The 288,358-nt window shown below is 40.6% G+C and overlaps 1 protein-coding gene across 2 annotated transcripts; it reads left to right on the top strand.

Annotated features, from left to right (window-relative positions):
- The first annotated feature begins 31,385 nt into the window (after positions 1-31,385).
- Positions 31,386-143,648, top strand: LOC126416719 (uncharacterized). 2 transcript variants are annotated; one of them, XM_050084534.1, is made up of 10 exons: positions 31,386-31,799; positions 32,167-32,246; positions 34,996-35,154; positions 48,468-48,630; positions 48,719-48,857; positions 69,904-70,118; positions 83,576-83,668; positions 87,720-87,895; positions 114,644-114,859; positions 143,112-143,648. In XM_050084534.1, exons 1-10 carry the CDS (start codon positions 31,494-31,496, stop codon positions 143,281-143,283), a joined length of 1,719 nt encoding a protein of 572 aa, XP_049940491.1. In that variant the 5' UTR covers positions 31,386-31,493; the 3' UTR covers positions 143,284-143,648. The 2 variants fall into 2 exon arrangements, with proteins under 2 accessions (XP_049940491.1, XP_049940499.1); XM_050084542.1 differs by lacking the exon at positions 34,996-35,154.
- The last annotated feature ends 144,710 nt before the right edge of the window (positions 143,649-288,358 follow it).

Below are 288,358 nucleotides of genomic sequence, written 5' to 3' on the forward strand. Positions count from 1 at the left end.
AACAGTGGTTAGAAACGGAGCGTGACTTTACTTTTTGTGGGACGCTTTAAGTGCTCGCGCCTTTTGCGGACCGACCAGACAAAAACTGGGTGAGCGTTTGCCTATTTATAGCCGAATGGTAGTCAGGGCCACCCATCGTCTTAAGCGCCGCTTATTACACATCTACACGCTCCATGCACTGGCGTCCGCAAAGGCGAGGGGGAGGGGTGAGAGGGGCACCTGTCCCCCCATTCCCCCTGGAATCTGGAGTACAGAGTTTTTATTTATTACGGAATTCTCATACACTTCTAGAAGTGATTTCCCGTGATATCGCAAAACCTCTCGTTTAGCCAACTGTAGCATTATGTGGCTGATCGCTCTGAGATAATATAGCTATAGCAATTGGCATCTTCTCTTTGGAATGTGTATCACCAGCCATAGAGCGTGGGCTGCATTCATTGGTGAGTCATTCCAAACGACTGCAGAAGAAAAGACCGCTCTCTCGTGTCGTGGCGACTTCCTTTATTGCTTTTTTCGAAATACTGTTGTCAAGTTGGCTATGAGGCGTATCCTAACGATGCGGTATCATGCTCCCCGTCGCAGTCTTCATAACATAAAAAACAATAGCTAAATGCAGCGCTTCCTGGAGCATTGTTGGATTTCACAGAACTCCATGTGCGGTATCTTGTCCATTGCGCTATTTCTTAAACTATCGATTTCACTGCAGTCTTGTTGTCTTCATCACGAGCTCGTTATTTCTGTGCCGTAGACAGCCTAGAGCACGTTATGCCATTTCATTGTGCTGGAAGGAAGTGTAGTCTGCGTGTGGAAGCTAGGTGAGCTAGTTAGGATTACGTTCATTTAACAACAGTTGAACGCTTCTGACGGGACTGGACTTTCTGACTCGAAATGAGGCTAATCATGTGGACTTCTGTCAGCTGAAACCGGAAACAACGATCATCCATATTTTTTAAGTCTGGCATAGAACGATGGAATCAACGACTGATGTGTGAAATGGTAAACAATTCGTCGCCAGCCGTCAGCCGACCCCATTTCTAAGGCTGCAGTCACAGTGGCTCCAATATCGGTGGATTCTGCCGACGACCGACATCGGTCAGAGACGAGACGGCCGATGTTTCCAAATCAATATGCCACTACGTGCGCGGTAACACTATAGCCGATCTCATCTCTCGAACGTACGGACTTCGGACGACAATCGGTGAAACTCAGACCAATTCGTTTTCTTCGGTCAAATCGACCGACGTTCTCGCACACCAAATATGGAGCATGAGAAACTGGTAGGTTTAGTCTAAGAAACATTTGGTTTGTGGCATCCTGAGGATGAAAATTCACAATTGGGATGTTGTTGTTGTGATCTTCAGTCCAGAGACTGGTTTGATGCAGCTCTCCATGCTACTCTATCCTGTGCAAGCTTCTTCATCTCCCAGTACCTACTGCAACCTACAACCTTCTGAATCTGTATAGTGTATTCATTTCTTGGTCTCCCTCTACGATTTTTACCCTCCACGCTGCCCTCCAGTACTAAATTGGTGATCCCTTGATGCCTCAGAATATGCCCTACCAACCGATTCTTTCTTCTAGTCAAGTTGTGCCATAACTTTCTACTCTCTCCAATTCTGTTCAATACGTCCTCATCAGTTGTGTGATCTACCCATTTAATCCTCAGCATTCTTCTGTAGCACCACATTTCGAAAGCTTCATTCTCTTCTTGTCTAAACTATTATTGTCCAAGTTTCACTTCCATACATGGCTACACTCCATACAAATACTTTCAGAAAAGACTTCCTGACACTTAAATCTATACTCTCCAGAAACCCTTTCCTTGCCATTTCCGGTCTGCATTTTATATCCTCTCTACTTCGACCATTATCAGTTATTTTGCTCCCCAAATAGCAAAACTCATTTACTATTTTAAGCAGCTCATTTCCTAATCTAATTCCGATGTAATTCGACTATATTCCATTATCCTCGTTTTGCCTTTGTTGATGTCCATCTTATATCCTCCTTTCAAGACACTGTCCATTCCGTTCAGCTGCTCTTCCAGGTTCTTTGCTGTCTCTGACAGAATTACAATGTCATCGGCGAGCCTCAAAGTTCGTAATCTATGGCCTGAGATCGCAGGTTTATACGAATCCTTAAGTAGGCAAAATCTTTAATGGAAATTTTATTCATAGATTACAACATCAAAAAGTAATTTGTTCAAGTAAAAAGGGTGGCGTACCTTACATGCTTACAACTACTGCACTGGTTCTTTTTGTGGTAGGGTGTCATTAGTTGTCTACAAATTATTATTACTGCTTGCTGGCGTTTTATGCCAATGGGGTAGTGATTCTGTTAATATGAAGTGGTTTGCAAATGTGGTATACGGTAAGTATTTCCATTTTTAAGTGCTGCAGGTTAACAGAGTATCTCACGCTACACTTTATGCTTGTCTTTCACTTGTGTGCTAAATGACGGTCATGGAAGGTTAATTGACGTACGTCTGCACAACTTTAAACAAACACAGCGGTAGTATTTATAACTTACTTTTCAAGTCTTCTGGCGTAACCACAAATGCCGGAACGAAGAAGCGGAACGCAAGAGCAGAGAAGGCTGTGAAGAAAGGGCGGCCAATGGTGCTCGGAATAGGACCGCGCTGCATCAAGCGCACCCCTTGCAGCAAGTGAATATATGCGCAGCTCCAGCTAGCCTCGACCGCTTAGATCGGCCCGAGTCTGCAACGTGTTTAGTGCTTCGCTGTCAGACTGTATTGTTTTCATGTCGCCTCTCGCTAGCGACATTTGCTTTAGTCAAGTTAAGAATTGTCACTTTGCTTTCTGGAAATAAAACTACTAATGTTATTTGATTGAATTGTTGTATAGTATTCCGAGAACACTGCATCCCGTAGGCACCCTATTAGCAACGAGTGGGGCAAGAAACTACAACTGGCGACGTGTCTTATCACGGAACTGCGTGCCAGCCGGCCACGGACTTGTTATTTTGTTATGTGCAGACGCCTTAAATCTCTCTTATCTTTACTTTGCAGGGGCACGGGCTTTGCTATTACAGTTTCTTGGCATTTTTGTTAATCAGTGTTTTCAGGTGAACGTTGCAGAACATTTCTTTGATCTTGTCGTTATTTATAATTTTTACCTCGTCCGCCCGCGGTGGCTGAATAGTCAGCGTGACGGACTGTCAATACTCTGGGCCCGGGTTCGATTCTCGTCTGGGTCGCGGAATTTTCTCCGCCCAGGGACTAGGTGTTTTGCTGTCCTCATCATCATCCTGTCATCCTCATCGACTGCAGGTCGCCGAAGTGGCGTCAAATTGAAAGAGCGGCACCCGGAGAACGGTCTGCCCGACGGGGGGCCCTAGCCATACGATTAAATAAAATTTTTACCTTGTGAGCCGTGGTAAAAATTGCTGTTTTGAAGAGCGCGCCGCAGCGCGTAGTGTGAAGCAGTCTCCCTCCGTTTCTGTCGGTGGCGCCGCTGTGGAAATCGCAGCTTTGGTGTCTCCCTCTGGTGGGAAAGCGGAAAGGTTGCCTGTTCACGTCCATTTAAGGGGCGCGATGAGCTAGTCAGGAAAAAAAAAAGTTCCACGATTTTTTCGCCATGTTACTGTTTAAGTCTCCGTTTTTATCGCCTGTTTTTATTATTTATTCTCTTCATCTTTTTAACAAAGTCTGTAGGCTGAAGAGCGGCATACTAAGCTGCTGCCAGCCCGGCCTCTTCGAGGGGGAATCGAAATTCAATAACGGAAAAAAAAATCTAGTCAGGGAGTCAGTCGGTCAGTCTGGGTGAGTCTGGAGTCAGTCTGGGGTCAGTTTCTCGTCCCCAGCTTGCTGGTCTGTCTCTCGTCCAAATTTGTGGCGCAGTGAGAGAACTCAACGAGTGATCGCCTGGTCGGGGGCTTAGTCCCTGCATCTGAGTCTGCGCGTTAGGCCGCTATAGTCTGCTCGAGTTGCTCAGGCAACGGTCATTGGCGGTTGGATCGATCGGTCGGTCGGTCGCGCACTGAGACACAAGATGACTTGTCCGCCTTGAGCGTCGGCGCATGTGAGGTCGACACCTGAGTCCAGTGGGCCGCGCCGTATAGCGAGGGGTAGTGGCTTCGCGGCCGACACGAGAGCAGCAGGAGCGAAACCACATCAGTCTGGCCGGTGCGAGCTGCGACGCCGCGAGACGGGAGATCGGCGCGCCTTCCTGCGTCCGTTGAAGCGGCTGGCAGCGGACGGTTCGGGAGAGCGTTTTGGGGGTGCTGCGCCAGGTCTTTGCCAGAAATCGTGTTTATTAGAAGTTAAGTGATTGGTGATATGTTGTTTCATTTACTAGTTAATCTCTACTTGTTTTCTTGGCGAGGTCACCAGCCGCTTTGTTTTGAGGTCGTCCCCCCATTCTTCTCCGTTTGCCCACCCGCGGGAAGGTGGTTATTTATGAATTGGGTGGTCCGTTTTTCCCTTGTGGAGTAGGGGCGGGTTAGAGCAACCTGCGGTTCGGGTTGTTCGGTAATCTCCCTATCAATCTGCCGTACGTTAATAGCTGCCTCTGTCATATTTGTCGGATTCGGTGTGTTAACGAATTTATTGCTTGAAGTGTAACGGCGTAATTCCTGGAATGTTTTTATCTTGCCTATCAACTTGAGAGGCGGTATATGTGTACTGTAGAGCATGTTTGGCCAACCTTGTATAATTTTATGTAAGATTGCATTTCATGGGCTTTTATTTAAATGGTCATTTTAGTATATGAAGTTGCCACCCTTCCACCGTAAGACTTTTCTTAGAAGTTAAAATAAAGTTGCACCTTCGGTGGCAAGTTAATCTTTAAATTTTAGTGGTTTGTACCATTTCCATCCCTCCTACGGGGTGCATATTTTGTGTACTTGTGTGAATTGTTAAAACCTTTACTTTAAGGTAATCTGGTGTGTTGCAGATTTGCACCTGTGTAGTCTTTCAGAGGTTGTTGTGAGCGGTCGTGACTACGGCCGTGTCAAAAGGGAGTGGCAAGGTTCTCAGTCCGAAAGCTGATACACTCAAAAATTTGTTTCTTTTGCCTCTGAATAAATTGTAACTTTATATTTAGAGGGTGTTTTCTGCTTGTAAGTTTAAATCTGTTTCTAAAAAGAAAAGGCTTTTAGGAATAAAATTCCCATTTGTTAAAAGCAATTTCATTTTGATTTCATCAGTTATCCCCAGGCAACTACTTCCACGCTCATATAGTGTGATTAAATGTGTTAATGTTCTTGATGAATCGCTAGTAAATAAAGTAAATTCTTAAGAAAAAGTTTTGAAAGTAAATTCACGGTTCCCCTTGTATATTTTTTGCATTTGTGTCTTCCAGTACGGCCACCCCACCTGTCCCGCCCCTTGCCCAGGCGCCGAGACCGCAAGCGTTTGATGTCACACAGCTAATGCAGTTGTTTCAGTTTCAGACAAACCAGAATTCGACTCTTCTCAACAGAGCGCATCAGCTACTCGCCAACGCTGCGCTACTATGCAGCACTCTTATCCAAGCACAGAGTCATCATGGTATCCACCGCACCCTAAAAGGTTAAAATCTGTCCTACTTCATATATAGAATAGGTTCTAACCTAACCTATCCTGACCTCCTTTGCCCCTGCCAAAAACTGACGGAGATCGGACGCACTACGACCGCGGCTATTGGCCCATGTTATCGGTCGAGCTCTGGCGATGGTGTCTGACGACCGTTGTCGGTGCCACTGTGAACTCAGCCTAAGTAACTCGGACTTCAAGAGAAAAGGACGTGAGGAAAGGCAGTCACATTTACGGTCTCTGGAGAGTTCTACAATAACCCTTTCTCTCTTGTAAAAACATCCACTTCTGACACATATTTTCTGATGTTCTCTATTTGGTTTCGGGAGACGAAGGCTGTGTAGATGGCTGCCAATATTGTAAGTTACGTTTTACGGATCACTCAGGAATTTTCTACACATATCAGTTTTAAACATCAATATAGCACTAGGAACAAGGACAATTTCCTGCTTCCCACTCATACATTAAAGCTATAAGCAGAAATCATAGGTTACATGGGCATGAAAATTTACAACATTCTAAAGCTAGGAGAACTGAAACAAAAGCAACGAAAGTTGTTAGTGTAGAAATGCTCTTATTTCTTAGAAGCGTCTCTGAGTGATAATGTGAAAATCTGAACAATGAAGCAAATGGTTGACACATTTTGTTAGTTAAGCTTAGCAGTTTTAGGTCAAATAAACGACTGAAAAACTTGCGTTTTTTATATTAATGCTATTGTTATGTGTTGTTTCTGTAGTTCAAACGGATTGTAATTTCAGTTCTGACGAGTCTCCTGTACATTAAATCTTTGATTAAACTTTTTATGTCATGGGTCAATAAAAATTCTGATTCTAATTCGGAATTTGCATTGATTAGCCTATCGAAACTGCTCGTAAGAAATTTAGTGTTCTGTGACATGTAGGCTACTTGATAATTTATAACTCGTCAAAGCTAAGTATTCCCTGAGCCAAAGCGGTTCAAAAACATTGTAATACTAATGACATCTTATCTTAAACAACGCTGTAGGATGATTTTTTGTCAACAATAGCACAAATACCTACATATATATCCATCACTGATATTATTGATAAACATACAGAGCTTTTCCCCTGCTATAAAAGGACTCTACTAATTGCTCCTGCTTTGCCTGCAACTACACTATTGAACGACCCTTCAGCACTCTACGAAGAGTAAAAATGTGGCTTCATTCTAGAATAAGTGAAAACCTGGAAATATTTCTGCGGACGTCCATGGCTCCATGTGGTAAACACTCAATAAACTGTGCATGTGTAATATTATCCAATTTCTGTTAACAGCTGACAATCTGCCTCAAAACAGAACGCATTGTTAACAACCTACTACTCAATATTATAATATTGTGCATAGTTAAAACTTTTTAACTTCTACCACTTTGTAACAAACACATCTTTTTCAATACTACTTTTCTGTAAAGCACTGAAGAATTTACTTGTATTAGTAGGAGGATACATTTGCATTAAAAATGACAATAATGCTATCAAAATTTTATATGTCTATTGCAACTGGAGAAACAGACACCTCATGCTGTGCATGAAATTAAGAAAAAGGGTAATAAAACAAAAATAATGAAAACACAAGTTTTTCCATTTCACTCAGAATGTTTTACCCTGAAGCTTTAGGACCGAACATTGACTTTCAACCACAGTCTAACATAATTAGACTGTGCTTTCAACTGTAACTGATTGGCATGAAATAGCTCGACACGCTTGAGTTCTATAGGTTGGATGTGTAACGTGAACATATGCAGTATATCGCATGCGTTGGACGTGACCTACATTTACATATGCCTGTTATTGACAATGTGCAACAGTCGTATTCCACGTTATAGTTGCGACGTCTGAAATCAACATTCAGCTGCAATCACCCAGCTTGTTCTTAAGTGAGGAACAAGGAAGGAGGTTACAGTTTTGCGCCCTGTTCATGACGAAACCATTAAAGACGGAGTACAAGTTCAGTTGTGGAAGGAAATCAGTTGTGCCTCTTTCAAAGGTACCATTCCGTTATTTGCCTTAAGCAATTTAGGGAAACCACGGAAAACCTAAATCTGAACATTCGCCCTCCTGAACGCGAGTCCAGTATCTTACCACTGCGTCTCCTTGCTCAGTCACTAAAATGGGATACCACATTCCGCAGTGGCGTGATCAACCTGCAATATCCAATGTACTGCTTTATTTTACGTTACATGAAGACATCTGTAGCTGTGAGCTTAATCTATGAATGAGTGGTGTGGTTCTTCATAATAAACAACACTCACTGAAGCAGTTGGCTACTTTTCATGTTTCGATATCGTACTCTGTAACCATTAAAACAGACGTAAAGAAGCTTAACGTTCCTTAAAGAAAGCATAGATCACCAAAGTCGTTTTTCAAACCACCAGTCAATCAAAACGTCTCCAAAACCCCGTCAAAATAGTCTTTGTCGATAAACACGTCGAACAAAGCAGCACATTACCAAATAATTCGACAAACACGCGAAGTTTGACAAATTGTTTGATCGTCTATGGGTGCCATTAGACGTCTAGGTCATTATAGTCGAATTATGGGTTTTGATAGGGGAAGAATGGGAATGAAATCAGCTGTGTGCTTGGAAAGGAATTGTCCCAATATTTACCTTTAATGATTCACGTAAACCAAGGTAAACATTTGCAGTAGCTAGTGTTCAGTGGCGTGTGGATATTTACTGATCTTCATCGGGCATAAGAAATTTTTCTTTTACGGTATCTGGATGGATATAAAAATGATATTTCATCCCACTCTACATAACTCCCAAACTATGAACTATGTATTCAGTCCTGTCGTCCATCTTGTCTTTGAAATTATGTAGAAACTGTTACTGAAAATTTCCTTGCGTCAGACGGAAATCAGTGACAATCAAAATTGGCAGCAACGATAACATATTTCGTAACTGCTAATGGCGGTAGAGCTCACACAAAATAAGGTGGTGTCTGTGCAGAAATGCATTTTCATCGTGAGCGCTGGATAAGTGCATTCTGTTGTTTCGAAGGGGGAGCCACCACAGTAGACTGTTGCCTGCCAACCTGTGCACTTGAGCATTCTTGTTACCACCTCTTTGTTACGCAGCATGGTACCACAGTCTCAATGCATCATTGGTGCAGCGAAAGTTCTTTGTAATCATAAATGTGTGATTATATGCAGTGATATTAAATTTATATCAGAAGATACAACCAAGACATAAAAATCTTTATGACACTGTGATTGAGAGGATTAGAGGAACTGCTAGCTACTCCAGTTGTACAATAAAGAAAAAAAAAGGAGTGGAAAAACATAGCTACATGTTCGGTGCCTCCCAAGGGTTCATTACTTCCAAGAGATGTGGAAGAAGGAGAAGAAAATTTTATTTTTAGATAGTATTATCCAACAGGTTGTCAGGGGACTGATATACAGTTTCCACATGACATATGTTTTTTATTTTACATTTTCAGTACAGTAGTAAAGAACATTGTCTGCAATGCTACATTTTTTACGGTGCCCCTTATTTATGAGACTTCCTTCTGGCAGTGCTTGCCCGGACTTGTTTTGTTTTTGTTGATGTAACTATTTCTTTTCGGTACTCAAGTGAGAAGCTAGGGACTCTGGATGCCTATTTTCCGTCGAATTATTAGCTGTACTAACATAATCTGTTAACACTATCGTTTTCAGACTCACCAGCTGTAGCTTATAAATTACGCGAGATAAACGCGCGGTGTATAAATTACCATGCCTAATACAGTGTGGGAAACATGTTGGCTTTCAAAACAGCTACCAGTTGTGGATAAATGTGGCTCCTGTACGGTTTTCAAGGGAATCTTACGGTAAGTCCACGTAATGATGGATGAAGTGGCTACCGTTCACGCACACTCCATTCTATATTCACGAAGATGCAAAGCTGGTACTTTTTGCCGATGATACAAGTATAGCTACCACACGCGACAGACAAGAATCAACTGGTGAAATTGTAAACGATGTTTTTCAGAAAATCATTAAGTGGTTCTCTGCAAATGCGCTCTCATTAAACTTTGACAAGACACAGTATATACAGTTCCACACAGTAAATGGAACGACCCCATTAATAAATATAGACTTCGATCAGAAATCGGTAGCTAAGGTAGAATATTCAAAATTTCTAGGTGTATGCATTGATGAGGGGTTGAACTGGAAAAAACACACTGAGGATCTGCTGAAACGTTTGAGTTAAGCTACTTATGCTATTAGAGTCAATGTAAATTTTGGCGATATACATCTGAGTAAATTAGCTTACCACCCCTATTTTCATTCTTTGCTTTCGTATGGCATCATATTCTGGGGTAACTCATCATTGAGTAAAAGAGTGTTCATTGCACAAAAGCGTGTAATCAGAATAATTGCTGGAGTTCATCCAAGATCATCCTGCAGACACTTATTTAAAGAGCTAGAAATCTTCACTGTAGCCTCACAATATATATATATTCACTTATGAAATTTGTTATTAACAATCCGAACGAATTCAAAAGTAATAGCAATGTACATGGCTACAACACTAGGAGAAAGGATGATCTTCACTACTCAAGGTTAAATCTAACTTTGGCTCAGAAGGGGGTAAATTATGCTGCCACAAAAGTCTTTGGTCATTTACCTAATAGCATCCAAAGTCTGACAGATAGCCATATAGCATTTAAAAGGAAATTAAAAGAATTTCTTAATGGGAACTCCTTCTACTCATTAGATGAATTTTTGGATATAGTAAGTGGGTAATTTCCCAACCTCCACAATATATATATGCATTGATGAGGGGTATATATATATATATATATATATATATATATATATATATATATATTGTGGAGGTTGGGAAATTATGTATATATATATATATATATATATATATATATATATATATATATATACACACATTGAGTGTCATGTACTATTTTGTCTAATGTAGTATCTTGTATAGACACCTTTTATTAACCTGACATGTTCCACATCATTACGAAGTGTCGTATTCATGACCTATGGAACAAGTACTAATCTAATCTAATCTAATTATTACTTTATTTCTGTATTACTATATCTTCATTGTTTACCAGCCATGGCTGGACAGACTGTGTCACAAATACAATGTTTATCAACTAACATTTATACAACACCATATACAAAATTTATATTACAAATAAAAGAAAATATTTATGCAGTGCACAAAACACATAGGACATAGAGGGAATGAAATATAACTCAACAGGAAAGTAAAACTTCATAGCAGCAAATGAAAATACCATAAAGGAAAATGTTTACAAGTCCATGTAGATCACACACACAAAGTTTCATTTTGGCAAAATACACTCCTGGAAATGGAAAAATGAACACATTGACACCGGTGTGTCACACCCACCATACTTGCTCCTGACACTGCGAGAGGGCTGTACAAGCAATGATCACACGCACGGCACAGCGGACACACCAGGAACCGCGGTGTTGGCCGTCGAATGGCGCTAGCTGCGCAGCATTTGTGCACCGCCGCCGTCAGTGTCAGCCAGTTTGCTGTGGCATACGGAGCCCCATCGCAGTCTTTAACACTGGTAGCATGCCGCGACAGCATGGACGTGAACCGTATGTGCAGTTGACGGACTTTGAGCAAGGGCGTATAGTGGGCATGCGGGAGGCCGGGTGGACGTACCGCCGAATTGCTCAACACGTGGGGCGTGAGGTCTCCACAGTACATCGACGTTGTCGCCAGTGGTAGGCGGAAGGTGCACGTGCCCGTCGACCTGGGACCGGACCGCAGCGATGCACAGATGCACGCCAAGACCGTAGGATCCTACGCAGTGCCGTAGGGGACCGCACCGCCACCTCCCAGCAAATTAGGGACACTGTTGCTCCTGGGGTATCGGCGAGGACCATTCGCAACCGTCTCCATGAAGCTGGGCTATGGTCCCACACACCGTTAGGCCGTCTTCCGCTCACGCCCCAACATCGTGCAGCCCGCCTCCAGTGGTGTCGCGACAGGCGTGAATGGAGGGACGAATGGAGACGCGTCGTCTTCAGCGATGAGAGTCGCTTCTGCCTTGGTGCCAATGATGGTCGTATAAGTGTTTGGCGTCGTGCAGGTGAGCGCCACAATCAGGACTGCATACGACCGAGGCACACAGGGCCAACACCCAGCATCATGGTGTGGGGTGCGATATCCTACACTGGCCGTACACCACTGGTGATCATCGAGGGGACACTGAATAGTGCACGGTACATCCAAACCGCCATCGAACCCATCGTTCTACCATTCCTAGACCGGCAAGGGAACTTGCTGTTCCAACAGGACAATGCACGTCCGCATGTATCCCGTGCCACCCAACGTGCTCTAGAAGGTGTAAGTCAACTACCCTGGCCAGCAAGATCTCCGGATCTGTCCCCCATTGAGCATGTTTGGGACTGGATGAAGCGTCGTCTCACGCGGTCTGCACGTCCAGCACGAACGCTGGTCCAACTGAGGCGCCAGGTGGAAATGGCATGGCAAGCCGTTCCACAGGACTACATCCAGCATCTCTACGATCGTCTCCATGGGAGAATAGCAGCCTGCATTGCTGCGAAAGGTGGATATACACTGTACTAGTGCCGACATTGTGCATGCTCTGTTGCCTGTATCTATGTGTCTGTGGTTCTGTCAGTGTGATCATGTGATGTATCTGACCCCAGGAATGTGTCAATAAAGTTTCCCCTTTCTGGGACAATGAATTCATGGTGTTCTTATTTCAATTTCCAGGAGTGTATGTACTTTAAGTAAAACACAAAATTAAATGCACAGTTAACATAAAAAGAAGATTAAATTTAGGCAAAATTATATATAAAACATAACAATATTTATTATTTTGTTCATTCTCTAGAACCGCTGTTGAAAAACTCTTCCAAGGAATATAGTGGATGTTTTTCAAGTCCTGAGCAATTTTTTTCCGAAATAATTCAGGTGGCAAGCATTTCACTTCTGGAGGCAGTTGATTGTACATTTTTAAGGCGACTGTTCGAAAGCTGTCTTGTGTACTTGATAGACACTTGGCACTTCAATGTTCCTCTTATAGCGAGTGTCATGATTATGTATTTCTTGTCTTATGCTAAAATTCCTTTGATTTTCTTTTATATAAATGAGGCAGAAAAACACATACTGGCTAAAAACAGTCATTATGCCTAGCCTGGTGAAAATAGGCTTACAGTGGTCTAGTCTTTTGCTAGAGGATCTGATCCTGATGGCGTTTGTTTGTAATAGCAACACATATTTGCTGCCTGAGGAGTGTCCCCACAACAACAGTCCATAGCTAATGTGGCTGTGGAAGAGTGCATGGTAGACTATTGTGAGAAACTGGTCAGTTATTACCCTCTTCAGCTTCCTCAGGAGGTATATCACTCGAGAAAGTTTGGTGCATACATATGCAGTGTGATCATTCATGGAGAGTTTGGTGCATACATATGCAGTGTGATCATTCATGGAGAGTTTGCTGTCAATCTTGAAGCCCAGTAGTCTGACAGTCTCTATGTTTTCTTGGTCTTCAATGTTGGTTAGACTGCATATCAAATGTTGGGTTTTTTCTTCATTGATCTTCATTTTGTTTATTACGAACAATTGTTTTATTTCGTCAAACATCAAATTTGATGCACCAAGAGCTTCTGCAGCTGTATGTCCTTTGGCAATAAGGGTAGTGTCATCTGCAAACTGCGAAATTTGACTATTACAGCTCATATCATTGACATATATGAGGAATAGGAGAGGTCCTAAGACTGATCCTTGGGGCACTCCATGTTCCAGTTTGTGTTCAAGAGAAGTTGCTCCATGCACTGATACTACCTGCTTTCGGTTTTCCAAATAAGATTGGAGTGTTGATAGAACAACACCTCCTACACCATAGCATCTTAACTTGGCTATTAGTGTTGTGTGTGAGATTCAGTCAAAGGCTTTGCTGAGGTCACAGAGTGTCAGTGCCACACTCTCACTCTCTTCACAACTCTGTCGAATTGTTTTTAATAAGTCCAGTGTGGCTGTCACTATTGATCTCCCTCTGCAGAAACTGTGCTGTGTGTTTTGGAATAAGTTGTTTTCCTCAAAGTAATTCAGTACCTGGCGGTGCATCACAGACTCAGTAACTTGGCTAGTACTGGTACCACTGGGATTGGTCTGAAGCTTGACACATGGATCCCCCTTCTTATATATTGATACTGTGCATGCCAGTTTAAGGAAGTCTGGGAAGACACCAGAAGATAGACATTTGTTTATTGCTATGGCTAGTGGCTGAGCTAATTCTGCAATAATTTTCTTTAGCAGTGTGCAGGACATGCCATAGATGTCTACACTTTCTGAGTGTTTGTAGGAGTTCACAATTTTTATCATGTCTTCAGGCTGTACTTCCTTCCAGTTTTGAATACTGCAGCTGTCTGCATTTCTTATGTTTGCAGTTGGATCTAGGTCAGAGTGTGGAATTTCACTCACTGTCTTTTCCACTATTCTGACACAATATTCATTGAAGTCATCAGGGCTACATGAATTTAAGCAGGAAGTAGTCTTCTTTCTGTTCTCATTTACAAGATTCCAGGCAGCTTTACAAGGATTTTGGGCCTCTTTAATGTATGTATCATTATATTTCTTTTTTGCTTCCTCTACTGCCTTCCTATAAGCTTTTTTGGCTCTTAGGTAGTTGCGGTGATGTAATTCTTTAGCTGGAATGTCTAAAGCTGATTTCATTCGGTCCTTGCACATTGTTACAATATACTTCAATTTATTGAGCTCGGCGGTGTACCATTGTTTCACATTGATAACTGCCTGCCTTGTGATTTGTCCACAGGATCCTTCACTGGTCTTACCGGAAACATGTCATCAAATATTGCTTTTTAGGTTTGGAACAGACATAAGAAATAATCACTGCCTACTAACTCTGCAATTTTCTGCTGCCAGTTTACACAAGGTAGAGCTGCTTTGTGATCTTTTAGTCTCTCTTCTTTAACAAATCTTCTTTTGAATGTGTAGTTTGAATGCCATGTGCTTATCTGTGGTTTGCTCTTCATACTGGTTTCCATTAGTAGTGCACAGTGATCTGCTATCATAGGTTCAACTACACTGAGTTTATAATCCCAGATGTTGAGGTTGGTGATTATGGTGTCCAGGCATGCAGCACCCTTTGTTGGGAGCTTATTTGCAATAAACGACCCATAACTGGTAATTAATCTCATAAAGACCCTCTCTCTGGCATCTCCATCACCTATGTGTATGTTAAAATCTCCACACAGTGCGATTTTTGACTTTAGGCGTGTTAGGTAACACAAGCAGTTCTCCATATGTCCAATAAAATTCTCAAAGTCACCATCTGGTGAATGGTACACACAAACAACAACTAAATCAATATTTGTTAATAACAGTGCAGCTAATTCAAGATCAAAATCCACACAAAAACTGCTTAAATCAATTTCCTTGATGCTATGATCTCTGTTGGCATACACAGAGATCCCACTGTGGGTTGCAGTTCTTCGAAACCAAGCACTGGCCATGTCTAAGTATTCAACAGATTTATAGAAATCACCTTCTGCTTCAGCTAGCCAGTGTTCACAAATACATAAAACATCTGATTTAATTTCTTCTATAAAAAATGATAGGAGATCCGTTTTGGTTCTTATGCACTGCACATTTACACTTGCAATGATTATAAGCATATTGTTTTCAGTACTAGAAACATTCTTGTGCAGTGATCTTTGATCCTTGTTTTTAACTTCATAATCTATTTTATTGGCATAATGGTTGGTCTCCAGAACAAAAAACTCTTAATTACAACATTTTTGGGCCATAGAGCAGTGTCCATTAGCTTGCCTTTTAGATGAAAGTCTACACCAATCTTAAAACTACTATTTACACCCATAGATTCCAATTTTTCTACGTGAAAGTTGCTATGACCTGGTAGGATTTTCTTCAAAAAGTTAATTACGTTTTCTGCTGTCGTTCCACTTTTCACCTTTCCTAAGTGAAACCATGCTCTCTTTTCCCCATACAGCATTCCTTGGTCATCACCAGTGCCTATTATTTTATTTTTCCTGTCACTAACACTTGAATTTCCAACTACTGAGATGGCATTGGTTGGAGGAGTTGATCTGATAGTCACTGTCTGTGGCAGTTTGCATGGTATATCTGTATTTAGCGCTGTGCTATTTGTTTGTTGTTCTGCAGAAGTTGTTGGGGTCTTCTTGTCCCTATGGCGAACACTTCTTTTCCTAGAACTTACTACACGCCACTCTGTATTGGGTGAGAGTTTATTTTCTGGGGAATCTGCAGAGGTGTAGAGACTATTTTCGTCTTTATTAACTCCAGATCCTGTTTTGTTGACCGATACATTGTTTACATCAAAACACTCGTTTGATTCCATGATATCAGTTTGATTACAATTTACGGTTGGAGTTTTTTCGTCTGGAATGATCTGTTTTCCTTGTTGTAGAAAGGGATTTGAACAGTTTCTGTCACTACTTACATTATTACAGCATTCATCAGCGCCGTTTTCTCGATCACCAACAATTGTTTTGGATGTGTGAGTTGGGTTGCACAGCACATTAACCACAATATGGTGCTTATGTTTATCTGCCGCCAAATCCGTTTGTTTATCATTTGCAGTACCAATGTTTTCCTGCACAAATTCATTTACTTTGCTATAGAAACTTTCCAAGGAGTCAGCACCGTTTACAAGTGGTTTTTCACATATGTTTACGTTATATTTTGGAGACTGCAATTCTTCAATCTTAGAATCAGCACTGATAATTGTATCCAGCTTTTTATTCATTGATAGGTTATCTTCCGATATTTTATTTGTTAACTTGAGTATATTTTGCAAGTATTCTAATAATTTTACGTCACCGTTCACTTCAGTATCACTTTTGTGTTTCTGCACTTCACGTTCATGTAAACCTCTTTTCGCAGGACAGACAGTGAAACTTAATTCGGTCTTTAGAACACGCTACTGTACGAGCTTCACTGTTACTAACGCCTACACACTCGTTGTGAAAGGATTTATTACACCATAATCCACAAACTAGCACTATATCTGTCGTTTTAATAACTTTTTTGCACGCTTCACATGATTGAACAACATCACTTGCCGCCATCTTTTATTATTACAGAATTAGACCACAAAGGCTCAGTAATATTGAGATAAGGTGACTGTGGAAGCCATGGGAAGTGCGAAAATTCATCCACATGCCCACAAAACCACTCCGGGATGATGCGAGCTGCGTGAAAAAATGCCCTGTGGTCTTGGGACATGGGATCACCATTGGGGAACAAACATTGTATCATGGGATGAACCTGATCTGCCAAAATGGTCACGTAATCCTTGACAGTAATGCGATCTTGCAGAGTAATCATGGGGCCCATTGAATACCATGACATGGTTACATAGATCATCACCGAACACCTGCCATGTTTCGGGGATGTAAACTCACTTGGAGGTTGAATGAAGGGCAACAGGCTGATTGCATATTCCTAGATGTCCGGAAAGCATTTGACATGGTGCCTCATTGCAGGTTGAAACTTCCTGGCAGATTAAAACTGTGTGCCGGATTGAGACGAACTTGGGACCTTTGCTCTTTGCGGGCAAGTACTCTACCATTGAGCTACACAAGCACGACTCACGACCCGTCGTCACAGCTTCAGTTCACCAGTACCCCGTCTCCTACCTTCCAAACTTCCAGGAACGCTAATTCTGGAAGTTTCGCAGATGAGCTTCTGTGAAGTCTGGAAGGTAGGAGACGAGATACTGGCAGAACTGAAGCTGTAAGGACGGGTCATGAATTGTGCTTGGGTAGATCAGTTGGTTAGAGCACTTGTCCATGAAAGGCAAAGGTCCCGAGTTCGAATCTCGGTGAGGCACACAGTTTTAATGTGCCAGGAAGGTTCATGTCAGTGCACACTTCGCTGCAGAGTGAAAATTTCATTCTGGCAACATCCCCCAGGCTGTGGCTAAGCCATGTCTTCGCAATATCCTTTCTTCCAGGAGTGCTAGTTCTGCAAGGTTCACAGAAGAGCTTCTGTGAAGTTTGGAAGATAGGAGACGGGATACTGGCGGAAGAAAGGCTGTGAGGACAGGTTGTGAGTCGTGGTTGGGTAGTTCAGTCGGTAGAGCACTTGCCCATGAAAGACAAAAAGTCCCCAGCTCGAGCACACAGTTTTAATCTTCCAGGAAGTTTCAATTGTTTATTGATTTGCGTGTGTTTAATAAACCACTATAAACGCAAGTGGACATGGGAACTGCAGAGACTATAGTAAACCCACAAATGTATGTGGACTTAGGCTCCTCTTTCCTCATACAGGTTTCACGGAAGTTGGTTAGCTACAATAAACAGCAGATTCCAATTGTGGGTCAGTTCTCTGGTTCTGTCTTTTACAAATCTGTTGTTCGCCCTGTCACCTTCCCAGTTGGGGATCATTCTCACTCTGTAGACCTGTTTCGGTTAGATGCATTTAACACTTTTGGTTTCTCCATTACCGGTGGGGTAAATTTAGTGTCAGATCAAGTTCAGTATCAGCATCTGAATTCCTTCTGGTCTGAGTTTTCGTCTGTGTTTTCCTCTGGGTTTGGTTGTGCTAGCGGTTATCAGGCCCACATAACCATGAAAAAGTCCGCCCGCCCACGCTTTTTTCGGGTGCCGCAGTTGCCTGTCACATTGCATGACTCTGTCAAGGCCGAATTAGACCATTTCATGTCGCTCCATGTCATTCGCCCTATTTCTTCTAGTGAATGGGCTACACCACTGGTCATCGAGTAAGATTCGCCTCTGTGGCGACTCAGTGTCACGATTAATGCACAGTCTATGATAGATACATACCCTTTGCCCTGTCCTGATAAAATTATCAAGCTGCCACTAGTTTTCCAAAACTGATTTTTCGGAAGTGTACCTCCACTCCCCTTAGATGAGGCCACTACATGGCTTCTCATTGTCAACACACCGTTCACTCTGTACCAATATCAAAGCCTACCTTTTGGCGCTGCTAGTATGTCCACCATTTTTCAGCATTTTCTAGAACAGCTGACGTCCGTGCCCGGCTGCATCAATTACCTCAATGATATTGCTGTTTCGGGTTCTTACACTCTACACCAACTTAGCAAGCTCCGATCATTGTTTTGCAATTTGTCAGTCTCAAGTGCAATCTTGCCAAATCTCAGTGTTTTCAGACATCAATTAGGTATCTAGATTTTGAGGTTCTTTGCACAGGGCTTGCCATTGTGTCACTTTGCCGTGGCCGACCTCCATTAAAGGACTCCAGGCGTTTCTAGGTAAAGCTGCATACCACCATAAGGTTTGCTGGATACATCCACTGTTGCTCAGTCCCTGCACGTGCTTTTGAGTAAAAATGTACCTTTTTTCTGGTCCCGAGTTTTGCGACCCAGCGTTCGTTTCGCTTAAATCTAAACTTCAGTCTGCCTCATGTCTGGCCACTTTTCAGCCAGGTCAGCATCTCGTGTTGGCTACAGATGCCTCTCAGCATGGTCTTGGAGATTTGTTGGCGCACAAGTACACATACGCGTCTGAACAATCCATTGCTTGTGCTTCTAAGGCTTAAGTCCCACTCAGAAGCGGTATCCTCGGATTGAAAATGAAGCTTTAGCGATTGCGTTCAACCTCAAGAAATTTCATGTCTTCTTGTACAGTTCTAAGTTCCATTTAATCACGGATTTAGGTGTTCTTTTTAACCCTTAGACTTCCATGCTGGACAAGGCACCACATCATTTGCTGTGGGAGGCCCTCTTCCTCACTCGTCATCATCATCAGATTCATTACCACCAATGATCCAACATGCCAGTGCCAATGCCTTATCTCTCCTCCCAATCGGGTTGGACTCAGCATTCTATCAGGAGGAGTTGCTTTGTTTTTATTTAGATACTGAGAACCAGAACGCGGTCGACGGTTTTCCTATCACTAGTGCCACGACAGCATTGGCTGTCGCCATGGATCCTGTACTTAGTCAGGTTATCTTTTTTGTGCGGTACAGTTGGCCAGGAAAACCCCTGGGCTGTGCCTCGGATCCCTTGCATAATTGCTTCTCCCTCCAGCACCGCCTTTCTGTGTTTGAAAGGATTCTTTTGTTAGTTACGGAGGGCATTGGTCTGTGGGTTGCCATTTCCGCTTCCTTACGCCGTTCCGGCCTGTGTGGCCGAGCGGTTCTAGGCGCTACAGTCAGGAACCGTGCTACTGCTACGGTCGCAGGTTCGAATCCTGCCTCGGGCATCGGTGTGTGTGATGTCCTTAGGTTAGTTAGTTTTAAGTAGTTCTAAGTTCTAGGGGACTGATGACCTCAGACGATAAGTCCCATAGCGCTCAGAGCCATTTGAACCTTACGCCGTAATGTACTGTGGCTTCTGCATGTTGGTAATTGGGGGACCTCTCATACCAAAGCTTTGGCCCGCCAGCTTGTGTATTGTCTGGGCATAGATTGGGACATTACACAGCTTATCGTTTGCACCCACTGTGTTCAGCAACAGGCAGCCCCTGGGCATCTTTTTCCTCCTGGTTGATGTTGCAACATCGATGGGAATATCTACATGTCATGTTTGAGATAAGAAAATGGCTAAGATTCTACAACAGTTAGCTGTCAGTGATATTGGATGCTAGTTTTATAGATCACTTCTGCTACCATTCTAGCAGACAAGTGTGATCTGTAATTCATTCCAGTAATGCAAAGTACATTTGCAAAATTTGACAAATGACGTCATGTGAAAAGGTAATACATAATATAAACAAAACATATTTATTCAACTTCAAATTAGTCTCCTCTGGCCACCTACAAATTTAGCAACATTTGTAGATTTGAAACTATCAGCAAAGGTGTCTTATGGAACAAACCAAAGCACTGATACCATTTGTGTTTCAATGTCAGTTAAAGGCTTATGTGAAATGTACACTGAGTCTGTGTTAGATCCCTACCTTAATCAACAATGCATATGATAATGGTTTGCAGATAAGATCAATTTTGATCATACATGCATGAAATTGCCGGCAGTTTCATGCACATTACGTTGATAGCCAGTGTTGAACAGCTAACTACTTTTCACAGGCCACCTTACAGCCTTACAGTGTGAGGCAGAGGGTACGTTAAAGCTACTGTGGTTCCCCCTGTCCTCTTCCATTTGCGTTTGATGCACAGGAAGAACTACTGTTGACAAATCACTGCATTTGCCTGATTTTCTTATCACGGCCATTTCTTGAGATATTTATGGGAGGAAGTAATATGTTGCCTGACTCTCCTTGAGACACACTTTTGTGAAAGTAAATCTTTCTGTGATGATCAGTGTCTTTCTTGTAATGTTTGCCAACATGCGGCTTCTCGCGGATGATGCTGTAGTATACAGAGAAGTTGCAGCATTAGAAAATTGTAGCGAAATGCAGGAAGATCTGCAGCGGATAGGCAAATGTAATGTATTGCGAATACATAGAAAGAAGGATCCTTTATTGTATGATTATATGATAGTGGAACAAACACTGGTAGCAGTTACTTCAGTAAAATATCTGGGAGTATGCGTGCGGAACGATTTGAAGTGGAATGATCATATAAAATTAATTGTTGGTAAGGCGGGTGCCAGGTTGAGATTCATTGGGAGAGTCCTTAGAAAATGTAGTCCATCAACAAAGGAGGTGGCTCACAAAACACTCGTTCGACCTATACTTGAGTATTGCTCATCAGTGTGGGATCTGTACCAGATCGGGTTGACGGAGGAGATAGAGAAGATCCAAAGAAGAGCGGTGCGGTTCGTCACAGGGTTATTTGGTAACCGTGATAGCGTTACGGAGATGTTTAGCAAAGTCAAGTGGCAGACTATGCAAGAGAGGCGCTCTGCATCGTGGTGTAGCTTGCTCGCCAGGTTTCGAGAGGGTGCGTTTCTGGATGTGGTATCGAGTATATTGCTTCCCCCTACTTATACCTCCCGAGGAGATCACGAATGTAAAATTAGAGAGATTCGATCATGTACAGAGGCTTTCAGACAGTCGTTCTTCCCGCAAACCATACGCGACTGGAACAGAAAACGGAGGTAATGGCTGTGGCACGTAAAGTGCCCTCCGCCACTCACCGTTGGGTGGCTTGCGGAGTATAAATGTAGATGTAGATGTAGATGTAGTTTGATGCGTGCCATGTAATCATATAAAAATGGGTATTTCATCTATTTTTGTACAAAAAGCTACATTTATTTGTGTTGAAGGTCAACTGGCAACTACTACCACTTGTGCTTCCTCTTCAGGTCTTCCCACATTTCGCTACTGCAATTTTCTGGCAGTGTACCTTCCCTGTATATTCTCATTATCCACGAAAAGCTTCACAAACCATCTATCATTATCCACTAGATGACTAGATCATTTACATGAATTGTGAACAGTACCAGACCTACAACATTCCCTTGTGATTACATCTGAAGATTTCAGTCCATCAGGAAGTTTTGATTTCTGTTTCTCTTGGAGAGCATCAAAGGGGCGGTGGGGTACATTGTTCTCATCTACTAGCCACATATTGTGGCCATTAAAATTTCTTCCATCACAAAGATATGAAACAACTACCAACAGGCCGAGCACTAAAGTACTACTGTGATGATGTTGGTTACCAGAGTTTTATAGACAGGTGAATGTGTTTGCCTCAGCTCCGTTTGGTTCTACAAAAGTTTCACCAGGTTTGCCAGTTATCTATGTGCGTAGTTTTTTACCTGATAAGGTATCAGTGACTTACTGGTGGCAACAAACACTGTTAAAAATTTGAAATAACCTACAGCTACAGTTGCTCAATGGCTCTGCTGCTCCAATAGATGTAGTCTCCACTCCATCACATGGATAATGCCACTGACAATACACAAATCACTCTCCAAACCTCTCACATGTCAGAAATGGCATGCCATAGGCAAAATGAAGTACTGGTTTAAATGGTTGTCTTGTTATCAGACAAAGGAAGGAGGGAAAATTGGAATTTAATGTCTGTCGATGACAAGATTGTTAGAGATGATGCACAATCTCAAACTGGATAAAGAGATGGAAGAATATTGTTGAGTTCTGTTCAGAACAATCATCTTGGCACTCAAGTTAAATGGTTTTGGGGAAACCTAGACTTAATTGAATGGCCGTAGGTTTAAACCCCTTCCTTCCAAATGTCAGTGCAACGTGTCACATTGCTCAGTTCAATGTTATTGACAGCACAGGAAACGTAATTGCCCTTGTTTGTTCTTTGAGATGGAGTGACAGTTAAAACATTGAATGCCTATTCAGGAGAACAGCATTTCAAATCTCCATTTGGTTAAAAATCAGAAGGTCCATGCTGTAGCAAGAACAAACATGATTTATGGATGTAGTACTCTACAGAGCAATATATGAGATACAATGAAGTACAAGTTGTGTGTAGCACTGAAAACATTGACTGGACAACACAAATATGATTACAGAATAGGCCAAGCACTTCTTTGCAATCACTTAAATAATACTGTTTCTTTGGCTGCTCACCAGAGCATGCAGGGGGTCACTTACATGACCTCTATAAGCGGGCCTGTGAAGTGTATGGACGTGCAGTCTCTGAAATCATGTACTTCATGAGTGAAGGTGCATCACTCCTCCCTACTATTGGTGGAAAAGTTGCATACATACATAAAAACACTAGTCACAGAAAAATACATTGTCAGGAAAAAAGCACTGGCACCAAAAAAGCACTGGTACCGAAAAAGCTCTGGTACCAAAAAAGCACTGGTACCAAGGAAATGTCAGGGGAAATCACTAGTGACGGCAATGACATGAGTTTCATTGCCCAACAATGGTGGCTGCTGTAGCATGTGGCAGGCAGGCCCCAACAAGTAGGGGTGGAAGTGATGAGGGGGCAGGTTGGCATGCTGTCCCACCCATCGTGAGAAGCCAGCAATGGCAGTCGATGAGTGGGGGCTGGGGCAGGAACCCCAAACAGCAATCTGCCAGTCAGCAACCCCAGTTGTGAGATGAACCAGACTGTCCACAATACAGGAACAGGCATCAGTGGTGGTGGGGGCAGGAGAGATGTGCGCCATTTGGAACAGATCTCTCAGTGTGCGGCTGCAGCTGGTCAAAGTAATGGGGTGTCCACCCATCAGTAGTGCGGATGACGCACATTTTTCGCCCTGACAATGCTCAATGATGGCAGGAACCCACTTTGGCTGGCAGCTGAAACCATGTGCCCAGACTGGCAAACCTGACTGGAACCATTGCGGAGCCAACAATGCTGGCAAGTCCAGCATCGAATGCAACAGGTGACAGTGAGTTCATTGTTGGCATCCAAGTAGCAGCTCCACTGGGATCTTGTCCCCCATCAGAAAGAAACAGTATGAACTCAAAAAATGGTCTAAAGCAGCTTCAGGGGATCTGCCAGATACATCTGAGTTTTAAACATCTGAACCATGCATTCAGCCTCACCATCACATTGAGGATGAAATGGGGGAACTTTGAGATGATGATCACCACTAGCCTGAGAAAAAGATGCAAAATGTCGAGAAACAAACTGGGAGGCCCACTATTGGTAACCACGATATATGAGTGTCCCTCAATTGCAAAAATCTTAGAGGGCTGGAATAGTGGCCACTGCAGACATTGATGGACAACATACCACTTGGGGAAACTTGGAATAGGTGCCCACTATGATGAGACAATACTGATTTAGGAAGTACTATATGGGAAAAGCTGCACAAATAGCAAGTCAGTTCTATACAAGACTTAAAAGTGGCAGACGTATTGAATTGCGTTGAATGTTCGTAAGTGTAAAATTGTGCACTTCACTAAATGCGAAAACATAGTATCCTATAACTACAATATCAAAGTGACACAATTTGACTCAGTCAACCCATATAAATACAACGATATAAAAATTTGTCAGGGCATGACATGAAATGATCACATACGCTCAACGTAGGTAAGCTTCAGATCATTGGTAGGATACTGGGGAAATGCAGTCATTCTACAAAGGAGGTTGTTTAAAAACAAGTGACCAATCCTAGAATACTGATCAAATGTTTGGGTCTCATACTAGGTAATATTGGACATATACACAGAGAGGCAGTATGAATGGTAACAAGCTTGTTTGACTCATGGAATAGCATCACGGAAATGCTAAAGAACCTGAAATGGTAGATGTGTGAAGATAGGTGTTAACTACCCCATAAAAGCCAATTTACAAAGTTTCAAGAACTGGTATTAAGTGAGGAATCAGAAAATACAGGGTTATTCCAAATGATGGACCCATTTTCAAAACTTCACAAAACTTCATATTTATTCAAGTAAAAATCCAAAATGATCAAGCTTTATACCCATGAAAAGAGGTAGTTTGGAAGTTTTTTTTCATACTGATTGATATAAATTTAATAATTTGTAATTAATTAGTTTTTAATAATTATAAATGTAATAAATGTCATAAATGTACAATGTGGACACCGTTGGTTGCATGGCAAACATTGACGTGGTAATCAGATGTGTCCCACACACATGAAAGCATATCTGCTGTTACTGAGTGCACAGCAGCAGTGATCCGGTTCCGCAGATGGCTCAGAGTGGTTGGTACAGGCTCCTTCACATAACCCCATAAGAAATAGTTGCAGGATGTGAGACCAAGAGATCTCAGTGGCCAGAAGTGCAGAGCCAGGTCTTCAAGTCCCCTGTGACTGATCCAGTGCTGAGGAAGGGAGTCATTCAAAAAGCCTCCTGCATCATGGTGCCAATGGGTGGAGCTCCATTCTGTTGGAAAATGAAGTGCTGGGAATCTTCCCTAACTTGAGGGTATGCCATTGTTCCATCATTTCCAGGTATGTGTTTCCCATTATAGTTATTTTCACAAAGAAAAATGGTTCACAAACTTTGTACAGGATACAGCACAGAACACATTTATCTTTGATGAGTCTCTTTCATTTTGCAGTGGTGAATATGGATTTTCCAAACCCCATATGCGAACATTGTGTCTGTTGACTTTTCCACTAAGGTGTAACATTGCTTCATCGCTAAAAATTACATGCTGTAGAAATGTATCGTCCTTCATCTTTGCGAGCACACAACCACAAAATGTGAGACGCTTCTCTTTGTCATTGGGATTAAGAGCCTGTACAAGTTGTAGGGCTTGTACAGCAAATGCTGTCTCACAGCTTTCCATACAGTTGGTTGGGGCATTCCAAGCTCTATTGGTAGACTTACTGGGACTGTGCACAAAATGTTCTTGAATCCACTGGACATCGTCCTCTGACAAACATGGTCAACCTGTGCTTTTTCCTCTGCACACACTCCCAGTCTGTTTAAATTTCTTAAACCAATGGCTAATGATTTTGCAAGTTGGTGGTTTAATACTGAATTTGGTACAAAATGCTTGCTGCACTGCAATTTGCGACTCACTTTTCACAAACTCAAGAACGCAGAAAACCCTGTGAAACAGAATGACGACCCTATTACCGCGTGAACTCTACTGACCACTTCTGAACCATCACTGCCTGCCCAAAACTTTGAAACTTCCTCTTTTTACTGGTATAAAGCTTGTTCATTTTGCATTTGTACTTGAATACATACAAATTTTTGAAAATGGGTCCACCATTTAGAATAACCCTATATGCTAGGACCTCTATGTATAATTCTCATAGGTACCAAGAAGATACGTCTAGACTAATTACAGCATTCCCAAAGGTATTTAATGTCATTATTCCCACATTCCAATTCCAAATGGAACAGCAAGAATCCAAATGGATGGTAGAATGAGAATAACTCTCTGCCACACACTTAATAGTGATTTTCAGAGTAGGGATGTAGACTAGACATAGATTCTCATACATACAGAAAGGATTTGCAACTGAATACTGCATGTGTCAGTCAGCTTATGTCCATAGCTCCTATCTGTTATTTCTAGACATGACACCCTTTCAGTTTTTACTGTGATTGTTGGGCTTTTGAGGGATTTCTTCATAAGGGACAGAGTGAGCACAATCTCACTGGATATTGTGTATGATTTCTGCCACATGGTGACATTACATTGGTATATTTTTAATTATTATTCATTAAATCTCTGGTCGTGGTAGCTCAAGCTTACTTAAAACCAGAACACACTTATATTTCACAATTTTTGCTTCCTTTCTCTACAAAAAATTTTCATTATGACTGTATCATATGTTTACTTAATATGATGAAAGATTTAACTGTTGCGTCTGTTGATGATAGTGGAGAATTAAAAGTAGCTGGAAAGCTGCGTGCCAGATAGAATATTTAACAAGAACACATTTAATGATACACATTATTGAGTGGCCTTATGATTTCAACTCTTCGTCTTAACAAGTGTACCCCAGATTACCAAATATATGGAGAATCAGTATCCGCTTGAAATGTTATGAGTTTAGAGTATGTAGCCACCCATTTTTACCATTTTTACCTGCACAGCCTTCATAGCAGTGCTTTTGCTGAAACTGGCTGAAAAGTAATTTACTACCAATAATGTAGTCCACATCAAAATTCACAGTTCCCACATTTTACCTACAAATGACTACTGGATAAACTACTTTTATGGCCTGTTTGAGCCTCATCAATTTTAATTACAGTACAGATTACGGAGAAGTGACATCCGGGACTTCATAGACATCTTGCATCCTGCACTTTATAGATGCCCTACAATATTATTCAAGTACAGTAATCTAAGACTGACATGATTATTCAAAAAGTCCATATATGGCAAACATATAATTAACACAGCACTGTATGAAATGGTAAAAGCACTGTCCTTCCACTCTAATGGTCATACCAAAACAAAATCGATGCACACATTACGCATTGCTAATTATAAACTGATCCTATTGTCACAGCTTGCACTAGCCATTAGTGAACCTTAAACATAGATGATGAAATTAATTACAAGTTTATACTTCAAATAATTTTTATAAACAGTCACTGAATTATTGTATAAACTCCTGTATATGAAATTTATATAAAATGTGGTAAATATCCAACTTATAATCTGTATTGAATAGTGAGCAGTACATTTTCCCCATATTTTTGAACACAGATCTTACTCATTTCATAACTCTCCAAAGACTGAACTAGAACTTAACTAATATGGCTTCCGACGTGTCTCTTTTATAAGTTTACAATAATTAAAACTATTTGTCTATTGACATCTTGGGTTGTCGGGTGTTGTGCCGGATATCAGCGTCATACTTGCACGATATTTCGGTCACGTAGCTCGTAACCTTCATCAGGTGTGACCTGAGACTGCTCCTTGAGTCGACCTGGTCCAGTATTTATGTCTATGGCCTTCCCCCTCCACCAACAGCTGCAGGCACCTGCTTTGTTACAAATGCAGTAGAAGATCAATCACAAGCTTATGAGGTATGTCTATATAAGGTTCCCAGTAGTTTTAAGAGAGTGCAAGTGAGCCATGAGTCTATTCCTCGTTGTCTTCTAGCACACAGAACATGGCTATGAAAGTAGGCATTCTACTCTCTTAAAGGAACAGCACTGACATAAATGGAATGGAGTCAGTTAAGGCAGAAGAGAAACTTATGGTGCAGCTGGGTGCAGCATTCTTGTTCAGAGGATGAAGTTGATATCACGGAAGAGCATCTGTTCGATGATGATCAATTTGTTTGCAAAATTTGTGGAACTGCCATAATGTGAATTCCCAATGCTACAGGGGCGGTTATTTTTGTTAACTTGTAGTGGCAACTGCCAAACTGCCTGTTACTCCAACCTTGAAAACACTGCATGCTTTTTCTCAAAATGAGCAGATATGAAGGCAAAGATCTGTGTAGAAGATAACCTTCTCAGATCAGCAAATGGCTTTTGTTTATGCAACAGCCACAGCACTGCCAGGGACTACCATGTCAAATATGAAGAGTATTGCTGCTCAGGTGGTCTTTCATCAAAAGTTGCAAAAGCAAGTGGAATAATCAGCTGACACAAGCAGGAAGAGAATTTTCATCAAAAGTTTGAAAAGCAAGTGGAATCATCAGCTGGTGCAAGCAGAAGACATTAATGATTGTAGGGCCACAACCTCCTGCTGCTCTTCCTCAATTACTTGCACTTGTTGCTGATGGTTTTGCTTCTGTTCCTGTAGCTGCAGCTACAGTTGTCGGAAATGAGTTAGAAATTCATCCATAGGCATGAGGCAAGTCTGAAAACTGTCATTTCTGAATATCACTGGCGTTTTCATGCCAAGATATGAAGTACTATATAGGTCCAACTGCATAATGAACAACATTCAATGTTCAGTGATAGAGGAATTCTTATTCCTTGGTAACTATGTAAGGAAACTGGAAAGTTCTGATTCAATATTGAAGAGTAATTGCTGTGTCATTTTATTTTATATCTACAAAACCACATTTTATTTATTCTGTTGTTCCTTAACACTCCAGTGTGTGACTTGAGCTTAACCATCAAGAATTTTGATCACATTATAACAAATATACTAAAGTTTTGCAGTGGGATACATTAATATTTGTGTGTATATCATATTTTGGAGAGAAAATTTCTTTCTGAAGATAATTCTTTGATCAAGATGTAGAGATACAGCAACATATCATCACCAAAAAGTCATGAGAAATTTTGCATGTCTAAAAGAAATCTTTTCCATGGTTAATAATTGAGGTTTATTTATGTAATCCTTCAAAATAGTTTTACTGATAAGCACTCACATAAATGCAAAGTGACATTCTTATAGACTGTGTCAACGTACATAGGGATTACATATTTTTCATTATGTAGCTCTCAGAGATACACTCACATAAATTTAGAAAACAGGGAATAATTTTTTAATCGTGATTTCTGTTAGTTCTTTGAATAGTGCTATTCTTTACCCAAACCATTATTTTCTTCCACTTAAAACAATTAATATTACAAACAGCTTATGTTCTCTCACAGTTACTGAGTAAAGTGGCATCGAACATAGTTTGTGCAAGAACAGTCTCTTGATAATATTGATTTCATTATAAAATTTTTATTTGCAGAATATTTAGAAGTTATAAAGAAACACTTTCTCTGTCTATCTCTTTTAGTTAACAGTCAATGATCTATCTCTAAATTTAGATCGTGTACTTTTTGTTTGAAATTGTATTAAGGCAATTGTACATTCATTGGTTTCGTGAGAACATTTTAGACAAAATTAGCCAGTCAAATACATTCGTGATCACTGTGCCTTTATTAATGTAATTTCGTGAAGGATGTTCTCATGTAGTATATCACATGACTGCCAGAAATGGACAATCAATACCAAGCTCTGTCCTCTCATAATGCCCATCAAGTACATTTACCCTTGTCAGATTTTCTGACTGGCAGACAGATATATCCAGTGAAGCACTTTCCTAATGAACAGTATGATGTTCAGTCAGTCCACTAGTATGGATGTCTCTTTACTAAATCTTCTTGCTAAGATTTTCCACAAAAAAATGATATCATATGTTATTTTTTTTCTGTGCTGTGAAAATGGTAACATTATTTTTTGACATTTTCAGTGATCACTCTCTTATCTTATGAGTAAAATTATTAATATATGATTATTATTGTTTTAGAAAATTATAATACAATTCTATACATGAAGAAACTTTCTGAGTATGGTGTATTTTCATCATTACTTAACTGTGAAATTGAGAAAAATTTGTGGGTTACTGATTTGCACAGATATGGAAATAATTCAAAACATGGAGTCATTATTGATCTTACTTGTGAAAAAGGTGAAACATTCCTGAAATCAGTGAGTATGTGTTACAACTGTGTTAAATTCAAATATTTTTTTGTGAAGCTAAATAGCATGATTGGAAGTAAGAATAATAGTAATAGATTCCTATTTATTCAAAATCATTCCCATTTTAGTTAACACAAAAACCGTTAGAAAAGAAGGATAAATGTAAGTTAAATTTATAATTTCATAATTTTTCATTCTACTACACAATGAATATGAATAAAACGTTTAATCTATACTTTAATATAGCTTTGCAAGTGCTGAGCTTCTTTCTTTCTTGAAAGGTGATGCTAGAACCTTCTTATAAAACAATTATGTAATACATAGTTCATTGTGAAAGTGGCAGACTGTAATAATGATGTTAGTAAATACATATTCTAATGACAGTCTACTGACTGTTTTTGTTGTTCTAATAATTTTTAACATCCTGTATCATGCCAAGAACTTGAAAGTGTATCCTAGAACTTGGTATTTAAACACGCTTAACAGTTACATAATTAAGCCACTCAAACAAAGGGTATGATAAAATAAATGTCAAGAGCATACATTCAATAGATCAGTCAGACAAATATTTTCCAAGGTACTCCAGGATGCAGGTTCTAAGCTGAAATTAAACTTACTTGTGTTCCTTTCCAGAAACATGATAATAATAATAATAATAATAATAACAATGTCTGTATGTAGCCCCCATCTGAGGTCAATAAGTCCAGTATAAATTGTTTGTAATTAACACAATTGAGAAAATTATGTTATGCCTGGAAACCATAAGCAGATTCATTGAGTGAGCAGATAAAATACTGTTACCAATTTAATTAATTATAAAAGAAAAGTAAATAAGTAAACTGAGTTGCCTGTTAACATTTTTTGATAGAAAAATATGTGATATTACCATTGATTTTCACACTTTTCACATTTTCTTTCTAAAAATTTTATTCTCTTCCACAACAACAAATACAGTGGAAAATTTTATTTCTCTGTCTCTTTCTCTCTCTTGCATGTGTGTGTTTTGGATGTAGTTTAGCTTCCCTGCATATCGACAAGCTGTAGCTAAGTGGTTGCTGTACTTAATGTTTACATACAATACAACAGCTGCAGCTGGAAAGCAATACATACTGTGTATCCTGAATGAATGAAGCCAGTTCATTGTCAAAGTAAAAGGGAATGATGATGTAGAAATGTTTCTGTTGCTTTGTTTACAGTTGCAAATGATATTGAATCTCTTTGTTGACAGGTTTTGAAAAATGATTCATTTGGCTATTGCGGAGCCCACTGGCTCTGCATGCTAAAAGAACAGTCTAATTTAAGTTTCTTCTCCAAAAAAGGCTTCCTCACGTCGGCTACTGCTTTAAACATATCTGCAGTCAACTTCCTGTGCCCTGCAAATATATCACATAGAGAACATAGGTTCACAACAGAAGTAAGCAAAACTGCCTTGTCACACAAGGATGCCTGCAGTTTTCTGGATATGAGACTAAATAAATCACTTGTTGGAAATCTAAGTTACAATATTCATGTGTATGATATTCAAGGGGATAGTAATTACAAATATTCTGCGAGAGGCACAGTGGTCAGAACAGATAGTAATGTAAGTCTACTAAATATGAGTTTACTATATATGAATGTAAAATAATGGAATATTTGAAACTGGCATGCAGCATAACATTACTAGAATTAGAAATCATGAGCTACATCAGAAATGTTATTTTGGTCAATGAGAACTGTAGTATAATATTTCCAAGGACCTCACAGTATTTTCTTCAAATCTTTAGCTATGAATAAATGAATGAAATGATGTTTGCAAGACTGATTTATCTTTTTTATTTTGACATTACTAACCAAGGATGATGACCTACATTTCTTTAAGTTATAGTAAAAGTGCTATTTATATTGTGTCACTAGAATTCTGTTTTATTGCATAAAATATAAACAGTTGTCTTTTACATCCATTACAGTTTCAAATGGATATGAGTGGGAGCCGTGAACTTTTTGACAGATCTATTCTTCATCTGCTGCAGGATATTTTGGAGTTTAGGTAATGTGAAAGACCTTTACACATAACTGTATTTTAAGGATGTGCCTATTAGTATGTGTTGAACAGTAAAGGCAGCAAAAACACTTTTCAGATAGCTTACAGGAATGCAGCTGATGACACCATTCACACCCTGCATTTTTCAAGAATCAAATGCAGCAAGAACACCTCCACACAACCCAAGATGACCGGCATCAGAATATTGATAGTGAATATTAATAGCCATCATGTGAGATAACATTAAGTTTGTGTCTCTCTGTATTTGGCCAGGGAAGCAGCAGGATTCCATGGAAAATTTAAGTAAAAACCTCCATCTTTATTTGAAAGGTCATTTGCTAATTTAATCTCAACTGCTTCCTTAATAGCACTATGTGAATAGCTGGAAGTGCATGTCAGAATCTTCATGATGTTATATACAACAGGATGATCAATGCCAAAGTAATGTTCTGCAACAACAGATTTGCCCTGCTGTTGTAAGCATGTGTGATGCTTATATTCAATACAATGGTTATCCTTAGTCCTGAAGGACTTACCAATATTGACACACCACAACTTCAAGGAATTTGACAGACACCCACTTCACACAAGCCTTCACAGATCCTACAAGGACCCTAATCTTTGATTGTAATCAAAAACCACATTCCACACAATTTTTTCACAGAATTTGATAAATACTGTGGTAAATTCTTCCACTGTAAGGTAAAAGGCAGAACACTTAGGTGCCACCACATAATTGTCATCACACTCCCGATTTGGGGATGGTCAATAGCATACCACACATCCGACAAACTTCCTGGGTCTGAGATGAGGGGGTATTGTGAACCAAGGTACAGTTCTGTTGAATAAGGAGGGTTACATTCAAAAATTGCATTGTTTGCTATCTGATTCAGCATATTGTAGGGTCAGTGTTGACCTAGCAAAACGTTTTGAACGAAAGACTAACAACCTCCTAAAGAAAAGTTCTTTGTCACAGAAAACTATCAAGAGTTTTAGTTCTTATGCTACTCTCCACTGATTATATGGCCTTCTGAAGATCTACAAGGAAGCAGTTTCTCTTAGGCCTATTGTCAGTAACATTGGTCTTCTGGCAAACTGTGAAGCAAAACAACTACTCTATTGAGCCCAGTAGTAGGTCAGAATGTGCTTCACATTATTACATTAAAATCTCAATGTATTTCTTATGTCAATTAAAGGGATTTCATTCATATGACTCTGATACAAGTTTTGGTGTGGTCCTCTGTTTGATTCATTGCAGTTAACTGATCTTGGGTTTGGTGTTAAGTTAAAGAATCTACTTCAACTTGTGTTTATTTCAACTTACTTTTTATTCAGTGACCAGTATTGTGAACAGACTGATGGAACTGTAATGGGGAGCCCGTTGTCAATTATTATTGCATTATTGCCAGTTTCTTTGTGCAAGATTTTGAGGAACATGCCTTACAGTTGGCAGCATTGAAACCTGCATGTTTTTTCAGGTGCGTGTATGATACTTTTGTTGTTTGGCCTCATGGAATGAGAATTTAAGTGACTTTTTTAGAACATTTGACGTTGGTCCACCCAAATATTTACTTCATGATGGAGGCGGAAAGGAATGGCTGCCTTCTCTTCCTTGATACATTTGTCAGGAGAATGGTTGGTGGTATGCTGCATCATGCCATTTATAGGAAAACAACTTGCACTGATTTGTATCTAAAGGCTGATGGTTGTCATCATACAGCTTAGTGTGAAGGAACCAACCTTGGTTCATAGGACATGATGCAAGACCCAGATAGTTTGTCATCTGAGTTAGTTCATCTCGACATCATTTTTAATCAGAATGGTTAGAGTTTAAGGCAGATTAGTTTCTACCAACTGTCAATTAGGTGAGTGATGATAATAATGAGGTGGCACCTAGGTTACTGCAATTTTACCTCGTGCTGGAAGAATTACCAACAGTATTGGTCATATTCTATGGAAACATAGTGTGGAATGTGATTTTCTGAATGTGAAATTAGGCCCTTTCAGGATCTGTATAGGATGATCTTGGTTTGTGTAAGATGGGTATCTATTGTATTCCTTGCAGTTGTGGCATAGGTGAGACCATCAGAACCATGGAGGTCACACCATCATACATGCACTTGCAACAGGTAAGCAAATATGTTACTGCAGAACATCACCTTGTCTTATGGACTACAACATGGAGATCCTAGCATGCATTTCAGCTGTTGCTATGGCTTAATTAGCAAATCAGTTGTGATGAAATTAGGCAATGACCTTACAAATAGAGATGGAGGTTTTTGCTTTAGTTCTGCATGGAGTTCTGTTCTGTCTGGTCAAACTGGTCACCTTTGGCAGTGTAATGCTACTAGTGTTTATGGTGTATTTGTTGTCTTTCTGCATATAACCCTCATACTGAGGTTTTAAATTTCTTTGATCAGTCCTTTCTCATTGCATTTGTGTGTTCAGATGACAGGGTCAGCACCTGTCAAAATATCAGTGGGTGTTGAAGACTTCACCTGGCTGAATTACTCTAAGTTTTTTAAAAATTTTATACATTGGCAGTTTCAACAAAACACTGCACAGTCAATTAGAAAAATTAACATTTGAAGTTTGTGAAATGTGTCTTGACTAATAAATACAAATTTTAGTGACTGAATAGAAATCTTTTCAGTTTAGTCCTCCAGCAGTAATTTGAAATTAGAAATGATTGTATTAGATTACAGCATATGCTGTATCACTAATTTATTTTTTCTCAGTATGGTCATGTTTGCAGGTTAAAAGTTTCAAACCACAATGGAAAGAAATATTCACGAGATCTTTCAATTTTGAGGCAACTAGCAACCAATAAAATTGATGTAGGATCAACCACTATTCTACTAACTTATGATCGAATTGGAATGGCAGATTATAGCATTGGTGTGGACACATTTAAGTAAGTGCGGTATTTCATAAAAGTATCCAAAACAGAGAACCTGGCAATGTAATACATAATCACAATTTAATATTTTTTATAAATGCAGGCAATAATATTAGCAACAGTTTAGGTTGCTGCTCTTTTCAGAAGGGTGGAAATTCATATTTAGGTGTCTTAGAACCATGCTTCCACCTTTAAAATCAAAGAGGTACTGAATATGAGAAATGGGGAAAATAATCGAGAGTCACCAGTAATGAAAAATCACCCAGATACAAAAATCCATCACTACTGGCATTTGTTTCATGAATATGGATTTATTGTATTAGAAACATGAATTAGAAAAGAATGACAGCTTTTAGATGTACAATCTATGACACCTCCAAAGAGAAAGATTTTACACTATTTGTTCCACAGGACAAAGATCTATTTCAGAGCCAATAATTAAAGGCAGTAAAATTATTAAATATTTATCATCATTATTATTATCCACACATGGGCCCAATAGGTCCATGCAAAGTATAATCAATCAACGTCACTTTTGATGGTTGGCCTTCCTTTGTGTCCAAATTTGTTTCATCCTTGCAGATTGAGGTCTCTTTCTTTCATGAGACCATGATGTTACAGCCTGTTTTCTAATTTCCCTCTGGCCAATTTTCCAATCACATATTTTTTGTCTGAATGTTTTTTATCTGTAACATCTGCCTCAGTTATATCACCTACTTTAAGATCCTCCTTAATTGCAGTGATCCATTTAATTGGCTCAGTTTTGGTCTTACTTCCATTTTTGTAGAATTCTCTATTTGTTTTGTCAACCTAGTGGGTACCATTCTTTTAATGTGCCCATGAAATTTAAGTCTTCATTCCCTGATGTCACCATGTATGTCTGTGTATTCTTCTATTTCTTTATTACTTCTCAGCCTACAGATTTCTCCATCAGTAATTTTGGAGCCTAATATTTCCCTAATAAGCTTTCTTTCTTTCTTCTGAATTTCTTCAATGTTCCTCTTTCTATTCTGCTCCATAAAGGCATTCAAGTTTGATTATAGTGCTGTAATGCCTAAGTTTACTAAATTTAGAAAGTGATTTTTATTATAGATATTTTGTGTTACTCTGAATGCACTTGCCATTTTTTGATTGTGAACATTGTTTGCAGCTTTTTCCAGAACGTTTTCTTGTATGATTTCCTCCAATGATTTAAACTGAGAAACAATTTTTATTTTTCCGTATTTCATGCTCAGAAACTTTGATTCTTGTTTGTTGCATGTCTTATATTCTATTTCTTCGAATAATATTTGTGCTCCTGCTTTTTCCACAACTTCTTTAAGAATTTCAATTTGTTTTTGAAATGTGGTAATATCCCTAGTTAAAATTGCCAGATCATTTGCAAAGGCAGGGCAATCTACTCCAATATTACTTCTGCCTAACTTCATTGTTTGATCTATATTTTGACTCAACTTTTGCTCTCATCATTCTGTAATTACCTTTTCCAAAACACAGTTAGGCAATGATTGGGAGAGTCCATCTCCCTGTCTAATACTAGTCTTTATATCAAATGGTTCTGAAATTTCTCCCATGAATTTAACTTCAGAGCTAGTGTTGGTTAATGTTTCCTTAATCAGTGCTAAGAGTTTTATTATCTAGCCCTTGACCCTTTAAAATTTGGAAAAGAGACTGAGTAATAGGCCTTTTTAAAATCCGCAAATGAACGTACAGCACTGTTACTAGAAATCCTTTGTGCCTAAGGATTGGTTTTAAGTTAAGAATTTATTCTGGGCAGGATATGTTTGGTCTGAAGCCTGCTTGGTATTCACCAATTTTAGGTTCTAACTGTTCTTTGGCTTGATGAAATAAACAATGCGAGAGAATTTTGTATGCAAGCAGGAGAAGAGAGATTCCGTGGTAATTATTAACATCAGTTCTATCCCCTTTTTCATGCAGTGGATGAATTAGGGCAGTTTTCCAGTCCTCGGGTGTTTTCTCAGATTACCAGATATGTCCTATTAGTTGAGTAGTGTATTTTGTAGTGTTAGGTCCAGCTGATCTTAGCAGTTCTCCAATTATAACGTCTTCTCCCAATGCTTTATTGTTTTTAAGTCTCTGACTCTGTTTAGTTATTTTCAATTTCATCAGGTTCTCTAGAGTTAGGGTTGGTTTTATTAGTTTACTGTGGTTGGAATTTATTCACTGTTTCTGGACAGTTTAATAGTTTTCAAAATAATTAGCAAATACCTTACAATTTTACTGGTTGTTAAGAGCTGAACTGCCATTTTCATTTTTGAAGCAAAGACTTTGATGTTGGTAACCAGTTAGCTTTGTTTTGAATGTTTCATAAAAGTTTGTTGTATTGTTCTTTTGGAAGTCTTTCTGATTCCTAAAAGTTGCACATTTTTGTGGTTTTTTTTTAGTCTGTCAGATTAATTTAGAGGTTTCTTTTCTTACAGTTAGAAAGGTGGTGTATGTATTTTCAGTTTTCTTACTACTTCAATTTTTGAATGCCTCATTCCTAGACTTAACTGCTGTTTCACAATCTGAGTTCCACCAAGGCTGTTTTTATTTCTTTAGAAGTGGAATTAAATTTTGTGGGTTTTTGATGAAATTTGCTTTTAGATGTTGCCAATTGTTGGATTGTTTTCGGTCAAGTTCGGTTGTTAGAGTTGGGGTTGTTTTAGCAGTGTCAAATTTGGAATAACATTTTTTGTTCTGAAGAGTTTGTGAGGTTGAAATTTTACTTTTATTCCCGTAAAATAATGTTCCGAATCAATACTAGCCCTTTCCTAACTTGGACATTTAAAATTTCTTTGTAGTTAGGGTATGAAATTTGCCACATAATGGATCTGAAATTCCCCAATAAATCTACTGGGTGCCCACCACCAAGTTTTTTTTTTTTGTTTAGAAGGGTTCTTTTTAATGTGTGTTAACATGATTTTAAGGTTAAAATTTTTCTTCGTTTCAACAAGTCTTCGAACATTTTAGTTTGTCCATTTATGCATAGGAAATCCACTGATCATTTTCTTATATTTTTTCTCTTTACCTAATTGAGCATTAAAATCAGCCTTTAAAATTTTATCATGGTTCAAGATTATGCTTTCTAATATTTCCCAAGTTTCATTTAATTTCTTTCAGTTTTTTATGGTTATCCTCATTGACTGGCACATGGACATTAATTAAAGTGTGTGCTTTGTTTGCACATTTAAGAGATATTGTCATTAGTGATTTATTAATGGTTTTTAACCCCATTACTGAATTTAAAATATCTTTGGATACTGCAAAAGCAGCTTCCAGATGTGGTGTATTATTAAGTATTCTTTTATCATTGTACTTTTGAAAAGATGATAATTGCCAAAATCCATGGTGTATTTGTCCATCATTCATGTTTCTTGAAGTGCCAAAATTTGAATCTTCTGTTCTGTTAACGTATATCCCAAGTTAGGAAGTTTACTTGGTTGCAAAAGTGTTTGTATGTTAAGTGTTGCAAAATGTGTAGTTGTTTTGTATGTTAAGTGTTGCAAAAAATGTAGTTGTTGAGTCACATTGCATTTTAAACTGGCTGCCCCAGAATCCAAAATACCAATTGCACCAATAATACTGGTGGTGGTTTGACCATCTGGGGTAATATTGTGATTATCAAAATGCTCTATCATGATTGTACCTGGAATCAGGTGGGGTTGCTTAGTCTCATTGAGTGAACTCAGAGTGTTAAGATTGGAAGAGTTGGTTCCAGAATATAAATTCCAGCCGCACCACTGGTGGACAGATGCTAACCACTCTGCTGTTTGCTACAAGACAGACACAAAGTGGATTTGGTTTTGTTTTGCCTTGGTCTGAGACTGCTTATTCTGTATTCACAGCTGTCCACCATATCTGATGGAACATAGGCTGACTTGTCCCGTAACCTAGGCGAGGTCAGCTTCTTAGACTTTTAATTACAAAGTCTTGAATCCTGGATAAATGTTTATATTTTTAAAAAAATCTGATTTAAACAGCCAAAATTTTGCTAATTATGACGATTTTCAGTAACAGGAAATTGTTGGCATTTGTAAATGGTACTACAAACAATCACATTAGTCGAGATGTGATATTACTTAAGGATGCCAAAAATTACATGGACTGATAAGATAAGAAATGATGAAATTTTCTGCAGAAGAAGCAAGGAAAGTATATGTAGTACACATTAACTGCAAAAATGGATTTGAAAAAAGAACATTCCTTCATTGTTTTTGAAGACAGTCAGCAATACCACAGCTGCTGGAAGAGGCCTGAGAAATTCACTTGTGAACTCGGCTGCTGGAGTATGAATGAATGAATGGCTAGTGACTGCAAGCACTTGTCTCTTAGTTGTGTCAACATCTATATTGTCATTCCTGTGATGCTTATAGCCCCAAGGAACAATGGTGTCAGGAAACTTAAAATGAGTCTCTCACGGACATATACTTTAAGATGTGGTTTGTGTTAAGTTTTAATTTGTGTCAATTAGTTCTAAAACCACTCACATTTGAGTGTAGGATCATCTCTCATGGGATCCAGGTGATCTTACCAAGATCTTTATTCTGTGGAACATAGTATGTTCAACTTATGTGCATTGCAGTGAACAGAAACAATCCAGAACTTACAGCAACGGAACTCGTCACACTTAACTGCACCCAATTCAGGAAAACAAGTTTTGGCAATCTCAACTTACTTAGAGCAAAATGATATATCCTCTCTCTCTCTTTCTCCCCCTCTCCCTCACTCTCTCTTTTTTTCTCTTTCTCCTTTTGGATCTATAATTCTCTGGAACTATAAGCTGTTTGGTTAATTCTCAGTGTAGTTATATAGTTTCAGCGTCAAGTCATTTCCAGATAAGCTTGTTAATTTTAAAAAAAATAAATACATTAGTTAGCCAGATGTGAATTATTGATCAGAAATAATTTATTACCCTTACCATTTATTATTTATTGCCACAGTTATGTTGCTTGCCAGTCAAGAGTGGATAGATTGTGTAGTGCAAGCATTATAATACAAGAACAAAGTAGCATAAGTTTGCATAATAATATAAGAACGCATTTGCATAAATATAGCATAACACTCAATGAGATGTAGAGTGAAAACTTTTTGAGTACATGTTCACTTGGTTTCACACAATAGTGCATTGCTTAGATGGTACAATTTGTTGTTTCACTGTCAAAGAACTCATTTAAATTGTACAGTGGTTTTTAGCATAGATTTTGTGACATTGTTCCTCAAAATTTCACCAATTCCAGGGACTGCATTTTAATATTTAGGTGGTTACACATTTTAATGGCTACTGTTGGAAAACTATCCCATGTCATGGAGAGTCAACGGCTTAGGATGTCTATGTTTTGTTAACTGCGCTTGTTGTAATTGTGGGTGTCACTCCTGTTCATGGTTGGCAGTGGTCCAATTTTCTACTTGCTGTTATGATCCTCATCACCTTTTTTGGTAGTAGTAGTAGTAGTAGTAGTAGTAGTAGTATTTTCTTGCAACCTGGCTGATGTAACTGTGAAACAGTGAAAAATATACCATCAGCAGATACTGATCCATTATAACATACTTCAGTTTCCTCAGGAGGTATGCAACTCATGACAGTTTGTCACAGACATGTCCAGTTTGTTCTTGCCAAGTGAGTTTACTATCTGCCATAAGCCCCAGAAGATTCACAGTTCCTGCACAATTTAGGTATCCTTTGTCGTTGAGGCTACATACCAAGTTTTGCACTTTTCCTTCATTTATTTTAATTTTGTTTCTAACAAACCATTCCTCTGTAGCACTGAAAGAAGCATTTACTTCTTCTTGAGCTTTGCTGGTGTCAATGCCTTTTGAGTATAGACTTGTGCCATCCATGAATTGCAGGTACTGTTAATGAGACCTTAAATCATTTACAAAAATAAGGTACAGTAGGAGACTCACTACTGATCCCTGTGGCACTCCAAATTCACTTCACATAATAGTTCTCCTTGGATTGATACAATCTGTAGTCTGTTTTCCAAACAAGATTTGAGTGTTGCCAGAACAGTGCCAGCAACTCAATACTTACTGAGGTTGTTTAGGAGTACCTTAATCAGGAATGCAATTAAAAGCCTTACTAAGCTCACAAAATGTCAGTTTTCAGGATTTTTTGTTATGAAAACTGGGCTTTACCCCAATAACCAGATAGAGTGCTGTTGTTGTTGTAGATCTGCCTTTCCAGAAACCATACTGTGCATCTGTGAAGAGTTCATTAATTTCAAAGTAATTTGATATTTGGTCTTTCATTGCAGTCTCAATGACATTAGTGAAGATTGGATTTATTGAGATTGGTCTGCTGCTTGCTACTGTGGCTGGGTCACCCTTTTTATAAACTGGCACTGTCCATGCAGGTTTCAGAAAGGCTGGAAATCCACCAGCAATGAAACACTTATTAATTACCATAGTGAATGGTTCACCAGTAATGTAGATAATTTTCTTGGTGATGTCAGTGGACATCCTGTACATATTAACACTATCAGAAGGTTTATAAGATTTTACAATATTTATTATTTCATTTTTTTCTTCCTGTCTTTACTGATCAGGTCCTAGGCTGCCTTACATGGGTTGTGAGCTCCTACAATGAACCTATCATTGCTTTTCTTTTAGGTTTCTTCTACATCCTTCCTGTAATGTCTTTTTGCTTGTAAATATCTGTTGTACAACACTTCCTTTGCACTGGGATCTGTTGCTGTTTTGTAGTGATCCTGTAACAACAGTACTATGCATCTTAAATTTTTCAGTTCATCAGTGAAACATAGTTTTTCTTTAACACTGTGATTGTGTTGTGACATGCTTGCAGAACATTTTTTGGCGTTCTGTGGAAGGGAGAGAAAGGAAAGGGAAGGAATGATTAATATTAGCTGCATCATGACTTTGTACAGAATCAGTGGTGATGAGTGAAAATGTGTGCCTGACTGGGATTTGAGCCTGGCATCTCCTGCTTATTAGGCATTTGCATTAACCACTGCACCATCTGGACACAGGTCATATCATAATTGCCTGGACTATCTCAGCATGCCTCCTGTCTGACCAACATTCTCACTTGGTGCCACACATCTGCAGTTTCCATCCACGATCTCCATGCTCTCTACTTTGAGATTCCCACAGAAGGTTGAACATGACTGTGCAACCCACTGAAGGTGGTGGATTCATTGACTTTCAAGGTGAATCACTTATATAATTGATTTTCTTCAATGGGCAATGAATCCACCACCTTCAGTGCAGATGCTTAGCCATGTTCAACCTCCAGCAGGAATCTCAAAGTAGAGAGCATGGAGGATGTTGATGGCAACTGCGTATAGTTAAGAATGTTGGTCAGCCAGGAGGCATGTCAAGACAGTCCACACAGATGTGATGAACACTGTGTCTGGATGGCACAATGGTTAACATAACTGCCTAGTAAGCAGGGAATCCTGGGTTTGAATTACGGTGCAGCAAAAATTTTCACTTGTCGCTGATGATGGTTCATGTTATCAGTCAGGCAGCAACAAGCAGATAACTGTCTGTGGTGATTTCAATGAAGATTTTCTGAAGGATTCTGATAGAAAAAATGATCTCAAAGGCTTATATAGATCTTACAATTTGATTTCAGCAGTTAACTTTCCAACACAGATGGGCAAAGACAGTAGGACCACAATCGAAATGTTTTCTCTGCTGAAGCTCAAAGCAAGAAAATAACTGTATACCCAGTGACAAATGCTCTCTATGATCATGTTCCACAGTTAGTTAGGATAAATAAGATAATGCCTTACAGTACTAATACTCCTAAGTGGAAGCAGAATAATTAATGACTCCAGAACAAATGCTTTTGCAAATAGTTTACAGGAGATGACCTGGGATGAACTTTCTAATGAATCAGATGCTGACATATAATTTAATTTGTTCCATGATAAATTACTATCAGTATTTGAAAACACCTGTATGCACATGCTAATCAGTAGAACATAAAACAGCTATGTGAAAAAACAAGAATGAGTAGAGGGATTAGAGTATCTTGTGAAAGGGAAATGGAAATGTATCTTTTCGTAAGAACAAATAGAGATACTGCATTAGTTACACTACCATAACTACTCAAAATTATTAAGGAAAGTTATTAAAAATCAAGAAATATGCATATTATGTCAGTAATTCTGACAACAGACTTAAGGTTATATGGAATGTAGTGAAACAAGAGATAGGACAACCATCCAAAGAACAGGATAACATACCTACTGAATTAAATGGAAGGATTATAAATGATGAATCACAGGTAGAATATGCATTTAATAGTCATTTCTTAAGTACAGTACAAAATATGGAGACAAGCAGTTCAAGAGAAAAATCACAGCAGTAAGTTGAAAAAGTAACTCTCATAAAATTCAGTCTTCAGAATGTGTCACCAGCTTCTCCCTCTGAAACTAAGAAACAATATGTTCTCTCAAAATTAAAAGCTCATATGGATTTGAAGATGTTCCCAACAGAGAACTAAGGATTTTTTCCGGGATAATAAGCCCTATCTTCTGTGAAATATGTTTTACATTACCTGCTCAAGGCATTTTTCCAGAAAGATTGAAATATGCCACTATTAATACCCTCTATAAGAAATGTTACACAAGAGATGAAAATAAGTTCAGATCCATTTCACTATTGACATAAGTTTCCAAAATTTTTGGGAAGGCCGTGTATGCATGTATGTCATGATAGTATCCCACCTGAGCAACATTAATATACTGAGGAAATCAGAGTTGAGATTTCAGAAAAGTTGCTCTAATGTGAGTGCCATTTGCTCATTCGCTAACCAGTTTTTACAACTATTAAATCACAAAATAATACCAATTAGTATTTTCTGTGACCTATCTAAGGCATTTGATTGTGTGAATTACCATGTCCTCTTAGATAAACTGTAGTTTTATGGAACTGGTGGTATATCCAACCAATGAATAATGTCAACAAAGTCATAGCTAACCAAAAGAATGCAGAAAGTTGTATTTATTAATTCAAGCAAACTAATGAGGGGAGATTCTTTTGACTGGGGAGAAATCATATATGTGGTTCCTCAAGGCTCAATCTTAGATCTGCCAATGTTCCTCATGCACGTATGCAAACAAAATTAGTTCTTTTGTGGTTGATATTAGTACTGCAATCAATCCAAGCATACACATACCAACAGAAGATATGCTAAAAAATAATCTTAACAGTGTCATTAGCTGGGGGGGGGGGGGGGGTCTGCATTTGGTCTCACTCTCAATTTCAGAAAGACACAACACAGTCAGTTCTGTACATCTAGGGGCACTACTCCAGCTATAAGTGTAACAAATGGTAAGGAATCAATAAATAGAATGGAAAGTTCAAAATTTTAAGGAGACCATACTGATGAGAATTTAACTGGAGAAACACTTTTTGGAGCTCCTAAAGCAACATAGTTCAGTCACATTTGCACTTAGAATCATTGCAATCTTGCAGAGAGAAAAATCATCAAGTTGACATATTTTGCTTATTTTCGGTTAATAACATCATATTTAATAATGTTCTGGGGTAACTCATCTTTAAGAAAGAAAGTCTTCATTGCTAAAAAAATGTGCTTTATGAATGATATATGATGCTCACCTATGATCATCTAGTAGATGTGTTTAAGGAGTTGGACATTTTGGCTACTACTTCACGGTGTATTTATTCCCTCATTACATTTGCTGTAAATGATCCATTTGCAGTTCAGAAGGAACAATGATGTACATTATTACAGTACCAGAAGAAAAATGACATTCATTACTCCACATTAAAGCTGTCTTTAATACAGAAAGGGGTGGCTGCAACTAAAATATCTGATCACTATCGACTGATACAAAATGTCTCATGGACATTCATTCCACATAATTAAGGTTTATTATGAAAATGATGCATGGAACATGAAACTAAGTAATTAACTATGCTGAGCCTGTTACTGTAGAGTTTCAGGTGGTTATGGAGTCATCTCAAAACTTTTTAGCATCTGTGGACCTGTTTTCAAAGAAAACTGTTTGTTGGGATGTGTCTGGATAGCTCAGGCAGTCAGTCAGAATATAGCTAACTGCACCCACTCGAAGTAGAAATCTGGGTCAGATGGCACTCTAGGAAACAGCTGCTTGCTGTTATTAAGACTCAAACTCATATTTGTGAAACTTCAGTTTAGATGTGTAGATGTAAAACTATTGAGTGTCGTATGGGATGTCCCAAACCTTTAGTGTCAGAATTGGTTGCCGAGGATCCTAAACTGAGGATTTTGAAATAAGGAGACAAATGGTCACGTGGTATGAAATCTTGAATAAGCACTATGGTTTTGAGAGACATGTTTGAAATTACTTGTGTTTCATAACAAGAAACTGACTGCATCAACCTTGATGATGCTACAATTAAAAACAACTGACAATTGTTTGTGAAGTGTCCACAGCGTGGTTTACCACTCTTTTCAGTTCCTTACCAGTTGTTGAAGACAAGGTATTATTCATTACACTAACTTGTAAATATGTATTTAATCTACTGATATAAAAAAGCAACACCACAAAGAAGGGCTTGTGTGAGGTAAATGAAAGTTGGTAGGTGTGTTTCTGCACCTGAAAGATGACATCTAATCAATTTCATGCCACTCATGTAGGAGTGGTGATTGTAGCACCACTCTGGGAATGCAAATTAGGTTTGCTTCAGATATAAGCTGCATTAGTTACCTTTGGCATTGGATGTACTGAGTTGATGTTAGTCAAGAACACCTTTAAAATGACAAAGACACCATTACCAACACCTCACTGAGTTTTAACTAGATCGTGTCATAGGGCTATGAGAAGCTGGATGTTCCTTCTGTGATGTTGCAGAAAGACCTGTAGAAGTGATCGTGAGAATGTACAGCCTACAGTTGCAAGAAGACTGGGCTCTGGAAGGCCATATGGCAATACTGAGAGGGAAGATGATTATGTTAGGCATATGGCTCAGGCACATCATACTGCACCTGCAACAGCAACCTGAGCAGCAATTGACACCACAGTTACAAATTGGTTACTCCAAGGACAGCCCCTGCAACATGCATTTTGCTGACTGCAAACTTCCACAGTTTGCTCATTGGAGGGCAGAGTGGAGGTCTGTTGTGTTTCCTGATGAAAGCTGGTTCTGCCTCAGTGCCAGTGACAACCATGTGTTAGTTAGGAGGGGCCAGTTGAGGGCCACTGTTGTAACCCAACATGCTCTCCTGAGTGTCAGTTTGTTACCTTGGCCTGCTCAATCACCAGATCTATCTCCAATCAGGCACGCATGTGACATCATCAGATGACAACTCCATTGCCACCCACAAGCAACATTAACCATTCCTGTATTGACTGACAAAGTGCAGCAGGCATGGAACTCCATTCCAAAATATGACATCCAACACCTGTACAACACAATGCATGCACATTTGCATGCTTGCATTCAACATTCTGGTGGTTGCACGGGTTATTAATGTACCAGTATTTCACATATGCATTGGCTTTTCTCATGGTTACACAAACCCGTGATCTTGTAGCATTAATCACTTAAATATAGTACCTAGACACAAGTATTTCATTACTCTATATTAATCGTTTCATGGTGTTGAGATTTTGTCCCATCACTGTATACAGTACAGCAGGATGCAGTACCTGGAAAGTCAACTAGGTGAACAGATGAAAGTTTTACAACCGGCAGAAGAAACTTACCACAGCAGACAGAAACTTATGAGAAACTGGTTTGTTCAAGCCACAGACAGCCATTCAGGATAATTTTAAATGGTTGCTATAAGTTTAAGTTTGGTGCTATAAAGTTTAGCTCTTTTATGTCGACAAATAACATAATATTTATTCTGTTCATTAGTTCCTTGCATCAAAGTTCATCATCTGTATAGTTTTGACTCCAAACCTCTGGCCCCTTTGTATATAGTGGTGCAAATAAAAAGAGAAAAAACACAGGAATATGAAATAGGCAGAAATATGAATACCACTAAAGGTATTACATAGAAGAAAAACACATTTAAGTGGGGTAATAGAGCAATATATCAAAACACGATATTGTGCATAGAGAAGGAAGTACATAGTGAGCATGAAAATGCTGGTCCATAAAAAGACTGCTTGGTGAAGAAATTGTCTGTTGCTTCAGGCGTAAAACTGAATTAGTAATCACTGTAGATATGCAAAGAGGGGATTGACACCCAATTTTGGACATGAGATTTAAACTGTGTTTCAACACTGGCATCAATGTTCTACAGGGTGATCACATTTATCATCCTGTTTACAGATGACAATGGCATGCACATTCAGCCTGGAATGATACATTGGAGGAGCAACCATTATTTATTTCACATTGGCACAGCATAAATCACCAACAATGTTCAAACAGAATGGCAGGTATGACCGTCTTTGGATCTAGACAATGAACGAGGATGCTACTCACCAGACTCCCTCTCACACTTCATAACCATCTAGCTCAACAGTGAAAAACACAACCAGAGAGCTGAATGGCTCAAATATGTGTTTAGCGATAAAAGCATAATCTGTCTTGGCATCAGTGTTCGTGATTTGTGAGACAGCAACATACACGACCAACTCCAGGGCTTGTAGTGTAATGACCCATTGCATATGATGAGCATGAACTTGTGATGTTTGCTGAGGAAATAATGAACGGTGTAGGCTGTGTCCAGAACACCATCCAATCCATTCTGTTCCAATCCTTCAGCATTAGAGTAGCATACACTTTCAGCAGGGCTGTGTCCTTCCATACACTACTTGCATCATAAAACATGATCTCAAAAAAGCTTGCCAACCCTTATGGCTACCACACTAATCAGACCCATGCACTAATGAGCATCTTTTAGACTTGATGCAATCCTATCTAGGCTGTCCTGTGCTACTCATACAAACTACAAAAACAGGCAGAAGTAGCCTGAAGCATTGATATCAATATGACCTGAAATTCATCATCTCTACACACAACTTGAGGGCTGCTGTGCCATTTGAAAAGGCATATAAGATGCTGAAATTGTTATTAAAGACAGTTATCCACAGTATATGATCTGTATAACATGTGTCAAAATTTTGTTTCTTTAGTATCATTGCTTCAGGGTGTTCATTTTCCATTTTTTCATCAGAAAGGTTAGTAACAGTGATCTAAAATTTACTCCAAAAGGTTCACTTAATTTCTAGATAGCAAATACATTATTATTAGAGCTAATTATATGCTGGTATCCCATGCTGTTAAGAATGCCACCACTCAGATGTTGGTAACTTTGTTTAAATTAAATTAAATTATGTATACATTGGATGATGAATTATAGAAAATGAAATGACCCTTTAATGTTTCTTGTTTTTCAGACCACAACTTTTTTATAAGGTCCAGTCACTTCGAGCTGCTCGTAACATTTACTCTTTACCGTTTTCTCTGGACGTGTGGGTCTCTCTGTTCTCACTACTTGTGGGTATCACATTTCTCCTTACTTTCATTTTGGGTAGTGAAACAAGGCTACCTATTGCACAGGTATAATCAACATGGACCAATTGAAGTTCTTAAGTCCTGTTGCAAAAAAATTTTTTCTTCGAGCTAAGAATAAACATATATTTTTCAGAAAAATTCTACTGGTGAGAATTTTCCATTCACTGGGATCAATGCATCAAGGAAGCAGTTTAGCCTTAATATGTTGGAGCAACCATCATGGGACTTGAGTGAAGTAATGCTTGTTACGATTGGTGCCCTAAGCCAACAAGGTATGTCTCAAAATTTCCTGTGTCTACAGAGACAAAAATATCTGTATCGAATTTATATCAAACAAAGAGGTTTAAAAAAAGTTCCATATGTTAAGCTGTGCCAAAATAAAGGATGTATACATAACCTTGCAAAGCATTGATTTACATAATATATGAAATATTTGATGTAAAGAGGAAATACAACTTTGAATTGGTAGGTGGAAAAACCATGAGATGTTTAATTGAGGGAGATGCAGGTAGTTATACTGTATCTTTTGACTTTGACTCCTCTGTGATTTTCCTGCATAGTTATTTTTATTGTTTCTAACTGCTAGCTTTCTTCTGTTGGGTGAATATACATCCAAAACCTATTGATTTTTCCAGTTTCTTTTTTTTGTGTGTGCTTTTTCAGCTGCTATCTGATATGTTGATTTTTTTTATATATATAGGACAGCGAACAATTGATATGGGTAGCCAGCCACATAAGTATCAGTATGGTCCAATAGGCACTGACAACATAAAATGACAGGATGATGACTCTGGAAGGACAATGTGTGAGAAGCACCAGTTCTCAGACAGGTGTGGAATCAGAAATACAGCAATATAAACATCACAGTTTATTTTGCAAGAACCTGTACAGAGACCACTGGTGGCTTATTATTGATGTGCGTTGATTCTGGGTGGCAGAGCCTGTGTCAGCATAACAGAAGACAGTGTGTTGGCTCCACATATCATCAACACATAGCAAAGTTGCCCTGATGAGTTGCTATGTGAGTGGCCTTATGAATGCAGTGCTAAGTCAGGAATTCTGCCAACTGCAATGCAAGGAAGTGCCAGGCAGGCAGGCAGCAGCAGCAGTGGGTCAGGTGTGGGATGCACCCAAGCTAAGGTTGCAAACCTGGTACCCTTTCGAGACGTCCAGGAGTTGGTTGACGACAACTGGGAGGGCAACCCAGCCCAACAGTATCATTCAAACACCAGCAGCATCAGGCATAGGAGTGTCCTGTAGACCACCAGCTGGCAAAGTGGTGGCTAGTTGTAGAAGAGGTTAGCTGAACCACATTAGGTCAATGACTGGCGTGGAGTAGTTCTTGGCATAGGCAGCAGTTAGCAACAGAAATTGCTAAGGTGGAGCTTGCTTGCCCCAGTTTTATATTGACAAGGTACCACTTCTGAGCATGTAGAGGGGCTGAGACAGTGTAGCATGATTAACTGTTTTTGCCTCTTCTCTGGCTGGTTGTTTTGCACCATGCCATCTCAGCAATATTCCAACTCTGGCAGCGGAATTTTGCAGGCAGCATCCTGGCCCAACTGACCATGGACTATGATGTCTGCTATGGTAGGTGTCGTGCAACACTCTTCCCACTTTAAAAGATTTCATCCACTGAATTTCAGGCTGCTGCTAAATGTGTAAATTACTTAAACATTACATAGTACATTATATATTCTTCCTTTGCACAAATATTTACACTTTCCACTCTCGTTGCCCTTCTGCTAGTCCAGTCCAGTTTACAGTGTTCAATGATTGGTGTACTTATGATTAGTCACATTGTTGGAGTGACACAGTTAGTCAGTATAGGGTTGATCGGAAATTCAGGAGGTTGGGCATTTCTCCACCATAGGTAGACATAAGCTGCACAAGTGAGAACCAGGATCAAAATGGTACTGTACATGAGATTCCCACCACCATGATTGTGTGATTGTATCTACTGTGATACTGTTGAATGTGCTTGCCACTAATGCACCTCTTCTGCACTAATTTTAGCTTGTCCAATAAACTGAGTAAGGTGGGATCTGAGGCATTGTTCAGGTAGGTTATATTCCTGGCTGGTAATATTCCCAAAGGTTTCTCAGACAAGTACAATAGCAGATATATTAGGTGCAGATCTGTAGCCCTGTTATGGGTGTTGGAAGCCAAAAAGTCAGTCCCAAAATGTCACACATCATACTGTTTATTAATATTTTGTTACGTCACAGCTCCAGGTGCTCTGTACTCTTAGATCATCCTTGTTTGTAGCAATTAGCAGTGACTAACATTGGATCATATACTGAGTATATCCAGTGGGGAGCTCCACTCTGAAAGTAAAGTTTTGGTGCTAGGCTGTCGCATTGCCAACCATCTGCTCCTGTCTTCTCTAAAAACAATTCCATTTCGCATATCCCTCTGGCAGTCTGGATCATCTGGGACAGTCTTTTTTTTTTTTTTTTAAAAAACTTTCCCTCTATTTAATTAATTTCTTCATAAACTTTGTAAGAATACTGCAGAAAATGATCTGTTATGACATGTTATCTTTACAGTAAGTAGCAGTCCATCTTTACCTACACCTAATAAATCTGAAATTCTAATCCACTGTCACTTCCATGTCCTTATTAGCATTTGGTTATTTGCATGTAGTAGCTTGTGTGGATGCAATCTGTCCTTCCCCCCCCCCCCCCCTCCTCCCACAAACACTCCCATTTGCTGCTTCTAAAATAGAAATGCTGTTGTCACAGCTGTGACCAGTCATACAACCAAAAAATACTCATCAGTATACTGTCCATGCTATATACATGCAACAAGGTAACAAACTTTGTCCCTGCCATCCTACATTCATTAGGGGGAGGGGGGAGGGGGCAGGGGTGCAGAGGGTACACCCAAAATTGTTAACCTACTCATCCACATATAATGAACATGATACTTACTAAACCAAACTTTAATATCCATCTATAACCACACTGTTGTATCACCATCCTCACACTGCAAGACTTCTGTATACTCTTGAGCAAAATACATAGAAATACATAAAGACAAAAGCCCTCATAAAAGAATGCATTTAAGTAACTCAGAAACCCTTCATCATTTGTACAACAACCACTTCACATATTCTTATTACCATAGTACATAACATTAGATATTCAAAAATATACCTAATAACTCTAACAATGCAAACTCCAAGTAGGAACATCAACAATGTAAGAAAGGATAGATTGCTACTTACTGTAAAGATAATACACTAATTTGCAGACAGCACAATTAAAAGATACTTACACATAAGCTTTCAGGCACAGCCTTTATTGGAAAAAGAGAAACACACACCATTCATCACACAAGCAAGCATATCTCATGCACACATGACCACCAACTCTAGGAGCTTGGGCCAGATTCTGCCCCGAGCTGCCGGTATTTGTGGTCATGTGTGTGTGAGGAATGCTTGCTTCTATGAATGAAGTTTTTCTGATGAAGGCTGTGGCTGAAAGCTTATGTGTAAGTGTCTTTTAATTGTGCCTGTCTGCAACTTAACATGTTATCTTTACAGTAAGTAGCAGTCCATCTTTACCTACACCTAATAAATCTGAAATTCTAATCCACTGTCACTTCCATGTCCTTATAGCATTTGGTGATTTGCATGTAGTAGCTTGTGTGGATGCAATCTGTCCTTTCTTCCTCTCACTATTCCCACCCCCACCACCCACTTTCCCATTTTCCAATGGCGGCACTGGTAGCAGCAGTAACATATCTAGCACACACATAAAGGACAGATACATCTGACTTGTATGTCCACTGTATGCATTGGCAGCTGTAGCTTAACATTCACCGGTGACATCATTCAAATACTTGAAAAGGATCTTGATAGAGGGTGGCAAATTCTTTGTTTTACCCTTTGGGGTTTACAGGCTTGTTAACATCTTGCACTGTCCTACACAGTACTTAGGTAGCTTCACATTGTGCTGCCTCATCATTCCTGACATTCGTAGACTTTGTATTGTCCTTCGTTACCTGCTTCCACACTTTCCTGAAATGTCCTAGCATAAAGTTGCACTGGATTTCCTATCTTAGATTTGATAATTCCAAATGGTGATGACATTTTTTGACCATGCACCACTTCTTATAGTGATAAGACTATGCTTTCATGGATAGCAACACAGTATCTCGATCATTGTGATGGCTATTTAGAAAGTGGCATATCATTTTCCCAATTTTCCTATCCACACTCTCTGTTCTTCTATTCACTGTGGTGAAAATGTATAGCAACACAGTATCTCGATCATTGTGATGGTTATTTAGAAAGTGGTATATCGTTTTCCCTGTTTTCCTATCCACACTCTCTGTTCTTCTATTCACTGTGGTGAAAATGTATAGCAACACAGTATCTTGATCATTGTGATGGTTATTTAGAAAGTGGCATAGCATTTTCCCTATTTTCCAGTCCACACTCTCTGTTCTTCTATTCACTGCGGACGTAATACACTTGTCCTTAACTTATGTTTGCATAATAGATGACACAGCTGCTTCATTAACACTTACATAAAATTGGTGCTCTAATCTGTAATTAATGTTTCTGGAATACCAAACATTACTAACCAACTATTAACCATTACCTGTGCTACTGTAACAGCTTACTGATTTGGGATAGCTATCCTCCCCATATACTGCAGAAAATGATCTGTTGTGACAAGAATATAGCAGTTCCCCCACCAGTGTTTGTAGATAAGGGCCCAAGATAGCCATTCCAATCATTTTAAAAGGGTCACTAGCTTCCAGCAACTTTTGCAGAAGAATATGGCGATGCCTCAATTTCAGTCCATTGCGTGCATGCTACACAGTGTTTCATGTGTTTTTCCACATCTTGTCTACATGTACACCACCAGTAATTCTCAGCTACATGCTGTTCTGTAGTCACATGCCCCCTCTGGCCAGATAACATAGATTATGTGGCTGTTTTAACACTTTGTGTCACATACAAGATGGCGTCAGTAACAGCATTGTGTGATAGTTTCTCTCAAGAAAACAGTAATTCTAAAGTAATCGTGTGTGTAATCTGTAATTCAAATGTGCAAAATGGTTTCAGACTTTGCTTAGAATCACAAGTATGGATACATTCTGCGTGTGTGAGATTCATTAATGCAAAAACTGTGTTTTCATGTGAATGTGATCAGGGAAGTTGTAACGGATTTAACGCCATGTTAGTCGCTTACGCTACCGGACGTGAAATTAATGTGTTACAAAGTGTGTTGTATGAATTGCAAAGTGCTAAAAAAAACAATAAAAGTCCTAAAAGCAAAGCTTCGTGAATGTGAATTGAATGGAGTATCATCACTTATCACAAACTCCGAAATCTACAGCACATCTATTCTTCCAAAAACGAGCGAAAATTTAAAAAAATACGAACTAAAAGCAACTAAAAAGATCGCTGTACAAAACAGATACAATGCTCGGGAAATATGTGATGAGATAAAATCTTGCGGAGAGAGAGTGGAAGCAGTAAGTGTCGTGAGAACTGAAAGTAAACAAGCCTCCGAAAAGTTCGTTACACCTAACATACAAGCAACTGTTAACAGAAACCTCGAGCGAAAACTTAACAACTCAGCCTATAATGTGCTCAAAACGTTAAAATCTGTTAATAATATAATACATAGAGACTGTGAAAAGAAAGAAGATCGTATAATAGACTGCAAAACTTCGGAAGACTTGAGCACAACAAATAATGCTTTTACTGTACATATACTTGCCGACAGTCTCGGAAAAAGACTGGCAGAAACCCTATATAACTCAGGATGCAGTGTTACTAGCGTAATAAAACCTGATGCTCCACTGAAAGAGATCGTCAACAACTGCGAAAATCTGAGTATCAAGATAAAGAAAAATGATTGTGTTCTAATCCTAGGGGGTGGAGTAGACGTCCGCTGCAATGATGTATTATCAGCAAGACGAGCGCTAAGAGAGACGCTCGAAAAGCTCAAAAATGTACATGTGATGGTAACCAGCATTCCATACGATTTTTTTAAGAAATCTCGTGTTAACGAAGAAATAAAAAAGACTAACAGACTGCTTCACAAAATAACAAAGTGCTACCCAAAGTCAACATTTGTCCAGCTAGATTTCAGAAAACATCATTTCATAAACAGTGGAGATCTCCTAAATAGAGCAGGACAACTGTATGTCTGTGCTCAAATTATGAAAACAATAAATAATTTCAATGATCAACACAAACTGCCTGGTATCCTCACCATAGCAGTAACTGAGCAAATGGAAATTTGCAAGGAAACGTCTAAGATGAGAGAGATACCTAACATACCGGTACCAGTATCTGAAGGAGTGGTAGAATATGGGGTACCAGCAGAAATGTCAGGAACATCCAGCAGAGTTGAAGAGGAAACAATTTCTTCAGATGAGAAAGCCTACAAACCTAGTGTAAACTCATGTGCACCTGAAACCTCCAAGGATGAAGCTGTCAGCACATTCGACACACTCGATGCTTCATGCTCACTTGTAACTAGGACTGCAACCACACCAACAGCCAAGAACCATTCAATTAGATCCAGAAACTCATCAGCTGCTCTGCAGACATCTCAAAGGAAGAGCCTCAGGATAAGAAGAGCTGCTGTGCGTAGTGACTATTTTTTATGGGACCTTCGCAATTTGAAGAAGAAGAAAAGGCAGAATCTTTACAGTGTCAGCAACAAGAAAGTACAAAGGTAAATAGTGCAGCAAATCCACTACATGAAACTTTAACAGTTGTATACCAAAATGTGCAAGGACTAGAAAGTAAATTAGCTGAAATAGAAGTTCTATTAACTGACTATCTAAAAGACATTAACATACTATGCATAAGTGAGCACTGGGTAAAAGAAATGCAAGCGTCTAGCATAATTATTCCAAATTTTGAAATGATTAGCAAATTTTGTAGAATCAACCATAAAGGGGGTGGGACATGTATTTATGTTAGGACAGGGGTAGAATCAAAAGAAATTAAATGTAAACTAAAATGCATAGAAAAAGATTTTGAATACAGTATATGTGAGCTAACCAAATTAAAAATTACTATTGTGTGTTTGTACCGATCACCACTGGGCAACTTTGCCATTTTTATGGAAAACCTTGAGGGACTGCTGAATGAACTTAAACATAATGTAATTGTTCTTGGTGATTTTAATGTTAACTTTAAGAATGATTGTAGTAAACAACAGCAACTGTGCAATCTTTTTTTGTGTCATAATATGATCGCAACTGTAAATGAAGTTACCAGATGCGGAAATATGTCTGAAACTATAATAGATCAAGTATTTATAAACAAGGACAAGTGTGAATATAACACTGAAGTAATTGACACTGGTTTCTCGGATCACAAGGGTATCAAATTGAGTTTAAATGTCACATCTTACAAGGACCTTGTTATCAATAACAATTACAGAGAATGGAGATTTATAAATGATGACAGCATAAGAATTTTTAATTACATTCTGGAAAATAACAACTGGGGTAGTGAATCAAGTGGTGATGTCAACAGAAAGTTTGACTCATTTCTTGAAAGCTACAAACACTGCTTCGATGTTGCCTTTCCTATAAAAAGAGTCAAAACTAAACATAAAACCAAAACATGGGTTACACAGGGGATTAGAAAGTCATCAGACACTCTCAGAAAGTTAAATAAATCAGCCAGGAAGAATGTAGTACTGAAAGCACATGTGAAATGTTATAGAAGCCTGTACAAGAAAGTAATAATTGCAGCTAAGAAGCTTGATAATGATACCTATATTGAGAAAGGTAACAACAAAATGAAGTCAACTTGGGAGGTAATAAATAAAAATATAGGTAGACACAAAAGAAAAGATAACAGCTTTGTCATTAAAAGTGGGGGTAAAACTGTTAAGGACCCACTTCAGATTGCCAACATATTTAATGAACATTTCACAAATATAGCCATAAATTTAATTAAAACTAAATGTAATTCCAATAGCAAGGTAAAAATCCCCATGAATGACATGACAATGTTCCTTTATCCAGTATCTGATTCAGAGGTACTAAATGCTATAAATAAGTTAAAAAATAAAATGTCATGTGGGTGTGATGGGATTCCTGACAAATTCATTAAGCAAAGTGCAAGAAACATAGCCTCACATCTCACTGAAATTATAAATGAATCTTTTAAGACAGGGGTGTTCCCATCAAAACTTAAAATGTCTACTATAAAGCCACTTTACAAGAATGGTGATAAATATGATGTTAGTAACTTTAGGCCTTTATCAATGTTGTCAGGTTTCTCAAAAATAATAGAAAGGATAATGTATCAGAGACTATACAAATTTCTTATTAAGAATAGAATATTGGTTAATGCGCAAAATGGTTTCCGTAAAAATAAATCAACTGAAACAGCTATCTTCAATTTTTTGCAACTTGTTCTAAATTCCATAAACAGAAAGGAATTAAATTGTGGATTGTTTTTAGACTTATCAAAGGCCTTTGATGTCATCGACCATAAGTTACTGCTTAGGAAGTTATATGCCTATGGGATACGTGGAGTTGCCCACAAATGGTTTGAATCATATCTGTCAGACAGGTATCAGAAGGTGGAGATAAGCCAGGCAGATAGGACATATTCATCAAGATTCGAGAGAGTTTTGTATGGAGTACCCCAGGGATCTGTATTAGGGCCATTACTGTTTTTAATATTTATCAATGACCTACCAAGTCATCTATCTGAAGCAGAGGCAGTACTGTTTGCTGATGATACAAGTTTGTTTGTAAAAGCAAATAGTGAAGCTGACTTACAGGAAAAAGTCACATTAGCAACAGACGAAGCAGACAGATGGTTTAATGAAAACAGACTCATTGTGAATGCCAAAAAAACAACGTGGATCAACTTCAGACATATTACAAATAAAAAAAAAACTAACCTTACAGTAGAACTGGGTAAGTGTAAGATTGAACAAGCATCATACACTAAATTCTTGGGAGTATGGTTTGATGAACACTTAAGATGGGAAAAGCATGTAATATCATTGAACAAAAAATTAAGTCAAACATGTTATATACTTAGAATGCTTAAAAGCTCATGTAATATTAAAACAGTGTTATGTGTTTATTTCTCATTCATGCACAGTTTATTAAGATACGGCGTACAGTTTTGGGGGAACATCAGTCTAACAAAACACTCATTTAGACTACAAAAGAAGGCAGTCAGAATAATAAAAGGTATAGGATATAGAGACTCTTGTAGGCAAGCTTTCAAAGAATTAAAAATCATGACACTAACATCTTTATACATATATGAAAGCATATGTTTCTTAAAAGAACACGAGGAATTTTCTACATTAAACAGAGAATTTCACAACTACGAAACAAGGAATAGGAATGATTTCCACAGAGAAATTCATAAAACAGCTATGTATCACAAAAGTGTACTATACCAACCCAAAATCCTCTACAGTGCTCTCCCCAAAGAACTAAAAATAATACCAAAACTGTACATATTTAAAAGAGAATTAAAAAACATGTTATTAAGCAATAGTTTTTACAGTATTGAAGAGTTTGTGAATCGTTGACAATAAAAGTGCAGTTAATATTTCCCTGACATACTAAATATGTGTAATTGCTCACATTTAAATACTTGCTATTTCTATGAAAGTGTGAAACCGTTAATGTAAGAATGTAAATAATCTTTGATGTGAGAATCAGTAACTTTTTTTTTTTTTTTTTTGTACGTTGTTATCCTACTTGTGTATTTTTATGTTAATGTTCTAAAAGTTCTATTAAAATTGTAATGTCTAAGTGACATGTAAATTCAATTACAAATGTTCATGTATATGTATTTTAAATTGTAATGTTATTGACAAGTCCTATATCATTTCGATGATGTACTACAAGGACGCTAATAAATTGAATTGAATTGAATTGAATTGTGACTGGAACTACAACACACAGTCCAAAGTTCGCTATCTTGCTTAACATGCTATTGTCAGCACATGCAGTCCTTGTCAGTAGCTAGGGCATTTTGCCATTCCACTCTCAGTAATACAATGACTTTTCTACTAAGGCCATTTGCATTCCAATGATATGTACCAGGTTTATGGATCACTTTGAAATTAAAGTCTCTTAGTTTAAGTGCCCGCTGAATTGATATGCTGGATGGATCCTTGAACCCCAACAACTATTTCTACACTGTATGATCCATTACTGCCTTAAATTTCTTATCAAATAGATAGCAACAGAAGTATGTCACACCATAAACGAGCCTCAACCTTTCCTACTCTGTCGGGGAATAATCTGTCTCTGTCTTATTTAATAGAAACTGCCTCCATTTCTTCTACAGCCATTGCTGTGCCTATGGTTTTATGTAAATCCTTAGGAATTTCATCTGTATGTACCTCTCTCAACACACTGGATAGCAATCACAGTAAAAATGCATCTAAAGCACTTTGATCTGCTTTCTGCAGAAGCACGCCATTTCTGTCATCACTCTATTTTAACTGGTAAGTATTAACATTGGGTTTTCTTATTGTGCCCATGAAACTGTCTTTGCAACACGCCATTTAACTGTTCCCAATAATACCTAAAACTGTTTTACCTTCTGTACTGCTGCACTAATCATTTCCTCATTACTTAAAATGTTGGACCATTTCTCAGGTCCTCATGGTATGACATATGTTTTAGCATCTCTTATTAAATGTAATTTGGTCATATGTAACAACTGTATATCTGCCCAACAACCCAGATTTTCAACTGTCGACAAACTGTCCACAAACACTAACATATTGTTCCCTGACTTAGCTGAGAAATAAGAAACCAAGATAGTGGCACTAGTATCTAAGATGGGCACCAGTAATCTGAGTCAAGATCTGTATGTCTGACTGTCTATGCAGTTCTGTGTTGTCTATTCTTGTTTGTGGTGCTGGATCTAATAAACACTAAAAAGATCTGGTTTGGTAATCATCTGTTCCTCTAACGTACCAATTGTGAAGCCTCTAGGTAATGACAGAGCAAAATATAATAGGCCAAACACAAGGAAACACTTAATCTTAGCAAGACTGTAACATTTTTTAAAAAAATATTTGATCTTCACATGTGAGCACAAACTAAGTGCAGTCATTGAATTATCTGATATGATTCCCAGGTCTCCTACATTTAAAACCAACTATAGGTATCTACTGCACAGAGGGGGCACTATGCTCCAGCAAATTACATTGCATAAATCTGACTGACTGAGTGCATACCTGCATAAGTCTCTCTGGTGTTCCTTTTGAACTCACTCAAATCTCAGCCAGAATCATTTTTCACAAAGCACACTTTGAATCCTATTTGTCAGTTTAACTGGTATGGCATCTTGACTGATTCAAACGACAAACAGCCAAAATAGTTTGCTGTCACTCACCCCACTGTGATGGCAATGGCATACGCTGACCCAGAATGCTGTTCGACGTCACTGACTTTTTTGACAGCAGTTGTTATGTACAACCACACTTCTAGTAGCAATTGTTGTGAGTTGGTACCTTTGTAAGCATCTGGATGGTTTAATAGTCACTGACACTGTAAAATGTCAGGATGATAAGTCTGGGTGGTGAACAGGATGACAGATGCAAAGCACCAGTTCTCTGATGGATACGAAATCTGAAATGCAGCAATATAAGCCTCACACTTTATTTAACAAGAACTCGTACAATAGTGACTGGTACTGTCTCAGTGATGTGTGTCACTCTTAGGCAGCAGAGTCCATGTCAGTGTAACACAAGGTGGTATGCTGGAACTGTATGGACACCAGCAGGTAACAGTACGGCCATGAAGAGTCACTGCATCAGTGGCCTCGTGAGTGTGGTGCTCCATTAGGTATTCTGCCAACAGAAAGTTGAGGATGTGCTCATCAGGAGGCAGCCACAACAGTAGGTCAGGTGTGGGGTGCACCTGGAGGCAGGGTACACCTGGGAGCCCTCAGAGACATCCAGGAGTTGATTGATGACAGTTAGGGAGAGACCCCCAGCCAGCTGGCACTTATTCAGACACTCCCTGTATCAGGCCTAGGAGAGGTCCATAGAGCAACAGCTGGCAGAGGCAGCAGGTAGTTGTAGTTGAGGCAAGGTGACCCAAATAAGGTCAACAGCTGGTGTCGAGTAGCTCTTGATCAAGGCAGCATCTGACAACAAACTCTGGAGACTGAAGTGACCAGTATTTATGCTTGCTTGCCCTGCTTTTATTGTAAAAAGGCACCACTTCTGGGATCATAGAGGGGTGGAGACAGTGCAGTATGAAATAACTCCATTCATCTCTGCCCTGGCCAGGCATCTTGCACCATGTCGCCTCAGCATTACTCCGGCCTTGGCAGTGGGATTTCTCAGGCAGCATGCTGGCCAACCTGGTGACAGGATGTAACATCTACTAGGGAAGCTGTTGGCACAAATAACAGAACTATATAATAACACAGTGGCATCATGGCCATAGACGTGTGTATTTGTGAATGTGTGTGTGCCTAAATTGGGAAAAGAGTAAGCGATGTACTTTTGTTCAACGTTTATCAGTTTTAGGTAAGTGGTTGCCATACACACATTTGTTTACTGTTTTCATTCGGGAATTTCCATTATCAAACAACATTACAACATGTAAGGATATTTTAAAATGTTAAACTCAATAGCATCACTTAATCATGTGGCATGTTCATAAACACTCTCAATGTATGTTAAGGAGAATGAGATTCATACTCCCATCCAGTTATTCTGATTTAGTCTTTTTGTGGTTGTCTTTAACCACTTCTGGTGATTGTAGAGGCAGTTCCTTAAACACTGTGGTTTCTTTTTATCATACTTCCACTAGCAAATTACTTTGTCTCTGATGAGTCAATCATGATGAGACAAGATAATTGTCTCATTGAGCATTTGTCATGTTCTGTAAATCCCATCATGAAGGAGTACATTTACAGATGTGGAAAGAGTCAATGAATACATTGACACAGTGACAGAACTGTTACAATAGTATCAATAAAGAACCAGTGCTAAACTCCTATAGTCTATATTTACTTATCCAAGCCAAATTTAAAATAATAAAATTTACACAAATGCTGCTATTTTGATAAAATTTGCTGCTTAAATGGCTTACACAAGGCCACCTGAAAATCTTCAACTTGGAAAATTAGTAGTATCTCTGCTATGTTGTCTGATTCGATAGCATTGTCAATGAATACTAAAATCCCTTTCCCACTTTAAATGGCACACTGAGCTAATAGTGGCCAGGATTATGATGGGGTGGCTCACTCCAGGGTCTGGTGGCATTTCTCATTGGTAGAGTTAGTGCTACGAGGTGTCTGGGTGCCAGAAGAGCTCTGCCTCCATCAGCATCAATCTCTGCTCTGTATGGGAGTTAAGAAACAACTATAGTTGATGGCATGGTCTTAAATTATAATGCCACTATGGCTCGCATTGGGGTAAGGGTGTGCCTGGGAGCAGGGTTGATTCCTGCCAGCTGGGATGATTTTCTTTTGTCTAACACACGACATAATAATATCTCAAATTTTCTAAGAACATATGAAAATTTGCCAGTGGGGATTAGATAGTGAAGGAATCCTTGTGTATGTGAAACATTCCAGGAAGCAATTGAAGATAAATTCTAGGCAGGATTAATAAAAACAGATAGCATTATTCAATTTATGATGCCTAGAAGTCAGATACTATGTATCATTCACATTAGAGAAAGCTTTTGACAATGTTGACTGGAATACTCTCTTTCAAATTCTAAAGGTGGCAAGGGTAAAATACAGGGATCGAAAGGCTATTTACAATTTGTACAGAAACCAGATGGCAATTATGAGAGTCGAGGGTCATGAAAGGGAAGCAGTGGTTGGGAAGGGAATGAGACAGGGTTGTAGCCTCTCCCCGATATTATTCAATCTGTATATTGAGCAAGCAGTAAAGGAAACAAAAGAAAAATTTGGAGTAGGTATTAAAATCCATGGAGAAGAAATAAAAACTTTGAGGTTCGCCGATGACATTGTAATTCTGTCAGAGACAACAAAGGACTTGGAAGAGCAGTTGAACGGTATGGACAGTAATACACACATCAGTTGGTTCCGCTAAGAAATTTGTCAGTGGACTAGGAACTGGGCACCAATAAATGATGTTGGATCCTCTGAAACTGTACTTCATTACCAGCTAAACTTTTCATGGTTGTTAGCAAGTTATTGAAAATGCATATTCTTGGATAATGGACACCTTTCTGCAACAGAATAAATGACTTTTAAATCGTTGTATTGATTGTTCTTATCCACAGTGTTGTTTTTGTTAACTGATCTGTTGCTTTGAACAAGATTTTCAGGGCGAAGTAAATCAAGAAGCATTAGTTAGTGTACAAGAGTCTTTCCTGGTTTCTGTAGAAGCCATTCTTCTATTAACACCACAAATAATTTGTATTACATATTTTTGGCTACTGAAAACTTTTCTTGGGTTAATATGTTCCCCCAGAATACAATTACCATATGACTTTCTGGAATGAAAGTAAGTAAAGTACGCTTGTTTTTATTATTTTTTACAGCACGTATGCCCACCAATCTTTGTATTACAAATACAAACGTATTCAGTTTCACTCCTTCCAGCAGAATTTTATTTCTTGGCACAAGATATTTCTATCTCATCCATGAACCATCCATTGTCTCTGCTATTGTTTAAATATTTCTTCATCTGTTTCAAGGCAAAACCTGACTCACGGTACTGGAGGAATACAGTTAAGAAAATATTAGGTTATGATGAAATTGTGCACTATATTTCTGTGATCTCAACTTCACTACTTGCCATCATTTATTTTGATCTGCAAATAGCTATCTCAGCTGTTACCATGATACTCCATGGATCTGTCTTTCAGAAAAAATTGCCTTAAAAAGTGAAAATATAGTATGGCGTAAGATGGGTACAGCTTTTGTCAGACAGATGTTGTTGTTGTTGTGGTCTTCAGTCCTGAGACTGGTTTGATGTAGCTCTCCATGCTACTCTATCCTGTGCGAGCTTCTTCATTTCCCAGTACTTACTGCAACCTACATCCTTCTGAATCTGCTTAATGTATTCATCTCTTGGTCTCCCTATGCGATTTTTACCCTCCACGCTGCCCTCCAACGCTAAATTTATGATCCCTTGATGCCTCAGAATATGCCTTACCAACTGGTCCCTTCTTCTTGTCAAGTTATGTCACAAACTCCTCTTCTCCCCTATTCTATTCAATACCTCCTCATTAGTTATATGATCTACCCATCTAACCTTCAGTATTCTTTTGTAGCACCACAATTCGAAAGCTTCTATTCTCTTCCTGTCCAAACTATTTATCGTCCGTGTTTCACTTCCATACATGGCTACACTCCATACAAATACTTTCATAAATGACTTCCTGACACTTAAATCTATACTCGATGTTAACAAATTCCTCTTCTTCAGAAACGCTTTCCTTGCCATTGCCAGTCTACATTTTATATCCTCTCTACTTCGACCATCATCAGTTATTTTGCTCTCCAAACAGCAAAACTCCTTTACTACTTTAAGCATCTCATTTCCTAATCTAATTCCCTCAGCATCACCCAACTTAATTCGACTACATTCCATTATCCTCGTTTTGCTGTTGTTTATATTCATCTTATATCCTCCTTTCAAGACACTGTCCATACCGTTCAACTGCTCTTCCAAGTCCTTTGCTGTCTCTGACAGAATTACAATGTCATCGGCGAACCTCAAAGTTTTTATTTCTTCTCCATGGATTTTAATACCTACTCCAAATTTTTCTTTTGTTTCCTTTACTGCTTGCTCAATATACAGATTGAATAATATCAGGGAGAGGCTACAACCCTGTCTCATTCCCTTCCCAACCACTGCTTCCCTTTCATGACCCTCGACTCTCATAATTGCCATCTGGTTTCTGTACAAATTGTAAATAGCCTTTCGATCCCTGTATTTTACCCTTGCCACCTTTAGAATTTGAAAGAGAGTATTCCAGTCAACATTGTCAAAAGCTTTCTCTAAGTCTACAAATGCTGGAAACATAGGTTTGCCTTTCCTTAATCTTTCTTCTAAGATAAGTTGTAAGGTCAGTATTGCCTCACGTGTTCCAACATTTCTACGGAATCCAAACTGGTCTTCCCCGAGGTCGACTTCTACCAATTTTGCCATTCGTCTGTAAAGAATTCGCATTAGTATTTTGCAGCTGTGACTTATTAAACTGATAGTTCGGTAATTTTCACATCTGTCAACACCTGCTTTCTTTGTGATTGGAATTATTATATTCTTCTTGAAGTCTGAGGGTATTTTGCCTGTCTCATACATCTTGCTCACCAGATGGTAGAGTTTTGTCATGACTGGCTCTCCCAAGGCCGTCAATAGTTCTAATGGAATGTTGTCTACTCCCGGGGCCTTGTCTCAACTCATGTCTTTCAGTGCTCTGTCAAACTCTTCACGCAGTATCGTATCGCCCATTTCATCTTCATCTACATCCTCTTCTATTTCCATAATATTGGCCTCAAGTACATTGCCCTTGAATAGACCCTCTGTATACTCCTTCCACCTTTCTGCTTTCCCTTCTTTGCATAGAACTGGGTTTCCATCTGAGCTCTTGATATTCATAAAAGTGGTTCTCTTTTCTCCAAAGGTCTCTTCAATTTTCCTGTAGGCAGTATCTATCAGACCCCTAGTGAGATAAGCCTCTACATCCTTACATTTGTCCTCTAGCCATCCCTGCTTAGCAGTTTTGCACTTCCTGTTGATCTCATTTTTGAGATATTTGTATTCCTTTTTGCCTGCTTCATTTACTGCATTTTTATATTTTCTCCTTTCATCAATTAAATTCAATATTTCTTCTGTTACCAAGGATTTATACCAGACCTCGTCTTTTTACCTACTTGATCGTCTGCTGCCTTCACTACTTTATCCGTCAGAGCTACCCATTCTTCTTCCACTGTATTTCTTTCCCCTATTCCTGTCAATTGTTCCCCTATTCTCTCTCTGAAGCTCTCTACAACCTCTGGTTTAGTCAGTTTATCAAGGTCCCATCTCCTTAAATTCCCACCTTTTTGCAGTTTCTTCAGTTTTAATCTACAGTTCATAACCAATGGATTGTGGTCAGAGTCCACATCTGCCCCTGGAAACGTCTTACAATTTAAAACCTGGTTCCTAAATCTCTGTCTTACCATTATATAATCTATCTGATATCTTTTAGTATCTCCAGTATACAATCTTCTTTCATGATTCTTGAACCAAGTGTTAGATATGATTAATTTATGCTCCATGCAAAATTCTACCAGACGGCTTCCTTTTCATTTCTTACCCCCAATTCATATTCACCTACTATGTTTCCTTCTCTCCCTTTTCCTACTCTTGAATTCCAGTCACCCATGACTATTAAATTTTCGTCTCCCTTCACTACCTGAAAATTTTTTTTTATCTCATCATACATTTCATCAATTTCTTCATCATCTGCAGAGCTAGTTGGCATATATACTTGTACTACTGTAGTAGGCGTGGGCTTCATGTCTATCTTGGCCACAATAATACGTTCACTATGCTGTTTGTAGTAGCTTACCCGCACTCCTATTTTTTTATTCATTGTTAAACCTACTCCTGCATTACCCCTATTTGATTTTGTATTTATAACCCTGTATTCACTTGACCAAAAGTCTTGTTCCTCCTGCCACCTAACTTCACTAATTCCCACTGTATCTAACTTTAACCTATCCATTTCCCTTTTTAAATTTTGTATCCTACCTGCCCGATTAACGGATATGACATTCCACACTCCGATCCGTAGAATGCCAGTTTTCTTCCTCCTGATAATGACGTCCTCCTGAGTAGTCCCCACCCGAAGATCCGAATGGGGGACTATTTTACCTCCGGAATATTTTACCCAAGAGGACGCCATCATCATTTAACCATACAGTAAAGCTGCATGCCCTCGGGAAAAATTACAGCTGTAGTTTCTCCTTGCTTTCAGCCGTTCGCAGTACCAGCACAGCAAGGCTGTTTTGGTTAGTGTTACAAGGCCAGATCAGTCAATCATCCAGACTGTTGCCCCTGCAACTACTGAAAAGGCTGCTGTCCCTCTTCAGGAACCACACGTTTGTCTGGCCTCTCAACAGATACCCCTCCGTTGTGGTTGCACCTACGGTATGGCCATCTGCATCGCTGAGGCACGCAAGCCTCCCCACCAACGGCGAGGTCCATGGTTCATGGGGTGGGGGGGGGGGGGGGGGGGTGTCAGACAGATTGATGCTGATAAATAGATGTGCATGTAGTTTCTTACCAAAAGCATTCAAATGCAGACCACACAGTGAGATGAAGCCAAACAATGATGATACATTCACCCACGTGTGAATACCTCTCATAGGTTCTCCCTTTTCCTTCATTGAGAAGTGAAAAAGAAACCAATGTAATGTATCCCCCTGGACATTCACCTGAATTTTTAGCCCTAAAAACTGAAATGTTAATTTATTTGAAGAGAGAAGGGTTGAACAAACAAAAGTAAATAAGTAAAGATTCTGAGACCAGAGGAATATTTCTTAGTATCCTTTGAAGACATTAAGTTTTTAGTTTGTCATAAATGAAACTTCAGTTGCAAATTTGTACACAGATGCTTTACAGAAAACAACCCCTGTTCCAAACCCCTTTCCTCATGGTTCATATGCCTGCAATAGATCTATATGCAAGATGTGTCCCATACATCCTCACACCACCACCCTAGTTGCAAGATTTGTCCCATCTATCCTCACACCACCACCTACTCCATTTTAATCACAGGCATCTCCCATACCATCAAATGCAGGGCCACCTGAGAAAGCAGTCATGTGGTCTGCAAACTAAGCTGCAATGATTGTGCTGCATTCTATATGGGCATGACTACCAACAAGCTGTCTGTCCATATGAATGACCACTGACAAACAGCAGGACCATGGAGTTGCTGAATGTGTTACTCAGACAATGTGCTTCACTTCAATGACTGTTTCACATCCTAACACCATCTAGATCCTTCCTACCAATGCCAGCTTTTCTGAACTGCACAGGTGGGAACTCTCCCTGCAGTATATCCTACTTTCCCATAACTCCCATGGTCTCATCCTTCACTAGTCCGTATCCTTCGCCTACCTGTCTCCTTGCCTGCTTCTATTCCAGCACTATACAGCCTTCTGTTCAATCAACCCACTCACTAGACTTTTTCCCCCCTCTGCTTCTCTCCTTTTCCACTCCCCCCATCTGACTGCACATAGCAGCCTTATATGTAGCAGCCCTACACTGTAGCCACTATGTCCCTTCATGCTGCCGCAAGTAGCACTACACCTTCCTCTCCCCCCCCCCCCCCCCCCCCCCCGCCCCTCTCCTACCCTGCTTTCTCTACCTATCCCCACCCCAGAATCTTCCTTACCCTCACTACCCACAGACTGCTTCTCCCACTGGGCACAGTTGCTGTACCTAGACACGGTCTGGCCTCAGCAGACAGAGACAGTGATCATGTATATGTGAGTTGTGCTTGTGTGAATATGTGTGTGTCTTTTGTACTTTAGAAGAAAACCTTTTGGCTGAAAGCTCAAAACTGTAGCAGTCTTTTCATTGTGCCTGTCTGTGAGTCAGCATCTCCTCTATACAGTGAGTAGCAATCTATCCTTTTCATAATATTGTCTTAATACAAGAAAAGAATATACCAGACATTTCCCTGACCAGTTTATGTCTCATACGAACTGAAAGGCTTCCACAACCTTTGTCTTCTTCAGTAAATGTTCCCTGGTATGTGATTGCATCATCACATTACCACTTGAAATAGTAGCCAAACTATTGGTTTTAGAAAAACTGCATGATGATACAATTACAAAACTGGAAACATTTTATGGAAGATGCATACCTTCAATTAGAAGGAAAAGAGAAGAATTATTTTAATGAATACATTTGTCAGCCCACAATTCTTAATTATTTTTCTGTTTCTTTCTGATGATATTATCTGAACGTGTTTCTATTACTTCTATTGATATTATCAGTCTGATTAATAATTTATGGCTCTATTTCATATTTATTGCTAACAAAAATAGTATTAATCTTCACATACATTGATAAGTGTGCATACACATCAACCTCAGTAAGCTAGAAAAACTATAGTGCTTCAACTGTGAAATCTGATATAAAAAAGAAGACTGAGATGACAAGAATATTCCCAGGCATACATAAAAATTAGGTGGTATTTGTGGCTATAGCTATGTATAATGTACAAGAAATAACATTGTAAACAGATCAAAGACAGCAATTCTTTGTATATCATTTATCATTATAAAACTAGCCTCAAACTGTAGGTCAGTTCTAATACTAGTTTTTTACTACACATGGTTCTTGCTTTTCTCCAACTCTTGAAGTGCCTTTTTCAACCAGTTATTAAATTTTGAATAAATGAGTTTGGGCACCAGTGCATGTGCAAAATCTCAAAAGCATTCTTATCTTTGAAGTGTACATATGTTCCCCCTATCATTCAGCTCCAAGAGCATGGCTACCTTTCATGATTTTTTGTTTTTCATTTCCATCATGAAATTGTCATTATAAAAATATTAAGCTACTAGAATACATTTGTGTTTATGCGTGCTATAACCAAAACAATGAAGGAAAATATTACTGGGACAAAAGTGTCCAGTTGTGTAGTTATCTGAGCTAATTATTAATTATTGCATGTTTATTGTTTAGTAGGTTAATAATCATAAAAATGAAAGATATGACACGCTTTCAAAATACTGATCTGTTTACAGTGAGCACTATTGTTTGAAAATTTGTTTTTGGATAGGCTCCAGCTTGAGCAAACACAACTTTTTCTTCTTTTTACCCAGATATGTTTCACTGAAGCCATCATTGGGTTTTTTATTTTATTTGTAGAATTACTTAGGATGTCATTGAAATATTCATCTTGAAGCTGAAGCTCACTCTTGTGTCCATGTTTGCTTACAAATAAATTTATCTGTAAGCAAACATAGACAGAAAGAGTGAGTTTTAACCTCAAGATGAGAACTGTTAATTGTAATGCTGCTAAAAAATTTGTTCACCCCGAATACAGAGAATAAGGTAAACTGTATAAAGGGCCTAAAATGTAATTTCTCTTACCTGTTGCAAAAAAAGAATTATGTCAACACCAACTTCATGCTTTCTTCTGATTTTGGTGACATTCTTAAGCACTATGTTTTGTGGAATAAGATCATACAGTGACGCGTATTCTGTCTATATGTACATATGTTTATTTGCACTTAAAAGATATTACACCTTCTAAATCTTTTGATGAACTACGAATTTGTAGCTGTATTTTAATATACTATTGTAACCTTACTTCCTATGTTTTTAGGTGCAGATAGGCATCCCAATACAATGGCAGCTAGGATTTTATTCCTTGTATTGTTCCTGCTGGCTGTCCTGATGTATACAGCATACTCAGCAAGTGTAATCTCAATCATGTCATCCACAAAACCTGTTTCAAATTCGCTGCAAGGTATCCTTGAGAGCAGTTCCAAAATGTCTGTTGCTCTTCATGACATCCATTATTATCACACCCAATTCCAGGTGAGATATTGTCTCCTGTTGTTGAAGCGCTTCTGTCATTTTATTCTTAAAAGGTATCAGAATAAATGCTTGCAAAATTATGTCAAGATAGCACCTGTAATGGTGCAGTTACAACCACTCTGTCATAGCATTACTTCAGTCTGTCAGGATCACAAAACTTTTCTCACATTTGTGCATTAGGGGTTTGGTTGGTGGGGTGAGGGAGACAGGAGTCTGTCAAACATGAGGGTGACCACAGCAAGATAGACAATTTGCAGTAACACTCTCTACAGGTGTGGACCATCATCTGGTGGGTACAGCCAGGTGTCGATTCATGGTTGCTTCATACATGGTACAATGGAGGTTGATGTGCCTAAAGGCCAAGCAAGCTGCTGAGGCAAAGTACTGGCAAAATGCAGTAGCAGTGCCCAGCTGAAGACAATGCAGTGTTGTTACAGGGTGGAGCGAATGCAGTTATTACAGTCGTCTATGAACTGATGAAGGCATGGCACATTCACAGGATTCTATGGGCAGGCCAGTGTGGCATCAAACCATGGTTCCCACAGAGTGTGACCAATTGGCTTCATGACCCAATACATAGGTCCTTTGAACTCTGCTGCTGAACTCTTCACTGCTGGTAGACCATCACTCTGTTGCTGAACTCTTTACTGCTGGTCGACCATCAAGCCTGCCTATTTTTAGCGTTACTGCACCAGGTTATTTTGTTACTTGGTAGCAATAGCACACACAGATGGTTGATGCAATGCTGTGTCAGCATATAGAAATCTTGCCACATGTTGGTGTAGCATCAGAGGTGGTTAACAGGTCTAGTGTCTCTTTAGGCATGTGCCTTCAGGATGGTAAGTGGATCAGAGTGTTCTGAAATTCCTCTGTGTCACAATATTCCATCTGAACTGCAGCACACCTTCCCTCTTCAGAGAAATTCAGACTTCAAATTTGTATGGTGCTTATCTGATGAAAGTAAGCTGCAGACATGCTGGAACAGACACTGTAGCACATGTAGTAATGACAGGAAAATGCATAATTTGCAGAGATCTTGTCACTGGCTTGTTTCAAAACCTATATGCAAGTGCTATGAACAGATGTGGGCGAGTTGACACACATTTGGACTCACTCGCACTCATGAGTATATGTTCTGGATGTTCACAAATGTTTGGATTCAGATAAATTTGAGAATGTGGAAATAATGGTATCTGATGTACAACAGTTATGTTTATCAACAAGTTTAAACAACTGCAACCACAGCCAATAATAATAACATACATTTAGAGCAATAACAAAATAATGTGTAAGCTTCAACAACTCTCCATTTCACATTTTTGTGTAAGTGGGAGTTTTGTGCTTTTGGTTTTTTTTTTTTTTTGGACAAACGTACAAAATCCCTAACAGATATTTGTACAAGATCCTTAACAGATGTATTAGTTAACAAATTTACTTCTGGGTTCAAAATCAGATATTCTTATGCTTCAACCACATAACAGCTTGTGCTGACTGTACACTTCCTTGTTAAATATTTGCTTGTACTCAAGCTTATTTGATTTCTTCAGTCTCTCAATCAAAGAATCTGTTCTCAGAGGCTTTGGTACCTTTGCAGCTAACTTTTCCTTGTATCTTCCTTTTCTGTTCCCAGAATGAGATTTTCACTCTGTAGCAGAATGTGCACTGATATGAAACTTTCTGGCAGATTAAAGCTGTGTGCCCGACTTAGACTTAAACTCGGGACCTTTGCCTTTCGCGGGCAAGTGCTCTACTTACTAAGCTACCCAAGCATGACTCACGACCCATCCTCACAGCTTTACTCTTCTGTCAGTATTTAAAATAGATTCTTCATAGCTCATGTTAACACTGCACATGAAAGCTGATTCCCCAGAGTAAACAACTAACTTCAAACACAAAGTGCCTTTTGAGGAAATGGTTAAACTGAAGTAATAATGTCTAGCAACATGGTCACTTGACTAGAATACAAATGAGGTGCTGAGATCCATAACGAACAAAACCACAATGCTGTCCAGATTCATCAAAACCAAGTGCAACATTAAGAAACAGGTTATGGGGATGGTCACAACTTGTTCTGTAATGGAAGGTGTTACCAAGGGCCATGGTGGATGGCATGATCGACAGCTGAAGTATCATTGCACACCATTTGGTCCCATACATGAACATCAGACTTCTTATCGAGATTCTGAATGCCATTGTTGGAGGGACAGCATACAAAGTGAGTGCCATGCACAGACTACCACTGTGTTATACACAACACTGTTACAAAGATATCTTGTGAAGCAGACATTACTGTCAAGCATAAGTACTGTTTCACAAATTTTGAAGATCAGTTGACATACATGTGCAAGGAAAACTAAATTGTTTGAAGCGGTTAGGACAAACAGAAGAATAAGATTGATTACATGTTACAAGAAATTCTGCACATCTTAAGGAAGGTGACTTAAAAATAATCCATATATTATGCCTGAAGTAACTAATTCATAATCATAGGTATCTCATCATCAATATCTTCTTCTTCTTCTACAGTTTCCAGTCCAAGGCTGATTCTGTTTAGAATATAAGCCTCCCCACTTTTTCCTGCCCTCCCAACATATCTCTTTCTGGTCTACCTCAGTCTCCTACTCTCTTCATCACATATTCCTTCACTCCAATGATTTGATAATTCAGAGGCTTCCTTTACCAGGCTACAGATTAGCTGGCTGTTTCTCAAGGAGTTCCTCGCGGGGTGGGGGAGTGGCTCTGTACGTAAAAAGCAGTATTTCATTTGAGCACATAGACGTATCATGACACTGCACTGAACAGATATTTGAAAGTTGTGCAGCATTAGTTAAATTTAGTGAAACTAAACTTCTAATTGCTGTTGTTTATAGGTCCCCTAACTCCGACTTCAGAGCATTTTTGCTTAAGCTAGAGGGGGTTCTTGATTCACTTTGTAGGAAGTACCAGAAAGTAGTTATATGTGGTGGCTTCAATATTAATTTTGTACATGATTGTGCAAGGAAAAGGATGTTGGTAGATCTCTTAAATTCATAGGATCTGATGCAAACTGTGTTTTTTCCAACTAGGGTGCAGGGGAATAGTAGCACAGTCATAGACAATATTTTTATTCATTCTTCATTACTAGATGGGCATTCTGTTAGTAAAAGGGTCAATGGCCTTTCAGACCATGATGCACAAATTTTAACATTAAAAGGTTTTTGTACTCAAACCAACGCCGTATTTAATTACAAACTACGTAGGAAAATTAATCCAACAGCAATAGAGAGTTTTTCAAAACTTGTCAAGGAACAAGAGTGGCAAGATGTTTATAGTGCTGATAATATAGATGATAAATACAATGCTTTCCATAACACATTTCTCGTGCTCTTTGAGAGTTGCTTTCCATTACAACATTCTAAACGGGGTACTAGCAGTAATGGACAGCCCGGTTGGCTGACTAGTGGGATAAGGATATCATGTAGAACAAAGCGGGAATTATATCAAAATGTTGGAAGTAGTCACAATCAAGCTATGGTGGCCCATTACAAACAGTATTGTAAGGTGCTTAAAAATGTTATTAGCAAGGCAAAAAGTATGTGGTATGCAAATAGAATAGCTAATTCACAGGATAAAATTAAAGCCATATGGTCAGTTGTGAAGCAAGTGTCTGGTCAGCAGCACAAGGTTGATGATATAAAGTCAGTTCGCAGTAATAATATTTCAGTTACTGATAAATCAGATGTATGTACAGTATTTAACAACCATTTTCTGAGCATTGCTGGTGAATTAAATAAAAATTTATTTTCTACAGGAAATCATATAAATTTCCGAGATTGACGTCTGAAATACTCCTCTGTGATACAGACGAGAGGGAGATTGAGTCAATAATTAAATCACTGAAGACTAAGGACTCTCATGGTTATGATGGAGTGTCTAGTAGAATATTAAAGTACTGTGCTGTTCATGTTAGCCCTGTATTTAGCCATATTTGTAATTTTTCCTTTAGGAATGGTCAGTTTTCTAAGCAATTAAAGTACTCATTAGTAAAGCTGCTTTATAAAAAGGGAGAAAGGGATAATGTAGATAATTTTAGACCTATTTCTATGCCATCAGTGTTTGCAAAAGTTATCAAAAAGGCTGTGTATGTAAGGTTAATTGATCATTTTATATCACACGATTTGCTATCAAATGTACAGTTCGGCTTTAGAAGTTGTTTGACAACTGAAAATGCTATATTCTCTTTTCTCTGTGAGGTACTGGATGGGCTAAACAAAAAGTTTCGAACGTTTGGCGTATTTTTTGATTTAACTAAGGCTGACTGTGTTGATCTCACAATATTGCTCCAGAAGTTGGATCATTACGGAATAAGGGGAGTAGCTCACAACTGGTTCTCCTCTTACTTTAGCAACAGGCACCAAAAGGTCATTATTCACAATGTTGATAACGGCTGTGATGTGGGATCTGAGTGGGGTACTGTCAAGTGGGGGAGGGGGGGGGGGTGCCCCAGGGATCAGTGTTGGGGCCGCTCCTGTTCCTTATTTATATAAATGATATGCCCTCTAGTATTATGGGTAACTCTAAAATATTTCTGTTTGCTGATGACACTATCTTGGTAGTAAAGGATGTTGTGTGCAACATTGACTCGGTTTCAAGTAGCGCAGTTCATGACCTCAGTTCATGGCTTGTAGAAAATAAACTAACATTAAATCACAGTAAGACTCAGTTTTTACAGTTTCTAACACACAATTCAACAAAACCCGACATTTTAATCTCACAGAATGGGCATAAGATTAGTGGAACTGAACAGTTCAAATTCCTAGGTGTTCAGATAGATAGTAAGCTGTCGTGGAAAGCCCACGTTCAGGATCTTGTTCAAAGACTTAATACTGCCATTTTCACTATTCGAACGGTATCGAAAGTGAGTGATACTTCAACACGTAAATTAGTCTACTTTGCTTATTTTCATTCACTTATGTCATATGGTATTATGTTTTAGGGTAACTCTTCCCATTCTAGAAGGATATTTTTGGCTCAGAAATGGGCGGTTCGGGCAATAAGTGGTGTGAGTTCACGAACCTCTTGTCGACCTCTGTTCACGAGTCTGGGTATTTTGACATTGGCCTCTCAATATGTATATTCCTTAATGTCATTTCTTGTTACCAATATTAGTTTATTTCCAACAATAAGCAGCTTTCACTCGGTTAATACTCGGCAGAAATCAAACTTCCATTTGGATCGGACTTCCTTAACTCTTGTGCAAAAAGGTGTGCAGTATACTGCTGCATCCATTTTCAATAAGCTGCCACTCAAATTCAAAAATCTTAGCAGTAATCCACGTGCTTTCAAATCAAAACTGAAGAGTTTCCTCATGGGTCACTCCCTCTATTCTGTCGAGGAGTTCCTTGAAAAATTAAGCTGATCTCATTTTAATGCTGATAGCGTTTGCTTAAACTTATGGACTGATTTTCTTTCAGGTTCATGAACATTTATTTTTATCTGTTATTACTTTTATGTTGTAAGTTCATGTACTGACACGTTCCATGACCTTGGAGATTTTCTCCTCAATTTGGTCCTACGGAACTTGACATGTAAATAAATAAATAAAAATAAATCTGCCTCTCAGTCTTCCTCAGTCTGCCTCTACATTTTTCAGCCCATGGCTGATTCTGTTTAGAATATATGTCTCCCCACTTTTTCCTGTCCTCCCAACATGTCTTTCTCCAGTCTGCCTCAGTCTACTACTCTCTTCGTCACACATTCCTTCACTCCAATGATTCATCTGCCTCTGTCTCCTCTAGGTCTCTAGCCTCCTGTTATCATCTCATGGGCATGTCTCAGTATCCTGCCAACTCTAATTCCTCTAACATGTCCATATGACCTTAATCTTGTCTTTTCTATGGTCTCTTGAATTGGCTCCTCTTTCAGTATTTCTCTCACTGTCTCATTCCTTCCTCTATCCACTCTAGTAAGCCTTATTCTGCTTCTTTCACATTTCATTTCACAAGCATGTATCCTGCTCACCTGCCTTTTCTATGTTACCCACATTTCTGATGCATATTTGAGCATTGGAGCATAATATGTTTGATATTACATTTGATTTCATTTTCTTGCTCTAGAACACGCTTCTTCCACCCTGCAGGAAATAATGGCTTGTTATCTCCTTGTCTTTCTGTCACTGTCTTCTATTATGCTCCCCAGGTACTTGAAATTTTCCACTTACTTTAGTACTTGCCCTCTAATATTTATACCCGTTGCTGCCTTTGCCTTATTCCTCATTGTCACCATCACTTCACCTTTCTTTGTATTCAATTTCAATCCACGCTGTCCCACCACTTCCACCCATACATTTAGTATTTCTTGTACATCTCCATCTCCATTTCCCCGCATCATTAAAATGTCTACAAACACCATTGCCCTTATATTTTCATCTCCTATCTATACTGCCACCTGTAATCTATAACAGTGATGAATCTTCAAACAATGGAAAATCCAGGATGGAATGTAACAGTATCATGAAAAGGAAAGTTGCCACTCACCATATAGTGGAGATGCTGAGTTGCAGATAGGCTCAACAAAACGACTATCATAAATAAAGCTTTTGGCCAGTAAGTCCTCCATCAAAAATAGACGACAGACAGACAGACAGACACACACACACACACACACACACACACACACACACACACACACACACACACACACACACACTCATGCAACCGCAACTCACATACGCATGACTGCAGTCTCAGGCAGCCCTGTGTGGCTTCAGTTGCCTGAGACTGCAGCCACATGTGTGTGTGTGTGTGTGTGTGTGTGTGTGTGTGTTTGTGTGTGTCATCTATTTTTGACAAAGCCCTTACTGGCCAAAAGCTTTATTTGTGACAGTCTTTTTGTTGTGCCTACCTGTGACTCAGCTTCTCCGCTACATCGTGAGTAACAACTTTCCTTTTCATTATAGTGATGGCCGGCCGAAGTGGCCGTGCGGTTAAAGGCGCTGCAGTCTGGAACCGCAAGACCGCTACGGTCGCAGGTTCGAATCCTGCCTCGGGCATGGATGTTTGTGATGTCCTTAGGTTAGTTAGGTTTAACTAGTTCTAAGTTCTAGGGGACTAATGACCTCAGCAGTTGAGTCCCATAGTGCTCAGAGCCATTTGAACCATTTTTTATAGTGATGAATCTTCTCAACACCTTGGCAACACAACACATCAAAGACATTCCCCTACAGCTTTTTCACAAAGTCTGTCTTCTCTCCTCCTGCTGCTAGACAACTCACACTTCCTTGATATATTTCCTTTATTCGTCTCACAGTCAGCCTTTGAATTTTCCTTTTCTGAATGGTTTCCCATATCTTGCTTCTTTTCACACTTATCATAGGCCTTGTAAATGACCAAAAACGTTGTTACTAAGTACCTACCATATTCATAGTGTCTTCCTTGATGTTGCCTCATCTGCACCTATATATTGTTCCTCTCTCAGATCTCCTCCTACTATCTTCCATACCCTCTTTTCTGGAATCTTCTCAAATATCTTGGCAGCATAATACATCAAAGTCACTCCTCTATTAGGTTTTCACAGAGTTTCCTGCAAATCATCTTCAAAATTTGCACTATGATTCCTTTTTTCCTGTCTACAGGCATCCTTCTTTATTTCTATATTGTTCACATGGTCTGATTGAGCCATTGCACCTCCACAGCTACTCTCACCATCTCCAGACTTCCTTCATCCAGTATAAGTAGTTTTCCTCCTTTCTTGGTGTTTATCACTTCCTCTTTCTGAAATAAATAATTCAGATAATTAAATTAAATTTATGGGCAATAATTAAGAAAGATACTAAGAAATCACTTATGGAATGTGAGGACTATGTTACTAAAGAAACAGCTAAGTAACAAAAGATGGCAGCCAGGTTGCCAAAATATGTAATAAACACTAACTTTAAGTACAGTAGAGCATCGATTATCCGAACTTCGGTCAACCGAACGACTGCTTAACCGAACTGTGTACTTGCTCGCACTTGTTACTCTCCCACCCTACCATCCATCATCCCCCTCACTCCCAAACCAAGTATCCCACAGTAGTGGCCGCACTGGGCCACCGCTGGCGGAACATTACTTCTAATGGGGCCTTCACAAGGCGCTGCTGACCGGCCAAGCCGCCAGTCGCTGTGTTTCAACAATCAGCACACTTCTGTTGGCTTGGCACTGGCAGTAGAAGTAGCGGCAGTATCAAAGCTGTTCACAGCAACAGCTGCGCCAGCTTAGAGTTGAGGCGTGCCTCTCCGCGCAGTTTGAAGGATTGTGCGCCCCCAAGAAGAGCTTCTCGCGGTGCAAACAGTCACCTTCTGTTCTCTGTTACGACCACTTGTGCGCTGCTGCGTGAAGAAGTGAACTTGACGATACAAAATGCTTAAACATAAACGTGTTGTCCTTTCTATGAGGGACAAGTACGAGATTATTACTATATATTCCTACTGAAGTTGCCTTTGTATGTTACTTTGTAATACTAAAAGAGATGCCTGTTTTTATGAATAAATTTACTGTACAGTACTTCTTTTTGTCAAATAAACATGTACAGTGCGATTATCTGAACAAACCAGTTTTCCGAACACCCATGTCCCCCAATTAATTCGGATAATCGACGCTCTACTGTAGTTTAAAAGATAGTTGCAGGATTCTCAAACATATTCTCTGTTCGAATATAATGAATTTCCTTGAGACAGAGAAGTTTCTGTCCATCAGCACGGCTTTAGAAAGCATCACTCCTGCGACATGCAACTCGCCCATTTTTCACAAGATATCTTGTGAACCATGGATGAAGGGTATCAGACAGATGCCATATTCCTTGACTTCTGGAAAGCATTTGACTTGGTGCCCCTCTGCGGACTCCTGACTAAGATATGAGCATATGGGATTGGTTCCCAAATATGTGAGTGGCTCGAAGACTTCTTAAGTAATAGAACCCAGTAAATTGTCCTCAATGGTGAGTGTTCATCGGAGGTGAGGGTATCATCTGGAGTGCCCCAGGGAAGTGTAGTTGGTCCACTGTTGTTTTCTATCTACATAAATGATCTTTTGGATAGGGTGGATAGCAATGTGCGGCTGTTTGCTGATGATGCTGTGGTGTACGGGAAGGTGTCGTCGTTGAGTGACTGTAGGAGGATACAAGATGACTTGGACAGGATTTGTGATTGGTGTAAAGAATGGCAGCTAACTCTAAATATAGATAAATGTAAATTAATGCAGATGAATAGGAAAAAGAATCCCGTAATGTTTGAATACTCCATTAGTAGTGTAGTGCTTGACACAGTCACATCGATTAAATATTTGGGCGTAACATTGCAGAGCGATATGAAGTGGGACAAGCATGTAATGGCAGTTGTGGGGAAGGTGGATAGTCATCTTTGGTTCATTGGTAGAATTTTGGGAAGATGTGGTTCATCTGTAAAGGAGACTGCTTATAAAACACTGATACGACCTATTCTTGAGTACTGCTCGAGCGTTTGGGATCCCTATCAGGTCGGGTTGAGGGAGGACATAGAAGCAATTCAGAGGTGGGCTGCTAGATTTGTTACTGGTAGGTTTGATCATCATGCAAGTGTTACGAAATGCTTCAGTAACTCAGGTGGGAGTCTCTGGAGGAAAGGAGGCGTTCTTTTCGTGAATCACTACTGAGTAAATTTAGGGAACCAGCATTTGAGGCTGACTGCAGTACAATGTTACTGCCGCTAACTTATATTTCGCAGAAAAACCACAAAGATAAGATAAGAAAGATTAGAGCTTGTACAGCAGCATATAGGCAGCCATTTTTCTCTCATTCTGTTTTGGTGTGGAACAGGGAGAGAAGATGCTAGGTGTGGTACGAGGTACCCTCCGCCACACACCATATGGTGGATTGCGGAGTATGTATGTCGTTGTAGATGTAGATTGGCATGGACTGTTCAAGAGATAGTGCAATAAAATCAGTGTCTCATACATGCAGATAAACTACAATAACTCCATCATCTGCAAAATCACATAAGAATGTATTTAACTCTTTAAAAACTAAAACCTCTCACAAAGTTGAAGAAAAGTACTGAAATCCTTTTCTTCACATGCATTCAATGAATTCGGTAACACATACAACATATTACTCTCACAGAGGATATTTCAAGACAGCCTGTAATATTATGCAATTATCAGATCCCTTTACAAGAAAGGTAGTAAGACTGATATTATAAATTAACCAACCACTTACATTCTTCTCAAGGGTGCTGAAAAAATTTGCATACAAGAGCCATAACACACCTCTCTCAAGATTAAATTTTTAATCTCAATTTGAAATTCAGAAATATCTCTCCACAAAAGAAGGTATTTTTCAATTCATTAATCAGACTATACAAAATTTAAACAACAAAATGTTACCAACTGGTATTTTCTGTGACTTGCCAAAAGCATTTGGTTATGTAGTTTGCAGTATTCTCCTAGAGTATTATGGCATCAGAGATCTTGTGGGTAACTGGTTTTTGTTCTATTGGACTAAAAATATGAAGAATATTGCATTAAGGAACTTGGGGATTGTACTCAATGAAACAGCATCATCAGAATAGGGAATAATCACTACAGGTGTCCCACAGGAAAAAGTCCACTATTGATTTTCTATCATATATCCAAGAAGCAAAAACAATTCTCTTAGTTGATCATACAAGTATTATAATCAGGTCTGATGGAGTAACTTTAACATATGAAATGTAAATAATTTTTTCTTGAGAATGGGTAACTGGTTTTCTGCAAATGGACTGTCACTGAATGTAGATTAAGCACAATACAAGCAGTTCAGTGCCACACAAGACCTGGCCACTCAATTAGAAATGCTGTCAGAGGGAAAATCATTAATGAAACAGAGTATTCTAAAATCTTAGGTGTTCATACTGATGAAAATCTTATCTGGAAGTTACATGTCACCAATCTTAAATGTCTAAGATCTGCAACTTTTGTGTTACAGATAATATCAAATTTTGGAGATAAAAAGGTCTAAAAGTTGAGTTACTTCCCGTGCCTTCATTCATTAATGCCTTTTGGCATCATATTCTATGGTCGCTCATCACTAAGAAAAAAGGGATTCTTGAAAAGAAGTGTGTAATGAAGTATAGTAAGTGGTGTCCATTCTCAATCACCATTCAAAAATTATAGTAACATTCATATATTATATAGTACTCAAAGGAAAAGTGATTTATGCTATATATTTTCTGTATAAAGTTGTACTATAATTGTAAAACTGACTCATTCCACATCATAGCGACACTTATGAGCCACAGAACATTAAAATAATTAATTATAGCCATAAGAACAGTTAATCCCTGTATAGTCTCTGATTCTCCAACCCTCTTCTTGCATACTAGCTGAAGGAACACTTTTTCCAATAACTTGCTTTGTCATCTGTTGTTTGTGCTTACATCTGCTGCTGCCTGGACAGTAGAAAGTTTTTGTTTGTCTAATTTATTTCTCTAAAAGATAAAGTGAAGCTGCTAGTGAACTTGGATATTTATGTCAAGCAATGTTTTATTCTTAGTGACAGTATTTGAAGTGACATAAACCACATCATTGATGGCAGTGCATAAGGATTACTGCCCACAAAGTTGGTTTCAAGTCCTGTTTAAAAACAAAAGTTAACTATCACTTATTGTTTTTGAAATAATTTACTGGTGTTTTTATCTACATCTACATCCATACTCCGCATGCCACCTGTGTGGTGGAGGGTACCTTGAGTACCTCTATCAGCTCTCCCTTTTATTCCATCTCGTATTGTTCATGGAAAGAAGGATTGTCGGTATGCCTCTGTGTGGGCTCTAATCTCTCTGATTTTATCCTCAAATTCTCTTCATGAGATATACATAGGAGGGAGCAATATACTGCTTGACTCCTTGGTGAAGGTATGTTCTCGAAACTTCAACAAAAGCTCGTACCGAGCTACTGAGTGTCTCTCCTGTAGAGTCTTCCGCAGGAGTTTATCTATCATCTCCGTAACGCTTTCGTGATTACTAAATGATCCTGTAATGAAGCGCGCTGCTCTCCATTGTATCTTCTCTATCTCTTCTATCAACCCTATCTGGTACAGATCCTACACTGCTGAGCAGTATTCAAGCAGTGGGCAAACAAGCATACTGTTACCTACTTCCTTTGTTTTCAGATTGCATTTCCTTAGGATTCTTCCAATGAATCTCAATCTGGAATCTGCTGTACCGACAATCAACTTTATATGATCATTCCATTTTAAATCACTCCTAATGCATACTCTCAGATAATTTATGGAATTAACTGCTTCCAATTGCTGACCTGCTGTATTGCAGCCAAATGATTAGGGATCACTCCCTCTATGCATTCGCAGCACATTACACTTGTCTACATTGAGATTCAATTGCCATTCCCTGCACCATGTATCAATTCGCCGCAGGTCCTCCCATATTTCAGTACAATCCTCCATTGTTACAACCTCTCGATATACCACAGCATCATCCGCAAAAAGCCCCAGTGAACTTCCGATGTCATCCACAAGGTCACTTATGTATATTGCTAACAGCAACGGTCCCACGACACTCCCGTGCGGCACACCTGAAATGACTCCCACTTTGGAAGACCTCCCTCCATTGAGAATGACACTTTGCACTCCGCTATCCAGGAACTCCTCAATCCAATCACACAATTGGTCTTACCTTTTTCATTAAATAACTGTGGGGAATTGTATCGAACACCCTGCAGAAGTCAAGAAACACGCCATCTACCTGGGAACCCGTGTCTATGGCCCTCTGAGTCTTGTGAACAAATAGCACGAGCTGGGCTTCACACGATTGTCCCTTTTGGATCCATGCTGATTCCCACAGAGCAGATTTCTAGTCTCCAGAAAAGTCGTTATACTCGAACACAATACGTGTTCCAAAATTCTACAATGATTCGACGTTAGAGATACATCTGTTCAATGTCCCTTCTTGAAAATGGGGATGACCAGTGTCCCCCTCCAATCCCTTGGAATGCTACGCTCTTCTAGAGACCTATGGTACACCGCTCATCAAGTTGATGTTTTAATGTTTGCTATTATAGTGTATGCCACAATACACTGCTGCTATAAAGTCTTCTTATGATTCCAACCAGTTCAATTTTTAGGCTGTCCTAAGATTTCAGGTAGAATCTCTCTCCTTTTTTTGTCTGGGGAAGGGAAGATAGCTTTTCCTTAACTTTGTCAGACACCATGCAAATTCATGTGTTGAGAAAAGACAAAATAAGTTTGAGTTTAACACTGAGGGCATTTGAGATGAAACTGACTGTGGCTCTTTCAAACACTTTGTCTTGCTGTTTGGATGAAGTGAGTTAACAGAACTAAAAAAATCTAAATCTTGATGGATATTTGAATGCTTGCACCTCCTACATGTAATTGGAAGCACAATAAACTTCTGCAGCACTATAGAAAGTTACCAGTTCTTTGAACATGTTTTATTTATGTAATTACAGATTGAAAGAAATCCACTATCTCAAAATTTACACAAACTGGAATTGGTACCAGAATTTCTCTCATTAGAAGAAGGCTTAGAAGGAGCTTTAGAAGTAAGTAATGATGCCATTTTTATCTAACTTTAATGTTCATTCGCACTCTACATTTTATAGATGCCACCATGAGGGAGGTCACTCAGTGACATAATACAAGTGAAACTATGGATTACTACAGAACTGCTCCCTATTTTCACATAAGACACAAAAAAACTGTCATCAAATTGTTTTGCTAAACGCTATGTGCACTTAAAAAGAATCTATATTTGTGTCACTGCACAGTCACTCTTCATCTACTATGACATCTTTAACAATTATAAATTCTGGGTAAAAGGTTTTTGGTTAAGTTGCCACATTAAATTCGTAGGAAGTTTTTATCTTGATTTTTGACACAGCAAATTAACCAAGAACATTTCATCCAAGAATTGTCTAGAAAGACTTTGTATCTAATCATCTTAACCAATTCATATTGAAGAACACTGGTAACAGTTATTATATACAATATAAGAAGAATTACTCACATTGATGATTGTTTCTTTCAGTGCTAACATGACTTTTTAGAACCAGAATCAAGCTCTTCCTCTTAAGAGTTCTCCTGAGGTTTGTTTTAGTTCATGGTTTGGGATTTATTTATTTATGGATTCCCTTCCCGTTTCCACAGTCGTCAGTTAACCTAAGGGAGGAAATATGTGTATGCCACCTGTCTGAATTATGTAAACTTAGTTGTAATGTGTTATCATATTTTAGCTGCTTGTGGTGTATGTTTTGCAAGGTGGAGATTGGTAACCAGTTTGTCATTTGTCTAAGCACATGTGGAAGCCTGCCTAAAAACTGCAGCTATGGTGTTTTGTGTGCAAGTCAAGGGGCCATCAATTAATTGTGTGGATTTGAGTAATGTCTGGCTCACATTCCTGTTATGCTGCGTGTTAACTCATATGAGCAGGTCACGCAGAATTCCATGATGTTATTTTGACAACTGTCGCCTTTTGTCTCATCAGAAACTTTATTCCTTTTCTACCTGTGTGCACTGTATCTGCAGTGTGAATAGAATGTTACCTAAATAATCTGGTAATCTTGTTGTGGTCCTCAGACAGACAACATTTTGCCCAGCTAGTTTATAAACTGTTATGACTCACCATTTCTACCTATAATTCTAACAGACTCACTGTGTTTATAAACCTCCTTGTAACTTCTGTGGTGATGGTAACCAATGACCAGTACTCACCTCAAAAACTCAACAATAACTTTTGCTAGGGCTTCTATTACATCTCATTATGCATTGAGATGGGGGATCTCCCATGCAAAATCTTACCTTTATCCTTCATCTTCTGTGGTATTCCACCATTAACTCAACCTACACAATATCACAGTCTGTCACTATACCAATCATGTAAGCAATTCTGAATCCCGAGTTCAACATTTCTTCCATACAAACAGCCTCTATTATTGCTTGGTATTTTTCATTTCCTAACAAGTGAAAGAAAACTCATCATATACTACATATAATTATTGCACAGTGTTCTGTGTGGGTATGAAATTAACCAGCCGCCCATCCACAAAAATGGACAGCACACAAAACTACTAATTTAATTACATTAAATGTATTCAGAATTGTGAATAGGGACAATCATTGACTGTAAAATGGAATGATGACAATGAAAATTTGAGCCAGACCAGAACCTGAACCTGGGAGTTGCATTACCATTTGGCTAGCCATGCACAGCCCATGGTTGGACCCAAACTTTCATTTTTCATCAACCATGCAGCTACAAATTGTGCTCATACATCCATTATGTGTATTTCTGTATAGGTGAAACATTTTACTTGAAAGTCGCTTGCTCAGTGTCGATGGATAAATAAATTTGAACTGATAATTAAATTGAAACCCTTAGCTGCCAACAGGTGTTGTTGATATACATCAATGGGGACAGCTGAAAATGTGTGCCTCGACCGGAACTCGAACCCAGGATCTCCTACTTACATGGCAGATACTCTATCCATCTGAGCCATCGAGGGCACGGAGGATAGTGCAACTGCAGGGACTTATCCCTTGCACACTTCCCGTGAGACCCACATTCCCAACTGTCCACAACCTACATTCATAGTGTTCCTAATAGACATTTTCCCCATTCACTCAGGACTAAGCTGATGAGTCCTGTAAGAGTTCATGCAAAGCGTGCACATTGGCACAGAAGAAGGTCAATGGCTGGTTAGCCTTTAACTATATGAAGATGGTATCTGTTCCCGAAAGAACAGCTTCCCTAGAATGAAATGATAATTAAATCGTAAGGCTTAGCTGCTGACAGGGATAAGTCCCTGAGTTGAACTATCCTCTGTGCCCTCGGTGGCTCAGATGGATAGTGTGTCTGCCATATAAGCAGGAGATCCCGGATTCGAGTCCCAGTTGGGGCACACATTTTCAGATGTCCCTATTGATGTATATCAACAAAACCTATTGGCAGCTAAGGGTTTTCATTTAATTATCATTTCATTCTAGAGAAGCTTTAGAGAACAGATACCACCTTCATATAAATAAATTTGATTTATTTCATAACAGTTGTAGTTGCCGCATGCCTTTACATTGTAATTCAGAATAATACAGGCACTAAAATATTGAAAAAACTTAATTTTCCAGTTGTTGGACAGATTGCTCACCACAATACTGATGTCTTAAATAGCTGCTTTAATGTGCTCCCAATTTTGATTCACCCTCTCTCCTGCCCCAATGGCAGCTCCTCTGAATAGTGTATTAAATGTTGGCTAGTCCCCATCTTTGACTACATCCTTCTCTCACTCTTACTGACTTCCTACAGCTTTGCCTGGAGCATATAGGCACTCAATGCTGAGGTTATCAGAATACAGCTTTGCCCTCAACTTTTGATCTCTCTTCACTTTACAAGCTTCTAACGCATTCTTCTCTTTCACTGAGATTTAATTCCTCTTTCTGTGCCTTTTCTCTCTCCCCCACATCCTGTCTCATGAAATGTATTTGCAGTTGTGAATATGGACTACCATCAGCTGTATAATGGAATAATGACAATGAAAATTTGTGCCACACTGGGACTTGAAGCTAGATTTTCCGCTTATCATGAGCAGTCACCTTGCCACTTGGCTATCTGAGCACGACCCATGGCCAGACCCAAACTTCCATATGTCAGCAACCATGTGTCCACAACCTGTAGACATACATCCATTATGTATATTCCCATACAGGGGAGATATTTTACTTGAAAGTCACTTGACCAGTGTCAGTAGATAGATACTATATTGCAGTGCCTTGTGCAGCGCATCATAATTTGGAATAACATAGCATGCAATATCGTATTTATCTGCTGACATTGGGTGACCAACTTTCAAGTAAGATGTCTCTCCTGTATGGGAATATACATAATAGATGTATGAGTATAGGTTGTGGACACATGGTTGACAACATATGGAAGTTTGGGTCTGGCCATGGGTTGTACTCAGATAGGCAAATGGTAAGGTGACTGCTCACGATAAGCAGGAAAGCTGCGTTCAAGTTTCAGTCCAGCACAAATTTTCATTGTCATTCCATTATACAGCTGATGGTAGTCCATATTCACAACTACGAATACATTTCATGTCTTTCTTTTGCTGCAGTGCCTCTTCCTTTAGACATCCGTGTATGTTTTAAGGAACTTTGCATCGTAATTCAGAATAACACAGGCACTGCAATATCATATGCATCATGTCTTCTAAGTTTTGTAATTATTATCAGTTTTAGAAGACATTTTCCACTGCCACTAAGAGCCATTTGTTCCCCACCTATTCTGAAATGAAACACTCCTCGAACCTTCCATGCCATGCACATTTTTCTACCTTCTTCCTATTCTAATCCAATCCTCTGACCTCACATCTGTGTGTGTGTGTGTGTAAAATGCACCTGCACTTCATCTGAAGGGAAGTACTTGTTGCTCCTTATTTCTTGTTTGTTATTTAACAGGTGATCACTTTTTCATCAAAATGTGTAGTTATATGTAATTTTTTATGGTCAGTTAGTTACAAAGATGTGAAAAACAAATTTTAATAAAAATATTCACTATGAGTGACATCAAAAACAATTTTTACTTGTGATTATGAATTTCAGGGGACTATTGCTTTTTCATGTGGTCAAGTTGATGCCCATACATACTTACAAAACAGCCAACACTCAGAAGAAAGTCTGTGTGGTTTAGGTGAAATTCCTGTTGTCAGTGGTGTTGGACATCAAAGAAGTTTCGCACTGAGACACAATTCACCATTAAGAAAAGCATTTGATAAAGGGTAAGCAAAGATCAGAATGCTATGTTCCTACTGCATCTACATCTAGATTTCACTCATCATTTAACAATTCTAACCTCCCTTAGCACCAAACAGGCCAACAATGTCAAATCTGAGACTACACTGATGTTCTAAAATGGGGCAACATGCAGTTGCTGTTTGGTATTAGTCAATCACAAATGGCGTATTTCATTTGTTTAAGACTTTATATCATAATATTTCTCTTGTGTTTTAACTTCATAGATGAATGAAATCTATAAAGTTTCTGTATATATACACCCTGTCTAAAAGAACTACAGTTCATGTTACATATCTGCAAGTATGGTAATACGTATTCATGCAGTCTCTCACATAATTTTAGATGGCTACTTAATCCCATATTGTTTTTTTATTGGCAGCACACTATCTTTATTAAAAGAAAATTTTTCAGTTCAGTTGAAAGAATGTCATTATACATTTTTTTACTTGGAAATATATACAAACAGATAATATTTAGCGTATTGTTTTCTGTGAAACTACTGAGGATGTTTGAAACAATCTATTGTTGTGATTTTGTAATAGTTTTCATGTGTCTCTATAATACATGTTACAAATTGCAAACAATGCGTATTCATTGAATTTTATATTTAATTTAAACCTGTATACTGAATAACACTTATATCAAAGAAAAATGAAGAAAAAAAAAAATAACACACACACACACACACACACACACACACACACACACACACACACACACAAAGTGATTGCGGGCCATACAGGGTTCAAGACAAGGCTTCAAAGGTGCATACAATGGATCATGCAGCAATACTATGTTGTGCATGAAAATGCTGAAGCCATGACAATTGTGTTTGACTTGCTGTTATTTCTAACTTTGGACTGGTGAATAAAAATTGGAGACAATCCAGAATGGTGTTACCAAACACATTCATGCAAGTAACTGAATTACTTCAAGGTCATTTAGTGGGCCTGCAAGAAAATGGATTCTTCATCTTAAAAGCTGGTCAACTTAGTGGGTGTAAGTTGTCAGCCAGGTGTTAACATTGGCTAATTATCCAAAGAAAATTTACACAATCATTGACCTGGTTCTCAATGGTAGTGGCATATAGTTTAATGATTGGATAGCCACATCAAATGACCATCTAGTATGGCTCATGGAGAATAAATTAGAACAAATTATGCAGCCAGGATATCATCAAACACTGCCAGCTAAGTTGCTGGAAACTGAATTATAAGTAAATCTACATCTACCTCTACATTTAGATACATACTCTGCAAGCCACCATACAGCGCATGGTGAATGGTATCCTATATCATTACTGATCATTTACATTTCTGTTCAACTTGCAGAGAAAATAACAGTCTATATGCCTCCATATGACCCCTAATTTCTCGTATCTTGTCTTTGTGAGCCTTATGCAAAATGTATGTTGGTGGCAGTAGAATCATTCTGTTATCAGCTTCAAATCTCAGTTCTCTAAATTTTCTCAGTTGTGTTCCTTGAAAAGAACATTAACTTCCCTCCAGTCATTCCCATTTGAATTCCTGAAGTATCTCCAGAATACCGACATGTTTTTCAAACCAACATGTACGATTCTAGTAGCCAGCCTCTGAATTGCTTCAATGTCTTCCTTTAATCTGATCTGGTGTGGATCCCAAAAACTCAAGCAGTATTTAACAGCAGTTTCCTTTATAGATGAACCATGCTTTCCCAAAATTCTCCCAATAAACTGAGGTCAGCCATTCATCTACCACGGTCTTCACGTGCTTGTTCAATTTCATATCACTTTGCAGTATTATGTCTGGATATTTAAATGATGTGACTGTGTCAAGCAGGACACTAATAGCACTGTATTTGAACATTAGAAGTTTGTTTTTCCTATTCATCTGCATTAACTTACATTTTCTAAATTTAGAGCTAGCTGCCATTATCACATCAACTATAAATTTTGTCTAAGTCATCTTGTATCCTTCTACTGTCACTCAACAATGACACCTTCCCATACATCACAATATCATCAGCAAACTGCCACAGATCGTTGCCCCACCTGACCACCAGATTATTTATATACATAGAAAATAACAGCAGTTTATCACTCTTTCTTCGGACACTCTTGGTGATACCCTGGTCTCTGATGAACACTCACATGCTTGTGCCTTTGTTGACAGTTTGCAGTGGGGCACTCTGTCAAATGCTTTTCAGAAATCTAGAAATATGGAATGGAATGCCTGTTGCTGTTCATCCTTAGTTTGCAGTATACCACATGAGAAAAAGGTAAGCTGAGTTTCACATGAGTGATGTTTTCTAAAACCATGCTGATTCATGGACATAAGCTCTTTATTCTGAAGGAAATTTTTTATATTCAAAATTATAATATGTTCAGGACTTCAGCAGCAAGCCAATGTTAAGGATATTGGTCTGTAATTTTGTGAGTCGTTTCTTTTACTCTTCTTATATACAAGAGCCACCTGCACTTTTTTCCAGTCTGTGAGACTTGGTGCTTGGCAAGAGATTTGGGATAAATGCAACCTAAGTAAGGGGCCAATGCCATAGCCGTGTGGGTCACCTATCTTATAAAGCTTTTATATACAAAATTATGCCTACTGACATTAGCAAGAGATACTGTGCAAGAACGATTGAATATTTATTTTTTATTTCATTTTATTTTTTTTTTACAAGAAAATTTTCGTTGTATTCACTTACCTGTCACAACTATATGAAACCTCAAAATCAAGTGGTCAGCGTTAAAAACAATTCAGTGGGACTTTTGACATTGTTTGTCCCCCACAAGAAAATCAAGACTTGAATTGAAACTGTTAATTTTAGCCTCAAATTACTATCTACATTCAGTCTATTTCTGTACTTATTTTTTGAGAAAAGTAAGGTCGAAAAGGCTTGTTCACACAGATAGGTCCTCAAAAAACCCATCAAATATTTGTCAAACACTTATCCAAGACGATACTGATGCTGTTTTCTTTTTCTTTTTTTTTTTTTTTTTCAAAAAATGAGTTTAGATACTGGTTACATGATATTTCAATTAACATTAATGAGTCTTCTTCACTTGATGACATTTATAATTTTTTAAGTACTCTTCTTCAAAGGGATTTCTGATCCATTGAATTTCACCATCAGTTTTAGGAAGTAGTTTCTAAAAGAAACATGAAAATGCTTAGATATTGCTGCAGTGAGTCTAGTTGGTTGAGTTCTCATTCATATGAACGAAGAACAAAATGTATAATTACAGTTTAAGATAAGTAACTAAAATAATTTATTATTAGTTTCGAAAACCGCATGTTCAGAAAATTAACAGTTTTAAATAAAGGCACTGTTTAAAGGAAATTGGTGATCTGTTATGGTTGTAGCTGATATTTTATCAATTTTGATTTCATTTGTTTCCAGATTAGATTAGATTAGATTTACTTTCATTCCAATTGATCCATAGTGAGGAGGTCCTCCAGGATGTGGAACGTGACAAATACTTACAACTAAAACAAATAAGCTAATGTACCATTCCACAGGTTGCAAGTGGAATGATCGTCATTTTTTAATGAACACTATATGAAAGTCATTTTACAAATACTAATGCACTGAATTTAAAATAAAAAAGTTTTTTATTTATTTATAAGGTAATAAACATGTAATACAACTACTATAATACTTATTTACAATGAACACATTACTGCACTGAAATAGTGCAGAAGTTAGATTGTGGTTGTTAAGCTTTTTATGGCTGCTGGCAAGTTATTGAAAATGTGTGTTCCTGAATAATGCACATCTTTTTGTACAAGACTAAGTGACTTTAAATCCTTGTGAAGATTATTCTTATTTCTAGTATTGATTCCATGAATTGAGCTGTTGGTTTGAAAAAGTGATATATTTTTAATGACAAATTTCATTAAGGAATAAATATATTGGGAAGCAGTAGTTAGTATCCCTAGTTCCCTAAACAGGCTTCTGCAGGATGTTCTTGAGTTCACACCACATATAACTCTTACTGCACGTTTTTGTGCCTGGAAAACTTTAGCTTGGCTTGATGAATTACCCCAAAAAATAATCCCACATGACATTATGGAATGAAAGTAAGCATAGTATGCCAGCTTTTTCATTTTTATATCCCCTATGTCTGACAAAATTTGCATTGCAAACAGAGATTTGTTAAGACGGTTCAGCAGTTCTGTGGTGTGCTCCTCCCAGTTGAATTTATTATCAAGCTGTAATCCCAAGAATTTAACACTGTCCACTTCTTCTATCTTCTTGTCATTGTGTGTTAGACATATTCTCGTGGGACACCCCTTACAAGTTCTGAACTGCATGTAGTGTGTTTTTTCAAAGTTTAGTGACAAAGAATTGGCTAGGAACCAGTGATTGCTGTCCACAAATATTTTATTAGCTGATCTTTCTAAGACTATGCTTGATTTGCTATTTATTGCAATGTTTGTATCATCGGCAAACAAAACAAACTTGGCATCTGGTAATGTTACTGATGAAAGGTCATTGATATACATAAGAAAAAGTAAGGGCCCCAAAATGGAACCTTGTGGGACCCCACATGTAATTAGTTCCCAGTTGGATGATGCCTGATAGCTTGATACATGTCTCTTCCCTAATAACATCCTTTGTTTCCTGCCAGAGATATAAGATTTGAACCATTTTGCAGCATTTCCTGTTACACTATAATACTCTAATTTACTCAAAAGGATATTGTGATTTACACAGTCAAAAGCCTTTGACAGATCACAAAATATACCAGTTGCCTGCAATTTTTTGTCTAATGAATTAAGCACATTTTCACTGTAAGTGTAGATAGCCTTATCAATATCAGAACCTTTTAGAAATCCAATCTGTGACTTTGACAGTATGTTATTTGAGATAAGATGGTTATAAAGCTGACTGTACATTACTTTTTCGAAAATTTTTGAGAATGCTGGTAACAGTGAAATTGGACAGAAATTTGATGCTATTTCTTTATCTCCCTTCTTAAACAGTGGCTTAACTTCAGCATATTTCAGCCATTCAGGAAATATTCCACTGATAAATGACTGGTTCCACAGATAGCTTAATATGTTACTTAGCTCAGAATCACATTCTTTAATTAACTTTGTTGATATTTCATCATACCCACTAGATGTTTTTGATTTTAAAGATTTTATGATGGACATTATTTCTGTTGGGGTAGTGAGGGTCAAATTCATGTTATGGAAGTTGCTTGAAATTTCTGGTCTGAGGTATTCCATAGCAGCATCTACTGAATCTGACAACCCCATCTTTTTGGTGACAGTTATAAAATGTTTATTAAAAAATTCTGCAACACTATACACATCTGTCACCAAAGTACCATTTACTCTTAATGCTATTTGTTCCTCTTCATGTCTGGTTCTACCGGTCTCCTCCTTCACTATATCCCATAATATAAATCATGTTAGAGTGAAAATATGTCAAAGGAATCTTGTTGCACTTGTTGACACCATGATTGAAGTTTCATTAATGTTGCTTCTGCTTTACCTTGCACAGAGTGCTTATGAAAGTCCTTGCCCTGTAGAGTTATTAAGAATGTTCAATGCACCAAAAATATTTGCCAATATGCCAGCCATGTGAACCACTCTTCACTGGTCACATACTCTAAGTAGCAACTTGCAAGTTTTCCATCACAATCCCCACTCATAAGTAAAATCCTGACAGAATTTGTGGCTTGACAGCTACCAAACTGCACTGTGAAATGGAATCTGTGTGTGTCCATCACTCATTTCACCATGCAAAATACCAAGCAGTCACGAGCTTTTAGACCTTGCTTTAATGAACATGACGATTTCTATTGCATCATCAAGAGATTTTTGGAACGCACATCCCAACCTTCAAGTACAAGAGCCTACATATGCTGACAGGTGACCACTGAACCAAGGAAGCTACAGTATGAATACCAGCCATAGCGCATCCCATCAGTTCACAAAGCTGGACACACTGACCATTTTATTTCATTTCCTTTCACAAATTTGTCAATAGATTTGAAAGTATCTTCATAGCTGTTTTTGTTGGAAAAGACTGGCAAAATGGCAGTTATTCTTCCATACTGTCACTCAACTCATAACAACGAAAAGCTAATAAATTAGCATGGTCAGCAATGTCTGTGCTCTCATTAAGCTGCAGCAAAAAATTTTCAGTTTGTATCAGAGCAGTAATGACAACTTCTTTCACATTTTTGGCGTTTCATCAATTCTTCTCTTCAAAGTTGTATTTGATAACAGAATTTCATTTATTTTTGTGTACATTTTTCATCAAACAAAGCATACTTATCACCATTCTTCTCCCAAGATGTGAGCTGATCCCTTCCTTGTAATTAACAAAGATAGCTCATAAGAATCTCTGGTACTTAGCATATTTTGATTTGAAGACTTTTTCTTGGTAGATTTAGTCATAGAACAATTTCTTTTCTTGACTTGAAAGAATTTGAGAGATTTAGCTACACATTCCTGATGCTTAGTTGATAGATGCCTTTCAAGTTTTGATAGTCTGATACATTCATTGGATAGCATTTCTAAACAAGTCACATATAGTGGCATAGGCTCTTCCTTGGCACCAGAATATGTGAAACCATGTTTTAAAAAGTCAGAGTCATATTTATAAAAATATGTTTCAGTCTTTTTGCTATTTTGCTGTTACTTGGACTCGACCATTGACAGTCTCACTACTTATAAAATCGGATGTGCCAATTCCTTCATCACTTCACTGCTTCATTTTACGGCAAGACCCCATCAAAAAAAAAAAAAAAAAAAAAAAAAAAAAAAAAAAAAAAAAAAAAAAAAAAAAAAAAAGAAAAAGGATCTGTATAGATGTATCTGTATTGATGTAAAGTAGCACTAGCTAATAACAGCCACATCCCTACAATACAATGTAGTCACTGACTAAAGGTGGGGTTTCACATACAAGTGATGCAGCAGTGCTGTAACTGGGCCGTGATTCCACTGAAGTGGCTAGAAGTATTGTTGTAGGAATTTAAATGGCAGTGTTCACACTCATCCTTGGCACGACCATGACAGTGCAAACTATGATCTTGCTGTCACCGTACCTATGTGTCACTCATTGTCTTCAGTTTCATATTAACATATCCCTTCTTTAATGAGTTTTCTTATGTTGTCACAAAAATTCTGAGACACTGTTAAATGCATTTTGACAATAACAGACACATCTCTACAATACAATGTAGTCACTGACTGAAGGTGGGGTTTCACATACAAGTGATGCAGCAGTGCTGTAACCGGGCCATGATTCCACTGATGTGGCTAAAAGTATTGTTGTAGGAATTTAAATGGCAGTGTTCACACTCATCCTTGGCATGATCATGACAGTGCAAACTATGCTCTTGCTGTCACCGTACCTATGTGTCACTCATTGTCTTCAGTTTCGTATTAACATATCCCTCCTTTAATGAGTTTCCTTATGTTGTCACAAAAATTCTGAGACATTGTTCAATGCATTTTTACAGACTGGGAAATTGCTCATATAACATTAAATTCCAGTTGTAAAAGTGTACCTCAGTTGTAAGAGATTTTTTATGTCTCCACTGTTAATGATTACCCACCAGAGCTAGGCATTTTTAAGAAAATTTACAGAGAAAATAGTATTTAGAAGTCGCTACAATCTTAGTCATTGCAGTCATCCATACAGTTTGAGTTGTATCTCTTTGCCTTCAAACATCATTATCTCCACATGTGGAAACAGAATATGTTTGCATTAATGTTTCTTTTGTTGCAGTTTTGTAAAAAAGTGTCGAAGACAGTGTACAATACACACATGTGTCAGATATCAGCTATAACAGTGCATAAATTATATGCAGACTGACTTTTCGATGTATTCTGAAATTTTATCTGTAAAAATTACAGGCAATATTCAACAACAGTTTTCTCTTTTCTCTCTCTCCTTCTTTATTTTGCAATGACTTAGCTATAAAAATTATTGTACATGCTACAATTCAATATCTGAATATCAGTTCTACAAAACTGCAGAAATACGGATTCTATTAGCAGCCAAATATATGGACAAGTCCGTGAATACTATGTCAGCATTATCTCCACAGTAACTGAGTGAGATGGTATAATAGCTGACACTCTGAACTTATATTCAAGACAACCGGTTCAGTTCTTGGGTTGGCCATCCAGACATCGGTTTTCTGCAGTCACCCAAGCAAGTGCCAGTATGGTACCTTAAGAGGGCCATGCCTGCCTCCTTCCCCTGAAGTAGTATGAAATTCAAGCAAAGCTCCATCTCTAGTCATCTTTGCTGTGTAGCAGTGGATGGGAGGTAGCATACCAATCTTCCTCCCTCCTTTCTTGTTGTAGCTGGATATTGAATGAGCAATTCAAGCAAGTCATCCTTGTGAACAATTGCATCTGACAAAATACTAACTCAACAAATTACAATCAGATTGTGGCATGTTATGTGTTAACACCATGAGCAGACAGCCAAGGATGCACATTAGATGTGTAGTGCAGTCTGCAGGTGTGCAGATTTTATCTTTTTTTTTAAACAACAACAAAAAAAAGGAGGGGCAGGGCAGATTTGATATGATAAAATGGACCATTACCTTGTGGATGTTATATGATAGCGATAAATTTCGACTCTTATGTAATTCTGTACTCACTGACCCTGACAACTGATGAGTCAAACCCCTGAAGCTTCCAATAATTTTTATATTGTCTTTTGAATCTTGACCAGTGTTCATGGCCCAGTGCCACACTGCCCATGGTGCTCAAGTGGGCCATGGCCCATAGGTTGGGAACTGCTTTTGTAAAACCATATTGGAATTCCATTTAGACTTGCTGACTTATTTATTTTCAACTCTTTCAACTGTTTCTATATGCCAGGGATGCCTATTACTATGTCATCCATACAGGAGTCTCTGTGATGGTCACATGATGGTATGTTTGTATGATTCTCCTGTGTGAAGAATGTTATAGGCAAAATTTAAAACTTTGGCTTTCCTTTAGCCATCACACCAGACTACTCAATGAGTGACTGATTAGAAGCCTCAGAGCCACTTAGCTGTGTCATGTATGACCAGAATTTTCACAGATTCTGAGCCAGATCTTTTGCTGAGGTATGACGGCAGTAGTTGTTGTATGTTTTAGGCATAGATCTTATCATAGACACATGAACCTCTACTACCCTTTGCTTGTCAACATTTGCATGTTGTCTTTTGAACGGAGAGTGCAACAGCCTTTGCTTGCTCAGCATTTTCTGAATTTCATTGTTAAGCCACTGTGGGTCCTCACCATCCTTAATCCACTCACTAGACACATACTTCTCCAGAGCATGATTTACAATCTGTCTGAACTTTGCGCATAATTCCTCTACATCCATCATACCAGAACTTAATGAAGTCAATTAATTGTCTAAGTGGGATGCTAACAACTGCTTATCTGCTCTTTCAAGTAGAAACACTCTCCTAGATTTCTTGACTGTTTTATTAACTTTAGTTATCATCGTCACTGTGTGGCCCTTGGCAGATTTCTCTCACATCTAATTACTATGAAGGCTGTGTGAACTGAAGTAATAAAAGACTCAAATAAAAGGTTAATGGCTCACAGCTATGTTTAGTAATGAGAACAGACCTTCACCTGGTGGCAGTAATTTTCATTTGCAAGTCCACCTTCAACCACCATAATGGCAGCTGAAAGAATGTATCAGGCAACAATACAGGAACAACTCCAGGCATGATGTTGTTATGAGTCATGGTATTTATTGTATGACTGAAATCCTCTGATTTTTGTTAAGGGAACGCTAAAGACAAAAGTAAATCCAAGTCATCTTCCTGCTTAATCCGTTCTCATCCTTACAGTGACTGCGACTGGGCGAGATGGCACAGTGATCTGCACACTGGATTCACATTTGGGAGGATGATGGTTCAAATCCCCATCTCACTAACCAGATTTAGGTTTTTGTGATTTCCCCAAATTGGTAGAGGCAACTGTCGGGATGGTTCCTTGAAAGGGCATGGCTGATATCCTGTCCCATCCTTTCCTATTCTGAGTTTGTGCTTTGTTTCTTATGACCTCAATGTTGATGGGATGTTAAACTCTAATCTTCCTTTCTTCCTTATAGCGTTTTGGAGACACGATCTTTCAACAGGACACTGTCCATGCACAGATTTATTCTATTACTCTAAGTGCTCTCCAAAATTATTGTCAGTTCCCTGGACTGAAACAGTCACCTGACATGTCCCATATCATGTTACATGGAATAAACTGGGATAGAGTCAGGTGTGACCTGCATAGCCAACAATATCTCATCATCAACCGTATCATTCCCCTGAACAATGTGGAATGTTTCTGACCTGGATTTTAGCTTGGTAGTGGTGCTGCTCCTATTCGGTGTCTGGCTTCTCGCTATAATTTGGTTCCGTATTAAATTTTTAAATGATGAACCCAGCACTCCATTAGTTAGCTTGAGACCTTTTGACATATATTGACACCAGTAATATTATGCTGATAAGCTTGTATACAATACTTTACACAGTAAATTTAACACTGTTTTGCACCTGGCATACACTATGATTGTTTTGATGGAGTGGTAACATGAAACTGGTTTTATTTACATAGACACTGAGCATAGTAACCATTTAATATTAATGAAAAGAAAAGATACAGAGATATTCATTATTTGTACGACTGTTGCTGACTTACTGAATGACACCAGAGATGCCATCAGCTTGGCTACTTACAACAGACTGCTGAAGCATCATCCTTCCCACTTAGTAACAGATATGAATAAAAGCAAATGTAAAAATTTGATGTTACAATACATATTAATTATTGATGCAAAAGATAGCACAATTAGAGAACACAAAATTTTAATGGGCAGAAGAACAAGTCTGGTTAAGCACAATGTGTATTATCAGAAAGAAGGCAAAATTATAAGTACTGTTTTGTATAAATAAATTCTACTTCTGCAGGGATTCACAGAGCCTTCCAAAAGCTTCTAAAAATTAAGTTTTCCAAATTGAATAATTAGTAAACCTACAAATCCTCATAGGAGAAGCAGGTTTTTTTTGGAACTAGAAAAATCAGGACTACGAAACTATGGTATTGAATTTTGGAAATAATCACAAGTTAAGACTGGAATATTCTGAAACATCAAAACTTTAATTATGAATAATTTTAGAAAAAGGAAATTTTTAGAAAAAATTAAATGCTTTTGGAGAAGAGGAGAATTAGGGCTCTTAAATGAGCTACATCAATTTAGCAACAATCACCCATTAGCACACTGCTAATTTTACATCCATGTTTTCCAGGTAAATCTTAAATTATAACTATGTCTTCATGGACATTATTTCCAAGTAATCTAATTACACTGTTGTAGTGAGAAATAAGGAAACTAATGCAGTATGTCATAAAGATTTATGAATTCATTCTTGAGTAGGTAACTATTCATTTCATGTAACTATAGTATATGTATGGAAAGGATAAATTGCTACTCACCACATAGAGGAGGCAGACAGACACGTGATAAAGACTGCTAAAATATTTTAGCCTTTGGAAAAAGTCTTCCTCTCAAACAGAAAAAACAGACACTTTCATAGAAGCATAGCTCACACACAATGCCAGTTGTTGCCAATTACTGGTCAGTCCCCAGTGCAAAAGAGACAGTTGTCATGTGTGCATGAGTTGTGGTGGTGTGAAAGTGTGTTTGTTTTCTGCTTCAGAAGGATATTGTCTAAAATCTTAAATATTTGTTATTATGTCTGTCTCTGATGCATAATCTCCTTTATATGATGAGTACAAATTTGTCATTTCCATATTGTTGATATTCCATTCTGGGCTTTCCATAATTTTATTGTATTATGTTCACAATGGAAAAAAAAGGAAAATGTGTGTGAGGGAACAACCTGTGTGAGGGAACAACCCTCTTTGAACACATGATAAATAGGTGAGCTTTATGATTTTTTCAAGTAAAATAAAAAGTAATGCTAAATCAAATTACATAGTTTTATTCCTTACACTTGCCTTTTAAATAATTTTTGTGTCCACATCGGATGTTTCCTGTAACCAATTGACTAAGTGGAAGGACCCCTTGTAACTGGAACATTGATCATTGGAGGCAATCATATAGGTACTGATACTTTTCCACTGCTAACCAATTGTAGCTGCTTTTCTACTCTGTGATCAGTTATCTTAATATCTGCCATTTCAGCATTCATATGATGATTGAAAGGAGGTACCGTGTTACGATCTTCTGCAGTGAAACAATTTTGGAAGACTGAACTCTATATTTTGGTCTTCTCTCTGTTGTGTTCCACCGTTACAGGTAGGGTCACTGGCGAATGAATAGATGATTTTGAACTGCTTACTTATTTCATGTAACACCAAAACATCTTAGGGATTTTACTCAGATTGGTTGACAAGCCTTTGCTTTCAAAGTCAATGAATGCCTCCCTCATTGCTCTCCTTACACTCATTTCCCTGATCTCCCACAAAATTATAGTTCACAAATAAACTCTAGATACATAAGCACAAAACACACACACACACACACACACACACACACACACATACACACACACACACACACACACACACACACACACACACATGACCACTGTCTCTGGCAACTGCTTTTGTTTAAATATCTCTTCATTTGTTTTAAGGCAAAATTTAACTCAAAGTGCTGAGGGAGTATGTTTAAGAAACTGTTAGGTTACAATGAAGCTATGCACACTATATTCCTATGACCTAAACTTAAGTACTTGGCATCTTTTATTTTGATTTTCAAGTAGCTATTTCTATCATTACTATAATACTCTGTGGCTCCGTCTTCCAGAAAAATTTGCCCTAAAAAATAAAAATGTAGGATATCACTGGGATAATATGGATACTGTTTTGTCAGACAAATTACTGAGAATAATTAGATGTGCAAGTAGCCTCTCATCAGAAGCATTCAAATGCAGATAACACAGTGTGATATAGCCAAACAATGGATGATACACAAACCCATGTGCTAATACTTCTCTCTGCTGAGAATCTAGGTACTCTCACTTCCTTCAAAGGCAAGTGAAAAGGTGACCAACATAATGTATGCCTCTGCACATACACCTGAATTTTGTAGCCCTCCAAACTGAAATGTTAATTTATTTGAAGAAAGAAGGGTTGAACAAACAAAAGTAAATAAGTAAACATTCTGAGAATGGAGGAACAGTTCTTTGTATCCTTTGAAGACATTATGTTTATAGTTGGTTAGAAATGGAATCTCAGTTGCTGATTTGTATGCAGATGCTTCACAGGAAACGATCCGCACTCCCAACCCCTTGCCTCATAGCTATTATTCCCCCTGCCAGGCATTTAAATGTGATTTGCAGAGCATCCATGTAGATGTAGATTCCAACATTACACCTATAGTCTGATTAAAATTACTTGATAGTTGACACTTCACTTGTTGAAGCTGGTTTCCTCCAATCAGAGTACTCAACGTCACATCGAAACCGTTTGCCATTGGCAAACTGCCACAACAGTTGGTTAGTTCACTTCCAATTCCTTGTCCAGTATTCTTTCTTGGTGTGGTTGGATCGTGAATCATAGGTCTGGTACTTTTATTTCATACGTCATCATGCATGAAACCTATCAGAGTAATGGACCTACCCAAACTCTGTCACACTCCGCCTAAGACTCAATGCAACTGAACTGCTGGTTTGAAATACCCTAACATAGAATCATAAGGAGGAATGTTGTAATAATCCTACTGTATCTATCAACTGAAACATGTGCACCTTCAAATAAAAATGTAAATGAAATATAAACCGATTATGTAATATATTAACCAACTAAAAAGTAATTGTCTCAGCATTCTACAAAAAACAAAGTTAATTGCTTATGACAACTAATATGGCAAGTGGAGGGGTGGCTACCATATCCTACCTGCACATTAAATTATTAATCCATTAAAACCCAACGGTTACTTTAGAAACTCCAGTGGTCGATTGAATACTACACCAAACATGGATCAGATTTAGGAGAGCCTTGGCAACAGTGCGCTTCCTATATAAACATTAAACCCCTCCAAGTGAGCTGCACTGCTGTATACTCTCACCAATCTGCTGTGGTGGTAAGTCGGAGGACAGTGGTCATAATGGAGAATCAGAATCTTGCTTGTCAGGACTCAGACACCTCCAAGTGCCATGAAGTCTCAGACCAGTGACCTGTCTTCATCCAAAATCAAACCAAGAGTACTCCTTTTCTTTCACCAGCTCCTGACTTGGCAATTTGCACTAATGTGGCTACAAATGCTAACCAGGAAAAACATTACCATTTTTTGCCATTTGTGTGTCAATGACATCTTTTACAAATTCCCATCCTGGAATGTCATCAGTCACAGGTCAATCGGAGTACATCTTCCTTGCTAGTTAGCTCCAGAAAGTCCCATATGATGTCAGCTGACAGTGGATGAATCAGAGCACTGTTTAATGCTTCTGAATTTCTTACTGGAAAGAACTGGTAGGTTCTGCAAGCTATCACTAGTGGCCACTTCACATGCACAAGTCAGCACAAAGTTCTGAGTGCCCATGACACATCTGCCACATTCAGAGCAGTGCATGAGCTGGGCATTTCACACGTATTCACAGGCTGGAGCTATTAGCCCGTTTATGGATGCCCACTGAAATTTTTATAAAATATGTTTCCCTGTAACAAATCAAAGTAGTGATACTTTAAGTAGATGCAACCAAGTGTCCTACCTATTGCCATTCATGGCAAGAGGCAGATAAATTTAGTATAACTGGAAGGAGGCAAGCCAGTTTGCTTAAAACCTTCCTTCCATAACCTCCCCCTTACAATAAAATGTTGGGTAGAAGTTGTCCTACTGAAGCATGGCAGTGTGCCAACTCCAAACATAAAATTCTGAATGGAAAAAAAAAAAAAAAAAAAAAAAAAACTACTACCTAACAAGAGTGGTCGTCACACCCATATAAAACACTGAAATGTGCAGCATGGAATTGTATAACTGGGGTAGAAGCAGAATAGACATTCCATGTTAAACCACAGGGTAGGCCTCTCCATCAAACATTTGGAATAAATATAAACTGGCCTAATGCTGACGGCACACAGTATCTACACCAGCAGACTAACCAAGTACAACAATACCAATGTAACAAGGAATGCTGGCTAGTACAATTACTACCTGCTTAGAATTACAGTTTAATACAAAGTTATGAGTTAGGACTCTGACCTCATTGTATGTTTACTGTTTTGCAAATACGTGTACAGCATACAAATAATCCAAGCTGTTCTTTTTTAAGTAAGTTACAATTTCTGCTTCTTTCAAGTGGAAGAATGACCAGTAAATTTTCTGATAAGCTGTAAGATCTATTGCTTACTGAAGTATGTGGTACATCTAATCTCATGCTACTGGAATGATATGCATAAAAATGAGTTGGCTAGTAGACTGGTCACACAAACATGATGACCAATAAGTCGTTTGAAAGTGAACTTAGAGACGAACAAAATGGGTTTGCATTAAGTACATTACTAAAAATGTGACACCAGTTACATCATGGAGAGTTATACTGTGGGCATACAAATGATGTAAGGCAAATTATCTAGTATGTAATAGTGAAATATCGTAAGTGTGATTGTGATGTTGATTGACGTTATGCGCATGGTATGATTCAGATAAATAAGAAATTATTAAACTAATACTGTAAAGATATCTTAGGTTACATCAAAACATACAGAGTACAGCACCACACTAAAGCAAATCTTGTTTTACAATGTGGATATGATATGGTCACCTGTATCGATCATGGTCATTGGTTAGGGTTGATTTTGGCAAGATTCTTGTTATAAACATGAACATTTTCATGTCCTAATGTGCTACATACATGAACAATATACTAAAAACAATTTCAAGATTCTTGATAAAGGGGACTATGTACAGTTGTGCAGAGTCTACTGTAAAGAAAACAATGAAAGTACTAATGTACACTGAGAATTTTGTTGAGTATATGAAGGAGATCAGAGGTGCATGTCACTCTCACATGATCACACAAAAGGGCATGACTCACACTCAGGTCAGTGTGTCTTTCCACAGAGTCAGAGGGCTGTGCACTGCTGTGTGTGGAGTTGGAGTGAGGCCCATAGTCTCCATTGCTGTTGCACTAGGCACAAAGGGCTGGACAGCCATGGACACTTCCTAGACCAGTGCTATCACGTGGAGCAGCAGCAATTGCACAACTGCGTCCATCAGTCGAGGTAGCCACATGGACATCAGGATAATCCTCTGGTCACTCTCCTCTCAGCCCATTGTGTCTCACCCAGGCTGGCAACACCTATGGGGTTAATTTGTCTCCACTGAGACAGAGAACTCAAGAGCAATAACATACAAAATTATGTACAGTAGAGTCCACATATGTGTACCCCAACTGAGGAATGGACAGACAAATAAGTGGATTCCCTGGAAAGCCCAAAGTTGCAACATGGCTATTACGATGCTCCCCACATGGAGAGAGACTATGGCACAATCCCAGAATCATGCCCCAATGCCTACAATTGAGTCACACTGCCCTTGACTGTAAGCAGCATGCCTGGTGACCTGGGTTAGTCAGCTACCAAAATTATTTGTCCTTTCTGCCATTCATGTTTACATCGGCACGGAGTCAGCAAGCATCAGGACCTCCTTTAATTGTCTGACCACTGCCACTATATAAAACTCAGTTTAGCACACCTTTCAGATTTCTGCTTTTGTCTTGGTCCTGTCTGACCAAACGTGCACAAACCTGCAACTATGCATTCAGATTCTGCATGCCTGGACAACTACATGACACGAGACACATGAACTGACATAAACAAAATAATTGTTACTAATTCTTAAGCTACATCCTTAACTAAGCCTGGCTACCTAAGACATACATATCCACACATGTAACACATTCACATCATTCCTATACTCAAGGAAACTATGTGACAACATATTTACCAGTGAAATTAAAATTGTAGCTTGGCCCTGTTAATGAAAGTTATGTGTTTAAAGGTTGAAAAATGCGCATCTTCTTCTTCTACCAGGTTGATATCTTGTCTTTAGTTCTGACTTAATTGTGGAGGAACCTAAATAACACATGTTAAAAATCTTAAGCTGCTGTGCAAAAGGGTGAACTGTTCCTGGAATTAAAGTAGATGTAAACATGAGTGTATCTTTTCTTCTCATAGGCTGTGTCTCCTCACTTACAATCCTGCAAACTCTGTCCAACTAAAATAGAGGTAAAACTCTTTTCTATTATATGTGGTAAGTGTCAATGCTCCCTTGCATCACACTACACAAAACATAACAAAATCTCAACTCTCCAGATATGGGCCCATGAAACAGTGGCATAGATTTATCCCAAATCAACATGGCATCCAGAGAATGCTCAACTGGCACAGATCACCACAGCAAATAACAACACCAGAAAACATCAAACAAACAAAAAAACCCCTGGTAATGAAACCTGTTACCCACAGTAGACACAAACACTTTTTCAGTATTCTCCCGGAATCAGATGGTTCAGCCCTCTGTCATAGCCAACTCAAGTGTTACATATTTTACAACTGCTAAACAGATGACTGCCAGCATGTCTACTCCTCTTTATACTTAGTTGTCAATATTTCCATTACCTTCTGTCATGCTCTGGCACATAAGACTTGTGCACCCACATTATTTTCCGTTGCCACACAACTCTATTTACTTGAATTACCTAACAGTAATCCACTAACACAAAACTATGTATGACAACTCAATCACTAAATAAATTACTTACCCTAATTACGCTAAACTACATACTTCTATAATACAATGCTATACTACTCAATAACTGTTTCAGGCAGCTGATGTGGTGAATTCCCATGGATTTCCATCTTGAGTGTCTCCAGTTCATACACATTCAGATGTATAACCCATCTGATGCATAATACTATTGTATGATCAAAAAAAATTGTGGCATACACATATCAATTGGAAGCACTGAAGAATTTCAGCAATACTATCTCCCCAAACTGATACTGCCAGATCCTTGCTTTTTTTGTCAGCACAATCCCTTTTCTTAAGGGCCACTTCCTGGATTCTAAGCAATGCTTAGTCCACTATCTAGGCATGCCGCTGTCGTGCTTTGGGTGGATAATCCACAATCTCCCTCAGTTTATCCAATGGATACTGGTTCTTGAGCACAGTGATGGGAGGCAGAAATATCGTGCAATGTTGTGGACTCATTCATCACATCTCGGAAGTCCTTAGGAACTGGCATAGATTACCTAATACCTTCATGATTTGTTCCATGCTATTTGACGATGGATGATATGAAGACTGGTTTGATTCTGCAGAGTTACAAGGTCTCCTTCCACTTCTGGGATCTGAATTGCGGGCCATCATTGGATATGAGCTTGTTGATGTGAACGGCCTGTTTGAGGAAGTCTTTGCATAATACTTTGGAGACCATGTGTCCTGTCACCTTACATAATGGTACCAGTGTTACAGACTTGGATGTCAGTTCCATCACCACCATTATAAACCAGAAGCCATGCCTAGTTCTGGAAAGAGGTCCCGTTAGATCTGTGGCCCCAGTTTGTCACAATGTGACAAGCATAATTGAATGGAGAGGAGCCTGAGTAGCCTGTGTCAAAGGTTTGGTCCTTTGGCAATCCTTGCATATGGACAATACCTTCCTGATGCACCTCTTCATATTTTTAAAGTGACTAATTTGAGGAAGCATTTCTGTGGACTGAAATGAAATGCATGTAGCTGTGATGCGTGTACCAAATTATCTTGTTTATTACATTGTCAGGGTTACACACAACCCATATAGAGCCCCCCTTCCCTGGAGTAAAATAAAGTACCTTTTCCCAGGAGGCAGAACTACCTGATGTGTGCTTTGCTCCTGTCTTTCCACATGTTCTTTAAATTTATAAGAGCCAGATCTTTGTCCTGTTCTCTTGCAGGGTCTTTAATAGTTAGCGTAATTTCGTTTTCCAATGTGACCTTACACATGTAGAAAAGACTAAAATGGTTTTCTTCCAAATCACCATGAACCTCATCCACCAGACCTGTTGGTGAGTGTGACAGTGGATCAGCAATTATGTTGGCCTCTCCTGGCACATAACTAATTGTGAAGCCTGCAATGCTAGCACCCATCTAATTAGCCGTTGACTGCTCAGCTGGGCGGTAAAAAAAAAATTCCACGGTTTTATAATCAGTGAAGTGTCTTCTGACCATACAGGAAGTTTCAAAGCTTCTTAAAGCCCCGTACAATGGCCAGGGCTTATAATTCTCTGATCGAGTAGTTTCTCTCATACTTTGTAGGAACTCCACTACCAGGAACAATGGTTTTGTGCACCTGTACACCATTCTCCTCAATCTCGTGAAAGACCAAAACTCCCACACCCAATCTGGAGCTGTCAGTTGTCATACAGAACTCTTGTGAGAGATCAGGATGTGACAATATAGGTGCTTTGAGTAAAGTGTCTTTTGAAGGTAAGAACTTGCTTTCTGTGATGCTACCCCACAACAACCTTACCATTATTGACTCTTTGTAGAAGTTAATAAGACCAAGAAACCTCTTAATAGCTTTCTCATCATTGGTATCCCAAATTTTACTATGACTTCTACTTCATCTAGGCAAGGTGCAATGTCTTCCCCAGAGACGATTTGGCCGAAAATTTCTATGCTGGATGTCCCGAATCATATTTCTCCACATTGGGGGTAACACCATGGGTCCTTAATGTGGCAGGTAATTCATTCAGGACCTTGTTGTGTCATCTCCCCCCCTTCCCCATGTTTGTTGTGACCAAAATGTCATCCACATAGCTTGCAATTCTCTTTTTCTGTGCGTAACTAAGGATACTATGAAGTCCTTGTATGAAAATGAATTCAGAAATGTTCAGGCTAAAGGGAAAATGCGTGAACTGATAGTAATGTCTGAAAACAAGAAATGCCGTGTACTGACTCCATTCAGGATGCAAGTTCACCTGCCAAACACTTGAGCGAAGGTCAGTGGAGGAGAATACTTTCACCCCATGAAATTTTTGCAGTAATTCTTTGAGTTTCTCTGCTCCATCTGTCTCTGGCACGATAATTGTAATTATTTGTCATAAATGGAGTACCAGTCATCTTGACCTGTCTGTTTTCTCAACAAGAGTCCTATACCCCTAATGTCGTTCAGTTGTAGAATCTTGGAACACGTATTATGTTTGAGTATAATGACTTTTCTGGAGACTAGAAATCTACTCTGTAGGAATCAGCATGGGTTTCAAAAAAGATGATCATGTGAAATCCAGCTTGCACTATTCGTCCACAAGACTTAGAGGGCCATAGATACGGGTTCCCAGGTAGATGCCATGTTTCTTGACTTTCGCAAGGCGTTCGATACAGTTCCCCACAGTCATTTAATGAACAAAGTAAGAGCATATGGACTATCAGACCAATTGTGTGATTGGATTGAAGAGTTCCAAGATAACAGAATGCAGTATGTCATTATCAATGGAGAGAAGTCTTCTGAAGTAAGAGTGATTTCAGGTATGCCGCAGGGGAGTGTTGTAGGACCATTGCTATTTACAGTATATATAAATGACCTTGCGGATAACATTGGACGTTCACTGAGGTTTTTTTCAGATGATGCTGTAGTATATCGAGAGGTTGTAACAATGGAAAATTGTACTGAAATGCAGGAGGATATGCAACGAATTGACGCATGGTGCAGGGAATGGCAATTGAATCTCAACGCAGACAAATGTAATGTGCTGCAAATACATAGAAAGAAAGATCCTTTATCATTTAGCTACAATATAGCAGGTCAGCAACTGGAAGCAGTTAATTCCATAAATTATCTGGGAGTAGGCATTAAGAGTGATTTAAAATGGGATGACCATATAAAATTAGTTGTTGGTAAAGCAGATGCCAGACTGAGATTCATTGGAAGAATCCTAAGGAAATGCAGTCCAAAAACAGAGGGAGTAGGTTACAGTACACTTGTTTGCCCACTGATTGAATACTGCTCACCAGTGTGGGATTCGTACCAGATAGGGTTGATAGAAGAGATAGAGAAGATCCAACGGAGAGCAGTGCAGTTCCTTACAGGATCATTTATTAATCACAAAAGCATTACAGAGATTATAGATAAACTCCAGTGGAAGACTCTGCAAGAGAGACTTTCAGTAGCTCAGTATGGGCTTCTGTTGAAGTTTCGAGAACCTACATTCACTGAAGAGTCAAGCAGTGTATTGCTCTCTCTTATATATATCTCACAAAGAGACCATGAGGATAAAATCAGAGAGATTAGAGCCCACACAGAGGCGTACCAACAATCTTTCTTTCCATGAACAATACAAGACTAGAATAGAAGGAAGAACTGTTAGAGGTACTCAAGGTACTCTCCACCACACACCGTCAGGTGGCTTGCGGAGTATGGATGTAGATGTAGATGTAGATGTAGAAGACAGGGGGGGGGGGGGGGGGCTGTTATATGTTGACACTGCCTGTTCAGTTACTCTGTCATTGAGCATAAATTGTATTTTGAGTGCTACACTCTTCTCATATGCCAGTGGTATTGGATAGAATGTGACAAAGAACTTGTTGTTGTGTTCTTTAACCTTAAATGGTTATTGTAAATACTTAATGACTCCCACTTTTGGTGCAAATGCGTCCATGTTGGAGTGTTAATATGTCACACAACTGTTCCTTATAGAGGGTGTGGACCTGGTTTATGTGCTCGTTTGTTTTGACTATTTGACTCACAATCTCCTGTATAATCTTGTCTTCCTGTGACTGTTAGCAACGCTAATGATATAGGCCCTCTTTTATTTTTGCAGAGCATTTCTGCACACAGCCAAGTGTCAGGCACTTTGCATGGATTTGGGTATGAATAGCTTGTTCTTCAAAATGCAACTGGATCTCCTTGCCCTTCTTTTTACGTCGCAACACCTCTCATGAGATCGAGTATGGCCTGTTTTCCTCTTAAGAAATCTACCCCAAGATGAGGTCAGTTGCCTATTTTGGCACCACCAGGAAGTCCACTGTCAATCACTAAGAGGACTGGCCAATTGTCTTTGGAAGCATGCTTTTCAAAGACCATGTCGGCAGTAGACGAAATTTCACTTCCACTATCCAAAATCCCTTTCAGCTCTGTGTTGCCTATGTGTATTTTAATGATTGGGTGCAGTTCCTGAGATTCTACCATCTCCTTTTCCTCTAATAGAATGTCCAACATGTCCTCACACTGGAGTGCATTGATGTGGCTTTTTCCAATAGACTTTGTGGACTTTTGCATAGCCTGCCTACTGATAGCACTAGACATTGCTGCCCAGGACTTCCTTGTTGATTACTGCTATTATGGGCGCCATTCAATGACCTCTTCTTGTACTCTATATTGTTGTGGAATAAACCTATTTTGTCCAAACTGCCTCCCATTATGATTACGGCGGTAGAACAGGTTATTCCAGAGTCGTGTTTGGTTGGGATGGTTGCAGTTGTGTCTGCTGTCGCCTGCAGTTCTACCAGCAACTGCATGCCCTTCTTCTTTATAGTTACCTTTCTGCCATTTTTTGTCTCTGGAATCAGGCCCTTGTCTGAGTTCTCTCATGCTCTATTCATCCAGTATGAATTCCAGTTCTTGTAGAGTATCTTTGAATGATTCAATATTATTCCCACACATGCCAATCAGTATTTGTTGGAGGTGTGGTGGGTGCTTCATGTGGCAGAAGTGAATTATTTCAGCATCATTGTAGGGGTCATTGAGAAACTTGTTCTTTTTGACTAGCACCTCAATGAATTTCACAGGGCTCTTAAACCCTGAGGTGACTAGATCCTTGCTAAACGTGATCTCATATTTGATGCATCCTGTGTCTTGGTCAACCAGTGGTTTGCCAAGTATGCATTCCTGAACTCTCTGTATGATGAGTATGCTTCACCAATCTTATGCATTTTCTCTGCAACAGTTCCCTCAAGGTGCCCTTGAACAAAATCTAATTTGCACTTTTTGAGGCCAATTTGGAGTTAGTGAGAGGTCAAATTGAGAAACGAAGGTCTTCGGGTGTATGGCATTCCCATTGTTTCTGTTCTGGAATTTTCTGACAGACACAAATTGTTTAAAATCAAATGTGTCGTCCATTCATCTGCATAATGATGTTCCTGACAGCCTGTCTGATACTGACACTGAACTCATAATGTCCACATCGCTTGCTACAGGATGTGCCACATTGGTGATGTGCTTGTCAGTTCTGCCTAGTGGTAAGCAGCTGTTTATACCACTTATCTGTCTATTGTGTCGTGGTATCTGTTCTATCTACTTCTGGAATTTGGTAAAATCATTCGCAGTTGCATCACAACAAACAATACATTTCGTGTTCGCCTTATCTAGTTCTTGCTTTATCTTGTGACCTTGCTCTCTTAATGTCTCAATCACTGTGTGAGCCTTCTTTGTCTCTCTGATTGCTGTTGTTGCTAACTATTTAGCTTCTTGTGCCTCGTTCAAGGCATACACAGCCAGTGTTTGGGTCTTTTTGCCTTTCTCTTTCACTTCCAATTTAACCAGCTCAATCACTATTTGTGCCCTCTGTTCTTCTCTCTTCACTGCCCTGTCTTCTGCTTCTTTTCCCTCTGTTTTGCCCTTTCATCTGTACCTTTTACCACGTTTTTTTTAGTAATTTCTTGAATTCTTATTTCCTCTGTATTGCCCTTGCTTCCATTTCTTTTTCACCCTGTTTTGCCCTTTCATCTGTGCACTGTACCTCATCTTTAGTATTTTCTTGAATTCTTGTTCCCTCTCTACTGCCCTTGCTTTCATTTTCTTTTAAAACATCAAAAAATCATCTTCACTCTGTTCGTTTGCCATCCTACTGTTGTGTGAGGATGTGCACATATTTGGCCATGATGTGACCTCATCATTGTCCTCGCCTAAGCCAACATCACAGTGGTGGATATCAGCCTCAACCTGGATCTGAAACTACTCAATCATGTGATTGAATCCCTCATCTGAAACTGGCTGCAACGCAGGAATGACCACCCGATTTTCCCCCATGTTGACAACACTGTCAGCCTGACTGTCCTCTATATCTGCCACTGCATCTACTTGTATTAGAATAATTTGTTCCTTTGCCTTACTATATGTAATCACACACACACACACACACACAGCTACTAATGTACATGTTTATCAAACATGTGGTGTAATGCAATAGAATTGCCTAATAACTGATGCTCTAAAAGATACCTTATGACGATAATGTTACCATCTCAGCAGCCTTCACACACACACACACACACACACACACACACACACACATACACACACACACACACACACACACACACACACACACACACACACACACACACACACACAAAATGCCAGTGTCAGCGCCCTCAAATGATACAGAGATGTTGGGCAGATCCCATGGATCTACAGCACATGTAAAAAACAAAGATTGAGCAGGGTTCACCAAATTATGCAATGTCCGACGGTGTGTGAGATTGTGGAACCTACCGGAGTAATGGACCTACCCAGACTGATCACACCTCCCTTAATCCCTTAAGACTCCACGTTAATTGTTAATAAAGCAACAGAATCACTATCTTCAAAGGCCCTAACATAGAATTATAAGGTGGGAAATTGTAATAATCCTACTATATCTATCCATTCAATCAATAGACTAAATCATTGACTTGAAGTAAACTACATGCACCTTCAAATGAAAATAACAAATGAAAAATAACCTGATTATTTATTATATTAACCAATTACAAAGCAATTGTCTCAACATTCTATAAAAAAACAAAACAAAAAAAAGACAAAGTTAATTGCTGACAACAACTAACAAGAGACACAAGTGGAGGGATGCCTACCGTATCCTACCTACACATTAAATCATTAATCCATTACAACCCAAAGATTAATTTGGAAACTACAGTGAACAATTGAATACCACACCAAATGATACTAAAGCATGAGTCAAGTTTAGTGGAGCTGTGGCAACAGTATGCTTCCTATATAGACACTAATCCCCATCTAGTGAGCCGTGTTGCTGTATACTCTAACCAGTCTGCTGTGGCAGCAAGTTGAAGGACAGTGGTCATAGTGAAGAATCAGAATCTCCTGTTGTCCAGATTCAGACATCTCCAAATGCCATGATGTCTTGAACCAGCAATCTGTCTCCATCCGAAATTAAACCAAGAATGTCACTTTTTCTTTCACCAGTTCCTGACTTGGCAATTTATGCCACTCTGGCTGCAAATATCAGTCAGGAAAAATGTTACTGTTTTCTGCCAATAGTTTTTGAGTGCCTCTTTTTACAAATTCCCACCTCGGAATGTCATCAATTACGAGCCAATCGGACCACATCTTCCTCACTAGTTTGTCCCAGAAATTCCCATCTGACATCAGCCGATGATCAGCAAATCAGAGTGTTTTTTTAACACTTCTGAATTTCATAAGGTGTCTGTTCTCACCATGGTTTGCCCCAACATTCCAAGACTTGTATATTTCCACCATAAACTGTGGTGTCCCAGCAAACACTTGAAACTGTTGCCCTTGCCCATCTCAAGAGGTGAGTTGTGCCACAGGTCCCTTCATGGCTCAATGGAATCCCTCTCTGATTCTATACTGAATTTGCAGCCAAGTCAGCCCCTCTTCTAACTAAAATCTATCATTGATCTCTTAAACAATAAACCATGCCCAGTATTTGGAAGAAAGCACAGGTCACACCTGTCTAAAAGGTAGTAGAAGTGATCCACAAAATTACCATCCAATATCCTTGACATCCATTTGTTGTAGAATCTTAGAACAATTCAAAAGTAATGAGATGCCTCAAGCAGACTGACCCTCTTCATGTCAACCCAAACGTGTCTCACATGACATACTGAAAGCCATGAAACATGGCAGTCAGGTAGGTGCACTATTTCCAGACTCGGTCTGGCACACAGTTTTAATCTGCCAGGAAGTTTCATATCAGCGCACACTCTGCTGCAGAGTGAAAATCTCATTCTGGAAACATTCCCCAGGCTGTGGCTAAGCCATGACCCCGCAATATCCTTTCTTCCAGGAGTGCTAGTCCTGCAAGGTCGCAGAAGAGCTTCTGTGAAGTTTGGAAGGTAGGTGATGAGATACTGGCAGAACTGAGGCTGTGAGGACAGGTCGTGAGTCATGCGTGGGTAGCTCAGATGGTAGAGCACTTGCCCATGAAAGGCAAAGGTCCTGAGTTCGAATCTCAATCTGGCACACAGTTTTAATCTGCCAGGAAGTTTTATCCAAATAAATAACCATAGAACAGTCTGTTTCTTCACCTGTAATATTTACTTTATTTTAGTTACAATGTTCTTTGAGTGACTGATTCAGCTGCAAAACAGGTGAAAAAAGCAAAGAACACTACCTCACAAGACAGTATTTTCCATCTGTACCACACACTATTACAGAATTAGATTATACCTAGTGGAATTCTTTTTGATAAGACATGGTGATTGTCTCTGGAAAAGAGATTTCCCATATCTAGACACTTCTGAAGTTTTAAGGACCAGAATTACCTAATGTAGAATATTCTTTTGGAGCATCATAATTTTCTTTTCATTAGATCTGTGATATCAATTTTGTGTCACTGTTTACCCACATAATAAATTAAGTAAATAAAGAATGTATTTAACTTCAAAACATATGGTATCTCTTACATTAAACACATGTAGAGAAATGTGTCTTTTATTTATGTTGAAAACTTACATACTGCTGAGGTGATCAATATATACTGTGTTCTGTTGCATGACAGGTTGTTAAGATTGATGGAGCATGGGTTAGTCAAGAGAGAATGGCATCGATATTTTGGCAAACGGCCAGCCAGTGAGCTGCACTGTGAAGAAGCTAGTTCCAGTACTGGATTTGTAAGGATCACACTAGATGATGTGTGGCCTGCAGTGAAAATGTTTGGTGTGGGTCTGACGATTGCAATACTGCTGTTACCCACTGAGCTGCTAGTGAGGCAATGGTTGGTACTATTAGCAAGCAATGGTTTGTTGCCTCAGAAAATGTTTTGACAAGCAAATTGTTAACATATAAGGGGTGTTCAAAAAGATTGTGAGCCGGAGTCTGGAAAGCGCAAACCGGTGACGGGAGGGTAATATCGTGGCATGTGTAACAAGGTGTGGTTCCGACCAGAGCATGGAATTTCACAGCCCATTGCTAGAGGGTATGCATGCACATCTCATGACTATACAGAGCTAGCAGCCTCATAAGGCTAACAGAGTCATAGCACTCCTGCATAAATTTAAATGGGAGGTTCTCAGTTGCCCTCCATACAGTCTGGACCTTTCTCCCTGTGATTACGCCATTTTTGGTCCCCTTAAAAAGGCTCTGAGGAGCAACAATTCACCTCGGATGATGATGTCCAGCTGTATGTGTGGAACTCATTAACATTGCAGCCCCGGGAATTTTATGAGATATCCATTCACTGCCTTGTGTCGCAGTGGGACAAGTGTCTCAACAGCCAGGGTCAATACTTCTAACATACGGGTACTGGTTTCTGTAATTATGCCTCTGGCTTGTTTCTTTTTTAATGCCTCTCATACATAATTTAAGAACTTCATAGCAATCAATGCTTCCATTTTTATACTAGCATAGTTTATGTGGTGATCATTAGAGTATGAACCTGAAGCATAATCCATAAAAAAGAATCTTTTACAAAGACTGAGAGACAAAAGGGAGAACTGTGTGAAAGTAAAGTATAAAGTTTATCACAGAAGTAAGAAATATGTGATACTGTCACATGACTGTAACAGCAATGCTAGCCATTTAATACTGTGTTCTGCATTTTTCTTGTTACTCAGCTGTACAACTGAAGCATAAAAGCACATGCAGCTGTTGCAAGTTGTGTCCATGTGAAGCTGAAACTCACTGATGTCACCATTACATAACAGAGAGAAAAATGTTCTCTATTACAAGTCAATAGAGTCTGTAGAATACAGATACACGTTAGCAGTAGAAGATACTTGTTTAAATTAATTTAATTATTAATCAAGTGAACATCTGTGTCAGTGACACAGTATTACAGAATCACTAGCACACGAAACTTGCTGAAAGAAAAGAAATTATGGAATAACAACATTCCAGAATTAAAATTATATTGATAGTAATACTAATGATAAGCACAGTATAACAATTTATATCATTGTATCAGTTTTAATAATACCTGAGGAATGGGGAAGACATTGGTAATGTCAATATTTACCTGAGAGCCCCATTGAGTTACATGAGCTCCGTAAATGAACACCAAATTTGGCTTGGAAGGCACACTTTATTATTATTTTTATTATTATTTAGGAAGGCACACAAAAATTTAATTCTGAATGGCCACCAGATAAACAGGCCTGTAGCCTACTTAGACAAAAAGTTGCTGCATTTACCTGCCCATCTTTATGACTTATAATTACGATAACACAATCAAATAAATGTTAAATAATAATATGTGAGCAATATTGCCTACCAGTTCATTAATTTCATGAATTACATTCCCATAATACACTTAGGTGAATGTAAAGTATTCCTGCAGTAGATAAAAGCAGCTTGACAGAAAAAAAGTGCTCAATTTGCATTTTAAAACCCAGAGTGTCTCAATGAGAGCCTTCAACTCTTGTGTACAGAACTGTGCTGAACTGATCCTGTGCCCTTAGCAGAATTATCAAAAGTTGCTTACTCACCCCACCCCAATCTCCTGTAAGACTATCTTTCTACAATTGTTTTGAGGGAGATTATATATTTTTAGAAACAGGTTTAATAAAAAGTAAGTGTGATTGAGTAATATTACTTAAATGAACTGTATCAACGAAAAATATCGCATACAAAAAATTAAGTGTGTCATCATTACACTTAAATTATAGCTCGAATAAACTTTCTAACACATTAAAAGGAAAAGAAAATCTAAATCTTACTTTGAAGACAGCTATTGTACACTGTTTTTAGTAAGCTGTCGTACAAGCAGCATATTTTATTTACTCCTCACAGTTAATTAATAGTGCATAAATTAATAATGAGAAATAAAAGAAAGAGAATTATCAAGTACAACTGCCTATAGGTACAAAACTCCCATAATATCATCAGTAAGCCATATGAGTCTCATTCTTTAATTCCCTTTGCACAATAGATCTTACCAACTGAGTACAAAAAGTAGTAACTGGAGGGGCATTTGAATCAAATATGTCCTCCATCTCTTCTTGCGTGCTTCTACCACTGTCACATGTTGCTCCAGACCTCAGTCAGCATAAATCAGTATAAGTTTGAAGCCTTAAGTAAAATATTACATTTCCTTCAGTACCTGCTCACTGACCATACAGTTGCAGCAGCAAGAACTGCATTGTCGAACATGAGTGAGCTGTGTAATGACAGGTGTGTGAATTAAGTGCACTGCTCCCACATAAAGCATTTTAGGAATTGACATCTGTTGGGTAGGAGTTATTTATTTATCATTCTGCTTAGATGGAATGACACAGTAGAGGTAGCAGTCACAGGCCAAGGGAAAAGTTAAGAGAGGAACACAAGTGGTAGGAGAACTCACTTTCCTGTGCCTGTAGCCTTGACAGCACATATGTCACCACCTCCTTGGTATGCTCTGACTTGTGTCAGCCTATTACCTATTAAAATGTACATGATGCATTGATTTTTGAACAATAGTTAATGGTGTGTTCATAACGAAAAGACCATTCATCAGTGAGTGAATGCTGCTGTTATCTGTAAATAAGTTTATAATGTTAACCACAAATCTCATGAGCTTATTAAATAGAGACCTAAATGAGCTCCACAAATGAACGCTACATATGGCATGGAAGGCAGACTTTAAGGCTGCAGTCAGTCAGGATGATGAACTCTCATGGAAATTGATTTCACCCAAATAAGTTGGCAATATCAGGGTTTTCTACGACACTTTGCGAATTTTGAAAGACTCAGGGATTTCAGTTGGTTGATGAAAGGCACAAATGTCTGCCTGTTGAGACACTTGGCACAAAACACTGCATGAGACTTTACTTAGTACACCAATCAGTTCTAGGGTCAATACTTGTGAGACGAAAGTTTAGGGCATTGAGTTTTAATGTTTCTTGTTCAATCGCACCCGTATTCAATGTACACACTGATCTTGAGAGTCTTTGTTATTGCTCAGGAATTTTCATACTGCTAGATTCATCTTCTGTTGTCTGATTGTGGGTGCAACATGCATGTCAGAAGATGTAACATAGCTATGCTTCCTTCAATCACTCAAAAGCGTACGTGTATTTCAATTTTTGTCCCAATAAATACAGATATATTTGAACATGCATGTTCTATTGATACTCACTGAAATATTGCTGCTTTATTTTTTTAATAATTCAGTACAACTATAGTGACATGTACATAAAGCAGTAGCCACGAGATGTGCCCCTTGTATAGAGAGAAAAAAATATTTTGTCTAAGTAGAAGTACATATTACCAAATTTCATCAGTACAATCAAAATATCTATTTCTTATAGATTTTTTGCGCCATGTCAATCATTTCATCAGTCAGAATGATAAAAATAAAAGCCTTACAACAGTTTCAGGCACAATCACCACACTATGTCATGAAACATTTCTTATGCATTTTTATTTACCATTCTTGCTGCACATTTGCATGTATAGTTTTATCATGGTATGCCTATTCCATTATTTCAACATTAGATTGTTTTTAAATTCATCAGTCAGAATGATGACAACAAAAGCCTTACAACAGTTTCAGGCACAGTCACCACACTATGTCATGAAAAATTTCTTATGCATTTAATACTATTTGTATGATACTGCTTGTGATGTTTTATTTGTCACCATGAGTATGTATCTTCTTTTCAAAAAAGAATAGGGTAAGTCTACTGTTGGCACAGCATTGATTTACAGTAGTTTTTTATTGCAGTAGAATGAGTAGATGAAGTTTCCCCTAGATTTGCTATAGGTGCTTTACTTTCATTTGATATGGTGTTGTTATGGAAAGCAAATTTATATTTTAAATGGCTTAACTACTTATATAAACCAAATTGATATTTATGAATAGAGTGTACACGACATTCTGTAAAATTACAGAACATAGTAATGTACCTGATGGGCTGTTGGTTGACTTGGGGGAGGGGACCAAACAGCAAGGTCATTGGTCCCATTGGATTAGGGAAGGATGGGGAAGGAAGTTGGCCGTGCCCTTTCAAAGGAACTACCTGGCATTTGCCTGAAGCAATTTAGGGAAATCTCAGAAAAAAATAAAAATCCATAAGTTCAATCACATATGAAGGTTATATTCACTGTTTCCTTTGATCAAAATGGGATAGTGTATCATGAGTTCCTATCTTATAGTCATATGGTCGATAAGGAATCCTATTTGGAAGTTATGTGGCATTTTTGTTAAGCAATCTGAAGAAAATGAGAACTGTGGCAAAATTGTGATGCAAATTGCATCACTATAATTTTCCTGCTCACACCTCAATGCTCCTTCATGATTTTTTTGCCAAAAGCAAAACTGTTATTTTACCTCAGCCACCGTATTTGCTAGACATGGTCCTCTGTGTCTTCCCAAGGCTGAAGAGAACCATGAAAGGACATCATTTTGCCACCATTAATGAGATAAAACCTAATTGCTGAAGGGGCTGAATATCATAACAAAAAGTAAGTTCCATGAGTGTTTCTGAGATTGGAAAAAGTGCTGGTGCAAGAGTATTTCATCTGAGGGGGATTACTTTCAAGGAGACAAAGTTGGTGTTGATGAATAAATAAAGGTTCTTTAGGAAAAACAAAAATTTCTGTTACTCTTTGATCACATCTTCTTTTTTGTGAATTGGTGACTTTTATTATAGCTTATAATAACATAAGGATCAAAATCAGTAGGAATGTTAGTCTATTAGATAATGTTGTAATTTTGTTTAACTATATTCCAGGATTTTTTTGAAATATTTAAGTTCAGATACTATGTGGTTGATGCAATACACCACCTACAACTACCAACTTTAATGTAAATTTCTCAGCTTAATAACTTCACTAATTTTTCCAATTCTTAAAAAATAAATACATTACCTGATTCATAAAAATTAGGGTAACAAAAGTCAAACCTGCAGAAAAATAAACTTAGAGACTCAAATAATGAAATATTTTTGGGTGTAGCAAAACTTGAAATGTGGATAATTCCTTAGGTAAAGAGTTTTTGGAAAAATTAAACTCGTTACAGAAAGCATAAAAATAGTGCTATACACTGAGTAAAGTATTTTTGTGAATAAACTATTATTAGTTCACATCATTCTGATGATTACCTGCTAACAGAAAAACTTCAATCACCATTTCTTTTAATTAACAATTTTTAATCAAAACGAAATATACCAATAGAATCAGCCATAAAGTCCTTATGAATAGCCTAAATTTTTTTCAACAACAGGATGTATACTCTCTGGAACAACCGAGAAATCTGGGAAAAGCCCAGGAATTTTTCATCCAGAGCAAAACTGGGGAAAACCTAGGAGTTTTTTTAGAATTATGGGAATTTTCATTGTTTTAGTATCCAGTTAAATTTTTGTAATTTTGACTGATGAGAACTGAAACTCTAACAAAGAATGTTTTAGCCCAATACTGGAGAATAATACTGCAGCAATAAAACATTACCAAGAGAAAAACAACAAAATGAAACTTAAATTGCAAAGAAAATTTACTATTTACAACAAAATACAGTGCATTCACAAGTGTCTGCTGACAGCAAAATGTGACAAAGGCTTTGGGGCAAAAACTATGCAATACTTTGTAACAACAAACTGCTTTCAGTGAGCATGATGCCACAACTGTTTCCCTTGGTTTTGTTTGATCAGCTGCCAGCAGGCTCACGTGCATGCACAGAGCTGAAGTTACGTATGAGTAGCTCTCCCACTTTTGCTACTTGAAGTGTAGCTGTTGGATGCATAAGCAGCAGCAGCAAGCAGCCAAATGCAACCAGAAAAAAATTTCTAGTGCCCCCAAGCAGCCAGATTTATGCATACACAGAGGCAATCCGAGTAGTAGTGGTGGGTGCGTAGCCTTGACATGACCCATATTTACGATTTGCAATTATGCTGTTTTCTCTATGTTTATAGGTCTTACATAAAATGAAAACAAAAAGGATTTCTGTGAATTTGAGCTATCAAGTGAATTAAAATACATTCACATAATTACAGAAGACTAAAATATGTTATTAATGTCAATTCTCTAGTTTGATTTTATTCCCACATATTGGGAATCAAGCATTAACTGTCTTTGGTTTGGTAAAGAAACTGGGTTTTATTAATCCTTTCTGTGTAGGCAGCCAATTTATTTGAAACAAAGGGTTTCATTCCATACTATTGGCTAGTCTTGACTGTTAGATGAATTTCTAAGGCACGTTTTCATCTTCTGGTATGTATACCATAATGAAGAACCAAACATGAGATACTACAGTAATGGTACTCCAAGAAAATAAGTGTCCCAAAAACCTCACTAAAAAGCTTAATAGCAGATAGGAGCCTACTTCATTGTAAATCTGGACATACGAATGTGCTCTAGCCAAATTATGCATTTTAGTATTGTTACAAAATTCTGATGTTCTTGGAGTATTGTGATGTCCTGTTTCCTTTATGACATAATATAAGCTCTGTTAATGCTATGTATGTATGAACAAATGTAAATCTTCAGTTGAAGATGAATACGCAGGCAAATTAATTTGGTCAGTGGTGTTGAATAAAATGTTTTGTTTAAAAAACATGGACAGCTTTAGCAGAACTTTACAAATCTGCCTTCCGTGAAACACAATGTTTTTTGATCATAAGATGTGTTTCACCAATTTCTGGTACCTCCTCTATGCTTGATGTTACTTCCTAATTGGTGTTTGTTACATCTTACATTTACGGAACCCATTATTTGGTAAATTATAGACTGGCACCACACCATGGTTTATCAGCCTTAACTCCCCACGAGGCTTTATGTTTATTCCTGGAGTAGAATATAAACTGCCAGTTATATACTTTTTTGGCTCCACATATAACCAAGTTAATTTCCTATTCCATTTGAAAAAGTATGAAAAATTTATTGTCTCTAGTTATCGTGTATACAAACAACTGTTTTTTTTGTTTTGTTTTTTTTATTTTTGCAAGAACTTTGTATTTCTTCTTACTAGCTTTTTTATGGTATCGTGTTTATGTAAACCTGACTGGAAATGCTAGATAAGTGTTGTAGAGTATGAATAAAAAAAAATCTATGTTTAAGTCACCACATAGCACATCAGCAAAATATCAGAATACTTTTGAGAATTGTAGAGTCTAATTTTTAATGAATATTTTGCCAAGGACTGCTTTCTTATTTTGCATTCCTTATCTGGATTGGATATATAAAACAGCTGTCCTCAGTACAATAACTCTGTATGTCCTCTCTGAACAACATACTACAGTGCTGCCCATGGTCACATGATGCCCCACTGGGTAAGAAATTCCAAACAGAAATGTGATGAAAGATACATGAGCAAACACCAAGCATGGACTTATTGTATCATAGTAGCTGCATATGCACAGTAATACCTGTTTTCTCTTCTGGCAACTGTTTAAATGAACTTGTTTTTGACAGATCCCAGGAAAAAATTTGGGAATGGTGGTTTGAGAAGCATTACTTTCAAAGTAAATTTCCTTTTACTCAGGATGAACTGTGTTATGTGTGAGAATGTGCAATGAATTTTTCAAATCAGAGAGCATTTGACTGTCATTCAAAACATGACACTCTGAGGACCAGCCATTTAGAAACATTTCAAGCCTGCGAGACCAGCAATTTATGTCATTATTTTAATGGCACATTTGTGTTTGACATACCTTAAAGGGTAACACATGCAAAGAAGGACCAGTATTACATCTGAAAGCTTAACTTTGCTTGCAGTTATACAATATGTATATTAATTTAAACCATTAACTTTTCCTATTTGTGTGTTCAAGCTAGTGGCTTGTGAGGTCATGTGACAAGAACTATGATAGGCTCACAAAGGCTCACAGCAATCTCAGTTTCAATGCTTTGGAAACCAATATGCTGTATTTGGTGGAATTCGTGTTTATACTTTCGTAATAACAAAACACACAGTGTACATGTCACTGCATTTGTTTTTTAAACTGCTGGGAACTTCTATGCTGGTGTCTAAAACCTTCCATTCAAAGGATAGATAAATTTTATAGCTCTGAGGGAAAGAATACTGTCACTTAACATAAAGGGAAAAGTGTATTTTTAACTGGGAAATCCAGGAAGAATCCAGAATGTTCTTTCTTGTCTGTGTATACACTCTGAATAAACACTCTGGTGGTAGTTTAACACAGTCAGCCATTTTTCATTGTTAGCCATGTGGTTGTCATGGGAGATCAGTCAAGAGATAACTCAGCTTGATATGAAATATACATTTATTGAACACTTGTGAATACGACAACTATGGCTGTTACACATATCACAAGCAGAAAGTTCATGCCAGACTCGCTAGTCCAAAGAAAAAATGTCCCCAAAGATAGGGCAGTCTGTGCCAGAGACGACTCAGAGCGATCCCCCCTCCCCCCCCCCCCCCCCCAACTCCCAGTAGTGCAGAGCACGGCGGAGGGAAGGCTCATGAGAAGAAGTCATAATCTTGGTGCCAATGCGGCGGATGCAGGCGGCGGCTGGTGTGGGAAGTGGGGGCAGTGATGTGCTGCAGCCCGGTGGATCCAACAGCTGCACATGAGAGGTGATGGCAGGTGGAGACGAGGCAGCCAAAGACAGGGCAGCTGCATAGGGAGGAAGGTCGTCGTTGAAGGACCATGCCGGTTTAAGTCTATTAACTGAGACTGTCTGGGGCAATCTGTGGAGGTGGATGACAAATGTGTTCGTATCATGGCGTAGCACACAGTGAGAGCCCAAATAGGGCAGCTAAATGGCTGTCCCACAAATTCGCACATAGCTAGGTCCTTGTCCAGCAGGGGTGGTCTGGGGGCAGGGCAGGACGGGGTGCGGAGATGCGTGACGTGCATGTGGACATGCTCAACCAGGGTAGGGAAATCCTTGGATGCAGCGGGAGGTGAATCCTCGACGAACTTGGTGGGAAGAAAGAGCGGTTCGCCTTACAGAACCTCAGCAAGCGTGGCATTGAGATCTTCATTATGAGCCGAACGAATACCCAGCAGGACACATTGGAGGGCTTCCGGCCATAGACCTCCATGGCACATTAGGGCGGCCTTGAGTGTGCGGTGCCACTGCTTGATGAGGATGTTTGCCTGCGGGTGGTAAGCTGTGGTATGAAGCTTGGTGATGCCGCAGAGTTAGCAGAGTAGTGCGAATAATGCAGACTCAAACTGGTGTCTCTGGACATAGCCAAAGTGAGCAACCCACGCTGAGATGAAGGAACGGGCGACGGTCTCAGCCATGTTGTCACTAATGGGGACTGCCTCGACCCAGTGGGTCGCACGGTCGATGACTGACAAGATATATCTGTAGCCCTCGGACGGAGGAAGGGAACCAATGCCATTGATATGGACATGTCAGAAACACCCCTTAGGGATGTGCTGTCATGGAACACATGCATGGCTCCAAGCATGACAGTCTTGCTTGACACTGGCCATACAAAGTGCTCCATAACCAGCCACATTGAGGCTCACATACCAGGATGAGCTAAGCCATGCAAGGTGGTAAAGACACTATGGCGGCATGGACCAGGGGCCAAAGTGTGCCCGTAGAGGTGTCACAAAGGACAGGGATTGCCAAACCGGTAGTATATGTGGCTGGACAGAGAATAATGAACCGTTGTCTGCTCTTAGCTGCTGTATATCATCATCTTTGGCTTGTTGTCGGGCATGTTCCTCCAGATTCAGCGGTGCGGTTCGCAGGCAGATGCGGGAAAGGTAGTCTGCCACAATGTTCTCTGCCCCACAGAGTGTGTCGGAAAAGTGCTGACAGATGTATTCCATATGGCGGAAATGCCTGGGCAGAAGGTCTTTAGCCAGATTGTGAATAGTGTCCACCAGTGGCTTGTGATTAGTATAGATCATGAAGGGTCACCCCTTGAGGTCACTAAGAAAATGTTTGATTGCCTCATACACTGCAAGCAGCTCATGGTCAAATACCAACCACTTGCACTGGCTCTTAGTCAGTTTCTTGGAAATGAAGTGGAGGGGCTGGGTGGAATCAGTGATGCGCTGCTGTAAAATGGCACCCACAGCTAAGTCACTGTCATCAGTCATGATCGAGACATGGGCTCAGGGTCATGGTGGGCGAGTGTGATGGCTTTGGCTAGGGCAGTTTTAAGGTTACCAAAAGCGTCAAGCATTGATTGGGTCCACTTCAACTTCCATAGTCCAGTGGCGTTCTCGCTGGAGAGAGCATCGGTGAGGGCCATTTGGACAGAGGCAGTTTGAGGAATATGGTGGCTGTAAAAATTTACCAGAAAACAATGGAGCTGAGCATAATCCTCAGGGAGAGGAAGTTTAAGTATGATTTCGATATGAGAACTTGTCGGCCAGAGGCTGTCGGCAGAGACGGAATGGCTGAGGAAGATAACTGATGTTGGCAGCGAGGGCCGAATGGACTGAAGCAAGGTGAACTTGATGTTCCTCAGCAGAGGAAGAAAAGATAAGGATATCGTCTAAGTAAGTGTAACAAAAAGGGAGAGGAAGCAAAATGGAATCGATGAACCACTGCCATGTCTGCACAGCATTTTTCAATTCATAAGGCATGTAACAGTATTCAAATAGGCCAAAGTGTGTGATGATGGCCATCTTTGGAATATCCAGTGGATGCATAGGAATCTGGTGATATGCTTTGGAACAATCTAATATGGAGGAAAAGGTAGGACCATGAAGTAACTGCGTGAAATCTTCGATATGTAGTATGGGGTAGTTATTGATAATGGTGCGGGCATTAAGGGACCTGTAGTGCCTGCACATGCGTAAGGTGCCATCCGTTTTGGGAACAAAGTGAATAGGGGAAGACCAGTTGTTATCGGAGGGGTGGAGGACGCCCAAAGCCAACAGATCCTGAAGAAACTCCTTGGTGTGCTGAAGTTTGAACGCGTTAAGACACCTATCAAACAGGTGGGCCATCAGTGGTGCGAATCTTATGGCCAGTGCCATTACTGATGGCCAATAATCACGTAGGAGAGTTGGCATGAGGGCTCAAGAATGTATCCATAACAGGGATGACGTAGGCAAGGCGTCGGCTGTAGTTGGCGATGGAAGGTGCAATGCAGGAGTGAAATGGCACAAAGAATCTGGAGAGGCACATGCAGGTGCGTCTTGGAGATTCGTCTGCGGCGATGCGAAAAAAAAAACAGCAGATGGTGGAATGCTCGACACAGGAGCAGGTTGGCGAGAAGACTTTAGTATGGACAAGGACTGCGATTGCTGTTTGTGGATGTGAGCTGAGTTGGTAACACTTCGCCCTCAGCTTCAGGCTGTGATGGCTTCGGTCACACAGCTTGAGACTGCAGTGGATGGGCACCACTGTGGTGGGCAGGCCGTGGGGATGCAATGGACGTCCAGCACTTCAGAGTCCTCTGATCGGTCACCACCAGTAGCCAACCCAGTTACTGCTGGCACTGAGGCTGACCCCTCACGTGTGGTCAAGTGAGAGGTCGCCCCATGGTGAAGCAGGTGGCGAAAGACTTCCCAGGCGACTGCACATAAGGGCTCCCTGGTTTGTCTGACAAACAGGTTCCAGGTGCTGTCTGTGGCTGTTACTGTCACTGAGCCAGATGTTGTCACCTGTCCTCTTTCAGAGGAAACCACTCAGCCTGCAAGATCAGGGAAATCGCAGAGGGTGGGATTATTGGTAGTTGGGAGCTCTAACATTAGGCGCGTTATGGGGCCCCTAAGGGACTTGGCTGACAAGGAGGGTAAGAAATCCAATGTGCACTCCATGTGCATACCAGGTGGAGTGTTTACAGATGTGGAAAGGGTCCTCCCGGATGCCATGAAGAACACAGGGTGCAGCCAACTGCAGGTGGTGGTTGATGTCGGTACCTATGGTGTGTGTCACTTTGGATCAGAAGAGATTCTCTCTGGTTTTGAGCGGCTAACAGAAGTGGTAAAGGTTGCCAGTCTTGCTTGCAAGATGAAAGCAGAGCTGACCATTTGCAGTATAGTCGACAGGCCTGATTGCAGACCTCTGGTACAGAGCCGAATGGTGGACCTGAATCAGAGGCTCAGACAGTTCTGTGACCATGTAGGCTGCAAATTCCTCGACTTGTGCCAAAGGGTGATTGGGTTTCGGGTTCTGCTGAATAGGTCAGGTGTTCACTATACGCAGGAGGTGGCTACACAGGTAGCAGGGGCTGTGTGGCGTGGACTTGGGCGGCTTTATAGGTTAGAGGGTCTCGGGAAAACACAAGAAAGGATTCAGTCACAAAGGGTGCAAGCTGAACACAGGAAAAACGTAGATACAGGAACCACTAACAGTTGTAAATTGTCATAGCTGTGTTGGGAAAGTACCAGAGCTCCAAGCGCTAGTAGAAAGCACTGATGCTCAAATCGTTATAGGCATTGAAAGTAGCCTAAGACCGGAGATAAGCTCAGCCGAAATGTTTGCGAAGAACCTAACGGTGTTCCGAAAGGATAGGCTAAACACAGTTGGCTGTGGCATGTTTGTTATTGTCTGAAGTAGTTTAACTTGTCGCGAAACTGAAGTAGATACTTCCTGTGAGTTAGTATGGGCAGAGGTCATTGTTGGCAACCGAAATAAAATAATAATTGAATCCTTTTACCGACCTCCCAATTCAGATGATACGGTTGCTGAAAGGTTCAAAGAAAACTTGAGTCTGATTTTAAAAATGTACCCAACTCATATAATAACAGTTGGTGGTGACTTTAATTTACCCTTGATATGTTGGCGAAAATACATGTTTAATTCCGGAGGTATGCATAAAATATCATCCGAAATTGTGCTAAACGGATTTCGATCAGTTAGTTCATGACCCCAAGCGAATAGTAAACGGTTGTGAAAACACACTTGACCTCTTGGCAACAAATAATCCTGAGTTAATAACGAGCATCAAAACCGATTCAGGGATTGTTGAACACAGGGTTGTCATAGCGAGATTGAATACTGTAATCCCCAAATCCTCGAAAAATAAGCAATAAATATACCTATTCAAAAAAGCAGATAAAAATTCACTTGATGCCTTCCTGAGAGACAATCTCCACTCATTCCAAATTAATAATATAAATGTAGACTAGATATGGCTTAGATTCAAAGAAATAGTATCGGCAGCAATTGAGAGATTTACACCAAATAAATTAACAAACGACGGAGCTGATCCTCCTTGGTACACAGGACGGGTTAGAACACTGTTGCAGAAACAATGAAATAAACATGCCAAATTTAAACAGATGCAAAATCCCCAGGATTGGCGTTCTTTTACTGAAGCTCGAAATTTAGCGCGGACTTCAATGCGAGATGGCTACAACAGTTTCCACAACGAAACTTTGTGTTGAAACCTGGCAGAAAATCCAAAGAGATTCTGGTCGTATGTGAAGTATGTTAGTGGCAAGAAACAATCAATGCCTTCTCTGCGTGATAGCAATGGAGATACTATCGAAGACAGTGCTGCCAAAGCAGAGTTACTAAACACAGCCTTCCGAAACTCCATCACAAAAGAAGACGAAGTAAAGATTCCAGAATTCGAATCGAGAACAGCTGCCAACATGAGTAACGTAGAAGTAAATATCCTCGGAGTAGTGAAGCAACTTAAATCACTAAACAAAAGCAATTCTTCTGGTCCAGACTGTATACCAATTAGGTTCCTTTCAGAGTATGCTGATGCATTAGGTCCATGCTTAACAATAATATACAACTGTTCGCTCGATGAAAGATCCGTACCCAAAGATAGGAAAGTTGCACAGGTCACACAAATAATCAAGAAAGGTAGTAGGAGTAATCCACTAAATTACAGGCCCATATCGTTAACGTCCATATGCAGCAGGATTTTAGACCATATATTGTATTCGAACATTATGAATTACCTAGAAGAAAATGGTCTATTGACACACAGTCAACATCGGTTTAGAAAACATCATTCCTGTGAAACGCAACTATCTCTTTATTCACATGAAGTGTTGAATGCTATTGACAAGGGATTTCAGATTGATTCTGTATTTCTGGATTTCCGGAAGGCTTTCGACACTGTACCACACAAGCAGCTTGTAGTGAAATTGCGCGCTTATGGAATATCGTCTCAGTTATGTGACTGTATCTGTCGTTTCCTGTCAGAGAGGTCACAGTTCGTAGTAATTGAAGGAAAGTCATCGAGTAAAACAGAAGAGATTTCTGGCGTTCCCCAAGGTAGTGTTATAGGCCCTTTGATGTTCCTTATCTATATAAACGATTTTAGAGACAATCTGAGCAGCCATCTTCGGTTGTTTGCAGATGATGCTGTCGTTTATCGACTAATAAAGTCGTCAGAAGACCAAAAAAAGCTGCAAAACGATTTAGAAAAGATACGTGAATGGTGCGAAAAGTGGCAGTTGACCCTAAATAACAAAAAGTGTTATTTAGGTTCAACTTCGGTTACATGATAAATCAGTCTAATTTAAAAGCTGTAAATTCACCTAAATACCTAGGTATTACAATAAGGAATAACTTAAATTGGTAGGAACACACAGAAAATGTTGTGGGGAAGGCTAACCAAAGACTGCGTGTTATTGGCAGGACACTTAGAAAATGTAACAGACCTACTAAGGAGACTGCCTGCACTTCACTTGCCCGTCCTCTTTTAGAATACTGCTGCATGGAGTGGGATCCTTACCAGATAGGACTGATGGGGTACATCAAAAAAGTTCAGAGAAAGGCTGCACGTTTTGTATTATTGTGAAATATGGGAGAGAGTGTCACAGAAATGATACAGGATTTGGGCTGGACATCATTAAAAGAAAGGCGTTTTTCATTGCGACGGAACCTTCTCACAAAATTCCAATCACCAACTTTCTCCTCCAAATGCGAAAATATTTTGTTGACGCTGACCTACATAGGGAGGAACGATCACCAAGATAAAATAAGGGAAATCAGAGCTCATACGGAAAGATAGAGGTGTTCATTCTTTCCACGAATAGAATAGAATAATAGAGAACTGTGAAGGTGGTTCAATGAAACCTCTGCCAGGCACTTAAATGTGATTTGTAGAGTATCTATGTAGATGTAGATGTAGATGTAGGTGCGTGCTGGGCTGCCTTGCTGCGAGGCTGCAGATAGTCGGTGTATTGTACGCTATGCATGTGGTAATTCGGCGGGGGCAGAGGCAATGCGGGCACATAAGTCATTGTTCTGGGTGCAGAGTGTGTCGATCTGGGAGCGCATGTATGAAAGATCAGAGAACCATGAGGTTATGCGCTCGACAAGTGAAGCACATGTGGAAAGTGCAGCCAAGGAGGTGGAGAGTGAAGTGGTGTTGAACTCGGGTGTGCACAGAACTGTAGATCCAGACATGTGCCAGAGCACAGCGGCCTGAAGGTCTGATGAAAGTTTGTAACAGTATAGAAAATCCAACCTGATATAGGTTCATCCACAACGGCAACGTGGAAGGTCCAAGGGAAGGTGTGAAATGATGAGAGGTGAAGCGACATCTTGATGGAGCCATGGACCGCAATGGGAGAGAACGGTTGGTGGCGATCAAGGCCAGAGTACTGGGGGATAGCACATCGAGAGTGTGCTTGGCCAGGATGATGCTAACATCGGCACCAGTGTCAATGGAAAGCAGATGCCGGTCGAGATATCTGTGGCATAGAGGCATCATATGGCTGAAGCGGGTGGTGCAGTGTTGGAAGATAGGCACTGTGAATGTATATGGTGGGACATGGTGCCTAAATGTGCCCGCCAGTCTCATTTGGGCATCACATGGCTGAAGCGGGTGGTGCAGCGTCGGAAGATAGGAACTGTGAAGGTATGTGGCGGGACATGGTGCCTAAATGTGCCTGCCAGTCTCATTCTGGTAGGCGCAGGGTGCACGGCTGTTGTGGGCAGCGTCTTCCTATAAGTAGCATGGAACCAACATAGTGGGTAGGCCGTGTAGCTGCTGGCATGGTGTGGGCAGGAGTAGCGGCTCACTGCGGCAGGGCCAGTACCCAATCATGCCGCTGCTTGGGTGAGGCCGGCGGCTGTTGGGAGCCTGTTGGCAGTACATGCTGTAAGCTGTTAGATGACAGTTCCTGATGGGCAGATGAGGGGCCAAGGTGAGCACGTCGACCTCTGCTGGCTGGGTGTGGAACTGGAGGTGCAGGTGTGCCAACTGAGTAGGATGGTGGAGATGTCGTTCATGACAGGTGGTGTCAGTGATGAATGACGGCATAAGCCTGATCCGCCATATGTAATTGAACCTCGAGTGGGTCAGCAATGTGAGGCAGGAGATGAAGCTGCAGATCTGAAGGCATTTTGACTATCCACAATGTCCAAAGAGCGGCATCAGGCAATGCGTGGTCATCAATTAAAGCATATAGATGCTGCCAAAGTAGCAAAAAGGTGCGCTCATTAAGATGCCCTCATGTATAATGTGATGGATAGCCTCCACTGGGGGGTGCCATTTGGCCATTGAATATTTGTGCGAGGCAGGCAGTGAGAGGACGAAATCACTGATGAGGTCCGTTTGTGCGTGGGGATGGCTCACCAAGCAGACAAAACAAGTGGCATCGTCGGAAATGCTGTGGAAGTCCAGTAAGCAGTCCACTAAGGCGAACCAAGTTATTGAATTGTCTTTCTGCAATCCAGGTAGCTTAGGGAACCTGCCTGGTAATACATGTTGAGTCTACACCGGGAGCTGGAGATCTGTGCAGGTGGAGCAGGATGCCTCTGATGCTGAATGTGTGGTAGCAGTGAACGGTGTGTTGCCCGAGGTGTGAGTGGGGTGGTGGCTGCATGCAGCACATGATATGGAGGGAGCAGAGGTGGCAGTGGGCATTTAAGCTGTCGTGGTGTGTCCAGCCAGCAAACCTGATGAACAATGCAGTGTGGGTGTAATGGCCAGTGCCGTTACAAAGGCTGGTGGGGGGGCAGTCGTGGTAGTGCCATGGGGTGGTGGACCTAGGATCCAGCACAGATGGAATGGCCAGCGTCATTATGAAAGAGAGCAGAAGGTGGTCGTGGTGCAACCATGGTGTGACGGTTGTGAAAACTGGCGCGGTCCAGGTGACTGGCATTGCTGAAACCGTGTGCGCATTTTGGGGGGGGGGGGGGGGGGGAGAGTGATGATGCGACACTATGTAAATGAGAGTGTGCTACCCCATGCATTGTAATGTTAAATAGTTAAATTTACATTCCTGGTGTGCCAAGCCATCCTGAAGGTAAAGATGTACATGAAGGATAGACCGCAATTTCTTTAACTGGAACATCCTCAATGTTGTGGTTAGGTGGCAGGCATGTTGATATTGTGGCTGTTGTTGTGCTGCCATGCTAGGTGGTGGCCATGTTGAACTGGGTATGGTTAGGTGGTCGCCAGCATGGCCGGTCATAAATAACTGTTCACTTTTAACCAAGTTCAAAGGAGGTACACTTGTCCACTCATGATTGTAATCGGCAGAGCAAATAGGGCCCGTTACACACGTGTATCGAAAGTCACAGGTAGATGCATTGTGGCGTAAACAATGCAGTCTGGCATGTGATGTGAGAGAATGATGAAAAAAAGGACAAATAATGCTGGATAAGACGTTGACAGTGTCAGGGTCACTGCTGTGGTTGTAAAGGGAGATTAGTCGAGAGATAACTCACTTCAGTATGAAATATACACTTATTAAACAGTTGTGCACACAACAATTATGGCTGTTTCACATATCATGACCAGAAAATTCTCACCAGACTCTCTAGTCCAAAGAAAAAAGGTCCCCAAAGATAGGGCACACCGTGCCAGAGACGCCATCGCCATTTTACTATTTACATTATCCCAAAACATATTCCATCATATATGCGATTGCAGTCTTTCTTGGCATATTCCAGTGATGAATTCTTCTCGGGTTATCAGCTTCTTCTGGCGAAGATGATGGGTACAAAACTTATCGAAACTTGTGACAAAATAATACCACCACTCAGCTGATAACACGAGAAGAATTCATCATATTCCATCATAAAAACAAAAGATCTAGCCTACATGATTGTCCACACCCATCAGTTTCCCCAAACATGTTGACACCATCAATGGTAATAATAATAAATTGTGGTGTAGAGCGCCATAAATATCGATATTTGTTCTGTGCGTAAGTGTGCTATCTTTGAGGAGAGGGCTTTGGGCAGTATGTTGGACGCTAACGGCAGTTAGCCTCTGGACTTGTATCTGTGTAGAAACTAAGTGTGAATAAATCTATATCTGAGAGAATTCTAGTCGCTTACCTACAACTATTCCATATTCCCTCACTGGTGCCCCCATTTTTTGTGTAATACGCGTCCAAGTTACCGCCCGAAGGTTATTTACGCGCCTACCGCGTCGGGTTTCTCCGCGATCACAAGGGCCTTTGTTCGGCTCCAGACAATGGCCTTTCAGCATTCACCGCTGCCCGGATTCCAACAACATCTCTCCAGCATTCCTGCCGTCGTAGTGGACATGCCACAAGAATCTTCAGAATCCTTCAGCCAGAACATGGAGTGGAATTCATCGAGTGCCGCCAGTTTCTTCCAACCGCTAACGGTCGTGGACTCTGGCTTTGTTAGCCTAGACCTTTCCACGTGTTCTCCACAGAATGTTGGTCAGAACATTCCTACTCCTGTGTCGAATGCACAATTCAATACAGTTTGTGGCGTCGAGCGAGGTTTTGCTACTTTGGAAAATCCAGTAGTAAATTCAAACTCGAGTCAGTTCCCGCCACGTGTGTATCCTTCCACGCCGGCTAGTCAACAGGTGTTCAATGCTCGCCAAACAGCAAATATCACACCGAGTGTGCATCCTAGTGGACGTGTGTGGGATCCTTGTGTTGCTTCTAATCAAGTCAACAATTCTGTGCTGGACAGTAATTACTCCGACATCTACAACCAGCCCCACCACTCACGGTCGAGTGAATACTGTGTGCATAACGGACATTCACCGGCATACTTAAGCACTTGTGGCTTCTCTCCGAGCTACCACGTCAATGAGAATGCACATTTTGACTACGATCCTCACACCGTTCGAGCGTCCGTCGCTTCTCAGCCGCCCCCCCGGCGTCAAGTGAATTTCGCGATTTCCGCATTACAGGACGCCAATAATTCAGACTCGCTATCTTCTGCATGCTCTACTTCCGTCAGAAGTAATAGGCACCTCCGCATTGACTGCAGTGCTGAATCTGCCGAAATTACCAGACTTCAAACCCACTCACCCAGAGTTCTGGTTTAACCTGGTTGAGCAAACATTCAATGTCTGTGCTTTGGATGACGATGCACACTTTGCCTGCCTCATGAACCATCTTCACGACCGCGTCGATTTAAATACGATCTGGTCAAAGCACCCCCCCCCCCCCCCCCCTAGCAGGGAAGTATGCTGTGGCGAAACAGACGATACTGGAGCGCGTCTCTAAAACCAGGAGAGAAAATGTGCGACAGCTCATCTACGAAGAGCATCTCGGCGACAGGTCTCCGTCCCAGCTGTGGCGTTGCATCCGTCTTCTCGTCGATGAGCAAGTTATGCCTGATGACACGCTCGCAGAAATCTGGACTGAAAAGCTGCCTTTGCCTGTCCAGACTGCAATCTCTGCGTATGAAGATAGGCCAGTAAATGAACGTTTACGCGCCGTCGACAGAGCATACTCCGCCAGGCAACGTGAGCTCCGTGCACTGCATTCTGGACGTGACCACACTAAGACGCTTTCTGACGCCACGCCCTTGTCTGGTGCTGCTAATAACAAGCCGCCCTGCCTGCACCTTCAACTCCCTGCAACGACAGTGCATCGACCTCTGTGGAAGACTCTGTGGCACACACTCCATCACCTAGCAACTACCCACAGGAGCACAGGCCCGCCCAATCTTACTGTTTCTTCCACGCAAGATTCGGGGAGCAAGCTCGCAAATGCCAGTCACCGTGTTCTTACTCAAACTCCAACTCCAGGTAGGCTCCGGTGCTACCTCCTGCGATGTAAACAACAGGCACCATCCCACGTTGCACTCCGTTTCGGACAATAACAGTAAGTGTAGTCGAGTCTATGTTCGCGATTTACGATCAGGTGTATGTTTTCTGGTAGACACTGGCGCAGACGTCTCTTTGCTGCCGGTTCGCCTAGCAACCAATGAAGTGCAACCACACAAAACAGTACTTCATGCAGTGAACTTGTCTACCCTACAGTGTTCGGGTTCCACTTTGTTTACAGTGAAACTTTCGCCCAAGTGCAAGCTGGAGTGGACGTTTCTAGTGTCAACAAGTGAAGAACCTATTCTTGGAATTGATTAAACATATTCCTTTCGCTTCGCCGAGTGACAGTTCGGCTAACACCAACATGTGTGCTGTGCTAAGAAATGTGTAAACCTATCCTTGGAGCTGCAATCTTGGACAAACAAGTGGCTAGTGGAGTGCGCCAAGTCTTTGAAGTTGCGGATGGAACGTACGGACATGCTGCTGCATCTCCGCGACATACACCACGAGTTGGCCTCCGCACAACAACGCCTTGCATCACTACAAGCAGATGACTCGTCGGCTACAGACAAGGTCAGTCCATGCCAATCTGGTGTTCCCGTGCCCGCACACGTTAATGGCAATGTTGTGAACTCTATAAACTGTGTCAGCACCCCCTTTTGTAATGATAGTGTATGCCCGAGTGCTCATGCTCCTTGCGTTCCTAATGGACAATTAACTTGCCAAGCTCGTGGCAATGAACTACGGCCATCTGCTGTTTGGCCACGCCCACTCGTGCCTACAGCGCTCGTAGCGGCACGGCCCACTACCAAGAACCAGTGTACCAACCTCACCCATCTTAACACGTGTGCGGCCTTTACGCAGTCTACGAGCGGGTGGCACACCTGTGCTTCCGTGCCCTCAGCGCCACAGCTTGGCCCGTCCGCCACTGCCTGCTCCGCTTCACAGACATCTGACTGTCGTGCCGTGCCACGTATTGCAGTAGTCACTAAGGGCACAGTTCATCGGTTACGTCTAACCCATGGGCCGCCCATATCGCAACGCCCATGCCGCCTCAAGCCGGAATTTATGAAAATTGCAAAAGAACAATTGGACGATCTGTTACAAAAGGGAATAATTGAACCTTCTTCCGGTTGCTGGGCTAGTCCTATCCTGTTTGACCAAAAGAAAGATGGTACTTGGCGTATGGTCGGAGACTATAGGCGTTTAAATGCCCGCACCATCATTGATAAATATCCGGCCCCACACATTGCAGACTTCAATCATGCACTCGCAGGTGCAAAGTACTTCTCTGTTTTGGACTGTAAGCACACATTCCATCAGATTCCTATGGCTCCGGAGGATATTGAAAATACTGCCATAACCACTCCCTTCAGGCTGTTCCAATACAAATTTATGCCGTTTGGGTTGAAAAACGCCCCCCAAACGTGGCAGCGTTTCATCAATCAAACTTTATCCCATCTAGACTTTTGTTTCGTATACATGGACAACATATTGGTTTTTGCTTCTACTTTGGAACAGAGTGAGGAGCATATTCAAGTCGTGACAGATATTTTAGCAGCCGCTGGTATTGAACTGAACAATAAAAAGACTCAATTGCACCAGTCATCCGTCACATTCCTAAGTTATGTTGTGTCATCGGACGGTCTGACACCACCACAGGACAAGATCAAGCCTGTTCTTGAGATGCTACGCCCTCAGACCTATAGGAAATTAAGCAGGTTCATCGGAACAGTTAATTATTACCGGAAACATTTGCCAGCCACTTCTGCGGTGCAGGATCCTCTCACAAATGCTCTCGCTGGCCCACAAACTTCTGGCACCCACCAGGTACCATGGACACCAGACGTGGACAAGGCATTAAACGAACTCAAACAGCTGTTGGCCTCTGCTGTCACTATTGCTCACCCACAGGCGGACACCACAATGTTTATCACTACTGACGCTAGTGACAATGCTATTGGCGCAGTACTGAGTCAGACATACAATGATGTTACGACCCCCCTGCAGTTTTTCTCAAAAAAGCTAAACAACGCGCAGAAGAAATACTCAGCATTCAACAGAGAATTACTTGCATTTACAAGGCCATAAGGCACTTCAGAACTGATGTTGAGGGACGAGATTTCTATGTGCTCACTGATCACAAGCCGTTGGTTCCTGCCATAAAAAATCCTGCGGCTGATCCGCCGACACGACACTTTCGTCACATCGATTACATCTTGCAATTTACAAATGACATTCGCTAAATCCGAGGAGCGGACAATGTGGTCGCTGATTTTCTCTCATGTGTTGGTGCTGTCACAACCTTAATTGACTTAATGGACGTACCTCGGTTGCAATCGGCAGACCCCGATACCATGCAGTTAATTTCAGACCACAGCTCCTCTCTCCAACCAGTACGCTCTACTTTCCCTGGCATATCTGACTTAGTTGGTGTGATGAATCGACTGGTATGTTGCAGCCATTCATTCCTAAGCCCCTTCAAACCAGGTCTTTGACAAACTACACACATTAGCACACCCCGGTGTCAAAGCTTCCACCCGTCTGGTAGCTGAACGGTTTGTCTGGAGAGACATGCGCCGTGACTGTTAGTCTTGGGCAAGGGTATGCATGGTGCATCAACAGAACAAAGTTTCCAGGCACACTTCTCCACCCCTTGGCTGTTTTGCCCAACTGCCAGGCCGGTTTCACCATGTTCATGTCGACCTCGTAGGCCCTTTGCCCCCCTCCAAGGGTTTCCGTTACTTGTTTACAGCTATTGACAGGATGACTCGGTGGGCTGAGGCTGTGCCTATTCCGAACATTACATCTGAGACAGTAAGTCGAGCATTCTTAGATTCATGAATCTCTAGATTTGGCTCACCTGTTTACCTCACCACTGACCAGGGGCGACAATTCGAGTCTTCAGTTTTCTCTGACTTATGTAAAATGTATGGTATTGTCAAAATTCATACTTCTGCATACCACTCCCAAAGCAATTGGCTTGTCGAGCGATGGCATCGCACCTTAAAGTCTGCCCTGCATTGCCATGATTCACTATGGACAGAGGCACTGCCCTTTGTGCTTCTTGGCCTTCATGCAACTTTCATGGAAGACCTCAAGGGTTCCGTAGCCGAGTTTGTGTATGGCCAACCTCTGGTTTTGCCTGGAGAATTAGTCACTCCGACCCCACTTCCACGGCCCTCTGAACTCCCTTCACTTCTCGAGCAGGTGCGCTTGCACTGCAGCAAAATTCAGCCGCCACCTCCGGCTGCTCATACACCTCCGCGCGTGTACGTACCACGCACGCTAGACTCTTGTGAGTACGTGTTTCTCAAAGACAACTCAGTCAAAGCCCCGCTTCAGTCGCCCTACACAGATCCTTACAAGGTCATCAAACGCTCTGAGAATAACATGGATCTCCTCATAAAAGACTCTGTAACCACGGTCTCACTCAACCGAGTGAAACCAGCTTTCATTGAGCCTCAGATGAACCTCCCTGATTCTGCCCCTATTTCTCCCACTCCTGCTTCAAGCGGCCATCCATCTTCCCACACCATGTATTCGGGTATTGATTCTCCACAGCGTGCTTCTCTGCTGAGCACTGCTCCTTCTCCGTGTTTGTCTAATTCGAGTGGCCAATCTTTTCGGGGCTTCACTCCTCACAGCCTTCGCAGTCGAACTGCCAACTACTCGGATTCTACCATTGTGTTACCATCTTCGTGTGACAGCTCTTTGTCACGCCGTTCAATCCACGCTGGCTCCTCATTGCCTTCGGTCACGCTCCCTCATCTGTCAGCTGATCGCCCGGGGTTGTCTCCTGCGCAGTCCAGTGCACCTGCCACTCCCCTCTTAGCAGATGCTTCCCCCTGCCATGGCTTTCCCACACCTCCCTGCCTCCCTACCATTGCTCGTACAGGTGCCATCCAAGAATTTACAACACATGTGCACCCTGATGACATACATAAATTATCTGTTGTCCTAGATGGCGATACGGTGTGTATGGTACTCGCGTGTGACAATGTTGAGGGAGGAAGTGCAGAATCTCATGTGGTGCGCCGCTTTAAGTTGAGCAGAAGTGCTGCGTGTGGCAATTTGCGTGCCTTTGTTAGGCCTTCTGGCAAGGTGATTCTCCGCCTGCCGTCTTCAGCCGCCGGCGTCGCTTGCTGACTTCACCATCGACGTGCCGGGTTTCACCCCCCGGTCTCCTACCAGTCGACCGCTTCTGCCTGACGCAGAAGAACTGTACGTTACCTTCCTAACTTCTCACCCCCCCCCCCCCCCAATTCACAGGGACGTACTCCATACTGTGCGGGTGGGGGGGGGGGGCTATGTGGTGTAGGGCGCCATAAATATCGATATTTGTTCTGTGCGTAAGTGTGCTATCTTTGAGGAGAGGGCTTTGGGCAGGATGTTGGACGCTAACGGCAGTTAGCCTCCGCACTTGTATCTGTGTAGAAGCCAAGTGTGAATAAATCTGTATCTGAGAGAATTCTAGTTGTTTACCTACAACTATTCCATATTCTCTCAAAATAAAATGGCCTCAGGCTGGAGTTATGGTTTTATAAATTTTATTCCATGATCGATTTGAAGACTTTCAAGTCTCATATCCAGATGTAATTTATTTTTCAAGTTTATGTGCATCAATGTACTTGTACTTCATAACATTATCTCCTGTGAAGTATACACCATAAACTAACCAGTGTACATGTTGTAAGGTTAGGTTAGGGATCTTGTGCTAAAATCATAATATACAGAAATTATAATTATTCGTGACAAATACCAATACTGGAGCAATAGTATTTTTTGTCTTTAAATATTGGTGTAATATAGTTTCAGTTTAAATGTACACAGTAATGCAATTTCTGTTTTTCAAATTAAGTTTTCATTGAAAATGAAAAGCTCAAAGTTTTAAATTTGTTTGCTTTGAAGTATATTTCTTTATATGAATTATTTTCATTGAAATTTGCCACATAACTGCAATCAGCATAGCGAATACAAGATAATGAGCAATGAAATATTGTTTTTAATCCTTCACATAAAACTTTCATTGTTCTAAGAAGTTTGAATTTTTCAGTCCATATTTTAGGAAGACGTAGGAAAGAAAAACCACCACCAATTAACACAGTTATGACCTATTTATTCCAAAAGTAAAGAATAGTATGATGGAATTACTATGAAATATTATATTTGCATACATCAGAAACATTAAAACTGAAGAAATTAAAGGTAGTACAAACATGAAATGATAGTATGGCATTATTGGCCAGGACATCCTGTCTGAGGCTGTTCGCCATCTGGTAGAGGTCTTTCTATTTGACACCATATCGGTAACTTGAATGTCACTGAAGATGTAATGAAATGATTAGGACAACACAAACACCCAGTCCTTGAATACAGAAAATCCTCATCCTGGACAGGTATCGAACCTGGTACCCTGCAGTCTAAACTCAATTATACTGATCACTAGAACTCAAGCTTTGGACATTAAAGATATTTTGGTGAGTAATGGTCATGATGCAGCGAGTGATGCATCAGTAAAATATATTACCAACTCCAAATTTGAAACTTTATAAATTAGTAATATGTTGAATATTGTATCGGTATCATGTGGCTATTTCCTTGTACCTTATAACATCACTCTCAAAATAGAGCCATATTGCAATATTTCAACACTGAATGCACCCTGTAAAAATTTGGAAATTTGTGGTAAGTTCCTATGGGACCAAACTGCAAAGGTCATCGGTCCCTAGGTGTACACACTACTTAATCTAACTTGAACTAACTTAGGTTAAGGACAACACACACACACACATACACACACACACACACACACACACACACACACACACACACACACACACCCATGCTCGAGAGAGGACTTGAACCTCCATTGCGGGTAGCCACGCGAACCGTGGTAAGACACCTTTGACTGCACAGCTACCCCATACGGCAATGCACACTATTCCCTGTTCATAACAATAGTTTCAGTAGGGTGCCATATTTATTTTTGAGATTTCATTATGTCTAGGAAGATGAACCACTACATGTAAGTCAAAAAAGCATTTGTAGGGTGAATTGTTGTGGAAGATGGCAGAATCTTCATCAGTTTGTGCCAGCACTGAAGTGTCATGTCAGGTTGCATCCTCAATTAAAAATTCCTTTCCATTGAACCAATGCTCTGAACTGAATTGCACTGACATCATTGTTTCTCTACCATTATCTAAAAGATATGTATCATGTTTGACAGCAGTAAAGTGCTTCTCACACTGACCTGAAGTCTGCCCAATGGAGAATGCAGCTGCTGTAACTATCACTAATACATTGTCTCATGAGTGGAGGCAGTTCCACCCTTCCCAATTAATGTCCACAGCACTTGTGTGTCATGAGAATGCATTTGATGTCAACAGAAATGTATTTTCTCCAAAAATCTCTGCTGGGAGACAGAGACACACCTTTACCACCATAGAGACTCTCACCAATGGTAAGAGTGACCAAATGGTGCTACATGCCCAGATTGTGGAAAACATTGGTTACATGTAGCTAATGCAGCCACAAAGGCCTCTCAGCAGTTCAAATGGTTCAAATGGCTCTAAGCACTATGGAACTTAACATCTGAGGTCATCAGTCCCCTAGACTTAGAACTACTTAAACCTAACTAACCTAAGGACATCACACACATCCATGCCTGAGGCAGGATTTGAACATGCGACCGTAGCAGCAGTGCGGTTCCGGACTGATGTGCCTAGAACCACTCAGCCACAGCAGCCGGCCCTCTCAGCAGTACCCCACTCATCATGCATAGTGGATATTGGTTGCATTTTAATTCCATGTGTCACTGACTTGTCACGGGAAGTTTGAATAATGAGGAGCCTCCTACTGTATAGCATCTGTGATTATGGCTCTGATTTTTCTGACAATACTATCTCTCAGTCACTCTTTCCAGTTTCCCTTTTCATGGTGGATTTTGATTTTCATGTATTAAGGTTTATCTAATCTACAACAAGTATGTCTGATATTTTACTTACAGTTTCTAACCTTTACATTCTGAAGATTCTGCTCAAGGAACCCAATAATGAAGGTGTAGTGGAACATGGAAAATGATTTCATCTGATTAGAGATCTGTCATCCACGCTAACATGGATTCAACAAACTCTAATCATAGAAACACAATCCTTTGATTACAATGGTTGTCCATTTGTGTCATTTGTTACATGCTCTGTTGAATCTTACAACAACTGCCCTTCACACTGCAATTGCCACAAAGACATCAGCCGTTTGACACAAGATTTGGATGTGAGAGTTTGAGTCTGTTTTGTGACATATATCCTTGTATTCTTATCTACAACAACAATATGATTTCTGCCAAATATCATACCTATACCCTACCTGAAACTTGAGCTTGTCCTGGAATGAAATGACCTTCTACAATCTTGCTTGTGCATTTGTTTTTTTATTCACACATTTAGAAGAAGGAGGCATACACCCCACTACATTATTAGTATTTCTGTGTGCACAAAGAGAGAGGATCTAGTGAAACAATTACAGTAATAGATCAAATATACACAATACAGCCACAGCCACAAAACATACAGAGTCCATAAGCAATCATAACAATATGATAAATAGTGATATTTGAAAATTAGAGAATCTATATTTTAGTTTTGGCCTTTAACAATAATGGTTCATAAAATCAATATAATCTTTCAAAAAGGTAACAATTGTCCTATATATTACAATAAGAGTATCCACTTGGTGTCTACTGTTAAAAATGTCATCACAACTGAACTGAAACATAGTCTAGAATTGTAACATAATGAAACAGCCAAGCATCTTCAATGAAAATGGAAACTGACAGTGCATAGTAACAAAATTGGACTCCTAAAATGTAATAGTGGTGATACAAATATCTTTATATTGAAATAAATAAGTTGCCTAAAAAGATGAGTAGGTGAAACAGGAATGAATAAAGAAAGTATAGCAGTTGAAACATTGCTGATCACTATAGAAATGAATGGCCTGCAACAGTGATCGTAGCTATCTACCAATGCATTATTCTACACTTTATGCTTTCTTTCACTGCATTATGCATGACACTGGTATCAGAAAATTGAAAAATTGCATAATTCTAAGAACTTAAATTGTGTTATCTTTATTTCTAGAAAAATCATTCTAGTGAGTTATTTCTCCAACACAGACTAATGTTATCTGTATCCTTCTGTTACAGTACCAGATATATGCAGAAGAAATCTGCTGAACAGTATATAGAAGAGGTCACTTCCAATGACTGGTCGTTTAGAAATAATGGAAGACGGTCCTCAAACCAAGTGAAAACATTCTGGAACAAGCTTAATACTTTAATTCCCACTGCAAAAACTGAGTTGCCCTTTATCCATTGACAATTCTGAATAGATAATAGTAATAATAATAGTTTATCCATGGCTGTAATTTTCAGAAACTGTAATATTATTTTTTTGGATAAATTTCAGTCATCACTTGCAAATAAATTTTGTTATGCTTTAAAGGTTTCAACAAATTAATTTGTCATCTTCAGAAGACCACAAAATTAGGAATCTTATAAATCTTTAGATCCTGGCTCTACATTTACATGAAGAATAAAAAGTATATTACAGAAACTTACTTACTTTAGCAGGCAGTCAATATCTCCTTCACATAAGTATAGTTCTGTAATATACTTCACATAAATGTACACTATACTTCACATAAATGCAAAGCCAAGGTCTAAAGATTTATAATACCCCAATTTTGGAGGCTTCTGAAGGCGAAAATTTGTCGACACTGGTAAAGTATAATAAAATTTATTTGCAACTGATGACTGAAATTTATCCTGAAAATATAATAATAATAATAATAATAATAATAATAATCATAAATTTATTATCATTATTCCATTACAGCAATAGACACTGTCACACACATTGTGCAATATACTTGGTAATCTAACAGAAGCCACAGGGTAGTTATGGACGTTAAAGTTTTGTATTACAGCTTTTGATAGTGTGTGGTATGTAGTATAAATGCATTTACTGCTTCATATTATAACAATGTACATTTTCTGTCTGTTCTGCTTCTGGCAACTTCTTCTTTGTATAAATATTTGTGTTTATAAGTTTATTATAGTTGTAATTTTCTGTCCTCAAAACAAATGTTTACAATGTGCCTTATGTGAAGAACTATTAACTACCCTAACAGCTTTCTTCTGCAGTATTAAGATGTCATGCACACAGCTAGAGTTTCCTGATAAAATAATACCATTCGATGTTATGTGTTGGTAAAATGAAAAACAGCTATTTTGATTATGAAATCCCTCAGTCACCTTAATAAACAAATGACTCATGGCAGTTTACATGGTGTATGAACTACACCAGGGACAATCGTGCTGGCATAAGTGATATATCTCTCTTGCCAGGCTGCACACTTGCCCCAGAGCCACACAATGCTTTCTGAGTGTGACAGCTCTGGATCAAGGGAAACAGATAGATGCAGTATTTCTTAATTTCCGAAAAACATTTGGTTCTACACTCCTGGAAATGGAAAAAAGAACACATTGACACCGGTGTGTCAGACCCACCATACTTGCTCCGGACACTGCGAGAGGGCTGTACAAGCAATGATCACACGCACGACACAGCGGACACACCAGGAACCGCGGTGTTGGCCGTCGAATGGCGCTAGCTGCGCAGCATTTGTGCACCACCGCCGTCAGTGTCAGCCAGTTTGCCGTGGCATACGGAGCTCCATCGCAGTCTTTAACACTGGTAGCATGCCGCGACAGCGTGGACGTGAACCGTATGTGCAGTTGACGGACTTTGAGCGAGGGCGTATAGTGGGCATGCGGGAGGCCGGGTGGACATACCGCCGAATTGCTCAACACGTGGGGCGTGAGGTCTCCACAGTACATCGATGTTGTCGCCAGTGGTCGGCGGAAGGTGCACGTGCCCGTCGACCTGGGACCGGACCGCAGCGACGCACGGATGCACGCCAAGACCGTAGGATCCTACGCAGTGCCGTAGGGGACCGCACCGCCACTTCCCAGCAAATTAGGGACACTGTTGCTCCTGGGGTATTGGCGAGGACCATTCGCAACCGTCTCCATGAAGCTGAGCTACGGTCCCGCACACCGTTAGGCCGTCTTCCGCTCACGCCCCAACGTCGTGCAGCCCGCCTCTAGTGGTGTCGCGACAGGCGTGAATGGAGGGACGAATGGAGACGTGTCGTCTTCAGCGATGAGAGTCGCTTCTGCCTTGGTGCCAATGATGGTCGTATGCGTGTTTGGCGCCGTGCAGGTGAGCGCCACAATCAGGACTGCATACGACCGAGGCACACAGGGCCAACAACCGGCATCATGGTGTGGGGAGCGATCTCCTACACTGGCCGTACACCACTGGTGATCGTCGAGAGGACACTGAATAGTGCACGGTACATCCAAACCGTCATCGAACCCATCGTTCTACCATTCCTAGACCGGCAAGGGAACTTGCTGTTCCAACAGGACAATGCACGTCCGCATGTATCCCGTGCCACCCAACGTGCTCTAGAAGGTGTAAGTCAACTACCCTGGCCAGCAAGATCTCTGGATCTGTCCCCCATTGAGCATGTTTGGGACTGGATGAAGCGTCGTCTCATGCGGTCTGCACGTCCAGCACGAACGCGGGTCCAACTTAGGCGCCAGGTGGAAATGGCATGGCAAGCCATTCCACAGGACTACATCCAGCATCTCTACGATCGTGTCCATGGGAGAATAGCAGCCTGCATTGCTGCGAAAGGTGGATATACACTGTACTAGTGCCGACATTGTGCATGCTCTGTTGCCTGTGTCTATGTGCCTGTGGTTCTGTCAGTGTGATCATGTGATGTATCTGACCGCAGGAATGTGGCAATAAAGTTTCCCCTTCCTGGGACAATGAATTCACGGTGTTCTTATTTCAATTTCCAGGAGTGTATATTGCACCTATGCTTAATGTCAAAAGTATGATCATATGAGGTATCAAGTGAAATTTGTGACTGGACTGAGGACTTTTTGGTAGGGACACAGCACATTATCATGGATGGAGAGTTATCATGAGATGTAGAAGTAACTTTGGATGTGCTCCATAGGAGGGTGTCGAGACCCTTTCTGTTCATAATGCATATTGATGACCTCGCAGACAATATTAATACCAAAATCAGGCTTTTTTCAGATGATGCAGTTATCTGTAATTAAGTACTATCTGAAAGAAGCTCCATAAATATACAGTCATATCTTGGTAGGATTTCAACATGGTGCGGAATTGTCAGCTTCCTCTAAATGTTCAGAAATGTAAAATTTTGCACTTCACAAAATGAAAAAACATAGTATCATATACCAATAAGTCACTGTTGGAATCAGCCCACTCATACAAGTATCTGGGTGTACCACTTTGTAGGGATATGAAATGGAATGATCAAATAGGTTTAGTCATGGGTAAATCAGGTAGTAGACTTCGGTTTGTTGGTAGAATACTGGTGAAGTGCAATCAGTCTACAAAGGAGACTACTTACAAATCACTCTTGCAACCAGTTCTGGAATATTGCTCAAATGTTGGGACCCATATCAGATGAGACTAACAGGGGATATTGGACGAATACAGAGAAAGGCAACATGAATGGTCACAGGTTTGTTTAACCCATGGTAGAAAGTCACAGAGATACTGAAGGAGTGGAACCAGAATACTCTCGAAGACAGATGTAAACTGTCCTGAGAAAGTCTGTCAATGACGTTTCAAGAGCTAGCTTTAAATGATTACTCTAGGAATATACTACAACCACATAGATATTGCTGACATAGGGATCATGAGGATAAGATTAGAATAATTATTGCAATCACAGAGGCATTCAAATAATCATTCTTCCCACAGTTCAAATGTGAATGGAATAGGAAGAAACCCTAATAACTGGTACAATGAGACATACCCTCTGCCATGCAACTCATAGTGTTTTTCAGAGTATAGATGTGGATGTAGAGATTGGGGGGGGGGGGGGGGGCGGGAAGGGGGCACTGCCAATTACCACATAGTGGAGATGCTGAGCTGCAGGTAGGCCCAACAAAGAGACTGTCAGTAACTAAGCTTTCAGCAAAAAGGGCCTTCGTTGAAAATAGACAACACACACACACCCCATACACGCACACGCAAATGCAAACACAACTCACATACTACATACACATGACCACAGTCTCTGGCTGCTTAGGCCCGACCAGATTTTAGTATTGTTGTTATCCTGGCTTGGATTCTCCTTTGTTTGGTTTTATATATAATATTTCTCAACACCATAGGTCACAAATAATAAAAAATGTCAGTATCTAACAATGGAGTATTAGGAAAAGTATAGATTGCTACTTGCGATAAAGATGACCTGTTGAGTATAGATTGCTACTTGCCATAAAGATGACCTGTTGAGTTGCAAACAGGCACAATGAAAATACTGTTATGCGTTGTAGCTTTCACCCAAAGCCTTCTTCAGCAAAGAAACCACACACATATTCACACAAACAAGCACACCCATGCTCATGACTGCCACCACCAGCAGCTCTGACTGGAGCTCTGGTTGTAGCTGCCAGTGGTAGCAGTCACATGCGCATGAGGTGTGCTTGCTAGTGTGAATGTGTGTGTGTTTTCTTTGCTGAAGAAGGCTTTGGCTGAATGCTACAATGTTGATAGTCCTTTCGTTGTGCCTCTCTGTAAATCAATGGGTCATCTTTATGGTGCATAGCAATCTATCCTTTTCCTAATATTGTTCACATTTCAGTATTATTTGACTATTTTTGGCATGCTGAAGATAAAATAATAGTTTTTATCTGGTACAAAGTGTCAGCTTACAGATAGACAGACAGTTTCACACATTTTTGCACTCTGTTTGCCACCTAATCATGACTTATTTAGTTTTGTAAACATAAAGAGCCTATGACACATACATATGTTGATCAAAATATTATATCACATTACAACCACCTTACTCTTCCTGAGAAAAGCAATGTAGATCCTGGACAATTTTAATGTAAAACAATTGATTTTTTAAGTGGGAATTACATTGCTGATCAATCCATTCCATCTGACATGCATAGGTGCACTTTCAACTGAAATGGCAAATGGTTTCCAAAACAGTTCAAATATAGGTGTAAGATTGGCAGGATCCTCAAAACATTTATTTATTTATTTTGTTATTTATTTATTTAGTCCTTCAAATCCTATATGTATAGAATATATACAAGGATATTGGACATGGTTAGGTATTTACAAGATAAAATACAGTTTGTATTGCAATCCTAAGGACTAGATATTGAAGTAATTTAGCACAGATTCATAAATACAATAAACATTACAGGCAACATACAAATTAGAATATTAATAATGCATCTTTATTTTTGTTGTTTGGCTTTTATATATTCTGTCAGACTGTAAAAGCAATGATCAATTAAATATGCCTTTACTTCAGCCTTAAAACCACAGAGTTTACCTATTGATTTAATATGTTTAGGTAGATTATTGAAAATCTTTATCCCAGTATGAAGTGTGCCTTTTTGGCACAATGATGTTCTCACCCGTTTCACATGAAGGTCAGATTTTTGCCTTGTATTGTGTGCATGTATATCTTCATTTTTTAATAAGATATCTGGGTGTCTATTGATATATTGTTTGATGAAAACTGATGTTTCATAGATAAAAATGCAAGGAAGAGGAAGAACTGACAGTTTTTTGAATATGGGTCTGCACGATTTCGTATTGTTTACCCCGTCAATAATTCTTAGTATTCTCTTTTGCATCCTGAAAAGTTTAATATTTGTTGTTGTATTGCCCCAGAAGATTATGCCATATTTAATTACAGAATGCACATACGAGTAGTATACATTTAACAGGCTGGCTTTGCTGCAACAAGTTTTTAAGATCCGTATCATGTAACAGGTTTTGCTTAGTTTTCTTTGCAAATATTCAATATGTACCACCCATTTTGTGTTGTTCTGGAGCCAGAGTCCCAGAAATTTAGTGCTGTCAACACTTTCAAGAACTCTGTCCCTAAGTTCTATTTCTATGTTTGGGTGGTGTCTTCCTTTTACATTATAGAAATTCAGTGCTACTGTCTTTTCTTTGTTTATAATTAGCTTGTTGTAGCTGAACCACTGTTCTACACTGTTCATTGTTTGGATAGCGGAGTCTTTAAGTTTTTCTTCTGTTTTACCACTAATAAGGAAGCTTGTATCATCTGCAAATTGGAGGGTAGTTTGGCAATACTTGTTGTACATAAGATCATTGACATAGAGGAGAAACAGAATGGGTCCTAATACTGATCCTTGAGGGACACCATATTTCACATTTTCATATCCTGAATAGTAGTAGCTGATTTTGTTATGGTCAGTATATTGCAGTTCAACCACCTGTTTGCGACCACATAGGTATGTCTTGAGCCACTCATTGGATATACCTCTAATTCCTAACTGGTCAAGCTTCTGCAGTAGGGCACTATGGTCAATGACGTCAAAAGCTTTAGATAAATCAAGACATATGCCTGTCACAAACTCACTTGCATCCAGTTTAGTATAGATTTCATTAAGAAATTCAAATATTGCACTTTCAGTTGAATAGCCTTTCCTGAAGCCATGCTGTGAAGGAGAGAGAATCTTATTTTTATTGAGGAAATCAGACAATCTCTTATAAAAAACTTTTTCTAAAATTTTAGAAAATACAGGCAGTAGGGCTATTGGTCTATAATTTGAAACACATTCTGGATTTCCTTTTTTGAACAGTGGTTTCAGCTTTGCTGTTTTTAAGCATGAAGGGAAGGTTCCTGATGCCAGTGAGCTGTTGCACAAATGTGTCAAGGGTTCAGCTAAGGCAAGACAGCATTTTTAATAATTGCATCTGGTATTCCATCAATTCCACATGAGTAGCCTATTTTCAAGGTTTTTATAACTGATAAAATTTCTTCAGAATTTGTGGGTGAAAGAAACAAAGATGTAGACACATTTCTCACACTATTGCATGTTGGAGGTGATATTTTGTTGTGTTCTTCCAGTCCACTCACCAACTCTTCACTTACGTTTGCAAAATATTTGTTGAAGGTCCCTGCAATTTCTGTTGGGCAAGAAATCATTTGTCCTTCATAACATAAGTTCACATTTTTATATTGTTTAGTTTCACTTGTTTGATTTTTTATAACTTCCCATATAGCTTTAGACTTGTTTTTTGAGTTTTCAATGTATTTGTCATTTGCCATTGTTTTAGCTTTCCTTACAACAATTTTGAGGATCCTCTTGTAATTCTTCAGGTACAAATGAAATTCATGAGGCATGTTCTGTGTCTTTGCTATATCGTGTAATCTTCTTTTCTCTGCACAAGATATTCTAATACTTATTGTAATCCATTTGTTCTTCTTGAAGTTAGGTTGACATTTTTGCTTTTTTAATGGAAATGCAGCTTCAAAGTATGACATGAAGATTTCCATGAATTTTTCAAACTTTTTGTTAGTATTTTCACAGGTATACACTTCATACCAAGTTTCTTCACTTAGTCTCTGTACAAAAAGATTTATTTGTTTGTTAGTGAATTTCCTTGCTTCTTTTACAAGTTCCTCTTTCTCAGTTGTTTCACTTGGGGTGTGCAAAGCAATAAACTGTGCATAGTGATCACTGAAGCCAGTATTAAGATTTCCGGCACATAAATTGTGATTTACATTTGTGTTTATTAATATCTGATCAATTGTTGAGCTAGTTGTTGGTGTAACTCTTGTAGGAGAGTCTATGGTGGCTTTTATGTTATATGTTTCCAGTAGGGTCATCAAGCTTTGCTGGTCTTTTGAGATTTCTTGAAAATCAATATTAAAATCTCCACATATGATCACTGTTTTGTTGAAGTTTTTTATAGTATTTAAAGCTGCTTCTAGTTGGTGACAGAAATCATTTAAGTTCCCATCAGATGATTATTAATTTTAATGCAGAGAGTTCAACTGCGGATAGTTCAAAAATTTTCTCTTCAGCTAACAGTTCAATGCATTTTATGTTACAATAATCAATGCCACTTTTAACAAATATACATGACCCTCCATGACTGGATGTAATTCTAGAAAATGATGAAGAAAGATTGAAGTCTGCAAGTTTTGTGACTGACATTGCATCTTTAGGCAGCCAGTGTTCAGTTATACACACAACAGAAACGTTTTTTAGCTCATCAGTACATAAAATTTCAACTTCACTTAATTTGTTTAGCAATGATTGGACATTTTGATGAATCAGCATGAAATTAAAGGGTTTGTTAGGCTTTGGCATATTGTTAGACTTTGGCATATTTAATTGATCACTTACCTTTACCCTGTCAATAAAAAATCATTCAGGTGTGCTGGAAGTACTGCTTTTCTTTTCCCGACTGCACCTATTCTTCTATTATCATCTGCAGCAGCATTTTCTTCTGTGTCTGGTTCCCCTGGTAGTTGTTCAGCTGCTGCACCTGCTGTTGATAACATTGCTGCTGGTGTTTGAGCTGGGTCTGCAATTGGTAGAGCTGTTACTGCATTCATTGTGCCTGAATATTGGAGGCACCTAGTTCCTTCTTTTGTTGTTGATGTTGGTGAGTGAGGTCTTGCTGGCGTTGTTTCCTTCGAATATTTGGGGGGCCAATCCAGGATGATTTTACTTTTGAGTGTTTGATGCCTCTTGGTGATAATTTCTTCAATTTTTCCGACGAGCAGTTTTTTCCCCATGTTGTTAACGTGCAATCCATGTAATGTGTGGAATCTGCGCCCAATATTATTAACATTTACGAGTTCTACATTTCTGAAATATTTGCAAAGTAATGAAATTTGTTGGTTGGCATTGATTATTTCTTTATTTACGCATGACCAAGACGGTAAGTCATGCCGATGTGGAATGTTCAGCACTAAAACATTTGTGTGTGTCAACTGTCCTAAGCACCTTTTTAGTTCTTGTTTTGCTTTGTGGGTTTCGTTTTTATATACGTCATTTGACCCACTAATTAGCACAACAAAGTCTTCAGAGGATAAGTCAGCAACGTCTGTGGATCGTACATGATTGCAAACTTCCGACATAGAAGCACCAGGCTTTATGTAAGCGATTGTTTGTAAACTGGACTAACCGTTCAGAAGGCGAGCAAATCCACGACCATGACTGTCTGCCATCAAAACTACTTTTCTTCGTTTAGGTTTCTCTGCCTGTTTAGAAGGTCCACCGTCGTTATGGCCAAACAATTTAGTATCAGCGCTGGACATATACTTCATATTTGGGTCACGTAAGTGTTCAGGTCTTTCAGTTTCATTTCCTTTCATAGCAGTAGTTGAGTTGTTAGGCATTCTTTTGGATGTATCACTCCGCGTATTTTTAGTTTCATATTCAGCTCGGAAGTTAGTTTTATCACATGCACAATGTTTCTTACCTTGCACGGTTGATTGCACACAGAACCTGCTTGTAAACGCGGTATTAGGGTCATACAATAACCTTTGTTGAGAATGAGGCACTTTGTTTTTCACTTTGCCTGGAATTTCGTGCTTACTGTGAGGCAAGTTTGATGTAGGTTCACACTTTCTGGTCGTAAGTTTTTTTAGTTCGCTCATCAGAGTATTAATGGTTAATTGCAGACTACTTAAACGATCATTTAACTTTCTGATTCCATCACTACAAGTCGTGCACACGCTGTTTTTATCGGTGTAATTTTCACTTTTTCCCGCATGAACACTATGCATATCAACACTATCCTTATAATTCTTTCAAGACCACAATGAATTCATCAAAACTTGTATTTTCTTTAATGTCAGTGAGCTTACGTAAATGAATGGTGTTTTTTGTCATGCAGTTTCCTTTTTAAATGCATCCCCATCAAATCAGTTCGTTCAGTTTCACTGACAACTGACGCAATTGACAGTGTAAAAATGCGTGCGACTACTGAAATTTTTTTATTTGTACCACCAGTTCCATCATATGATCCATGCCTATAAATTTAGCACAATGTGCTTCTTGATGTACAGAACAATAAATCTCATCTCTTGGTCATCATAATTTCTTGCTACTTCATTGACCATTCAATCTTTGAGTTCTTTCTGTTGTAGTATAATGTCTTCCCCTAACAGATTTGTGGTACTCATTGATTATATGAATGTACAATAGACAATGAGAATTCTCATCCTTCTTGTCTGTCATTCCCATTAATTTTTATAGGCTTGTGATGGTAGACTGCTTGAGTGTCTCTTTTTGTGCAAACAGCCACCAGGCCTGTGAACTTCCTTTATATTACTATGAAACAGCAGAGAGTAAACAGTGCTGAAACACCGTGATTCTGCTGAATTGAAGAATGCCATGCTGACTGAAAAAATACCGCACCACAATACTAAACGAACTATCATGCTGTACCAACTACTTCCAAGAAGGACTGAGCGAAGCTGAGACAGGCCAAGCCTCCAGCCACACATTAGGTTTGCGTGAAGTTTAGCATGCCATGGCTAACCCTCCCCTACACGGTCAAACGCTTTGCTTGTATCACAAAAAGTGACTTGAGCAAAGCCTTTGCACAATGACACTAGCTTGCATGCAAATGTGCTGCGGTTCGAAGTGCATATTTGCGCAGCTCGTTGGTGAAAACAAAGAGTTTTAGCTTGTTCTAACTTTGGTGAGAATACTTGTGTGAGTTTGAGGTTAGGTGTATCAGAATAGTGTAAACAATGTGCAATATGAAAGGGGGAACAGGAGACATTGTTCAGTTTTTGAATACCTGTCTATGCATGGATGCTTGTGGGATTTCAGGGATGTCGACTACAAGCAGCAGTATGTTGCTGCATTTGAGGCCATCCTACATGTGATGAACATTGATGAACTGCCAACATCTGAGCTGCAGAGCAAATACATTCAATCAGGAGTACTTACATAAATGAATTACAAAAAATGCAGGCTAGCGAAACATCCAACAGTGGAACAGCTCACATCTACAAGACGAAAATTCCATGTTCAAGTTGGCAGATTCTTTTTTAAGGAAAACTGTGAACAAGATGAAAGACTACACAAAACTGATAAGCTGAATATTCAATATTAATTTATTTAAAATGCCACAGCAGTGCTTCACATTCACAATTTTATATAATGTAGCATTTATGTTGCCACAATACAGACCCATGTGCAAGAAAGTAATTTGCAAATTTGCAAATGATTCTCTTCTTAATGCACCCTGCTTCAAATAATTATTGCTGCTGGCTTACAGCTTTGCATCTATCATCTCCGCAGCATTTATGCTTCTCCATGTTCCTGGATGGTAAATTCCACTATCCACATTCTCCTAGTCTATCAGTTGTGGTTGTACACATTTTTGGGAAGTTGTTTTTCTCTGCTAGGTACAATTTTTCACAACAAGTGAGATCTCAAATATCTATAGTTATGTATTCTTTCCTTTATTTTCAGTGGGTCATGCTTAGAAAAAAGGCAATGGCCTTGCCACAGTGGATACACCGGTTCCCATCAGATCACCGAAGCTAAGTGCTGCCGGCACTTGGATGGATGCCATCTGGGCCATCATGTGATGTAGCCATTTTTTGGGGTGCACTCTGCCTCATCATGTCAATTCAGGAGCTACTCGACCTAATAGTAGCGATCCGGTCAAAGAAAACCATCATAACGACCGGGAGAGCTGTGTGCTGACCACATGCCCCTCCTATCCGCATTCTCAGATGAGGATGACACAGCGGTCAGATGGTCCCGGTGGGTCACTTCTGGCCTGAAGACTGAGAGCTTTTATGCTTAGAAAAAGGATTCATTAAATATGGTGTTAATGGAAATGCATCATCACCAAATTAAAAGTACATTTTGGCCGGCCAAGAGTTCTGTGCCCTATTGCCGATTTTAGAGCAATTCTTGCAAAAATACCACTGTCAGATGTCATTCCCGCTTCACCTATACCAACGTAAGTGAAACAGTAATTACTGTCTACAACAGCAAAGAGAACAATGCTGAAGGTGCCACTGTAATTATGGGACTGAGGAACACTTCTTGGTAGATATTTTATCACAACACGTTTTCCGTCTACTGCACCAGAGCATGGCAAATTACATCACATCTCAAAGTTCTTTATCGTATCTCTCCATTCATCTTCAGTCTGGGATACCTGTAAAGGAGTAATCAGGATTACAAATCCAAACTTTGTAATTCCTTAGAACAATACCAAATTACAATCAGGTATGCTGCAGTTCAAGGTGCAACAATCTCATTCTCCCAGTGTCAGGATGCCAATAAACAAATCAAGAAGATGAAAATCAGCAGGCATGAGAGGGTGCACAAATAAGTGAACCATAAGCAGAATCAGTGACAGTGTGAGTGGTCACTCTTGCAACAGCTCACAGTCAGCATCAAAACTGAGTATAAAGAAAAGGTGTGTCACAGACCATTTTCAGAATCTCAACAATTTTATTCATGCACTAAGGTAAATCACATATCAGTCTGAGAAGGAGGATTAAACTGCCAGTTTTTGAAAAAGCATTATGAAGGAGATGCAAAAACTGCCAGAGGAGCATAACATCAACTAATGAGGAAATGCAGTCCCCAGTTAACTATAAGCAGAAGCATTTCTAAGCTGAAAGGCAAAAGAAAGAATAGGTCCACTCAAGACAGTTTATTAAGGCCAGAATATTGGGTGGGGAAGGAGGACTATCTCAGGCAGAAGCCACCAATGCAGCAATAAATGATGCAGCAATAAATGATGCAGCAATAAATGATGCAGCAATAAATTAAGTTAAATTTTAATGGCGTGTTGTTACTGCATTTGTACTTTTCTATCTTTCATATTAATACATATGTAATTAGATGATGTTATGTTCTACCTTCATGTATTCTGCCATCCCATGCAGATCACAAGCAATTGGAAGAAATCTGGCACCTGTGAATTTTGGAACATGATACAGGTACTGTACAGATGAATATGAATCACCACTTTCCAGGAAATGCTATGTGTTTTGTAATTCCAGATCTCTTAACTATGCTTCACACATTACAGTACCTTTCTTCACTATTGCATTATTAACTGTATTTAGAAGAAACATGAACTGATCTGGTGACATTCTGAGATGATTAAAACAGCTTCTAGGGTCTCCCACTACAGTTTTCAACAAGGGTGCTGAGCAACAGAGGTGAAATATTTTCTTTGTCCAGTCATTAACCCAAACATGTTCCCTTTTCTTCTTTTTTCTTATACAACAATTTCACACAAACAAACATTAACTTCGCCATATCCAACAAACTGCGAGAACTTTCATTTTAGACACAACTATGGTAAAAAACGATGAAAGTGAAGAGCACACTGGTGGTGCCATGTTTACAGACATATATGAAATCATTTGTGTGCAACTCATTTCACCCAACAAGTGGCACAATCCAGTGTTGTTGTGTAAACTAGGTTTAACCCTCAGACACTGAAATCAGGTGTTTGACTACAGAGCCTACAGCATCAACAGCTGACAAGTTTTTCCTAAAATCATACTGTAACCCTCTAATTATTCACAGTTTTTTAAAGTAAGCAGATAATTGTTGGGGAATTATACATTCCAATACTTTAGAAATGGTCATACTATGGAATTAACCTGCAACTTGAAGGCAAGCCTTATCTCCTTTTTTATGTACTGGAACTACCTGTGGCATTGATAAGTCATATCGACCTTAGACAACATTAATCTTTGGGACTCAGGTCGCTCATCCAAGCCGCCATGTTAATTCAGTTTGTTCTGATACCTTGTACTGTGTGCACGTGTATTATAATTGTCAAAATATGTTTATGTGTAGATATTAGTGGGGACAGTTTATTTCGTATACCACCATTCGTATCCTGTTCCCATTCTGGTAACCCCGAAGTTTCTACGTCCTCCGCGACTTCCACGCCGGCTGTTGTAAATCAACAGGTTATGCACACACCGCCATGGCCACCTCACCCAACGCTTTGTTCGAAGATTTGGAAGCCCAACTACAGCCACTGGGCCCCTTCAATCCTTCGCCAATGGCCGGCTCTTCATTACTCCATAGTGATTTGCGGTCTCCAACCACGTTAACCTCAAACTTTGTTGTTCTACAATGGTCGAGTGCTACACTGTTAACTCAAACAATGGACTCAGGTTTTGTGTCGCTGGACTGTGCTCGCCAACATATGAAGTGTGAAGTGGTTAATATTCAGAACTGTGAACCTACCGATCGATCGTATAATGTTCAAAGTGATCTAGATTCGCACATGTACTTTGACCATCAAAAGGCCGCAACACACCACACGTGCTGGTATACATGCCGGAACAAATTGACGAGGACAAGCCTGCTCTGCTGCTGCAGTCACAACCACCACCACCGCATCTGGCTCATCCGTACTGCTGCATTGCTATGTGCAATGCCGCCATATGTGCAAAATGCACCCGGCCACTATCAGTCGTGACCTGTTCCGGTTTTGCCTCATTTGCAGACTAACAATGGACATTTTCGTGTGCAAAATTCTCCTTGCTCACCCCCCAGACCTCTTGCTCAACTTTTCGACCACATGGATTTGAGTACATCTTTCGGCGTTTCGCTTTCTAGGGGCGTCTTACTACACCACAGAGATCTTCCGCTAGTTCCAACGGTAATTTATAGTCCGACCCCACAGAGCGTGTTTTCAACATTATGAACGACCAACCACGACTACAGTTTAGCTTTACTCATTCTGTAAAGGGCAACCTCACCTACAAGGCACTCTTTACACCCCATCTGGGACCAAATTGTGTAATACGTCGAAACGGTTGATAATTTGGCTTTTGACTCATCCAGAATGATTGGTAGAGATGCGCCGGGAAGTAATCACTTTCGTGAAACAGGAAACTGATAATTTACGCTATAACGAATACTTTCGTACATATGTTATGCTCTTACATTCCTACCTATGCACTGCTATCGGAAATCTCGACATATTCACGAAAATAACTGATTATTCATGAAAAAAGTTAACATTTCACTTTTGTGCCACAAGCTAACTACAACTTTGTCACCACAATCGAATTTATGATTTCACATTAGGTTTCACCCACTAACAAACAGCTAGCTCCGAATGCAGCCTAGACCTCTGGCTACACTACAGATCAGGCTGTCACCACAATCGGATTTTCTGCTTTCACATTCATTAGCTCCTCCATCTCACAACCAAACATGTACACCACCAACCACAGACAAGAGGATTGTCATGCGCCACAATCTCCGGCAGACATTCATGGTCTGAAGATGATCTAATATAAAGATCGAAACCGGTCACCATTAAAAAAGTTAAGCGATCAAGATTGCTTCTAGTTTATTTATAATAATAACAGATCGCTGTTTTTCCTGTATAAGACTATGTTCTTTAAAATGTTTCACAGCCAAACATTGCATTCCAACCTAACATAGACCTCTGGCTATACTACAGATCAGTCTGTCACCATGACCAGATTTTCTGGTTTCACATTCGTCACCTTCACCAGCTCACAATCAGACTGTAGCATTCCAACCTAAACGAGACCTCTGGCTACGCTACAGATCAGTCTGCCATCACGACCAGATTTTATGCTTTCACATTTGTTGTCTTCGCCACCTCTCAATTAAACAGTTGTATTCCGACCTAACCTAGTCTTCTGGCTACGCTACACATCATTCTGTCACCACGACCAGATTTTTTTTCTGCCAATTTAAGCTGCGCTCTTGCGATCTAGCCTAGCCACACCATTGGAAATGGCGAGATATTCGTAAAATAGAGCTAAAAAAGCTTAACCACATCGCCACCTATTCTTGGAAGAACAGCAAAATATTTGTGACAAAGGAGAATATCAATGGCGCTGTTTCACTCTCAGCAGTTTAACCCTTGATTACTAAACTCACCAAAAATTTACGATTGCAGTTGTACCAATTCGCGGTTCCCATCAGTAATTTGAGCGGTACAATAGTCAGTATAGGCTGCAAAACAGAGGATTTTGTACTTATTTTGTATGACATACCATTGGAGACCTTATAATTTTAATTAACTAGTCCATAAACTATAAATTATGACTTCCTTTGAATAAAATGCAGAGTAGTAAAATTTACGATGGTCTAGTAACAATGTCACAGTGTCCCCCCATTAATGTTCTAGGATTAAGTTCTGCTGTTACGTCCAAACTGTACCATACCCTCGGAAATTGCGGATTAAGTTCTGCTGTTACGTCCAAACTGTACCATACCCTCGGAAATTGCGATAAGGAAACCACGATGTATTCGGAATAAAAGAGCCATGTATTTTTCGCAAATAAGAGTACTGATGTCATTGCTTGATTCGCATCCATTTAAGATCTTGTCTTACATCCCAGCCTAACCACATCGATGACGAAAGAAAACATCTAACATTTCTGAGAAAAAAAATTATCTATGAAGCCATAGCTCTATTTCTATACTGTACATGTATTAATTCGGTCTCGTAAACTGACATACGGCCGGGAGAGCGGTTGCTGACTACATTGCCCCTCCACATCCGCATCCAGTGACGCCTGTGGGCTGAGGATGTCACGGCGACCGGTCGGTATCGTTGGGCCTTCATTGCCTGTTCAGGCGGAGTTTAGTTTTTTATGCATATTAATAAGCAGAGACCCGATTATATGCATTTTCATGTTGCATATGTATTTGCATATTTGGCTCCTTTTCACAGGTTATTCCATATTTTAACTAAAAACTAGTGACGATGCATATTTTCGCTCTATGTTTACAATATTTTAAAAATTTAGACGGGCGGTCTCATGCTCGATATAGTTTTGATGTCTCATAGATTGACCGCGACCTAGAACTGCGTGCAATCGTTAACTGAGAGGCCACCGCCTAGCGAAATCATTACAGAAGAGGAATAGGAACGGGAAGACTGAGTCCATGCTCCTGCGCCCGCGCCCCCAGTTAATCCCCTCCGCTGTCATACCGTACGCGTCGGCTACAATTGAACTACGCAAGCTTTAAGTCGCACGTTCATTGTTTCAGTTTAGCTTTCTATTTACTTGTACACAGCTGAACGTGTTTACGACGTGTAGTGTGTAACGTGTTGTGCGCCTTGCTGTCCGAAAAAGAAACGTCATTTCGTGGATAGCTGACCATCCTGGAACATTTCCATATGGCGGATTTTTTTTTATTCTGTCGTGCAGAAGAAAGTTCCCAACAGCCCAGCTCGTCAAGACAAGTCGTTATATCGCAGGCATGCAGAAGAAAGGACCACGACAACAACTTCTGACAACAGCAAGTTGCAGTAGCAGGGTTCTGTCCAAAGGTAACCGAAACGTCGGTTTAAATATGGATCTATGTGAAGCATTCATTGCAAGCAATATTCCTCTTCACAAACTTACAAACCCTATACTCAAAGACTTCCTGCGCAAATATTGCTTAAATCGAAATATACCAGATGAATCAACACTGCGGAAAAATTACATACCGACAATTTACGTAAATGTTCTAGAAGAAATACGCAATGAACTCAAGGACATCATTATCTGGATTTCAGTTGACGAAACTACAGGCCGTTAGAATGAAATTTTAATTGTTGGTGCTTTAAGAGAAGAAAGGCTCTTTTTTCTATTTAGCGGCCTGCAAAGAAATTGAAAAAGTAAATCATTCTACGATCGCCAGATTTGTAAATGAGGGTATTAGAAAAAATATTTCCATGATCTTCTGCAGATGAAAAGGGGTTCATGTTTATTTCAAATGAGGAGCATTTGAAATATATGATCAATGCAGGAAAAACCTTCCGAGTATTTTATCCCAGTTTGATTCACGTGACGTGCTTTGCTCATGGAGTACATCATCTTGCCGAAGAAGTATGTCCCACGTTTGTGAATGTAAATAAACTGATATCGTCCTCAAAGACAGTGTTTCTAAAGGCTCCTGCTCGCACCAACACCTACAAAGAAAAACTACCACATGTACCTTTACCTCCCCAACCAGAGGTAAATTGGAGTATGTGGGTCGAAGCTGTGTTGTTTTACAATGAACATTTCGAGGCCATTAGAGGGGTAGTAAACGACTTCGATAGTACTGAGGCTTTGGCAGTTTGCCAGTGCAAGGAAGCTTTTAATGATTCCAGTGTTTAAAAAGACAATGCTGTGATTAGCACTCATTTTCACCATATACCTGCAAGTATTCGTCAAACCAGGAGCAGGCATTGCAGAAGTGACAAAAACAGTGGTAAAATCGTGTAAAAACCTTAACCCAAAAGACTGTGTCGTAATTTGTGCAGGTGCGAATGATGTTGCCAGAGATAAAGGTAGTGAACTCATCACTGTTCTTGAAAGTGTGCTACCCAAATTAGGCAACACAAATGTAGCTGTTGTAAATCAACAACACAGATACGACCTTCCTCCTTTGTCATGTGTAAATAAATTAATAGAAAGAATAAACAAAGAGATAGATACTGTATGCAAAAAAATTCTGTATGTGAACTTAATTAGCGTAACCATGTTAGACAGGTCCATGCACACCAGCCATAGCCTTCATTTAAATCACAGTGGGAAACAATTTTTGGTTGAAGAAATCTGTCGTCTAGCAAATTGGAATCAAAATAGGCCTAATATAGAAGCAGTTCTACTTTGGACAAATGGGTCATAAGGAAAGATGCGATGTCTTATTAAAAGGGTGAAAGTCATTTTTTAGGGAAGTAGACCGTATCACAAAAAAATGTGATGCAGAATTAAATTGCAAATATAGTCTGAAGATTGTACACCAGAATGTACAGGCATTAACAAACAAAGTTGATGAAATAAATATACTCCACAATAGTGAATGGAAAGATGTTTCAGTGTTATGTTTTTGTGAGCACTGGTTACAAAATGAGTATTTTCAGTACTTAAAAATATTACATTTTAGCCTTGCAAACTGCTTTTGTAGAATGGAATCAAAACATGGGGAACTTGTATATATGAAAAAGAAAATGTAGATTATAAGATTATAACATCTGTTTGCAAACTTGGTTGTGAAAGAGACTTTGAAATCTCAGTTGTTGACTTAATGTCTGAAAACACTATTATTTTATGTGTGTATAGATCTCCTGTTAGCAACATAAGTGTTTTTTTCAAAAAATTGGACCTTGCTTTAGGCAAACTTAAGACAACTGGGAAAACAGTGGTACTATGTGGTGATTTTAATACTGACTTTCTGAGCCATAGCCCTCACAGGGAAACGTTTTTAAATATTATAAAAGCCTACAATCTTTGTCTTACTGTTAGCTCTCCAACACATGTAACTAAAACTAGTGTCACTCTCCTTGATCGGGTATGTGTAAACATGGACAAGTGTACATCAGAAAACTTTGATACCGGCTATAGTGACCACCTTTCGCAATTACTGACCATTCCTGTAAATCACATTTCGACCAGTATAGAAAATGTTATCCATAAAAGGATTTATAGCAGGAAAAATATTGAATACTTCCAGTACCTAATCAGTGAACAATCTTTGAGAGAAGTATATGATACCTCTAATACTAACAAAAAGATGGAACATTTTTTGAACATTTTCAAGCATAATTTTGACATAGCTTTTCCACAAAGGAAAGCTATTTCCAAAAGCACAGATAGATTCAGAAACTGGATTACACCAGGCATCAGAGTATCTTGTAAAAGGAAGTGGGAACTTTTTCTGCAGTCAAAAAGTAACAGCAGTCCAGAATTTATTAATTATTTCAAAAAATACAAGCTAGTTTTGAAACGTGTCATAAAGGAGGCAAAAATTAAGGAAAATGACAAATATGTTATGAAGTCATCCAATAAAACTAAGTCCATGTGGAAAGCTGTGCAGGATCTTATGGGGAAGAAGACAACACACAAAAATATTGTGATATCACATGATGGCAAGAATGTCACTGACCCTAGAGAAGTTGCAAACGGTTTCAATTCTTACTATGCAACTGTTGCTGGGAAATTAGTGAAGGAAAAATTTGGAAATCCACCTAATACAACATGGAAAGAACTTTCATCTATTGAAATAAATAATATAGTCATGTTCCTCAGTCCAGTAAACCCAACAGAGCTCCTAAATACCATTAATTCACTGAAGAGTAAGTATTCAACTGGTACTGATGATATTCCAGATTATATTATAAAAATAACAGCAAGACAAATACTTTCACCTTTATTGGACATATGCAATTCATCCCTATCATGTGGTGTCTTCCCTCAGCAACTGAAAATGGCGAAAGTAATACCCTATATAAAAAAGGTGATCATCAATGTATGGGTAACTATAGGCCTGTGTCTCTATTGTCAGGGTTTTCGAAAATTATTGAAAAAGTGTACTTTTCAAAACTAATTACATTCTTCGACAAGAATAATATTATTTCTGGATGTCAACATGGCTTCAGACCACTGAGATCAATTGAAACTGCCACTTTCAATCTGATAAACCATGACGTAATTGCAGTGGACAACCACAGAAATATCTCAGGTTTATTCTTGGACCTAACAAAAGCTTTTGATGTGATTGATCATTCTATACTCCTGAGGAAGCTCGAATGGTATGGTGTAAGAGGGGTGGCAAATCAGTGGATCAAATCATATTTGGAATATCGCTCTCAGGTAACTGAAATTAAGTACACAGAAGGAAATGAACTCCAGGTACACCTTTCAGAACCATGTGGACTAACTCATGGTGTTCCACAGGGCTCCATTTTAGGTCCCTTTCTTTTTTGGTCTACATTAATGATTTCCCATCACACGTTAGGGATTCTGAACCAGTACTGTTTGCAGATGACACCAGTCTATTGATTGAAGGGAATAATGAACAAAATCTTACTGCATCTGCAAAAGATATTACAAAAGGAGTGTCTGAATGGTTTACCAGAAACAGGCTAATAGTTAATCCCCAAAAAACGGTACTCATGAATTTCCACACTGATCAAAATAAAAATCTGTCACAACCTGTAATATGTATAGATAACGAAAACATTAGTTCTGTCAATGAAACTAAATTTCTTGGGATTCATATCCAGGAAAATCTTAAATGGAACACTCACATCACAGCCCTAAATTCAAAACTAGCAAAAATGAGCATTGTGGTAAGAATTCTCTGCAACAGTGGTAGTGCAGAAACAGTTAGGGCTGTATACTTTGCTCGTGTACATTCAGTACTGAAGTACGGTATCATTTTCTGGGGAAATGCACATCAGGCCATAACAGTTTTCAGGAAACAAAAGGCAATTATAAGAATAATGAAACAAGTGAGGAGCAGAAAATCATGCAAACCTTTCTTTAAAGATCTAAAGATCCTACCCCTTCCTAGCATTTATATACTGGAAGTAGTCACGCATGTTAAAAAAAGCATACTGAGAAAAGAAAACCTTTTTCCTCAAAACAAAAGTGTCCATGATTACAGTACCAGGTCAGACAGTGACATACATGTCAATCATTGTAACACCACATTATGCCAAAAAGGTGTATATCATGTAGAAACAAAACCTTACAACAGATTACCAAGACATATAAAATCTCTTACTGAACTACAAAGCTTTAAAAAGTCTGTGACATCCTACCTTCTGAAAAACTGCTATTATTCAATCTCACAGTATCTTAAGCAAGAAAAAATGTAACTTGTTTCTTTAGTTGTAAAAATAAGTTATAAATATACAGTATTTCAAAATTTGTAATTATTAACTGTATAGATCCAATTTGTCATAAAAATTTATAAAATTTATGTTTGACATTTGAAAATCCAATAGCTAAAAAGGTTTTCTGTCCAATATACTGTGTACAATATATGTACTTAAAAAGAGATTTATATGGACAAATAAACAAATAAATAAATATTAAAAAGCTTGAAGCTCAAGGTTTGGCATTGAATGAATCCATTCAGTTAATGAATAAAATTATTCTAGTGAACTCCTCATTAAAGAAAAGTTTAAAAACATTTTAAATAATAACCCAGCTTTGAACCCTTGTGCCAAATTGATAGTTTTATTAATGAGATGGTTGTACTTTTACCAAAAACAAGAAGTGTCATCATAGTACCCAAATTCAAATACTGTCCATTACCTCAGTAGATGTAGAATGGTCCTTTTCTGCTTATAAAAATGTTTTGAGTGATGGAATACACAATATTACTACCGAACATTTGGAACAATACTTGGTCGTTTATGTTTACAATAGTATAAAAATGTAAAATAAATTGTAAATGATGCTTTGGTCCAATGATATTAATTAAAAGTTAATGCTGTTCAAAAAACTTCATGATTGTATGTTGTTTTTTAAATAAAATATTATGGATTTTTTGAACATGCCCCTCTGCTTACAATATATCTCGAAGTTGGTCCTGTATATATCGATTGTTTCGCTGCGACTCACTCGCATCACATCTGCTTGTTACCGACAACAGTAGCAAAGAAGGAACAACTGTTGAAATATGGTATGCATCGCCTTTTTGTAAATTTTTAGAAAATAATCCCAGAAAGGCACCTTCCTAGCCTCTACCAGAAAGTATTCAGAAAACGATATCAGCGTTCTAAATGTGCCGATTTTTCGCGTGGCCGGCGCTCTTCCTCGTAAATGATATGCAAAGGTTCGACTTTGAGATATAATGCATGCAGTAACTACCTCGTTTTTTTTATTATCTTATCTTGCATATTTCGGCACTTTTCATGCATTCTTTAAGCATTTTTCATGCGGATTTTAAGGTTTTTATGATGTATATAATCCACTTTCTATTAATAAGTGTCTGGGCGAGACGAAATAGTGATGTTGCCATTGGCTGCATAGATCGAGCTTGCCTTGCCCGCTGGATTGGCTAACTAGATGACGAGTACTACGCTCAGTCTGTGTAACAATAGCACATCGCACAGTGTAATCTGTATTTGACAGTTGCCGCAGCTATCATGCCGTAATTGGTAGCTTTCGTATTTTTATATCCTTACTGCGCAAATCTGTAGTTTCAATGCTACAGCGCATTGAAGATCTATCCAAGAGACGTCCTTTTTTGTCGTCTTGTTGTGCTACAGAGCCAGATAGTCTGATACCAATATATAAAAATTTAAGCTAATGGAACACTCACAACAGAGCAGACACAATTCTGCAGCGATCTATCAAAACTACTCAGTATTGTGAACAGTCAAAGTCACACCGTTATGGCGATAGCGGATCAGCACGAATCACAAAAGGATACTGTATAATCCGAAACAGCACCTCCTCAAACCTCGTGTGGGATCGAACCGATTGTATTCATCTACTCGAATTGACATACTTCGATCCAGCTCACATAAATTTACCTCGCCCGGAAATGTTAAGGGGCTCCGGAAAGGCTCAAAATCATGAAAAGTTCAATTTTTACTTTTTTGCGTTTTCTGAATCTGCAGACTATTACCTTTTAATAGATATATAATTTAATCAATTCCGAAGCCTAGAACTATTTTTAAATTTCTTTTGAAATGTGTTCTACATGGGCGTGACCCACTGTGGCGCTGTTAAACTGTTGTCAAATGGTGTTATTATTAACGTCCGTGTTCATGAGGTACATTTTAGTGATGTGAGATAAAGTATGTGTTGTGGCTAACCTGTGATGGTTCAATATATATCGCTGGTGTGATTGTCGATTGTTTCATGTTTATTTACTCTGTAGTTATCTCGAAAATATTCGTAATTAATTCGGTTTCTTGAGTCTCTGTTTTGTTGAAGTATAATAATGAGTAAAAGTAAAGTTATTAGAAGTCCTCTGAAGGCTTTTAAGAAAAGGAGAAATGTTGGAAAGCCAAAGGTATGTGTTATTACTGTAAACAATAAAGACGATAACCAAGTGAGTGAACCTAACCTCTCAAGTACACCTGCCCATAGCAGTCAAAGTGGGAAAGAAAATACTTCACAGAAGAAGCTTGGTTCAATGAGTGAAAACTATGAATGTTTTATGGGCGAATCGGATGTGAATGAAATATTTGATATGTCGGTTCTAAAAGGAATTTTTTCAAACTGTGTAAGATGTATTCATTGTAGTGAAGTTGGTGTGGAACTCTCCATAATAAAGCACGTAGGACTTGCTAGTGAAATACAACTGAAATGTGATAAGTGTTCATACATGGCCACCTTTTGGAACAGTGTTGCAGTAACTGCAACTGAAGAAAATGGTAGCAAAATCTACGTACACAACAACGAGCGATGCTTGCTTTAGACAAGGAACGCCTTCGGGCTGCAGACAGGGCTGTAAAGAGTCTGGAAATACAAGCAAGAGTAAACAGGAGGAGGAACAAGAGGAAGCTGGAGGAGGAGTTTGCAGAGGATGAAGATAATCCATCCTATGGACCTGGAATGCACTAAAAAGTTAATCCAATCTTTGTCGCTCGATTCCCAAAACTTTTATTTTCTCATACTAATTACATGTTTTCTAAGGATCTTCCAAACATATTTGTTTCAAACTTTCAGTAAATGTTACACAGTACCTTCTGCATAATTTAACACAGCCTTTTTCCAAAAAACTGTATATTTTTGAATATATAAATAAAAAATTGCAAAAAAATGTTGTGAATTTTCATTACAATTGAAAAAAAATCATCTTTAATAACTGAACTAAAATTTTGTAAAATCCCTGTGTTAAGTTGTAGCCCATATTCCAATAAATGATCTGTAAAAAGTTCAACTTCCTACCTCAAATACTTTGTGAGGAAAGATGTAATTAATAAGCGTTATTTTAACATTGCAAGTATAGGGCGTTCCGGAGCCCCTTAAGTTAGCTGAACGGGAATACTCTACATTTCTTCAGTTTGGCTGAACATTATTTTCAAACATGCAAGTAATTACCCAAAAACTACAACGTTAGGAATGATCACCCATTAGCTCAAATCAAACATTTACTATTGATAAAATATTCTCTGAACAAACTGAACAACTCGTCACGTGTTTCTACCTACTAATGCAATGGCAGTTAATGCACAGGGCGCAAAATTCGTCGCCAGAGCAAAATAATTTGTACGAGATTAAATGCAGAACCAAGGGACATGCGGACATAGGTAAACAAATACAGATTACATAATAAAGAAACATTGACCATTAAAAGCAAATGAAAATAAACGAAAACCATTTCTCGTTTTCTCATAAGCATAAGTAACTATTGTTTGCAAACATGACTGTTTGGGAGATTAATAAGTTTGAAAAGTTATTATGGTTATGAAAAGAAATAGTTTAATGATCAAACCATGTTTTAATTACTGTTCTGGATATTACCGAAAATAGAAGTGAATTGTATTACAATATGACAAATTACAATTACGTAAACTGAATATAGTTTTTTCTGTATGAAGAGTTTTTACATCACTGATTAGAACAATGTAGTTCGTGATGTCTCTTAGCCCAGTCCACACGCAACGATCTGTCTGCGCAGACATCGGCGCAGGTGTTTGTACATGCAAAAGATCGCTGCAAATGTGGTGTGTTCATAGGACACAAACCCCAATCTACTACTCGCCCGCCATCTGTCGGTGTAGAAAAGAAATATCAGTGGCAAGCGACTACGTTCCCCGTAAACATCAAAAATTTAATTCAGTTATTTTGAAATATAGAAATGGAGGAAGTTCTGTTGTGGTCTGTGTTCACAACTTGTGTTGCAAGAAACATTCAAACCAACCACAGGAAACAGAGAAAGCGGTCAAGATGGTGTAGACAGTGGCTGCTAAAGCGAAAGCAGTTTTCTCACGTAAATTTACTGCGAGAGTTGCAGGGTGAACCTAAAACATGGACAAGTATATTTATGTTTCTTTTTATAACAGCAGTTAATTTTCTAGTATGTTTTCACACAAATATATTATTTTGAATAAACCTTTGATAAACGTATGTGAAATATATTGTTTTACATTACCTCGTGTTCCATTTCCTCGCACATTGACACTCCAATTTCATTTTCAATTGTACTCTTGCTTGGTCTTGGCGTTTCTTGTTCACTAAGAAAGCCAAGCAGATCAAAATACTATAACGTTGGCTGGTATACTTGATTTACTCCTACACCAGATCTTCTAGATTTCTGAACTTTGAATAACTCTTTTCGGTAAACAGTTGGCAACGATTTTTTTTTATTACTGTTTCTCTGTTTGCCGAGGCGTCAACTGCCCGCAATTTTTCGATTAGAACATTGTATGCTGCTGTCTTTTTGTCTCGGTCACTATATTCTTTACTTTTAATCTTCCACAAACATGGGTGGTTTATATATATTTCAATTAATTGACTTACAAACTCCCGAGAACACTGACGAGTATCAGCCATTTTAATGTCCTGTGCGCACAAATACAAACACTAGATTGAGCTAACAGCTGTTTCGCGCCAGATTTGCGGCGATCTCCTGTCCACACGCTCCAACTTGTGTGCGCAGATGTGGTTTGAACCCACAGATTTGAGAGGTTTCGCTCAAACCTCCAACTCCAACTTCCAGGTTTGCACACATTTCAGGTTGGTGCAAATCTTCTGCCCACACGCAACGATCTGTTTGCGCAGATGTTATGTGCGCAGACATTTGCGCAGACATATCGTTGCGTGTGGACGGGCCTTTAGCCAATGTTTCTTGAAAACAGTTTCCACTTCCTGCTGCTTACAGCGAGTCGTTGACATCTATGTCGTTAGCTCTCAATCCTTGAGCATGTAATCTGATAATTGGTGACATTTTGTTGTTCTCCTTGATCGTGAGCGCCAGTTTTGAATGTAACCGATACGGTCGGTGTAAGCAGAATTAAATCCAGTCTGACAACCTGCATACAACGACGAGACTAAATCACGCTTCTTTCCATCAACGTGTTACGCATCCTGGTGTCATTTTTTTGTTACTCACTTCAGCTACAGTTTTCAGAATTATAGTGCACGACTGGCGGCGCGACACTTTTCACAGCATATCCATCCGCACTACGAAAGTAAATCAAGTCGATTGTACTGTAACTCATTAGTCTGTGGTTTAAACAGAACAACATGTGACATGAGCAATTGCCAACGTAATTATTTCATTACTCACCGATCAGGACACCGTACACTCACAGTTAAAGTTCTCAGTATCAATATACGACACGAAAACGATTGCATTAAACAGTTTGCACTGTCTGCAGTAGAAAACGATATCTTTAAGGCTGTGGTCACAATGTCTCCAATGTCGGTGGATTCTGCCAATGACCGACATCGGCCGGAGACGGCCGATCTTTCCAAATGAGTGCGCGGGCACACTATAGCCGATCTTATCTTCCGAACGTACACACTTCGGCCGACGATCGTTGAAATTCATTTCAGTTTGATTTCATCTGTCCAATCGACCGACGTTCTCGCTCACGAAACATGGAGCATGAGAAACTGACAAGTTTAGTCCCAAAAAAGAGTGAGTTTGTGCCATCCTGAGGATGAAAATTCCATAACCAGGATATAGTTCGGAACCTATGGATTGAAGTCGCAGGTTTATGCCAAATCTCAAATAGGAAAAACTTTTATTGGGAATTTTAGGCATCGGTTATAACCCTAAAAAGTAATTTGTTCAAGTTAAAAGAGTGGCTTATCTTATATGATTATAGCTACTGTACTGGGTCTTTTTTGTGGTAGGTTGTCAATAGTTGTCTACAAATTATTGTTACTGCTTACTGGCTTGTTATGCTGGTAGTGTCGGTATTCTGTTAATATGAAGTGATTTGCAAATGTGGTGTACGGTGTGTATTTCCACTTTTAACTTCTGTATGTTATCAGAGTATCTTATGCTGTGCGTTATGTTTGTCTTTCACTCATGTGCTAAATGACAGTCATTGGAGGTTAATTGGCCTACATCTGCACAACTTTAATCAAATACAGCGAAACCGAGTGTTTATAACGTGCTTCTCAAGGTCACCACGACTTTCCTCGAGTATGTAACAAAACGTTTCTTCCGTCATCTCATATACTCGTAAAACTTGTCTGGTTATTCCGATAACTGAGGACAGAGTGTATAGTACTCGCCATGTCCTTTACGAGACAGGTAAGCTCATTCAAGCGCATTCAGCGTCTCTTTACCAGCAGAAGCCACTGTAGGTAGCGGGGAGCGGTCGTGGTAATTACGATGATAAATAATCACTCGCACTCCGGTCACTTACTACGAACACTTTTATTCTCACAGGGCATATGCAATGCGTATAGCATAGAACATGTACTACAGAGAACTGATCTGACATAGACACAGTTGATCTTGCTGCGGTAGGGCAGCGATATTATTAGGGGATAGAGCCAGTAGTTTTACTTTCCCACAAAGCCCCCGCGGCCCCCCCCCTCCCCCGAAGTCCAGAGCACAGTGACTGGTGTATGTCGTGCTGTGTTGTCCTGCTGGCGATGATAAGGGCCGACATATCGTATTCCACCAGAAGCCTGGGCGGCCGTTAAGGACAGCCCGCCCATGATATCAGCAGCGGTGCCGATGGGGCAGTGGCGGTGTCAATTGAGGTGTTGGTGGCTGGTGGTGCGTCGTCCGGCGTTGGTGAGGCTGTCGGTCCGCCGGCGGCGGTGTCTGGAGTGTCAGTCGTCGTTATGAAGTGCTCCAGGGCTGACACGAGCAGGTAGCCGTCCAAAGAATAAGTGGATTTCAGACCTACTGTGTCGACTGTAGGCCGAAGGGGCATGGAGTGCTCTAACGACCTTTAGACTGTGCTTTTCTATTGTGATTTTCTATTGTCGAATTTGGCCCTAACTACGATTAGTGAGTCCTGAAGTGTTATGGAAATGTCTTTTGGGAGGTAGTCTCACACATCTAGGCCAACCGTACATCTATTTTAGGAGCCTGGAGCTGAGGCCGGTGAAGAGTAAACACAGGGTGTGTCCACTAAAGTCCACGCTGGTTTTAGGAGGTTCAGTGACGCTGTTGTCGTTTTTCCAGCTTGCAAAGCGTTTGGCCCTCGTTTCAACATCTTATACGGGCCACACAAGGTGGAGGTCGTGTTTGACGGCGTCAGTCCTGAGCCTGACATGAGTACACAATTGGAGGTCCTTGTGCACAAAGATGGTCGTTTTGGAGTAGTGGGATGGCGGTGGGATATGGACATGGCGGATGTAGTCCCTGGCATGTTTTACTTGGTCTTCAGGATGACACCTACAGGATTGATGTTTCGTTATACAAATTTTGCTGGGAGGGTTACCGGTTCCCCATAGAGTACCTCTCCCAGTGAGGCATCCAGATCTTACTTGTAGGCACCTTGTATGCCCAGCAGCACCCAAGTGAGGGCCTCTGACCACTCCTGCTCGTGGCATATGAGTGCTGTCTTGAGGTTTTAGTTCCACCATTCCACAAGTCTGTTGGATTGTGGATGGTAGGCCGTCGTGTGAAACTGGTGGCACCCACAGAGGCAGCAGAGCCCAGAGAACAGGGCTGACTCGATCTGCCGGCCCTGGTCAGTTGTCAGGAACTCCGGGCAGCCGAAGCATGCAATCCATAGCATGATGAAAGCTCGGGTGATGGTTTGCCTGAGATATCAGTCAGAGGTATGGCCTCCACCCATCGAGTTGTCCTGTCTATGGCTGACAAGATGTACTTGTATCCGTTTGAGTCCCACCAAGTCTATATGTGCATATTGGAAATGACCCTTTGGGATGGCAAATTTCCCGATGGGCATTTGTGTGAAGTCTGTTGGCATTGGAAGCAGGCTCTCGTCCATGCAGTGCAGTCTCGTTTAATGTTCTGTTCTGTTATGAGTTTCAGTGTCAGGCATACTCTGGGATTAGACAAGTTGTGGAGGAAGTCGATAAGTGTCTTCCTGAAGTTCTGTGGGAGGACTGGTCATTGCTTACTCTGGGATACGTCACACCAAACTAGTTTGGTTTTGCTTGCAATGGTACACTGCTTGAGCTGGATGCCTATTGTGTGTTTGAAGCTCAGTCTCAGTTGATTGTGCCTCCACTAGTTGGTCAAAGCCAAGGTGTGTCCGTGAGGTAGCGAGTTGTGAGAGGTAGCCAGCCACCGTGTTTTCTGCTCCCTGCACATAGTGAACATCTGTAGTTTATTGTGAAATCAAGTCCAGGTGGTGGAATTGTTGAGGAATGGTACTGGCTGGAAGGCTTTTAATAGCATCAGCCGGAGGGTGGTGGTCTGTGTAGATAGTAAGCGGCTGGCCCTCAATGTCATCTCAGAAGTACTGAATCATGTGTATCGCCAAAAGCCCGTGGTCGAAATTTGACCACATTTTCTGGGAGTTGGTAAGTTTCCACGAGAGAAACCATAGGGGTTCGGTTGCACCAGGGACTTCCTGTTGTAGTACTGCTCCAGTTGCCTGATTGCTGGCATCAGCCATCATAACCATATGGGTGTCTGGCGATGGGAGTACAGGGTGATGGTCTGAGCGAGCTTGGTTTTGATGTTAATGAAAGCAGCTTTCATATTACGAGTCCAAGTGAGCTTATGTCTGCCTGGCGTGTTCTTGCTGCAGAGTGACTCTGTGAGTGGCAGAAGTGTTTCTGCGGCATGGGAGAGGTGTTATTGGTAAAAATTAATTACCCCTAAAAAACGACGCATTTCTTCATAGTCCGTCAGGGATGATGGTTTACGGATTTGGTCTATCTTTTCCGGGGTGGGGTGGATGCCCAAAACTTCGTCAGAGTTGGCATTTGTCCTCATTGACCACAACACCATGCTTTGCTAGTTGGTCGAATACCACTTGGAAGTGTTTATCATGATCTTGAGCTGTTTATGAGAAGATAATTACAATGTCCAAGAAACTGTAGCAAAAGGGCATGGTAAAAAGCAAGCCATCAATGAATGATCAGCAAATCTCAGCTGTGTTCTTCAGTCCAAAGGGCACAAAGAGGAATTCACATAGGCCAAAGAGCGTAAGTATTGTAATTTTTGGGATGTCCTCTGTCGCCTTTGGGCTCAGCAAATAAACTCTTTAGCAGTCAATCACACTAAAAATGGTTGCACCAGCCAGTCCATGGGAGAACTGCTGAATACTGGGCATGGGGTAACTATCAATTATGGTGTGCGCATTCAAATGTCTAGTCTCTGCAAAGGCGCCATGTTTCATCTTTCCCCATTCTCATAGGAGTCGATGAGGCCGACGCACTGTCTGATGGCCTGATGGTACCCTTGCATCACAGTTCCTTGATCACGGCTTTGGCCAGCTTTAGCCTGTGAGAGGCGAGGTGGTGGGGCCAGCATCGGACAGGGGGACTGGGGGTAATATTAATTCTGTCTACAGTACTGTTACATACGATGTTAACTTTTTATGGGGCTGATGTGGGGTAGCACATGAGGCACGCAATCCCCTCATGGAGGAGATATAACTGTTTACACTCAACCCAATCGCCAGAGCAATATCACTGTTTTTGGGTGGCCTGCTTGCAGGAGCGTCATCATCAGAAATGAGAGGCACTGGACTGACCTTTGGTTCTGAAGGCCTGGCAGCGCCTTGGCGGGCGGCTCTCATTGTTGCTGGTGTGATGACAGCTGTTGCTGTGTGATGTGCATTTGTGCCATGACCTCGGAGCAGCAGTTGTTGAGGTGTTTGTTAGCTGCTCATGAGCTAGCATTGGTGCAGTGGAGATTGGCACTTTAGCGTAAGGTTCAGTACTGTTTCAGAGATAGGACGAGCAGGTGGCGGAGTCTCGTCCATCGGTAGGTGGTCACTGTTTACTCCACTGATCGGCTCGTGGCTGTCACGATACAGTGTAATTCCGTGCCCAGGTCTGGCAGAAGATTATAATATCTCAAAAAATCTGTGCGCAAACTGGCTCTGCTGTGTCAGCTACGCAAAACGTCCATGGGCAAGGGGTGTGGTTGTCCAGTTGAATTGTGATAGAGACCACGCCTATCACGGGAATCACTAATTCGTTCACGGCGCGTAGTTGTATAGTGGATGATGTACGTTTTCCAGCTGAGGTGGCAGTGTGCTAACATCAGCGCTCGTATTGACTAGGAAGTATGTTGTAAGATAGTTGTCGTAGATGAATAGCTGGACGCTGTTAGGATGTAGACGTGAGATATGATGAGCACTGTGATGTTTTGTAGTGAGGCGGCTTGAAGCAGAGGAGCGACCTTATACACCTATGTCAGGCCACTGTACTGGTTTGGGTAGCTGCAGGCTGGGCGACAATGGCATGTGTCAGCTCCGAAATGTGCGTGGTACCAGCAGGGGCGGTGTGGCTGAGTAGGTGCAGTTGTTGTGCCCATTAGGCGTGGGTTGACTGCTGGGCGTGAATGTGGCGGGCGGTTGTTTAGATTCTGCTACAAACAAGGCACCTGGGTCCGTCATGGTATCTGATTGTTGATGCCTTGCTGCAGCAACAGCTTGCGAGGCTGCTGTGGGTGCGGTGTGGAAGGGCTCGGCTGAGGCCAGAGCAGCTTGGCGTCTGTTGGTTGACTGGGTGTTGCCCAGTGAGCACTGCACACTGGTCTCTGTAGGCATGGGCGGTGTGCAGGTTCTAAGGTAGCAAAAACTTGTGGTCATCTATGACCCCGCTCAACTGCCAACTGCATCATTTACTCACAGAGTGCGAATCGTACTTGTGGAGAATCAGCTATTAGTGGTGGCAGATGTAACTTAGTGTGTGGCTGGTGGTAATCTACCTGGTGGCGAGGGGCAGGGACCAGTATGAGGTTGTTGTAATTGGATGAGGTACATTCAGGTAGTGAAGGGAGACGAAAATTTAATATTCATGGGTGACTGGAATTCGAGAGTAGGAAAAGGGAGAGAAGGAAACATAGTAGATGAATACAGATTGGGGGTAAGAAATGAAAGAGGAAGCCGTCTGGTAGAATTTTGCACAGAGCATGAATTAATCATAGCTAACACTTGTTTCAACAATCATGAAAGAAGGTTTTATACATGGAAGAACCCTGGAGATACTAAAAGGTATAAGATAGATTATATAATGGTAAGACAGAGATTTAGGAAACAGGCTTTAAATTATAAGACATTTCCAGGGGCAGATGTGGACTCTGACCACAATCTATTGGTTATGAACTGTAGATTAAAACTGAAGAAACTGCAAAATGGTGGGAATTTAAGGAGATGGGAACTGGATAAACTGACTAAACCAGAGGTTCTAGAGAGTTTCAGGGAGAGCATAAGCGAACAATTGACAGGAATGGGGGAAAGAAATACAGTAGAGGAAGAATGAGTAGCTTTGAGGGGTGAGGTAGTGAAGGCAGCACAGGATCAAGTAGGTAAAAAGACGAAGGCTTGTAGAAATCCTTGGGCAACAGAAAAAAATATTGAATTTAATTGATGAAAGGAGAAAATATAAAAATGCAGTAAATGAAGCAGGCAAAACGGAATTCAAACGTCTCAAAAATGAGATCGACAGGAAGTGCAAAATGGCTAAGCAGGGATGGCTAGAGGACAAATGTAAGGATGTAGAGGCTTATCTTACTAGGGGTAAGATAGATACTGCCTACAGGAAAATTAAAGAGACCTTTGGTGAAAAGAGAGCCACTTGTATGAATATCAAGAGCTCAGATGGAAACCAATTTCTAAGCAAAGAAGGGAAAGCAGAAAGGTGGAAGGAGTGTATAGAGGGTCTATACAAGGGCGATGTACTTGAGGAAAATATTATGGAAATGGAAGAGGATGTAGATGAAGATGAAATGGGAGATACGATACTGTGTGAAGAGTTTGACAGAGCACTGAAAGGCCTGAGTCGAAACAAGGCCCCGGGAGTAGACAACATTCCATTAGAATTACTGACGGCCTCGGGAGAGCCACTCATGACAAAATTCTACCATCTGGTAAGCAAGATGTATGAGACAGGCGAAATACCCTCAGACTTCCAGAAGAATATAATAATTCCAATCCCAAAGAAAGCAGGTGTTGTCAGATTTGAAAATTACCGAACCATCAGTTTAATAAGTCACGGCTGCAAAATACTAATGCAAATTCTTTACAGACGAATGGAAAAACTGGTAGAAGTCGACCTCGGGGGAGATTAGTTTGGATTCCGTAGAAATGTTGGAACACGTGAGGCAATACTGACCTTACGCCTTATCTTTGAAGAAGTATGAAGACAGTAACTGTTCTCGAAAGCACAGATTATTGTTGTTGACCGTGCAGCTTTTCCCTGGAATAAATGATGACTAACTGAAACCCTCAGCTGCCGAGAGGTGTTGTTGATATACCTCGATGTGGACAGCTGAAAATGTGTGCCCCGACCGGGACTCGAACCCGGGATCTCCTGCTTACATGGCAGACGTTCTATCCATCTGAGCCACCGAGGACACAGATGAATAGCGCGACTGCAGGGACTTATCCCTTGCACGCTAACCATGAGACTCACATTCCCAACTGTCCACAATTCTACATATGTAATTTACCTTATAGACATTTGCCCGTTCACTCATTACTCACGCACACTTTGGCGATTCCCGTAAGAGTTTGGGCAAGCTGTGCGCATTCGCACAGACAAAGGTCAATGGCTGGGTAGCCTTTAATTACAAATATGAAGACAGTAACTGTTCTCGAAAGAACAGATTATTGTTGTTGACTGTGCAGCTCTTCCCTGGAATAAATGATGACTAACTGAAACCCTCAGCTGCCGAGAAGTGTTGTTGATATACCTCAATGTGGACAGCTGAAAATGTGTGCCCCGACCGGGACTCAATCCTGAAATTTAAGTAAAAAATTCATGATAGTACAGGAAATCTGTGTCACTCACATTGATTTATCATGCAAAATACAGCCCATGGCTTCAAAATAGTAAACTGATGACAGAAATGTCAAATCTGTACTATAGTGTTTGAGCTGAAGTTAGCAGTCACTTTCGATGGAGAGGCCATAAAATGTGAAAAAGAACTTGGGCTGTCAATGACTCTTCAAACTGGAAACATGGAGCAGAGTTGTTAAGGACTCACACAACAAGTTGTTTTCATATTAACTGCACAAAAACTTCAGAAAATGTTGAAATTGCGAATGCTGCTCAATTGATACTGCCATTTCAGTTGAAACAAATGATATGTAATTGAGCCATGTTGTTGAAAATATTTAGGCACTGATAAGTTCGGGTTTCCTAATATGAGAATTCAACAATGATGAAAGTTAAGAACTTTGTGATGTTTTGAAAGGCTTGAGCAGATGTGGGATAGTTAAAATCTGGGTTATAAAAAGATGAATAAAAGAAATACATTTTTACTGGCATTCAACTGTTACAGTAACAGACACTGTGAAATTACAAATGTATCTAAATATACAGTATATAAACAAAAAGGATTTGTTCATAAAAGCTAAAAGTACAATAAATTTTAATAAAGTACGATATTTAAGCTAAAACAATTTGAACAAAGCTTCTAGCATCAACAACACCCTCCAACGAATTACATCAGTCCTGTCACATTTTCATGTTTATAAAATGCATTAACTGAATAAAAAGGATTAATGGACAACCAACAGTACAGCCTGTACTTAAGCAAGTCGACGCAGCTTCTACCCATTCTACAGCCACTTTATTGAACATTTTTGTATGCATCACTTCATAGCTGTTCAATGATTTAGGTCGTCTACAGTGAGGTATGTCAATATGACTATTTTTTCTAGTGCCACGACAGTGCAAATCCTGTCTAAACTGGTATCCTGATAAATTTTGTTTATAGATAAGAGAGAAGTGTAAATGTACAAGGTTATTGCAGTTGATGTTCTTACATCTACAGTGGGCAAGTTTTTCAGAGTTTATAATAATCCTAATAAGTTTCTTCACAAGTACCAAAATATCCCGAACAAGTGTGCTACTGCCCCAAAACAAAAGCCCATAGGATATAATACTCCAGAAAACAAAATTGGCTGATCTTAGATAAGATAAGGTACAGGATTTTTAAAATGTCTTAGCAAATACGCCACTCTTAGCAACCTTGAACTAATATACTTAATGTGTGAATCCCAAGATAATATACTGTAAATAATAATACCAAAAGTTTAACAATACCTAAACAGTCTTATACTTGCAAATCTCTTAAACTAAGTATAGCTTGTCCAGTTTATCTCTCAGTGAGGAAGAATCCATTAGCTTGAAAGCAGCTTGATACTTGTGATAGGATGTCTTTATTTATAGGTTGAAGGATATCAAAGTCTGAACTGATACTGAAAAAAGTCGTATCAGCAGTGTAGATAATGGAGTGAGTATTTATGTATCATAGCAAATCCTTTATCATTAGGATAAATAACAAAGGTCCCAAAACTAATTTTCTGAGAAGCAAATCAAGCTTTAGGCATTCAGAAGCCTTCCTAAGCTCACAAAAAGTAACCTGAGCAAAGTGTTTCTCCTTATAGCCACAAACACCTTTTTAATCGAAGAGTCAATAGCATGAACTGTAGATTTACCCTTCGTGTAGCCGAACTGCGCACAGAAAGAATGTTATTATATTCCAAATAAACAAATAACTGGTAACAGGTGACGGATTCTAAAACATTGGATAAAACTGGTGTCAGAGATACTGTGTGATAACTAGAGTGGTAATTTCTCTCTTTTCTTATTAATGGGTGCAATTTTTGATAATTTTGACGCTTCTGGAAAGACACCTTCATTTAAACATTTATTTATACAATTAGCAGGAGGAAACTAGGTTTTTAACACATTGCTAGAAAGGACATATATATCTGCAATATAAAAGGTCTAAAATTATTTATAATACTTAAAACAACATATGGTGTTACCTCTGAGAAAAGAAATCGTATTTCATAACCCAGCTTATGTTACGGTATTTTATGATATCAGATACTATTTCATGAGACCTAACAATGCTTTCAAAAATTTCATTAAAAGACTATGTATGAAAATTATTAACGTAAACTGGTGATGCAGCTGGAGACTCTTTTTGTTTGTTTTTGGCCACTGACTTTGTTACACCCCATGCTTCCTTACTTTTACTTTTGGATGGCTTTATACTAAACAAGTTACGTTGTTTCTTATCTTCATTAAATGCAAGTTTATAATCCTTAAGTATCTTAGCTTAGCCATATCTATTTCGTGTTGTCAATAAAAATCTAAATACATTAACCATCTGTATTTCATACTGTATAGTTGAGAAGTATGTTATGCATTCTTAAACCAATAATTATTAGGGTTGGGAATGACTTTGCGTTTATACTGATGGAAGCTGATCTCAAAAATATTTAAGGAATCATAAAAATCTTTCTAATATTATATGGGCAGAACAATAACTAATATTGTTATACATATCTTTTGAAAAATTATTCTCGAGTATAACCATAAAACTAGAAATTTTGCACCTCATTATCGGTCTTTTAATGGCTGCATTGCGCTCTTTGAGACTTATTTATTTCTACATAAACTGAATCATGATTTGAGAAAGCAATGGCTGCTTGCCCATCGTCCGCTTCTGTAGACCGGCCAATCATGTTCCTCCGGAAGGGGGCACCACATCGGTGGTCGTGGGGGACCACAGCGCGGCTCGTCATTTGCGGGATTCCACACTGCACTGAGCTGAAAACCGCTACCCTGTTTACTAAATTGTTGTGCAGATGTATCTCCACTGCCTCTTTAAAGATCGAGTCCCTCATGCACCGGCTCCACCGCAACTGTATGGCCTCCCGAAGATCCTTAAGGAGAATGTCCCACTATGTCCTATACTGAACACCATAAATTCTCCGACATATGGTGTAGCCAAACACCTAATCCAGCTGTTAAAACCCGAGAATTATTCATCATTTGTAAGTATTTTTTGTCAAGACAAGTAGTCTCTTTTCTAAATTTACAATTAATAAAACTAAAAATAAATTATTTTAAGAGAATTTTAAATTCATTTGTACTATGTGTACCTTTTGTCACATTAAATGCAACATTTACATAATCTTCAATCGCTATACTGCACTCTTTCCAGTGACTACTATGGTTAAATGTAATAAATTTTCAAGTTATCCTAAAAAGGTTGTGGATCACCACTAGGTGACCTACACGAGTATAGTGAAACAATAACAATGTTTAAATGCACAAAATATATTCCTATAGCTTCAAAGTGCAACACAGTAGTCAAGTAACCAAGGTCTACTCCACTATCATTTATTAAAGGTTTCTTAAGATAAACTGCACAATGCTGCATATTTGCCGAATTCAGCATTGAGAGAGCCTATCTTAAACGACAAAGTTGTGAATTAAAAGGGCAATCATTATTCCTGCTATTTTTCTCAAAAAAATAACCAGCTTCAGACTGAATGAAGTGAAGACCTATGTACAAAATTCCTAATGCTAATTTGACTCTGATCTTTGATATATTCCCTAACCACCTTCATAGGCCTAGTATTGATATAATTAAATCATGCTTAATTTTAAACTGGTACTCGAGCATGGATCTGGGTAAACCAGCCAGGCCCATGCCTTTTTTGCTATCTCCAAAAAAGAATTTTCCTTACAAATGGCTTCTTAACGATAATCAAAATGAAATTTTCGAGCTGTTCTCCACAATAGTCATGTCAGGAATTATGAAAGAGATACAAACTGCTGAATATCTTTCAATTCTATTGAATACAACGAAATTTTAGCCCTGCAAAAGTTATCAGTTTTAGATCCAGAGGCCAGATGTACGTCATGGTATCAAATGTTTCTGGCTCAGACTTCAGATTGCAGTCACAAATAGGCTAAGAAGAATCTTGATTGTTGTTTGTGCATTGTAATGCTCATTAGCTTAATCTGATCTTGCACAATCAGAATGAAAACTTTTAACCAGCAAGAAACTTTATTGAAACGCAATTAGCGAAACGTTTAGTGAACTTTATATGGGACTCAGTAAAGTAATGTGCTTGGCACAAAGAGCTGCAGATTGAAGCCGAGAAAGAAACTGAAAAGCGTTTAACAACTGTCCATCAAGGTATATATTATGATTAAAAATTTTATTGAACTGTGACTGATGTTTCAAAAGAAACTGATAGAGAGGTACCAGCCACATCATCTAGATTCTATGATTAAGTATTTACAAAGTTTCAAGTGCTATTTTAATTTAACAATGCGTAATTAACTTTTTCATTGAACAGAAATTTTAAACACAGAATTACAGAAGCATAATCTATGTGACGTCGAATTTTTGAACAAACTGAAGCAGTTACTGGTTTTAAGAACTTCTCGTGAATTTATGTGTGAGGAAATTAGACATGAAATTGACCAAGCCATTGCTGATACTAATCTTGATGAACCTAAACTTCTCAATCGGCACAAAACTGCAAAATATTTCTATTAAGGTAAAAAAGGATACATCTAATTCAAAATGTTTCAAGAATTTTTCTGAAAATCATATTTTGAACTTTTTAAGTCAGTTGATTATGTCATTGCAGAGTAGATTCGTCAATGATTCTGCAAATGTTTTAAAATCGTTAGAAATATTTACTCTTGGACATCCTACAGGCATCACAAAATTTTCAAATTTTACAAAAATTATTTTTTGATAGAGTGATGATAAGGAAGTTGTGAAGTTCTTAAAAAACTTCTTATGGACAAGAGGACTAATTCCAGAGTCTGTGCACCTTGCTCGCTTGCTTATTACAGTCCCTGTATCATCCTGTGATAATGAAAGAAGCTTTCCTTTTTAAGTCTCTTCAGATCTTATTTAATCCTGTGACGCAGTTGTCCACTGCAGTGGACAGCTGTTACTATCATTTCTTTGGCGTCCATTCCAGTGGATACTCCCTACTGGTGCTGTGCCCTGTGTGCATTTACAGCATCAGGACTGCTTAAAAACGCCAAAGAATCGCATTAACAGCTCTCCTCCACAGTGAACAACTGCACTGGAGGTTTAAGATCAACATTGTTGTAAGATTGACTCAACCATATTGTTATTTTGTATATTTACTACGATGTTAGAAATAAATTAGATTTGATGAGATTTATGTCGTGACACTCAAAGTGTGGCACAGTTTTTATGTGTCATCAGAATTCAATTAACCAAAAATTATACAAATTTACTTCAAAGAAATAACGATGGATGCCACAGATTCATACATGTATAAGCCGGCAGTGTCCTTATTTCAAATTCCTTAAACATTTCGCTACATGACTCTCTATGAGTAGCAACTCCTGTCACAATCCTAACAACCCTCCTTTGGAAGTACACTGATAAGCCCAATGTCCACCACCACATTGGATGACACTTGATGGCATTACGAGCACATGACACGATTAAAAAAGTATATAAGCGGAGCAGACACAGATGGGGGATCACCCTAGAGAAGATATAGGTCGCAAATGGGGAAGTCTATTCAGAAAAACGACATTGATAAAGGTAAGATAAGTGTAAACTCGAAAACGGTGAAACTGGTCGAATGTTCACTTGCTACTGCTGTGAGCATCTATGGAAAGAGGTAGAACGACAGTAAACTACCACTAGGTGCTAAGTAGTTGGACGTTCACGACTCTTCGTAGAACGTGGGGTTCGGAGGCTTGTGTGCTCGGTAAAGCAGGCTAGATAGTGATCTGTGGCATCTCTGCCAAGAGATCTCAATGCGAATGCACACATAAGTGTTTCGAAGCACACCATTCGTCATACATTGTTGAGCATGCCACAGCAGAGCATCCGTATGTGTTCATATGTTGATCCAACCACTTCGTCAATTACGACTGCAGTGGTCATAGAACCATCGGGATTCAAGCTGTTGATCAATGGAAATGTGTGGGCTCTTCAGGTGAATCAAATTTTTCCTATACTATGTCGATCGCCATATCCACAAACGCCATCACCAAGGTGAACGACGGCAGGAAATGTGCAGCGTGGATCCAGGCTGGTGGGAGCAGTATTATGTTATGGGAGACATTCTGCGCTAGCATGGCACTCGTCGTAGTAATGGGAGACACACTGGAAGTTGTGAACCACCTACATCCATTTGCGGTTGATGTCTTGCCCCACAGTGATGCCGTCTTTCAGCAGTATAATTGTCCGTCTCTTGGAGCCAGAACCGTGCTACAGTGGTTTGAGGAGCATCGAAGTCATATCTCGGTGACCAAATTCGCCTGACGAAATCGGGCGTCATCACCGCGTACACAAATCATCGGTGCGCTATTTACGCATACTACATGACCTGTGCATAGACGTCTAATACCACATACCTCCACAAACCTACAAACAGACTGTCATAACTGTACCTAACCTTGCTTCCAATATTTACGAAATTCTTCCACACCGTTTTCTCTTATTTATGACCGAAGTTTTATCACTGAACCATTTTCCTATCTCGTTTACTGTCTTGGAGGTTTCCTATCCGAGATCGTTTTCAGGGTCCCCTTTTATAAAACTGCTTGTGTCATCAGCAAACAGTATTGCATCTGATGTCATCAAGTGGTTTAGGAAATCAGTTATACGTATGGGGAACAACAGAGGACCTAATGCGAAATCCGAATGCGCAATAGCCAACTACTTTTTAATTTGGAAGGTATTCTCTGCCTTCATGAGATATTTCCACTCTCTGGTGGATATCAGAGAGATAGGTCGTAAATCGCTTTAGGTTCATTCCCGAGTCCCGTAACAGTCTTGTTATACAAAACTTGAAGTCATTGTTAACTAGATAAAAATGCTTGAATAAATCTAAGAATATCACTCTGCCTCATTCATTCATATCCAAAGCACTTACGACAACTCTCTGGAATTGAAAGATTACTGTTCGGCTGAGGTGTTCTTTCTAAACCCTTACTGAACATTAGTCAGCACTTCTACGTCTACATAGATACTATGCACTCCACCATATGGTGCGTGACGGAGGGTACCTCGTACCACATCTAGCATCTTCTCTCCCTGTTCCACTCCTAAACAGAACGAGGGAAAAATGACTGCCTATATGCCTCTGTAGAGCCCTAATCTCTCTTATGTTATCTTTGTAGTCTTTACGCGAAATATAAAGTGGCGGCAGTAAAATTGTACTGCAGTCAGCCTCAAATGCTGGTTCCCTAAATTTCCTCAGTAGCGATTCACGAAAAGAACACCTCCTTTCCTCTAGAGACTCCCACCCGAGTTCCTGAAGGATTTCCGTAACACTCGCGTGATGTTCAAATCTACCAGTAAGAAATCTAGCAGCCTGCCTCTGAATTGCTTCTATGTCCTCCCTCAATCGGACCTGATAGGGATCCCAAATGCTCGAGCAGTAGTCAAGAATAGGTGATATTAGTGTTTTATGAACGGTCTCCTTCACAGATGAACCACATCTTCCCAAATTCTACCAATAAACCAAAGAAGACTATCCGCCTTCCCCACAACTGCCATTACATGCTTGTTCCACTTCATATTGCTCTGCAGTGTTACACCCAAATATTTAATCGACGTGACTGAGTCAAGCACTACACTACTAATGGAGTATTCAAACATTATGAGATTCTTTTTCCTATTCATCTGCATTAATTTACATTTATCTATATTTAGAGTTAGCTGCCATTCTTTACACCAATCACAAATCCTGTCCAAGTCATCTTGTATCCTCATACAGTCACTCAACGACGACACCTTCCCATACGCCACAGCATCATCAGCAAACAGCCGCACATTGCTATCCACCCTATCCAAAAGATCATTTATGTAGACAGAAAACAACAGCAGACCTACCACACTTTCCTGGGGCACTCCAGACGATACCCTCACCTCCGATGAACACTCACCATCGAGGACAACCTACTGGGTTCTATCACTTAAGAAGTCTTCGAGCCACTCACATACTTGGGAACCAATTCCATATGCTCGTACCTTAGTTAGGAGTCTGCAGTGGGGTACCGAGTCAAATGCTTTCCGGAAGTCAAGGAATATGGCATCCGTCTGATACCCTTCATCCATGGTTCGCAAGATATCATGCAAAAAAAGGGCGAGTTGCATTTCGCAGGAGCGATGCTTTCTAAAGCCGTGCTGATGCATGGACAGCAACTTCTCTCAAAGAAATTCATTATATTCGAAGTGAGAATATGTTCGAGAATCCTGCAACAAACCGATGTTAAAGATATTGGTCTTATATACAGGAGTCACCTGCGCTTTTTTCCAGTCACTCGGGACTTTACGAAGGGCAAGATATTCGCGATAAATGCAAGCTAAGTAAGGAGCCAATGCATTAGAGTACACTCTGTAAAACCGAATTGGAATCCCGTCAGGACCTGGCGATTTATTTATTTTTAACCCATTCAGCTGCTTCACAACGTCAGGGATGTCTATCACTATGTCCTCCATACGGGAATCTGTACGAGACTCAAATGGTGGTATGTTTGTACGATCCTCCACGTGAAAGATTTCTCAAATGCTAAATTTAATATCTGAGCTGCTGTTTTGCTGTCTTCCGTTGCCAGGCCAGACTGACCAGTGAGTGACTGGATGGAAGCCTTCGACCTACTTACCGATTTTACGTAAGACCAGAATTTCCTCGGGTTTTCAGCAAGATCTTTTGCTAAGGTATGACGGTGGTAGTGGTTGTACGCTTAGCGCATCGCTCTTTTTTATAGCAGCACGAATCTCTACTAACTTTTGCCTGTCCTCATTCTCTCGATCTTTCTTGTACGGCGAGTGCAACAGTCTTTGCTTCCTGAGCATTCTCCGAATTGCGCTGTTAAGCCACGGTGGGTCTTTTCCGTCTGTAACCCACTTTTTCGGCACATACTTGTCCAATGCGTGATTTACAATGTGTTTAAAATTTGCCCATAATTCTTCCACGTCCATCGTACCAGAAGTAAATGAAGTCGATTCATTTACTAAGTGGGATGCTAACAACTGCTTATCTGCTCTTTCTAGTAAGAATACACTCCTAGCCTTCTTGACCGACTTTTTAACTTTCGTAAACATAGTCGCAATGACAACATAATGATCACTAATCCCTGTCTCAACACTGACACCATCGATGAGGTCTGGTCTGTTCGTGGCTACCAGATCTAAAATATTTCCATTACGTGTTGGCTGTCAATTTAGCTGCTCAAGACAGTTTTCGGATAATGCATTCAAAAGTAATTTACACAACGGCTTGTCTGTACCACCTGTAATGAATCCATAGACATCCCAGTCAACACTAGGTAGTTTGAAGTCGCCTCCGACTAATATATCATGATCCGGGTATATCTGCGATACAGAGTGTAGACTCCCTTTGAATGATTCTAGACACTCTGAAAATTTACTGCTAATATCTTGATAGATGAAGTGTCTTTACACTGAGCCGTCCTGATTTCCCTCGTCGACTTGTGAGTGTTCATCATGACACCTCGCACTACTGCCTAGCTTAAAAAAAGACCCATGTGCATGCCACAAGTACTCTGTTACCCGAGTAGCTGCTTCCTTTGTGTAGTGCACCCCTGACCTATCAGGGGTGTCCTACAATTCCCCACCCAATAGCGCAAGTCTAGAAATCTGCAGCCAAGACCGTCACAGAGTCGACGAAGCCTCTGGTTAAGACCCTTCACTCAGCTCCAAACCAAAGGACCCCGATCCACTCTGGGAACGATGCTGCAAATAGAGAGCTCTGCTTGCACCTCGCGTGCGAGGCCAGCGGTTTTCTCCAAATCCGCCAGCCGCCTGTACGAACTGAGAATCGCCTCAGAACCCAAGCGACAGGCATCATTGGTGCCGACGTGAACAACTACTTGCAGACGACTGCACCCTGTACGCTCGATAGCCACAGGCAAGGCCGCCTCCACATCTTGGATGAGTCCTCCCGGCAGACAAACTGAGAGCACGTTGGAATTCTTTCCAGCCCTGTCCATTATTTCCCTAAGGGGCTCCATAACCCGCCTAACGTTGGAGCTCCCAATAACCAGCAAGCCTTTGCCCCCGTGTGCCTGCTCGGGCCCTGCTGAAGGAGCGGCCACCTGCCCACTGACAGGATGAACGAGTGAGGCCAGCCGGCCAGCCTCCACATTGACCGCCTCGAGCTACGCAAACGCGTTGCAGTCCGCCACTCACCCTGAGGTGAGGGCGGCCCCAACGCGCCAGGTACACTAGAAGGTGCCTCGGCGGCTGAGTCAGCGGACGCAGCAAGCGACACCTGGGGTGTCTCAAGCGACGCGTCAGAGCCTCCGCCGTCGCTGCACCTCGAGGCAGCAGCGTGGAGCCGGCTGACCATGGCCAACAGCACGCTCAGCTGCTCGCGAACCGCGGCCAGTTCCCCCTGCGCCCTCACACAGCACGCACACACCCTATCCATGCTACTGCTAATATCTGGACGTATACAGTTGTGACAAATAAAACAACAATATGCGACTGCACAATTGCGTCACCAGCGCCAGTTTGAGCTGCGATATATGAACAATTACTTACGAACCAAGCAATCAAATGACCACGACTACGCCACTATACAGATATTACAATGCGACCCTACCCTTGTCTTAGTACAAATGACAACCGCCTACGCGATGTTACACTGTACCGTTATTAAAATTTGATACTACCCCTTTCTAATTCGAAAATATGCAAAGATCCGAAAAATTTCACCACGCATGCACACAAACACACAAATTAATTTGAATTAAACCTGCGGAACTAATACGAAAAACTGAATATACGATTAGTTCTTGCTACTGCTGCTCGCACACGTCACTCTGCAAGCACAGATGAAACTGCACTGGCCTCTGTCTGCTGCTGACTGACTCTACGAAATAAACAGAAAGCACTGGCTGTCCAAAACAAACAACTAACGACTCCGTGAATTTATACTCAATAAGCAATATTACTCCTCTCAAATACGCGAATACGCAAGGATTTTATGTAATTAAATATGCAAGCGCACAAACACTCGGAGAAATTAAGAATCAAGCTACAAAACAAATATGAAAGCTAAATATGCAACTCGCTACTGCACTGCTGCTGCACTACTGCTGCACCGATACTTCACCAGCTACTGCTCAAGGCTCACTTCATTTTTATTCAGCAAATCAGCTATCCTTTCATTCATTACTCTTTCGTTTTCTTGGGAAAAACCTGCAATGATCAGACAGTTTTACGATTATGTATGTCAAATCCTTTTCGCAGAATGACTTTATTATGGATGGTTTTATAATGAATGGCTTAGTTTTGATGGAAATACTCCTATTGTGAGAAAATATTAGTTAGCTCAGTAAGATGAGCATCTATACTAGTGGAACTATATTTGATTGCGTTTGCTGTAATTCAATCAACATTTTATGTTTTAATTTATTAGTAGCATTTCTCAGCTTAGGTTCCTTTAGTGGTACAAACATATTGTCTTGTCACTAATGGGTACGGTTATCTTTTAATTAATTCAAATGTTCATATTTAAGATCAGATTTTGTGTCGTATTTGCTGTACTAAATGCAGTGGGAACAGTATCGGCATTTTCTATTACAATTACCTTAACAATGAAGATAATCTCACTCCCGAGTCATTTATGCTCTATCGTGATCTGTGGTACAGATTGTGTGTTTCATCTTCCTGACACATGTGATAATGTCATTGACTTGGGCGTAAATACAAAACGTTGTGGGCTTGGACTGTATGGTAGTGAAGTTTCAAGTTAGTAAACAGTGAAAATGAATGTGATGGTTCCGGAAGGTCAGCATAAGCTAATGGATTTTTCATGTCAGATATGTTCGAAATCTCCAGCGGCGGACCCAGCAAACACGACAACGTCTTGCCTGCTACAATTAAAAGTGAGCAAATAACTTGTCTTAAGAACGATAGTTTTCGTTGAGATCATTTGATTAAAATAATTTTTTGAGGCGAGAAGCTGTTTTGATACTCTAAGTGAAAGACTGCAAACTACGTGTCGTGTAAAATAGGTGCTGTAGTGTATGTTATAAAAGAGATATTTTTGGTCATGGCACTAGAGGCATTTTATTGTAATTTTAAATTCTTAGTGTTAATATATCTCGTACAGAAATAAAAAAATTAATTTTTGATAGGAAAAGGAAAATTTAACATCAAACAACTTACTCCACTGGAGTATATTTGCACTCTTTGCTACTTATCTGTAACCCAAATAATTTTGGTTTTGTAAAAATTGTGGCTGTGTGAGACAGGTCTTGTGGTGGAGTTATTTTGCGAATGATATAGTAAAATATCTAATTTGTTTTATAATTTCATTAGTAATCAGTGTTCAGGAGGTTAGTAAACTGTTATCCATTACAAAACTTAAGGACAACTAAACATAGAGGAAAAGTCAAGAAAAACTCAAAAACTTCAGAAGAAAGGAAAGAGAACTTAGGAAACATCTAGATTTAAAGGAAAAGGTCAGGAAAGAGTAATACAGAGACTTGTCATTCTCAAAAGCCGATGGAGTATCCTTATCAGAATCTAATTTAAGTTTGTACAGAACTCCACAAATTTTATGAAGGGCAGTGAAAAAAGTTAAAAAGCTGCTTTTAGGTAAACCAACTAAGAAACATGTTGGTCTGAAGAAATTGTTAAAGTGCCAGGGATTTCTGAATATTTTATCACTCACTAATTGTAAATTGAATCTCAAGGTTTCTGATGAAACAAGTAAACAGTTAAAAATGGATCAGTTATCAAGGTCATGACAGAAGGCATACAAAATCTTTAGAGATTCTGAGGCTAAGAAACACAGAGTTGTTGTAGAGCTGTTACATTGTTCTCTTGATTAAAACAGCTCAAGAGCAGAAAATAGAGCACATAAAGGCTAGTCTTTATGCACTGTAAAGAAAACACCCTTTTTGGTTTTGGATACGCTTCAAAATGTTTGTGTAGATATTGTACTAATGATTATCTGGTGAATAATCTGCAAACAAATTTTTTTCAGGAGGTATGGAATTATTGGAACACAGTCTGCAATGTGAAAACCAAACGCTGTGTGATGAATGCTTGTACAGGGTGTGAAAATTGTTTCCCTAAACTTCAATCCAGGTTCGATGATGCAGTTAGTTGTGATACAGAAGTGAAATGGAAACAATGGATTGATGTTTATTGACAACCAAAACTTGTAGAAATTAATGGTACCATTGCTAAGAAGAAATTCTACTGCTTTGTTAAAGACACACAGTCTGCTGAATTTGAGACAAGAAAGCAAAAAACTTGAGTGATACAGTTAAACTATGTAGAAAATGTTTCCATTATTATTCACGATCAAATTCAGAGTGCTTATTGGCTGCACGAGAAAGTAACAGTTTGTGTTGCAAGATAACTCTTCTTAATTTTGCATTGAAAGACATAAAATAACAAAGCAATATAAAACCATCCATTAAGAGTTCAAACTTTATAATTTATATATATGGTTTCAGTTTGAGTGTAGGATATCAAAAATTGCATTCAGAACAACAGAATTTGTAAGTACCCTGTGTGTGTATCTGTCGAGGTAAGTGTAGTGACTTGGCAAGACAGCCAAGCCACTCGGAGGTAGCCGAAAGGCACGCGTTTAAGCTCACGCAGACTGGCATGAGGTCTGGAACAGGACAATGTCTTGAGAATTGCAAATAAAGTACGAAGATCTTGGAATACTTAACTTTAATCCATAATTGGTGTACATCGCTCTTGACGGTACATTAATAACAATCTCAATATAAACTGGTAATGGCGCCTTGCTAGGTCGTAGCAAATGACGTAGCTGAAGGCTATGCTAACTATCGTCTTGGAAAATGAGAGCGTATTTGTCAGTGTAGCATCGCTAGCAATGTTGGCTGTACAACTGGGGAGAGTGCTAGGAAGTCCCTCTAGACCTGCCGTGTGGCGGCGCTCGGTCTGCAATCACTGACAGTGGCGACACGCGGGTCCGACGTATACTAATGGACTGCGGCCAATTTAAAGGCTACCACCTAGCAAGTGTGGTGTCTGGCGGTGCCACCACAGTAAGAATCATGTTTTAGGTTCACTTGTTGCATGAGATATATTTGTATTTAACAAAACAGGCTTGTAATTCAAATGAAGTCATGGAACTTCAGGAATTTGCAGGATACATTATTGAGTGGTGCAAATTATTTTTCAAGTCTCATACCAAACGTTTAGTTTTCTGTTTAAATATAATTTAAAAAATTAATTTAATTTGTCAATTGTGTTTAATTCTGCACAATCAACTAAGTGCATTATTTGTCATTTAGAAGAAGAAATGTAGGTGTACTGAGTAATGAACCTCATGAAAAATGAGTATTGCGACACATGGGAAGGATTAGTAGCATACTTACTTACTTGTAAATAATAAGTGGTATTTGTACTTAGTGTTATAATTACAAATACTACTATTACTGTCAAATTGTAACTAATTCTTGACAATAAATCACAATAGTTGGCAGCTGTCTTCATGACCTTCATGGATGTACACTGGCTATTGCCCTGATAGCATTTTTCTTTGCAATGAATGCTTCGTGTCCCAAGTGTGAGATTGCTTCATAAAATTCTGTTAGTATTAATGAAAGGTAGTAACTAAATAAACAAACTTTTTGCCAGACTCTATTGTTACCAGTGATGCTTGTATTCTGCCGTATGTGTAATTAAATGAACTGTGTGTATGTGGTTTTATTGACTATCTAAATCAGATTGTAATTTATATAGAAAAGAAACCCTTGTACTCAGCTGGGATTCAAGTCCCCATCTGGTCATCCAGAATTGAATTTTCCGTGGTTTTCATAATTCTTTTTAAGGGAAAGGCTGAGGCGGTTCCCTTGTAAAGAACGTAGTGAATTTCCACCTAAGTTTTGAGTTTGTGCTCTTGTTGCTGATGATATCTTTGTAAACACTTGTCCTGTTTTACAGAAAATTACTTTCATTTAACATTCATTTTGCTAAATTATCTTCTGAGCAGCAGACAAAACAAGTCATGTCTCTCCAACCACAATATTATTCTTGGGGTCATGTGGAATGATGAAGCGATGTGACGGATTGATAGGATGCTGGACTTCAGGGCATCATTTTTCATTGAGACCTGCTCTTGCAACCTGTTGGTGAGCTACCTGCCAACCTGGAGCGATGAGTAGTACACTTTGTCCGTTGTGTCCATAAGCAGTCAAAGGACAATGGTACCTTCATCTTGACTTTTGTGGGTGATTCATTGACCGAAAAGGTAAAGGTGACGGTATACTTAATACTTACGCGATGTGACTTCTCTCCCCCCTCCCCGTGCGGTGCTTCAAGTGTCTGAAATTTGAACACACATCTTCGTGTTGCAACACTACCCCCATCTGTAGAGATAGTGGATTTGGGACTTTCATGGTGCAAATTCATATCTGCCGAAGATCCAGGTTTTCCACAGTTTCCCTAAACTGCTTAAGGCAAATACCAGGGTGGTTCTATTTCAAAGGAACAGCTGATTTCCTTTCCAAATCCAAGCTTGTACTCCGTATCTACTGATCTTGTTGACTGAACATTAACTAAATTCTTCCGTCTTAATACTGAAATGCTCTCTGTGTGTTTCATTGCTGAGAAACACAGACACATTACATGATATAGCCAGTGTGGGTTCTGTTAAAGTAACTACAACAATAAATGATTTTCAGGTTTTTGGAAACTGATTAACACTTGTGACCAACTGAATTAGATTTAATTTCTCTGCTGGAGAATGTGTGCTTTTCAGATTGGAAGATCAAATAGTTGAGCGTGTCACACATGACTGCCCCCCACCCCCACTCCCCCCACCAGGGGGCTCACAATTTTTTTGTGGTATATGCTTGGCTACCATGGGGCCCCAGCCTTTGCAGAATACCTTCTTTTCTGTGCTGCAAACTTATTTTTCCACTATCCCTTTCCCCCCTGCCTGTCCATGAGATGGTTTTCTTGGTGCAAACCTGCTTGGACCAGATTTATGATTTGGCACTCGAGTTTTCTCTTCCAACATTTTCTCCAACTTTCTGCTAAACAAACACATGATCCGCATTGTTAAGTTTGATGTAGGAAAGGTCGCCCAATGTGGTGTATGCTCCACCTTTTTGCATTTCCATCTTTTCACCCTTCCATTTAATAATGTAATACATCCAAAACAAAATCCTGAACTTCAGCCATCCTCCTGTGGAGGGGGTCATCAAGTACCTGCACGGTGGTAGCCCCCTGACCACATAGGGATCACACTGTTGGTGCTTCAACTGAAAACTCCCCATGTATGCTAGGGAGTATCTGCCCATCATGACTGGGGCACAGAGACTCTCAGCAACTGATTATTGGCCAGGGAGCTGTTTCTAAAGCTGGGTGGCGGCCATGGGGAGCGCTCCCATTCGGAGTGGGTGGCACCGTGGCGGATGAACTGTAAATGAAGCAGATGAAGTTGTCTCCCGCTGGTGGCCGTATGGCCCCAGCAATCTCTGTTAAAGAAAAGTCCTTGTTCAATGCCTAGAGATACAACCTCAAGTTGTTCCAGTCACTGGTTATAGTGTGGGAGGAACATAGGGTTAAACAGTAAGCAGGGAAATATTCCCTGCAGTACTTGATTTGCACAAGGGCTGATGGTGATTCCTTCTTGGCCACAAAGCCCTTATTTTTTGTGGAGAACTTAGAGCACAAGTTTGAGTAAGTGGCAGCCGTCTCTGACATGAAAAGTGGATGAGTTTTGATCAAAGCAGCTTCCCCTGCCCAGTCACAGATGCTGCTTGCTTGTAACAAGTCAGATCACATACCAGGCACTCTCCATAACAGTCTATATATGGTTCAGGGCATCATTTTTCATGGAGACCTGCTCTTGCAATATGATAATTAGCTACCTGCCAACTTGGAATGATGGGTTGTATGCTTTGTGCGTCATGTAAATAAGGGGCCAAAGGGCAATAGGGTTGCTGCTGGTACTTCGTCTTGGCCTTTGTGAGTGATTCATTGACTGAGAAGGTAAAGGTGATGGTATAATTATGTGATGTGAGAACATGTCTTCCCCCCCCCCCCCTCCCCCCCACGCGTTGCTTCAAGTGCCTGAAATTTGAGCATGTCTTCACCTTGTAACACTAGCCCCATCTGTAGAGATAGTGGATGACTGCTGCATGTGAACACTCCTTGTGCCCATCCCCAATGTCTGTGTTAACTGTGGAAAGCACTATTCTCCCTGCTTGCCATATTGCACTTTTTCCAGAAAGAGATGAAGATACATGAACATAAGACTTTGGACAAACTAACTTATCAACAGGAAAAGAAGAAGTACGAGTGGTTGCACCCAGCATGAATAAGTCATATTCTGCAGCTATGACGCACACCCTTTAGTGACGATACTCCCGCCCATTACACTTCCTAAAGTGGGCTCTCAGGGCCTCCTGGTCAAGCCTGCTCGCTGATGTTTGGGGGCTTTCTTCTTGCTGTTTCCTTCACATCTACTTTTGGGATCATTGGCCTCCGTCCCACTGGTGACATTGGTCCGCACCTTCCAGCCAGAGACAAATCACCTACCTCTGGCTTCTCTCATCAGGAAGGGGTCCCTCAGCACACTTCCTTCCAAGGCTTCTTCCAGTCTACAACTGGACACCAGCCAGTGGTTGAAGGAGCCACAGGCTGCTGGTTTCAGGCTTTGGAATCATTATCATTACCTGAAACTGATTCAGAGAAACCCTTGCTATCATGCAAAAAACCCAAGGAGAGGAAAGCTAAGACAAAGTCCTCCAAGAAGAAGGAGATTCTGGTGACCTATTTGCCAGCAGATCCCATCTGTTCCACTCCTGTGGCCAAGGCAGAGGTTCTGGTGCTCCCTGAGGCACCACACAACAAAACCAAAAACCTATTTGTGTTGATGCCTTAACCCCTCAACCAGTGGCAGCAGGTTACCCTGGGGCATACCCGGCCTCCTTGGTCTCTTCATGATACATTAACAACATTATTCACACGTCGACGAGGCATAGTGCTTCAGTGCTGTTGCAGATATAGCTCACAGTGGAATGATTCCACTGGTCTGCGTTGGCCGCTTTTATATTGAGCGCATGACCTTCGTTACATAAGAGCAATGATAACGCTGGCAGGGCCGGCGAGGGAGTGCTATCCCGTACGCGTGCTGTAGTCTCTTTAGCAGCACGCGTACCTGCGTGCTAGCAGTTTTTTCCACCATCTGGCTGTGCTACACCTTTTAATCACTTCCCCTGCTTTCTGCGTTGCCCTTCAGGAGGCTTGGTTCCCAGCAGTGCAGACCCTGACTCTTCGTGGGTATCAGAGATATTATAAGAACCATCCTACCTGTGACAGGGTGCCAGTGGTGTTTGCACCTATGTTCTGAACATGCTATATAGTGAAGCTATGCCTCTTAATGGGGGCTGTGGCTGTTCAAGTAAGAGCATTTCAGGATATTACCATCAGCTGTGCTTACCTCCCTCCCGATGGTGAAGTGTCTCAGAACGTATTGTCTGCATTGGTTTCTCAGCTTCACCCATCTTTCGTAACCTTGGGTGAGGCTTTCACCTCTGCTGTCGCCCTTGGCTCCCCACTGCATGGAGATGTCGATGAGGCAGTCCAGAATATGACTACAGCTATTCTTTGGGCAGCTGATTTAGTGATCGCTTGTTCTGCAGGCCCACCCGGAAGGAAGACAGTACCTTGGTGGTCATCAGTAGTTGCAGAGGCCTTTAGAGATTGTATGTAGGCTCCCCAGTGCCGTGTCACCCTTCGATGAAGCACCTCTTTACCTTTAAGCAGCTCTGTGCCTGGGTCTGCCACCTAATAAAACAACGGAAGTGAGAAAGCTGGGAATGGTTCGTTCATCCGTCAGACCACGTACCTCTCCTTCACAGGTTTTGGCAGTGATCAGACTTCTCAACAAATACCAGACACCTTCACTTTGAATGGCGCTGTCTACACGGACCCGGATATTGTGGCCAAACATTTTGCTCTGGATTATTTTTGAGCCTCGGTGTCTGAAAATTATCAACCTGTCGTTTGTGGTATAAAGTGGGGGTGGGGGAAAACAATTATCTTTTACTACACGCCATATTATGCTCCATTCAGTGAGTAGGAATTCATCAGTGTCCTAGCCCACTGCCCTGATACAGCCCCAGGGCTGAACCACATCCACAACCAAGTGATCAAGCACCTCTCGGTGGATTGTCAGCACCACATCTTTGCCATCTTTAACTGCATCTTGAGCGAGGGCGAGTTTTCATTGCAGTGGCGAGAAAGCATTGTCATTCCAGTACTGAAACCAGATAAGCACCCACTAGAGATGGACAGTTATCACACAATTAGCCTCATCAGTGATGTCTGTAAGTTGCTTGCTTTTGACAAGGCCATTCCACTTCTGATAATCTGGTTTACCCGAAGTCTGCTATCTGGACAGCTTTTGCTCGGTGTCAACAGGTTATAGCTGTCTTCTTTGACTTGCAAAAGGCTTATGACACCACATCCTTGTTGCCTTACATGACTGGGGTCTCCGGGATCCACTCCCGATTTTTATCCAGAACTTCTTGTTGCACCGTACTTTCCGTGTTTGAGCTGGTGCTTCCCGAAGTACTCCCCATATCGAAGAGAATGGGGTCTCGCAGAGCTGTGTACTGTGTGTCCCTCACATCAATGGTCTAGCAGCAGCTATGGAGTTCTCAGCATCACCCTCCTTGTAAGATGACGACTTTCCCTGTACTATTGCTCCTCTAGTGTGCAGATCGGTGTATGTCGACTGCAATGCACCATACGAAAATCGCAGTCATGGGCCATCACTCAATGCTTTCAGTTTTCAGTCGCCAGGACTTGCATCGTGCACTTCTGTTGTTCACCTATAATCAGAACTTTACCTCCACGATCAACTACTCGATGTGGTAGAGACTTACTGCTTTTTGGGACTGGTCTTCGATGCTCAGTTGAAGTGGATTTTCCATCTTCCAGTTTAAGCAAAAGTGCAGCTGCACCTTAATACACTTTGCTTCCTGAGTAACACCAGATGGGGTGCAGATTGCATTACCCTTCTGCAGCTTTACAAAGCCCTGATACAATGCAGTCTGGCATATGGTTCGGCATGCCCTCAGCATTGTGGATACTGGATCCAATACTATACTGTGGGGTTTGACTTGCAACAGGAGCCTTCCAAACTAACCCTGTGAACAACTTACTTGTGGAGGCTGAGGTCCCTCTATTGTGGATCAGGCGCCAACAACAGCTTGTCAAGGGTGCTACACCGGTTTGCAGCCCCCCTAAGCATCCAAATTACCATCTCCTCTTCCCAAACACAGAAATCCATCTCCCACAATGGTGCCCACTCACATACGTGCCTGTGGTGTATTCCTTGGCCACAGCTTTGTGTTGAACTATCGTAAGGTCTGAAAGACTTGATTCAGCCCGATGCCATCCACCATCAATTCTTCTCCATCCTGTTTACATCTCGGGGTTCGGAAGTAGTATATACTGATGGCTTGATGGTTGCTGGTCACATAGACTTTGCTTATACTCGTGCAGTACATACTGAACTGCACTCCTTGCCAGATGGCTGCAGTTTTTTCACTGTGGGGTTGGTAGCAGACTCTCATGCATATCCATTCCTGTACTCATGAGTCCTTTCTTGTCTGCAGTGACTCCTTGAGCAGTTTTCAAGCTCTTGATCAGTGTTACCCTCACCAACCTTGGTCATTGCTATCCAGGATTACCTGTGTGCGCATGAACAATGTGGATGCTTGGTGACATTCGTCCGGGTCCCAGGCCAAGTTGTGACCGTACAGAATGACCCTTGAGATCAGTATTCCAGAAACAGGCCTCCCATTGGTGTTACGACATCAAGTTTTGGGAATCTGGTACAGAATGGGTTACTCTAACTTACCAAACCAACTTTGAATGATAAAGGAGACTATGAATCTGTGGAGGTCCTCCTTGCAGGCCTATCATAAAGATTCTACTGTCTTTTGCTGGCACCACATTGGCCATACTTGCATGACTCATGGCTACCTCCTCTGTTGCGAGGACCCACCCGACTGTCATTGTCTTTTCTGTTTGATGGTGGTCCACGTTTTGCTGGACTGTCCCAACCTAGCCACCCTGTTGTGGACTCAATCTCCCTGACTTGCTACCTCTGGTATTAGGAGACTACACCTCAGCGGCTGACTTAGTTTCACATTTGATTGTGACGGGGGGCTTTTACCACTCTCTTTAAGGGAGTACCACTTAACCTTATTGGTCCATTGAGGTGTTGGCCTCCTCTACCCAGAGCAGGCTGCAGCTGTCTGGGCCTGGTGGTCCGCCATGGCCCTCACTGTACCTGCTCTTTTGCTCTACCCCCCCCCCCCCCCCCCCCTCCTGTGGTCTCTTCAACTTGTTCGTCTTATGTCTATCTGTGCTTCTCTTGCCCTGTTACTAGGCAGTTTCTGAGTTGGCTACCTCTGGTAAATGGCAGGCGTTGGGGGGTGTATGTACCCTCATTGCATTCTGCTTTCGGGGTCTTCTGGCACTCCCTAGTTAGTGCACCTCGCATGCCTTTCTTCCTATATCGTGCCTGTCCCCCCCAACCCCCCCCCCCCCCCCAACCTACCATCTTTTTTGTCCCTTATCTAGCTTTTTGTTTGCCTTTGTTAGACCTCAGAGTTTTCTTTTTCTGGGTTTCAGGTGGTAGGCCATCTCTGATGTTACAGTCATGTAACACATGTCTGTTTAAGGAAAAGGGACTGGTGACGTAGTAGTTTGGTCCCTTTAATCATCCATCCAACTAACCAACCATGGGACTGGGCTGTTGTCAGGCCTGTGGTAAATGCCAGTGTGACAGCATGCAATATCATCTCATTTTATTGCATCCAAATTGTAGACGTCTGAGACATGGAACAGTCTATCTGAGAGGTTTAACTCATTGCTTTTTTCTTACACCATGTGTCAAGAATATATATGAGTATCTTGATTTGTGGAAAACTGCTGCTGTGACCAGAGTCAACACTCTTGTTAAATTCTTTGTCACACTGTTTCTTTCTTATGATAGAGACTGTCATTTGCTATTGTGGACTGTAAAAGCTATTTGATGACCAGGGACTAGAAAATAAGTTTCCATTTTATTACTGGAAGGTACTAACTCATGAGCAACCATACCATCTTGTTGCTGGATATGTACATCATCATTCCTTGTGTGTTCCTCTGTTACATGTCACAGGGCACAGAGCGTAACATAGGCACAAGAACACCACCATTGGGTGTTTAAATATGTTGAAAATCCAACTGGACTGATGGCTCACAGTATATGCTGGTAGAGGGTTTGAGTACCATTAAAATGATAGGAGCGCAATGAAAACTGCTAGGGGTAATGCCTCTTGCCTGCCAACAGGATACTGTTCAGGCAGGCAGTGGTGGTGTTGTCATATGAGGAATGTTATATGGGATGAAACTGGTGCCTGATACATCTATCATCATCATACTGTTCAGTCATCTGTGTACACCTTGTTACCTACACCACTTATGGATGACTTGTACTTTAGTCAAGGTAGTGCACTATATAGTTTTCCCCAAATTGTGTCAGAATGGTTTGAAGATTACACCACTTATTTGAGATGGTTCTGTGAATTCCCAGGTCATCTGACCCCAATCCTATTGAGTACACTTGGAATGCCATTGTGTTGTGCAGTGTGTGCCTTAAATACGCCTACTACTATTTTTGGGGCTCCTTCTTTCTGTTTCCAGTGTGGTGCTGTGTTTAAGATAATGGATGCAGAACTGTTGAGAATGAGTTGAAATATCAGCTCGTCCATTCCTGATCTATACTTTCGTTGGTTACGTAAACTGTTGTACGCAGATATTGGTATAGTGCCTTCCACATTTGAGCCTGTACGCCTTTTATAAATATGTTGATGACATACTATACTGATATTCCTTTACATTCTCTCCCTTCCGTGTCTGGAAGCAGGAAAAAGAGAACATTGCTAGAACTCAGATTTAATTTGTCTGATGGTTACCATTGTGGTTGTTATTGTTTTCCAGTAGTGTTCCCTGTAGCCTGCATTAAATTTCTATGAAAGAGTTTTGACAGTGTTAATTACTGTCTAAAGGATGTCAGGACTTGCTTTCTTTTCTTGTACTTACATTTTGGTAGTGTAGTTTTGTGCCATCTGCATTGTTACTATTGCTGAGAACAAGGAAAATAAACTAAGTTTCACATTTCATGCTCTAGCTTGCTTACTACAATCCCTCAGTTCTCATATGATAGCTGAGATAAGACATTTTGTGGGTAGTGATATTGTTGTGCACATGGGCTACACCTATCTGTAGGGATGTAGGAGGTTTTAGTCACTATTTGCAAACAGCCAGCAGCTATGTTGGCAGTGGCCTAGAGGCTTCTGAAACTGTGTTGGCCACAGCAGACACGGTTCCAGCCACTGGTCTGGGCTACTGTGGCAGTGCACTGTTTGTTGCAATAGCTGTGGCATCTCTGGTGTCTAGCTTTGTATGGGTTGGACGACCCTGCTGTGCTGGCAGAAGTGCTGTAGTAGGGCTATTAATTCTTTGACGGTGAATGGTGGACAGTGGTAAGATTGGGACCTATGAGTGTAACACAAATGTGGATTATGGCTGCATAGCTGTCATCCTTGTTAACAAAAGATATGTGTGGTATTACTCATTCCTGACAACAGATCTGAACCAGCACAACAGACCTTGCCCTTTTGTTGTTGGGTCCAATCTACCTGATGGATCTAAACAAATACAGGAAATGAGTGTGTTGAGAGTAGTTGACTTAGAAATCAGGGAAACAGCTGTGAGGTTGGAAAGATGTTCAGTGAACTTCTTAGCAATTTCTTGGGGAGGGGGGTGTCTTGTTACAGAGCAGGAGAAAGCTCTGCTAGTAAATTTTGGGTACACTGGCTGCAGATGCTAGCAAAATTAATATGGCTATTCCACTGTTAGTGATGCTTAGTTCCTTAGTTCAGAGCCATCTCTAGGTTTATTTGGGTGATCATCTGAAGATATGAGTACTAGTAGTCTTACTCAGTGTGAAAATGCAGCTTTTATTTGGTTTGCAATTTTGCAACGTTGTTCCTTTGGGTTGGAGACAGACAGAGGACTGTAAACACTGGCTTCAACAGTTGTGCACCGTCTTTAATGTGAGTCAGTTGACCTGTACCATTGGGCATGAGCTGTAGGACAACCTTGAGTAGGTGATTTGGGCATTACATACAGGATGGGGTAATTGTGTAGCAATGTGTGTGTGGGGTGCGCTGTTAGGTGGCTTGCTGCTTATAGATGTAGCTGTATCACTTTCACCACCACCACGAGCTATTTGATGTACATTGCTGGATAAATGTCACCTCTAGACTGTCCTGCCCACCTGCATTTGATTTTCCTTATGGTCATAATTATTTCACCCACTTCAGACTGTTCTTTGATGCCATTCATTGGTGGGAAGCTGCCACACCCAACCCAATGAAACTTTCAGGGATCTTGTTACACTGACTTTCCTAGTTTTTTAAACACTGTTTAGTTAGTCAAAAGTGGTCCAGACTGTTTTTTGCTGTCTCCAAATGATTGCCTTAAATACAAAAATACTGGTTCAGTGACTTCATTATTTACTTGTACTCTTTTGTTTTTGGTATGTTGGTTATACATTAATATTGTCTTATTACACTCCTGGAAATGGAAAAAAGAACACATTGACACCGGTGTGTCAGACCCACCATACTTGCTCCGGACACTGCGAGAGGGCTGTACAAGCAATGATCACACGCACGGCACAGCGGACACACCAGGAACCGCGGTGTTGGCCGTCGAATGGCGCTAGCTGCGCAGCATTTGTGCACCGCCGCCGTCAGTGTCAGCCAGTTTGCCTTGGCATACGGAGCTCCATCGCAGTCTTTAACACTGGTAGCATGCCGCGACAGCGTGGACGTGAACCGTATGTGCAGTTGACGGACTTTGAGCGAGGGTGTATAGTGGGCATGCGGGAGGCCGGGTGGACGTACCGCCGAATTGCTCAACACGTGGGGCGTGAGGTCTCCACAGTACATCGATGTTGTCGCCAGTGGTCGGCGGAAGGTGCACGTGCCCGTCGACCTGGGACCGGACCACAGCGACGTACGGGTGCACGCCAAGACCGTAGGATCCTACGCAGTGCCGTAGGGGACCGCACCGCCACTTCCCAGCAAATTAGGGACACTGTTGCTCCTGGGGTATCGGCGAGGACCATTCGCAACCGTCTCCATGAAGCTGGGCTACGGTCCCGCACACCGTTAGGCCGTCTTCCGCTCACGCCCCAACATCGTGCAGCCCGCCTCCAGTGGTGTCGCGACAGGCGTGAATGGAGGGACGAATGGAGACGTGTCGTCTTCAGCGATGAGAGTCGCTTCTGCCTTGGTGCCAATGATGGTCGTATGCGTGTTTGGCGCCGTGCAGGTGAGCGCCACAATCAGGACTGCATACGACCGAGGCACACAGGGCCAACACCCGGCATCATGGTGTGGGGAGCGATCTCCTACACTGGCCGTACACCACTGGTGATCGTCGAGGGGACACTGAATAGTGCACGGTACATCCAAACCGTCATCGAACCCATCGTTCTACCATTCCTAGACCGGCAAGGGAACTTGCTGTTCCAACAGGACAATGCACGTCCGTATGTATCCCGTGCCACCCAACGTGCTCTAGAAGGTGTAAGTCAGCTACCCTGGCCAGCAAGATCTCCGGATCTGTCCCCCATTGAGCATGTTTGGGACTGGATGAAGCGTCATCTCACGCGGTCTGCACGTCCAGCACGAACGCTGGTCCAACTGAGGCGCCAGGTGGAAATGGCATGGCAAGCCGTTCCACAGGACTACATCCAGCATCTCTACGATCGTCTCCATGGGAGAATAGCAGCCTGCATTGCTGCGAAAGGTGGATATACACTGTACTAGTGCCGACATTGTGCATGCTCTGTTGCCTGTGTCTATGTGCCTGTGGTTCGGTCAGTGTGATCATGTGATGTATTTGACCCCAGGAATGTGTCAATAAAGTTTCCCCTTTCTGGGACAATGAATTCTCGGTGTTCTTATTTCAATTTCCAGGAGTGTATATTTGAGATTCAAATGTGGTTTTAATTTTCTGATTTACAATAAATCCTACATTTGTATTTCCTCCCTGCCCTGTACCTTTGTAGTAAAATGTTTGTCCAGATTTTAATTTTTTTTTTTCTGATAACTGTATGAGATTCAGTTTGAGGTCATTAAGCCATCTTCTAACTCTATTAACCTATCATTGTACCCTAGACTTAAGCCATTTTGTCCTCTAAATAAAATGAAGTAGAATCAATCAGATTTCTAAGATCCATCTTATTACCTGTTTAACTGAACTTTAAGTGGCAAGGTATGGGAGTAGAAATAGCTAGGCATGCTCCATGGCTCGCATCTATTGCCTGAGTTCCTTCAGGTCAGTACTTTCAGTATTACACACAGGCCTTAATACTGATATCCTAGAAACTCAGGTATGTACGTACGGCTTCAGACAAACCCTGCAGGGCTCATTCTGGCGAGACATGTGATCAGTGCTAAAGATTTAAAAAAATATCATACTGTTACTTAAGTATGTTTTGATGAAATTTGTTACATATTGTCAGTTGGAAACTTATTTGTAAATGATGTAGGTGTAAAAATAATAGTCTGTTACTTGCTAAATAGTCTTCCTCTTTTTCTCTGTCGAGGTTCAAAACATATTTTGATTATGAAAGGGTAAAAATTGTAAATTGTAAGGTTTTTATAAGACTGCGATATGATGGTATTTACCTACATAGTTATTTATTGAGCTCTCACATCAAATCAAATTTAGGTCGGCGGTAGAATGGGAGAGCGATCATTTCCATACTTGTCAATGCAGAAAAAGAAAATAAATTCAAAGAATCAGCATGTGAGAATATTGTTACTTTTTTTCTTTACTGGGATAGTAACACGATGTAAACAATCAAAAGCCTTGAAAAAATCACAAAAAATACCATCTGGGGATTTGCATTATTATTTAAGGCTTGCACAATTTGATGAGTGGATGTATAAATAGCATTCTCTGTTGAGCAACCCATCTCAAATTCAAACTGTGATATGCTAAGTAAATTGTTTCTATGTAATTGTGAGACTACTATTGAGTACATTATTTATAGTATATACCGCTTAACTTTGCTTCCAGATTTTTCCCAACTGTTACAGCAAATAGACTGTCATTTGCTAAATCTTTAATAAATGATCTACTATATAAAGTATCATTGCAGTTACTTCTGTCATATGGTCTGTTGCACTGGACTAGTGCATGGGCATGTGTCAAATTTTACACATTCATTTGATGTCAATGTATTTGATATTTTATATGTAAGTACAGTCTTGTTTCATACAAATGTCATTTCATTCATAATTTTTATGCTAGTAGGTATTAATCCATGTGATGGAGGAGTAAAAGAAGAGAATAACATTGTAGCACTAAGTCTTTTAAGAAATTATAAGGCAGAGTAAAACTGAGAAATACTTGAACTGATAACAGCATCTCTGTTAAGTGAAAATGATAAAAAAATTATCACTTTTTGGAGTAGATGTTCTTTCATATGGCAAAAGAGGAAAGAACTGGATATTCACTGTTCTCTTATACCTTTTCTCTCCTTTTTTTATGTGACGGAATCACTACTTATTAAAAAATTGTGTGTCATGAACGTATTCAGCAGTGGAAACCTACTGAAAATATTGTTCTGGACCTCGGCTACTTTTTTGCCACAAAGTTGCTAATTTATATCTGAATGATAGTAAGCTGTAAGATCTTCAGTCCAGTTATATGATATTTGACATTGTGCTTTATGTGTTTTAGTTGCAGGAAAATGCCAAGAAGGTTGGAGCAGAACCCCAAGTGTCAAATGTGACACTTGAATTGCAGCAGTCAACTTTAGACTCATTGTTGGAAGGAATGGGGCGTATAAGAGACCAACTTTCTGCTGTGGCAAACAAGAAATAAGAAAACATAAGGATCTAAAATAGTGTGTGCCTTTTTCATGATGTTAGGTATGACCTGACTGGAATGTGTGGTTTATATGTGACCATCATTAAACTGAAATGGAGTAGCCCACAGTGCTATTTCTGTTATGTATTATGACTTTTCTCAGATTTATTACATGTTATGTGATAGTATGAAAGTGTTCGTTTTTATATAAGTTTATAGTCTTTTTATATAAGTTCATATTCTATTTATTTTTTGTTCATTTATGTTCACATATCTATTAAGAGGATGCAATATAAAGAATTTAAGATTATAGTTTACCTGATGTTTTCTTACCTTTATCTGCGAATTCCGCTGCACACAGCATTGATTCATAACCTCGAGAAATATATACAGTACAACCCTGATTAACCAAAGCTGAAGGGGGGGGGGGGGGGGGGGGAAGGAATTCAGTTCTGATAACAATTTTTTCGGTAAGGTCGTGAACATTTAAAGTTTGGGGAAAGGAAACGCACAACACAAAAGTCGCAATGATGTGTAGTTGCAGTGTCAATCAATAAGTTCACTTTTTTAGGAAGACCTTTTTCAGTTAAAAATGTTACAACTTTCACTACAACTGATCACCAAAGCATTCTTCAAAGAGTTCAAAAGACATCCAAGAAGTTTTTCTGGGTTCTATAAAAACCTGGTAGGGTATTTTGGAAACATCCTTCAATGCTCAAGGCTTTTCACGTACGTGATACGTATGGAGGGCATTGTATGAGTGCAAGAAGCATTTGATGCCAAAAGAGATGCTTTCCATTCTGTTTTCTTTCGGTACCATGAGGCAGATTTTTAAATTTCTTTGTAATTATTTTTATTTTTTTTAAGGAGGCTAAAATTAACACCCATTTCATCAGCACAGAAAATATCATACTTAGTGTAGCGTTGGCTGTAATATCTTCAAACTCTGTTTTCAAAAGATTGCCTGCAGCTGGGTCTGCAGATAACTTTTCTCCACAAACATTAAATTGCTGAATACCTGTTTTCAAACCTCTCTAAGTACCTGGAGCTTGAAAGAAGAATCTTTCTGTTCCTCACCGAACAACTCGGTGAACAGTTTAGCTTTTTCTTGTATTATCAGGCCAGTGAGAGGCATGCCTTTTTCTTGTTTTTGGGTGAACCAAGGATAAAGAGCTTCACCTACTTTTTCAGAGTTGGATGTTTTCAGTGTTTTTCTGTGAAGATTTTTCACAGCTTTCTCTAAAAATTTCTACTTCACCCATTCCAAATTTATGGATACCATCTCCATAATCAGCCACGACAGTTTTGAATAAACTGCCTTTTTTAACTTCATTGATAGCAGATAATTAATCAGTGAAAGTAATCACAACACACTTCCACTTAGTCACCATGGCACAAAAATACACAAGCAATGGAGGTAAACAACCACTTGAACGCACTATTGTTGGCAGTGTATTTATACTCATATTTCGACTGGCAGGTCAATGGCTGGGAAAGCTACTCAAGGTTGGACATCAACTAGCTATAACTTAGAACACTCTCACCCTCAAATTATTTCTGTGCAGTACAATATGAAGTTTTGCTTTTGTGATTTTTGGGGACCTTTCAGACAATGAGTTCAGTTAACCAGGGCTCCTTCATTGTGTGAGGTGGCGCAGTGATTTGCACACTGGACTTGTATGTGGGAGGATGACAGTTCAAATCCCCATCCAGCCATCCAGGTTTAGGTTTTCTGTGGTTTCCCTAAATTAGTGTAAGGCAAATCCTGAGATAGTTCCTTTCAATAGCCACAGCCGATTTCCTTCCACAGTCTAAGCTTGTGCTGTGTCTGTAAAGTTCTTGATGTCTAAGGAGCATTAAACTGTAATCATCCTTTCCACATTGCATCCTTCAGTCACCACTATGGACTTCACTTTCTCTACAAGTTTTCCCATAGCATGTTTCCAGGGATTTTCTCTATGAGCCTGGATGGGCTGTATATACCTAAGGTTACCTCTTGTTCAAGCCTGCAATTGAGTATGAGTTACATTCCCGTAGCATAACCGAATGAATATAAGGTTTTAACTTCCCACGGAGATACATGTATCGTATCTTATTCAGTCTGGCCTGTAAATTGTGAGGTGTTTGGGCTATTATTAAGTAAATCGTTAAATATGGACTTACTGCATTGACAGAATTTATTTGGTTTCATATGGTAGTAATAAGAACTGACTTAGACTCGTCTCATAAGATTGTATATTATTGACTAAAGCCAAAAATTCTTACAAAGACATACTGAACACATTATTAACCATCTGTTTCAAGGAACAAAGCAGACAATCCACACACAACATACCTATTTTAGACATTTTGGCAAGAGAACAAATCACATCTTTTCTACTGTGTCACCGAAAACAGGGTTCATATGACCTGGGACAGCCAGGAGAAACTCGGGAATTTTTTTCACCTGGGAGAAAACCGGGGAAAACCCGGGAATTTTTTTAGAATTCTGGGAATATTTCATTGTTTTAGTTTTCAGTTAAATTTTTGTAATTTTGACTGGTAAGAACTGATACTCCAACAAAGGTATTACCGTATCCTGCTACTGCAGCAATAAAGCATGAATGAGAGAAAAACAAAACGAAAATAAAACTTAAGTGCAATGGAAATGTGCCACATATAACAACAAAACACAGAATATGACGATGCCAAATTTATGTACTACTGCTTTTCGACATCATGATTGTGAAACTGGATTGTGTGAATGAAATTTGAAACTACTTCCTGACATAAAGCTTTCTGCTTGTAGTAGGCCTAATAGGCATTTAATATTGGTACTTCATGAGTTATAATCTGTGATGTTATAAAAATGACCATTTGTCTCATTTATTTGGTGTGTGTTACAATCGCTGCAATATTAGAAAGGCTTATTTCATTTCATCTAACAGACAGTGACAAAATAGACATAATCAGATCAAGAAAGCACCCCAATCTTGGGTCAATTTATAATAACAGCTTTTTCAGTATTAGACAACAACATTTTGATTTTTCATGTAGCAAAATGTTTGATGAACTTTGACGAGGTAATAGATTCTTTTGCAGAAAGGAAAGTATGCCATGTAAAGCTGTGGCAAGATTAGAGAGGAAAAAATGCTAGGACCTAAGGATTGTAGAATTGTGTATTGTCTTGCTTGTCTCTTGTCTTTACTGGTTTTATGTATCCTATATTTGAATCTTCCTGGCAGATTAAAACTGTGTGTCAGACCGAGACTCAAAATTGGGACCTTTGCCTTTCGTGGGCAAGTGCTTAGTCATCTCAGCTACCCAAGCATGACTCACGACCTGGCCTCATGGCTTCAATTCTAGCACTCCTGGAAGAAAGTAATTGAGGAGACATGGCTTAGCCACAGCCTGGGGGACATTTCCAGAACAGAGTTCTTGTTCTGCGGTTACAAAAGATCCCATCCAGTATTAATTATGAGTTTTTTTTAAAAGAGGGGAAGGATGTCGAGCTATCTGACTGGGAGCAGGAGAGGCACCACAGGACATTTCAATTTCCAATGCCCTGAATATAGTTTGATGGCATCCAGTACAAAATATACGCGTTTGAGTTCCACAGAGCAAAATATAGTGATGCGCAATAGAAAAATGCTGTGTGAAGAGGTGTGGCACTGTACCTTGTCACATTTTAAGACCAAATAACATGTCTTACATTTCCTTGAACATACATCTTTTATTTACCAGATTCTTCAGAAAGATGTGTGCTACAAAAGAACATATTTTGGAAAGTTGATTTTTTTAAAAAATTTTATGTCCTATCTGAAATGCTCGAGGGTGGGAGGGAGTGGGGACGCCACTATCTAGTACTGCCCCAGTTCACAAATATCGTAGATCTGGGTCTGATGCGCAGAGCAGTCCGAGTTGCAGTGGGGAGGTGGGTAGTCTCCATGTGACCCGTGTTTACGTTTAGTGAGTTTGCTGTTTCCTTTTTGTTTACTGCTCTCATGTCAAATGAAAACAAAACAGATTTCTGTGGTCGGGAGCTATCAAGTGAATTAAAATATTTTCACAGAATTACAGAAGGCTAAAATATGTTATTAGTTATAAATTTTATTTTATTTCCCCCTTTCTCTGACAGTCAAGCATTATTCACCTTGGAGAAGTATGACGTTATTTTTTTTTAACTTTAAATGCGAACATTTTTAGGTTAGGCTTTACCGTGACTGTTACTGACATTAAATGAAACAACAAGTTTACTGTTACCAGTCACGTTATTGACGTTATTTTTGGCGGATTGCTAAATAACTTTGGCTTTTATTAATTTTTTCCGCTGAGGCAGTCAATGTATTTGAAACGAAGTGTTTAATTTCACACTATTGGCTAGTTTCAACTGTTCGCTGCATTTCAAATGCATGTTTTCATCTTCTAGCACATATGGCACTATGTGATAATAAAGAACCAAACACGAGATAATACAGTACTAGTACGCCAAAAAAATTTACATCCTGAAAATCACGCTGAAAAGCTTAAGATCAGGTTGAGCCCTACTTCATTGGGAATCTGGACATACTAATGTGCGCTTTAGGCTGAATTATGCATTTTAGTATGGTTCACAAAATTTCAATGGTCTTGGAGTACCCTCTGATGTCTTGTTTCTTTTATGACAATGTAAGATCTTTTAATGTTTTACACGTACAAACGTACGGGCACCCTAGTGCAAGCACAGTGATGCCTGTTATCTAGCACACTCTGGCAACTGCTGGAACGAACCTATTTCTAACAGGTTACAGGAAAATATTGTGAATGGTAGTTCGAAAAGTATTACTTACAGAGCAAATTTCCTTTTACGCAAGGCAAACTATGTGCGAGAAAGTATGATGAATTTGTCAAACCACAGAGTGTTAGACTCTCATTTAAAAATCAACTCTTTGTGGACGAGCCATTTAGAAGAATTTCGAGCCCAGAAGTTCAGACATTTACATCGTTATTAAAAATTTTGCTGGCACCTTTGAGTGATGTATCTTAAAGCAAAACAAGCACAGGAAAGATCAGCATCGAATGTGAAAGGTTAGCTTCTCTTGCAGCTTATTAATCTTCAAGACCAATATCATATGTGAAAGCTTTGCTTTTCTTGTAGCAACACTATGTATATTAATTTAAACCATTAACATTTCCTATTTGTGTGTTTGAACTACTTAACAGTGATGTTGTTATTGGCTGACTACATCACGTGTCCTACGCTCTGAATATCCGCTGTCATCGGCTGGCGAGATCACATGGCATGAGCTATGACTTGTTCACAAGAAGCGCATCGCAATCTCAATTTTAATACTTCGGAAAGTAACATGTAGTGTTTGGTGGAATTTGAATTTATACTTTCGTAATATGAAAATATGCAGCTTACATGTAGTTGCACATCAAAGATCTTTCCAAAACGTGGTTTTTTTCCCCCCGAGTTTCATTATCTAAAGGCCCGGAAATTTTACACCGGTGCATAAAACCACAACCATTCAAATGATTGATAAGTTTTGCAGTTCTGAGGGAGGGTACACTGTCACTTAACATGAAAAAGTGTATTTTCACCCAGGAGAAAGCGTATTTTTAACCAGGGAATTTTTTTTCCTCGTCCACATGTACAAACAAGAAAGGAAGGGAATAGTGAAAATAATACCAGTAAAGTGAGTAAGACCACCAGTTAGAAAACCCTGATGAAGAAAAGTAGGAAAGTATACATTTGATTATTAAAAGACAAAGTGAGCACATGGAGTTCAAATGGTGTGGTTAAAACTCAAAAAATCATAAATAATCCCGTACATAAATACATACCAAGTAACCAATAAAACAGGGCAAAAACTCAGCTTGATGTAATGATAGCATTTCGAGAAAGTTGATAAAACAATTTGTTGCAATTCCACTTCAAAATACAATGCTGGGAAATTGATGAGGGAACTTTGGGCAATTAAGGCATTCAAAAGAAATGATTTGCTTAAATCCTGCAGGAATTTCTATCATCAAATTCAGGTGTGGATCCAGAGGGTTATGACAACCTACCTCCCCCTCCCCCTTTTCCCTTCCCACCTGACACAAAAGCCTGTTTTACATTCACCAGTTACAAAATTTCTCAGCTAATTTTTGGAGAATAAATTGGCATGAAAACTAAAAGTCCCAAAAAGGCAAGAAATTCTAAACAACAAACACGGGATGCTTTTCAGTTATTTGCATAAATGCCTGACCTGTGGGAAAATTCCACCTAGGAAAAGGAGCCCATTCACAAGCTGAGCCTACTTACTGTCAAAAACAAATCTGACACAGTTTGTAAGTCCACAGGTATAGCCAACGAACTACAGGAAGGTGCTGTAAGGAAAGAAAGAGTGGGAATGACCTTCCATCAAGAAAAATAATGGGATCTTGTCTCTGTGAACATAGACCGACATGACTGAAAGAAACTGCTTTTCAGTCATTACTCATTTGCATAGCCATAATATGCAGGCCTGCATTCAGAGATGTGAAAGGCTGATAATGGTGATCACACTGTCTCTGAATTGGATTTTTTTTGGGAGTAATGCTCAAACTCTATACTAACCACTCATGTAAACAAATTATTATTGTATTACAACATTTTATATATTTAATTGTAAGTAAACAGCTTATTGTTAAAACAACAGTAATATAATAAAATTGTAAATTTTGATAAAATAGTAAAATGTAAATCCCTCAACATAACATTTGTGGCTACAATCTTTCTAGCAACACAATGCTGCAACTCATTCATACTCCAAAATTTTACATAAATATTTAACAGTTTTGACTTCGATTTCCCCCCCCCCCCTCTCTCTTCATAGAGGAAGGCATCAAGCCACTGAAATGCAATGTCAGTCAGATTTAAGAAAATTTAAGCATTTTATTGATTTAAGTATGTGTAGTCAGATGCTTCCTACACTCAAGCAAAGCAGGTTTATTCATCCAAAGGTTCATTTGCAGATCGGTAAGACATTAAAACATGAAATGTATCTGAATGTTGCAATATCCTAACTGCATTATACACAATGTAAATATACTAGTATAAATTGAATTGAATTGAATTGAATGAAATTTTATTGTTGTTTAGCTATTACAGCAATTGACAAAGTCAAGTTACATATATACGAGTTATACAGCATATATACATGAAGGTCAATATGTCTCTTATTGGTTTTCAATAAAATACAATATTTAAAATCAAATAATATGAAAACATTGCATCACAAATGACTCAGTTAAAGAAATTATGCTGTACTCCCCAACCGGTACCACTATGATATTTTACAGCCATAAAATTCCTGAAGTGAGTAGCAAGAATTTGCAGCTAACCAACTGAATAATTTGTCTTTAAATAAATTAAATGTAGCTTCTACCCATTCTAGTGGCAGTTTGTTAAACATCTTCATACCCACCACTTCGTAGCTGTTCAGTGACTTGGATAATTTGTAGTAAGGGATGTGAAGATGGCTACTATTTCTGGTTCCATGAGAGTGTACATCTCTTCTACACTGACATTCTGATAAGTTGCTCTTTATATGCAGCAGGGCAGTGTAAATATACAAATTTATAACAGTTAATATTTTTAAGTTGATAAACAGTGGTTTGCAGTGGGCCAGTTTATCACTGTTTGTGATAATTCGAATTACTTTCTTCTGAAGTACCAAAATGTCCTGAAGGTATGAGCTATTGCCCCATATGAAAAGCCCATAAGATATAATGCTTTGAAAAAAAGCAAAGTAGGCCAATCTTACATAAATATTTACATAATCACAAGACATAACTAGTGTATGTATGATTTACAGAAATTTTAAATCAATTTTAAGAACATTTAATTACGAGTTTGAATAATAATGAAAACTTATTCATTCAAGAACTTTTTTCTTCGATTAAACATCAAGTAAAATGTGCAAATTAGGTAGAAGTCTCAGTCATTTGTACATGTAACCAAATACATGAAATTTATTCTTTACTCTAATCTTTTCTTTTGTTGGCTATTCACTAAACTGTTCAGTGAGAGAGTACTAATACAAAACAAGACACCATAAATACCAGAGAAAATTATATTCAAGATGATAAAATTTTGTTTTTATTTAATATTTTGTTTTTAAAGTGTCAGCTGAATGAAAAAGCACATCTACATGTAGGTGACACTGCGCACTGTGGCTTTGCACTTTGAGGTCGAGCCACTTACAAAACTTCTGGCTTCAGAAAACCAGCCATTTATGCCATTATTTAAAATGTTACTAGTATGTTTGTCAAACAGTGGAAAATCCAGGATGGAATGTAACAATACTGTGAAAAGGAAAAGTGCTACTCACCATCTAGCTGAGACACTGAATCGCAGACAGGCACAACAAAAACACTGTCACAATAAGCTTTTGGCCAACAAGGCTTTTGTCAAAAATAACCCATCTGTGACTCTGCACCTCTGCTATAAGGTGAGTAACAACTTTTCTTTTCATAATATTGTCACTGACATGTTTGAATTTGATTTATCTTGAAGGGTAATGCACACTAAAAAAGATCAAGCTTTAAGGTTTTTTTTTCATATGTATTTCAGTTGTTTGATAGATTACAAATTTTACAGTAATGGTGACAACCAGTATAATTGAGGCTTTGACATGGGAAAGGTTGTAACTGCCAAAAATTCCAGTCTTGAGGTTTTATATCGAGAAGGTAGTATGTAGCCATGCCAATGGCACAGAGAAGATAGTATTCTAGGTATGATCAAACTTAGCTGAAAACATAGTGAACCGATAGGGTAAATTGTATGTGCAGAGCTGTTGGCGTGGATAAGGAGGTATTTCTTTTTACTGTGTCGTGGCAACAGAAAACGTCTAGATGGTTGGTAATGAGTAGTACTGTTTGTTGTGATACAGATCTGTGTTGATAAATCAGTATGCCACCAACACCTCTTCCATTTAGAATGGTAAGTTGAAATTATTAACTGTTTACTCATACTTCACTATTTCGTGCATGTTTAACCAAACTTGCATGTACACAAGATTCTTTCCTAGGCAACACCTAAGTGTCTTTATAAGTGTCATGAATTCACTGAAGAGGCTATAAGAAAACTTCATACAGAATTTTGGAAACAGACAGCTGATGGTCAAGGAACATGTCTGATGGGTGTCATTAATATCATGAATATTCAGAGAAGGCATAATGGAAAATATGATGACCCAGCATTAAGTAGGAGGCAAGTTTCTGTCACAGATTGCTTACCTGCTGACATGGGCAACGTGTAAGTTTGCAGAAGATCTCTTAAAATTATGTTAGGGCTAACAGACAAACATGTGTATATTGTAACAGAGGAGAAAGAAAGTGTGCACATATATTTGACAATCACTGTTCACAAAAAAAATATACCGAAGTTGATTAAGAACTGGTCAAGTCACTTACACTGCCGTTTTCGACAGAGGAAAGTCATTATGCACGGTGTAAATTAACAAAACGTTAGCTTTCCCCAGATCTCAGTATTCATGGAATGTAATAGGTGTTTGAAAATGTTTCATCCTGGCAGTTAGATATGTCATCGATTCTACACGAGAATGTTTATAAGCGAAAGTTTCTTAAGTTGTTTTTCCATCAAGTTCATGCTGACACATGCACAACATATGACCAACTGACAAATCAGATAAGCTGCAAAGTTAGCATCAACAAATTGTGTGTCATTGCTAATAAAAAATTACATCTACAAAAGGCAGAAAAAGCAATAAGCACTTTCAACAATGGTAACACAATGTCACTTTTGCCCTCAAGTATGAGTTATTCTGTTTGCAGCAGAGTGTGCACTGATATGAAACATCCTGGCAGTTTAAAACTGTGTAACATACTGAGGATGAACTCAGGACCTTTGTCTTTTGTGAGCAAGTGCTCTACCGAATGAGTTACCCAAGCGCAACTCTCTACCCATCCCCACAGCTTTACTTCTGCCAGTACCTTGTCTCCTACCTTCCAAACTTCACAGAAGTACTCCTGCTTTGCAGGACCTGTGAGGCAGGTCGTGAGTTGTGCTTGGATAGCTCATTCAGTAGAGCACTTGCCTGCAAAAGGCGAAGGTCCTGAGTTCAAGTCTCATTCCGGCACACAGTTTAAATCTGCCAGGAAGTTTTGTACTGTTTGCATTGACATGAAAAGGTAATTTTTACCCCCACATTAACACATGCAAAGATGTTTTGTAGCAGGCAATTATCAAATTACAACCTGTGCCTGTATGTTGGTGACATTTCACCAAGTTTCATATGGCTGCAGCACAAGGGCATTGCTGGTCATTGTGAAAATGAGGTTGCATCTTGCTTTCTGAAAGTTCCATCTTCTTTCACCACCATCAGACGGAATTTACAAACATGGGCCAACAACAACTGTGCAGGACAGAATAAGAATAATATGATTTTAATGGTTCTGATTCACCCATTGCAAATAACTATTTTGATTTTGTGGATTTGAAATTACTAGTGTCTGGACGTTCTTACATGCCTTATGACAGGGAATTTGACTTGTGCACTGATATGAAACTTCCTGGCAGATTAAAACTGTGTGCCGGACTGAGACTCAAACTTGGGACCTTTGCATTTCGTGGGCAAGTGCTCCACCATCTGAGCTATCCAAGCATGACTCATGACCCATCCTCACAGCTTTAATTCCGCCAGTATCTCATCTCCTACCTTCCGGACTTCATGGAAGCTCTCCTGCAAACTTGCAAAAGCAGCACTCTTGGAAGAAAGGATATTGCCAGGACATGGCTTAGCCACAGCCTGGGGGATGTTTCCAGAAAGAAATTTTCACTCTACAGTGGAGTGGGCACTGATATGAAACTTGAAACTTCCTGTGAGATTGAAACTGTGTGCTGGACCAAGACTCGAACTCGGGACCTTTTTCCTTTCGTGGGCAAGTGCTCTACCAACTGAACTACCGAGTTCCTCTACCGTCGTCCTATCACTGTGCTGTAAGGGTGCCACAAATTGCAACCGAATGGGTGTTGGTATGACAAAAATTAGCGCCCCAGATCGTCACTCCTGGTTGTCTGGCTGTATAGCAGCTACAGTCAGGTTGCTATCCCACCACTGTCTGGGGCATCCCCAGACATGTCTTTGCTGGTCATCGGGACTCAATTTGCAATGGGACTCATCACTGAATACAATTCTACACCAGCCAACGAGCTTCCAGGCCGAGTTCGTGTCTCGAGACGCCACGGGCAGCAGTGGGACCCCAACAACCAGTAATAACAGTGTAAGCTGCAATTCATTTCATAGCAGGACCGCTTTGATGGCCATCTATGGCGCTCTTACAGCACAGCAGTATGTCGACAATATTCTATTCCCCCTTTTTGTTGCCCATCCTGGGCTTTCATTTCAGCAAGATAATGCTAGCTCCTACATGACGAGAGTTTCTACTGCTTGTCTTTGAGCTTGCCAAACCACACCTTGGCCAGCAGGTTCGCCCGATATCTCCTCAATTGAGATGGAGCATTATGGGCAGATCCCTCAAACAATCTCGGGGTTTTGACAATCTAATGCGCCAATTGGACAGAATTTGGCATGATATCCCTCAGGGAGACGTCCAACAACTCTGCCAATCAATGGCAAGTCGAATAACTACTTGCATAAGGGCCAGAGGTGGACCAACGCGTTACTGACTTGCTAAATTTATGAAGATCATCCAGTTTTATCTGAAATTGTAATCATTTGTCTCCACCGACAAATTCGTAGCATTTGGTGTTGCTTAAAGTAGGTTTTGGTAACTGTTTTGGAGGTCTGGGTAAAAAATGTGTATTAAAAATAAGATGCCCATTTTAAGTTAAATGATATTTGTTGGTTTAGATAGTAACCTATTTGCCGCTCGCTCTTATTCTTCTGTTAAAATGTGTTTGAAATATATTGCAACCTATATTGCTACATAATTTAAAAAAATGATTGAATGTGTTGGAGTAATATATTCGCTGATTTCTGAAGTCATTTTAGCCAGTGTAATATGATACCCCTTGCCAACGCCCCTGGGTGTGAGTGTAGGAACAGAGCCGTACAGAGGTGATTCTGCGCCCCTGGCAGAATTGTCGAAATTGCGTCCCTCCTCCCCCCCCCCCCCTCTCCCCAGAAATACTACCTTTCCCCAATTTCTTCCACACATACAGGAAGTACTGTAAGTTGTGAGGCAGAATTAATAAAAAGGAAGCGTTATTAAAAAAAAATATTGCTTAAATAAGCTACGTAGAAGAACAATATTGCAGACAATAAATTCGATGTATCATTGTATTAAATAAATAAAAATTTGTATAAACATTGAAAAATAAGTAAAACCAAATCTATGACTCATTCTTTACAGTAGCTTCTGTATTTTAGTGTGATGTGTAATAAAGAATAGATTTGATTTGCTCTTCATACATTATTAACGTGCGTAACTTATTAATTGGAAATAAAAGAAAAAGTGCTACTGCCACGGGCATGGATGTGTGTGATGTCCTTAGGTTAGTTAGGTTTAATTAGTTCTAAGTTCTAGGCGACTGATGACCTCAGAAGTTAAGTCGCATGGTGCTCAGAGTCATTTGAACCATTTTGAAAAGGTGCTACATTGTTGCGTTGAGGACATTTTCCAAGAAATAAGTTTTTTTGTCGTTGTTTTTTGCATTTCCTTGCTTTGAGCGAAGCAGACTTATTATACATTGATGTCAAATTTAGCAGCTGAGTCGTGTTCTATCGATAAGATAGCTGAATTTGACAGTCTGCTTTACCTACTGGTAAATTCGACATTAAGTAGTTCTTTACCATATTTAATTTCGTGAAAGTGCTTTGACAAGGTGTTGCAGTCGCAAGAATTATCATCAATACCCTTGTAACTCCAAATATGAAGCCGTAACAGTGCTCTTCATCAGATCTCTCTACTGGAATCAGAAAGCCGTTATTCTGTTAATAAGTTCTGCTGCTTCGGTATTTCTGCTATATTTTGCAGCAAAATCTGCTTTACATTTTTTCAAAATAAGGTACAGAGCTCTCATTTAAGCCGTGCCTGACATGAAATTAAAGTGAAATGAAACGATGCGTTATATGTGAGATATTTCCCATTTCACTTAATATTCTATCAAATACTTCGCAGTACTCTAGGTTAAACAGTTTCTCTCCGGTTCTCAGTTGCCAGAAATCGGAAGCCTTTGGTCAAATAGTATATTTGCTTCAGCACCCACTCGCCAAACGTTGAGATCCCACAATAATGTAGAAAAAAAACCTCCGGTGTTCTTATGAACTAGTTGTGTAGGCGGCAGTTGCATTACCCAAGCGCACTGTTGATACACCACCCATTGGACGTCTGCTCGTTGTAATCATTTGGATACCTATAAGATTCTGAAGAGGTTGTGTGAAAGAACTTTCTCCTCTTCTAGCAGCAGTTTATCGTAGGTCGCTGTATCAACGAAGGGTATCTAGCGACTGTAAAAAAGCGCAGGTCATTCCCGTTTCCAGGAAAGGTCGTAAGACAGATGAACCTAAATAGGGCTATGTAGCTGACGTGAGGCTGTTATAGAATTATACAACATGTTTCATGCTCAAGAAATGTAACATTTATGGAGAAGGAAAATCTCCTCTATAAAAATCAATATGGGTTCAGTAAACAGAGATCCTGGGAAACTTGGCTCGCTCTGTTCCTTTAGACAACGGCCGTTCACGTTGATGCCACGTTCCTTGACTTCAGGAAGGCATTTGACACCATGCCGCACTGCTGTTTACTGAAAGAAAAAACGAGATTACCGAGTATCAGACCAGATTTGCGACTGGATTCAAAACTTCCTTGTAGATTCAACTCTACAAGTCGCTCTTAACGGAACAAAATCGAAAGACGTAGAGTTAATTTACAAGGAAGTGTGATAGGGCCATTGCTGTTTACAAAGTACACACACAAAAAAATGTTTTGCAACACCTGGGTTCATAGGACTTCAGAAGATAGACCTGGACTGTGGACAGTGTACCACAGACTGTTCAGAGATGTCACTAAACCCGCCCAAAGATGTAAACAACCATGCATGAGCAGCGCCTATTGTCCGACTGACAATCAGTTCCAGTCATTCCACAAGGAAGGAGGTACACGGCTCGTTTTGCCTGTAGTTCAACCACTCCTGGACGGTCAATACCGCGGCTCTATCGCGTCCGCATTGTTACTTTGTGCCATGAAGGGCTCTCAACAAGGGAAGTGTCCAGGCGTCTCGGAGTGAATCAAAGCGATGTTGTTCGGGCATGGAGCAGATACAGAGAGACAGGAACTGTCGATGACGTGCCTCGCTCAAGGCGCCCATGGGCTACTACTACTGCAGTGCATGACCGCTACCTACGCATTATGGGTCGGAGGAAACCTGACGCAATAGGCTGCATGATGCGCAACTTCTCTCCCGACGTCTATGGCGAGGTCCATCTTTGCAACCACGGCACCATGCAGCGCGGTACTGATGGGCGCAACAACATGCCGAATGGACCGATCAGGATTGGAATAGCGTTTTCACCGATGAGTGTCGCATATTCCTTCAACCAGACAGTCATCAGAGACATGTTTGGAGGCAGTCCGGTCAGGCTCAACGCCTTAGACACACTGTGCAGCGAGTGGGTTCCCAGCTGTTTTGGGGTGGCATTATGTAGGACCGACGTACGCCGCTGGTGGTCATGGAAGGCGCCGTAGCGGCTGTACGACACGTGAATGCCAGCCATCTTCCGAGCGATAATGCAGCCATATCGGCAGTATATTGGCCGAGGCATTCGTCTTCATGGACGACAATTCGCGCCCCCATCTTGCACATCTTGTGAATGACTTCCTTCAAGATAACGGCATCGCTCGACTAGAGTGGCCATCGTGTTCTCCAGACATGAACCCTATCGAACATATCTGGGATACATTGAAAAGAGCTGTTTATGGGTGACGTGACCCACGAACTACTCTGAGGGATCTTCGCCGAATCGCCTTTGAAGGAGTGGGACAACCTAGACCAACAGTGCCTTGATGAACTTGTGGATAGTATGCCACGACGAATACAGGAATGCTTCAGTGCAAGGGGACGTGCTACTGGGTATTAGAGGTACCGGTGTATACAGAAAATGGACCACCCCCTCTGAAGGTCTGGCTGTATGGTGGTACAACATGCAATGTGTGGTTTTCACGAGCAATAAAAAGGCCGGAAATGATGTTTATGTTGACCTCTATGCCAATTTGCTGTACAGGTTCTGGAACTCTTGGAACCGAGATGACACAAAACTTTTTTTGAAGTGTACTAGGAAGCGACGGAAGATCTTTAAAACTGTTTGCAGATGAGACGCTTTTTGTAAGACAGCAGCAATGCCAGAAGACAGGATCGATTTGCAGAATGACTTACAGACGACTGATGATGGTGCAGGCTCCGGCAGTTGAGCCTGAATGTAAATAACAGATTGCATATACATAGGAAAAGAAACGCACTAATGTACAGCTACACCATTGATGATAAATTGCTGGAAACAGTACCTACTGCAGAACATCTAGGAGTAACCATCCAGAAGCATCTTAAGCGGAATGAGCACGTAAAGCAAATAGTAAGAAGAGCAGATGCCTGAGGTTCATAGAAAGAATATCAGGGAAAAGTAACTCATCCGCGAAAGAAGTGGCTTACACGGCGCTTGTTCTACGGATTCTTGAGTACTGTTCATCAGTCTGGGACCCTTACCAGGTAGGACTGTTGGAAGAGAGAGAGAGAAGATCCAACCAAGAGCTTCACGTTTCGTCATGGAATCGTTTCGTCGGCGAGCAAGCTTTACGGAGACGCTTAGCAAACTTCACTGGCAATCGCCACAAGAGAGGCGAGAGGCGTTATGCATTTCGGAGAAGTTTACTATCGAAATTTCGAGAGGACTCTCCGGGAAGAGTAGGACAACATATTATTTCCTCCTACATACGTCTCGGGAAACGATCACGACGAGAAAGTCAGAGAAAAAAATGTGTTGCATTACTTATCGAATGCTTTACGTAGTTGCTTTATAATGGACGGGCCAGAAGACAGGAACACGAGTGGTAGGAGTACTCACATACGTCATCCACATAGTTCTTAAATCTTCATTTTCTTGTTTATGTGTCTTGTGTCTGTTATTTTGGATACCGCACATGTATGCGCCTTGACGACGAAATAATATCTTCTTTGCTGATGCACTAACTCTGCTGGACCCTTGTGCGCGTCAGCTGAATAGCTGCGAGCAAATGGAGGATAATGGACGGAAGACACTTCATTTGCAGTATGCGGCATATGGGTATTTGAGCAGATGCAGCTGACATCTGCAAATTTCTCTTTCATTCATTTTCTATGTCAGTTTCTGTGTTCCTCTGTGCCTGCGCCATTGGCGGGGACCTATCTCGCCGGAGCTGCGGTACAGGCCTTTGTCCCATTTGTTGCATTAACTTTAAAAACAATGCACTGGTGTCTGAAACATGATCCCCAGTGCTATTCGGCAGTGCATTTTCTAACAACCCTACCACAACAAAGGTCAAAATTTAATAATGATTGTGGTGTTGCTCACGCTGCTAAATACTGCATTGTCGGGCAACAACAAAGTTATTATGTGGCAGGTGTCATTAGAGCACAGTTAATAAAGTCATTTCATGTAATAATGAATAAACTAGGCACTCATCTTTTCGTGTTTCCCACGCTGATCTCGTAAAATCATGGCTCAATCGTCGAAAATCTAGGTGGTGATGATTCCAAGCTCGGATGCAAAGAGGCTGCTATATTCAAAAGTTTTGCAGATGTATTTCACAAACCATTCTTGAAGATTAAACTTTTGCAGGACAATGGTGATGTAAAAAAATAATCAGCACTCCGAATTTAAGTTACACTTCCTTTTAATTGCTTTTATTGCAATGTCACGTAACACACAAAACATCACTTCACAATACAAAACATCTTCCTCACATTTTACAAGCCAACTACAATATGTGTCTATCCAACATGATGTCCAAGACTTGACCCTCTCAACGTCCGACTCTCTAACAACTAAGTAATAATCGCTTACGCGCCCAAAAATCAGGAGTTACAAGTACGTCAAAGATCATAGTGATAAAAGAAAGAATACACATACGAATAATATCATTGCAATATAAACATATCGATGTATCACAAATGAAATCAAATCTGAATGTTGTCTCAGAAATATGTCAACTACTTTACAGAAACACAGTAGAATATTACTGGTATCGAGAGGTTCAGGTGAGGTGCCGTAATGGTTACGTAATTCAAGTACCATTACAATTTGAACCGGCAATATTCGCATTTAGAAAAGCAGAAAATGTGTCTTGACTTATTTGAGAAAACGGTAATGACGCAAAACCTGAGTCTACAGTATTTGCAAGATTGTGTCCTGTCATTTCGGATTCCTGAGGCGAGCTGTTGCCGACCAATCGATCGACAATGCTTCCATGTTCACTAATTGTTTTACTGTCCACACCATTATTTGCAGCCCACTCTATTTCCCTATGCACAATTACCAAATTACTACTTTGAACATTAGTTAATTCATTACTCGGTGGCGCTAACACACTGCTTTCGTCTTCACTGTCATTTCTCAGTTTACTTTGGAGCCTAGTATAACGTTTTTCACACGCCATTATTGTCACAATATTTCACACAATAACACACAAAAGCACAATTTGAAGAGCAAAATAAGAAAACACATTAACATAGCACTGAAAATAATATCTCGTTAATTGCAAGCGCAGCTGCAAATACTTGGTGCAAATCTGCATCCATGCCACAACTGTTTTACTGTACAACAATGAAAAACTACAACTACAATGGAAATTCTCTCTATAATTACGCGCTAGCAATAAACAATAGCTACACTAATTACACAAACTACAAGAAAAAATCAGAAGATTCCAGTGAGGTATCCTCGGCTAAGGGTCGACATATGAAACGTCCCCTTATAAAAATTAATGAATTACTGTGCTGATAAACCTCTTACATTATTTGATTTTCAAACAGCTGAGCAGAACTGAACATACTCAGACATTTCACTCTTTACCTATTCTGATCAACAATAAACTGACACACAATATTTTTAGCGCAACGCAATCTGACTTTCAAAAATCCCTACAAAAGAATGGCCCTGACTAACAGTAACCTATACCTTTCATGAATCACTTACTTCACAAAAATCTTCATTACTCGAACTGCTGCAACACAGCGAGCGCCACTACTGCCAGCTAAATAAAAGATTCTAACTACTGAAGGCACTAACTACTGATAGGCATAGTTAGCAAATGAAAAATTTTGATGGAGAACAAACAATGTATTTACCTTAATAGTATTCAAAAGTCATAATACATATCGGTTCATGACATCCAGCCTTACAAATTTACCGTCTCTGATGGACACACGTCCAGATCATCCGCTCTCAAAAGTACGCCATTTCTCTCCCCACATCCACCACTGCTGGCGGCTCACCTCCAACTGCGCAACGCTATGCACTGTTAATAGCCAACTGCCCAACACTACCATGGCGAATATTCTGACAATGCTAACCAGCTACAGACTGCACACAGCACAGCCAGTGATTTTCATACAGAGCGCTACTTGGCGTTACCAATATAAAAACCTAAACAGCCTACTTACAATATATAAAAATAAAAGTTGTTCTCCAAGGAAAAATGATGTTAGTTAAAGGGGCCTAGGCCTTCCATGTCATATCCCTGATACTGGTATTTCCAGGTTTCACTCAAGGTGATTTTCTTGAACAAGTAACGTAGATCAGAGCTTGCAGACGACGACAGTCCATGGGTTACGATCCTTACATATAGAGCCGGATAAGCACTGGTGGATGTTGTGGGCGAGAGGTACATGGCCCGTTTGTAAGAAGTGGTACATTTACTCAAGATTTACCTTGGTGCTTGCTGTATTAAACATAGTTAAAATTCAGGACCACAGAGGTGCCCGGGAAATGGTAATACTACCACTTTTAGTATTTTATATAAACAACAACTTTGTTGTTCTTATTAATTATATGTTACATGTTATATGATGTATGTGCTGCCATGTGGTTTAAATTTAAACAAATACTTTGTTGTTGTTGTTATTAATTATATGTTACATGTTATATAATATATGTGTTGCCTTGTGGTTTCGGAAGTTATATGGGGTTCTACGTGCTAATTATTTTATGGTCATTTTATGTAGTTTATTGTCCACTCCATTAGCTGAGTGGTCAGCGTGTCTGACTGCCATGCAGTGAGCCCGGTTTCGATTCCCAGCCGGATCAGAGATTTTCTCCGCTCTGGGACTGGATGTTGTGTTGCCCTCATCATCATTTCATCATCACCGAAATGCAAGTCGCCCAATGTCGCTTCAGCTAAAAGACTTGCAACTCGGCGGCAGAACTTCCCCAGGCTGGGACTCACGACCATCAATACCTTACGATCATTTTATTTCATTTAAGTAGTTTATGAACCCGCCTCTTGAACTTTAAGCTCTGAGCTGGGAGATTGTCTCAAAAGCTATGTTGTCCTTCACACACTAGTCATTAAGGGGATTATTTGTTTGTCCAGTAGAGTGCCGTTACTTTTTCAATTGCAAGCTGGGAATGTGCTATTAAAATATGAACTGCCTTAATTATGTGCGTAAGAGGAATTTAACTGCCACGGTTGTGAGAAACTGGTTGGCAGAGGAACTGTAGCCTTATGTCTTCGCCAAACGTTAATGAAATTTAGTTTCCAGATGAGCAGAGAATCGATTATATATAACTTTTACGTGAGTGGCAAAGAAGGGCCCTAATACTGCCTATTTGTAGTCTGCGGGTGAACGTTCTATTCCAAGGAGCTACGTAAACTACTCCTTATACTGAATATAAAATGTCTACTGTCTGTCCGTTGTGGTGTATGATTATTTAAATTTCGATTCCCAGAGATTGTAATACTGTTAATAAATCTTATGTTGTCATACTATGCTTTATTAACCCAGTTCTTGCTTTGACAAGCGGCCTGTGGTACACTGTACTAAAATAAAGCAACATCTTAGCTGTGAGACTTGCCGCAAACATTGGAAATTCCCTTGAATTTACCTCTTCCAGACTGTAAGTCAAATTCTTTCCAGATACCGAACGCAATTTGTTAATATGGTATGAATCACGTGTTCAGAATCCACATGGCTTTTGAACGTCATCTCCCTCCACTAACGATGTACTGACATACAAAAATTTGCAGAGCGTTTACTCGAAAAACGAATTCTGTACGAAAGTCACCTGACGAAGCGGTAACGTATTTTCGCTACAAAAATTATGTTCTGCGCCTCTGAATGATTTCAGGATAGATATTCCTACACCGTAATTTTAACACACACCTTAAAGATATAATTTAGAATTCCCCATCCTGCTGCGGCAACGGCCTTGCAGCAGTGGCTGCACCTCTTCTCGTGAGATCACCGAAGCTAATCGCTGTTGAGCGTGGCCGGCACTTGGATGGGTGACCATCCAGCCGCCATGCGCTATTGCCATTTTTCGGGGTGCACTCAGCCTCGTGATGCGAATTGAGGAGCTACTCGACCTAATAGTAGCGGCTTCGGTCAAGAATACCATCATAACGAGCGGAAGAGCAGTGTGCTGACTGGGGCCCCTCCTATCCTCATCCTCCTCGGAGGATGACACGGCGGTCGGATGGTCCCGGTAGGCCACTCGTGGCCTGAAGACGGAGTGCTTTTTTGCCATTCTGCTGCAGGGCAAGAGGGAACATAATTTCCAGTTGTGGAATCCTTCTTTTTGTATTTGTAAATTGCTACGTCCCGTACGAAAGTCACCTGACGATAGCGGTAACGTCTTTTGGCTACAAAAATTCTGTTGTGCTCGTCTGAATGCTTTCAAGATAGATATTCCTGTAACGCAATTTGAACCACATATTAAGATGTTATTTAGAATTCCTGATTCGGCTGCAGGGCGAGAGGGAACATAATTTCCAGTTGTGAATCCTTCTCTCTGTATTTGTAAATTGCTACGTCCCTATTGTGAAACAGCAATGGGGCTAGGAAGAAGTTAAGCACTCGTATCCTGCCTGATGTCCAAGGAGACCACATTTTACGTATGTTTATTGCAGGGCGCAGCGGACGATGGCATCGGGAAGTGCTCTTCCCTCTTATCACGTTGGCTACTGTCCTACCGACGACACGCTTGACCTTCCTCTCTCCCCTCCCCGTTTTCCACGGATGCGTCGGTACGCAGATGCGGGTGATTGCGGCGCCGGTTTCCAGCTGGAGGCTGGCCGAGATCTCTCATCTCCAGCGAGAGGTGTGCTGGACAACACGCTCCGGCCGTCTACCTCCCTCGTCGCGCTGTAAATTGTCCCCAGCTGCCGCCCGCTCCCGGTTACGGTACCGCGCGGCTATCGCAGACCATTTTTCGGGCACGGTTCCACTAACGATGCGTGTGGACACTGACCTTAAAGACCCTCTCCGAAACTCTGCAGCTGACCACGAGATTAAGGTCGGGCTCATTAGCGAGCGAGATGAAAGTCGCACCGCGCCGCCTTCCTCTTCCAAACGGCGAACAAACTGGATGTATTGCTAGTTCCCGGAAACGCCACGAATTTGAAACGTCCGACATGAGAATGAGGTTGTGCGAAGGAGACGAAAACGCGTATTTCTTTTCACATATGAGGCCAGAATTCACGTACTGCTAACTATTGAGTTTTTGAAACAAGGCGTTAATCATAGACGTCCGTCATATTACTTTACAGATGGGTCCTTCTTTGTCACTAAATAGAATTTTGACAAGTAGACAGCCTTTCATTTAGTTGCAGAGACGGTCCTCAGATTTTGTTGGTGTGGCCTTCAGCCCAAAGACTGGTTTGATGCAGCTCTTCATGCTAATCTAGTTTCTATGTGAAACTTGCGATGCCACTACCCTAATTTACTGTATTATTATTATTAGACCATGCGGCATCGGACTTCCGGAAAGCGGCTCTCGCGTGTAATACACTCCTGGAAATTGAAATAAGAACACCGTGAATTCATTGTCCCAGGAAGGGGAAACTTTATTGACACATTCCTGGGGTCAGATACATCACATGATCACACTGACAGAACCACAGGCACATAGACACAGGCAACAGAGCATGCACAATGTCGGCACTAGTACAGTGTATATCCACCTTTCGCAGCAATGCAGGCTGCTATTCTCCCATGGAGACGATCGTAGAGATGCTGGATGTAGTCCTGTGGAACGGCTTGCCATGCCATTTCCACCTGGCGCCTCAGTTGGACCAGCGTTCGTGCTGGACGTGCAGACCGCGTGAGACGACGCTTCATCCAGTCCCAAACATGCTCAATGGGGGACAGATCCGAAGATCTTGCTGGCCAGGGTAGTTGACTTACACCTTCTAGAGCACGTTGGGTGGCACGGGATACATGCGGACGTGCATTGTCCTGTTGGAACAGCAAGTTCCCTTGCCGGTCTAGGAATGGTAGAACGATGGGTTCGATGACGGTTTGGATGTACCGTGCACTATTCAGTGTCCCCTCGACGATCACCAGTGGTGTATGGCCAGTGTAGGAGATCGCTCCCCACACCATGATGCCGGGTGTTGGCCCCGTGTGCCTCGGTCGTATGCAGTCCTGATTGTGGCGCTCACCTGCACGGCGCCAAACACGCATACGACCATCATTGGCACCAAGGCAGAAGCGACTCTCATCGCTGAAGACGACACGTCTCCATTCGTCCCTCCATTCACGCCTGTCGCGACACCACTGGAGGCGGGCTGCACGATGTTGGGGCGTGAGCGGAAGACGGCCTAACGGTGTGCGGGACCGTAGCCCAGCTTCATGGAGACGGTTGCGAATGGTCCTCGCCGATACCCCAGGAGCAACAGTGTCCCTAATTTGCTGGGAAGTGGCGGTGCGGTCCCCTACGGCACTGCGTAGGATCCTACGGTCTCGGCGTGCATCCGTGCGTCGCTGCGGTCCGGTCCCAGGTCGACGGGCACGTGCACCTTCCGCCGACCACTGGCGACAACATCGATGTACTGTGGAGACCTCACGCCCCACGTGTTGAGCAATTCGGCGGTACGTCCACCCGGCCTCCCACATGCCCACTATACGCCCTCGCTCAAAGTCCGTCAGCTGCACATACGGTTCACGTCCACGCTGTCGCGGCATGCTACCAGTGTTAAAGACTGCGATGGAGCTCCGTATGCCACGGCAAACTGGCTGACACTGACGGCGGCGGTGCACAAATGCTGCGCAGCTAGCGCCATTCGACGGCCAACACCGCGGTTCCTGGTGTGTCCGCTGTGCCGTGCGTGTGATCATTGCTTGTACAGCCCTCTCGCAGTGTCCGGAGCAAGTATGGTGGGTCTGACACACCGGTGTCAATGTGTTCTTTTTTCCATTTCCAGGAGTGTAGATCTGAATAGACACCCTATGGTGTTCCAACTACTACACGGAATTTTTGGAATAAATAATGATAACGGCACGTAACAAACTTGTTTTTACGTCTATATTTGATTATTAGTAGCACTGATAATTTCTTTGAAATGACTGAACAGGGAGCACTTAATTCTGTATGTTTGATATTGCCCAGCAGGAGGACATTATTCATTTAAAACAATACCACAGCCTGAAATCGTTTCACAATATATATACACACATGTTAAACACTTGAACTTGTTTTAGGTTAATGTAAACTACACATATTGTAATTACTGAATTTAATTATATTGAGCTTGCATTGTGCTGAAGGCACAATGTGTACTGTGGTGGCAGCAATTTCCTTGAACGCTTAATTAAAGAACAACATTTATCTGCTTCTCAATATAGTTACTGGAAACACTAATTGAGAATCACGTTGCTCGGACGGAACCGAGTAATTTTTGACTATGGCAATGTACTGAAAAGCCACCACATCGAGCTGGATAGTAATTAAGGTGGCACGGTACCTGGCATCTTCCATCCGTTGCATGAAGCGGCGTCTGCTGGCAATTTCGGCGTTAATTCCGACTATTTTCTCTTGTAATATGGCTACGCCGATACCCACGCACCATAACTTTTCACTGATGTTGCAGCACATAGAAATCACTGGATATGGGGTAATAATGAGCTATTTTCTTTAAATAATTGATTACACTCGAGGAATGCAATTTAAACCACAAAATTATTATTGCCTCCAAACTTTACACACTGTAGAGGACTTGGTTTGACTATTACACATACTGATTCACAAAATATAAATGCAATGGTAATGGCGTCGGTATAACAACCACTGTTCATAATAATAATCTTGTAAGATAGCTTCCAGCTTGTTGCTACGGAAGTGAGCTCACCAATGGACCTCATGAGTTATTGAGATCACAATATGCCGATGGATGCCGCTACTGGTCCCTTCACAACTCGTCGTTCGCACAAGCAACTCGTCGCAATTAACACAGCATTGCACCATGCAGTGCCATGTACCTCAGAGCGGGGAACTCTACTATTTTCCCGCTCACAGCCCATCTCTGTCGAAATACCGCGTCTTACAAGCCTTAGGCCGGTATTACACTATCAAATTTCTTTGTCCAATATCTTTGTCCAATATCTTTGTCAAAGATTTTTGATAGTGTAATAGGGATCTTTGACAAATGTCGTCCAATATTTGATCAAATCTAGGCCGAGGCCGTATATTTGATCAAAGAAATCGCTTGTCATCTGTTCACTGCAATGCGATATGTTACCACGCGGAGCGCTAGCATCGCTGCAGCGTTCTGTCGTCTGTAGTGTTTTTATAACCATTGTCGGTAAATACAATTGGTGTGTGCCGACAACTACAGAATTAATAGAGATGTCTGAAGCTTATGAGGCGCCTTACAACGTGAGGCACCCTGAATAAAAAATAGATTAAGAAGATTGGAGACCTAACCTAACCTAACATAACCCTCTCCTGTAGCAAGGAATCGGAGTGTTATAGTGAGCCTGTCTTCTGAAGATGTAGCAGTTCTTAAGTGAAAATTGTGCTTTGTGATATGAGGAGACACTTCATTGAGCACATACAGATATGTATGCTCATCCATTCTTAAGTAATTGATGTACGACTTGACGTCTGCCACTGTAAGCTCACGTAACAAGTTTTGTTGAATGCTTTTATCGTGTCGTCGTAAAACCCACGGCTTCACCCAGATTAGATTAGTTTTTCGTTCCATAGATCCGTGGTGAGGAGATCCTCGTGGATGTGGAACATGTCGATTTTTTTAAGCTGAAATAAAAATACTAATAGTATGAATAAATACATCATTTGTTTCTATTAAAAATTTCGCCAATGGAGTAGAAGGAGTTGGCCAGTAGTAAGTCTTTCAGGCTCCTTTTAAACTGATCTTTATTTCTAACTAAATTTTTTATGTTTCCTGGCAAATTATTGAAGATGAGTGTTCCTGAGTAGTGGACCCCTTTTTGAACTAAAGTAAGTGTTTTTAAGTCCTTGTGCAGATCATTTTTGTTCCTGGTATTGTATGTATGAACTGAGTTGTTTGTTGGAAAAAGAGATATATTATACGACAAATTTTATTAAGAAGTAAATATACTGAGAGGCAGTAGTTAACCTGCGAGCCGGAAGTATAGTGAGACTCTGTCATTTGGGCCTACGAGAGTTATAGTTTTTTTGTTTGTTTCTCATGCCTAGATAACTGTACAAACATATCGTTGCATGTATTGTAATAATCATTACATATAATGATCCACATGCAACAATATCTCTAAGGAAGTATCTAGGCATGAAATACAAAACATAAAAAGCTAACCTGCAAATCTCGTACGTCCAAACGACAGTCTCACTGTACTTCTGGCCCGCCAACAGTTTCATTTTCTTTCTTATTTTCCCCCAGTACCAATGCAAGAATCTGAAGTACCCAGTTCTTTGAAGAGGTTTCTGCAGGAGGTCCGTGAATTTACTCCACAAATAATGCGTATTACACGCTTTTTGACCTTGAAAACTTTTGTTTGACTTCAAGATTTACCCCAAAATATTATCCCATATGACATTATGGAATGAAAGTATGCAAGCTTTTTCATTTTTATGTTTCCTATGTCTGCTAACACTCGAATTGCAAATACAGATTTGTTACGGCGTTTCTGCAGTTCTGTGGTGTGCTCCTCCCAACTGAATTTATTATCAAGTTGTAATCCCAGGACTTTTAAGACTGTCAACCTCGTATGTATGGTTCCATTTTCTCCCCCCACTTCTTTTCCGCATGTGCACACAATGCAATTGGAGTACGTAGAACTGCTGCGTTTAATAACAAGTTGTTGTCAGCCATCTTGAACTTTGACGAAAAATTTGATGACAGTGTAATACCCCTTGTAGCGCTACGTCAAAGATCTTTGTCAAATATATTGGACGGAATATTGGATCACATCTTTGTTCAAATCTTTGACAAAGAAATTTGATAGTGTAATACCGGCCTTAGTGTGCATTTAGCTTAGAGCCATACGATAAACGAAGTCGATATCTGTTTTCAGCCCACTTCTAAATGGTCTGTTAGCAACGTTACCGTAGCACACACCGGCAGTCACTTTTACGCCACTTAACACTTGTATTGCCTCAGAGCTACGCCAACTTACTTCTACATTTTCGGGGATTCCCCCCCACACGTAAACATTATTTTACATTACGCCAAGTTCTCTATTTACAATTAAACATACCATAGCATTACAATATTCAATTACAGTCATTTTCATATATTAAAGTAATATTACACTTATATTTTTACTACACCGAACAATATTATTTAGTTTAATTCTTTTGCTATTTCGCTGTGTGAGTGAAGCACAAGCCAGACACTGTCCCCCACGTAGCGTTCTTTAATTTAGCTGCCACGAGGCAGAAGCACTTCCGCTTTGCCTTCGATTCTGGCCCACAGATGGCATAAGCGTCCACTTTCTCTACCGTTGCGCCTTGACTATGCCTGGCATTCACTAAATAGCACGTTGCCACATTACAAATTATGAAATAAATTCGCATATTATGACTAAACATTGATGTCAATTGTTTATTGACATCTCACTGTAGCACTTTGGACCCTACATTCTCAATTACTGTATTTGCTAGATGTATTCAAGTCTTTGTCTTCCCCAATAGCTTTTGCTCACTGTAGCTCCCTCTAGTACCATAGATATTTTCCCTGCTGGCGTAACACATGTCCTATCATCCTGTCCCTCCATGTTGTCAGTGTTTTCCATATGTTCCTTTCTTCACCGATTCTACGGAAAACTCCTCAGTATTTATCTTACCAGTCCACTTAATTTTCAACATTATTGCCTCTGAGCACTATGCGACTTAACTTCTGAGGTCATCAGTCGCCTAGAACTTAGAACTAATTAAACCTAACTAACCTAAGGACATCACACACATCCATGCCCGAGGCAGGATTCGAACCTGCGACCGTAGCGGTCGCTCGGGTCCAGACTGTAGCGCCTAGAACCGCATGGCCACTCCAGCCGGCTCAACATTATTCTGTAGCACCACATCTCAAACTCTTCGATTCTCTTCTATTCCGGTTTTCCCCCTGTCCATGATTCGCTGACATATATTTCAAACGTTGGTTCTAACGAATTTCTTCCTCGAATTAAGGCGTATGTTCGATACCAGTAAACTTCTCTTGGCCAGGAATGACCTATTTGTCGATGCTAATCTGATTATTATGTTCAAATTATTGAAACAAAAACAGCCTTAATTGCACACAAGTTACTCATTGCATTCGGTGAGTGGTTTTGAGCTCTTTATGTCCACCTTGTTTCGTTTATCATAGATAATTTTGCTTCCAAGGTAGTAGAATTCCTTGACTTTGTCTACTTCGCGATCACCAATTTTGATGTTAAGTTTCTCAAAATTCTCATTTATGTTTCAGCTCATTACCTGTGTCTTTTTCAGTTTATTCTCAATCCATATTATTTACTCATTAGACTGTCCATTCCATTCAACACATCCTGTAATTCTTCTTCATATTCACTGAAGATAGCAATGGCATCAGTGAGTCTTATCATTGATATCGTTTCATCCTGAATTTCATCACACTCTTGAAACTTCCTTTTATTTCAGTCGGGGCGAAAGACTGCTTCTCTGTCTTATACCCTTTTTAATCCGAGCACCTCGTTCTTGATCTTGTTGTCTTATTCTTCTCTCTTGGTTCTTGTTCATATTGTAAATTACTAGTCTTTCCCTAGAGGTTATTCTTATTTTCTCAGAATTTCGAACATCTTACATCATTCTACATTGTCGAACGCTTTTTCTAGGTCGACGAATACCAATAGCATGTCTTGATTTTTGACGGGTCTTGCTTCTATTATCAACACCAACGCTAGAATTGTCTGTCTGCTGCCTTTACAAGCCAAACTATCGTCACCTAGCTGATCCTCAATTTTATTTTCCATTCTTCTGTGTATTATTTTTGTCAACAGCTTGGATGCATGAGCTGTTAAGCTGATTGTGCGATAGTTTTCACACTTATCCGCCCTTGCTATCTTCCGAAATATGTGTGTGATGGCGCGTCACCAGTCTCATACGTTCTAAACACCAACTTAAATACACTCCTGGAAATTGAAATAAGAACACCGTGAATTCATTGTCTCAGGAAGGGGAAACTTTATTGACACATTCCTGGGGTCAGATACATCACATGATCACACTGACAGAACCACAGGCACATAGACACAGGCAACAGAGCATGCACAATGTCGGCACTAGTACAGTGTATATCCACCTTTCGCAGCAATGCAGGCTGCTATTCTCCCATGGAGACGATCGTAGAGATGCTGGATGTAGTCCTGTGGAACGGCTTGCCATGCCATTTCCACCTGGCGCCTCAGTTGGACCAGCGTTCGTGCTGGACGTGCAGACTGCGTGAGACGACGCTTCATCTAGTCCCAAACATGCTCAATGGGGGACAGATCCGGTGATCTTGCTGGCCAGGGTAGTTGACTTACACCTTCTAGAGCACGTTGGGTGGCACGGGATACATGCGGACGTGCATTGTCCTGTTGGAACAGCAAGTTCCCTTGCCGGTCTAGGAATGGTAGAACGATGGGTTCGATGACGGTTTGGATGTACCGTGCACTATTCAGTGTCCCCTCGACGATCACCAGTGGTGTACGGCCAGTGTAGGAGATCGCTCCCCACACCATGATGCCGGGTGTTGGCCCTGTGTGCCTCGGTCGTATGCAGTCCTGATTGTGGCGCTCACCTGCACGGCGCCAAACACGCGTACGACCATCATTGGCACCAAGGCAGAAGCGACTCTCATCGCTGAAGACGATACGTCTCCATTCGTCCCTCCATTCACGCCTGTCGCGACACCACTGGAGGTGGGCTGCACGATGTTGGGGCGTGAGCGGAAGACGGCCTAACGGTGTGCGGGACCGTAGCCCAGCTTCATGGAGACGGTTGCGAATGGTCCTCGCCGATACCCCAGGAGCAACAGTGTCCCTAATTTGCTGGGAAGTGGCGGTGCGGTCCCCTACGGCACTGCGTAGGATCCTACGGTCTTGGCGTGCATCCGTGCGTCGCTGCGGTCCGGTCCCAGGTCGACGGGCACGTGCACCTTCCGCCGACCACTGGCGACAACATCGATGTACTGTGGAGACCTCACGCCCCACGTGTTGAGCAATTCGGCGGTACGTCCACCCGGCCTCCCGCATGCCCACTATACGCCCTCGCTCAAAGTCCGTCAACTGCACATACGGTTCACGTCCACGCTGTCGCGGCATGCTACCAGTGTTAAAGACTGCGATGGAGCTCCGTATGCCACGGCAAACTGGCTGACACTGACGGCGGCGGTGCACAAATGCTGCGCAGCTAGCGCCATTCGACGGCCAACACCGCGGTTCCTGGTGTGTCCGCTGCGCCGTGCGTGTGATCATTGCTTGTACAGCCCTCTCGCAGTATCCGGAGCAAGTATGGTGGGTCTGACACACCGGTGTCAATGTGTTCTTTTTTCCATTTCCAGGAGTGTAGTTGTTTGGTTGCCACTACCCCCGATGATTTAGAGATTCCGATGGAATGTTATCTACCCTTTCTGCCTTGTTTGATCTTAAGTCTTCCAGAGCTGTTTTAAAGTCTGACTCTAAAACTATATCCCCCACATCATCCATATCGACATTTCTTCTTCTATCTCGTCATCAGACAAGTCTTCCGCCTCATAGAGGCCTTCAGTGTACTCTTTCCACCTATCTACTCTCTCATCTGCGTTTAACAGAGGACTCCCCATTGCACTATGAATGTTGCTATCCCGTCAGTCCTCCCGACGACCATTTATTTTTCGATTTCTTCACATATTTTCTGTAGCAATATCGCCCAATTCCTGTGTTTTCTTGAACATTTTTGTATTTCCTTCCTTCGTCGATCAATTGAAGTATTACATCTGTTACCCCAAGTTTCTTCGCAACCTTCCTTGTCTGTCCAACATCCAAAATTGCCCTTTTTAGAGGTATTCTTCAGCTTGAACTGCCTACCTGGTGTTCCTTGTCTCAGTATCCAGAGCCTTAGCGAACCTGAAACGCGTATCGTTGTTTTTTAGTACGTAAGTATCCCACTTTCTTCCACGTTGACTCTTTCGGACGACATTAGTCTACTCTTCATCATTATTAAATCATGATCTGAGTCTATATGTGGACCTGGGTACGCCTTACAGTCCAATATCTGATTTCGGAGTCTCTGTATGACCATGATATAACCCAGATGGAAACTTCCATCTGTCTGAGTCATTTCCAAGTATACCTTCTCTTGTGATTTTTGGAAGGACTTTCCCCTATTACCATCTGAAATTTATTGAAGAACTCAATTAGTCTTTATCGTGTCTTATTTCTACTCCCAAGCCCATATTTTCCAGCACCCTTTATTCTATTGCTTCCCCTACAACCGCGTTCCAGTCCCCAATGACTATTAGATTTTCATCTCCCTTTACATATGGAATTGTCCATTGAATATCCTTATATACTTTCTCTCACTCTTCATCTGCTTCTTTCGACATTGACATGTATACCTAAACTACAGTTGTTGGTCTTGGTTTGGAGTCGCATCTGATGAGAACAACGCTATCACTGAACTGTTCACAGTGGTTCTCGTCCTGCCCTACTTTCCTATTCATAACGAATCTAACTCCTATTATACCGTTTTCTGTTGCTGTTGACCCTAAAGTCGTCTGACTATAAATGATTACCTCCTTTCCATTTTACTTTAGTTACTGGTGATGTACGAATCAGAGCAGATGGATGCTCAGGAATCACCCGACTGCACACGGAGTAGTTGAAAGTCGCAGTGTGAGGTGTTGTGGACCACTGCGGCTGCGGCGGGGACGGAGCCTCTCCGTCGTTTCTAGGTCCGCGGTTAACATACAATACAACAATTCTGTCAATCAATACGAAACCGAATAACTACTTCCATGAGGGCCAGAGGTGGACCAACGCGTTATAGACATGCTCAATTTCTGAACTTGAATAAATCTTCCAATTCTTTCTGAAATTGTATTCATGTGTTGGTCTGTACAAGTACATCACATCTACCGGTTTCTGTCCTATTTATATACTCGTAATTTCTTGGCGGATCGTCTTTTTTTTGTCTTAGATTGTATTTTCTCACACTGAAAAATATGAAATTCTAACAAAATGGGGCCGTGTTGAAAGATCATTTTCTTTGCCCACAAAATCGAGACGAAGTCCGCCCCTGGTGGCTGAGTGGTCAGCGGGACGGCATGTCATACCTAACGGCACGGGTTCGATTCCCGGCTGGGACGGATATTTTCTCCGCTCAGGGACTGGATGTTGTCGAAAGACTTGAACCAGGCGAACGGTCTACCCGTCGGGAGGCCCTAGCCACACGGCAATTCCATCGAGACAAAGACGTGAACCGAATGTAGACTTTAGAAGATATCTCACAGCGACTAAGAACGCTCGAGTTCGAGTAAAAAATGGTTCAAATGGCTCTGAGCACTATTGGACTTAACTTCTGAGGTCATCAGTCCCATAGAACTTAGAACTACTTAAACCTAACTAACCTAAGGACATCACACACATCCATGCCCGAGGCAGGATTCGAACCTGCGACCGTAGCGTTCGCGCGGTTCCAGACTGTAGCGCCTAGAACCTCTCAGTCACTCTGGCCGACTCAAGTTCGAGTACGTTCATAATTATGCCTGTTAGGCCATCATTGAAATTACATGTTGATTATTTTTTTCCTGTTGTGAATGGTTTTAGGAGACACTTTTTCACAAATCCCCCTGTAACACGCTAATGGTGTTTCTGGCGAACTTTGGATGAACAGTAAAATAAAATAGACGCCCCATTCTCCACATTCATAAAGTCTACAAACCAACTTGAATAGTCATTTGGTTGCCATTTCCGTCAATGATTTTAGAAATTCCACCTTATTTGACAGAAAGTCTTTCAAAGCTGTATTAAACTCTAACAATGGACCCCATTTGTCTTCCATATCGACGCCCCCCCCCCCCCTTCGTTCTTCTGCTATCACTTCTTTAGATAGTTCCTTCCTCTTGTAGAGGCCTTCAGTTTATTCTTTCCACCTGTGACTTCCTCTGCGGTTACTAGTAGTCTTCCTCTAATACTCTTAATGTTGACGTCTTTGTTTTAATTTCAACGCCATGCGACTTCCTTATTTTTGTAGGCGTGAAGAAAGACCGTCGATTTGCTTCGGTTGAAGAAGTATGTGCCTAGTTGTAAAATCATTGTTCCGTAGGCAAACATTTTCCCTGAAGGCACTGGCTTTAAGCACTATGGGACTTAACATCTGAGGTCATCAGTCCCCTAGACTTAGAACTACTTAAACCTAACTAACCTAAGGACATCACACACATCCATGCCCGAGGCAGGATTCGAACCTGCGACCGTAGCAGCAGCGCGGTTCCGGACTGAAGCGCCTAGAACCGCTCGGCCACATCGCCAGCCTTGAAGGCACTGACCGTCTTTTCTCACAATGGGATAAACGTATTAATAGTTGCGGCAATTACTTTTGAAATAATAAATGGTTTACTTACTTTTTTTCCCTCTGTCTCGTTTTCATTTAACTGCCCCTTATACCACGGGCGTTCAATAACTAATGAAACACATTTTTTCTTAAAGCATGTTGGTTTTATTAACAATTTCAATACTCATTATTATTCCCCGCTCTTTTGGTTACAAAACCCTATTTCTCATGATAATCTCCATTAAATTCGACAGCCTTTAGGCCACCTCATTGGTGGGCTGGGGTGCTATATGCCTGTGTGGTACTACTCTACTAATCGACGTCAGAGGCAATGTCTTGCTGCAGCAATAACTTCTGCATCATCCGCGCACTGCGTCCCACCGATTGTATCCTACATTGGTCCAAACAGATGGAAGTGTTCAGTGATGCAGCGAGGAACCAGCAGCCACACACCTTTGAATGCCCCATCTGGTGGATGAGTGTGTCGGAACTACCGAGACAGACTTCCAGTTGTGCAGCGAGGTGTTTGATTGTGATCCATCGATCACCTCGAATGAGAGAGTCCGCACACTCCAACATCGCAGTAGTCGCAGCTGTGTGGGACCGGCCGGTACGCGGGAGACCGGACACGTTTGCGCGATCTTGTTACGATGATGACAGACAGCTTTTCCAGCGACTCGCTGTGGTTTTGTTCCATGCCAGGTCTCCGTATACACTCAACTTGTGCCTACGAGTATCTGCTATGCTCTGATTGTCCGCCAAAAGAATGACAGCTCTCTGCTTGAAACTTACCTCCGCTGTAGACGCGGTATTAAAGGCCACGTATAGCGTCACCACCTATCGGAACTTCATGAAATTATAGGGGCTGAAGTGGGAATATTCTACGATATACCACCACAAATATTGCATTTTGTGAACTGAAACTGAACGAGAAAAAATCATCATCATCATCATTTAAGACTGATTATGCCCTTCAGCGTTCAGTCTGGGGCATAGTCCCCCTTATAAAATTCCTTCACGATCCCCTATTCAGTGCTAACATTGGTGCCTCTTCTGACGTTAAGCCTATTACTTCAAAATCATTCTTAATCGAATCCAGGTGCCTTCTCCTTGGTCTACCCCGACTCCTCCTACCCTCTACTGCTGAACCCATGAGTATCTTGGGTAACCTTGCTTCTCCCATGCGTGTAACATGACCCCACCATCTAAGCCTGTTCGCCCTGACTGCTACATCTATAGAGTTCATTCCCAGTTTTTCTTTGATTTCCTCATTGTGCACACCCTCCTGCCATTGTTCCCATCTACTAGTACCTGCAATCATCCTAGCTACTTTCATATCCGTAACCTCAACCTTGTTGATAAGGTAACCTGAATCCACCCAGCTTTCGCTCCCATACAACAAAGTTGGTCGAAAGATTGAACGGTGCACAGATAACTTAGTCTTGGTACTGACTTTCTTCTTGCAGAAGAGAGTAGATCGTAGCTGAGCGCTCACTGCATTAAGGCCGGTTCCCACTAGAGCGCGGCAGCGCGGCGTGCGGCAACGGCAGGGGCAAGCGTTTTCCGCGTTGACGCGGCGGCTCGCGGAATTGGCGTTCCCATCTGGAAGCGGCAGAAGTTAGCGGTAGCCAATGACGGACAGCCACTGAGGTACGCGGTGGGACCCACCGAAACGCGCGGTGCGTTTGATTAACTATATCTTACACCTACATGAAGGAAAGACGAAGTTGGGTGAAGACACACCAATTTTTCATTTTCTGTACAATGTACTCTTTCACATATTTCATTATTCATGTATTCTCATTTCACCATGAACAGATTTCATGACTACCGTTCAGGATTGTTCACTATCTCCTAACACATTGAAACAATGTACGACAAAAGAAATTATTCAGATAGTTAAGCGAGACAAAAATTTAAAATGTGATACGGTAGCAGGTACACGAAACAGTAAGAACACAAAGGCTAGGGGGAAGGGATGAAAGTGGAAGCCACCTGATAGAATTTCCCACAGAGCATAATCTAATCATCGCCAGCACCTTGCTTAAGAATCACGAAAGAATAATATATATTTCGAACAGTTTTCGAAACCAGATTTTAAATTGTAAGGCATTTCCTGATGCAGACGCAAACCTGACTGAAGACTGTCAATAGCAAGAAAAGCGTTCTGAAAAAGAAAATTTGTTCATGCCGAATATAAATTCTAATGGTTGGATACTATTTTACAAAGGTATTTGTGTGGAGTGCAGCCTTGTACGTAAGTGAAACGTGGATGATGAACAGTTCTGTCAAAAAGACAATAGACGCTTTCAAAACGCGTGATTCATAAGAATGCTGAACATTAGATACGAGGATCGTGTGACTAAAGAAGAGGTACGGAATTAAATAGAGGAGGAAGAGGAAATTACGGCACAACTTTGACAACAATAGGGGTTAGTTGACAGGACGTATTATGGGGCGTCAAAGAGTGAGGACAAAGGGGTTGGTTGATACTATTCTGATAATAATCATCTGTTGAAATATTATTCTACTATTTTATCTGTTAATGTAAGCAGTGAATTTACTCTTCCATGCACTCCTCCACAAAACATTTAAACCAAAACTGAAATCAGCTGAACACCAAATCTTTCAACCACTGTCTGACAACTACTGGATTCACTTTCAACTTTCTATAACTATCACCGGCTAGCCACACACACATACAGATATAAGGAGAACGAAAATAAACAAACATTAGTTTTCAGCATATAATTCTGCAGTTTGGCAACATGTACATAAACAAACCAGACAGGAAGGGACATGAGGTGAACACACTGTAGTTACGACGTCAAATCAGAGTTTTCAGTAAAACGTCTACTGCTAGTGACAGAAGAAAAAAGAGCGAACATGAAAATGTGCTTATGTTCCGTAATCTAAGTTTTAGTTCAACCTCCAGCATGTGACCAGGTGAGGGGAAACGAATATGTCCGCCAAAAACTCGATTCACTGAAAGTAATCAGTCATTCACGTAAAAAAAGATGTGAACTGTTTTATAATCTGCAAGTATCACATATCAAAACAAAACTGAATCATTCTAGATTCCACCGAAGATGCCTTAAAGTAAAAGGCGAAACGCGTCTTGAATCAGTAAAGTACACTGGATAAAGAAAAAAGAAAGGAAATAATCAATAGCTCTACATATTTAGTAAATTACATCTTATGACATACCAGCAAATTAGTTTCGGTTTAACTTGTCATTCGACATGCTATTAATGCCATTTAAAAAAATTCATCTATCCCTTCTGAAAAACTGTAGTTACTTTCATATATCGGTAGATAAACAGATTTAGGATATTTATCATGCTACGAAATACATGACTTTTCACAAGTTATCGTTTGCAAAAACACACGTTTCGATTTCTTGAAACGTTTACGAAATTTGCGGTTGATACAACCACATGGTTTACGACGAGCAGGACGAAGTATCGGTCGCGTTGCGAGCGACCCGCACGCGGTCACGGCACAGCCCGTCCGCCGACATACCATTCAATATCTCGAGAACGGTGATAGCTATCGATCTGCACTCAGCTTTAAAAACAATTTCGATATGTTGACTAAATTTCATACGCAATAATGTATAACCTAAAATGAACTGTACGCAAAGTCCACGCAATGCGTTTTCACCTCTGCACACTCATTAAAATTTCGTGTAAAGGTTTACGTAAATGCGATACAGCAAGTAACCACGACGAATAACGAAAAGAAATTCGGTCCTTTATCGAGAGAAGATATCAGGCTGTAACATGCCCAAGAATCAAATTTTTCTACCGAATAGTTTCCTTGGAATCGGATGATAAGTATTTCATAGCTGCCGCCGCGTCCGCGCCAGCGGTTCGGCGAAAGTTCGTGTGGCCCGGGAGTCCGTACCTGACGTCACGCTCAGCGCGTTCTGTGATTGGCGGCGCGCACCTGGAGCGCGGCACGCGGCAGCGGAAGCGGTTCGACATGGTCAAACCGCGACGCAGAGTCCGCCGCGCCTTGCCGCTGACGCCATTTCCATGGCAACCACGCCGCTGACGCGCCGTTTTGACGCGCGGCAGCCCTAGTGGGAACCGGCCTTTAGCTTTGCTACACCTCGCTTCCAGTTCTTTCACTATGTTGCCATCCTGTGAAAATATGCATCCTAAGTACTTGAAACTGTCCGCCTGTTCTAACTTTGTTCCTCCTATTTGGCGCTCAATCCGTTTATATCTCTTCCCACTGACATTACTTTACTTTTGGAGATACTAATCTTCATACCATAGTCCTTACATTTCTGATCTAGCTCTGAAATATTACTTTGAAAACTTTCAGTAGCATCTGCCATCACAACTAAGTCATCCGAATATGCGAGAGTACTTATTTTGTGTTCACCTATCTTAATCTCACCCAGCCAGTCTATTGTTTTCAACATATGATCCATAAATAATATGAACAACAGTGGAGACAGGTTGCAGCCTTGTCTTACCCCTGAAACTACTCTGAACCATGGACTCAATTTACTGTCAACTGTAACTGCTGCCTGACTATCTATGTAAAGACCTTTAATTGCTAGCAAAAGTTTGCCTCCTATTCCATAATCACGTAGAACAGATAATAACTTCCTCCTAGGAACCCGGTCATATGCCTTTTCTAGATCTATAAAACATAGATACAATTCCCTATTCCAATCGTAACACTTCTCCATTATTTGCCGTAAGCTAAAGATCTGGTCCTGACAACCTCTAAGAGGCCTAAACCCACACTGATTTTCATCCAATCTGTCCTCGACTAATACTCGCACTTTCCTTTCAACGATACCTGAGAAGATTTTACCCACAACGCTGATCAAAGAGATACCTCTGTAGTTGTTACAATCTTTTCTGTTTCCATGTTTAAAGATTGGTGTGATTACTGCTTTTGTCCAGTCTGATGGAACTTGTCCCGACTCCCACGCCATTTCAATTATCCTGTGTAGCCATTTAAGACCTGATATTCCACTGTATTTGATGAGTTCCGACTTAATTTCATCCACCCCAGCCGCTTTGTTGCACTGCAATCTATTGACCATTTTCCCACTTCCTCCAATGTGATCCTGTTTCCATAATCATTCCTGTCCCACTGTACATCGAAATCTGAAACATTACTGATCGTATTTTCACCTACATTGAGCAACTCTTCAAAGTAAAAAAATGTGTTGTCTTATTTTTTGAACGCCCCTCTGCGGCGGCGCGGTTCTTTCCGTCCTTTTACGACGTACCTGCACCTACCTGTGAGCATTGTCTCAGCGTATCATCAGTAGGAAAGCCGAGCGAAACCTACCGTACTTCGACGTGAACCAGGCTGCAATTGAATTCACTAATCTACGTTTCGGGAGAAAGTTTTCACACGAAATGAAAGGTTGGAAATTTTGCCCTCAATTAATATATTCTGAAACTTAGGTGAACAAGTATCACTGCCAAGCCAATGCTAGTCTTAACACAGTCACTCACAATCCCCTTCACTCACGTTAGCAAGTTTATGGTGTTGCATTTCTCCAAAACGTAATAGCTACAAAAATACCGATTATGTTTGACTGATAAGGCTCGCCAAATATTAAGTCTGTCGGTACCTAATGCAGTCACAGTTTGTAGGCACCGACCTGCTCAATACGCCACGCGGGATATATGTTTTTTCTCGTCACAAAATTCACTTAAAAATTCCGAAATTTCTACACACCTATCGGAATTATTATGCAGTCACTTTACAACAATTTTGATGTATGAAACACTGCTGGATCCGGCAACTTCTCATTTCCATCGGAACTACTACTACACACGTCCGAACTGTTTCATGGCTAGGCTCCGACTCTTCCCTAGAATACTCTGTCTTCTCTACCAAAAGAGAAAGGCGCGCGAAGAATATTGCTTTACCATTGGTCAGTTTACTCAACAGCCAATAGCAAAACATCATTCTCCCGCGTCAATCCGCGCTTTTCATCAATAAACAATCGCAAAATAGTAAACCTAACGACTGCACTTTTAATCTAATTATCTAATATGCTGAAGTTTTGCTTATGCATAAAGTTATTTACTATTGTTATTTATACCTGAATTAACTTTCTTTTTACCATAAACATACTTTACGAATCTATTCTACAAAAATCCCCTTTGTCCATATCCATACTTCTTCGAAATGTTCCCACACTAAATCGTACTACATAACTCGTTAAACAATGATCTTCATATTAACCTCAAACCACTCTCACGCATCATTTATACTGCTAAAACACATTTATAACATTTTACATATACAAACAGACATAATAACACTTTATGAAAATACTAGAACAGTTTATGAAAAACAGTCTATTACTTTAGTGCACTCTGGTGGGCACAATCGAAACTAAAATCACAGTCCCCCTATCCAATATTGTCCTCTATCGGCTGATACATAAACTACGTGCGCGTCCAGTCTCGCGTCACCATCTGTCATTATCCAGCTCTGAGACACATCTCCCACTTAATCGCCCCCAAGGCAGGATCGGTATACGACGCTACGCCTCACCTCGTAACTTTATTTCTTGTGTGGTTTAAAAGAACGAGAGCCTCACTCAATTCCACTAGCTCGCGTTCGTAATTTTGTGTCAGTAGTGTGGCTCCGGAAATATATTGCCACCAACATTTCCGGGCAACAGAGGCCGGTGATGTGTCTAGCACTAATCGCACAGACTAAGTTGACACTCGGCGCAGTGGCTAATGAAAGCGACCGTAAATGCATTTCCCATTTACATTCGCTCCCGCCAGCCACCGCGCCGAGTGGTAACTTAGTTTACGCGAATAATACGAGGGTCATTAAATAATTAAAGAGACAAATACGTGTGGGGGAAAAACTGTTAGTAAGGCTAGTTTGGTACTTTTATGACTTTAAGTTGGCATCACTGGGATGTGCCCTGATCAGCTGATGTATCAACAATGTTTTGTTTATAACCTCAAAAATACATTTCAAGATGGTGAACCGCTCGAAACGTCCACATTAGTTGAACAACGTTCTGTCATTCGTTCTTTGCTTGCTGAAGGCGAGAAACCAGTGAATATATATTGCAGAATGTCTAAAGTTTATGGTGAGGGTTGTGTGAATCGTGAACAGTTTTAGACATGGGTAGAGTAGTTCAAAAATGGTCGCGACTCAGTGACTGACGAACACCGTTCTGGCCGACCAGTTGCAGTTTCAACTCCCTCACTTGAAAGTCGAGTTGATGACATTATTCGTGCCGACCGCCGTGTGACTGTGGAAATGATAGTTGGTAAGGTTCAAGTTAGTACTGGTAGAGTTCATAACAATATCTGTAACAAGCTGAAGTACCGCAAAACATGTGCAAGACGGGTTCCAAAGGAGCTGACGTGGCTACACAAGGAGACAAGGTTGAGAGTGCGCACAGAGCTAAAGGAACGTTAAGAAAGGGTATGCGAGCACTTCCTCAACAAAATTTTAACTTGTGATGAAACATGGGTTCACTATTATGAGCCAGAATCAAAATGACAAAGAAAGCATGGAGTGGAAGCACACCAACTCACCTGTCAAGAAAAAATTCAAAATCCAATCATCAGCAGGAAATTTCATGTTGACGGTGTTTTGGGATGCTGAACGTCCTGTTTCTTGTGATTATCTCGAAGAGCGGCGTACAATGAACAGCCAGTACTACTCGGATTTGCTTTTAAACAAGGTGATGCCGGTCATGAGAGAGAGACTTAGTGATCTCAGAGGAGAGGTGTGATTCTCCAGCAAGACAACGCACGTCCTCATATTGCTCAGCTAACTCGTGAAACCATGGACAAAACGGGTTGGGAAGTACTACCTCATCCCCCTTACAGTCCTCATTTAGCACCCAGTGATTTCCATTTGTTTGGTGCACTGAAGGAGGCATTACGTGGGAAGAGGTTCCAGGACAACGAGGACGTGAAAAAGTTTATGAGAAATTGATTCAAACACCAAGATAAAGAGTTCTTTGCAGCCGGAAGAAAAAAGCTTGTAGTCCTTTGGAACAAGTGAATAAATTTTTAGGCTTTTTTTTGGTTATGGTTTTTGGGCGCAGAACTGCTACGCTCATTAGCGCCCGGTCTGTGGCTTAGGAAAAGGTAAAAAACCAAACTGGAAACCAGCAGCAATGGGAGCGAAACTCAAAAAAGTGGGGAAACAAAAAAAAAAAAAAAACAGGAGGAAAACTTAAAAAACCACTATAGGGGGGTTGGTGGTCCCCAAAAAGAGTTCCAAATGACTGACTTCATCTCACTGACACTAATAAACTCGAGAACGCGACCGGCTGAGCGCGTGTCATTTGCCAAAATGGAAGATATATCAGGCGACAGCTGTAGACGAGTGCGTAATGGAGTAAAATAGGGGCACTCAAGTAAAAGATGTTTCACCTTCCACAGTTGAGAGCCGTGGAGACAACGCGGGGGAGGATCGCCACTTAAAAGATGTCGATGGCTAAAAAGACAGTGCCCTATCCGGAGTGTAGTCAAAATTACCTCCTCCCGACGACGAGTTCGGGAGGAAGAGGTCCAAGCACAGGGAAGAGCTTTCACATCCCGCAATTTATTATTGGGAAGTGTAGACCAATGTGCGTGACATAAAAGACCAACACGACGACATAAAACACCCCGTAGATCGGCGAAGGGAACCATGCGAACAGCAAACTGAAGAAGAGAAGACTGCACCCTTGGCCGTTATATCGGCCGCCTCGTTTCCACGGATACCAACGTGTGCTGGGATCCAGAGGGACGCCACAGAGACGCCCCCCAAGTGGAGCGAGTGGAGGCAGTCCTGAATCCGGTGGACCAGAGGGTGGACAGGGTAGAGAGCTTGGAGACTGAGGAGAGAGCTGAGCGAATCTGACCATATCATATACTGTATCCGCTGATGGCGACGGATGTATTGGACAGCCTGGAGAACAGCGTAAAGCTCCGCAGTAAAAACCGAACACTGGTCAGGAAGCCGAAGTCGATTAGGGGTGTCGCCAACAATATAGGCACTCCCAACACCAAATGGTGTTTTTGAGCCGTCAGTGCAAATAAATGTGGCATCCTTCATTTGTGCGCATAGAGCAGCAAATGCCCGACGATAAACGAGAGAAGGGGTACCATCCTTGGGAAACCGACAAAGGCCACGGAGAAGGCAGGTCTGGGGCCGGAGCCCAGGCGGTGCTGTACCCCAAGACGTCAAGAAAGTTTTAGGAAAGCGGAAGGAAAGAGAACTTAGCAGTTGACGGAAGCGGACTCCTGGTGGTAGTAAAGAGGAAGGGCGGCCTGCATACCCTAAATACAAGGAGGAAAAAAATGTCATGGGCCGGATTAGCAGGCACGGAAGACAGATGGCTAGCATAACGACTCAGAAGGACAGCTTGCCGATTGGACAGCGGAGGTTCAGCAGTCTCAGCAGAAAGGCTTTCCACAGGGCTGGTGTAAAAAGCTCCAGACCCTAAACGCAATCCACTCAGGGGGTTTTGTTGAAAAGTAGAAAAAGTATTGTTTAGTAAAAATAAACGCTTCCAGACAAATTTGTCTCTTTAATTACTGAATGACACCTCGTACATATGGCTGCAGTTCGTGTGGCCACAAACTGCTGGACAATATTGTCGGTATATATTCTACATCTACATACATACTCCTCAATCCACCATACGGTGCGTGGCGGAGGGTACCTCGTACCACAATTAGCATCTTCTGTCCCTGTTCTACTCCCAAACAGAACGAGGGAAAAATGCCTATATGCCTCTGCACGAGCCCAAATCTCTCTTATTTTATCTTTGTGGTCATTCCGCGAAATATAAGTTGGCGGCAGTAAAATTGTACTGCAGTCAGCGTCAAATGCTGGTTTTCTAAATTTCCTCAGTAGCGATTCGCGAAAAAAACGCCTCCTTTCCTCCATAGACTCCCACCCGAGTTCCTGAAGCATTTCCGTAACACTCGCGTGATGATCAAACCTACCAGTAACAAATCTAGCAGCCCGCCTCTGATTTGCTTCTATGTCCTCCCTCAGTCCGACCCGATAGGGATCCCAAACGCTCGAGCAGTACGCAAGAATAGGTCGTATTAGTGTTTTATAAGCGGTCTCCTTTGCAGATGAACCACATCTTCCCAAAATTCTACCAGTGAACCGAAGACGACTACCCGCCTTCCCCACAACTGCCATTACATGCTTGTCCCACTTCATATCGGTCTGCAATGTCGCGCCCAAATATTTAATCGACGTGACTGCGTCAAGCGCTACACTACTAATAGAGTATTCAAACAACGCGGGATTCTTTTTCCTATTCATCTGCATTAATTTACACTTATCTATATTTAGAGTTAGCTGCCATTCTTTGCACCAGTCACAAATCCTGTCCAAGTCATCTTGTATCCTCATACAGTCACTCAACGACGACACCTTCCCGTACACCACAACATCATCAGCAAACAGCCGCACATTGCTATCCACCCTATCCAAAAGATCATTTATGTAGATAGTTAACAACAGCGGACCTACCACACTTCCCTGGGGCACTCCAGATGATACCCTCACCCCCGAGGAACACTCACCATCGAGGACAACGTACTGGCAAATGCAATTTTTCTGGCCCGTATAAAAAAAATTGCGTACAGCAAGCTGAGCAGGCGCTCTCGCGCAGCAGTGGGACCGCAGCGGGCAGCTGTGGGAACGACAGCGGCGAGGCGGCAGGCCGACCCCGGCGGCGACCGCACACCGCTGCCTGCTGTCCACCCAGCCACGGTTGACAGCGACTGCAGCTTTCGCGCGATGGCCGCACAGATTGCGGTGTGTGGTGGGGTGGGGTGGGGTGGCGTGTGTCCCGGCGCAGCGGGCAGCGGGTAGCGGCCGCTACCAGTTTTCTCCGAGCTGAGGCGCAGATAACGCAGCCGGGCCGCGCCACCGCCGAATTATGGGACACTTCCTGGAACACCGGCCGCTTGTCGCCTGTCCTGTCTCGCGCGCATGCGCACCCGGCCGACGCGCTTTCACCGGCGGGACAATGTTCGAGTATTTACGACGAGGATGAGAAAAAGAAAATTTCACTCGCAAAACGACTAGTTGTTAAGGGGGCAGGCCGTGCGGATGCAAATTAGTTGCCACTCTCCAGAGATTAACGATCGATAAATGGAGAGCCGTTTGCAGGTTATCATTCTCAGGTTTCGCACCTGGCCACCAGAGAGCATCCGAGGAGCTAGACAGCTAGGTAAATTATTAGATAGATCTGAATAGGGGAAACGTAGTGCTGTTTTAAATGGCGACATATTTCATAGAAACTAATTCCATAAACACTTTCGTGCCATTATTTAGAGAGAGTAAGTGTGGCGGCCTGCAACTTTCTGACGTGTATACGACCGGTAGCATCATAAATCCTTATAATAAGAATACGCTTTCTTTCGCAGAATGGATACTGATTGGTCAATCTTCCATTTCCAGTCGCCGACAAGTAAGTGTCATTTCATTGTCAGTATAGTTAATGCCGAGTTTCGTGCATTTTTCGTCACGTAAGTGCTATTAAGGTCTTGGCATGAAGCAAATACAGGGTGTTTCAGGGTTAAAAGTAAATATTTTAGAAAGTGGTAGTATACACTAATTAGAACAAAACTTTCCATAGAAAATGTACCCAATTTTTATTGGGTACTGAGACACGGTTAGAGAGACAAGTTTTCTTTTCATTTGTTAGTACTCCAGTTGGTATGGCTTTATTTATCGGCTGTCATTTTTGTTTTGTAGTTGCAGTTGTCAGCTACGGTCGTAGGTTCGAATCCTGCCTCGGGCATGGATGTATGTGACGTCCTTAGGTTGGTTAGGTTTAAGTAGCTCTAAGTTCTAGGCGACTGATGACCAAAGAAGTTAAGTCCCATAGTGCTCAGAGCCATTTGAACCATTTTTGCAGTTGTGAAGTGCTTTGAGTTTCCAGCAATGAATTTTTCAACAATGGTTGTCACTGTGACTTGTTAGCCAGTTAAGCGTGCTGCACGTATTTACAGTTGAACAACAAGATGCAGAAAGGGCATACTAACAAAATTTGAAATTTTCGTTGCCTTGCATCAACCGATAGCTGGAAGTAACGTCATGCATTGAGCAAAAAGGGTGACAAATATACCCACTGGAACACGGTTTCAAGGTGCAGAATGGACATATGCAACACAGTTGTTCCATTTCTACCGAGTAGGCGAAGTCGGTTATGTCACACTCTATTTTACCATGAGGCAATTGCCAAGACAACTCCTGATGAAGCTTGCACCCATCTGTTGGACTACATCCAACAGAATATTAAGGAGCATCGTCTGCAGCCCTCAATATTGTTCTTGAGTCATGTCCCGGACAAAATAGAAATCATACATTGGTTCATTTTTCTGCTTTTTATGGTTGATAACGATACACTGAAAACTATAAGCCAATATTTCTCTGTACGAGGATATTCCTTTCTGCCCTGTGAAATGGACTTCGGGACTATTAAACGACTCATCAGGAAAAGTAACGGGATATATACAGGAGAAGAATACTGTGAGCTTACGAGTAAGAGCAGTGTGGACGTTTCTCAATCAAAGTAGATGATATTGTATCTTTCAAGAAATGGAGGGCCAGTTACTATCAAAATAAGCGCCTATCAGATGAAACAGCTGGAACTGTATTCCTAAGGAAAATAAAATTACTTTTCAGTTTTCCAAGTTGAAGCATGTTGCATATAAATCAGATATAAAAGGGAAGATTGGTGCTTATGAGTATATTGATGGACCAGGAGACAAGCACAAATATTCTCTTAAATGCTACAACATCCATCCGAGACTACCAAGTGAGAAAGCATACATCACTGGCAGTGTTTCAATAACGATAGAAAACGAGAAGAATCTCCAAAAACTTGCGCAACATGTTCCTCCAGGATACAACGAGTTTTAAGAGACACTTTTGAAGTGGCCCGCAATATACACAGATGAGTCAAAACATTATCACCACCTGCTTAATGTCAGTTGTATAAGTTAATTATCCTTTTTAGCAGCTGTAATAAAAGATTTATTCAGAGCAGAAGCGTTTCGCTTTATTTTAAAGTATCTTCAGTGGTCACTGAAACAATATGGTATTTTTTCTCTTACAATTTTGTTTTGGTCATTGACAATTCTTATGCTTTACGAAAACTGTGACGAAGAGAATAAAAACTGTTTATAGTAATAAGTGAAGCTTTCGAACTGTTAACGACCAAAACAAACAAAATTGTAAGAGAAGAAACCATATTGTTACAGTGATCACTGAAGATGCTTTAAAATAAAGCGAAACGCGTCTGGTCTGATTAAGACTTTTATAACAGTTGTTAAAGACGGCAATTAACCTATATAACTTGTACAAGCGCAACTGCGGGTAAAGGAGGTAAAGAAAAAACAAAAACGAAGAAGGCAAATGCACATGCTTAATAGCTTGTCTTTCCGTCTCTGGAACAAAATATATGATTATTTCCGCGTATAGGAGCTCCGAAAATTTGTTGGTTGGTTTGTGGATGTATGTGGCACTAGATGTCTACGCACAGGTCATGTAGTTCGAGTAAATAAAGTGCTGCTGATTTGTGTACGCGGCGATGGCGCCCAATAGCGATTCAGAAGGGCTCCATATAATTTACATCAGGAGAATCTGGACATCAACTTGAGTTCCCTATAATGCTCCCCAAACCACTGTGCCACAGTTCTGGCTCCGAGACACAGACAGACTGCTGAATGATGGCATCGCCGTCGGGGAAGACATCAAACATGAAAGGATGTAGGTGGTTCGCAGTTGTCAGTGTGACTTCGATTACTACGACAGGCCCATGCAAGCGCAGGAGAATGTCTCTCATATCATAATATGGCTCCCAAATGTGTATGTATTCCTAAGGGACCAAACAACTGAGGTCATCAGTCGCTAGACTTACACACTACTTAAACTAACTTATGCTAAGAATAGCACAAGCACCTGTGCCCATGGGAGGACTCGAACCTCCGACTGGAGGGGCCGCGCAATCCGTGACATGGCGCCCGAAACCACGCGGCCATTGAGCGCGGATACGGCTCCCACCAGCCTGCGTAAAAAGTGGCGCGCTGCACGTTTCGAGCCGCCGTTCTCCTCGCTGACGGCGTTTGTTGAGAAGCGAGGCCCACGAGGAAGACAGGCCGCTGCCCGTTTTCGTGACGTCAGCAACTCGGGCTTACCTCGTAGCTCACGAGATCGGCCGTGCCTAGGTTTGTTATTGCGGTTGTGATTCATGGCGGCAGGTAACTGTTGTTCGCTGCTAGTTTTCAGTGAATTGCACTCTATAGTGTGAGTTACTTCTATTAAATTTCTTAGTGTTTACGTAACAAAGTCATCCAACCGCTACACAAGGCTTTATATGCAAAATAAGTGCTAATGTAATGATGAGAAGCACGCATATTAACCTCACAGATTTCACGTAGCCCTCTATTTTACCTCATTACGAGTTTTAACCTTATTACCGTATGGAATACAAGTCACTGATATAGTGTGTCTGAGACAGTGAGGTAAGTAAAATATAAAATTCTCGGGATTTGAAGTTCTGAGGTTACAGTCGCGAGGTAGCAGTAAAATACAGTAAGCCTTGAATAAATATCTTGGTGGTTACTTGCAAGTGATATTAGTTGCGTTTCGTTTTATTTCTAGATTCGGAGAAATTTCGAAGTGTCACGAAAGTGTAGTGTCTTTGGGTGCAGATCCAATTACAAAACGGAAATAGAAGGAACAACAATATTTTCATTGTCATCGGATAAAAAGCGTCGTAATGTTTGGGTTAGACACATTCCAACTGACATTGCCAAAGTTAAACAACCAGATGTTTGCATAAAACATTTCGGTGAGTGGTATGTAATTAGAATGGACAAAATTATGGACAAGGGAGAATTAAAAGTTTTTCCAAGAGAAATTCCTAAACTAAGGGTTGATGCTGTGCCCACAATATTTCCAAACACACCATCGTACTGTTCGAAATGTAAAATGTCTTGCAGCTATAGAAAAAGACAACATCCAAAAGGCTATTTGGGATAGTGTTGAAATTCATAAGTGTTATCTTCAGCAGGATTCATTGGAAAGTCTGTGTGACATTACTTAACTTTTAGAAAACAGAAATATTAACGGTAGTATGTGGTCTGTGATGAAGGAATATGATAAAATGCACATTTTTCTCTGGACACTTGACAGTGGAGTTGCTTGTGTGACTTCCTTCATCACAATAAATTCTGATTTCAGTTACAGTATAAATATAAATGCTAGCAGCAATAAACTTGTTGTCAAGTCATTTTCAGATAATCTAAAGATGCTTAATTCCGCAAACACTTTAGAAACCGTTATGTTACAAATGGAGAAAAAGAAAATAGTTCCAAGTATAAAAAAATAATTTAGAATATGCCATCCAGTGTCTGCAAACTTCATCCAGTTATAAAGAAAATGAACCTTTAAAATTTAGTATAGAATAACGTAACCTGTCACAAATACCAAAAAACAACAGACATTATGGCAACAAAACCATGATACTTGCTTGCTGTTCGTATGTTCATTCAGTTTCTGCATATAATGCTCTCTGGAAATGTGATGTTATTTTTCTTCAACACCTATGTACCCTTCTGAAACTCTTTGCAATTATCAGCGAGTCAACTCATCATTAGAAAGTTGTCAGTGCCCTGAAAAACAGAGTTAGTTATTTAAAGCCACATGAATTGTTAGTTTTTCTGTTAATGGATGAGATTTATGTTCAGCCACAGATTTCCTTTAAGTCTGGTGAAATATATGGAAGCAGTGTTTTTGATGCTGAGACATGTGCCAAGATAGCTCAAGTATTTACTGTTTCCTCTCTTTTGTCAAAATATGTTGATGTTATAGATATTGTACCAGTTGCCAATATGATACCAGAACAGTTGAAGTCTTCAACAGAAAAAGTACTGACCATGGTAGAAAGTAAAGGATTCAAAGTTGTCAGCCTTATAGCAGATAATAATAATGCGAACAGAAAAGCTTATGAACTTTTTACTCCAAATAAAATCTTGCAACGTAACATTGTACATCCTCTGGATGCTTCTATGTTTGGCACTGTGCACATACTGAAATCCATCAGCAATAACTGGGGAACAGAAAGAAATGTGAACAAGACACTGCATTTTCCTGATATGACTAACCATTCTGTCATGCTGTCAGCACAGTACAAGCATATGGAACTTCTGTATGAGAAAGAGAAAAACTCATTGGTCAGATATGGCTGCATAATTTCAATCAAGTTTTTGTATTCTTCATCTATACAAAAGCAAAATGTTAAAATAGCTCGGAGACTATTGAATGATTATAATGTTGTGGCACTGAAATATACAATGAAAGACCTCCCTAACATTTCTGAAGAGGTAAATCAGACTGCTATTTTCATTCAAATTATCGTAAACTGGAAAATTTGTAACGTTAAAAGTGTATTTGAAGCTCATAGGTTCAATGACCCATACAGAGTAGCTGTAAGAACCACCTCTGTCAATCAGTTGAAGTTTTTAAACGCTGTGCTTCACTGGCTTAAAATTTGGAGGCAGTCTGTCCCGTCAATGTTGCTTTAACTGCACAAACATTTCAATCTTTAATTTTGACTACAGAGTCCTTATTGGAAGTAATTCCCTTCTTATTTGGCAAATATCAGATGGATTATATTCTTTTATCCAAATTTCAGTACGATAATTTCGAGAGTCGGTTTGGATCCTGCCGGCAATTGATTGGTGCCAATTATTATATTAGGTATGTTCAGGTTTTAGAAAATGAGAGGAAACTTAGATTTAAGAATGATGTACTGTTTGCTGCCAACAGTGGAAGTGTACATCTGAAAACCTTAATTCCTGTTCATCAGTGTAAAGATGAAAATGTTGATTTACATATGTTTTCAGATCTCATGAGTTTACATTAGATGACATACCCTCTGATACTTTGCATATTTTAATTTACATTGGAGGTTATGCAGTTATGAAAACTTTACAGAAACGTAAGTGTGATACATGCGCTGCATGGTTGCAGTTAGATGAAGAAATCAAAGTGGACTCTTCTTATGGTTTTGTGAAAGAGTTAAACAGAGGTCGACTAACCTTGCTGTCTGAGGAGGCAGTCTTTAGGGTAGCACTGGTATGGCACACGGTATCTTTGCTGCTGGAAAAGTACCTGCAGCAGTTCATAGCATGTCGAAAGCAGGTGTCAGTTGCTTACAATCTAAGTTTCAGGAGGCTGATTAACACTGTAGTCATTGATACTAAGTGTAAATGTTTGCTGTATAACACTCTATTACGTAAATTAGAATATATGTCTGTATGTACATAAAAAATTCTCCTACATAATTTTGAGAAAATGTGCAATGACAAAGGCACAGACATTCAAGGAAAATCAAGAAAAGTGAAGAAATTTAAGTGTGCATCCATATAGGCAGATATGAAATTGTTAGCTGTATGCTTGTACCTAACTGCCACACTGTGATTTTAGAATAAATTGATACTGTATATGTAATCAACCCACAACATGACTACTTTCAATTATTTATTTTTAGAGTGCTGATTTTTTTTTACTATGCTACTCCCCCCCCCCCCCCCTCCTCTTCCCAGTCGTTTCTCATGCAAGGAATGCTGAACGTTGTATATTGTCCACTGTTGAAGAATACATTCAATGCAAGTTGAGCAAAATGTAATATTGTCTAAAACACTCAGCTAATTAGTTCAGTGATATGCAGTTAAAAATAGTTCTGCTTCCTTAGAGGCATCACCTATGTAGGCTACTGGTTTACATTGTTTAACACATGCAGCCTGTTTTGGATCTTTGTTCATTAGTTACTCAGGGACTTTGTTAGATTTAGAAGAGAAATAGTAACTAAAGTGACAGTTTTCCCTCCATACAACATTGCCTACATTCCTATGGATCATTATCAGCAGGTGGTTTCTTACTCAAGGTGAGTGTGTATGGGTGGTATGATCCTGAAGTGAAATTATGTGCCGGCCGGAGTGGCCTGCGGTTCTAGGCGCTACAGTCTGGAACCGAGCGACCGCTACGGTCGCAGGTTCGAATCCTGCCTCGGGCATGGATGTGTGTGATGTCCTTAGGTTAGTTAGGTTTAATTAGTTCTAAGTTCTAGGCGACATGACGTCAGAAGTTAAGTCGCATAGTGCTCAGAGCCATTTGAACCATTTTTGAAATTATGTTTGGTAATTGTATTATATTCTGTTTGGCAGAACTGTAGCTAATGGTCTATCATGTTATGCTAAATGAGCTACAATACTGTCAGAGGTTCACTCAGTCAGTAATAGGATAAGTGCAAACCACAGAAGATATTTTATACCAAGGTCTGTAATTCGAAAAAGTACAGATTTATGCAGATGTCTGGTTGCTTATATCTGTTCCTTAGTGATAAGAAAGATGGAGATTCACATCAGAAATTATGTCTAATTCTTGTTAATCAGGAGTAAATAACAACTGTGACCTCATGCTGAGGAAACTGTTGTACGCTGAGCTGCAAAGATACAAACAACTCCTCTTCTTGTGACTATCAATGTACTGATCATTAATTCTATTTGGTAGTTATTGTTGCTTACGAGTCTGGTTACGTTTATTTAGTGCTCTGTTTGTGCAGTAATGTGTTAACCAACAGAAAGTCTCTCTGCATTTCTGGTTAGCTTGCTTTGTTTTGACTGTCAACTAAGCACTCTCTCTCCGTGTGTGTGTGTGTGTGTGTGTGTGTGTGTGTATGTGCGTGTGTGTGTGTGTGTGTGTGTGTGAGAGAGAGAGAGAGAGAGAGAGAGAGAGAGAGAGAGAGAGAAGAGAGAGAGAGAGAGAGAGAGAGAGAGATGAGAGAGAGGGGGTGGGGGGGAACTGCTTTTCTGTTATGACTGTGGCAGGTTTTACAGTGATACTCATGAACTTTTCTTATCACATACTCTGTCTAGAATTAATTTCATGATATGGGACGATTTTAATTTATCTCTTTTGTAGCTTAAAATAATAAGTAGTAAAAGTGAAACTCGCATAAATGTAATGTATTAGTCACGTAATAAATATCTTAAATGAGAATGTGCAAAAAGTAACATAAAGGATCATCTTACATTGAGCATCCTGTATGACATGAAAGACTGTGTAACAGGAAAATTCCTCTCAACAATTAAAGCCCAAGTATAATGTCCGTTTATCTGACCTTTTTCTCCGAACTTTAGTCTATAATTCCGGTATAATCATAAGCTATTATTCTATCTCAGTACAAGTTTGCGCATTCTAATAGATGATGCAGTTCGTAAACGTGTATTAGTAGGTAACAAAATGTTGAATCAGCCAGAAATGTAGTTTGCCTTGAAGAAGGTTCGTAGGTAAGGCGCATTGGCGCAGTTATGTAGCGCGGCCTTTCCTGGTCACGTGACGGTCAGCGGATGACGTGCGCGCCGCGGCCTGTCTTTCTCGTCGGCCTCGTGGAGACGACTGTCAACAAAATGTCGCAAAAATGTGATTCACGCGAAGAGCCGCCACGTGTATTGTTCGAAAGTCGAATCCCCATGGACCCGTGCCCAACTGGCGACGTCGGTGGGTCAACATGTGAACACGTAGGGGTGGTCTACTGCGGAGCTCCATGTTCAACAATATACGATGAACAGTGTGCTTAGTAACACTTTTGCGTGTACCAGCACTGTGCTCTTTCGGCAGAGATGGCATAGATCATCAACTATTCTACTTTACAGAGCGGACAAACCTCCGAAACCCACGTTCTGTGAAGAGTGGTGGACGACCAAACATTTAGCGACTAGTCGTAGTTTCACTGTTCTTCTACCTCTTTCCATATGTGCTAACGGCACTAGCAAGTGAAAGTTCGATCAGATTCGCCGTTTTAGACATACTCGTTCACAGGCTATGCGTAATAATTATCTACCCATTGTCAAAGTCAATTGTTTCAATGGATTTACCCGTTTGTAGCCCATATCTTCACTGGAATGATCCCCTGCCCGTGTCTTCTCCGCTAACATACTTTTGTTACCGTGTCACGTGCTCCCAACGCCACCAGGCGACATCCAACGTCTGGGCAGTGGTCAAAATTTTTTGGCTTATCAGAAGACGAGGACAATGGATGAGAAGAAAGGCTGCCTGTAATTGCTCTGTTCCCATGCTTTTATGAAAATTCTTATCAATTTTGCTCACTTCATGATTTTCTATCATGAGAAATAATAATAAAAAGGCTTTTCTCCGACAGTTTGTTTATTTCATTGCAAGTTTAAGTCATATATTGCTGAAAGGGCATGTGTAAAATATACAAATTGTACACTAACTGCCTGATATGCCACTACGTTAGAGTAGTTTTCCTTTCGGTATTGACCAAACATGACTGCAAAGCTGCAGAAAAGTTTCGTTTGAAGGTGTTTGAAATTATCTAATAAGTTTATTGTGCCTACTGAACATTTTCACTTTTGTTAGAAATGCCCTTTCTCATCTTGTAGTTCAGTTACTGATCATACCGATATGGTATCTGTGCTTGGATTTTGCACTGCAAACGCTGCTGCTGCTTCTATTTCTCGAGAAAACGATAGACGATTTCGTAACTGCAGAGTACCAGATTAGAGAGTATTTACTCGTATTATCACTAGACTGGTTCAGTGCCAATCAGTTAAATTTCAGCAAATGAGCAAGAGAGTGAGTGAAGTAGACGACATTCAACAAGCACGAGCTGCATTTCTACAATTATCAGTTTCTACATACAAGAATATAGAGAACAACCATTTGACAGGGCCTGTTGTGCTACCGTATCGTCTCACAGAGCCCAATCATCTAGACTTTCTTGAAAACGAGCTTCTAGAATTATTGGGAGGAGTTCCTTTCACACCAAATATGGGCATGTTCTTTCAGCATGACGGTCTCCTTGCACATTCTAATTGTCAGGTGACACTTCACATTCCCGAGAAGATGGAACAGCAGAATTAGTCACGTTTCTTGGCCACGCAGGTCCCCAGGCCTTACACCGTTAAGTCGTTTCCTGTGGTGAGAGGTTGAAAGGATGAAGGCTACAAGGAAAAAAATAACCAAAGAGATGAATTGATCGTCGGGTTATGAATAGTGCTGTCCTCATGAAAGAACGCTAAGACGGCCTCGGGAGAGCTACTAACAACCTAATTCCAAACTGCATATAAAAGTTGGAGGTGGAATTTATGAAAGTCATAATTCAACTTTGCTTAATACCTTCTGTAAGTATTTGTTTGATTACATTCTAACAGCTGTACCTCTGCGACCAATGAAATTTGCACGCATGTGATATGAATGCTTTATTCGAGTTAACCTTACTGCAACGTCTAAAATGGTTCATATTCCTCATGAAGCACTCTGTAAAGTGCAGCAATTACTAGGAGGAAGGAGAAGGTTGCATAACCACAAACATACAGTAAAAGTTTGTGTTAAGAATCTGTATTTATAATAATATAGACTGACGAAAAAAAAATCGCAACCCAAAAAATAATTGATGTAGAGTAAATGAAATTTCTGGAACAGATTTGTCTAGGTGACATATTTAAGTGAGTATTCCATTAGAATACTGGTACCCTTGGGAGAGCCAGCCCTGACAAAACTCTACCACCTGGTGAGCAAGATGTATGAGAAAGGCGAAATACCCTCAGACTTCAAGAAGAATATAATAATTCCAATCCCAATGAAAGCAGGTGTTGACAGATGTGAAAATTACCGAACTATCAGTTTAATAAGCCACGGCTGCAAAATACTAACACGAATTCCTTACAGACTAATGGGAAAACTGGTAAAAGTCGACCTCGGGGAAGATAAGTTTGGATTCCATAGAAATTTTGGAACACGTGAGGCAATACTGACCCTACGACTTATCTTAGAAAATAGATTAAGGAAAGGCATTTGTAGACTTTGAGAAAGCTTTTGACAATGTTGACTGGAATACTCTCTTTCAAATTCTGAAGGTGGCAGGGGTAAAATACAAGGAGCGAAAGGCTATTTACTATTTTTACAGAAACCAGATGGCAGTTATAAGAGTCGAGGGGCATGAAAGGGAAGCAGTGGTTGGGAAGGGAGTGAGACAAGGTTGTAGCCTTTCCCCGATGTCATTCAATCTGTATATTGAGCAAGTAGTAAAGGAAACAGAAAAATTAGGAGTAGGTATTAAAATCCATAGAGAAGAAATAAAAACTTTGAGGTTCGCCGACGACATGTCTTCAACAAAAGCAAAACGAAGATAATGGAATGTCGTCGAATTAAATCGGGTGATGCCGAGGGAATTAGATTAGGAAATAAGACACTTAAAGTAGTAAAGGAGTTTTGCTATTTGGGGAGCAAAATAACTGATGATGGTCGAAGTAGAGAAGATATAAAACGTAGACTGGCAATGGCAAGGAAAGCGTTTCTGAAGAAGAGAAATTTGTTAACATCGAGTATCGATTTAAGTGTCAGGAAGTCGTTTCTGAAAGTATTTGTATGGAGTGTAGCCATGTATGGAAGTGAAACATGGACGATAAATAGTTTGGACAAAAAGAGAACAGAAGCTTTTGAAATTTGGTGCTACAGAAGAATAATGAAGATTAGATGGGTAGATCACATAACTAATGAGGAGGTATTGAACAGAATTGGGGAGAAGTAGAGTTTGTGGCACAACTTGACTAGAAGACGGGATCGGTTGGTAGGACATGTTCTGAGGCATGAAGGGATCACCAATTTAGTATTGGAGGGCAGCGTGGAGGGTAAAATTCGTAGAGGGGGACCAAGAGATGATTACACTAAGCAGATGCAGAAGTATGTAGGTATCAGTAGGTACTGGGAGATGAAGAAGCTTGCACAGGATAGAGTAGCATGGAGAGCTGCATCAAACCAGTCTGAGGACTGAAGATTCTCACGCCCGGGTTCCCGGGTTCGATTCCCGGCGGGGTCAGGGATTTTCTCTGCCTCGTGATGGCTGGGTGTTGTGTGCTGTCCTTAGGTTAGTTAGGTTTAAGTAGTTCTAAGTTCTAGGGGACTGATGACCATAGATGTTATGTCCCATAGTGCTCAGAGCCAGCCAGGACTGAAGACCACAACAAAACAACGTTGCAAGATCACAAGTTAACGTAAGCGCGAGATGAGCCATTGGAAATGTAAAATGCTGGTACTGTAATAATCGGTGTAATCGCCAGAAAGTTGAATGCAGTAATGCAAACGTGCATCGTTTGTGTCAACTGGTGCTGAATGTCAGTTTGTGGGATGGAGTTCCATGCCCCTTGCACTTGGTTAGTCAAAACAGGGACGGTTAATGCTGTCTGTGTATGACGCTGGAGTTGTCGTCTCATGGTGTCACACATGTGCTCAATTGGAGGCAGGTCTGGTGATCGGGTAGGCCAAGGCAACATGTCGACACTCTTTAGGGCATTTTAGGTTACAATAGCGGCGTGTGGGCGTGCTTTATCCTGTTGCTAAATGCTCCATGGAATGCTGTTCTTGTATGGGAGCAGAACAGGTCTAATCAGCAGATTGACATACGAATGTGCCGTCAGGGTGAGTTGGATAACGACGAGAGAGCTCCTACTGCCGTAGGAAATCGCTCCCAATACCATAACTCCAGGTTCTAACAACCCTACAACAGCAAAGGTCAAAATGTAATAATGATTGTGGTGTTGCTCACGCTGCTAAATACTGCATTTTCGGGCAATAACAAAGTTATTATGTGGCAGGTGTCATTAGAGCACAGTTAATAAAGTCATTTCATGTAATAATGAATAAACTAGGCACTCATCTTTTCGTGTTTCCCACGCTGGTCTCGTTGTAAAATCATGGCTCAATCGTCGAAAATGTAGGTGGTGATGATTCCAAGCTCGGGTGCAATGAGGCCTAGGTTTTATTCTGCGATATTCAAAAGTTTTATAGATGCGCTTCACAAACCATTCTTGAAGATTGCACTTTTGCCGGACAATGGTGATGTAAAAAAGCAATCAGCACTCCAAATTTAAGTTACACTTCTTTTTTATTACTTTTGCTGCAATATCACGTAACACACAAAACATCACTTCACAATACAAAACATACTTGAAAAACATCTTCCTCACTGTTAAAGTTCACATTTTATAAGCTGACGACAATTTGCGTCTTTTCAACATGACGTCCAAGACTTGACTCTCTCAAGGTCCGACTCTCTAACAACTAACTAACTAACTGCTTACCCGCCCAAAAATCAGAGTTAGAAGTACGTCAAAGATCATAATGACAAAAGAAAGAATACACATGAGAATAATATCATTGCAACATAAAAATATCGATGTATCAAAGTACCTCTACATTAATGAAATCAAATTTGAATGTTGTCTCAGAAATATGTAAACTACTTCACAGAAACACAGTAGAATATAGCTGGTATCGAGAGGTTCAGGTGAGGTGCCTTAATGGTTACGTAATTCAAGTACCATTACGAGGTGTAGGTCCAGCATGTCTTGCATGCGAACAGGTTAGTTGCAGACTCTTAACTGGCCTTCCCTTAACAAACACACGGCCATCGTTGGCACCGAGGCAGACCCAGTTTTCATCAGAAAACGCAACAGACCTCCACCCTGCCTCACTGAACTCTCGCTAGACACCACTGAAATCGTAGACGGCAGTGGTTTGGGGTCAGCGGAATGCACGCAACAGGGTGTCTGGCTCGCCGAACACTATGGTTTCTCCTCACGGTAGTGCCACATGGCTGTCCAGAGACTGGTCTTCTTACGACCTTACATTCTCGTGACCACCGCTTCCAGCACTCATGTACAGTGACAACATTCCTGCCAAGTCTTTCTGCAGCGGGGAAGAAGGGACATCCATCTTCTCGTAGCCCTATTACACGACCTCGTTCAGAGTCTGTGAGGTGTCGATAATGGCGTCTTTATCGTCTTAGAGGCATCCTTCACTAACATCAACGCTCCGCGTCCAGTTTCAAAGGTAACTAACGCTCACGACCATTACAGCGGGTACTTAAAGCAAACCTGATTTGCATACTCGTAGTGGCAATACTGGCGGCACTCTTAAGAATCTGGCGTGAAATTTGAATAGACATCTTTCTGATGTAGAAACAACTTCCTTTTACGTCGCACAACTCCTTGGTGTTGCTATCTTTTGCCGTCAGTGTAGTTTTCTTTGTTCAAGATGTCACCTTCTTCTCTTGGCCTTCAACGTGTCTTTTTAGGAAGCTGAGCTATATATATTGTTGAAAACTGCCTGTGTGTGTTCAAAACAGAACTAGTACTATTCCGACACCGCAACCGAACAAGAAAACGACAGCAAAAGGAGGAAGACACAACATTCCGAGCCGGCCGCTGTGGCCGAGCGGTTCTAGGCGCTTCAGTGCGAAATCGCGCTGCTGCTACGGTCGCAGGTTCGAAACCTGCCTCGGGCATGAATGTGTGTGATGTCCTTAGGTTAGTTAGGTTTCATAGTTCTAAGTCTAGGGGACTGATGACCCCAGATGTTAAGTCCCATAGTGCTTAGAGCCACTTGAACCATTTAACACTCAGACTATGGAACGAGCCCCTACATCTGACCGACACCGCGAGATACCTCGGCGTTTACCTTGACAAACACCTGAACTACCAAACCCACCTACAATACCTACTGAACAAAACAAGACAACGACAGCAATTAATTCGACAAATACAAGGAAGACTGTGTGGCTGCCCCACCAGGACAGCCATGCACACATACAAGACATACATACGACCAATCTACGAATACGCCACTGCGCCTCTGGGCGGTGTACCAAAAACAGTAGCAAACAAACTGTACTCGACGGAACGCCGAGTACTGCGCAGCAAAGCCAAACTACCGTGCCGCACCCTAGCGACGGAGTGCACGAGCCGACAGGAATAACGCCACTACAGACTAGACTGGCTAAGCTAAGGGCAAGGTATGGCTCACATATCTTACATAAACGACCCGATGTGGAAGAGATACTGACGACCAAGCCACACACAACGAGACGCCCGTGATCTAAATAAATTTACCCAGCGCGTACAGTAGCGCAAAATACATCGAACGAGTTCCCCGACCTAGCACCAACGATGACACAACTGACACAAGGAGAAACTACCCCTCCCCACCTAGACGAAAGACGCTAATGCAGAAATGAACAACTTAATACGCCATGACGGCCCCCGCATTTATCCCACAACACGCGACACATTTCACAACACCGAACATAATAGTTTTAATGCAATCTTACATAAGTTAAAGAACCATTGTAGAAACCAGCTAGAAATATTGCTGTAACAGGAAAGGAGAACATGTAAAACTAGACCTAAGACAGCAAGGAAGCATTGTAGCAACCAGCTCCAAGTACTGCTAAACAGGAGAGGAGAACCTGTTACCCTAGTTATAAGAGTAGCCATAAGTTAGAAGACACCACTCACAACACCATCCACCGACAAATTTAAACTTAACACAGTTTTATCCATACATATCAGCCTTCGTTTCCTTGTTTCTTTTGCACCGCTTTGGCATAATTGCATTATTTTAGAGTAATAGAATGGAAAAAAAAGAATGTGTTTAGTATAAGAACATTTCCAGTAGCTTATCTTGTCATTTTCACCTACCTTGTTATTCTCATGTATTTTATTAATCCATTTATCTTGTTAAATTCACTAAAAAGTAATGTAAAAACTAAGAATATTCAGTATAAAGTAATAGCATGTATTCAAACATATGAAAAGTTGGAAATAAATAAAATAAAAATTCTAACCCCTGGGTCCGCAGATCGTGGTCGTGCGGTAGCGTTCTCGCTTCCCGCGCCCGGGTTTCCAGGTTCGATTCCCGGCGGGGTCAGGGATTTTCTCTGCTTCGTGATGACTGGGTGTTGTGTGATGTCCTTAGGTTAATTAGGTTTAAGTAGTTCTAAGTTCTAGGGGACTGATGACCATAGATGTTAAGTCCCATAGTGCACAGAGCCATTTTTGAATCTAACCCCTGGCTGATGAAGGGCAACCAGACAAGCCCTAGAACAGCCCGCCTTCTCCCCTCAGGAGGAGGAATGAAACGTGCAAAAAAAGCCTGTGTGTGTGTGTGTGTGTGTGTGTGTGTATGTGTGTGTGCGGAGGGGCGAAGCTGAATTTATTTTTCGATATGTCGAATATTTTTTTATGTATGCAGGGTACGAGGAGAATGACTTATGTCGTCAAATCATTGCCGTTGCTACAACCACACGACTGACATTGTTGAGGGAAAGCGTGTTTTTTCTGTCTGCATATGTTGACAGTAAGAACGCTGGAGTAATGTCAACCATAACGAGTGCAGGAAAATGTCTCTGCACAAAGATTGAGATGTGCTGTATCCTAAATCAGTGCGGGTTATTGGCTCAACGTTATTATACGAGTACAACACTGTCAACACAGGAAAATTTCATGGAACAAGTCAATTAATTTCAGGTTTAAGGTGAATGATTCCATCTAGCTTTTTATGTTTCTAGATCTCACTCCATTGGGTTTTTGCTGGTCTTATCCACTACATAGATGATGAGTAAAGAAAGCTGTCTTGATTCCGAAGACTATTTTGAACAGCACAGTGCTTTACTAGGCATGGTCCTATTGGAAGTGGTATGCCGTTGCCTTCCCCCGCCCTTTGAACTGACAAACCCAGCCAGTTCTAGTGGAACCTACAGTCTAACGAGGATTCTGAACCATGTTGGAAACGACAAGAATCTTCATCCATTGGAATAGCTGCATCTGTATCTGCATCTGTACATCACAGACCATCACACAGCATTGGGCGAAGGTGCACAATGTACGATCAGAATAATTTTTCTCTTTCCTCTTGCTTTCGCGGGTGATCCATGGAAAGAGAATTTTGCGAGTAAAGCTCTCAGTGATATAAAGGGCGTTCCCGTAAAGAATATAACTTTTGAGTGCGTAGTATCCGCGCGGAGTGGTCCGCGGTTTGAGGCGCCATGTCACGGACTGTGAGGCCCCTCCCGCCAGAGGTTCGAGTCCTCCCTTGGGCATGTGTGTGTGTGTTATTCTTAGCATAAGTTAGTTCAAGTTAGTTTAAGTAGTGTGTAAGTCTAGGGACCGATGACCTAAGCAGTTTGGTTTCTTAGGAATTCACACCCATTTGAACATTTTTGAGTGCGTAATAACATACAAATTTATTGGTGAAATCAAATAATTTACGTATCATTGCAGTGTATGCCGTCTGTGATAATCTATGTGGTATGATATTACTTAAATACCCTACGAGACTCTGCAGGTGCACTCTCGATCTTTCGATGAAATTTTCCGGCATACTTGCTTCTCTAGCTCTGAAATTACTCGCTTAAACCAGGATTGAACTCTGGAAGTGATCATGGTTTGTTGGTGTGCTCACGAGCTTGCAAATAATCCTACAAAAAGAAATCACATGGAGACATATCAAAAGGTCTGGCTGGCCAGTTCAGGTTACAGTCGCGAGAATTCACCCGCCAGAGAGTTCCTCTCGCAACAAGTCCATTCCTGCAATAGATTTGTGACAAGCTGTGCCATCTTAATGAAACCAAACCTCTCCAGCATTCACACGACCAAAGACAGACAACAAAAACTCTCATAACATATTGAGGTAGCTTTCGCCTTTTTCTGTTAATGCGTTTCTAGTACCACCTGCGAAGAACTATCGCCCCGTTACGCGCTCACCCAAATGCCACACCACACAGTCACTCGTTGTGGATGCAAAGGCTTCTCCATAATTACACGAGGCTTTCTGTGCGTTACACCCTGCGATTTTACTTTTTCATGAAGCCATTCAACAGGAAGTGCACCTCACTGGAGGACATTACTTTCCTGATGAAACTTTGGTTCACCCTACGCTTCGCAAGCAGCCAATGGGCAAATCCGCTTTTCCTGGTCGCTTGGCTTCAGCTGGATTGGCAGTTTGGTTTTATAGGTAAAGATGCAGCTCTTTTTTCAGAAATCGTTACTTGCTGGTTCTGAGAATCTCCGACTGCTGTGAACGTCGGCGAACAGATTTCACTGGGCTTACAATAACATGATCACTCAAAATGGCAATGGTTTCCGCGGAACTACTAACACGACTACCCCCCGAGAGTTTAATGAGCACAGCTGAACCGGGTTTCTCAAATTTATCAACCAGTCTCATCAGAGTCGAATTATTCGGAGCCTTACGTTGAGCAAATATTCGATGGAGTTTGCGAAAGTCTCTACAGAACATTCCTCACATTTGGAATAAGATTTCATTATGACAACACACTGTTCGTCCTGAAACATTCCAACGCTACCCACATGCAACGATCTGTGATACCAACGTACTAGAACAGAAATGGCGAACATTTCAAAAGTTGGTTCTTTATGGGAAACGATTTACAACGTCTTTCTTGTAATTGCCCCCACATTAGCTCACTGAAAATTTCTGCTGCATTCTCACGCTGTCTAAACGAATTCTTATGCAGGTGCGCAGCTCTGCCTTGAACCTTCCCTTTCTTTACTTCTAGGCGGATAGTGACATGCTAGTGACTGATCGACTATCACAACTTCAAATGCTTCTCGACATTTCGTCTATTTAAGTACACTACATTATGTTTATGTATGTTATAACTCAGCTGCCACTCACTGATCAGCAAATTTTCCTGAATTTCGAAGGAATTCCTAATGGTATAACTTCCTTGCACACACACACACACACACACACACACACACAAACACACACACACCAGAGACTGGTTTGATGCAGCTCTCCATGCTACTCTATCCTGTGCAAACTTCTTCATCTCCCAGTAAGTACTGCAACCTACATCCTTCTGAATCTGTTTATTGTATTTATCTCTTGGTCTCCCTCTACGATTTTTACCCTCCACGCTGCCCTCCAATACTAAATTGATGATCTCTTGATGCCTCAGAATATGCCCTACCAACCGATCCCTTCTTCTAGTCAAGTTGTGCCACAAATTTCTCTTCTCTCCAATTCTGTTCAATAACTCCTCATCAGTTATGTGATCTACCCATCTAATCTTCAGCATTGTTCTGTAGCACCACATTTCGAAAGCTTCTATTCTATTCTTGTCTAAGCTATTTATCGTCCATGTTTCACTTCCATACATGGCTACACTCCATACAAATACTTTCAGAAACGACTTCCTGACACTTAAATCTATACACGATGTTAAAAATTTCTCTTCTTCAGAAACGCTTTCCTTGTCACTGCCAGTCTACATTTGATATCCTCTCCACTTCGACCATCATCAGTTATTTTGCTCGCCAAATAGCAAAGCTCATTTACTACTTTAAGCGTCTCATTTCATAATCTAATTTCCCCGTTTTGCTTTTGTTGATGTTCATCTTATATCCTCCTTTCAAGAGACTGTCCATTCCGTTAAGCTGCTCTTCCAGGTCCTTTGCTGTCTTCTGACAGAATTCCAATGTCATCGGCGAACCTTAAAGTTTTTATTTCTTCTCCATGGATTTTAACTCCTACTCTGAATTTTTCTTTTGTATCCTTTACTGCTTGCTCAATATACAGATTGAATAACATCGGAGATAGGCTACAACCCTGTCTCATTCCCTTCCCAACCACTGCTTCCGTTTCATACCCCTCGACTCTTATAACTGCCATCTGTTTTCTGTACAAATTGTAAACTGCCCTTCGCTCCCTGTATTTTACCCCTGCCGCCTTCCGCAGTGGTTAGCACACTGGACTCGCATTCGGGAGGACGACGGTTCAATCCTGTCTCCGGCCATCCTGATTTAGGTTTTCCGTGATTTCCCTAAATCATTTCAGGCAAATGCCTGGATGGTTCCTTTGAAAGGGCACGGCCGATTTCCTTCCCAATCCTTCCCTAACCCGAGCTTGCGCTCCGTCTCTAATGACCTCGTTGTCGACGGGACGTTAAACACTAACCACCACCACCACCACCCTGCCACCTTCAGAATTTAAGAAGAGTAGGCCGGCCGAAGTGGCCGTGCGGTTAAAGGCGCTGCAGTCTGGAACCGCAAGAGCGCTACGGTCGCAGGTTCGAATCCTGCCTCGGGCATGGATGTTTGTGATGTCCTTAGGTTAGTTAGGTTTAACTAGTTCTAAGTTCTAGGGGACTAATGACCTCAGCAGTTGAGTCCCATAGTGCTCAGAGCCATTTTAAAAAGAGTATTCCAGTAAACATTGTCAAAAGCTTTCTCTAAGTCTACAACTGCTAGAAACGTAGGTTTGCCTTTCCTTAATCTATTTTCTAAGAGAAGTCGTTATATATATACATATATATATATGGGGTAATTCATCAAGCCAAGCTAAAGTTTTCCGGGCACAAAAACGTGCAGTAAGAATTATATGTGGTGTGAACTCAAGAACATCCTGCAGAAGCCTGTTTAGGGAACTAGGGATACTAACTACAGCTTCCCAATATATTTATTCCTTAATGAAATTTGTCATTAAAAATATATCACTTTTTCAAACCAACAGCTCAATTCATGGAATCAATACTAGAAATAAGAATAATCTTCACAAGGATTTAAAGTCACTTAGTCTTGTACAAAAAGGTGTGCATTATTCAGGAACACACATTTTCAATAACTTGCCAGCAGCCATAAAAAGCTTAACAACCAATGAAATTCAGTTTAAGAGAAGCCTAAAGGATTTATTGGTGGCCAACTCCTTCTACTCCATTGATGAATTTCTGAGGAAAACCAACTGATTTGTATATAAGTACAACATAACTTCTGCACAATTTCAGTGCAGTAATGTGTTCACTGAAAATTTGTGTGTGTGTGTGTGTGTGTAAGTATAATCTAACTTCTGCACCATTTCAGTGCAGTAATGTGTTCATTGTAAATAAGTATTACAGTAGTTGTATTACATATTTCTTACCTTATAAATAAATATAAAACTTTTTTATTTTAAATTCAGTGCAATAGTATTTGTAAAATGACTCTTAGTGTTCATTAAAAAATGACGATCATTCCACTTGGGACCTGTGGAATGGTACATTAGCTTATTTGTTTTAGTTTAAATATTTGTCATGTATTGTTGTTCTTCTGACATGTTCCACATCCTGGAGGACCTCCTCACTACGGATCAATTGGAATGAAAGTAAATCTAATCTAATCTAATCTAATATATAGGGTGGTCCATTGATAGTGACCCGGCCAAATATCTCACGAAATAAGCATCAAACGAAAAAACTACAAAGAACGAAAGTCGTCTAGCTTGAAGGGGGAAAGGCCAGATGGCATTATGGTTGGTCCTCTAGATGACGCTGCCATAGGTCAAATGGATATCAACTGGGTTTTTTTAAATAGGAAACTCCATTTCTTATTACATGTTCGTGTAGTACGTAAACAAATATGAATGTTTTAGTCGGACCACTTTTTTCGCTTTGTGATAGATGGCGCTGTAACAGTCACAAACGTATAAGTACGTGGTATCACGTAACATTCCGTCAGTGCAGACGGTATTTGATGCTTGATACATTACCCGTGTTAAAATGAACTGTTTACCAATTGCGGAAAAGGTCGACATCGTGTTGATGTTTGGCTACTGTGATCAAAATGCCCTACGGGCGTGTGCTATGTATGCTGCTCGGTATCCTGGACGACGTCATACAAGTGTCCGGACCGTTCGCCGGATACTTACGTTATTTAAGGAAACAGGAAGTGTTCAGCCACATGTGAAACGTCAACCACGACCTGCAACAAATGATGATGCCCAAGTAGGTGTTTTAGCTGCTATCGCGGCTAATCCGCACATCAGTAGCAGACAAATTGCGCGAGAATCGGGAGTCTCAAAAGTGTCGATGTTGAGAATGCTACATCAACATCGATTGCACCGGCACCATATTTCTGTGCACCAGGAATTGCTTGGCGACGACTTTGAACGTCGTGTACAGTTCTGCCACTGGGCACAAGAGAAATTACGGGACGGTGACAGATTTTTTGTACGCGTTCTATTTGGCGACGAAGCGTCATTCACCAACAGCGGTTACGTAAACCGGCATAATATGCACTATTGGGCAACGGAAAATCCACGATGGCTGCGACAAGTGGAACATCAACAACCTTGGCGGGTTAATGTATGGTGCGGCATTATGGGAGGAAGGATAATTGGCCCCCATTTTATCGATGGCAATCTAAATGGTGCATTGTATGCTGATTTCCTACGTAATGTTCTACCGATGTTACTAAAAGATGTTTCACTGCATGACCGAATGGCGATGTACTTCCAACATGGTGGATGTCTGGCACATAGCTCGCGTGCGGTTGAAGCGGTATTGAATAGCATATTTCATGACAGGTGGATTGGTCGTCGAAACACTATACCATGGCCTGCACGTTCACCGTTTCTGACGTCCCCGGATTTCTTTCTGTGGGGAAAGTTGAAAGATATTTGCTTTCGTGATCCACCGACAACACCTGACAACATGCGTCAGCGCATTGTCAATGCATGTGCGAACATTACGGAAGGCGAATTACTTGCTGTTGAGAGGAATGTCGTTACACGTATTGCCAAATGCATTGAGGTTGACGGACATCATTTTGAGCATTTATTGCATTAATGTGGTATTTACAGATAATCACGTTGTAAGAGCATGCGCTCTCAGAAATGATAAGTTTACAAAGGTACATGTATCACATTGTAACAACCGAAATAAAATGTGCAAACGTACCTACGTTCTGTATTTTAATTTAAAAACCTACCTGTTAGCAACTGTTCGTCTAAAATTGTGAGCCATATGCTTGTGACTATTACAGCGCCATCTATGACAAAGCGAAAAAAGTGGTCCAACTAAAACATTCATATTTCTTTACGTACTACGCGAATATGTAATAAAAATGGGGGTTACTATTTAAAAAAAAAAAGCAGTTGATATCCGTTTGACCTATGGCAGCGCCATCTAGCGGGCCAACCATAGCGCTATCTGGTTTCCCCCTTCAAGCTAGACAAGTTTCGTTCATTGTTGTTTTTTCGTTTGTCGCTTATTTCGTGAGATATTTGGCCCGGTCACGAGCAATGGACCACCCTGTATATATATAGGTTACAATAGCGGAATGTGGTCGAATGTTATCCTGTTGCAAAGCGCTCCCTGAAATGCTGTTCTTGTATGGCAGCACAGCACGTCTAATCACCAGATCGACGTACAAATTTGCAGTCAGGGTGCGTGGGATAACCACGAGAGTGCTCTCCTGTCCTATGAAATCGCACACCAAACCATAACACCAGGTGTGGATCCAGTGTGTCCAGCTCGCAGACAGGTTGTTTGCAGGCCCCCAGCTGGCCTCGTTCTAACCAACACACAACGTCACTGGCACCGGGGCAGAACCAATTTTCATCAGAAAAGACAACATACTTCCACCCTGCCTTCTAGTGAGCTCTCGCTTCACACCATTGAGGTCGCAAATGGCAGTGGTTTGGGGTCAGTGGAATGCAGGCTACAGGGCGTCTGGTTAGGAGCTGTCCTTGAAGTAACCGATTTGTAACAGTTCGCTGTGTCATTGTGGCTCCAATTGCTGTTCAAATAGCTGCTGCAGGTGCAGTACGATGCCCCAGAGCCAACGCCGAACACGATGGTCTGCCCTCTCGGTAGTGCCAAGTGGCTGTCCGGAGCCAGGCCCTCTTATGACCGTGCATTCTCATTGCCAGTAGTCATGTACAGCGACTACATTCAGGCCAAGTCTTTCTGCAGTATCGCAGAAGGAGCATCCACCTTCTCGTAGCCCTATTAGACGACCTCGTTCAGAATGGTTCAAATAGCTCTAAGCGCTATGGGACGTAACATCAGACACCTAGACATAGAACTACTTAAACCTAACTAACCTAAGGACATCACACACATCCATGCCCGAGGCAGGATTCGAACCTACGACCGTAGCGGCAGCGCGGGTTCTGACTGAAGCACCTAGAACCGCTCGGCCACAGCGGCCGGCCCTCGGTCAGACTCGGTGAGCTATTGATAATGGCGCCTTTGTCGCCTTAAAGACATTCTTGACTAACATAAATTCACCATGTCTAATTAGCTAAGTTATAGCGTCTACTTAAAGCAAACCTGATTTGAATCCTCTTAGTGGCACTACTGGCGCCACACTTATTCAACCACCGTGAAATCTGAATAGACATCATCTTTGATGTGTAGATCCAAGCCTACCAATTTTCGCTTTTGAGGCACAGCTCTTTCGTGACGTAGCGATTTTTTCTCGTTTTAAGGATACTGAATTTGTAATTTTTATTTTTTTCAGTAATCTACAACAGAACTGTGGGAAATTATGTTTTAAATCATGACTTTGAAGTCGAATTTTTCTTTTGTTTTCGAGTAATCAACAACAATGTCCCAGCGCACAATTCAGGAAAGGGTGGAAATGATTCTTAACCATGCAGCGCGCATGAGTCTACGGGAAGCAGCGAAAGAATATCACAGACAGCATCCAGATTAACCGCCACACACTATACAGCCATTGTTTGTTTACTGGAGCGCTCCAAGCCAACAGGGACCACCAATGACAAACGACGATCAGGGCGGCCACATACAACAGATCATGCAACGTCAGCTAGCGTACTAACCAAATTGATCACACACGGGCAACAAGAATAGTGGCTCAAGAACGTGGTATCAGTCGAGCATCTGTGTCCAGGTTATTATCCACTAATCATTCCCATCCATATCGTGTGCATTTTGTCCAGGAACTTGACGGAGGTGACACAGATAGGCGGGTGCAGTTCTGTGCGTGGTTTACATAAAGTCGAACACACGAACCACAACTTGAGGCTGATATTCTTTTCAGTAATGAGGCCTGTTTCCATCAGAACGGAACAGTGAATAGACATAACGATGTTTATTGGGCAAACCGAGAACCCATACGACGCTGCAGATGCTCATCATCACACTGATACAAGGTTAAATGTGTGGAGTGGCATGCATTGGGATGTTCTCATCGGTCTCGTGTTTCTTAACAACAAGCTCACTGCTGAACCGTACAGAGAGCACCTCGGGCTGATATTCCTACCTTATTTGTATAATCTACCCCTAGCAAAACAATGGTGGTTTTTCTTTCAGCAAGATGGAGCACCACCGCATTTCGGACGATCAACTCGCGAATTGCTGAATGAAAGTTTTACTTGAGCGTTGGATAGGCAAGATCATCAGACACCACTTCACTTTTTCGTGTGGGTCCATCTCAGATCTGTAGCATACATAAACAGGCTGCTAACGCTGCAGTAAAATATAAAAGAAAGCCTGTGCGCAATAAAGTAGAGTTATGTGAACCATATTCGGATGTGCCGTCAACCCGACAGGTTAGCCGAGAGCGGTAATGCGCTGCTTTCTGGACTCAGGTAGGCGCGCCGGCCCCGTATCGAATGCGCCTGGCGGATTAAAGACGATGGCCGGTGTGCGGACCAGCCTCGATGCGGTTTGTAGGCGGTTTTCCACATCCCACTAGCTGAATGCTGGTCTGGTCCGCACATCCCGCCTCAGTTACACGACTTGCAGACATTTGAAACACATTCGCACTATTTCATGATTTACACTAGATGTAGATCACTGGGGTACACTGATTCTGTCCCGGGATGTATGGGGTAGCTGCAGGAAGGGCATCTGGCCACCACTTCAAATTAACCAAGCCACATCCAATTGTAATCATGCCGGCCCTGCGAAAACTGTGGGGCAAAGGCGCAACAAAAGCGGAAGAAGAAGAAGATTCGGATGTGCAGTCAACAGGATGGCAATCAATTTGAATAGTGCTTCCAGTAGTGTCCAAACAGTGCAACTCCAGGACATGGCAGTTTAAGTCATTAATTTGTTTCAGTTTGGCCCTCCATGAGTTTGCTGTTGTGGTTGTCAATTTTGTTGATAAGTCGTAAATGGTGTATGGATATGACATTGATTTATTTTTGTTTGTTTCAGTTTGTTCTTTTCACAATCGTTTTGTTCTAATAAGTTTGTGATTTCAAGCAGGCTAATAAACTTACCAAATAATAAACATGAATGGTGACTCTTACGTCGCAGCAATTAAGTTCAAGATTTAAAAAAATATATTTCCAATGCTTTCACGCTATATCGTTCTTTCGGTATCTGCACAAATAGCAGAATTGTCCTGTATTGCGTGACTTGTGTGATGTGGTTTTCACAGACTGCATTGATGTCAGGGGTTCTGTTAGCCAATAAATATATTGCAATAATACTGTGTATTTTTTGGGCAAACATATAGTTTTTAAAATGGAACAATGCCTGCTGACAGTAACAGACTAAAAGTATGGTTAATTAGAATGTCAGTGATGTTTGTTGCAGGATTCTAGTGTGAATCGTTTGCGAGATATTGTTTTTTGTAAAGGTTCCACACCGTCAGTTGTTTGTGCCATTCAGCGTGCCTACTTGCTAGGTACGACGTTATTATGATTGCTTACAATGCCCTTGTGTGTATCTTGAATGCATTGCAACCTGCTAGTCAGTGTATGACAGTTGAAGCAGTAGTGATGGTCAGTTGTCTCGTTACTGGTCAGAATCCACATAACTAGTGTATGGACGTGTGTTGTCCTTTAGTGTGTGTTACTACAGGTATTGTACAAGTGTCGGCGTGGGAACCTTTCAAAATACGATATGTCGTATACGCGACTCGCACCAGAATCCTGCAACAAACACCACTGACATTCTAATTTACCCTGCTTTTAGTTTGTTAATGTCAAAAGGCATTGTTCCAATTAAAAAAGTTTACGTTTGCACAAAGAATACACTTTCTAGGTATTATTACAGTTTGTTTATTGGCTAACAATAGGAGCTCCTGAATATCTATTCTGTGAAAACCACACATCAATAACACTTTCTATTCTCACAAAACTTGCGGTGCAAGTTATAGGTGATTTTTATACATGAAGGCGAGAGATAAAAGCGTAGCTCGGGAATGCCTGGAACAATTTAAACCATATTTGGTATAACATGACTCATCATTTCTATAAATATACTGTGGGAGTAAGATACCCCTACTATCGCCAGGAAGTGGTAGTGACGATCAGAAGGGGTGATGTGTAGAAACGTTGTGCCGGAGTGCCATAGTGGTTAGCACATCTGCCTAGGAAGCAGGAGACCTAGGTTCGAATCCTGGTCTTGGTACACATTTTTATTCGTCGCTTCCGCCTGCATATATAAGTCATAGATGTTGAGACTTGAAAAGTTCTCTGGAATCTTATAGTTCCTGGAACGATAGTGTGCGTGGTGCTACTGGACATGACAAGAGAACTGATTCGCTAATTGTTGACGGGAGTCTGAATGCTCGGCAGTTGTAGCAAGAATGGTAAACCGTGTTGTCTTATCATTCATGACCATGGGAGTAAATGGCACATTCCAGCAGGATAACGCAGAATCCCACGATGCAGTTCACACCGGAAACACTTTTAAGAGTGTACAGATTCATGACGGGCCTGTCTAGCCCCCTAATTTGTTACTTATAGAATATCGTTGTCGACAAGACGTTAAACCCTAATCCTTCTTCCATCCTTTTCTCATATAGCATGTCTGAGATGCGCTAGCAACCCGCAAAATTAATTCCAGCCTCCAGCCAGCATCATACCTGAACTGACTGAGCATTTGGTTCAATTGTGACAGGAAAAGGCTGACGATTACGTTCGGAGGCTGCCTACGTCCATGCCACAACGAATACAAGGGTGAATCTGTGTCTATGGGGACTGCTGATGGGGACTGACACTGATGATGGACATTAGTTGCAAATGGAATGAAAATTTTGTTATCTAGAACCTATTATGTGGTGAAAATCTCACAGTTGGTAAATTTTCAACTGATGCTTGATAGTCTAACGTGGCTTATGTTATTCATGTTAGTAATTTATACTGTTTGCACTTTTCTAGTACACGATCCACACAAGGTGAAGTTCTGTCCTATTAATGTCAAGCTGTTCATGAACATTTGTGGCCTCACATCTATGACCAGTTTTTGTCGTATTGCTAAGTAGGCAAAGCGATCTTGTAACGTCCTTCGGATCTTCGGTCTCGGCTAACACTCAGCGGTGAGCAATGAGATTGTTATTTCTTATGTGCCGGTATCGACGTTACAAACAGAACATTGATGAACTGAACTTGCGACTTGTGCGAGATATTTACTTCACCAAATGTTGTAATTAAATCGTTTATAATCGATGGTTTATCAGTTGCTATTTAAATATTAATGATAAGTTCAAATTAGTTCCAGCGACACCAAATTCCCTATACACTGGTTCTAATCTCAAATCTATAATCAGTGGTAACAGTGTTATTAATTCCTAACGTCAAAGAGTTTCTATATAAGCGCCGAGCGCTTCAGTCAAATAATATCGCAGCACGTTATCTCTATAAACAATATTGTAAAACTTGAATGATAAATGCGTGAATTGACACGATATGCTGGTTTATTACACAATATTAGTCACTTCCTAACAGAGCCGTGAGGAAGAAGCTTTCCCAGGTGTTGAGGGGAATTATAAATTATAAACTTCGTAACTATCGCCAAGTTCCATAGTCCATTAGTTATTACGAATGAAATTGTGTATCTGTGTTCACTTCCTAAATAGTGTTAACTCCAGGTTATCTAATTAAAAGTCACTTCTGTCTAATATATGCAAGTCCTCTATCTTAATTCTAAATAACGTAATATTTGAAGTCAAAGTATCGTTTCACTGCGTCATAGTAGATCGCAATAATCAATTCTGAAAAAACAATCTAATTGCGCCTACATATACGAGCATTCAAAAGTATGACCTGTTTTGGCTAACTCTCGTAACAATGGATTGAATTATCCTTAGCCATTACTCACGAATCTCAAAGAGTACTCACACGGAGTATTCTTTGGGAACGTTGGTTCTACTTTGCGAATTTTAATTATAATGATTTTGCGATTTACTATGTTTTTGAATTTGGAGTTTGATTTTACTGGAATCCTATCTTTTTCCGTATATTAATAAATTACTAAGTATTAGATTCCTGATTCAGTTACTGGTTAATATCCAACTAATAGTGTTAACTGGAAATCTGTTTGCTTGTTCATTTTTCATGGAATTTGGAACTTGTTTTGGGGAAATCTTTGGGAATTTTAGAGCTAATTTTTGATTTTCATTTCTCGTCCGAGGAAGTGGCATTACAATCTGGAACATCTGAAGATATTAAACTTCTGTCTTAAAACAATACTGTTCGACAGCCTGAAATGATGCGTTGCATTTGCAAGTCTTTTTACTTCTAACTTCTGTTACACTGTTCCATCCGGATCCGCGAAATTTGCGTGGCAGAATGTCGTTAGCAAGGAGATTCATCGCTAGAAGTTGCAAACCTGTGCGAACAGATGTACATGCGAACAAATACACGACTCCGTGCGTTCGAGCATGCAGTATCTGCCAAGCAATTACTTAAGCTTTATCTTTCCATCAGCATGTGTCAGCCACGCCAAACACAACTGAACTGCGACCATGTAATTACTTCGTCAGCCGGAATGAAGTGGCTGCTGTCACAGTCCGCTAATAGACTCCGTAATTGCCGTCATCAGTAGTCTTGCCGATTACATCTCTGCTGATTTAGTTGCTCGTGTCACTTACCGCGATGTTTGTGTTCATCAAGACGGAGGCACTGAGAAGGGAATAATCCGCCCTGCGCAGCTAATTTACCAAGCTGTTTCTTGTGGCTTCTGTCCATTTTTGATACTAGTGTTACTCGTGAAGAGCTGAGCACTGTTATGGTGAAGTGGTTCTTCAGGTTCTTTTCATTCTTTTTTTTCCCCTTTTTTTTAATTTGGCCAGGTGCGACTGATGCTCGAGCACTGAGGGCTCCGTACGAACTTAATTATGTATATAGTCAGTTCATCCATTCTTGGAATCGAGGACACTGACCATTTTTGCCTTTTTCCGAAATTCATACTGGCAAGATACCCCTCTCAGGGGTTCCAGGACTTTCGAGAACGTTTTAATTTCAAGCTTGAAGTCGGATACCAAATGCCAAAAGAAATAATTTTTCGTGCGATATAATTACGTATTAACAATTTTTTATTTTTTCCTTTACTTCCATAAGAAATTGCCTGATTCTAGACCAATGGGAAGTAACTTACAAGTTTGAGGAATTGGTTTGCGAGAATCAAAATATATGATATAAGACGCCGTATTTTTTGGTTGCATAGGCTTAGAAGCTTATATCTATTATATTACCAACTGACCATAGGCCCTACCTAGTACGTGACATAAATTTCAACTTGATACGTCGAACCGTTCCTCAGGAAAATGTAGCTTAAAGGAGGGACAGACCGAGAGATAAAAAATGAAATTTTTTTTTGTGTGATATAATTACAGATTTACTGTTTTCGGATTTTTTCCTTTGTTTATCCTGCAAAACCTTCTTCTAGCCAAATTTCATGATTGTAGGCCAACGAGAAGTGCCCTATAGGTTTTGATGAGTGAGTCTGCCAGTATTAAAATAGGTGACGTAAATGGCCGTATTTTGTAACTGCACTGACTTAGAAGCTTCACTATTTTACACCGCCAAGGGACCAAAGAGCCGGCCGATGTGACCGAGCGGTTCTAGGCCCTTCAGTCTGGAACCGCGCGACCACTTCGGTCGCAGGTTCGAATCCTGCCTCGGGCATGGATGTGTGTGATGTCCTTAGGTTAGTTAGGTTTAAGCAGTTCTAAGTTCTAGGAGACTGATGACCTAAGATGTTAAGTCCCATAGAGCCATTTGAACCATTTGGACCAAAGACCTCAGTGTGTACAAATTTCAACTTCATACGTCTTCCCGGTCGTGAGAAAAAGGGCTCTTATTAGTCAAACAGACTGAGTTACGGAACGCTAGAAAATTAGCATACTCCTCATCCTCAGAGAATGAAGAGTGAATTAGTTGGATGTTTTGAAATGCTGTTGCATTTTTAGTCCGAAACTATCTAACTTGTACCATCGTAGGAGTTGTTATGTGTTACTTGTGATCATGTGAATTAATTCTTTCCTGTCAAACGTATGGCTTTTGGAGGTGAAACTGTGCCTTACATTTATTTTTCTGTGCGACGTATCGCCTCCTGCCGCGGGAGGCGGGACCAGAGACTATGGAGGTTGAGCAGTAGAAAATACAAGTGCCGGAAACTGAAGCGAATCTATAGAGTGGGCACAGAAAATAATACATACGAGAACAACTTCAGTGTAAAATAAGAACTCAAATTATGTAAATTGGAGAACGTGAAGGTAAATAGAGCAAATCGGGTTAATTCACCTGCCGAATCAACTCCAGGACCCAGTTCGGCACGACTAGCCTATTTTCTACAGACTTCGCATAACGTCGCGCCCAGCTACGAATAAACCTCTTGGTCCTTGAACATTTTGTTTATTACCCGTCTTTCCCTAAATGTACCCGTATTTTTCTCAGAATCTCAAACATCTTGCGTCATTTTACATTGTCGAACGCTTTTTCAAGGTCGACAGATCCTATGAACGTATCTTGAGTTTTCTTCAGTCTTGCTTCTGTTATCAACCACTACGTCAGAACAGGCTCTCTGGTGCCTTTACCTATCCTAAAGCTAAACTAATAGTCATCTAACAGATCGTCAATTTCTTTTTCCATTCTTCTGCATGTTATTCTTGTCCGCAACTTGGATACGTAAGCTGTTAAGCTGATGGTGCGATAATTCTCGAGCTTGTTGGCTCTTGCGGCCTTAGGAATTTTGTGGATGATGTTTTTCCGTAAGTGGTATGGTATATCGTCAGATTCTACACACCAACGTGAATAGTCGTTTTGTTACCACTACTCCCAAACATTTTAGAAATTCCGATGGAATGTTATGTATCCTTCCTGTCTTATTTGATAGTAAGACTTCCAAAGCTCCTCTAAATTCTTATTCTAATACTATATACCCTATCTCTTCCTTATCGATTCCGGTTTCTTCTTCTGTCACGTCATCAGACTTAGAGGCCTTCAACGTATTATTTCCGCCTATCCGCTCTCTCACCTGCTGTTTAATAGTTGAATTCTCATTGCATTGTTAATGTTAAAGCCCTTGATTTTAATTTCACTGGAACTTGTTTTGACTTTTCTGTATGCTGAGTCAGTTCTTCCGAGATTTCTTCACATTTTTCAAGCAGGCGTTTGTCCTTCGCTTCCCTATTTTTGCTATTTGTATCATTCCGAGATGACTTGTATTTCTGTATTAGGAGCCCCCCAATACACCGAGGTGCCAAAAGTCATGGGATATGAGATAGCTGAATGCCCATATACCGATTGTGGTAGTATCACATATGCAAGGCATAAAAGGGCATTGCAGTGGCGGAGATGTCATTTGTACTCAGGTGATTCATGTGAAATGGTTTTCGACATGATTACTGCCGCAAGATGGGAATTAACAGACTTTCAACGCGGAATGCTTCTTGGAGCTAGACACATGGGACATCCCATTTCGGAAATCTTTAGGAAATTCAATGTTTCGTATCTACAGTGTCAACGATGTGCTGAGAGTATCGATTTTCAGGCATTACCTCTCACCATGGCCAACTCAGTGGCCGAAGCTCTTCACTTAACGACCCAGAGCAGCGGTGTTTGCGTGGAGTTGTCAGTGCTAACAGACAATCAGCACTGCTTAAAAAAAACCCGTAGAAATCAAAGTGGAACGAACGACGAAAGTGTCCGTTAGGACAGTCTGGCGAAATCTGGCTTCAATGGGCTATGGCAGCAGTTGACCGACGCAAGTGCCTTTCTTATCAGCACAACATCGCCTGCAACGCCTCTCCTGGGCTCGTGACCATACCGGTTGGACCCTGGACGACTGGAAAATCGTGGCCTGATCAGATGAGTTCAGATTTCAGTTGGTAAGAGCTGATGGTAGGGTTTGGGTTTGGCGCAGACCCCACGATGCCATGGATCCAAGTTGTCAACAAGGCATTGTGCAAACTGGTGTTGGCTCCATAATGGTATGGACTGTGTTTGCGTGGAATGGACTTGGTCCTCTGGTTCAACTGACCCTGTCATTGACTTGAAGTGGTTATATTCGGCTATCTGGAGAACATTAGCAGCCATTCATGGAGTTCACGTCCCCAAACAATGATGGAATTTTTATGAATGACAACGCACCATGTCACGGGCCGCAATTGTTCGCTACTGGTTTGAAGAACATTCTGGACAATTCGAGAGAATGATCTGGCCACCCAAATTGCCCGACACGAATCCACCGGACGTTTATGGACGTAATCGAGAATTCAGTTCGTGGACAGACTCCTGCACCAGCAACTTTTTCGCAATACTGGACGGCTATAGAGGGAGTAAGGCTCAATATTTCTACAGGGAGCGTCCAACGACTTGAGTCCATACCACGTCGAGCTACTGCACTACGCTGGGAAAATGGAGGTCCGGCATGGTATTATGAGGTATACCATAAGTTCTGTCACCTCAATGTAGCCTAGCTACAACAAGCGTGCTATAAGTTGGCTGTAGGCCCCCAAGTATTGATCGTTGAAATTTCTGAACACATTGTGTCGACTTTTCTCTGTCTCAGATTCCTACTACCCATACCGATCCCAATGTTGTGCCGGCAGGTGTGGCCGAGCGGTTCGAGGCGCTTCAGTGTGGAACCGTGCGACCGCTACGGTCGCAGGTTCGAATCCTGCCTCGGGCATGGATGTGTGTGATGTCCTTAGGTTAGTTAGGTTTAAGTAGTTCTAAGTTCTAGGCGATTGATGACCTCAGTTGTTAAGTCCCATAGTGGTCAGAGCCATTTGAACCATTTGAACCAATGTTGTGTTTGTGTGTGCATATTATTAGTTGAATAGTAACAGTAACTGTACTTATATTTAAATGCATTATACAATATGAAACACAGACACAGATGTTTGGTAAATGTTTTGAATTTCATTTTTCTTCTACTAATTGCTTTGTATTGCAAAAGCTTTAATTTAATTTCATATGCCAAATAGGTAACGAAATTGAAGATGACCGTCTCTATAATGCTCATTCACGAATCCATCCTACTTACGTGTCAAAATTTAAACCATAGGAACTCATAGGTACGAGTCGCCCACACTCGTGAGTTGCTAGCAGTCGAAGACATACAATGAATCATTCCCCGTCTCCCACCCTCTAATACCACAATGGTCGCTTTACTAATCCCACTACCCCTTACGTAAGCGGTCCACTTTACTTAGCTCATAGCCGAATTCACCAATGTAAGTTAAAATGAAGCACACCTTAAAATACAAAGCGCGTCTGAAAACTTCGGTGAATGGTCTCAGAAATTAAAGGAAACAAGAGTTACGAACAAAATATCTTTACTAGTTTTCAAAGTAATGACAGCTACAACACACTTCTGACATCGATTGTACAGCCTTTGGAAACTGTCGGAGAATTCTTCTTGTTGAATAGGTTTAAGCACCTTGGTCAAGCGCAACGTCTGCGGATCGTAACGGCGGGAAACAAAAAGAAGTCTGCCCAGCGCCGAAGCTGGAGAGTAAGAAAAGTATTAAAGAACAGTCACCTCACGCTGAACAAGAAAACTGAGACGCAGACGTTACGGATTTCCGACAATCCTTGATCACGGTGCTTCGAGCTATTCCACAAGGAGCGATTGCTGACAGTTTACGACTTGAAAAACCGATGCCAGAAATGGGTCGTAGCTAATTGTCATTACTTTGAAGACCAGTGAACATATTTTGTTTGTAGCTCTTGTTTCCTTTATTTTCTGAGAACATTCACCGAACGTTTCAGATGCTCCTTGTATTACTGTCTCTGTCAGTATTTTTGTTTGTTACTGACCAGGACGACTTGCTCATGCATGGTTGTTCACAACTTGGGGCGGATTTAGTGATATCTCTGAACAGTCAAAGGGACTGGTCTGTGATACAATGTCCACATCATCGTCTATGTTCAGGTGCTCTGGGAACCGGGGTGAAGCAAAAACTTTTTTTGATGTGTATATAATACGGTTGAGAACTGTGGACTGCAGTCTGACGACCACTAGAGCAGAGCCTTGAATGCAAGTAAAACGTGAGAGACGTGCAGTTCGTATAAGAAGAGAACTGAAGCTTTTGAAATGTGATGCTACAGAAAAATACTGAAGATTAGATGGGTTGATTGAGTCACTAATTCAGAGACAATGAATCGAACCGCAGCAAAAAGAAACTCGTGGAACAAATTGGCTAAAAATGGATCAGTTCAAAGGATACATTCTGAGGCATTAAGGAATTGTCATTTTGGTTATAGAGGGAAGTTTGTGAGGTAAAAGCTGTAAAGGGAGATCAAGACATGGCTACTGGAAGCCGGTTGAAATAGGTGTAGGCTGTAATAGTTGTGTAGAAACTAAAGAGGCTGGACTAGCGTGTGGAGCTGCTTTAAGCCAGTCTTCGCTGTGAAGACGACAACAACAACAACAACAACAACAACAACAGTAACAACCGGTCTGGAAATCAGGAAAATTGTCTCTTACCAGTCAACCTGGAAAGCCCTGTAATATCAAAGCCCCTTCCACGTGCTTTATTGCATAACGAATATATATCACGGTGGCTAGGAGGGTAAGCACCAGACTCCAAATGTGAAGATCCAAGATTGGATCCTCAGTTTCTTCAAAGATTTTCTTCTGTTGCTTATTACCTTCTTCACCTCTTACATGTACTTGTTAATGAGAAAAATACAGAGTCGCTCTGTAGTTCTGAGTCGAAGTGAAGGTGTAGGCCTTTCTTTAACTATCTGGGTAATTCAGACTAAATACGGAGGATGTTGATAGCATACCATCTGCAACAGGGTCAGTGTGGTTGTTCTAACCATCTGCGCACTGATGACAGCTTTATCTTTGCATTATAACGCCATATTTTGTCAAAACACCATGCCACTAGCATCAAGTCGCCTGGTAATAGTAGTGTAGTGAATTGTTCAAATTCCGTGTGTTTACTACAGTTACATTAAGCCTTTGCCTACCATAGGGTGATATAGCTCCTACGACAGGTTGTCAGAGAACCAAGTGGAATTTAGTGCATGTTGTTGTTACGTGTCAGTGTCCCACAGGTAGAGAGAAGCCTACTAATGGTTACCAGAATACTGATAATTACAGATTGCACCTGTAGGCAGTGCTATCCTCAGATTTCACTGTTAACCCTCCTCTCCCTATTGCCACATCGAATTAATTCGCACCTACAGTTAGGCAACCCAGTTACCAGGTTCGCAAAGGGGGCTGCCATTGCGCCCTGCCGGACACGTGTCAACGCCTGGCACCCGCATATTGATGCATCGCAAATCACAAATAAGTCTCACATGTGAGTTACAAACGTGGATAGATGTTCTGTCCACTGATGTGCGTTTGTTTTCGGTATATTTTGTAGTTTTTGGGGAATAATATATACTGAAACCGCAGAGATACTTATCAAAAATGGTTCAAATGGCTCTGAGCACTATGGGACTTAACATCTTAGGTCATCAGTCCCCTAGAACTTAGAACTACTTAAACCTAACTAACCTAAGGACATCACACACATCCATGCCCGAGGCAGGATTCGAACCTGCGACCGTAGCAGTCCCGCGGTTCCGGACTGAAGTGCCTAGAACCGCACGGCCACCGCGGCCGGCAGAAAGATACTTATCGGTAATCCTGTATGTCCTACACTCCACCCTCCCAACCTCCTTGGAAACGGCGGGAAATTTTTCGTTTCATATTGTTACTTCTGACAAAGGCATTAATTAAAGTAACCATACGTTAATGTTTAAAGAAAAAAATTGGTAGTCAAAGTGTAACGAGGCAACAGTAGGCAACGAGTAGTACTTTTAGTATTCCAAAGACGTGTTACACCACAGTTTTGTTATTTTATTCCGCTTTCCTGAAGCATGAGGTACTTTCGCGTGGCACGCATATTGTCCGTATTGATTTTTGGGAAGATGATGTAGTTGCTGTATGATGAGCTTAATATGGCGACTGTTATGTTTCGCTAAGTAGCTTAAGACAAATGTCCAATTCTTTTTTTTTTTTTTTTTGGAACTTCGTGGCAGATTAAAACAGTGTGACAGACCGAGACTCGAACTCGGGACCTTTGCCTTTCATGGGCAAGTACTCTACCATCTGAACTACTCAAGCACGACTCACGACCAGCCCTCACAACTTCAATTCTGCCAGTACCTCATCTCCTACTTGCCAAACTTCACAGAAGACGAGGTACTGACAGAGAGCTGTGCTTGGGTAGCTCATGGTACAACACTTAGTCGCGAAAGGCGAAGGTCCCGAGTTCAAGTCCCGGTCCGACAAACAGATTTAATTTGCCAGGAAGTTTCATATCAGCGCACACTCCGCTGCAGAGTGAAAAATCTCTTTTTTTTTAATTTTAATTTTAATGAAGAACAAAGGCTGCTTCCTTCCATATCTTTTCAACCTAGCTTGTGCTCAGCCTCTAATGACCTTAACATCGGCGGAACGTTAAACCCCAATCCTTCTCCTTGGATTATTCAGACGTTGCGCCCCCGTGCAACCGACCTGGCCACCGTTACGGAAATAAAACGAAAGCTGCTGTTGTAACTCGGGAGCAGTTTCGCAGGTCGTTAAATGAGGCCCGGCTGGTTTATTCTGCCTCGTCAGAGGGCCGAGTGGTACCCGGCGTCGCGTAATTAGCGAAGCCAGTTTCTGGCTTCTGTCCGGGCCAGACCAGCACGTGGGCGCGGTGGCAATTAACCACGCATCGCAGGCTGCCAATTAAACGCGCGCTTGTTTCACCTTCGATTATGCTAATAAGTTTCGCAGTAATGAAATCTGTTACGCGAGCGGATTCGCGATTCTGCGGAAGCTGCAGATCGTACTTGGAGATAGGTAAAGGAGCTACTTGTGTCGGTCGTCCATTAGCCTGGCTGCTGAGGACAGTTATTTATCTTGGTATTCTGACGTCACATTACCTGCAGTATCGGAATATGTGGCCATATGATGTACATAGGAAGATAAGTACCTATCATACATATGTAATACAATAATTACACTTCCCAGAGGTGATGAGTACTATACGGCGTTGCCCTTTACGCAGGTAGCTCCCATCTGTCGCGAATCTCTCGCTCAGCACGAAGTCCCAAGCGACAGGAGAAAGCTCAGCTGACTCCTGTACGTAAGAAGGGTAAAAGAACCCACCCACAGAATTCTTGAACATATTCTCAAGTTTGAATACAATAAACTTCCTTGAGACGGCAAAGTTTCTGTTCACGAATCAGCACGGATTTTGACAGCATCGCTATTGCGAAACTCAGCTTTGCCTTTTCTCACATGATATCCATGATGGATGAAGAGGAGCAGGCAGACTCCATACTCCTAGATTTCCGAAAAAGTATTTGAGACGGTGTTACACTGCAGACTGTTAACGAAGGTATGAGCATACAGAATAGGATCCCAGATAAATAACTCGAAGGCTCCTTAAGCAACAGAAACCAGTATGTTGTCCTCGTTGGCGAGTGTTGATTAGAGGCAGGAGTGCCCAAGGAAGTGTGATAGGACCGCTGTTATTTTTTTATATACAAAAATGATCTGGCGGACAGGGCGAGCAGCAATGTGCGGTTGTTTGCTGATGAAGCTGTGGTGTTCGGGTAGAAGTCGTCGTTGAGTGACTTTAGAAGGATGCAGGATAACTCAGACAAAATTTCTAGTTGGTGTGATGAATGGCAGTTAGTTCTAAATGTAGAAAAATGTCAGTTAATGCACATGAGTAGGAAAAACAAACACGTAATACTCGAATGCAACCATTAGTAGTGTGCAGCTTGACACAATCACATCGATTAAATATCTAAGCGTAGCGTTGCAAAGCGGTGCGAAATGGAACGAGCATTTAAGGATTGTGGTGGGGAAGGGGAATGGTCGACTTCGGTTTACTGGGAGACTCTTAGGGACGTGTGGTTCATCCGTTGAAGATATCAGTGCAGATCACTAGCGCGCCCCTTTCTTGAGTACTGCTCGAGTGTTTGGGGTCCGCGCCAAGTCGGATTGAAGGAAGACATCCAAGCAGCTCAAAGGCGGGCTGCTGGAATGGTTATCCATAGCTTCGATCAACATGAGCTATTATGTAGACGCAACGGCAACTCAAATGAGAATCCCTAGAGGGAAGGTGACGTTTCGAGGAGAAAATTTAGAGCACTGCCATTTGA

This window comes from Schistocerca serialis, chromosome 1 (genome assembly GCF_023864345.2).
Source record: "Schistocerca serialis cubense isolate TAMUIC-IGC-003099 chromosome 1, iqSchSeri2.2, whole genome shotgun sequence".
Lineage (NCBI taxonomy): Eukaryota > Metazoa > Arthropoda > Insecta > Orthoptera > Acrididae > Schistocerca > Schistocerca serialis.

Bases quoted from the DNA above. Each gene is read 5' to 3' on its own strand.
- LOC126416719 (XM_050084534.1), top strand. From the start codon at position 31,494: ATGCTAAAAGAACAGTCTAATTTAAGTTTCTTCTCCAAAAAAGGCTTC. The intron at 48,858-69,903 runs GTATGTCTCAAA...CTATGTTTTTAG, and splicing joins TGGTGCCCTAAGCCAACAAG to GTGCAGATAGGCATCCCAAT. The intron at 83,669-87,719 runs GTAAGTAATGAT...TATGAATTTCAG, and splicing joins GCTTAGAAGGAGCTTTAGAA to GGGACTATTGCTTTTTCATG.